Below are 277429 nucleotides of genomic sequence, written 5' to 3' on the forward strand. Positions count from 1 at the left end.
GTAATCCCAACACTTTGGGAGAGTGAGGTGGGAGAATCGGTTGAGCTCAGGAGTTCAAGACCAGCCTGGGCAACATAGTGAGACCTTGTCTGTATATATAAAAAAAATTTATATATATATATATATATGCATGTGTGTGTGTGTGTGTATACATGTAGTCACAGAGTCCTTTTTTTTTTTTTTTTTTTAAGATGGAGTCTCGTTCTGTTGCCTGGGCTGGAGTGGAGTGTCTCCATCTCAGCTCACTGCAACTTCCGCCTCCCGGGTTCAAGCGATTCTCCTGCCTCAGCCTCCCGAGCAGCTGGGACTACAGGCATAGACCACCAAACCTGGTTATTTTTTGTATTTTTTAGTGCAGATGGGATTTCACCATATTGGTTAGGCTGGTCTTGAACTCCTGACCTCATGATCTGCCCGCCTCAGCCTCCCAAAGTGCTGGGATTATAGGCATGAGCCACCGTGCCAAGCCCTGTGCAGTTTGTAAAAGCCAGTCCCCAGGCTAAGGAAGTCGGAAGCTCCGTCTGTCTCCCCCATTGGTTTGGGGTCTCAGGAGGAGGGGCTTTGGCCACTCCCCTCAGCACCATGGACCCACAGCTCTCTCAACAAACTGGGAAGAATTCACGCCATACATGTTGAGCCCAAACTTAATAAAGCTTCATTTAGGGCAGGTGTGGTGGCTCACACCTGTAATCCCAGCACTTTGGAAGGCCAAGGTGGGAGGATCACCTGAGGTCAGGAGTTCGAGACCAGCCTGGCCAACATGGTGAAACCCAGTCTCTACTAAAAATACAAAAATTAGCCAGGTGTGGTGGCAGTCGCCTGTAATCCCAGCTACTTGGGAGCCTGAGGCAGGAGAATCACTTGAACCCGGGAGGTAGAGGTTGCAATGAGCCAAGAATGCACCACTGCACTCAAGCCTGGGTGACAGAGCAAAACTCTTGTCTTAAATATAAATAAATAAATATTACAATGGCAAAGACTTGGAACCAACCCAAATGCCCATCAGTGATAGACTGGATAAAGAAAACATGGCACATATACACTGTGGAATACTATGTAGCCATAAAAAAGAATGAGCTCATGTCCTTTGAAGGGAAATGGACGAAGCTGGAAACCATCATTCTCAGCAAACTAACACAGAAACAGAAAACCAAACACCGCATGTTCTCACTCATAAGTGGGAGTTGAACAATGAGAACACATGGACACAGGGAGGGGAACATCACACACCAGGGCCTGTTGGTGGGGGATGGGGGGAAAGGAGAGGGAGAGCATTAGAATAAATACCTAATGCATGTGGGGCTTAAAACCCAGATGACGGGTTGATGGGTACAGCAAACCACCATGGCACATGTATACCTATGTAACAAACCTGCGTGTTCTGCACATGTATCCCAGAACTTCAAGTAAAATAAAAATAAATAAATAAATAGAAAAGAAAAATAACACAGGCTCAAAATCAAAAACCTGAAAATTGCAAAACCATGGAGGAGGAGGGACGTGCAGTCTCTCTGGAGGCCACGGGACAGGTCAGTTGACATTTAGATATGGGCCCCCTTCGTTCCTGAATTTCCATGTCTCCGAATCTCCCTAGAGACAGACGTGAACACGAACTCAGTGATGTTCACGGCAGTATTGTTTATGTTTGTCATGGGAAAGAAGCTGGAAATAACCCAGACGACGTGCGTAAGGGAAAAATTAAATAAACCAAGACACAGCCATTCTCGGACATGCGATGCAGCCAATTAAAGTGATCAAACCGAGGCTGGGTGCGGTGGTTCCCACCTGAAATCCTGGCACTCTGGGAGGCCAAGGTGGGAGGATCGCTTGAGGCCAGAAGTGGGCGACGAGCCTGGACAACATAGTGAGACTTCATCTATACAAAATTTAAAAATTAGCCAGGCATGGTGGCCTGCATCTGTAGTCCCGGCTGCTACTTGGAGGTTGAGGTGGGAGGATGGCTTAAGCCCAGGAGGTCAAGGTTGCAGTGAGCCATGATCTCACCACTGTATTCCAGCCTGGGCAACAGAACAAGACCCTGTCTCTACAAAATAAATGAATAAATAGGACCATGCATGGTGGCTCAGGCCTGTAATCCCAGCACTCTGGGAGGTCAAGGTGGGAGGATCACCTGAGGCCAGAAGTGGGAGACCAGCCTGGACAACATAGTGAGACCTCATCACTACAAAATGAAAAAATTAGCCGGGCATAGTGGCATGCATCTGTAGTCCCAGCTACTTAGAGACCAAGGTGGGTGGATCACCTGAGGCCAGGAGTTTGAGACCAGCCAGGCTGACCAGCACGGCAAAACCCCATCTCTACTAAAAATACGTAAGTCAGTAGGGTGTGGTGGCCGGGACTGTGGTCCCAGATACTGGTGGGGCTGAAGCATGAACATCACTTGAACCCAGAGGCAGAGATTGCAGTGAGCCAAGATCATGCCATTGCACTCCAGCCTGAGCGAGACTCTGTCTCCCCACCCCAAAAAAAAATTAAAAATAATTAAATAAATATGTGGGAAAGATATACAGAAAAAAACTCTGTGAGGAGGCACATCCCACAGATAAGAGTATGTCCCCCAGCAAAGAGCCACGTTTCTCCCACCAGTGATAGCATTCTGACACATCTATTTCCAGTATTTCCAGGTTTTATCTTTGTAAAATTGTGTGGTTACCATCCTGTTGTTGTCCTACCAATTTCACATGTATATATGAAAACTTACATTTACACTACGTTGATATATATAAATAAAATCCCCTCTCTCTATATATAGTGTGAGAGAGAGGAGGTGCTACTGCGTACCAGTTCCGTGGGTTTCTGCATCCGTGGATTCAACCAACAGTGAATCAAAAATATTCAGGAAAAAAAATTGTGTCTGTACTGAATGTGTAGAGACTTTTTTCTTGTCATTATTCCCTAAGCAATACAGTATAACAACTATTTACTTAGTATTTGCACTGTATTAGGCATTCTAAGTAATGTGGAGATGATTTAAAATATACGGGAGGAGGCCAGGCACGGTGGCTTACGCCTGTAATCCCAGCACTTTGGGAGGCCAAGGTGGGTGAATCATTTGAGGTCAGGAGTTCAAGACCAGCCTGACCAACATGGTGGAACCCTGTCTCCACTAAAAATACAAAAATTAGGCCGGGCGCGGTGGCTCACACCTGTAATACCAGCACTTTGGGAGGCCAAGGCGGGTGGATCGCAAGATCAGGAGATCAAGACCATCCTGGCTAACACCATGAAATCCCATCTCTACTAAAAATACAAAAAAGTTAGCCCGGCATGGTGGCATGCGCCTGTAGTCCCAGCTACTCCAGAGGCTGAGACAGGAGAATCGCTTGAACCTGGGAGGCAGAGGTTGCGGTGAGCCAAGATCGCGCCACTGTACTCTAGCCTGGGCGACAGAGTGAGACTTCATCTTAAAATAAGATAAGATAAGATAAAATAAAATAAAATAAAATAGCGGGACGTGGTGGCGCGTGCCTGTAATCCCAGACACTTGGGAGGCTGAGCCAGGAGAATTGCTTGAACTCAGGAGGCGGAGGCTGCAGTGAGTGGAGCCCGTGCCATTGCACTCCAGCCTGGGCAACAAGAGTGAAACTCCATCTCAAAATAAGTAAACAAATAAATAAATAATAAATAAAATAAAAATACAAAAATTAGCCGGACATGGTGGCGCATGCCTGTAATCCCAGCTACTCGGGAGGCTGAGGCAGGAGAATGGCTTGAACCCGGGAGGCGGAGATTGTAGTGAGCCGAGATCGCGCTGCTGCACGCAAGCCTGGGTGACAGAGTGAGACTCCGTCTCAATAAATAAATAAATAAATAAATAAACAAACAAACAAACAAGGCGAATATGTGCAGGTTCTATGCAAACACTATGCCATTTTATCTCAGGGACTTCAGCATCCTCAGGTTTTGGTATCTGCAGGGGCTTCTGGAACCAAATCCCCCATGGATTCCAATGGATGACCGTATTTCATCTTATATCTTGCTGTATTACATATAACTTTTTTTTTTTTTTGAGATGGAGTCTCACTCTGTTGCCCAGGCTGGAGTGTAGTGGCATGATCCCAGCTCACTGCAACCTCTGCCTCTGGGGTTCAAGCGATTCTCCTGACTCAGCCCCACTAGTGGCTATGATTATAGGTGCACACCACCACACCCAGCTAATTTATGTATTTTTAGTAGAGATGGAGTTTCTTCATGTTGGCCACGCTGGTCTCAAACTCATGACCTTAGGTGATCCACCTGCCTCGGCCTCCCAAAGTGCTGGGATTACAGGTGTGAGCCACCATGTCCAGCCCTACGTATTTCTGCTTAATATACCATAAAACCTTTTTTCCATTTTAACCAAAATAATTACATGATATTCCACAATATTGCTGTTCTGTAGTTTACAAAGCCTTTCTCTAGACCTTATTAGAAATACATAAACTTTATTATACAAATATTAAAGCTATTTCTATTATTTTTACTGCTACAAATAATGCTATAGATAAAATCTTCATGCATAAACTTTTGTGCACATCTTATATTATTTCCTTAGAACAGAGTCCCAGAAATGGAATTACTCGGTAAGAGTACCAAGTTGGCATCTAGAAAAGTTAAAATAATCTCCACTCATTCACACTCACGGCATCCTCGCTGGCACTGAATATAAGCCTTTTAGAGAGCTTTGCTAATTTGGTAAGTGAAGAGTTGACTCTCATTTTCATTTATGTATTCACTCATTGAGTCCACAAATAGTTTCTGGAGCACCTGTTGTACGGTAGCCTGTGTTCTAGGTGCTGGGAGACAGCCGTGAGCAAGACTGACACACAAACCCTGCCCTCGGGGACCTCATTCTTTTCTTTTTGAGACAGAGTTTCACTCTTGTTGCCCAGGCTGGAGTGCAATGGCATGATCTCAGCTCACCGCAACCTCCGCCTCCCAGGTTCAAGTGATTCTCCTGCCTCAGCCTCCCGAGTATCTGCGATTACAGGCATGTGCCACCATGCCCGTCTAATTTTGTGTTTTTAGTAGAGATGGTGTTTCTCCATGTTGGTCAGGCTGGTCTTGAACTCCTGACCTCAGGTGATCTGCCTGCCTTGGCCTCCCAGAGTGCTGGGATTAGAGGTGTGAGCCACTGCGCCCAGCCTGGGCTAATTTTTGTATTTTTAATAGAGACGGGGTTTCATCATGTTGGCCAGGCTAGTCTCGAACTCTTGACCTCGTGGTCCACCCGCCTTGGCCTCCCACAGTGCTGGGATTACAGGCCTGAGCCACTGTGCCTGGCAGGGACCTCATTTTCTAAGGGGTGAGAAGAGGGGAGATGGACAGTAAACATACAGACAAATAAGTGGACATGATTACTTTGGAGAGCAATACATACTATTAAGACAGTTACTACTTGCTCGCCTGTGATCTCAACACTTTGGGAGGCAGAGGCAGAAGGATCACTTGAGCCCAGGAGTTTAAGACCAGCCTGGGGCAACATATCCAGACCCCATCTCTACAAAAAATGAAAAAACAACAATAATAATAAATTATTTATCCTATACTTTGGGAGGCCAAAGTGGGCGGATCGCTTGAGTCCAGGAGTTCAAGACCAGCCTGGGCAACATGGTGAAACCCCGTCTCTACTAAATATATAAAAATTAGCCAGGTGTGGCCGGGCATTGTAGCTCACACCTGTAGTCCCAGCACTTTGGGAGGCCCAGGTGGGCGGATCACAATGTCAGGAGATCGAGACCATCCTGGCTAACATGGTGAAACCCCGTCTCTACTAAAAATACAAAAAATTTAGCCAGGCATGGTGGCGGGTGCCTGTAGTCCCAGCTACTCAGGAGGCTGAGGCTGGAGAATAGCGTGAACCCAGGAGCTTGCAGTGAGCCAAGATTGCACCACTGCACTCCAGCCTGGGGCGACGGAGTGAGACTCTGTCTCAAAAAAAAAAAAAAAAAAAAAAAAAAAATTAGCCAGGTGTGGTGGTGGTCGCCTGTAGTCTCCCAGCTTTCCAGGAGGCTGAAGTGGGAGGATCATTTGAGCCTGGAAGACGGAGGTTACAGTGAGCTGAGACTGAGCTATTGTACTGCAGCCTGGGCAAGAGAGTGAGACTCTCTCTCTCTCTCTCTCTCTCTCACACACACACACACACACAAAGAAATTTAAAAATAGTGAGTACTGAGGATAAATGTCTTCCCACCAGTTGGTAATCTACTGTCATTCTGCCTTGTGACTTGTCTGTTCATGTCCTTGTCCATTTTTTATTGGCATAACAGTTCTGCATCTTCTATTTCTTTCTTTCTTTCTTTCTTTTTGAGATGGAGTCTCGCTCTGTCACCCAGGCTGGAGTGCAGTGGCCTGATCTCGTCTTACTGCAACCTCTGCTTCCCAGGTCCCAGTGATTCTCCTGCCTCAGCCTCCTGAGTAGCTGGGACTATAGGCACACGCCACCATGCCCGACTAATTTTTGTATTTTTACTAGAGACAGGGTTTCACCATTTTGGCCAGGCTGGTCTTGACCTCAAGTGATCTGCCCACCTCGGCCTCCCAAAGTGCTGGGATTACAGTCGTGAGCCGCCACTCCTGGTCCATTTTCTATTTATTTACTCATTTATCACATCTACCACCAAAACGATATGAGTATCATTGACTGAACATCTGCTCTGTGACAACTACCTGGCTCGATGCTTTGTTCTCTTTATCTCAGCTAATTCTGCCCAGTAGGTGTGAAATTAAATCAGTCAAACTTAAAGCTGTTGGAACATTACATTATTTTGAGCCTCAAGAGAAACCTAAGTGGCTTGAGTCATTGTAGCCGGCAACTGAAACTTCCGCTTCTTCCCGTAAATGATGAGAAATAATGGAATGGCGTCAGAGATAAGACCCCCTCAGATCATTATCCCTCTTCCTGGAATGTTAAAAATAATCTTTCTTTGTCCGGCATAGTGGCTCACGCCTGTAATCCCAGCACTTTGGGAGGCCAAGGCAGGCGGATCACCTGAGGTCAGGGGTTTGAGACCAGCCTGGCCAACATAGTGAAACCCCAACTCTACTAAAAATACAAAAATTAGCCGGGCGTGGTGGCGGGTGCCTGTGGTCCCAGCTACTCGGGAAGCTGAGGCAGGAGAATCGCTTGAACCCAAGAGGCAGAGGCTGCAGTGAGCTGAGATCACGCCACCGCACTTCAGCCTGGGCGACAGAGCGAGACTCCGCCTCAAAAACAAACCAACAAAAAAACAAAACAAAACAGAAATCTTCCTTAAAATCTAGCTAGTTGCTACCAATCATATCACAGAACATAGTGTACTGGCTTTGTATGGAACATGTTAAAGGCTGTTAAACTTCTCTGTTTCTGCCTACATAAGTGAAACCTTTTCTTCGCCACTTAAGAATGACCACATTCTTTCAGAGTCTGTGGCAAACTTTGTGCTTGAGTAAACTCTATTGTTTTGTTTTGGGGTTTTTTTAGAGACAGGATCTTACTCTGTGACCCAGGCTGGAGTACAGTGGCACAATCAGAGCTCACTGTAGCCTCGAACTCCTGGGCTCAAGCATTCCTCCTGCCTCAGCCTCTCAATGGCTGGGACCACAGGTGCCACCATGCCCAACTAATTAAAAAAAAAAATTTATAGAGATGGGAGTCTCATTATGTTGCCCAGGCTGGCCTCAAACTCTTGGATTCAAGTGATCCTCCTGCCTCAGCCTCTCAAAGTGTTGAGATTACAAGTGTGAACCACTACGTCCAGTCTTAAACTCAATTCTTAATCACATTTTCTGCTTCTCATTGTTTAAGGCAGACGTAGGTGTTTTCTTCATTTCACAGATATACAACTTGAGGGCCAGAGAAGTTGAGTAACTTACCCAAAGTTACACAGCCTTGGTGGCACACTGAGATTCAAATATAAACAGCCCAGGCTCTTAACCGTTGGACAATTCTGTTTCCAAAAAGTCTTTGACTCTCATTTGTTATCTTATTTGATTATTTGTTTCCCTGTCAGTAACATTTTTTATAGTTTGTATTGGGTTATACTGTACAAACATAAGACAACACGGCACCTGTAATCCCAGCTACTTGGGCGGCTGAGGCAGGAGAACTGCTTGAACCAGGAGGCGGAGGCTGCAGTGAGCTGAGATTGCGCCACTGCACTCCAGCCTGGGTGACAGAGTGAGACTGTCAAAAAAAAAAAAAAAAAAAAAAAAGACAACACGTTTCAAAAGTGTACAGCTTGATGAATTAATTCCAAATGGACACATCAGTTATGCTGCAACCAGATTTAAAAGAAAAAAAAGAAAATATTCCCAGCCTCTCAGAAGCCCATTCCCATCCCTCATCCCAGGATCCCTCATTCCCATTCCCTCCATCCCCAAGATAACTTCTTACTTCTCAAATGTGGCCCTCGGAATTTAATTGCCAACTCTGAATTCCAAAGGCATACTTAGAAGATGCCTTTGTCGAGCCAACAGAGGATCGTTCGTATGCATCACGCTCTTTCCCCTTAGTAAAAAAGGTAAAATAAAACTCACAACTCTGGACCGGGCGCGGTGGCTCAGGCCTGTAATCCCAGCACTTTGGGAGGCGCAGGCGGGCGGATCACGAGGTCAGGAAATCGAGACCATCCTGGCTAACACGGTGAAACCCCATGTCTACTAAGAAATACAAAAAAACTAGCCGGGCGAGGCGGCGGGCGCCTGTGGTCCCAGCTACTCGGGAGGCTGAGGCAGGAGAATGGCGTGAACCCGGGAGGCGGAGCTTACAGTGAGCCCAGATCCGGCCACTGCACTCCAGCCTGGGCGACAGAGCGAGACTCCGCCTCAAAAACAAAACAAAACAAAAACCCACAACTCTGTATTCTCTGCATTTAAACAGAGTGAAGGTTTTGTCTTATTTAAATTAACAGCAGATGTGCAAACACACAAGCGCAAAGCCAGAGGAGACATTGGAACGACCCACTGGACGCATCAAGGCAGCTAGGTCACCGGGAACAGATCAATGTGGTCCCCCAGGGGCTGTCAGCAGTGTCATTGGTCAGTGGGGAACATTTCAGCCACAGCTTTGAAAGATAAATCGGCCGGGCACGATGGCTCACGCCTGTAATCCCAGCACTTTGGGAGGCCGAGGTGGGCGGATCACCTAAGGTCAGGAGTTCGAGACCAGCCTGACCAACACAGAAAAACTCTGTCTCTACTAAAAATACGAAAATTAGCTGGGCGTGGTGGCGGGCGCCTGTAATCCCAGCTACTCGGGAGGCTGAGGCTGGAGAATTGTTTGAACCTGGGAGGCAGAGATCGCGCCATTGCACTCCAGTGTGGGCAACAGGAGTGAAACTCTGTCTCAAAAAAAAAAAAAAATATATATATATATATATATATGTATGTATATATATAAAGAAAGAAAGAGAAATAAATCAGAGTGTCCCAGACAATTGGGGATGGATGAGCTTTATTGTTTTATTTATGTATTTATTTATTTATTGAGAGGCAGTCTTGCTGTGTCGCCCAGGCTGGAGTGCAGTGGCACGAGCTCAGCTCACTACAACCTCTGCCTCCTGGGTTCAAGTGATTCTCCTGCCTCAGCCTGAGTAGCTGGGATTACAGGAGTGTGCTACCAAGCCTGGCTAATTTTTATAGTTTTAGTAGAGATGCAGTTTCACCATGTTGGTCAGGCTGGTCTCGAACTCCTGACCTCGTGATCTGCCCGCCTCAGCCTCCCAAAGTGCTGGGATTACTGGCGTGAGCCACCGTGCCTGGCCGAGTTTCAGTTATTTTAACTGCATGTGATATCAACCCCAGATTGCAGCAGATAGATTCCAAGATGGCGCCCAATGATTCCCGCCACCCAGTGGTCTTTGTGTATGTAGTCTCCTTCCTATTGAATCAGGTTTGGCTTATGGGATCAAAGGAATGTAACAGAAGTGACAGTAAAAGAAATCTGAGACTAGGTCACAAAAGGCATTGCAACTTCCACCATAGATAACTTGCTTTGGGGGGAAGCTGGCTGCCATGTTGTGAGGACACTCAAGCAGCTCTGTGGAGAGGAACCATCTTGCCAGCTCCAACAGGCCAGCCATGTGAACAAGCCCAGCTGGCAAATCATCCAGCCTCAGTCAAGCTTTCAGATAACCACAGCCCCAGTTGATATCTGTCTGTAACCACATGAAACACCAAACTCTGGACTCGCAGAAATCATGATATAATAAACAATGATTGTTTTGAGTTTGGAGATGATTTTTTTTTTAATTTAATTCAGATGAAATAAAAAATAATAAATCATTATTGTTATACGTTTCTTTACTAACATTAAGTAACAAGAGCTAGCAGATCTGGCCAGGTGCAGTGGCTTATGCCTATAATCCCAGCACTTTAGTAGGCCCAGGTAGGAGGATCGCTTGAGCCCAGGAGTTTAATTAACCTGGGCAACATAGGGAGACAATGTCTCTATTTTTAAAACAAAATCAGGTTGGGTGCAGTGGCTCACACCTGTAATCCCAGCACGTTGGGAGGCCGAAGCAGGCGGATCACAAGGTAAGGAGTTCGAGACCAACCTGGCCAACATGGTGAAACCCCTTCTCTACTAAAAATACAAAAATTAGCTGGGTGTGGTGGTGCGTGGCTGTAATCCCAGCTACTCAGGAGGCTGAGGCAGGAGAATCACTTGAACCTGGGAGCCAGAGGTTGCAGTGAGCCAAGATCACACTATTGCACTCCAGCCTGGGCAATAGAGTGAGACTTCATCTCAAAAAAAAAAAAAAAAAAAAAAAAATCTAGCAGATCTAATAGCAAGTCTAATAACTGATATTTCTTTTTCTTTTCTTTTCTTTTCTTTTCTTTGAGATGGAGTTTTGCTCTTGTTGCCCAGGCTGAAGTGCAAAGATGCGATCTTGGTTCACTGCAACCTCTGCCTCCCAGGTTCAAGGAATTCTCCTGCCTCAGCCTCCCGAGTAGCTGGGATTACAGGCACATGCCACCATGTCTGGCTAATTTTGTATTTTTAGTAGGGACAGGGTTTATCCGTGTTGGTCAGGCTGGTCTCGAACTCCTGACCTCAGGCGATTCGCCTGCCTTGGCCACCCAAATTTCTGAGATTACAGGCATGAGCCACTGCGCCCAGTCTATAACTGATATTTCAAAACAGTGAGGAAGCAAAAGAATATTTCAAGAATTTGCAACAACCATGATGTGATTTGGAAATATCTGTGATTTATATTGCTAGAATAATAAATTCCAGAATAAACAAAATCACAGGTCTTGTTAATGTTACCTATATTCATAATTGTATAAGTTATCTATTGCTGTGTAACCACTGCAAAACTTAATTGCTTAAGACAATGGTAATTATTTATTTTGTTTGTAGGTCTTCAATTTGGGTGGAGTTCAGAAGAGGCAGCTCATCTCTGATCAATGAGGCAACAACTGAGGCAGCTCCTCTGGGAGCTTTCTGATATTGATTTTATTTTTCTATTTATGTCTTCAGTGCCTCTAATAAGAAACCACTTTCAAGATGGCTCATATGGCTGGCAAGTTAGTGCTGACTGTTGGCTAGCAACTTAGTGGGGACTAAGGGCTGGGGACATCATTTTCTCTCTTTGTGGGCTTCCTCGTGGACTCTTGAGCTTCCTCACAGCATGGAGGCTGAGTTCTAAGAATTGATGCTAGCTGTTGGCTGGCAGCTCAGAGGGAATTAAGGGCTGGGGATTTCATTTCCTCTCCATGTGGGCTTCCTCACAGACTCTTGGGCTTCCTCACATCATGGAAGCTGAATCGTAAGAGTGTTTGTTTTAAGAAAACAAGGCATGGCATTTTTACACAGAAGCACTACTGTTGAATCCTTGTTAGTTGAGGTAGTCCCTTCAGGTTCAAGGTGTAGAGACATAGTCTTCACTTCCCAATGGGGAAGTGGCAAGATCTGGAAGAGCATATGGAATGGGAGATATTATTGAGGCTATCTTTGGAAAATACAATCTGCCATGAAAATAGGAAGAAATACTAGATATCAGTTAGAGCTTAGTGAAAATAAAAATGTGATTCATCTTCTTATCTAAGGCCATAGACCCCATGAATTATATCTACAAGCCTTTTAAGGGTCCCTGGACCCCAGGCCAAGAACCTTTCGGGTGGGTTCAGTCATGAGAACTTCTGGAAGGATGGAGGAGGTGCTATCTTTCAAACAACAGTGCTAGAGTATTCATTCATTTGTTCAACAGATATTTATTGAGCTAGCTTCCAGATCTACAACTACAATCAAGACCAAGGTAGTCCCTGCTTGCCTGACACCAGCAGTGTAGTGGGAGTAGATATTTATAATTACACTACTTAATTATATTACTCAATATAATATGCTAACAAAATAAGATGCTCTGAAATAAAGGAGCCAAGTTCTTTGAGAGCGTATAGTAAAGGAAATAATCTAGATTGTGGTGCCAAGGAAGTAATCTCTTAAAAAAGGGACTGGTAAGCCGGGCTTGCTGGTGGATGCCTGTAGTCCCAGCTACTTGGGAGGCTGAGGTCGGAGGATTGCTTGAGCTCAGGGTTTCAAGGGTATAGTGTGCTATGATTATTCTGTGAATAGCTGCTGCATTCCAGCCTGGGCAACATAGCGAGACTCCTGTCCCTGAAAAAAAAGAAAAATATTAACTGCTGTGCTTGGGTATGTTCTACCTTACTCCAAAACCTCCCATGGCTCACCACTGCCCAGAGAATACAATCCAAGCAACTGACCTGGCATTCAAGATATTTTATGAACAGGCCTAACTTAAAATGCAAAGCCTCCTTATTGATACCCAACATCAATTATCCACCCCTCCTCCTCTTCTCTCTCCTTCCTCCTTCCTTTTCCTTTTCTTTTTGTTTCTTTTTTTTGAAACAGGGTCTCACTCTGTCACTCAGGCTGGAGTGCAGTGGTGCGATCTCAGCTCACTGCAACCTCCACCACCGGGTTCAAGCAATTCTCCTGCCTCAGCCTCCCCACATAGCTGGGACTATGGGTGTGCACCACCACACCCAGCTAATTTTTGTATTTTTTTGGTAGAGACGGAGTTCTGACCTGTTGGTCAGGCTGGTCTTGAAATTCTGACATCAGGTGATCCACTCAACTCGGCCTCCCAAAGTGCTGGGATTACAGGCATGAGCCACCACGCCTGGCCACCTATCTGAATTTTAAACTGACAATTTAAAATATATGGCGGCGGGGGCCAGGCACAGTGGCTTACACCTGTAATCCCAGCACTTTGGGAGGCCAAGGCAGGTGGATCACGAGGTCAGGAAATCAAGACCAGCCTGATCAACATGGTGGAACCCCGCCTCTACAAAAAATACAAGAATTAACCGGACTTGGTGGAGCGTCCCTGTAATCCCAGCTACTCGGGAGGCTGAGGCAGGAGAATCGCTTGAACCTGGGAGGCGGAGCTTGCAGCAAGCGGAGATCAACCACGGCACTCCAGCCTGGGCGACAGAGCCAGACTCCATCTCCAAAAAATAAAAATCAAAAAAAAAAAAACCGGGCGCGTTGGCTCACGCCTATAATCCCAGCACTTTGGGAGGCCCAGGAGGGTGGATCATGAGGTCAGGAGATTGAGACCATCCTGGCGAACACGGTGAAACCCCATCTCTACTGAAAATACAAAAAAATTAACCGGGCGAGGTGGCAGGTGCCTGTAGTCCCAGCTTCTAGGGAGGCTGAGGCAGGAGAATGGCATTAACCGGGGAGGCGGCAGAGCTTGCAGTGAGCGGAGATCGAGCCACTGCACTCCAGCCTGGGCGACAGAGTGAGACTCCGTCTCAAAAAATAAAATATAAATAAATAAATAAATAAATAAATAAATAAATAAATAAAAATGAACAAAATAAAAATATAAGCATACTCAGTATGTATGAATATATTTTTCTTTTCAAAAAATTTGAGGCCAGGCACAATGGTTCACGCCTGCAATCCCAACACTTTGGGGGGTTGAGGAGGGCAGATCGCTTGAGGTCAGGAGTTTGAGACCAGACTGACCAACATGGGGGAACACTATCTCCACTAAAAATTCAAAAAAAATTCAAACGCTATCTCTACTAAAAATTCAAAAAAAATTGGCACATGCCTGTAGTCTCAGCTACTCAGGAGGCTGAGGCAGGAGAATCACCTGAACCTGGGAGGCAGAGGATGCAGTGAATGGAGATCATGCCACTGCAATCCAGCCTGGGTGACAGAGAGAGACTCCATTTCAAACAACAACAAAAATATTGAATGATACAGACCTCACATTTCATGTGCACCCTCAGTTTCATTACTATACTATCCTTGCACACCTTTTTCTGGGCATGTGTGTGTGCATCAAAAAGCATCTTTGGGGCCAGGTGCAGTGGCTCACACCTGCAATCCCAGCACTTTGGGAAGCAGAGGCAGGTGGATCACCTGAGGTCAGGAGTTCAGGACCAGCCCGGCCAATATGGTGAAACCTTATCTCTACTAAAATACAAAAATTAGCAGGGCGTGGTGGTGCACACCTGTAGTCCCAGCAACTTAGGAAGCTGAGTCAGGAGAATTGCTTGAACCCAGGGAGCAGAGGTTGCAGTGAGCCAAGATTGTGCTACTACACTCCAGCCTGGGCGACAGAGCAAGACTCAGTCACACACAGAAAAAAGGAGCTTTGGTGGGAGGCTGAGGGGGGTGCGGATCACGAGGTCAGGAGTTCGAGACCAGCCTGGCAGACATGGTGAAACCCTGTTTCTAATAAAAATACAAAAATTAGCTGGGCATGGTGGTGGGTGCCTGTAATCCCGTCTACTAGGGAGGCTGAGGCAGGAGAACCGCTTGAAACCAGAAGGCGGAGGTTGCAGTGAGCCAAGATTGCACCACTGTACTCCAGCCTGGGCAAAAGAGCGAAACTCCATCTCAAAAAAAAAAAAAGGAAAAAAAAAAAAAGCAGCTTTGGATTGTTGTTGCTTTCTGTTTTTTTTTCTTATGTTTAGAGATGGGAATGGGATGTTCCTTTGTTGCCTAGGCAGGAGTGCAGCGACACAATCATAGCTCACTGCCACCACTAATTCCTGGGCTCAAGGGATCCTCCTGCCTCAGTCTCCTGAGTAGCTGGAACTACAAGAAATGTTCCCACGCCCGGCTTGTTTTCTTCTTATGTAAATTGTATCACACTATTCTCATTGTTCTGTGACTTGATTTTTTTCACTTCACATTATATCTTGGAGCTCTTGGAGCTTGCTCTTCCCAGGCCATCGTGTTCTCCCTCTTTTTTTTTTTTTTTTTTTTTTGAGATGGAGTCTCACTCTGTTGCCCAGGCTGGAGTGTAGTGGAGTGATCTCGGCTCACTGCAACCTCCACCTCCTGGGTTCAAGCAATTCTCCCACCTCAGCCTCCCTAGTAGCTGGGATTACATGCATGCATCACCACACCCGGCTAATTTTTGTATTTTTAGTAGAGACAGGGTTTCACCATGTGGGCCAGGCTGGTCTTGAACTCCTGACCGCAAGTGATCCACCTGCCTTAGCCTTCCAAAGTGCTGGGATTACAAGTGTGAGTCACCACATCCAGCTTTTTTTTTTTTTTTTTTTTTTTTTTTTTTTTTTTTTTAAGAGACAGGGTATCACACCGTCACCCAGGCTGGAGTGCAGTGGTTCGATCATAGCTCACTGCAGCCTCCAACTCCTGGGTTCAAGTGATCCTCCTGTCTCAGCTTCCTGAGTGGCTGGGACTACAAGTGTACACCACCATGCCCAGATTATTTTTTAATGTTTATTTTTGTAGAGCCAGGGTCTTACTATGTTGCCCAGGCTGGTCTCAAACTCTCAAACTTTGCACCAAAATGTAAAGTGCTGTGATCACAGGAATGAGCCATCATGCCTGGCCTCAAACTGTACCCTTAAGATCCCTGCTTGCTGGCGGAGCACAGTGGCTCACGCCTGTAATCCCAGCACTTTGGGAGGCTGAGGAGGGTGGATCACTTGATGTCAGGAGTTCGAGACCAGACTGACCAATGCAGTGAAACCCCGTCTCTACTAAAAAATACAAAAAAAAAAAAAAAAAAATAGCCAGGCGTGGTGGTGCATGCCTATAATCCCAGCTATTTGGGAGACTGAGGCAGGAGAATCACTTGAACCTGGGAGGCAGAGGTTGCAGTGAGTCAAGACTCCACCACTGCGCTCCAGCCTGGGCGGCAGAGCGAGACTCCATCTCAAAAAAATAAATAAATAAAAAATAAATCTCTGCTTATTATTGTTTTAAATTATACCTCCATTAAAAGTGAAATAGGCCAGGCTGTGGTGGCCCACACCTATAATCCCAGCACTTTGGGAGGCCAAGGCAGGCAGATCACTTGAGGTCAGGAGTTTGAGGCCAGCCTGACCAACATGGTGAAACCCCGCCTCTCCTAAAAATCCACAAATTAGCCGGGCGTGGTGGCACACGCCTGTAATCCCAGTTACTCAGGAGGCTGAGGCAGGAGAATCTCTTGAGCCCAGGAGGCGGTGGCTGCAGTGAGCCGATATCGCGCCACTGCACTCTGGGCAACAAAGAGAGAGACTCTGTCTTAAAAAAAAAAAAAAAAACCAAAATAGGCCCGGGCGCGGTGGCTCAAGCCTCTAATCTCAGCACTTTGGGAGGCTGAGGTGGGCGGATCACGAGGTCAGGAACTCGAGACCATCCTGGCTAACATGGTGAAACCCTGTCTCTACTAAAAATACAAAAAACTAGCCGGGCGAGGTGGCGGGCGCCTGTAGTCCCAGCTACTCGGGAGGCTGAGGCAGGAGAATGGCGTAAACCCGGGAGGCGGAGCTTGCAGTGAGCTGAGATCCAGCCACTGCACTCCAGCCTGGGTGACAACAGAGCGAGACTCCATCTTCAAAAAAAAAAAAAAAAAAAAAGTGAAATAAATGCTGTTTTGGCAGATATGGGAAAAGAAAAAATTTAAAAAGTAAAAACAAAAAAAAAAAGTGAAATAAAATACCATTATTGATATTGCTGTCCCTTCAGCTTCTTTCTTTTCGTCCACCCAACCCGCCTGCTGGAATGGGGGCTTGTTTTGTTTGCTGAATGGATGAATGAATGAATGAATTCGTGAATGAAGTCTGAGGCAGCATCCTGGCCTCATGGAATATTCCTCCCCCAGCCTCTCATACCCTAATGGTCCTTCAGTTTCATAAAAGAGGAGGAGGCCGTGTTCCCCCAATCCTGCAGCCTGGTCACCCTGGTCACCCTGCTTGCACACACACTCACTTTCCCAGTGGAGACTCAACTCCTTGGCTCTGCAGACAAAGCCTCTGGCAACCTCACCTCTGCCCACGGCTGGGGCTGTCTCTCCCTGTCATCCTAGCCTCATTCCTGCAGTCACACTCACTGAGACTCTTCTGTGTCTCACAGCAGGAAACAAAAGCAAAGATCCTTGTTCTCCAGGGCTCCATGCACGAATATGCGGCCCCAAGTCAGGTGGAGCTGACTGCAATTATGAAAAATGATACAGGGACTGGCCGCGGTAACCCCAGCACTTTGGGTGGCAGAGGCTGGAGGATCACCTGAGGTCAGGAGTTCGAGACTAGCCTGGCCAACATGGTGAAACCCTATCTCTACTAAAAATAGAAAAATTAGCGGGGCTTGGTGGTGCCTGTAATCCCAGCTACTCAGGAGGCTGAGGCAGGAGAATCGCTTGAATCTGGGAGGCAGAGGTTGCAGTGAGCTGACATTGTTCTATTGCATTCCAGCCTGGGTGACAGAGCAAGACTCTGTCTTAAAAAATAATAATAATAAAGGATGCTGGGTATCGTGGCTCACGCCTGTAATCCCAGCACTTTGGGAGGCCTAGGCAGGTGGATCACCTGAAGTCAGGAGTTTGAGACTAGACTGGCCAACATGGTGAAACCCCATCTCTACTGAAAATACAAAAATTAGTCTGGCGTGGTGGTGGACGCCTGTAATCCCTGCTGCTTGGGAAGCTAAGGCAGGAGAATCACTTGAACCCAGGGAGTCAGAGGTTGCAATGAGCCGAGATGGCATCATTGCACTACAGCCTGGGCGACAAGAGCAAAACTAGGTCTCAAAAAAAAAAAAAAAAAAAAGAAAGAAAGAAAGAAAAATTAAATGGGTTAAGGGACAAGAAGGGCATAAGGGTCAGGGTTGCTGCCTTGGTAGCCAAGGAAGGCATCTCTGGGGAGGCCACACGTGGGCAGAAGCCTAATTGAAACAAAGACGTCAGCCAGGTGCAGACCTGGGGAATGGGGAGTCCCTGGAGAACACAGGGCGCTGAGTGCAAAGGCCCCGAAGCTGTTTCTCGCCTGTGCAGTGTTGGAGGAACAGGGAGGAGGCCAGCGTGGCTGGAAGGGAATGAACAAGGGGAAGTGTACCAGCAAGAGGGCAGACAGATTTGGAGGGGCGGATCATTTAGAGTCGCGTGGGCCATGGGGAGGATGTTGGCCTTTACTCCAAGTGAGATGGGAGCCGGGGGAGGGTTGAGAGCACAGGAGGGACATGAGCTAACTTCGGAGTTAAGAGGCTTTCCTGGCTGCTGTAGCAAGAAGAGACGATGGGGTAAGGAGCCGAGTGTGGAGGTCATCAAGGAGGCTACTGCAACAGTCCAAGCAAACAATGAGGGTGGAAGCAGAGGTGGTGAAAGGTGGCCAGATTCTGGAAATATTTTGAAAGTAGAGTCAGCTAATGGACTGGATGTGGAGGTGTGGGAAAAAGACAGCCAGTCGGCAATGACTGGGAGGTTTGGGCCAGAGCCACCGAGCTGGGGAGGTGGTGGGCGGGGCAGGTGCAAGTTTCCTGAAGGTCCCAAGCGGTTCCACAGCTCCAGGTCTTTGTGCTCTCTGTGGCCCCTGCTTGGAATGCCCTCCCTGCTCAGCTCCCCACCCCCAGCCTCAGCCTCAACCCTGCTCCCAGCCACAGCTGGGCCTAAATAGCATCCTCTCTGGAGGCTTCTCTGCAAGGAACCCTGGTTCAGTGCAGTGCACCCTTCTGCGTCCTCATGACAACTTCCTCTTCCCTGGAATGGACGGTCATAGTCCATCAGCCGGGAACTTGTGCTGAGTGGACAACACCCAAGGGACAGGGGAGTGCCCCCGGCTTGAATCAGTCATCAAATGCACCTGCAGGAAATAACCTTGTTCTTTCCTTCATTCAGCAAATTTATTGTTGTTGCTACTTTTGAAATAGAGCCTTGCTCTGTAACCCTGGCTGGAGCGCAGTGGCACCATGTCAGCTCACTGCAACCTCCACCTCCTGGGTTCAGACAATTCTCATGCCTCAGCCTCCCAAGTAGCTGGGACTACAGGTGTGCGCCACCATGCCTAGCTAATTTTTGTATTTTTTATAGAGACGAGGTTTTCCCATGTAGGCCACACTGGTCTTGAACTCCTGACCTCAAGGGATCCTCCCACCTTGGCCTCCCAAAGCACTGGGTTTGCATTGCAAGTTAACTTATAAACCTGTTTTTATAAAAATAACTATTTGGTGGGGTGTGGTGGCTCAAGCCTGTAATCCTAGCACTTTGGGAGACCAAGGCGGGTGGATCACCTGAGCTCAGGAGTTCAAGACCAGCCTGGGCAATATGGTGAAACCCCGTCTCTACTAAAATACAAAAAATTAGTCAGGCGTGGCGGCGGGCGCCTGTAATCCCAGCTACTCGGGAGGCTGAGGCAGGAGAATCGCTTGAACCTGGCAGGAGGTTGCAGTGAGCCAAGATTGCAACACTGCACTCCAGTCTAGGCGACAGAGCAAGACTCTGTCTCAACAAAAAAAAAAAAAAGCTGGTCATAGTGGCTCATACCTGTAATCTCAGCACTTTGGGAGGCCGAGGCAAGTGGATCACCTGAGGTCAGGAGTTCGAGACCAGTCTGACCAACATGGTGAAACCCCGTCTCTACTAAAAATACAAAAATTTCCAGGCCTGGTATTGGGCGCCTGTAATCCCAGTTGCTCAGGAGGCTGAAACAGGAGAATCACTTGAACTCAGGAGGCGGAGGTTCCAGTGAGCTGAGATCACCCCCATTGCATTCCAGCCTGGGCAATGAGGGAAAAAAAAAAAAAACCATTTTCCGAAAAAACTCAGTGCATCGTGTGGCACTGTGTCATTTTGAAATTTTTTTTTTTTTTTTTTTTTGACAGAGTTCCACTCTGTCGCTCTGTGGCCAGGCTGGTCTCAAACTCCTGACCTCAAGTGATCCACTGGCGTCGACCTTCCAAAGTGCTGGGATACAGGCATGAGCCACTGCACCCGGCCGCACATCTCTTTAACGTCTGGCTGGATCCTTGCATCTGTGTCTGTCTTCAGTGCGCAATTCATTACATGTTGGGCAACTTCTGGAAACTTCCACTGTCCACTCATGAATGAACGAGAATAAAAAAGGCAGTTAACATCTCAGGAGGGTAATATACAAATAATTTCGACCTCATGGACCCCTCGAAAGGGTCTCAGGGACTCCTAGGGACCTCTGAACCATGCTTTGAGAACCACTGACATGTAGTTTCAGTTTTTTTGAAATCAATAAAGTGCCAAAAAGGAAAAAGTATTAGGATAAATTTGGTGATAAAACTGACCCAAACAGACTTATAATCTTTTTCTTTTTCTTTCTTTTCTTTTTTTTTTTTTTTTTGAGGCAGTCTTGCTCTGTCGCCCAGGCTGGAATGCAGTGGCACAATCTCAGCTCAGTGAAAACTCCACCACCCAGGTTCAAACGATTCTCCTGCCTCAGCCTCCCAAGCTGGGATTACGGGTGTGTGCCACCACGCCCGGATAATTTTTGTACTTTTAGTAGAGACAGGGTTTCACCACGTGGGCCAGGCTGGTCTCGAACTCCGGGCCTCATGTGATCCACCCACCTTGGCCTCCCAAAGTGCTGAGATTAGAGGTGTGAGCCACCACACCTAGCCCAGGCTTCGCACTCTTAAATTGTTTCTTTTGTAAGGTGGGATTGTTCCTAACTAAGTCTCACCATGGAAATACTCAAGTGCTGGATGACAGGTCGGCTGCCAAGCCCCTCTGGGGTTGTTCAACAGATGCAGTAGATACTCCTATGACCTTGTTTAAAATCTGAAAAATTGGCCGGGTGCAGTGACTCACGCCTGTAATCCCAACACTTTGGGAGGCTGAGGCGGGTGGATCACCTGAGGTCAGGAGGTCGAGGCCAGCCTGGCCAACATGGTGAAACCCCATCTCTACTAAAAATACAAAATTAGCTGGGCATGGTGGCACATGCCCGTAACGACAGCTACTAGAGAGGCTGAGGCAGAAGAATTGCTTGAGCCCAGGGGGCAGAGGTTGCAGTGAGTAGAGATAATGCCACTGCACTCCAGCCTAGGCAACAGAACGAGACTCCGTCTCAAAGAAAAAAAAAAAAAGAAAGAAAGAAAAGTTTCATATATGGGCCATGCACGGTGGCTCAGGCCTGTAATCCCAGTACTTTGGGAGTCTGAGGGAGGAAGATTGCTTGAGGCCAGGAGTTTGAGAACAGCCTGGGCAACACAAGAAGACCCCCCCATCTCTACAAAAACAAAATTTTAAAAATTAGCCTGGTGTGGTGGCATGCACCTGTAGTCCCAGCTACTCCAGAGGCTGAAGTGGGAGGATTGCTTGAACCCAGGAATTTGAGGCTGCAGTGAGCTATGATTGCACCACTGCACTCCAGCCTGGGCAACAGAGCGACACCCTGGCTCAACAACAACAAAAAGTTTCATACGTTAACATTTCCTTTATACTGAGCATGCAGTCTGCTATGGAGTTCTAGTTTATTCTATTCCATTTTTCTTTTCTTTTTTTTTTTTCTTTTTCTTTCCTTACTTTTTTTTTTTTTTTTTTTTTTGAGATAGAGTGTTACTCTGTCGCCAGGCTGGTGTGTAGTGGCGTGGCAATTTCGGCCCACTGCAACCTCTGCCTCCCGGGTTCAAGCAATTCTCCTGCCTCAGCCTCCTGAGTAGCTGGGATTACAGGCAACTGCCACCGCGTCCGGCTAATTTTCGTATTTTTAGTAGAGACGGGGTTTCACCATGTTGGCCAGGATGGTTTCGATCTTTTGATCTCGTGATCCGCCCTCCTGGACCTCCCAAAGTGCTGGGATTACAGGCGTGAACCATCACGCCCGGCCCCCATTAAAAAAAAAAAAAAAATTGCTGATTGCCACGGAGTATTTTTTGTCTTTCTTTCTTTTCAGAGAGTGACTTTGTTTCTGAGACCACCGAGGATCTTGATACCACCCCTGCTAATGGCTGGGCGCTCACAGTTTGAAAAGCTCTAGGGAACCCTCTGTTACTCCCCAGACAAGACCCACTCCATCCCCACCCTGACTCAGAGGTGCCTCAGAGGTGCCTGGCAGTGCTTAAGCCCTAATGTGCAATTATTCCACTCGTGGCTGTTTTCCTTGAGTCCCCGAGACTTCCAGAAGTTGAGGGAACACGTCTCGCTTGCTTCCTGCTGCAGCCCCAGCTTCTGGCCCAGCGCCTGCCTAATCACATAGTGGGTGCCTAATAAACGTTTGTTGAGTGAATACATGAACAAGCGAGCTGGGGCCAGAGTCAGGACTGCAGCCCCGCCTGTGCCGCTCCCTAGGACTCGATAATTTTGCTCACATCACTTCCAAAGACCCATGCAGCGGACCCTCCCTCGGCTTCTGCTACCCGCATCCAGCCGCAGCTTAACCTGAGCCTCCTTACTGGGTCGAGCAGGACTACATTTCCTACAAGTCTCAAGGCCAGGACTACACTTCCCATAAGCCTCTGCTTCCGCCAGGTTCTGTGCCCTTCAGCCACCGGGGCAGCAAATTGCGTCTTTTCACACTCCCCGCCCCCCGATTGCATCCCCTCCACCCTGCAGCCCTTCCGTGCGCCCCCTCCCTCCCGTGATGAACCTGCCTCAGTTTCTCCAATGAGACACCCCGAAGGCAGCCCCTTCCCCCTTCCCCTGAGCCCCCAGATGAGGAGGGCTGCGCTCTGCTGGGAGTGTGCACTGCCCGGCCGGTGTGCGCCACGGCTGCGCGTTTTGGTGGAAAGCCCTGGGCCCCTGCTGGGGGGTTGGGGTGGGGGGCTGGGTCGCCTGCGCCGAGTGTTGCTGAGGCTGCGTCTTGGGTGCGCAGCTCCGGCCCAGCCTCACCCAGGGGAACGCCTCGCAGGTGCTCACGGACGATGGAGAGGTCCGCGCCCAGGGTGGGAGTCCGCGCTTCCGGGTGTGTCTGCAGCTCGGGGCGCTGGAGGGTGGGATGTGACCCTGAGACGGCGGCGGCCTGGCACGTGATGTATGTGTGTCCTTGTCTGATGTGTCGGTGTCCCCGATGGACCGGGTTCCAGTCCCAGCTTTGCCACTTCCCGGCTTGTGTGCCTTGGGGCAGGTGACTGCCCCGCGCTGTGCCTCAGTTGCCTCATCTGTACAATGGGCATGATTTAAAAATACCTGTCTCAGAGGGCGGTTATGAGGATTGCAAGGTAATTCTGTACGTGTAAAACGCTGCGGACGATACCTGGCACAGACTAAATACTCATAAGAATAAATACATTAAATAAACTATGATCATGTATCTTTTGTATGAGGCAAGTGCTGTGGTTGTGTAATGTCTGCGAAACCTCACGGGAAACGTGGGTATTTGCGATCCGTGTGTCTGTGCGCGTGTCTGTGTCTGTGTTGTGGGTGTGTGCATCTTTGTATGTGTTATGTGTGCCCGTGCGTGTTTCTGCATGTGATGTGTGACTGTGGTGGGGTTCTGTGTCTTTGTAACCTTGTGTGAAAGGTTTGTGTATTTGTGATGTGTGTGTCCAAGTCTGTTTAGGTATGTGATACATGCATCTCTGTGTGTCTGTGTATTTGATCTGTGTGCCTATGTCTGTGTTTATGTATAGTGCGTGACTGTGTATATGTGCATGTTATATGTGTCTGTGTGTATCAGTGTGTGGTGTATTTATGTGCATTTTTGCATGTGATTTATGTAGCCCTGTATGTATGAGTTGTGTGTGCCTGTATGCATGTGTAGGTCATGTGTCTGTGTGTATCCGTGTGTGTGAAGTGTGTGTCCATGTGAATGATGCATGTTACATGTCCGTATATATGCATGTGTTACGTTTCTGTGTACTCACATATGTGATGTGCCTGTCTGTAGCTGCTGGGTCCGTGTCTATGTTAGTTCATATGATGTGTGTGTCTGCGTGTGTCCGTGCAATTGCTGTCTGTGCATGTCCGTGTGACATGCATGTATGTGATACTTGTGTCTGTGGGTATTCTTTGTTGCTCATTTGTCTAGGGACTGTCTGCGTGGCTGTGACTATGAGTGTCAGCATGTCACAGTGGTGTCCGTGGGGATCTTTGTGCTGTGTGCGTCTGTGGATTTGGGGCTTTACTTTGTCTGGGGCATGTGTGGGTCTTTGTGATGCTTTGACGTTCCTGCGTGGCCGGGTGCATCTGTGCTGGAAGCCGGCCTGCCTGTGCGTTTCCAGTGCGGTCCCTGCGTCTTTGTGTGTGACGTGTACGTGTCCCCGTCTGTTGATGGCTGTCCACCTTTGTATGTGATGCGCTTGTCTATGAGGGTCCCTGCGACGTATGTCAGCTGTGTGTGGGCTGCGCGTGCCTGACATCTGCATCTTAGCGTGTAGCACATGTGTCCATGCTGGTGGCATGTCACAGCGGTGTCCGGGCCAGGCACCCGTGGGCCCTGCCCCCCTTCCCCCCCGCCGCAAGCGTGTGCCGGTCCCTGTCTGTCCCTCCCCCTCCCATTTCCTCCCCTCCCTCCTGGCAGCCAATGCTACGGGGGAGCCTGTTGCCATGACGACGCTCCATCCTCCCTCCTCCCACCCTTCCTGTGACAGGCTCTCTGCTCCCCCAATCCTGGCTGCCCTCGGGGGCGGGGCCCTCTTTCTCGCCCCCCCCATCCTACCCTCTCCCCCCCACCCCAGCAACCCCGGCTCCCCAGCTCCTCTCCTCTGTCCGCCTCTCCATCCCTTCATCCGTCTGTCCCTTCAAAGAGGGGGAGGGGGGTACCTGAGCCAGCAAGCAGCCCCTCCCTCCCCCTGTCCTGCGTCTCCTGCCCCTCTCCTGGGCCGGGAGGAGGCCAGGGTCGCGCGGGTCCCCATGGCTGGGGGCTGAGGGCCCGCCCCCCCCTCCTCCCCAGCCGCCACCACCTCCACCTCCCTGCCATCCTCGACAAGATGCCTGCCCCCGGCGCCCTCATCCTCCTTGCGGCCGTCTCCGCCTCCGGCTGCCTGGCGTCCCCGGCCCACCCCGGTGAGTCTGTCGGGCCATCCGTCTGTCCGGCGGCCCCCACCCGCGCGGCGGCCTCGCTGTCTTCCCAGGGGTCTGTCTGCAGGTCTTGCCCCGTCACCTGGTGCGCGTCTTCCCGCAGCCCAGCCGGGCCCGGAGCGACGGGGACGGTGCCTCTGTCAGCAGGGCCTGTGGGAGGGAGGCTGGGGGCTGGGTGGGGAGGGGGCTCCGTTTGGGCAACATGTGTGTATGCGTGCACGCATGTGTTTGTGCTGGTGTGTGCAGGCAGCCGGGGAAGGATCGGGCCTCTGGGAGAATTGGGGGCAGAGGACAGGAATACTATTTCTAAGGGGGATACAACACGAGAGGCTGTCTTTGGCTTCTGGGGAGACCCAGGGCTTGCGGAGTTCCCTTCTTTGGATCTTGGGCTGGGGATAGAGGACACCGGTGTGCGCCAAGCGTCCCTAAAAGAGACACATCTCAACCCCACAAACTGGGGGGTTCCAGCATGGGGCAAGAATCCTCTCCCAGCCTGCAGCTTAGGGCTCGTCCTCCTCCCCAATGAGGGGTAATGAGGCTGTCCATGGGAGCGTATTTTAAATTCTGCAAGCTCCAGGCTTCACTATTACTCCTCTTTCCTTCAGCCCTCACTGGAATTCGTCCAAGCCTGGGGTGAGGGGATGGGGTGGGGTGAGGTGGGGGGGGTCCCAGTTTGGGACCAGAGGAGAGACCCCACCCCCAATCCAACCACTTGGGAAGGCCCCAAACTACAACTCCCACAATGCCTTGGGCCACTCTGCACCTCTGCCAAGGGACCCTGGTCGCAGAGCATCATGGGAGTTGTAGTCCAAGACGGGCCAGGACGGGAGGGGGCATGATTCCGGTATCCAGGGACTTGAAGCTGGGACCCCAGCCCAGCCCTGTGCCCGCAGATGGATTCGCCCTGGGCCGGGCTCCTCTGGCTCCTCCCTACGCTGTGGTCCTCATTTCCTGCTCCGGCCTGCTGGCCTTCATCTTCCTCCTCCTCACCTGTCTGTGCTGCAAACGGGGCGATGTCGGCTTCAAGGTGAGGTGCATGAGGGGATTCAACCTGGGGAGGAAGACTCCAGCAAGGCCTTTACCCCCAACACAGGTGGTTGGTGGGGAGAGGGGGGCAGTAAATCCGAAAGCACCTTCTAGCTTGAAGCTATGGCAAGATCTGGAGCCTTGGGATGGAGAAACGGGGGGATGGAAATTGGGCTGGGACTGGGAGACAGTTACAAAAATGAAGGGGAGACAAACGTAAGAGAAAGACGATGGCATGTCTCTCAGCCCTGCGTTCTCCAACTCCTCCTCGCCTCTCTCGGCCCCAGGAGTTTGAGAACCCTGAAGGGGAGGACTGCTCCGGGGAGTACACTCCCCCCGCGGAGGAGACCTCCTCCTCACAGTCGCTGCCTGATGTCTACATTCTCCCACTGGCTGAGGTCTCCTTGCCAATGCCTGCCCCTCAGCCTTCACACTCAGGTACTGCCCCACGCCATGACCGGAATCCCATGGTGTCCCGGGAAAGGCCAGAAGATGTTGAGTGTCTTCCTTTAGGGGCTGGGGCGGTTGAGACCAGGGGCAGCCAACGGGAAAGGTATAGGTGGGAGCCCCGGAATCTTGGAAGCAGCCTATGGGAAGGCAGACAAAGATCATCTTGGTGGTAGCCATTGCTTAATCCAAAACCAGATTTGGGGATTCTTGTGGGGCAAGCAGTGGTGAGATTAGCATAGAGCACAGTCTCAGAGGCAACCAATGGGAGGCTGAAATCACATCATAGGAGCTTGGGATGCCAAAGGGAAGGACTGATTGGATGCTGGAGTCTTGTGAGCAGCCAATGAGGAAGCTGAGATTCTGACATGGAATGTGGGTGGCAGCCAATGAAAAGAGAGTGATGTCTGCTCTGACCCCAGTCCCCACTGACTTGGGGTGTGTTGGTGGCACTCGGGAGGGGGGAAGAGGCTCAGGGGCTTTTCCCTCTTGCCCTCCCCAGACATGACCACCCCCCTGGGCCTTAGCCGCCAGCACCTCAGCTACCTGCAGGAGATTGGGAGTGGCTGGTTTGGGAAGGTGAGTGGGCTGGGGAGGGGAGGCAGGGCTCCATGGATCCGAGCTGTCCTCCTGTTCTGTGTCCACACCCCTGCTCTCACCACTTCTCATCTACCCCTCGCCTCCTCCCCGTGCCCCCTTAGCCTCCCATTCCCCCTCCGTCCACCTCTCACCGGCTCCCACCCGCCCCATCCCCGACATCTGTCAGTCAGCGCCTCCCTCCTCACTCCATTGACCACTCCGCCGCGCCACCCGGCTCTCCACGCGTCCGTCCGTCTGTCCATCCTTCCATCCGTCCCTGCGTCCATCGGATTCTGGGCCCGTGAGTGTCTCACCCCATGTCTGGTGTGGGTCAAGGGTGGTGGGATGTGGAGGGAGAAGTTGGGAAGGAGCCGGGGATTGGGAGCTGTGTGGTGGAGTGGAGCTGGTCCCAGGGGACGGGGCTGGGGAAATGGCACTCGCTGACTCCTGGGTTCCCCTTGACCAGGTGATCCTGGGAGAGATTTTCTCCGACTACACCCCTGCCCAGGTGGTGGTGAAGGAGCTCCGAGCCAGCGCGGGGCCCCTGGAGCAACGCAAGTTCATCTCGGAAGCCCAGCCGTACAGGTACTGGGGGTTTTTCAGTGGGTGTGTGCCTTGTTGAGGTGACATTTAGGAGTGGAAGGAGAGCTGTATGGGGTCACACGTGGAATCTACCTCTTCCCGGCTGTGCAATTCTGGCAGGAGAATTTCCCTCCCTGAACCTCAGGTTCTTCCTCTGGACCGAGCCAAGGGTGGGAAATGAGAGGCAGGATGGTGGAGGAGGCGGGAGCACAGAAGCTGAGCTAGAGGCCTGTTCCTCTCCCCTCTGAACCTCCGGATCTTCATCTGGAAAGTCAGTCCAAGAAGCCCTAGTGTCCTCATGAAGTGGGCAGCTGAGAGGATGTGAGATTCCCATGTTCAATGCTGGGTACCGGCTGGTGCTTCCCTTCCCCAGGCCATAGACTAGGTTCCTGAGCAGGCCACTGTGGAGCTCCATCCCTGCCCTGCTTGGTCTCTACTCCACTCTCAGTGCTTCTAGGATGGTGTCTAGGTAAACACTTGCCAGATAAATTCCTTGTGAAGTAGTGAGTTCCCTGTTTTGGAAAGGGTGTGTTCGCAGAGACCCCTTATCAGAGCAGTTGTAAAGGTGGGCTTTACCCTGAGAAACACATCGGATTTTGGCACTCTCTTGCTCCAAAACCTTCCATGGCTCCCAACATCTGCTCCTCCTGACAGCCCACGGGCCCTGCAGAGTCTGACACAGTCCCCTTCCTTCCATTGTCCCCCTCACCCCAGCCACCCTGGCCTCCCCACTGACCCTCCCCACGGAAGCCTCTTCCTGCCCCAGCGCATTGCTCCTTGCTATATCCTTTCTCTAGAATGTCACTCCTTGCACACCCCTAGGTGTGGATGGGGACCCTTCCCTTCCTCAAGCCTCAGCTCAGAGACACCTTCCCTTACTCCTCCCCTCCTTCCAAAGAGGGGCCTGGGATGCTCCACCCCGTCATGGTGTGTGTTTTCTTCATAACCCGTACCCCAGGTTGTCACTGTATCATCTGCTTACTTGCTTATTGCCTGTCTCTCCCTAAACTTGTGCCAGCAACCACTGGTCACATATGCCTATTACATTTAAGCTAAGATGGGCCAGGTGGTATATGCCTGTAGTCCCAGCACTTTGGGAGGTCAAGGTGGGAGGATCACTTGAGGCCAGAAATTGGAGGATGCAGTGAGCTATGGCTGTACCACTGCACTCCCACCTGGGCGACAGAGCAAGACCCTGTCTCTATTATATAAATAAATACATAAAATGTAAGCTAATTAAAATGCAATCAAATTAAAAACACATTTCCTCAGCTACCCTCATCATATCTCAAGTGCTCGATAGCCACCTGTAGCCAGTGGCTCCCCTGGTAGGCAGGGCTGGTCCAGAACATTCCCACCTTCGCAAAGCTCTGTTGGACAGTGCAGGTCTCTACTAGCAGCAGCTCGGGGTCCGTCTCGTTACCCCAGCACAAGTGCTGTTGGCTCTCTGTAGACGTTTGCTGAGCGAGCCACAGACCCGAGATGAAATCCCAACGTTCCCATTATTACCAGCTGTGTGACCCTAGGCAAGTCACTTCACCTCTCTGAGCCTCTGTTTCCACGTGGATCAAATGGGGATCATCATCCTGCCTAGCAGGTTGCTGGGAGGATTTGCCAGCAGAGCAGCCGGCCTTGGCCAGATTTGTGGGTGTACAGTGAATCCTGGCTTCCTCCTACAACAGCCGCCCCAAGTGCCGGGAACTCCAGCCACTGTTTAAGCCTCACACATGGCAGGAGCCTTGTGAACACTTTGTCGGACCGGGTACGGTGGCTTTGTCGGGCTGGGCGCGCTGGCTCACACCTGTAATCCTAACATTTTGGGAGGCCGAGGTGGGCAGATTGCCTGAGCTCAGGAGTTGGAGACCAGCCTGGGTGAAACCCCATCTCTACAAAAATACAAAAAATTTGGCCAGGCACAGTGGCTCACACCTGTAATCCCAGCACTTTAGGAGGCTGAGGCAGGCGGATCATGAGGTCAGGAGTTCGAGACCAGCCTGGCCAACATGGTGAAACCCTGTCTCTACTAAAAATGCAAACATTAGCCAGGTGTGGTGTGCGGGCACCTGTAATCCCAGCGACTCGGGAGGCTGGGGCAGGAGAATCATTTGAACCCAGGAGGTGGAGGTTGCAGTGAGCTGAGATCACACCACCACATGCCAGCCTGGGAGACAGAGCGAGAAAACAACAACAATAACAACAACACTGTTGCACAATTCTTCCGCCAAGCAGGAGCAAGAGACCCTGTTCTCCTGAGAAGGACACACAGCATAAACAGCAGAGCCGTGGTTACACACAGGCAGTAGACGGCTGGGTACCGGGCAGCGGCCCCACAGCACACAAGTGGCTCTGCCTCCCGCCAGGCACCCAGTAGGCAAATAACTAGTAAGTTACTGTGCACCTACTCCTGGCCAGACCCTGTGCTGCAAGCCTGAAATATTCTCTTCCTCCTGCAGACTTCCAAGCCAGTCCCTCTCTCCGCATGTGTTTATTCAGCATCTACTAGCCTAGGCACCGGGGACACAGGCAGGAAGACACACCAAATTCTTATCCTAGGAAAGCTCACCCCCTAGTGGAAAAGGCACACAACAGATAAATAAAGAGAGACTTTTTTTCCTCCCCAAGGCTCACTTTAGCCTTGAGCTCCTGGGCTCAAGTGATCCTTCTGCCTCAGCCTCCTGCATAGCCACCAGGCCTGGCTAACTTTTATTTTTATTTATTTATTTATTTATTTGTCTTTTTTTTTTTTTTTTTTTTTCCAGATGAAGTCTTGCTTTGTTGCCCAGGCTGGAGTTCAGTGGTGCAATCTCAGCTCACTGCAACCTCTGCCTCCCGGGTTCAAGCGATTCTCCTGCCTCAGCCTCCCGAGTAGCTGGGATTACAGGCACCCACCACCACATCTGGCTAATTTTTTGTATTTTTAGTAGAGACGGGGTTTCACCATGTTGGCCAGGCTGGTCTCGAACTCCTGACCTCAGGTGATCCACTCACCTTGGCCTCCCAAAATGTTGGGATTACAGGTATCTTTGTTTTGTTTTGTTTTGTTTTTGAGACAGAATTTCACTCTTGTTGCCCAGGCTGGAGTGCAATGGCACAGCCTCAGCTCACTGCAACCTCCACCTCCCGGGTGCAAGCAATTCTCCTGCCTCAGCCTCCCAAGTAGCTGGGATTACAGGCATGCAGCACCACACTTGGCTAATTTTGTATTTCTAGTAGAGATGGGGTTTCTCCATGTTGGTGAGGCTGGTCTCGAACTCCCAACCTGAAGTGATCCACCCGCCTCGGTCCCCCAAAGTGCAGGGACTACAGGTGTGAGCCACTGTGCCTGGCCTCTTTTTTTTTTTTAATTGTACAGATGGATTTTCACTATGTTGCCCCAGCTGGTCTCAAATTTCTAGGTTCAAGCCATCCTCCTGCCTCGGCCTCCCAGAGTGCCAAGATTTCAGGTGAGAGCCACCATGCCAAGCCACAAATCCATTTTAAAAAGAGAAACTGTCAGCCGGTGCGGTGGCTCACACCTGTAATCCCAGCACTTTCGGAGGCTGAGGCAGGCAGATTGCCTGAGGTCAGGAGTTCAAGGCCAGCCTGGTCAACATGATGAAATCCCGTCTCTAATAAAAATACAAAAATTAGCCAGGCGTGGTGGCACATGACGGTAGTCCCAGCTACTCAGGAGAATGAGGCAGGAGAATTGCTTGAGCCTGGGAGACAGAGGCTGCAGTGAGCCAAGATTGTGCCACTGTACTCCAGTCTAGGCGACAGAGCAAGACTCTGTCTCAAAAAAAAAAGAGAGAGAGAGAGAAAAACTGTCAGAGAATGACAAGTACCATGAGGAATTGAGGCAATATGTGACAGAGACAGGGCCCACTGTGGACAGGACCATCAGGGAGGCTGGGTTGATTTGGAGGAGTTGGCCATGCAAAGCACCATGGGAAGTGCAATCCAGACAGAGGGAACAGCAGGTGCAAAGGATGTAGGACAGGAAGAAGCTCGTGGAGAGTGAATATCCCTGGAAATACAGTTAGAATGCAGGGTGAAGGCCGGGCATGGTGGCTCATGCCTGTAATCCCAGCACTTCAGGAGGCCGAGGTGGGCAGATGACTTGAGGTCAGGAGTTCAAGACCAGTCTGGCCAACATGGTGAAACCCAGTATCTACTAAAAATACAAAAATTAGCTGAGTGTGGTGGCGTGCACCTATAATCCCAACTGCTCGGGAGGCTGAGGCAGGAGAATCACTTGAACCTGGGAGGCAGAGGTTGCAGTGAGCCGAGATTGCACCACTGTACTCCAGACTGGGTGAAAGAGCAAGACTCTGTCTCAAAAAAAAAAAAAAAAAAAAAAAAAAAAAAAAAAAAAAAAAAATGCAGGGTGAAAATAAAGTCAAATAACATGTTGCCATTAAAACAGCAGTAATTGCTAGGATCTCAGCACATACCAGCTTTTCTCAGACCTCATGAAATTCCTCGGAGGAAGTTGCTGTCTCTGTCCCCCTTTTACAGATGAGGGAAACCGAGGAAGGGAGCGGCAAAGTGACTTACCTGAGATGACACACCTAGGAAAGTGGGAGTCAGGGTTCAAACCCCCCGAGTCTGACTCTTTCCCACAGCGTGAGGGTAAAGGGGGGTATCCAACCTGGCACTGGGGAGCAGCGAAGCTTCCAGGGGAGATGATGTTGAGGCAGAGGCCCGGGGGTGCCAAAAGAACTCTGATCAGAGGAGGGCGTTCTGCAGAGAGAGAACCATAGGTGCAGGCAGGGCATGGTGGCTCACGCCTGTAATCCCAGCACTTTGGGAGGCTGAGGTGGGCAGATCACTTGAGGTCAGGAGTTCGAGACCATCCTGGCCAACATGGTGAAACCCCGTATCTACTAAAAATACAAAAATTAGCCGGGCTTGGTGGCGTGCACCTATAATCCCAACTACGCAGGAGGCTGAGGCAGGAGAATCGCTTGAACCTGGGAGGTGGAGGCTGCAGTGAACTGAGATCACTCCATTGCACTCCAGCCTGAGTGACAAGAACGAAACTCTGTCTCAAAAAAGAAAGAAAGAAGAAAGAAAGAAAAGAAAAGAGAGAGAGAGAAAACTGTAGGTAGAAAGGCCCAGGTCTAAGCAAGGGCCTGCAGGTTTGGGAAAATCCACATAGGATAAAGCTGACTCCTGGGCCAGCCTGAGGGGCAGGAGGAATCAAAAAGCTGGTTCTCTATCCTGGGGTGCTGGGGAGCGACAGAGGGTTGTGTGCGGTGAAAAGCAGGTCAGGGGCAAAGGGAAGGGTAGAGACTGGAGCCAGGGAGGCCAGGAGGAGGCTGTGGGGATGAGGAGGAGAAGACTAAGAGTCAGGGGCAGGAATGAAGGTGGAGGTGAGGTGTGAGGAGGAAGAAGAGGTAAAGGGGTCCCTGGGGATCTGGCCCCAGGAGCAGGTCAGTGAGGGCCATCCAGAGATGGGGATCTGGGGAAGGACTGGGGTGAGGTCAAGGAGAGAGACTCTGAGGTGAGGAAACAGATCAAAAAGGTAGAGTGGGCCGGGCTCAGTGGCTCACACCTGTAATCCCAGCACTTTGGGAGGCTCAGGGTGGATCGCTTGAGGTCGGGGGTTCGAGACCAGCCTGGCCAACATGGTGAAATCCCGTCTTTACTAAAAATACAAAAATGAGCCGGGCGTGGTGGCACGTGCCTGTAATCCTGGCTGCTCAGGAGGCTGAGGCAGGATACCAGCCTGGGCAACAGAGGGAGACACCATCTCAAAACAACAACAACAACAACAAAAGGGTGGAGGCAGCAGTTTGGCTGTGCTGGGAGGTTGGGGCTGGATGAAGAGGAGGGGCTGCCTTCCCAACCCGGCCGCCTCCTCCCCCCACAGGAGCCTGCAGCACCCCAATGTCCTCCAGTGCCTGGGTCTGTGTGTGGAGACGCTGCCGTTTCTGCTGATTATGGAGTTCTGTCAACTGGTGAGGGTCTTGGGGGTTGGGGAAGGGCAGAGGGGAGAGCTGGACGGGGCCGGGGCCAAGCCTGGTGCCCCTGGGCTTCGTCGTCATCATCATCATCATCGTAGACGATGTGTGGCATGAGCTAACATTTCATGAGTGCTGACTGTCCTGGAGGCTGCCCTGAACAAGCAGGCAAGATAGGCTGTGTTATTACCTGCTGCAAGCGGCAGGCGAAACTGAGGCTCAGAGGGGCTACCCAGTGACAGCAGAGGCCATTCCATCCTCCGGGCAGACTGGCTGGAGGCCTGAGCGACTGGTGCTGCTGACCTTCTTTGCTTCCCTCCCAGGGGGACCTGAAGCGTTACCTCCGAGCCCAGCGGCCCCCCGAGGGCCTGTCCCCTGAGCTACCCCCTCGAGACCTGCGGACGCTGCAGAGGATGGGCCTGGAGATCGCCCGCGGGCTGGCGCACCTGCATTCCCACAACTACGTGCACAGGTGGGCGGGCCGGGGAACCGCGGGAGGAGCTACTAAGGGAAAGGGAGAAGGAGGGGAGGCTGCAGGGGAGGAGCTAAAGGAGGGGAGGCTGCAGGGGAGGGGCTAAAGCAGGAGCGTACCCGTGACTGGCTGACACAAAATAGGGACGAACAGAGGAGGGTCTGGAGGAGGAGGGGCCAGGAGGGGAATGGGAGGAACCAAGTGAGGGGGAGGCAGGGTCAAGTGATGAGGGGAGGGGCCAAGAGAGGAGGAGGAGGAACCAGGGGAGGGGGAGGGGTCAGGGGAGGAGGAGGGATCAGGAGGGGGGAGGGGTCAGGGGAGGAGGAGGGATCAGGAGGGTGGAGGGGCCATGATAGGAGGAGGGGCCAGGAGAGGAACGGAAGGAACCCGGGGAGGGTGGGAGGCAGGGTCACGTGACGAGGAGAGGAGCCGGGAGAGGAGGGGGAGGAGTCAACAGAGAAGTAGGAGAAGCCAGAAGGGTCAGATGAAGAAGAGGAGCCAGTGCAGAGGAAAAGGAGAGGCGACTTGGAAGAACCAGGGATGGGGAGAAGACAAGACAGCAGGGGAGAATGAAAGCAGTCAGAGGGCAGAGACAGATCAAATGGAAGGGGTGGAGTCAGTGTGAAGGGGCGGGGACAGGGCGTGGCTGGAGGGCTGCCCCTGCGCTCACCTCCTCTCATTCTTCCCGCAGCGACCTGGCCCTGCGCAACTGCCTGCTGACCTCTGACCTGACCGTGCGCATCGGAGACTACGGGCTGGCCCACAGCAACTACAAGGTAGGGCTTCCTTCTGTCGGGGTGGGGGCTGTGGGGTGCCGTGACTCGCCTGACACCGCCCTGGTTCCCCCAGGAGGATTACTACCTGACCCCAGAGCGCCTGTGGATCCCGCTGCGCTGGGCGGCGCCTGAGCTCCTCGGGGAGCTCCACGGGACCTTCATGGTGGTGGACCAGAGCCGCGAGAGCAACATCTGGTGAGGACCACGGGCCGCGGGGGCCGAGGCAGGCCAGGAAGATGGAAGGGTTACTAGATGCCACCGGTTCTACAGATAGGGAAACTGAGTCCCGGGCGGGTCAGGGCTGGGCTCTGACCTCTCTCTGCTCTCTGCAGGTCCCTGGGGGTGACCCTGTGGGAGCTGTTTGAGTTTGGGGCCCAACCCTACCGCCACCTGTCAGACGAGGAGGTCCTCGCCTTCGTGGTCCGCCAGCAGCACGTGAAGCTGGCCCGGCCGAGGCTCAAGCTGCCCTATGCGGACTACTGGTGAGGGCTAGCCCACTCGGGGCTCCTGGCCTGCCGCACCCCACCCAGGATGGTCCCAGCTCCCCGTCTCGTTTCCCACATCACCCACATCCCGTTTGCCCTCCATACCCCTCAAGAGTGAAGAGGAGCTGTCCCCCCCATTTCTGCCAGCATCTGCTACTTGCAGGGGGACACAAGCAGGGAATGGCAGAGCTGTGATTTGAACCCACTTCATCCTAAGAGACCCCTGCTTCTTACCTGTCTGATTCCAGTGCTCACAGCCCAAACGGGGACACCACCACCCTCACCAGCTGTTCCCATCTGCTGCTGTGTCCCCTCTGCCTCCAGGTCCCTGTCACCCTCTCTCTATGGGCATCTTACCCCCACCCCTGCTTCTTTGCGTCTCAGTACCTAGCTCCCCAGCCCAGTTACCTCCTCTGAATCTCTGTCCTCTTCTGTCCCCTCTTCTCCCTAGATCTCTGCCCCACTTCTTGGGTCTCTGTCCCCCTCTCTCTGGGTCTCTGTCCCTCTCTCTCCTTTTTTTTTTTTTTTTTTTTGACAGAGTTTTGCTTTTGTTGCCCAGGCTGGAGTGCGATGGCACGATCTTGGCTCACTGCAACCTCCGCCTCCCGGGTTCAAGCGGTTCTCCTGCCTCAGTCTCCCAGGTAGCTGGGATTACAGGCAGGTACCACCACACCAGGCTAATTGTTTGTATTTTTAGTAGAAACGGGTTTTCACCATATTAGCCAGGCTGGTCTTGAACTCCTGACCTCAGGTAATCCACCTACCTCAGCCTCCCAAAGTGCTGGGATTACAGGCATGAGCCACCAAGCCTGGCCCTCTGTCCCTCTCTCTCTGAATCTCTGTCCCTCTCTCTCTGGGCCTCTGTCCCTCTGTCTCTGGGTCTCTGACCCCCTCTCTCTGGATCTCTGTTCCCCTCTGCATCTCTGTCCCCCTCTCTCTGGTTGTCTGTCCCCTCCCTGGGTCTCTTTCCCCTCCCTGGATCTCTGCCCTGCTCACTGTGCCCCACCTCTCCCCAGGTATGACATCCTTCAGTCCTGCTGGCGGCCACCTGCCCAGCGCCCTTCAGCCTCTGATCTCCAATTGCAGCTCACCTACTTGCTCTCCGAGCGGCCCCCCCGGCCCCCACCGCCGCCACCTCCACCCCGAGATGGTCCCTTCCCCTGGCCCTGGCCCCCTGCACACAGTGCACCCCGCCCGGGGACCCTCTCCTCGCCATTCCCCCTACTGGATGGCTTCCCTGGAGCCGACCCTGACGATGTGCTCACGGTCACCGAGAGCAGCCGCGGCCTCAACCTCGAGTGCCTGTGGGAGAAGGCCCGGCGTGGGGCCGGGCGGGGTGGGGGGGCACCTGCCTGGCAGCCGGCGTCGGCCCCCCCAGCCCCCCACGCCAACCCCTCCAACCCGTTCTATGAGGCGCTGTCCACGCCCAGCGTGCTGCCTGTCATCAGCGCCCGCAGCCCCTCTGTGAGCAGCGAGTACTACATCCGCTTGGAGGAGCACGGCTCCCCTCCTGAGCCCCTCTTCCCCAACGACTGGGACCCCCTGGACCCAGGAGTGCCCACCCCTCAGGCCCCCCAGGCCCCCTCCGAGGTCCCCCAGCTGGTGTCCGAGACCTGGGCCTCCCCCCTCTTCCCTGCACCCCGGCCCTTCCCAGCCCAGTCCTCAGCGTCAGGCAGCTTCCTGCTGAGCGGCTGGGACCCCGAGGGCCGGGGCGCCGGGGAGACCCTGGCGGGAGACCCTGCCGAGGTCCTGGGGGAGCGGGGGACCGCCCCGTGGGTGGAAGAAGAAGAGGAGGAGGAGGAGGGCAGCTCCCCAGGGGAAGACAGCAGCAGCCTTGGAGGTGGCCCGAGCCGCAGGGGTCCCCTACCCTGTCCTCTGTGCAGCCGCGAGGGGGCCTGCTCCTGCCTGCCACTGGAGCGGGGGGACGCCGTAGCAGGCTGGGGGGGCCACCCTGCTCTTGGCTGCCCCCACCCCCCCGAGGACGACTCCTCGCTGCGGGCAGAGCGGGGTTCCCTGGCCGACTTGCCCATGGCCCCCCCCGCCTCGGCCCCCCCCGAGTTTCTGGACCCCCTCATGGGGGCGGCGGCGCCCCAGTACCCCGGGCGGGGGCCACCTCCCGCTCCCCCCCCCCCCGCCGCCACCTCCTCGGGCCCCCGCGGACCCGGCCGCGTCCCCCGACCCCCCTTCGGCCGTGGCCAGTCCCGGTTCAGGCCTCTCGTCGCCGGGCCCCAAGCCGGGGGACAGCGGCTACGAGACCGAGACCCCTTTTTCCCCCGAGGGAGCCTTCCCAGGTGGGGGGGCGGCCGAGGAGGAAGGGGTCCCTCGGCCGCGGGCTCCCCCCGAGCCACCCGACCCAGGAGCGCCCCGGCCACCTCCAGATCCGGGTCCGCTCCCGCTCCCGGGGCCCCGGGAGAAGCCGACCTTCGTGGTTCAAGTGAGCACCGAGCAGCTGCTGATGTCCCTGCGGGAGGATGTGACAAGGAACCTCCTGGGGGAGAAGGGGGCGACAGCCCGGGAGACAGGACCCAGGAAGGCGGGGAGAGGCCCCGGGAACAGAGAGAAAGTCCCGGGCCTGAACAGGGACCCGACAGCCCTGGGCAACGGGAAACAAGCCCCAAGCCCGAGCCTCCCAGTGAACGGGGTGACAGTGCTGGAGAACGGGGACCAGAGAGCCCCGGGCATCGAGGAGAAGGCAGGCATCGAGCAGAAGGCGGCGGAGAATGGGGCCCTGGGGTCCCCCGAGAGAGAAGAGAAAGTGCTGGAGAATGGGGAGCTGACACCCCCAAGGAGGGAGGAGAAAGCGCTGGAGAATGGGGAGCTGAGGTCCCCAGAGGCCGGGGAGAAGGTGCTGGTGAATGGGGGCCTGACACCCCCAAAGAGCGAGGACAAGGTGTCAGAGAATGGGGGCCTGAGATTCCCCAGGAACACGGAGAGGCCACCAGAGACTGGGCCTTGGAGAGCCCCAGGGCCCTGGGAGAAGACGCCCGAGAGTTGGGGTCCAGCCCCCACGATCGGGGAGCCAGCCCCAGAGACCTCTCTGGAGAGAGCCCCTGCACCCAGCGCAGTGGCCTCCTCCCGGAACGGCGGGGAGACAGCCCCTGGCCCCCTTGGCCCAGCCCCCAAGAACGGGACGCTGGAACCCGGGACCGAGAGGAAAGCCCCCGAGACTGGGGGGGCGCCGAGAGCCCCAGGGGCTGGGAGGCTGGACCTCGGGAGTGGGGGCCGAGCCCCAGTGGGCACGGGGACGGCCCCCGGCGGCGGCCCCGGAAGCGGCGTGGACGCAAAGGCCGGATGGGTAGACTACACGAGGCCGCAGCCACCACCGCCACCGCTGCCACCGCCACCGGAGGCACAGCCGAGGAGGCTGGAGCCAGCGCCCCCGAGAGCCAGGCCGGAGGTGGCCCCCGAGGGAGAGCCCGGGGCCCCAGACAGCAGGGCCGGCGGAGACACGGCACCCAGCGGAGACGGGGACCCCCCCAAGCCCGAGAGGAAGGGCCCCGAGATGCCACGACTATTCTTGGACTTGGGACCCCCTCAGGGGAACAGCGAGCAGATCAAAGGTGAGGAGGCTGCGGGGCACAATCAGGGCTGAGGTCCGGCTGTTTCCGAGGCTGCGGAGGGTGAGTGTGGGTAAAGATGTCGGATCGGGCTGGCAGTGATGAATGCAGGCCCTGAAGCCCGCACCACCTGGGCTCACATCCTGGCTCGGTCCTCTCTCTAGCTCTTTGGCCTAGGGCAAATGTCCTTGCTGCTCGGTGCCTCAGTTTACCCATCTGCCAAAAACGGATGGCAGGGTTAGAACCTACCTCATAGGGTTGCTGTGAAGGTTAAATGAATGAGGACGTCCAAAGCACTTAATCAGAGCTGGGGATTCAGTAAGCACTTGCTTTTATTATTGCAATTCACTTAGACCAGGGGTCTCAAACTCATGCCCACAGGGGCCAGACGACATAGGGAAATGGATGAAGCATGCTGGGGAGGCAGAGTGGGGCTTCAGAAGAAAATGCCCTGTGTAGACGGGGCAGCCACTTCTCAGGAATGTGCACCTGGTGTTGGCGAATCTGCTACTTTTCCCTTTTAAACCAGAGCTCTGGTTTTTGTTTTGTTTTGTTTTTATGGTTGCAGCCAGTTCGAAGGAAGCCTGTCTGTGGATGGCTCAAGGCCCCCAGGCTTCCAGCATGTGCTGATTTAAACTTAATAGGATGGCTGGGCTCAGTGGCTCATGCCTGTAATCCCAGCACTTTGGGAGGCCAAGGTGGGCGGATCACCTTAGGTCAGAAGTTCAAGACCAGCCTGGACAACATGGCAAAACCCCGTCTCTATTAAAAATACAAAAATTAGCCAGGCTTTGTGGTAGGCGCCTGTAATCCCAGCTACTCGGGAGACTGAGGCAGGAGAATCGCTTGACCTCAGGAGGCGGAGTTTGCACTGAGCCAAGATTGCACCACTGCACTCCAGCCTGGGCCATAGAGCAAGACTCTGTCTCAAAAAAAAAAAAAAAATTAGCCAGCGTGGTGGCGTGCACCTGTAGTCCCAGCTACTCAGGAGGCTGAGGCACAAGAATAGCTTGATCCTGGGAGTCAGAGGTTGCAGTGAGCCGAGATCACATTACTGCACTCCAGCCTGGATGACAGCAAGACTCTGTCTCCAAAACAAAACAAAACAACAACAACAACAACAAAAACTTTCCAATAAGCTAAGGCATCTATCCAGTGTGCCAGGCCCCCTGTGTGCCAGGCCCTGAGCTGCCCAAGGCTGGGACCCAGGGAGCTTCAGACCCTGCCCTGACCCAACTCCACCACCATGGGACTAGTGAGCTGGAAGGCACAGATACACCTTTTCTGAAAATTAAGTTTTGGTAGGAATGCAGGAAGTGTTTTGCCACAGAGAAAACTGTTTAAGATAAATGAAGGGTGGCCGGGCGCAGTGGCTCAAGCCTGTAATCCCAGCACTTTGGGAGGCCAAGATGGGCGGATCACGAGGTCAGGAGATCGAAATCATCCTGGCTAACATGGTGAAACCCCGTCTCTACTAAAAAATACGAAAAACTAGCCGGGCGAGGTGGCGGGTACCTGTAGTCCCAGCTACTTGGAAGGCTGAGGCAGGAGAATGGCGTGAACCCCGGAGGTGGAGCTTGCAGTGAGCCGAGATCGCGCCACTGCACTCCAGGCTGGGTGACAGAGCGAGACTCCGTCTCAAAAAAAAAAAAAAAAAAAAAAAAAAAAAATATATATATATATATATATATAAATGAAGGGTAAAAATAAATAGCCCTTGTTTAGATGTGGACATAGGAAATACAGTTCCAGCAGAATCTCTGGGAGGCGCAATTTCCTTAAATATGGGTATGAAAGTTGTAAGTGGCTGGGTCCTGTTTTATATTGGCAACCTCACAGCCACGCTTGAGGAAACAGTTATCATCTCCAGAGAGGAGCCTGTGGCTCAGTGGGCAAGGGTCAGGAAGTGGGCTGGACAGAGGATGTTTCTTCCTCAAAGCCTGTGGTGTTCGAACACTGTCACTTCCTTGAGATTGCTGTAGGGAGTTTGTGACCAGCTGTATTAGGAAACAGCCCAGGCAGCATGAAAATGTTGGGAGATGAGCAGCTAAAATGCCTCAGAGGATCTGGGTTGGATTAGAACTGCCGGGTGAAAAGAGGCAGAGAATAGCCTGCTTTTTTCCAAGTGAACTACTCATCCCTCAAGACCCCAAATTTCCCCTTTCCAGGAAGCCTTCCTAATTTTTAAAGGTTGTCACCCTGACCTTTATCTGCGTACTCATAGCTCCAGAAAAAAACCCTCTAGACTGGGCGCAGTGGCTCTCCCCTGTAATCCCAGCACTTTGGGAGGCCGAGGTGGGAGGATCGCCTGAGGTCAGGAGTTCGAGACCAGCCTGGTCAACATGGTGAAACCCTGTCTCTACTAAAAATACAAAAATTAGCAGGGCGTGGTGGCAGGTGCCTGTAATCCCAGCTACTCAGGAGGCTGAGGCAGGAGAATCGCTTGAACTCAGGAGGTGGAGGTTGCAGCGAGCCGATTGTACCACTGCACTCCAGCCTGGGAGACAAGAGCGAGACTTCGTTTAAAAAAAAAACTCCCTCTATGCAGCATCCCCCATAACCCCATCACTCCGAGATGTCTGGTTAACAAAAGTGTGACTTTTGAGCAGATGTGAAGGAAAGGAGGGAGTGAGACAGGTGGACGTCGGGGGGAGAGTGTTCTAGATAGAGGGCACTGAGATGGGCACTGGCTCACCATGTTTAGAGAAGAGTAAAAGAGGCCGGGCGCGGTGGCTCAAACCTGTAATCCCAGCACTTTGGGAGGCCGAGATGGGCGGATCACAAGGTCAGGAGATCGAGACCATCCTGGCTAACACGGTGAAACCCCATCTCTACTAAAAAATACAAAAAACTAGCCGGTCGAGGTGGCGGGCGCCTATAGTCCCAGCTACTCGGGAGGCTGAGGCAGGAGAATGGCGTAAACCCGGGAGGCGGAGCTTGCAGTGAGCTGAGATCCGGCCACTGCACTCCAGCCTGGGCAACACAGTGAGACTCCATCTCAAAAAAAAAAAAAAGACATTAGCAAAAGGTAGTGAAACTTGAGTAGAGAGAATAAGGACCAGAGAGGGACCATCTGCATTCATCTTTCTCCCTGCCCCACCTAAATCTTCCTCTTGCCCCTGCCATCAGCCCACAAAGGGCAGTTCACTTATGCAGTAATGGAGGGATAAGTGACCACTGTTCGTTTGCCAGTGAGGAAACAGAGGCTCAGAGAGGTCGATCTAGCTGAGTGTGGTGGCTCATGCCTGTAATCCCAGCACTTTGGGAGGCCAAAGAGGGCAGATCACGAGGTCAGGAGTTCAAGACCAGCCTGGCCAAGATGACGAAACCCCATCTCTACTAAAAAATACAAAAATTAGCTGGGTGTAGTGGCACGTACCTGTAGTCCCAGCTACTCAGGAGGCTGAGGCAGGAGATCTGCTTGAACCTGGGAGGTGGAGGTTGCAGTGAGCCGAGATCGCGCCACTACATTCCAGCCTGGGTGACAGAGCGAGACTCCATCCCCCTCCCCACCAAAAAAAAAAAAAAAAAATAGAAAAGAGAGAGAGAGAGAGACAGAGAGAGAGACAGAGAGGTGGATCTGTTTGCCCAGGGACACACAGCAAGCGAAGATAAACTTGGGATCCCAAGCCAGGTTTCCTCCTCCAGGGACCTCAAGTCCTTCCTTCCCAGCAGACTAAAATTGAAAAGTCTTAGAGCAGGGAAGGGGCCTGGAGATGGTTAGACACCCCAACTTTGGCGATCAGGCGCCAGAGAGGGGAAGTGCCTTGGTCATTTTCACACAGCGGGAGCATTCACTCATTAATCCTACAAATATTGACTGAGTACTTCTATGTGCTTGGGGCCTGGAAATGAGGCTATGAATGAGCCAGACTCGGTCTCTGTTCTTTAGCGAGGCAAACACACTACCACAGAAGTATAATTACACGCTGAGAAAATCCGCTCAGAAGAAAGGTGCTCGGTGGAAGGGGTGCAGAGTGGGTGCTCCTAACCTCCCAGGAGCCCTAGGAGATCTCTGAAGGCTTTGAAAGCCCAGAGCTGGAGGATGTGCAGGACTTGCATTAGAAAAGGCGGGTGCGGTGGCTCACGCCTGTAATCCCAGCACTTTGGAAGGCCGAGATGGGCGATCACGAGGTCTGCAGTTCGAGACCAGCCTGGCCAGCATGGTGAAACCCCATCTCTACTAAAAAGACAAAAAATTAGCCGGGCATAGTGGCACGCGCGCCTGTAGTCCCGGCTACTCGGTGGGAGGAATGAATGGTGGGGTGGCCCATGTGGCTAGATGGACGTCAGGCCAAAGGAGGTGGGGACAGAGGCCAGAGAGATCAGAGGGCCAGGGCATGCGGGCCTGGTAGGCTATGGGAAGTTGGGGCTTAAAGCCGTTGGCACTGGGGAGCTCTGGGGAGGTTGAGCACTGGAGAGGACCTTACCCACACTGCCTGGAGAAACGCCCCGGGGCAGCTCTTCCGTTCACGAAGTGGGTGCTGAGGCCCAGATTGTGCGGAGGGCTTACCTGAGGCCACACAGCTAGGTGGGAGGGCCTGCCTCAGTTTCCCCGGGACAGGGGCTCACCAGGTCTCTCCCCTCGCAGCCAGGCTCTCCCGGCTCTCGCTGGCGCTGCCGCCGCTCACGCTCACGCCGTTCCCGGGGCCGGGCCCGCGGCGGCCCCCGTGGGAGGGCGCGGACGCCGGGGCGGCTGGCGGGGAGGCCGGCGGGGCGGGGGCGCCGGGGCCGGCGGAGGAGGACGGGGAGGACGAGGACGAGGACGAGGAGGAGGACGAGGAGGCGGCGGCGTCGGGCGCGGCGGCGGGGCTGCGGGGCCCCGGGAGGGCGCGAGCAGCCCCGGTGCCCGTCGTGGTGAGCAGCGCCGACGCGGACGCGGCCCGCCCGCTGCGGGGGCTGCTCAAGTCTCCGCGCGGGGCCGACGAGCCAGAGGACAGCGAGCTGGAGAGGAAGCGCAAGATGGTCTCCTTCCACGGGGACGTGACCGTCTACCTCTTCGACCAGGTGCGGAACCCGCGGGGGCGCGGCCTGGAGGGAGCAGGAGCCTGGAGCGGGGCGGGGCCTGGAGAGAGGCCGAGCTTAGAGTTGGGCGGGGCCTCGCGGGAGGCAGAGCTGGAGTGGGGCGGGGCCGAGCTAGGGTGGGGCGGGGCCTGAGGGGAGGCTGAGCTAGGGTGGGGCGGGGCCTGGAGGGAGACCGAGCTGGAGTGGGGCGGGGCCTGAGGCGGGGCCTGGAGGGAGGGCAAGCTGAAGTGGGGTGGGACCTAAGGGGAGCCCGAATCTAGAGTGGGGTGGGGCCAAGCTAGAGTGGGGCGGAGCCCAGGGCGGGGCCTGGAGGGAAGTCGATCCTAGAGGAGCAGGGCCTGGGGCGGGGCCTAGACGAAGGCTGAGCTTAGAGTGGGGCGGGGTCTAGAGCAGGGTTTGGAGGCAGGCTGAGCCTAGAGCGCGAGCGAGGCCTGGAAGGAGACCGCGCCTAGGATCGGGACAGAGTCTGGATGGGGGCCTGAGGGAGGCCAAGCATATGGCGCTGCAAGAGGAGGCCTGGAGAAAGTCCACGGCTGGAATGGGGGCGGAGCCTAAGGCGGGGCGGATCGAGCAAGGCGCGGGCAGGGCCTAGGGGGTGAAGGTGGGGTCTGGGAAGAGACTGATCAGGGAAATGGGGCGGGACTAGGAAGATGGGAGGAGGCTTTGAGTGTGAGGGCAGGGCCTGACAGTGGGGCAGGGCCGAGAGGACGGGCCGAGCCTAGGGCTGGGGTGGGACCTAGGGTGAGGGCAGGGCTTGTGATGGGGGCGGGGTGTAGAGGGCCTGGAGAGTGAGGAGAGGAAAGTGAGGAAAGGAGAGGCCTGGAGAGTGAGGGTGAGTCTGGAAGGAAAGAGGGGGCACTGGGTAGTCAAGTATGGGATCCTGGAGAGACTAGGGAGGAAGTGTTGAGAAGAGGAAGTGTTGAGAAGTGGCCTGGATGGTGTGGTCGGGGCCTACTGAGAGTTTGGGCATTGTTTGTTGACTCGAGTTCTAGTGTCTGTAGGGCTGGTTCGGGAGGGAGCAGATCTTGCCCACTAGGGAAGGGCCATAGCTAGGCTGCAGGTGGGGTTCAGAGATGCAGCAGGCAGCCTTAAGGTATTTTGGGGTGGGGTCAGGGATGAGCGAACCTAACGACTGGGACGGGTCTTTACAGAGATGGGTAGAGGATTGTGTTAAGAGTTAGGCCAGTCGCGAGTGCCTGTAATCCCAGCACTTTGGGAGGCCGAGGCGGGAGGATCACTTGAAGCCAGGAGTTCGAGAGCAGCCTAGCCAACATGGCGAGACCTCATCTCTTAAAAAGAAAAAAGTTATCTTGGTGTGGTGATGCGCATCTGTAGTCCCAGCTACTCGGGAGGCTGAGGTGGGAGGATCGCTTGAGCCCGGGAGGTTGAGGCTGCATTGAGCCATGATCACAACACTGCTCTCCAGCCTGGGCGACAGTGAGACTCTGTAACAAAAAGAAAAACACGGCCGGGCGCGGTGGCTCAAGCCTGTAATCCCAGCACTTTGGGAGGCCGAGACGGGTGGATCACGAGGTCAGGAGATCGAGACCATCCTGGCTAACACAGTGAAACCCCGTCTCTACTAAAAAATACAAAAAAAACTAGCCAGGCGAGGTGGCTGGCGCCTGTAGTCCCAGCTACTCGGGAGGCTGAGGCAGGAGAATGGCGTGAACCCGGGAGGTGGAGCTTGCAGTGAGCCGAGATCTGGCCACTGCACTCCAGCCTGGGTGACAGAGCAAGACTCCGTCTCAAAAAAAAAAAAAAGAAAGAAAAACACGGATGGTGTTGAAGAGAAAAAAGGAGGGCGAGTGGTGCTGAGGAACTGGGGCCTTGTCTAGATGAACCTGGGGCGGGCATACCGGGCTGAGATTGTGAGAGAAATGGAAATAAGAATTGGGGACTGGGCCACTGAAATATATTCAGAGGGGTGGAACTTGGAGGGCTGGAGCAGGTCTACTTCTGAGGGAGGGTTCGGGGGCAGGGTCACTGCGTCCAGCATGGGATGCGCTCAGGATGGTGCAGAGGTTGGGAGGGCCACTGGAGAAGGTCTAGATCTCAGAGGTGGGTGGGACTGACAGGGACGGGGTGGGGCCTATGGAGATCGCCTTGGGTTAGGGGATCGGGTGGAGGCCGCGCGCGTTAATGAGCCAGGAGAGAATCCCTACGTTGGGCTACTTAGCTGTGCGTGGGGCTCAGCTGTCAGGTAAGTAGCCTCGGGCCAGGTTGAGGTTAAGGCTGGCCCGAGGCTTCGAAGCCAGATTAGGGGCTCCAGCCACCTCTCCAGAGCGTGTGATTATAAATTGGGATTCCTAGAGCCCCAGAAATATTAGCCGGTTTTGTTGCTTTTGGGAGATGCGGTAAATGGGACGTGACGGTTTTTCCCCTCTGGCTTCCCGCTAATCTGCCTTCACAGGAGACGCCAACCAACGAGCTGAGCGTCCAGGGCCCCCCCGAGGGGGACACGGACCCGTCAACACCTCCAGCGCCCCCGACGCCTCCCCACCCCGCCACCCCCGGAGATGGGTTTCCCAGCAACGACAGCGGCTTTGGTGAGGGCGGGCCCAATGGGGCAGGAGGGGGCGGGAGCCATGGGGCGGACGGGGCAGGGCCTATGGGGTGGGAGGGGCGGGACCGGAGGGCTGGAGCGCCGCAGGTGCCTGCGGCCTGACTGCGGTCTTCTGCCGCAGGAGGCAGTTTCGAGTGGGCGGAGGATTTCCCCCTCCTCCCCCCTCCAGGCCCCCCGCTGTGCTTCTCCCGCTTCTCCGTCTCGCCTGCGCTGGAGACCCCGGGGCCACCCGCCCGGGCCCCCGACGCCCGGCCCGCAGGTACCATATCCTCGGCCCTGCCCCTCCTCTGCCCAACTCTGTCCCCTTATGTTCCACTGCCAACTTCTTGTGACCATCTTTCAATGTCCCTGCCTCTCTCTTCCCAGTCTCTTCTGTCTCCCCTCTCAGTCAACAGACACCCCACCCAGCTCTGGAACCAGCTCAGACCAGGCGATGTCCATCAGACGGTCGTAGGCAGGCAGGCCGGCTGTCCCCAACCCCCGAGCCTCAGTTTTGCCTTCTGTGGGGATTCCCCCCACCCCCAACTCTTGCCCATCTTTGTCCCATCTCTGGGCTCAGACTCCGGTCTGGCACTTGCCGGATCCTGATCCCACCTCTGGGGAACACGGTGCTCAGGGGCAGACAAGGAGAGAGAAACCCAGAGTGCTCAAAGCCGGTTGGTGTGAACCAGAGCAGGGAGGACACAGCTGGGGGTTAGAGAGCAGTCACAGCGGCACCGCTGCTCTCGCGTGGACCCTGCAGTGCCTCACCACAGTTTAACCCATTTAATGTTCATTGCGATCCCATGGGGTGGATTCTAGTCTCGTCCTCCTTTTTTTTCTTTGAGACGGAGTCTCGCTCTGTCGCCCAGGCTGGAGGGCAGTGCTCAACGCAGCCTCCACCTCCTAGGTTCAAACGATTCTCGTGTCTCAGCCTCCCAAGTAGCTGGGTTCACAGGCATGCACCACCACGCCCAGCTACTTTTTTTGTATTTTTACTACAGACAGGGTTTCACCATGTTGGCCAGGCTGGTCTCTAACTCCTGACTTCAAATGATCCGCCCACCTCGGCCTCCCAAAGTGCTGGGATTACAGGCGTAAGCCACCGGGCCTGACCAATCTCGTCCCCATTTTACAAACGAGAACACCGAGGCACGGAAAGAAGTGAGGAGCTGGGATTCAAAGCGGCAGTTGCTCGGCCTGAGTCTGTGCCCTCTCTAGTAGTGAACACTGGTCAGGTTTCTTTCCTGGAGTTTCATATGCACCATATCGTTAATCCTCGTGGCCACGCTGGGAGAGGGGTCATGTCGCCCCTAGTTTCCAACTCTTAGCGATGCTAAGGCCACTCTCAGGGAGAGGAGGGCACATTGGCAGGTCCCAGCGCAGGACTGGAACGGGACTGGGCTCTCTGCTGCCCCCTGCTGCCGAGCCAGGGAACACCCCAGGACACATGGCTGGTACCCATCCCGCCGGAACAGGTGGTGCTCCCCAGTATCAGAGCTAAGGTAGAAGGCGCCACTGGAGGGTTTCACTCCTACTTCCCCAATCTTGCCTGAGTCCAGATATTGTCCCTGCCATTTCTTAGATGTGTGACCTGGGGCAAATCGCTTTCCCTCTCTGTGCTTCAGTTCCCTCATATATAGAGGGGGAATGATAACAGGATCTAATTCATAAGATTGCTGAGGGAATTAAATGGCTTAATCCTCCGGTCTATGCATGTATGCAGCACGGAGCCTGTTCATGCAGCAGTGGTCTCTAACCATTAGCAATTATTATTATTTAGTTAGTTAGTTAGTTAGTATTTTTGAAATGGAGTTTTGCACTTGTCGCCCAGGCTGAAGTGCAATGGCGTGATCTTGGCTCACTGCAACCTCCACCTCCCAGGTTCAAGCAATTCTCCTGCCTCAGCCTCCTGAGTAGCTGGAATTACAGGCCCCCGCCACCACAGTCGGCTAATTTTTGTATTTTTAGTAGAGACAGGGTTTCACCATGTTGGACAGGCTGGTCTTGAACTCCTGACCTCAGGCGATCTGCCCACCTCAGCCTCCCAGCTGGGATTACAGGCATGAGCCACTGTGCTCGGCCCCATTAGCTATTATTATTAGCTATTACTGCACTTAAAATTAAGTCGATGTTTTCTGATCATCCTCTGCGTGCAGGCGCCATGCTGGGCACAGGGCATTCTGTGTGGAGCAAGATGGGTGAGCCTGCTTGGTCCTCTCTGCAGATGCTGACCACACGCTGCTATGACAAATGAATAACTGCAAACTCAGGCTTGCAGAGAAAGCAGATGACAAGAGGAAAGGGTTTTATTTTCCCCTTAGAAGTGTCATTTAAGGCCAGGTGTGGTGGCTCACGCCTGTAATCCCAGCACTTTGGGAGGCTGAGGCAGGTGGATCACCTGAGGTCAGGAGTTCAAGACCAGCCTGACCAACATAGGGAAACCCTGTCTCTACTAAAAATGCAAAATTAGCCGGTGTGGTGGCGCATGCCTGTAATCCCAGCTACTTGGGAGGGTGAGGCAGGAAAATCGCTTGAACCCGGGAGGCAGAGGTTGCAGTGAGCCGAGATCACGCCACTGCACTCCAACCTGGGCAACAAAAACGAAACTCCATCTAAAAAAAAAAAAAGTATCATTTAACTGGGGACTGGAAGGGTTGGTTGCCATTGACTAGGTGAAGGAGAAGGAGACTGCATGCTGGCAGAGGGGACAGCTTGCACACAGGGCCTGAGGCAAGAGAGAGCTTGGCCTGCTCAAGGAACAGAAGGAGACTGGTGTGGCTGAGGGTTACTGAGAGCGCATGGAGGGCTGAGGAGTGAGGGCAGGGGGTGCACTGAGGACTGGGACTTTGTCCTGGGGGTGCTAGGGAGCCATGGAGGACTATAAGCAGGGGAGGGAAGTCAATGTTGGGTGTAGGAAGACTGCTGTGGGGCCTCTTGGGGGCAGAAGGGCAAGAGTGGGAGCTGGGAGGCTGGGGAGAGGCTGGGGAAAGCACAGTGAGCCAGGGCCATGGGAATGGAGAGGTTGGACAGGGCAGAGAGTCAAGGGCGGGCGGGACAGGGCTGGGGGCTGACTCTTCCTTCACTCGGCTGCATCCTCAGGCTTCACTCTGAATGTCACTTCCTCCCTGCAGCCGTCATCGCAGGGCCTCTGTGAGGACAGAGTGGGGGTGCATTCCAGGGTATGGGGATACTGCCAAGGGGTGAGTCAGGGCTGAGCTGGCAGGGCCGGCAAGCGAGAATGACTTCACCTTTAATCATCAGCAGAGGAGATGGAGGGCGCAATCGTGCCAAACCCCAAATCCCTTCGCTCGGTTGACAGATACTTCTGCAGCAGCGTGGGTTACGAGCTACTGCGCCTGTCTGGCTCCCAAGACCATGGCGTGGGGGCCTGAGGCGGGTCCTCTCCTCTGCCCTGCTCAGTGTGGCTCTGTCCACTTAGCACACATTTACTGGGTACTAAGAGATGCCACATACCGCAAAGCATGAAGGTCATGCTTCCCACTGAAAGAGGGAAACTGAAGCTCAGGGGCTGGGAGTGAGGGCAATGATTTGACCCAGGCCCCCCAGGTAAGAAGTACAGGGTGGAGCATGAGGGAGCCTGATAGGAGGCCCCCAGCAAGAACCTGCACCTCCCGGACCTTAGTTTTCTGGTCTGTGCAATGGATGGGGCTTTCATTCCGCTCGCCCAGGGAGGTCAGAGCTAGAGTCATGGGAAAGTTTGGTCGGAGTTCTTGGGGACAGCTCTTTCCACAGGGAAAAGGGGTGCTTTGTGCCAGACGGGATGCTGGGGACAGAGCAGTGACCACAGCCCCTGTCATCACTGAGGTTACATTCTATAGGAACAAGCAGACAGGAAGCTCCTCCACAAGGACAGGGTAGGCCGGGCGCGGTGGCTCACACCTGTAATCCCAGTACTTTGGGAGACCGAGGCGGGCGGATCATTTGAGGTCAGGAGTTCGAGACCAGCCTGGCCAATATGGTGAAACCCTGTCTGTATGAAAAATGCAAAAATTGGCCGAGCACGGTAGCTCATGCCTATAGTCCCAGCACTTTAGGAGGCTGAGGCGGGCGGATCATGAGGTCAGGGGACCATCCTGGCTAACACGGTGAAACCCGTCTCTGCTAAAAAAAATACAAAATATTAGCCAGACGTGGTTGTGGGTGCCTGTAGTCCCAGCTACTCAAGAGGCTAAGGCAGGAGAATGGCATGAACCCGGGAGGCAGAGCTTGCGGTGAGCTCAGATCGCACCACTGCACTCCAGCCTGGGTGACAGAGCAAGACTCCATCTCAAAAAAAAAAAAAAGAAAAAAGAAAAACAAAAATAGAAAAATTAGCTCGGTGTGGGTGTGGTGGCAGGCACCTGTAATCCCAGCTACTCAGGAAGCTGAGGCAGGAGAATTGCTTGAATCCAGAAGGCGGAGGTTGCAGCAAGTCAAGACCGCGCACTCCAGCCTGAGCAACAGAGCGAGACTCCGTCTCAAAACAAACAAAAACCAAAAAAAAAAAAAAAAAAAAAAAACCAAGGACAGGGTTGGCCGGGCACAGTGGCTCATGCCTGTAATCCTAGCACTTTGGGAGGCTGAGGCAGGTGGATCACGAGGTCAGGAGATCGAGACCATCCTGGCTAACATGGTAAAACCCCGTCTCTCCTAAAACTACAAAAAACGACAAAAAATTACCTGGGCGTGGTGGCGGACATCTGTAGTCCCAGCTACTTGGGAAGCTGAGGCAGGAGAATGGCGTGAACCCGGGAGGCGGAGTTCGCAGTGAGCCGAGATTGCGCCACTGCACTGCAGCCTGGGCGACAGAGCGAGACTCCGTCTCAAAACAAAACAAAACAACAACAACAAAAACAAGGACAGGGTAATCCCAGAGTGACAAACGCAAAACAGTCAGAGGGAAATGAGTGAGAAAGACTGGAGCGTGCAGGGGTGACTGCTCGACTCAGTATGGTTGGGGAAGGACTCAGTGGAGGGGATGTTCCAGGTGGGGCCTTAGTCACGGGGGAAGAATGTTCCAGGCAGCGGGAACAGCACGTGCAAAGACCCTGGGGTCGGAGCGTGCTGGGAGCACTGGAGGAACAGCAGGCGGCCCAGTGGCTGGAGCAGAGGGGGGAAGAAGGGTAGGTGAGGACAGAGAAGAAACAGCAGATCTTTTGGGCCACGATAGGTGAGGGCTTTGCTTTTCCACTGAGTGATTTAGAAGGCATGAGGCTGTCCCCCTAGTAATTTCATTTCTCTCTCTCCTCTGTCCATCTTCAGGCCCCGTGGAGAACTGATTCCCCGAAGACCCGACCCCCCTGCACCCTCAGAAGAGGGGTTGAGAATGGAATCCTCTGTGGACAACGGCGCCACTGCCACCACCGCAGACGCCGCCTCCGGGGAGGCCCCTGAGGCTGGGCCCTCCCCCTCCCCCTCCCCCACCATGTGCCAAACGGGAGGCCCCGGGCCCCCGCCCCCAAGCCCCCCAGATGGCTCCCCTGACCCCCCTGACCCCCTCGGTGCCAAATGAGGCAGGAATCCCCCCACCCCTCCATAGAGAGCCGCCTTTCTCGGAACTGAACTGAACTCTTTTGGGCCTGGAGCCCCTCGACACAGCGGAGGTCCCTCCTCACCCACTCCTGGCTCCAGACAGGGGCTGCAGGCTTCGGGGACCTGGACCCCCCATTTCGCGTCTCCCCTTTCCCTCCCCAGCCCGGCCCCTGGAGGGGTCTCTGGTTCAAACCTTCGCGTGGCATTTTCACATTATTTAAAAAAGACAAAAACAACTTTTTGGAGGAACACGGGGCCTGTGCGTGTTTCACAAGGTGAGGCGGGGAGGATGCAGGGAGCAAGTGTGACCCTGGCCGGGCCCGCATGGCGGATGGAACATCGATGCTCAGAGATGGAAACTCCCGCGCAGTGGCGAGGCCCTGGCTTCTCTGCTTCTCCAGATCCCTGCTCTGCGCCTAGTGTGCGCATCGCCTGACCTCGGCTGCTACAGCAGCAGCACTGCAGGCTCAAGAAGCCATAAGGATGAAGCAAGAGAATCGCTTGAACCCAGGAGACAGAGGTTGCAGTGAACCGAGATCATGCCACTGCACTCCAGTCTGGGTGAGAGCGAGACTCCATCTCAAAAAAAAAAAAAAAGGAATCCACTGGAGTTGGGTGGGGAAGGTGCAGGCTATGGTCAGAGCCACGTTTCTGCAAGGTGGCCTGCAGTGGTGGCCAGACACTATCCCAGGGTCAGGGGCTAGTGGGACAGGGACTCAAATGACCTGCTCATGCCCACACTGGATTATGATCACATCCCGCCCACCTCAGGTTGGCACTGCCTGTTCCTTGAAGGTCGGGATCTACCTCCCTGTCCATTGTGGTGCTGCCTCAGTTTACCCGTTTCTCCATGTGACGCCCACCTTGCTGACATTGTCATCCCTTGCTTTTACCTAACCGCACCTCTCCGTGTGGTGCGCTCTCTCTCATTTCCGTCCTTCTGGCTCCCCGTCTCACCCTGCCCCAGTTTTGGTCTCCATCTGATCTGGAGTTTTCCTGTCTCCCCATCTAAATCTCTTGCTCTCGGCCTCCTCCTCCCTGTCTAATTCTATTTCGATGTCTTTGTCTCGAGTTCCTCCCTGCCTCCACATTTTTTCTCCTTGTCTGTGTCTCCCTGTCACCTCCTCCTGTCTCTATTATGGCCTTCTGCTTTGTGCTTTTGTCTCTATTTCCTTTTTTTATGAGACCATCTCAGTCTGTCGCCCAGGTTGCAGTGCAGTGGTGCGATCTTGGCTCACCGCAATCCTCCTGGGTGCAGTGGTGCGATCTTGGCTCACCGCAATCCTCCTGGGTGCAGTGGTGCGATCTGGGCTCACCGCAATCCTCCTGGGTGCAGTGGTGCGATCTGGGCTCACCGCAATCCTCCTGGGTGCAGTGGTGCGATCTGGGCTCACCGCAATCCTCCTGGGTGCAGTGGTGCGATCTGGGCTCACCGCAATCCTCCTGGGTGCAGTGGTGCGATCTGGGCTCACCGCAATCCTCCTGGGTGCAGTGGTGCGATCTGGGCTCACCGCAATCCTCCTGGGTGCAGTGGTGCGATCTGGGCTCACCGCAATCCTCCTGGGTGCAGTGGTGCGATCTGGGCTCACCGCAATCCTCCTGGGTGCAGTGGTGCGATCTGGGCTCACCGCAATCCTCCTGGGTGCAGTGGTGCGATCTGGGCTCACCGCAATCCTCCTGGGTGCAGTGGTGCGATCTGGGCTCACCGCAATCCTCCTGGGTGCAGTGGTGCGATCTGGGCTCACCGCAATCCTCCTGGGTGCAGTGGTGCGATCTGGGCTCACCGCAATCCTCCTGGGTGCAGTGGTGCGATCTGGGCTCACCGCAATCCTCCTGGGTGCAGTGGTGCGATCTTGGCTCACTGCAATCCTCCAGTGTGGGCATGAGCAGGTCATTTCTGAGCACCTGCCCCACTAGCCCCTGGACCTGGGATAGTGTCTGGCCACCACTGCGGGCCACCTTGCAGAAACGTGGCTCTGATTCTCCTGCCTCAGCCTCCCAAGTAGCTGGAATTACAGGTGCCTGCCACCAGGCCCGGGTAATTTTTGTATTTTTAGTAGAGACAGGGTTACACCATGTTGGCCAAGCTGATCTCGAACTCATGACCTCAATGATCTACCTGCCTCGGCCTCCCAAAGTGTTGGGATTACAGGCGTGAGCCGCCGCGCCAGGCTGTCTCGATTTCTTGTTCTCGGTTTCTCCTGGATTCTGTTTCTCACTCTTTTTCCCTCTGACCGGGTTTGTCTTTGCAGCTCTGATTTCTTGGTCTCAACCTATCTGCCATCACCTTGGTACCAGGTTCACTGGTGTATTTGCGGGATGTAGTTTGGATGCGGGAAGAGGGAAGGAGCAAGGGGTGGGAATCCAGTCCTTTCCCTCTATTAGGGAGGCTGTAGTGTAGACTCCGGCCTTGGAGTTAAGGTGATGGCAGCATTAGGGTCACATGCGAGTCCTTGGTGGTGCTTGAAGTGATCCTGAGACACCTTCCACAGGGTGGGTGCTGCATGAACCAAACCAGGGGGAAAGTGAGAGCGGGACTTTCTGGGTCTGAGAGAGGAGGGGCTGGGCTTGGACTCCTGGATCTGAGGGAGGAGGGGCTGGGCTTGGACTCCTGGATCTGAGGGAGGAGGGGCTGGGGGCCTGGACTCCTGGGTCTGAGGGAGGAGGGGCTGGGCTTGGACTCCTGGGTCTGAGGGAGGAGGGGCTGGGGGCCTAGACTCCTGGGTCTGAGGGAGGAGGAGCTGGGGCCTGGACTCCTGGGTCTGAGGGAGGAGGGGCTGGGCTTGGACTCCTGGGTCTGAGGGAGGAGGGGCTGGGGGCCTGGACTCCTGGGTCTGAGGGAGGAGGGGCTGGGGCCTGGACTCCTGGGTCTGAGGAAGGAGAGGCTGGGGGCCTGGACTCCTGGGTCTCAGGGAGGAGGGGCTGGGGCCTGGACTCCTGGGCCTCAGGGAGGAGGGGCTGGGGCCTGGACTCCTGGGCCTCAGGGAGGAGAAACCAGGGGCCTAGACTCCTGGGTCTGAGGGAGGAGGGGCTGGGGGCCTGGACTCCTGGGTCTGAGGGAGAAGGGACTGGGGCCTGGACTCCTGGGTCTGAGGGAGGAGGGGCTGGGGCCTGGACTCCTGGGTCTGAGGGAGGAGGGGCTGGGGCCTGGACTCCTGGGTCTGAGGGAAGAGAGGCTGGGGCCTGGATTCCTAGGTCTGAGGGAGGAGAAGCTGGGGCCTGGATTCCTAGGTCTGAGGGAGGAGGGGCTGGGGCTCCTGGACTCCTGGGTCTGAGGAAGGAGGGCCTGGGGACCTAGACTCCTGGGTCTGAGGGAGGAGGGGGCAGGGTCCCTAACTCCTGGGTCTGAGGGAGGAGTGGTTAGTTCTCCAGGGCTGACATAACAACATACCTCAAAATTAGTGGCTTAAATCACAGAAACTAATGGTCTCCCAGTGCTGGAGGTCAGAAGTCTGAGACGAGGGTGTCGGCAGGGCTGGCTGCTCCTGAGGCTGCGAGGGAGGATGAGTCCCCGGCCTCTGCCTGGCTTCTGAGGGTGTGCTGGCAGCTCTGGTTTTCCTCGGCTTGTAGAGGCATCACCCCAATCTCTGCCTTCACTTCACCTCCACACGGTGTCCTTTCTGTGTGTCTGTCTCTGTCCGAACTTTTATAAAGACACGCATCCTACTGGATTAGGGTCCACATGAATGACTTCATCTGAACTAATTATATCTGCAATGACCTTATTTCCTAATAAGATCACATTCTGAGATTCTGGGGATTAGGATTTTAATATAAAGTTTTTTTGTGGGGTTGGGGAGACACAGTTTGACCCGGGCTGAGTCCATTTTGTGTTGCTCTGACAGAAGAACTGAGGCTGGGTCTTTATGAAGGAAGAGGTTGATTTGGCTCAGATTCTGATGGCTGGAAGGTTCAAGACTGGGCAGGTGCACTCGCTGAGGACCTCCCTCACCCCTGAGGCTGCTTCTGTTCTTGGGGGAGGGCAGAAGGATGTCGCTGTGTGCACAGAGATCACGTGGTGCTGAAGGAAGCAAGGGAGAGAAAACCAAATTCCCAAATTCCCAAGGGTGAGAACTCACTCACCCTTGAAGGCAGGCATTAATCTATCCATGAGGAATGCACCTCCATGACCACATAGCTCCTATCAGGCCCCACATCCCAACACCTGCCACACTGGGGCTTGAATCTCAACATGAATTTTAGTGAGGACAAATGACATCCAAACCATAGCCACCTGAAAGAAGTGGGCTGAGGCCGGGCGCAGTGGCTCACGCCTGTAATCCTAACACTTTGGGAGGCTGAGGCAGAGGGATCACCTGAGGTCAGGAGTTCGAGACCAGCTTGGCCAACATGGTGAAACCCCATCTCTACTAAAAATACAAAAATCAGCTGGGTGCGGTGGCGCACATCTGTAATCCCAGCTACTTGGGAGGCTGAGGCAAGAGAATTGCTTGCACCTGGGAGGCAGAGGTTGCAGTGAGCCGAGATGGAGTCATTGCACTCCAGTCTAGGGGACAGAGCAAGACTCCCTCTCAAACAAACAAACAAAACAAACACCAAAAAAAAAAAAAAAAAAAAAAAAAAACCAAAACAAAAAAAAAAAAAAAAAAGAAGCGTGCTGGGAGCTTAGGGGTCCTGGGCGAGGAGGGAGCCAGAAGTCAGAATCCTCAGGCCCTGGGGGAAGATGGACTGTGGGCAATGCTGAAGGTCAGTGTGAAGTGATGCAGCCTGGCTGGAATGTTCCACAGGCATCTCCAGCTTAATTTGGTCAAAACGGAATGACTGATTTCCCCTAAAATACTCTCTTTCAACCACCTCAGCCATGGCACTGTCATTCACCAGCTGCACAGCTCTCAGCAAGTCCTTTTGGCTCCTCTTTCAAGACTCCTAGCGTGGCCCATCGTTCTCTGCCTCCACAGCCACGCCATCCTGCACCGCAGTCTCCTCTCACCTCCCTGCTTGCCTCCAAATTATTCTCCCTGCAGCCGCCAGGGGCCCCTCCTGCAACCTCAATCCAAACACGTCAGGCCCCTGCCTCCTGCCCTTGCACGGCTTCCATCTGCTAAGAATCCATCCAGAGGCCCTCCCGGGGTGGCCCAGGCCCCAAGCGACCGGCCGCCTGCCTCTGCCCTCCCCTCCCACCACACTCCCCTCCCACCGCACTCCCCTCTTCGCCACGAGCGGGCTCCGCGCCTTTTCCTGCCTCTGCCTGCAAAGGAGCCGGCCGCCCTGCACGCAGTTCATCCGGGGAGGCGGCAGGAAAGGGTGACCTAGTGGCAGGACCCGCTGTTTACCCCGGGACCCCATCTCCCATGACCTTCTTGGGTCGATGACTCCACTTCCCTGGCACCTGTGGGAAAGAGAAGTGGGGAATGCTATTTTCTCATTTGGAACTCCATTTCCCACCAGCCCCTGGGGCCACGGCGGTCAAAGCCTCCTCTCTACCCTCCACAAAAGTACGGGATCGAACCAAGAAAAAGGCGGCAAACACCGCCACAGTCTCGGGAAACTGCGACGCCCGGAAAACCTCGGGTCTGGGTCTACCATGGCGGGGGCGCCGCACAGCCTGCCGGGAACTGTAGTCCATCTTCCCGCGGAGGGGCGCAGGGTACATGCACTGCGGGACCCTTCAGGCCGGCGGGTGCCTGTGACCAAGGGCGGGACAGGTATAAAGGCCCAAAATTCCGAAGCACCAGACCCCATCGGAGAGCTCAACAGCGAACACAGCGGGCGGGAGGGACTACAACTCGCGGCACGCCTCGGGGCCACAGATGCCTCTCCACCCACGTCCCTGTCCTGGGCCCTGCCGGGAGTTGCAGTTTTTTGTTTTTAACTAAAGAGCTCCTCGGCTTCAAAGGCGGGCATGGGAGAGTGACATGGGACCTCCCAATCCGCCATCGCACCCTTTTCGGGATCCACGAGTCCTTCTTCTTTGGGGACACCATGCATACCCCAACTGGAGGGCAAAAGGGCACAGGCCTTAGCCCAGGATTCAGGGGTACCCCACATGCCAAGACTTGACCTTCATAGAGGTGATCCTCACATTTCTTTGGCTGTCTAGAATCTCAGTTAAGACATTAAGAACGCCGGTCCTCAGCCCTATCCTTGACACAAAATGTCCTCCACAGGAGGCTAATCCTTTGAGGACAGACAAGCCTGGCTCTGGCACTAGCCCATAGTGCTGCCCTCTTGGCCCCATCTAAGGGTGCCCAGCCCTTCAGGACATCCCATCGGCAAGGCCACTGCAGAACACAGCCACCTCCCCGCTCATCCTTCCCTGACCCTCCGAGGTGGTCGCATTTACAGTTCTTCCAGCTCCAGGTTGTCCTCAAGGCCCTGGCCCAGCTCACCTCATCAGTTTTATCTCCTGCCCCTCAAAGACCTCAAGCCCCATGAAAGCAAAGATGGGAACCAGCTGATGGCTGTAGCATAACTGGCTGATGGCTGTCAGGCAACTTCTAGAATGAACGCTAGACCTTAACCCTGAACCCCTGCATTCTAAACTCCGTCCCTGGCCAATTCCAACTCCAGACTTCCACCATATTAACCTTCTCCCTTTCCTCCACTCCTGCTGGGCTTGGGGTGAAACCAGAACAGACCCATCGGGACAGGCCCCAAGAGCCACACCCAGGCAGCACCCACAGACACAGGCGGGTCCAGGCCCCTGTCCAGGGAAACAGGCTGGCTCCACCGAGCACCTCGGCTCTGTCAATCCCAAGAAATGAGGGGGTCAGCAGGCCAAGTGGTTAAATAATTAATAAGATTACCAACAGCGTGTTAATTACAAAGAACAGAGAGGAGCTAGAGGTGGTGCATTTTCCAAACAGGGAAACAGGATCCACAGCCCCAAGGCCCAGGGGTCCGGCCACCGAGGCGGGGCAGCTCCGTAATAAATAATGGAGTTGGGGGCAGGGGGTCAGGGCTGCTCCTGCTTCTTCTTGACTGAAATCCGCTTCTTTCTCGCTGCCAGCATCTCATAGAAGGGGTCCACACTCACAGCCGCCCTGCAGAAAGGGAGGGGTCCCAGGATGAGGGTCAAGGAGTCCAGGCCCCCAGCCTCTCCTCCCTCAGACCCAGGGGCCCAAGCCCCCAAGCCCCTCCTCCCTCTGACCCAGGGGTCCAGGCCCCAGCCCCTCCTCCGTCAGACCCAGGGGTCCTGACCCCCAGGCCCGCCTCCGTCAGACCCAGGGGTCCAGGCTCACTGGATAGACTTGATCCACTCATCCTTCTCCTCCTGCGTCGGGGCGGAGATCCGGTACACCATGTGGTTTCCCTCCACCACTCGGCCGTCCGCCTCGGTTTTGCAGGCTTTGATGAGCTGCCCCTTATTGTTGGGGATGTAAAGTTCAAAGCAGTTCTGGGGACGAGAGAGGAAGGGCGCAGGTTAAGAGCCAGCCCTGGGCAGAGGAGGCCCCGCCCTGGCAGGAAGGTGTAGAGAGAGGGTCTTACCGGTTTCCGGGGGTCATCCACCTCTCGGATGCTCAGATTCTCCAGGGGGATGATTCCTCGGGGCTCCTTGTCCTGAAGAAGCAAGTTGAACAGAACTCAGACTTCCAAATCTTCACCCCAGTCCGCCTCCCTCAGCCCCAGGAGTGTAGGCTTGCAGCCCTTCCTCCCGGAACCCGAGGGCCCAGCCGGGCCCCGCTCACCGTGGTGTACTCGAAGTAGTAGAGGCAGTTGTCTGTGAGGATAAACCAGCGCCGCTTCCACGTCTTCACCCGGCCCCCTGGAAGGGAAGGGGCGGGAGGGGCCTGGGCTCAACGGGGGACAGGGCCTCTGGGAGATAGGAGGGGCATGAGAAGCAGAGCAAGAGCGGTAGAGGTGGGGCTCCTGGGGCCTAGGACAAAACCACTGCGTGGGGGGAGACAGACAAGCAGGGCTGGGTGTGCTGGGGCTCCAGGAATCGTCCACCCCCAGCTTGGGGCTCCACATTTTCTAAGTCTGTCAGCCCCAGCCCAGGATCCTGAGCCCCCAGCCCCCTCCTGTGGGCAGGAGGCCAGGGTGCCAGGGCAGCCCCTCCCCTCGTCTAGTGATGGGAGACAAAGACAGGCCGTGTACCTACCTCCTGGGGCAGACAGCGAGAAAGCAGGCAGGACCAGGTGCAGGAGAAGGGAAGGCGGGAGAATGGAGCACCCCCAAGAGCCGCAGACAACAGAAATAGGGTGGGCGGAGGGAGGGATGCGCAGGGGCGGGGCAGAGAGGCAAACATAGGAAACACGCAGAGAGGGAGGGGAGGGAGAGAGAGGGAAGAAAACCAGTTACATCCACATGAGGGGGCGATGGTGGGGGCCCCTCCCTCCCAGAGAGGCCAAGGGCCATGAGCCCCAGGTGGCAGCCTTGAAAACCCCTTGCCTCGGTACAGGGCCCCAGCCTACTCCCTAAGGTCTGTCCTAGACCAGGAGGGTCCTCCCTCGACAGGGTAAAAGTGCCTCTCCCCTGGAGGTGGCACCACAGGGGAGAAGGCAAAACCCCCAGTCCTTGGTCTAAGGAGGGCGTGGGGGCCCATCTCAGCTCCTGCACAAACTGGCTGTGTGACCTCAGGGCACTCTCTTGGACTCTCTGAACTCCAGCCTGGAGACTCACTTCAGCCTCCACCTTCCTGTAGCAAAATGACCTGCTTCTGGCTTCCTTGTGGGCCCAGGGTTAAACAATGACAGTAAGAATGGCTTTTATTAGGCATGGAGTAGCAACCACCATCACCAATCTCCACTCCTGTATTTCCATTGTTTAAGGAAGGGGTCCTTGCGAACTGGCACAAAAGGAACAGAGGCCCTCTGGTTAGAGACGTCCCTGGGCTGGGCAGCCTTAGATGGGACTCAAAGCCAAACTGAGGCGTGAGCCTCAATTTCCTCATCTGGGAAATGGGAAAGGTTCCTGCTGACAGGGGCAGTTTTTTTTGTTTTTTGAGACGGAGTCTCGCTCTGTTGCCCAGGCTGGAGTGCAATGGTGCGATCTCAGCTCACTGCAACTTCCACCTCCTGGGTTCAAGCAATTCTTGTGCCTCAGCCTCCCAAGTAGCTGGGATTACAGGCGCCCGCCACCACGCCCGGCTAATTTTTGTATTTTTTGTAGAGACAGGGTTTCACCATGTTGGCGAGGCTGGTCTCGAACTCCTGACCTCAAGTGATCCGCCTGCCTCAGCCTCCCAAAGTGCTGGGATTACAGGCCTGAGCCACTGTGCCCGGCCTGACAGGCGCAGTTTTGAGGGAAGCAGCTCCGCGTGACGCTGGCGCCTTCCTGCTTCTTTCTAGCCCGCTCACTGCCGGGGGCGCCTCGAGGACTCTCAGTTTCCCCCAGCAGTCTGCCTCCCTTGGATCGAATGCAGGGATCTGGACCGGAGTGTCAGTTGGACAGTGATTTGCATGTTTTACTTTTATCTTATAGAGACAGGGTCTTGCTCTGTTACCCAGGCTGGAGTGCAGTGGCAGAATCACGACTCACTGTAGCCTCGACTGCTTGGGCTCAAACAATCCTCCTGCACCACCAGGCCTGGCTAATTTTTTAATTTTTTGTAGAGATGGGGATATCGTTATATTGCCCAGGTTGGTCTCAAACTCCTGACCTCTAGCAATCCTCCTGCGTTGTCCTCCCAAAATGCTGAAATTACAGGGGTGGGCCACTGTGCCCAGCCTGACTTGCATATTTTACATTTACCAGGAAACCCTGGCATCTGTGGAGGCAGTGATGCCCTGGTTTAAGAGACAGTTCCACATGGAGAGGCCCCCAAGACTCAAGAGGCCAAAGCTGCCCTGTCCAACCTCCTTCTGAGAAGCCTGGCCTTGACTCCCTTCACTGAGCTGGAAGCTTCCTGTGGGCTCTCCTGCTGCCACGGGAAGCCTCCACTATTGTGCTGGACTGTAACTCCCCAGATCTGTCTTGCTGGAGCAGCTGTGCACCGCTTCTCCATTATAAACCACACCTAACACACAGGTGGCACCTACTGTTACCAGGCATGGCTCCAGGCCAGTGTCTCTCAACCTCAGCTATGCATTGGGAGCTTAAACGGTGACTGATAGCCCTTCTGCTCCTGAAAGCCTGACTTCAGGAGTCTGTGGCCTGGCCACCGGAGTTTTCGAGGTGCCCAGGCAAATCTCACGTGCAGCCAGGGCTGAGAACCACGCCAGTCCTCGTGCTAACCCCTCATCATGCTACGATCCTGTCTGATCCATGCTAACCAACCTTGAATGTGCCAGTGCCACGTTACGACGAAGACTCCCCCCTCCATCTCAGCTGGGTCTCCCGACTCATGTGCACCACCTCCGGCTATTCCCTCCCCAGCCGGGAGCCAGAATCTGGGACAGGTTTCCTCGCCTGTTTGGCTCTTTTCTGCCTGTGGGTGGTGTTTCGGGAAGGATGGCTCCCAGATCAGCCAGTGCTCTGGGCCTGATGCCTTGGAGTGCGGGGTCAGTCCTGCCTGGGACGCTGGGAGTTCTTGCCAAGGGGAATAACAGGCTCCAGGGGTTTGGCTCCCTTGGGCTGGGTTAACGTAGTAGAGAGAAGCCTCAGTGAACTCTTCCCCCACAAAAGGACAATGTCACCTGCCTCTCACTGCGTCTTCAGCCCAGCTCAGGGCCTGGCACAGAGGGGCTCCATGAACATTTGTGGGTAAAGGGGTTGGGAAGTACTTACTACAGGCCAGGCCCAGCACACAGGCCTGATTTTATTTTCAGCACCATTTTTCGGGTGTGGAAAACTGAGGTTCAGAGAGGTTGAATCATTTGCCTCAGTTCAGGCAGCAGGTTTGTGTGGAAGCTGAGTCCAGGGCCCAGGCCCACGAACGTCCCCCTGTGGAGGGACCAGTGGGGTCAGGAGGGCACGTACCCAGCTTCAGGAGCCAGCCCTCCCGGTCTGGGTTGAAGAAAGTGTGGGTCAGGTCGTTCCCGTCATCCTCAGGAATCTTGAAGGGCTCATTTCGGATGCTGTCGTAGAGGTTCTGAGGAGTGAAGGCTCCGTCAGTCATTTAAGGCCCCTGGGACCCCCCCCGCCAAGGGTTACTCAGGGTGGGGGGCAGCGAGACCAGGGGTGGGATGACTCATGGTAGGGAAGAGAGAGGGGCAGGCTGGGGAGGAGGGGGAAGTGAAAGGCAGAGAAGTGAAGGGAGGCCGAGGTGGGGGAGGAAAGAAGAGATGCCCTGGTGACAGGTGGAGGAGCCGGCTACGTCCTCAGAGAAACAGACAGATGGGGAATGAGGCCAATCAAGGGCCAGAAAGCATGACAGCCAGAGACAGAGAAGACAGACAGGCCAAAAATGTCAGGGCCAAAGCCTGAGAGAGTGAGTCAAGAAGAGAAGCAGCCAGAGTGAGAGAAAAAGATCACGCAGGAGTTGGCATGATCGCACCATCCTGGGGGTGACGGCAGACAGGTCGGGCACTAGGAGACCACAGGTGGGGCGGGGGTGTCTGTGGCAGGAAGAGGGACAGGGCTGAGGGGCAAGGAAGGGGGACTGACCCTGAGCAGCTCCTCAGGCAGGTCCCCGCCCTCGTTGATGCCCCGGTTCATGGCCACAAAGCGCTCCAGGCCTGGCTTGTCCCGGACATTGGGATTGTGGAGACTGGTGTTGAGCATGATGACGGCGAAGGACAGCACGTAGCACGTGTCTGCACCAGACAGGGCAGGTGGTGACAACCCAGGCATGTCAGCCCCCAGTGCCCCCACTCCCCAGGACCCAGGACTCCCAGCTCCCAGCCCCCTCCCTCCCTCAGACCTAGAAGTCTGGGCCCCTGTCTCCTCTTTCCCAGGACCCAGGAGTTGGGGCCCGCACCTGTGGACTGGAAAACCCCAGGGTTGCACAGGCAGTATCGCTGGGCGAAGGCCTCCATCATCCGGTCAATTTTCTGGGCCTCTCCGGGGAGGCGAAAGCTCCATAGAAATTGCCTGGGTTGGGGAGGGGCCAGGAATGGATGCCAGGGCTGGCGGGAGCCTGTCCCCACTCTCAGTCCCTGTGATAGGAACTGGTCCATGAGGAATCCCAACCTTCCGGCCTCAGCAGGTGGTTCAGGTAAGGTCACGTGATCCAATCTGACCAATGGGCATTGGCCATAGGAGTGTTGTGGAGCGGTACAGAAATAGCCTCTTCTGCTAAGTTTGCTAGACAGGTCTAGGGGTTGGTTGTGGCTTGTTATCAGGTACGAGGGTCTGCAGAGAGCAATGCTGACACAGTGGCAAATACAAGAGACAAAGAAAGTCGGCTTTCTGACCACCATTTGAGCTCCTGGATACAGCTATGCCCGAAGGAGGCCATAACCTTGGACTTTGATGGTGCAGGACGCACTCGGTTCCCTAGTTTTTGTTTCTGTTTTGCTTGTTTCTGTTTTTTTCTTAAGGTTTGTCACTTGTAACTAGGAAGGCCCTGACAGGTATATTCCTGGCCTTCCAAACTCCTCCCCGTCACTTACCTGAGGGCCTGCACCAGATTGAGGTCGGTGAACTCATGCAGATCCACGAAAGCATGGAGCACCGCCAGGTTCAGCTCTTCCCTGGAAGGACAGGACAAAGTCAATGCAGTTTGGAAAGGATGGAGCAGGAGTGGGCAGGAGGCAAGGCCCTGGGGAAGTCGTGCCCCTTCTACTGCACCACAGTTGCCCTCTGCGGACGGTGAAGTTTCCTGCTGGGCTCCCACACAGGCCTGCCCCCACGGTGGGGAATGCTCAGAACACACTCTTGGGAGGAATATATGGCTTGGGAACCCAGGTTAAGCCAGACCTTTGTACAGTTGGTACATGTACACAAACATGTATGTTACCTACTGTCACCTCTCTCAAATGATCCCCACACTCCCCAGGTATGCAGACACAGTCCCCACCTCCCCCAGACATCCAGAGATGCTTCCCACGCACCCCAGATCTCTGTAAATCCCTGGTTCCCAGACGTCTACAGATGGCCTCCAACCATCTGATGTCCAGTCCCATGCATTCTAGGCTTCCAAATGATCCCCACAACTCCTAGGCTCCCCACAAGGGCCCAGTGGTCCCCACAGCTCCCAGATGGCCCCCCAGTGCCCATGCACAGCCATGGTCTACCCCTGGTTCTCATGCTCCCATGACACTTGAGAGACGTTCTCCACCCTTCTCAGATATCAATGGATGCTTCCCCACAGCCCCCAGGCAATTCCAGAAGGTCCCGCATCCCCAGATGCTCTCGGGTGGCCACAGGCTCCCCTAGCCCGTGTCTGTCCATTCCGTCACAGTCCAGTCAGAAGACGCATCTGCCAGGGCCTCTCTGTGGGGAGGCTGCAGGGCTGTTCCACCTGCGAGCTGCCGGTGTGAGGGCAGGAGCTGGGCGCAGGTAGCGGGAGGGGCGGGCCCCACAGGAGCTGAGTGGTGGCCGTACCTCTCCCCCAGGTAGTCCCCGATGGCTGTCTTGTTCAGCCCCTCGCCCTTGTACAGGAAGCGGGCAATCTCCTCGGGTGTGTTCTGCAGCAGTTCGTTCTCCACCAAGAACTGGATCCCCTGGTGAGTGGGGACAAGGTCTCAGTGCTGAGAGCCAGAAAGCTACCCCCCTCACCTCCCTGGGAACCTCAGCATCCAGACCTACCCCCACCCTCAACAGACCAGGGCCAGGTTTCACTTTCAGCCTTCTCAAGGGTCTTAAATAGGATTCTTCCCAACTCATGGCCTTTGCACCTCATGGCCTACCCTCTCTGCCTTTGCCTGGTTAATTCCAGCACCAACAACAGCGTCTGGCAAGGAATAGATGCTCAGTACATGTTCTTTTCTTTCTGAGACCTGGTCTCGCTCTACTGCACAGGTTGGAGTACAGTGGCGTGATCACAGCTCACTGCAGCTTCGAACCGCTGGGCTCAAGGGATCCTCTCCCTTCGGCCTCCTGAGAAGCTGGGACTATAGGCATGTACCAATACACCTGGATAATTTATTTATTTTTATTTTTTCTAGAGATGAGTTATCACTATGCTGCCCAGGCTGGTCTCAAATTCCTGCCTTCAAGCAATCCTCCCGCCTCGGCCTGTCAAAGCACTGGGATTACAGGCATAAGCCACGGAATCCAGCCAATAAATGTGTGTTGAATGACTGAACAGAATTCCAACTGCTTCAGGAAAGAATAACGTGACAACCTTGAGCAGACGCAGTCCCTCAAGGGCTGTGAACTCCAAGCCCTTGCTAGACTGGAGGCTTCTCTCGCTCTCTGTGCTATGAAGCCCTCTCTACTGCTGCCATATCTCACTCTGAATTGTGGTATCCATGTCCGGGGGCTGAGCACAGGGCAGCATCTAACTCTTCTTTGGGTCCCCAGCATTGCCCTACACAGGATCAGGCTCTCAAGAGGCCTCAGAAAATGGGTGTTAAAGGCTGGGTGTGGTGGCTCACGCCTGTAATCCCAGCACTTTGGGAGGCCAAGGCAGGCGGATTACGAGGTCAGGAGATGGAGACCATCCTGGTTAACTCGGTGAAACCCCGTCTCTACTAAAAAAATATAAAAAATTAGCCGGGCATGGTGGCGGGCGCCTATAGTCCCAGCTACTCAGGAGGCTGAGGCAGGAGAATGGTGTGAACCCAAAGGCAGAGCTTGCAGTGAGCTGAGATTGCGCCATGGCACTTCAGCCTGGGCGACAGAGTGAGACTCCGTCTCAAAAAAAAAAAAAAAAAAAAAAAGAGAACGGGTGTTAAATGAGTATGTGAACAGGCCGGACACGGTGGCTCACGCCTATAATCCCAGCACTTTGGGAGGCTGAGGTGGGCAGATCATCTGAGGTCAGGAGTTTGAAATCAGCCTGGCCAACATGGTGAAACCCCATCTTTACTAAAAATACATAAATTAGTTGGGCATGGTGGCGGGAGTCTGTAAGCCCAGCTACTTGGGAGGCTGAGGCAGGAGAATCGCTTGAACATGGGACGGGGAGGTTACAGTGAGCCGAGATCACATCACTGCACTCCAGTCTGGGTGACAGAGCAAGACTCTGTCTCACAAAAAAAAAAAAGGTAAGTGAACAAAAGCCATTCCTCCACCTAGTGAACACCTACTCATCCTTCAAACCCGACCTGAATGTCTCCTCCTCAAGGAAGCCCTCCCTGATTCCACCAGCCTGCCTCCTCCAGAAATCTACTACCCTGATACCTCCCTCTGTCATGGCACCTTTGCGGGAGGGAGGTCAACTCTCCTTTGTGCATATCACTTGTCTATAGCCCTACAAGACTCGAGCTCATCTTGGGACTAGAAGTGCGCCCATACAAGTAGAAAGGGGAAGACAACCTTCAGGGTAGGGGACGAAACATAAGCGTCAGGAGGGCTGGAACACTTGGTCAGTGTTCAGAGAACAAATGGACAGCCAGTATCTGAATCCAGGGATTAGGACCAAGTCTGTCCACCTAGAATAGACCCGGAACCATCACGCTTCTGGAACCCGGAGGTGCCAGAAGCCCCTCCCCGGATGTTTGCCCAGCGGATCCCAGTCCTGTGGCCACAAGCACCTTCTTGGGGTCCATGTTGAACTTCTTCCTGCCCATTGCCATCTTCCGGTTCCGCTGCAAGGTCTTACTGCAGGAGCAGAGAGCAGGGTGGGGGATGGGGGGTCAATGCCTGGGCATTCCTGGCCTCAGTCAACCCCACGCCCCCCAGGTCACCCGCCCCAGCCCTCACCTGCCCTCATTGGCCTCCAGCCCCTCCACCTCGCTCATGGCTTCACTGAGCTCCTCCCGCAGGCGCTGAATCTCCACCAGCAGCTCCTGCTTCCGCCGCCGGATGTTCTCCAGCTCCATCCGCTCCTCCGGAGTCAGGTCTGGGGGTTCTAGGGGTCGGGGTCACGGTTTAAAAGTCAGTGCTGGGGACCGTGAGCCTGAATTCCTGCAATCTGGGGGCGGACAGAGCTGGGAGAGGATGCATAAGGTCCTTCCATGTCTGCACAGAAGACTGCGCTGGGGGCCTGGATTCCTCCGTGCAGAGAGGAAGGGCCGGGGCTCTAAACTCTTGAGTCCTGGGGGGAGGAGGGGACTTGGGGCCCGGATTCGAGAGTCTGAAGGAGAAGGGGAATAGGTGCCTGAGCTCTTAGGTGTGAGGGAAGAAAGGGTTGGGGGCCTGAGCTTCTAGGTCCATTACTTGGAAGGGGACTGAGGCCTTGGTTTTCTGACTCCATTACTGGCGAGGTAGCTGGGGACCTGGTTATCCGGACTCCTGGGTCCAAGAACAGTCACTACGGCCGGGGGAGCTGATGACAGCTCGGGAGAGTTGGGAAGATGGGGCGGGACATCGAAGGCCCCCGCCCCCCAAGATTTCTCCCCTCCCCGCAACCCGAGCGCCCCTCCCCGGCCCCGGCAGACGCTGGGCTTGCCCGCCCCTCCAGCGGGAATGGTTCCGCCCCGGCCTCGCCTCCACCGCTCCATCCCGCCCCTCCCGCCGCCACCGGAAACAGGCTCAGCCCAAACAATGGCCTGGAACGCCCCACTTTCGGGCCCCGCCGGAAGCCCGTCCAGCGCCCCACAAAAGCGGCGCGACAAGTCTACTACTGGGCCGAACGCTTCTGGGCTGCGCGCGCCAGGGGGAAACGTTCGCGGCGGAACGTTCAGGAGAAAACGCTCCAGCAGCTCCCAGCCGACCCCGCCCCTCCCCGACCTACCATAGACGCCGTCCTCCATGGCGGCTAGGAAGGCCCGCGGGGAGTCCGGGGCGGTCCCGCCGGTCGGGCCTGGATCCGCGTTGGCCCGCGGGCTCGGGTGAGCCCGCTCAAACGCCCCGGGAGCCACCGCCGCCTCCTCAGCGCCAGACCTCAGCGCTGAAAAGACTCTCCCTTGGTCGCCCAACCGCCCTTTCAGTAGGGACCGCCCCTCTTTTTGACACCGTCCAATCCACAGTGGGCGCTTTAGTCCTCCCCGCCCTCGCCACCAAAGGATCGTCTTCCCGGGCCAACAGTCGTACAAAAAGCTGATGTCGGTATGTCCGGCCGGAGGTAGACGGCCCGCGGGGCCAATCGGAGTGCAGGCAGGGCAGCAGGCCCCGCCTCCGAAACAACAGAAAGCACTTGACAGGCTTGCTCTCCAATGGGAAGCCCCAGAAAGGTGTTGCGCGGAGGCGGACCTACGCGGTACAGACATCTCTGCGCCTGCTCAAAGGCCCTGGACACTTGGAGACTAGGTAAACCGAACCCCGCCTCCAATAATCCGTTGCTAGGGGGCGGTACTTGGTTAATCTTGTTGCCAGGAGGCGGGGCTAGAACTGGCTTGTTTCCATAAGCCACACCTCCTAGCAGGCCATGCTGGCTTCTGACTGCAGAGGTTGCCATGCAACCGGGAGCAGCCTTCGGCCTCCTTTTTATTTGCTTTTCTTCTCCGTGTATTTCTCCTCTCAGCCCCTTCTTACCTCCAAACCCTTTCCTTACGACCATCTATGCCCTCCCCATCCCCCTCAGCCTCTTCGGAGTCGTGGAGTGGTGAAACGAAAGACTTCTTCGTTTTTTCTTTTTCTTTTTTTTTTGAGACAGTCTTGCTCTGTCGCCCAAGCTGGAGTGCAGTTGCGCGATCTCGGTTCACTGCAACCTCCGCCTCCGGGTTCAAGCAATTCTCCTGCCTCAACCTTCCGAGTAGCTGGGATTACAGGCATGCACCATCACGCCCAGCTAATTTTTGTATTTTTAATAGAGACGGGGTTTCGCCATGTTGGCCAGGCTGGTTTCGAACTCCTGACCTAAAGTGATTCACCCACCTTGACCTCCCAAAGTGTTGGGATTACAGGCGTGAGCCTTCGCGCCTGGCCAAGATTTACTCTTTTTTCTAAATGCTATGCTATCTGGTATCGGTCATGGAGAATGGAAGAGGGGAAGATCAAATTTAGTGAAAGCACAGGCTCAGCCTTCCTGGTACCTTCTGCCGCTCAGACTCCTCCCTCATTTCTCCAAACTTCTCCCCTTAGCTTAGCATCCTCCTAAGATTCCTCCCTTCCCCAAGCATCCTCCCGCTAAGACAACTCCCCTTTCCTCAGCGTCCTCCCACCTCTCTGATTCCTTCTCCCATCTCAGAAGCCTTTTCTTCCTCCCTGGCTCCCCTCACGTCCCCCCTTGTCCTCTCATACTATGGCCCTTCTTCTTTTTTTTTTTTTTTTTTTTTTTGAGACTGAATTTTGCTCTTTTGCCCAGCCTGGAGTGAACTGGCGTGATCTCAGCTCACTGCAACCTCCTCCCCAAAAGGTTCAAGCGATTCTCCTGCCTCAGCCTCCCAAGTAGCTGGGATTATGGGCGCCCACCACCATGCCCGGCTAATTTTTGTATTTTTAGTAAAGACAGGGTTTCGCCATGTTGGCCAGGCTGGTCTCAAACTCCTGACCTCAGGTGATCCACCTGCCTCAGCCTCCCAAAATGCTAGGATTATAGGCGAGTCACTGTGCCTGGCCAACTTTGCCCTTCTTAAACTCCTCCCTCCTCTGAGGCCCCTTCCCCTTCCCCAGCCTCTAGGTCCCATTATTTGTAAGGGAATGGGATTAAAGGCCTGGCTGGAATGGGGAACCCAGGCACCCCTGTAAAGAGGGAAGCCATAATGGGGGTTGAAGTGGTGTCTGGGCCTCGTCCTCATTTTCTGTCCCTGGGCTGGGCAGGTGGGGACGGATTCGGGGCCGGGACCTGGTTAAGCTGCCGGATTAGACATGGAGGCTTCTAATCCCCTCACTGACCTTTATGAGTGGCCCAGGCCCTGCCCTCCCCAGTGGAAACCCAGGCTGGGCTGCCCTGCTCCCACTCTCCTTCCAAACAAAAGCCCCTCCCTGCCCCTTCACTTCCAACTTAACATCCTTCCCCAACCTTGCATTTCCATTGCCCCCGTCCCTACCTACCCCAGACACCCTGAGCTGAGAGAGCAGCCAGCTAATTAATCCCATCCGGTTATTACATGGGGATTCCGAGGGATAAAGGGAGATGGAGAAGCTGGATGGGGGCATTTGGGTTGATGCAGCACTTGTGAAGGCTGAATGGCAATGACAGTGGCTGCCCTCGGTCCAGAATACAGGGTGGGAACACGTCCTCCTCCCTGTCACTGGCTCCCTCTGCAGCTGGCTCCCAGCCTGCGGGGCACTTAGGTAGATGGCAGCATGGGCAGGGGGCCAGGTCCGAGGACCGAGAAGCACATTCACAGACACACCCTCTAGGGCTCCCAGTTCTTTAATCTGGGGGATGGGTCTCCCCCTAAAATAGTCATTCTCCCACAATGGGAAGAACCCTAGTGTCCAGAGCTACCTCCTCCTCCCCAGATCCGCAAGTTGGGCCAGGGAAGTGACTCTGGCTGTTAGCCACAGCCCACGCCTACCCTTGCCCTGTGATTCAGACACCCAAGTTCAGAGCCAGCCTCCAAGAGTATCTTACATCCCAGCCTCTCCTGGAAGGTTGTATGATCCAGCACTGGGGAGAGAAGGGAAATCCCCAGGACTCAAATGCCCATCCCACTCTCGGTGAAGTGAGGACTCATCCTGCTGGAAAGGCCCCTAAATAACTTCAAGTTCCAATATCCCATTTTTACAGATGGGGAAACTGATATGAAGAGGAGTCCAAAGTGTCACAGTAAGTTGAGGCAGTATTGGGATTTAGAGCAAAGCTTCTGGGGTCCTTGAAAAGGACCTCATTCCAATTAGCTAGTGCTCCATCTCTAAGCCTGTTGTAGGGACCAGGGGAAAAAAATAGATATCTGTATTTATATTTTATATATATATATAATATACATATGTATAACATCTTTAAGAAACAGACACACGGCTGGGCATGGTGGCTCATGCTTGTAATTCCAGCTCTTTGGGAGGTTGAGGCGGGTGGATCATCTGAGGTCGAGAGTTCGAGACCAACCTGGCCAACATGGCGAAACCCCGTCTCTACTAAAAGTACAAAAATTAGCCGGGCATAGTGGCTCATGCCTGTAATCCCAGCGACTCAGGAGGCTGAGGCAGGAGAATCACTTGAAGCCGGGAGGCGGAGGTTGCAGTGAGCTGAGATCACACCACTGCACTCTGGCCTGGGTGACAGAGCAAGACTCTGTCTCAAAAAAAAAAAAAAGAAAAAGAAAAAAAGAAATAGACACACATCACTAGGTGTAGGGTTCCAGAGCATTCTAGACTCACCAGCCCTGGGCCTCTCCCTTCCCTTGTCCGCTAATTAGCCCTGTGCGCTACAGGGCCTCACCTGAACCTTCAACTTCTAGGTCAACCCAGAATTGTTGCTTCTCAAGTCCTGAGTCCACCTCCTGGCACTGCTAAGAAGTCCACCTGGAAGTGATGAGAACTTACAGGCTTTGGTAATGGACAACTCTGGATGCCTGGAGCCTTCATTCCTTTTGGCATTACAGAACCACAAGAAGTCATCTAGAATCATCGAGATTCTCAACTCCATTGGCCAAGCTGGAACCAGCAAAATCTCAGACATCTAGAATTGCCACTGCTTCCTTGACTCTGTGATCAGTCTAGAGCCACAGAATCCTGATTCCCTTTGGACATTCTAGAATGGCACTTAAAAAAAAACCCACCCCGTGGATCCTTTCAAAGCATTGCTTATTCTCTTGGTTGGGTGCTCTACAGCCAGAAGTTGGAGTTATCTAATATCAAGAACTCCTAATCTGTTACTTTAGTCTTTCTAAACCCACAGACTCAACAATGTTTTGTGCATTCTAGAAACACTACTCTTTAGTTTCTGGAGTAGTTCAACTCTCCAGGTCAAACCTGTCCTAGAATCACCAGTGCTTGCCTCTGTGGTCAACCTAGACTCACAGAATTTCAACTAATGAGCTTTCTGGAACCACAGATCTTTTTCTTTTTCTTTTCTTTCTTTTTTTTTTTTTTTTGGTCTTTGGTCAATCAAGATGATCTTCCATACTTGGGGCATTCCATAACCTTCCCTCCTTAGGTGGTCTAGAACAAATGATTTGCTACTCAGTTGGCTGAGTCGAGAAGCAACACTCCCTTGAATCTTAGGTAAATCCAGACCTACGAACTCTTGATCTCTGATGCTGTTCAAGAACGGTCAACGTGCTTCCCCAGAGGCAGTCTATACCATTGGTTTCTCACCCTGGTCAACAATCCAGATCCCCCCATATAGAGGGATCTAGAACCACCAGTCTTTTCCTCTTGGGTGATCCAGAACTCTGGTGAGACTCAGGGATCAGGCTCATAAAGGGGTCTCAGGAGACAGCACAGAAGCAGAGAAATTAAAATTAAGGTCCAGTATGTCCATGGTGGGTCACCAGACATGGCAGAACCCTACCACCTAGTCATTTACCCAGCAGGCCTGTTGGTCTTCGGGAACACCTGCCCCCATCCCAGGAGAGAGCCCCATCTCTCCATCTTGCTACCTTGGGGAAGGGGGCACACATGGGGAAGGCTACATCAGTTTGCATCACAGAGGCAGGGTCAGCGCCAGGGTTGGTGTAAGAACTCGGGGGCTAGCAGCCCCATCTTCTATCTCCGCCCCATTCCCCTCCTCGGCCTCATCGTCCTCATCTTCCTCCTGGCAGCAGCTCAGAGCAAGTTCATTCTCATAACAAAATGCAGTCAGAGAGCCGGGGAAACTTGACTTGAGGCTATGGGAAGCCTGCTCTGCCCGTTCATCCAGCTCCTTAGCACTGCAGACCGGCGTCCCTGGGACCTCGTAAGTGCGGTGGAAGTGGCGATAGTCAACCTCATACTGGGAGCCACGCTGGAAGAGAACTGGCTCAAAACGATGGCCCCAGAGAAGTTCACCAGGGAGGTAGGACGAGCGACACTGTGTGGTCATGGCTGTGGCCTCAACCATCCCTTCGAGAATGACCACCAGCTCGAAGTCAGCCCTGGCCAGCTCGGCACGTCCTAGCTCATACAGAGGACTGGCAGAGTCGATCTCATGGACGATGGTGATAGGGGACACGAGGAAGATACGATCGGTGCCTCCATCAAAGCCCACATCCACATCCTGGTGGTCGAGCGGGATGTACTCACCCTCTGGGGTCACACGGGGCTGCAGCGGGAGGCGAGGAACCAAAGACAGACAGCAGGGAGCACAGAGATGGGCAGAGACAGAGGGAGTGAGAGAGAGGAAGAGATTCAGTGAAAGAAGGAGGTAAAGACCACAAGAGTGAAGGAAAGGGTGAGAACACAGATCCAGAGATGGGGCCGGCAACCCAGAGAGATGCAGGGGAGGGCACCCAGTGAGGAAGCCAGAGATCCAGGATGGGAGGAGGGGGGACAGAGACCCAGAGATAAAGAGAGAGGAAAGAGACTCAGGGTTTGGGGATAGAAAATGGGAAGAGGGGTGTGGCGGGGGAAGAGAAGGAGGAGAGAAGAACAGAGTGATATTGACATACAGACACAGAAATCAGCAAGACAGAGATGAAATCGAAGCGACAACGGAAAATAAGAATGACATCCAGCAGATAATTGGAGAAGGAGGGGGAAAGAAAAATGGCTTTTAGTATGTGGCCAGAGAAAGATAAACCAGATGACAAGAAGGGAGAGTTAGGGCAACACAGGTCCAACATTCTGTACCCACCACTGCCTCAGGCTTATCCCTGGGCTCTCCCCTGAGCTATCCAAGCTACCAGGGCAACTGCAAACCCTTCCATGTCATTCTGTGTGAGCAAGCTTTGTGGGGGTGTGCGTATTTCCCCCCCACCTACCCGCTGGTTCCATAGCCACCTCCCAGGCCAAGTCACTGCCCCACAGACTTTTGCAAGAGCCAGTGTCCCTCCGATTCATGAATCCTGGCATCTCAAAGCGTCAGGCAGGAGATAGAAGTGGGAGGTGGGCACCTATCCTCCTCTTGTAACTGTCTCTGGAAGCCCCAAGTAGAGGAACCCCAGAGGCGGCTGGGAGTTGCAGCTCCCACCACCCCTGATCCTCTCCAAGTCCAGCCTCAGCCCAGAGTTCTAAAGTCACTTTACCTGGGCAATGGCAGCTGCTGGCTCAGAGTTTCTTGGGAACGGAGATGTCTGAGCAATTTGACCACAATTCTAGGAACACTAAGGCCCCTTCCTCAGGGCACGGGAGGGAGCCATTACCCCAGGGGCCAATGGGAGGTGCAGTTTCGTTTCGTTGCCGCCTCCTACCCTGCTCTCAGAGGGCAGGAGGCTGGTGGGACACGATGGGCCATTGAGTTGGGGAATGAATTCCCCCACAGATGCTGCAGGACCCCACGCCTAGAGGCCTGGAGAACTGTGCTCCATCCACAGTGATGAACTGCACCCATTCCAGGGCCTGCTTCTCCCGTGGACCTCAAGTCACAGGCCCCCATCTGTGCCACAAGGTCCAGTGGGAATTGTACACCCGAGTAATAGAACGGTCACGCAGGCCCTCCACCCCCCCCCGCCCCCCCCCCCCCGGCAAAGCTGCATCTGAGGCCACCCCATCTTTGGGCAGGTCCCTTGACCCAGAGGCTTCTGGGAATTACGGCCCAGGGCCTTGACAGGCCAGGTGTGGCCCTTTCAGGTCTACCCACAGGCAGCCCATCCTCAAGCCACAGGAAGCTCTGTATGTCCCAAGTCCAGGCCTCCAGGAAGAGGTGATCACAGACTTCTCTCTTGGGTTTACATCCCCAGCTGCCCAGTGTGACCCATTCGCAAGCCACAGGCCTGAGAGGCTGCTGGGAGTTGTAGTCCACGCCCCCTCCAGGACCGCATGCCCCTCACCCTCGGGCCTACATCTCCCACAGTCCCCCAGGGCTCGCGGAGGTCCGCACCTGCAGCAGCTGGGCACGCACGTGGGCCTCGACCAGGTGGCTGCGACGCAGGTTGCCGACGCGCCACATGAGGCAGAGGCGGTGGTCGCGCAGGGCCACGACGGCGTTCTCGCTGAAGACCAGCGTCTCGTTGCGCTTCTTGGGTTTGGCCATCTTGGCCATGACAGCACCCACGACGAAGGCGTCGAGCACGCAGCCGGCGATGCACTGCAGCACCACGGCGGCCACAGCGGCCGGGCACTCCTCGGTGACGCTGCGCACGCCGTAGCCGATGGACGTCTGTGTCTCCAGCGCGAAGAGGAAGGCGGCCAGGAAGCTGGCCACGTGTGAGAAGCAGGGCGCAGGCGGTGGCGGGGCGGCCAGGTCGCCGTGCAGCGAGGCTATGAGCCAGAAGGCCAGGCCGAAGAGCAGCCAGGAGGCGAGGAAGGAGCAGGAGAAGAGCAGGCACATCCAGCGCCAGCGCACGTCCACGCACGTGGTGAACAGGTCGCTCAGGTAGCGCGCGCCCTGGCCACCCAGGTTCACGAAGCGCACATTGCAGTGCCCGTCCTTCTTGACGAAGCGACCGCGGCGCCGGCCCACCGGTGACTGCACCCGCGCCGGCACCCACCCGTTGCGGCACAACCCGGGCCCGGCCTCCTCTTCATCGCCCGCCCGGCTGTCTCCCGAATCCAGGGCGCCGCTGAGGCGGCGTAGGGCCCTGGCCAGGCCCATTGGGCGGAGGGACCCCCTCCACTTGGACTAGTGGGGGGCAGGCGCCCCCAACCTGCTGGGACAAGAAACCGGTAGAAACGTCAGGGGCACCAGGAATAGGTGAGCTCATCAGCCAAGCACGCTCCCCAGTGGGGCTTAGTGACCTCATCTGTCAAACAGGTGGAACTATACTCACTTTTTTTTTTTTGGGGGGGGGGGGGGGAAGAGTCTTGCTCTGTCGCCCAAACTGGAGTGCAGTGGCACGATCCTGGCTCACTGCAACTTCCGCGTCCCAAGTTTAAGCGATTCTCCTGTCTCAGCCTCCTGAGTAGCTGGGACTACAGACGCATATCACCACTCCTGGGTATTTTTTTTTTTTTTTTTTTTTTTTTTGAGACGTAGTCTTGCTCTGTCGCCAGGCTGCAGTGCAGTGGCGCAGTCTTAGCTCACCGCAACCTCAGCTCCCTGCAACCTCTGCTTCCCGGGTTCAAGTGATTTGCCTGCCTCAGCCTCCTATGTAACTGGGATTACAGGCACGCGCCACCACGCCCAGCTAAGTTTTTGTAATTTTTTTTTTTGTTGAGACAGAGTCTCGCTCTGTCGCCCAGGCTGGAGTGCAGTGGCCGAATCTCAGCTCACTGCAAGCTCAGCCTCCCGGGTTTACGCCATTCTCCTGCCTCAGCCTCCCAAGTAGCTGGGACTACAGGCGCCCGCCACCTCGCCCGGCTAGTTTTTTGTATTTTTTTAGTAGAGACGGGGTTTCACTGTGTTAGCCAGGATGGTCTCGATCTCCTGACCTCGTGATCCGCCCGTCTTGGCCTCCCAAAGTGCTGGGATTACAGGCTTGAGCCACCGTGCCCGGCCAGTTTTTGTAATTTAGTAGAGAAGGGGTTTCACCATGTTGGCTAAGATGGTCTTGATCTCCTGACCTCGTCATTCATCCGCTTCGGACTCCCAAAGTGCTGGGATTACAAGCGTGAGCCACTGCACCCGGCCAGCCACCTCTTTTTAAAAATGTTTTATTAATTTAATTTTTGCTTTATAGAGACAGGGGCCTCACTATGTTGCTCAGGCTGGTTTCGACCTCCTGGCCTCAAGCGATCTTCCCTCCTCAACCTCCCAAAGTGCTGGGATTACAGGCCTGAGCCACCCCACCTGGCCCATACTCCCCTTCCAAGTTGGAAGATGCAGCATAAACAGCAACGATACTATAGAAGATACTTGTATAACAACAACAGAAAATACTGTAACAATAACGATATTATAACAAGTGCCACAATAATTACAGCATGCATTTATACAGTGCTAAATCTATGTACTGTTCATAATTTGTGTTCTATCAATTATACTGTTTATACAGTTTGGAGGTTGTTGTAAGCACTTTACATGAATTTACATATTTGAGCCTCAGAGCAAGCCTATGAGGCAGACATCATTATCCCCATTTTCTAGATGAGGAAACTGAAGCACAGAAAGTTTAAGTAACTTCCCCAAGACCACAGCTAAGTAAACTGGGATCTAAACGCTAGCCATCCAGCTCCAGAGTCCATGCTCCTAACTGTAAGGTGTAACTGGTTCTCAGCATGGAGAGATGCCTCAGGGCTCTGAGGTTGACTGTGGTTGAAAAACAGGCTCGCAAAGTAACAAAAGGAAAAAATTACATCAATTGAATTGCATCAGAACTAAATAACTTTTTTTTTTTTTTGAGACGGACTCTCACTTTGTCACCCAGACTGGAGTGCAGTAGCGCGATCTTGGCTCGCTGCAATCTCTGTCTCCTGGGTTCTCCTGCCTCAGCCTCCCGAGTAGCCAGGATTACAGGCATGTACCACCACGCCTGGCTAATTTTTGTATTTTTAGTAGAGATGGGGTTTCACCATGTTGGCCAGGCTGGTCTTGAACTCCTGACCTCAAGTGATCCTCCCACCTTGACTTTCTAAAGTACTGGGATTACAGGCGTGAGCCACTGCACCCGGCCAGAACTAAAAAACTTTTGTGCTCCCAAAGACACTGTCAAGAAAGTGAAGAGAGGCCAGGTGAGGTGGTACACACCTGTATCCTAGCGCTTTGAGAGGCTGAGGCAGGAGGATCACTTGAGCCCAGGAGTTCATGACCAGCCTGGACAACATAGCAAGGGGCCTGCTCTACAAAAAATTAAAAATTAGCCAGATGTGGTAATGCAAACCTGTAGTCCTAGTTACTTGGAAGGCTGAGGTGGGAGGATAGCTTAAACCCGGGAGTTGGAGGCTGCAGTGAGTTAGGATTGCACTACTGCACTCCAGCCTGGGCGACAGAGCGAGACTGTGTCTCAAAAAAATTTAAGAAAGGGAAAAGACAACCCACAAATGGGAGAAGATACTGTAGTTGCAAATCATATACCTGATGAGGAACTTGTATCTAGCCTATATAAAGAGCCCTTGCAACTCAATAATGAAAAGATAAATAACCTCCCCCCCGCCCAACCTTTTTTGTTTCAGACAGTCTCAGTCGCCCAGGCTGGAGTGCAGCGGTGCAATCTCAGCTCTCTGCAACCTCTGCCTCCCGGGTTCAAGAGATTCTCTTGCCTCAGCCTCCTGAGTATCTGGAATTACAGGCTCATGCCACCATCCCAACTAATTTTTGTATTTTTAGTAGAGACAGGGTTTCACCATGTTGGCTGGCGCCCAGCCCAAATAACCCAATTTAAAAGTGGGCAAAGGGGGCCAGGCGCAGCAGTGTAATCCTAACACTTTGGGAGGCCGAGGAAGCTGGATCACTTGAGCTCAGGAGTTTGAGACCAGCCTGGCCAACATGGCAAAATCCCATCTCTATTAAAAATCCAAAAATTAGCCGGGCCTGGTGGTGCACATCTGTAGTCCCAGCTACTCCGGAGGCTGAGGCACAAAAAAAGTGGGCAAAGGATCTGTATAGACATTTCTCCAAAGAAGGCATACAAATGGCTAATAAACATATGAAAAGATGCCCAACATCATCAGCCATCAGAGAAATGCAAATCAAAACCACAGAGGAATACCATTTTGCACCCACTCAGAATGGCTGTAACAAAAAAAACAAGTGTTGGCAAGAATGTGGAGAAATTGGCACCCTCATACACTGCTGGGGGGAATGAAAACTTGCAGCTGCTGTAGGAAGCAGTCTGGCAGTTACTTAAATGGTTAAACATAGAATTACCACATCACCCAGCAATTCCACTCATACTTATGTACCGAAGAGAAATGAAAACAGATGCAAAAACTTGTACACAAATGTTCACAGCAGCATTACTCATAATAGCCAAAAGGTGGAAACCCAAGTATCAACCAACTAATGAATAAATAAAATGTGGCATATTCATCCAATGAATAGTATCTTACAATAAAGACAAATGAAGTATTGATAGATGCAACAACATGGATAAACCTTGAAAACATTATGCTGGCTGGGCGCGGTGGCTGGCACCTGTAATCCCAGGACTTTGGGAGGCCAAGGTGGGCAGATCACTTGAGGTCAGGAGTTTGAGACCAGCCTCGGCAACATGGTGAAACCCCGTCTCCACTAAAAATACAAAAATTAGCCGGGTGTGGTGATTACAGGCACACGCCCCTGTAATGCCAGCTACTCAGGAGGCTGAGGCAGGAGAATCACTTGAACCTGGGAGACAGAGGTTGCAGTGAGCCAAGATCGCGCAACTGTATTCCAGCTTGGGCGACAAAGCAAGATTCCGTTTCAAAAAAAAAAAAAAATTAATTGTGATGGCTGCACAATTGTGAATATACGAAAAGCCACTGAATTGTACCCTGTAATGAGTGTATGATATGTGAATTAGATTTCAACGAAGCTATTATAAAATAAATGAAATGGGTTCATGCCCGACCCTCTGATCTTTGGCAACTCCTTCTGAGTCTCGGTTTCCTCAATTCTAAGGTGGGGAAATTGGGACTTCTTAAAAGACCAGGAAAGTCCTTCTTATCATACAGATAAGGGCCCGATCCTGGCTTAGTTGCTCACCCACCATGTCCCCTGGGATCCCTGGCTTCCTTTTCCAGAGACTCAGTTTGCTCAGCCATATTACTAAGTGTGTGACTGACGACAGGCCACATCCTTTCCTGAGCCTCAGCTCTCTCATCTGTGAAAGGCAGGAGGCCTGGGGAAGCTGGGCATGGTGGCTCCCACCTGTGATCCCAGCACTTTGGGAGGCCAAGGTGGGCAGACCACTTGAGGTCAGGACTTCGAGACCAGCCTGGCCAGTATGGTGAAACCCCGTCTCCACTAAAAATACAAAAATTAGCCGGGCATGGTGGCACGTGCCTATAATCCCAGCTACTCAGGAGGCTGAGGTGGGAGAATCACTTGAACCCACGAGGTGGAGGTTGCAGTGAGCTGAGATTGCACCAGTGCATTCCAGCTTGGGCAACAAAGCAAGACTTTGTCTCAAAAAAATAAATAAATAATAATTGTGACGGCTAAACAATTGTGAATATACTAAAAGCCATTGAATTGTACACCGTAACGAGTGTATGAGATGAGATGTAAATTAGATTTCAATGAAGCTATTGTGAAATAAATGAAATGGGCTCATGCCCGACCCTCTGATCTTTGGCAACTCCTTCTGAATCTCGGTTTCCTCAATTGTAAGGTGGGGAAATTGGGACTTCTTAAAAAACCAGGAAGGGTCTTCTTATCATATGGATAAGGGCCCGATCCTGGCTTAGTTGCTCACCCAGCATGTCCCCTGGGATCCCTGGCTTCCTTTTCCAGAGACTCAGTTTGCTCAGCCATTTACTAGGTGTGTGACTGACGACAGGCCACATCCTTTCCTGAGCCTTAGCTCTCTCATCTGTGAAAGGCAGGAGGCCTGGGGGAGCTGGGCATGGTGGCTCCCACCTGTGATCCCAGCAGTTTGGGAGGCCCAGGTAGAAGGATTGTTTAAAACCGGGAGTCTGAAACCAGCTTCGGGAACATAGCAAGACCCTATCTTAAAAACAAAAATTAGCCAGCCATGGTGATGCAGCTACTCTGGAGGCTGAGGTAGGGGATCACTTGAACCCAGAGTTCAAGGCTGCAGTGAGCTATGATGGTACCACTGCACTGCAGCCTGGGCAACAGAGTGAGACCCCATCTCTTTTAAAAAACAAAAAAAAAAAAAAAAAAAAAACAAAAAAAAAAAAAAACAGGGCAGATGCAGTGCCTCACACCTGTAATCCTAGTACTTTGGGAGTCCAACTCAGGAGGAATGCGTGAGGCCAGGGGTTTGAGAACCAGCCTGGGGAAGACAGCAAAACCCTGTCTCTAAAAAATAAATAAATAATAAAAAATAAATGAAGTCTGTCAGGGTGGAGGAAAGGAAAGGGCTAGGCATGGACCTGCACCCCTCATCGCCCTCAGGGTTCACTGCAAGGTTAACCGAACGCTTGGCCCTGTGCTGGGAACTTCCCAGGAACTGGCTGGATCAGGACAAACCATACCAGGGGTTAAATAATGTGTGCTGGAACCTGGGGATCCTCAGGGGTTTCTTGGCAGGGCCTGGCACACTCCATTTGGAAAAAAGACCATGAGACGACGTCAAGTTTGGCACCAACTGGGTCTCCCAAAGCCCTGCACCTGCTTCCCACAACCACCGGGGCAGCCCTGCCATTCGCTGGGGTTCATTAGGCCCACTTGACAGAGGCAAAGCTGAGGCTGAGGTGAGAGGGGACCAGCCTGGCTGTGTCCGGCGCCCACAATGTACCTCAACCTTGACTGTCTCACCCTTGACAACCCTGCATGTTAGAGACTGTTCTCCCAAAAAGGGGAAATAGGCTTGTTGCTCAAGGGGGCAGTCTGGAGGGCAACATCAGGATGCACCGTCTACACCCGCAGCCCTCCCCAGCCTGGGGATCCCCAGCCTGCACTGGCTCCACCCTCGGGAACCACCCCCGTGGGCTGGGGAGGAGATAGGCACTGACACTGACCTGTACTCCCCAGTCCCCAGCCTGGACCTCTCACCCCGACTTGCCCATCTCTCACCAAAGCCCCTTGATGAAGGGACGTGGCTTTCCACAGAAAAGCCAGCTGAGGCTCAGGTTAGTCCCTTGTCACAGGTCTCTCAGCCAGTGGGGAGAGGAGTAGCAAAATCTAGCCTCCCACCCAGGCCTCCTGGGAGCCACGGCCCGAGTGCCAAACCACTGTCTTCCCAAGCGCACTCTGGTTTCAAACACACCTAGTACATGCGAGGCCTCGCAGTGAGCTCCCGACATGCCCGCAGCCCCCACTGGACTCTCAGACCCCACTGCTCACCTTGGCCGCTCAGGATGCCTGGAGGTGAAGATCATCACCCCCTTTCACAGCTGGGGAACAGGCTCAGGGAACGCCACGAGCTGGCCAGGCCCCCGCGGTGCCAGGGAGAATGCTGGTTGGGTCCTAAGCCTTTCTTTCCTTCCCAGAGCTCTGCCCTTGGGATCCTCCAGTCCCACCTCAGCCCCGTGAGGCAGACCCACATCTACTTCCCAAAGCCGACGGGGACCTTCACCAGGGGGCTATCTGTGGCCAACATGGCCCAGCTCCCAGGCTGGCTGTGACTCAGGCTCGGGGCACCCCCCTCCCCTGGCAAAAGCAGGGCGGGAGGGAAAGGGATCCTCCACCTGACCTGCAAGAGCAGCTTAATGTTTCCATATAAAGGACATACAGGGCTTAAGGTGCTTCAACTTCGTGTCAAAGTCACTGTCTAATCTGAGGCCAAGAAGCCCCACCCCCAGGCCCCACCCTCACCCACCCAAATAAACACTCTCACTCTTCCAAAACCAGGGGTGTTCCCCGCTGCTCCCCACCTACCAGCGGGGGCTGGATGGCAGGCTGAAAAGCAGAGACTGCAGAAAGACAAGGACATGCAGAGATGGGAAGGAGGAGGGGTGTTGAGAGGGTGCCCCGAGAAAAAGTACAGGGACCGAGCAGGACAGGGACCCAGAAGCAAGGGGACAGAGATCCACAGGGAAAGAGACAGAGACCTTGAGAAAGGACAGAGACCCAGAGAGAAAGGGACAGAGACGTTGACAGAACAGAGACTCTGAGACAGAGGGGGACAGAGACCCAGAGAGAGGGGGGGACAGAGACCTAGGTGGAGGGAGACAGAGGAGACAGAGGTAGACAAGGCAATTGGGAAAATGAAAACGAGAAAAGCAATGTTTTAAGAAACGGCGACATGGGGAGATGAAATTGCGAAGACACAGAGAGGCAGAGAGATGGGAGAGACAGAGATGCGGGGGAAAAAGAGAGAGACAGAGAGAGAGAGAGAGAGAGGCTTTGTTTGAAAGGATGGAAGCCAGTGAGAAAATGCCTAACATGGGGATGGGGTGAGAGGTGGAGGCACTGAACCTGGGGGTAGATTCTCCTGGCGCTGAGCCTGTCGCTGATGGAAAGACAGGACCTCCTTGAGGGGGCCACGCTGAGGACAGGGATGCTGGGGGAGAGGTGGATGGGGACGATGCAGCAGAGCAGGAGGGGATGGCTCAGCGGGGTCTTGCGTGCAGGCACGTACCTGGTGGGGCGGCCCACCCCCATGCCCTCCGCTGGGGGCTCCTTGGTTAGGGCTGAGGGGAAGCCTCTGTGGGTGCCAAGGGGCTGTAGTCTGTCCTTGGTCCCAGGGGCCGTGTGACAGGCACCCGACCTCGGAGTCCACAGACGGATCAGAGGCGGGATGGAGGGGGGCCGGGGGTGGGGCTATAGCTGAGAGCCGCAGAGGGGGAGCCAGGGAGGCCGGCCAGGCAGAGCGGCTGGGCCACAGCCCAGGCAGGCTGGACGGGAGACAGCGGCGGAGAAGACAGCAACTGGGGGGGCAGGGAAACTGACAGTGGGGGACGCGAGACTCTGAAAGAGGGGGACACAAAGAAAGAAACGTGATAAAGGGGAGAAGGACTGAAGGAGAAATGGGCGCTCCTTAGTTCCCTGAGATGAAGCCTTCATCAGCTGGTGGGGGGCAGGGGTAAGGCCCTTGTCACTGAGCCCGAGTGAGTTCCAGATGAACGGACACTTAGAGAAGGTAGAACGTGGCAGCACCCAGTGGGCAGAGGGAGGGGTGCACTGGACTCCCAGTGGCCTCCCCCAGCCTAGCAGCCTGGGGGCAGCGGGCACCAAATTCCTCCCCACCCCCAAACTCCCCCCAGTTTCCTCACAGGGCTATGGCCAAAGGACCAGAGTCTCACACGCACCTCAGGCCTCTTCCTGGTCCTTTATTGCTGCTCAGGAGCCCTGACCTTCCTCCCGACGCAGCACCAGCCTCTAGGTCAGGGAGGAGGGGAGGGGGTCGCATGTAGCCCCCACACGGGGAAATCCTGGTCAAACCCAGCTGGCAGGAAGACAAGGGGCAGAAGCAAATTGTGTTGGAAGAACCCACACCTCAAATTTGATGCAGCCATTGTATATCCCCCGAGTTCCCTGCTGGAAACCAGCAGTCAAAACGGGGCCCTGAGCCGGACGCGGTGGCTCACGTCTGTAATCCCAGCACTCTGGGATGCCGGGGTGGGCAGATCACTTGAGATCAAGAGTTTGAGACCAGCCTGGCCAACATGGTGAAACCCCGTCTCTACTAAAAATAGAAAAATTAACAGGGTGTGGTGGTACATGCCTGTAATCCCAGCTACCCGGGAGACTGAGTCAAGAGAATCACTTGAACCCAGGAGGCAGTGCTTGCAGTGAGCCAAGATTGTGTCACTGCACTCCAGTCTGGGTGACAGACCAAGACTCCGTCTCAAACAAACAAAAAACTGGGTTCTGGGGCACAGGTCAAATGGGTGACAGCTGACAGGAAGGAATCCATCCACACACAGGCCACACCAGGCCACACAAGTCTCTGGGTGGGAGTGGTCTTACAGAGCCCTGGTTAAACCAAGTTCTTTGGTGAGAGGAGTCACTGGATCAGACCCAGGCCTTCTAGAGAACAACACATCAAACAGAATCCATCATGGCAGCCCAGAGGCCAGCCAGTCCCAGTCAATAGACCTGAATGAACCCCTTCCAAGGGGGCCCAGTTCGACTTCAGTTTCCAAGCAGGAAGCAAAAGCGGGGCCAGTGGGACACCTCAGACGCTGATAGTGCGGAAGACGGTGAAGCCTGACAGCGCCGTGCTGACCAGGAGCCCCGGGCACTGCGGGTGCCAGTGCAGCTCCTTCAGCTCGGTCTCACCCTGGTGCACGAACAGCAGCTGCTGCGGGAGGTCGGCCAGTCCGGGATCAGCCTCCACGTCGCCCGCCTCAGGGTCCCGCTCCACTGCCAGGTCCCACTGTGTGATCTGGTGGTCTGCACCCGAGGCTGCAAAGACCCCGCTGTCCTGGGGGTGCCACTCGACGGAGGTCACGGGGGCCACGTGCTGCTTGAAGGTGGCCACTGGGGAGCCAGACTAGAGGGACAGGATGGGAGTGGTGGGCTCTGAACGCCTCAGCCTGACTCCTCGGGGGGACCCAGGCAGAACTCCCAACCCCCCTCGAGCCTCAGGGTTCAGCCAGGGCCCCACCTCTTAAGCCCTCACAAGCCCACAGTCCAGAAAAGGGACACAGGGTAGTTCTGGCTGCTAAGAAGGCTGACTGGCCCAGGGGTTGCTGGGAATTGGGATTCACTTGCAAAGAAGCCCCTACCAGCTCAGGTCACCCCTGCTCTTCCCTCTGCCTGCCTGTTTCCTTCCCTGTAAAAGGACAGCATGGGCCGGGCGTGGTGGCTCACGCCTGTAATCCCAGTACTTTGGGAGGCTGGGGCGGGTGGACCACCTGAGGTCAGGAGTTGGAGACCAGCCTGGCCAGCATAGTGAAACCCCGTCTCTACAAAAAATACAAAATTAGCCAGGCATGGTGGTGCATGCCTGTAATCCCAGCTACTCGGGAGGCTGAGGCAGGAGAATGGCTTGAACCCTGGAGGGGGAGGTTGTGGTAAGCTGAGACCACGCCATTGCACTCCAGCCTGGGCAACAAGAGCAAAACTCCGTCTCAAATAAAAAAAAAAAAGGAGGGCATGGCTCTCCCAGAGCTCTCCTGGCAGATTCTACAAGGGCCTGAAAGGAGGCAGAAGCACAATCCCCGGAAGCCGACCCAGAGAAAGACTAAGAATGACAGCACTTTCACTACAGCAAAGGCCCCGCTCAACTGGCGTCTCTCTCATTAAGAGAAGCGGCTCTGAAGTTCCAATGGTCAACAAGCTGGGCCCTGTGTGACCTGGTGGGCCTGGGAGGCTGGAATCCATCTCCAGCCTCTTCCCCAGGGCTGATGCTATAGAAACGATCAAACTGGAGGGGAAAAAGGATGACATCATGGCAGCCCAGGAAGGCAGAGCCACACAAAGCTGTGGCTGTGTCCAGAGGGATGCCAGACACTGCAACTCCTCCCGCGCAGGGACCCTCCCAGCTCCACAGTGTCAACCCCTAGCTTGGCTGTCATGTCACACCGGCTCCTGTCCTTTCTGTGCCTCAGTCCTCTCCTACAACGAGCAGGCTGGGCCCCGATTCTCAGTTGCATCTATAAATCTACCACTCTCTGAGGCTCTCAGCACTGGCTGTACAGACGGCTGTACTTCTGCCCACAGGCAGGTGAGAGTTCTGGTCTCTGCAGCCCCAGCCCCTCCATTTCTTGTCAGCTGTTCCCCTGGTGGAATGAGTGACTCCAAGAGTGGAGACGCACCACCCTTCCTCTTGTTGAGCCTGTTTCCTCCTCTGTACCCTGAAGAGGCGAGTGTCTAGTTCTAAGGGCTCTCCAGCTCTGTTGAATAAAACCATTCAAGGAGGAAGGATCCTACAAATCCCAGGGCTGCTGGGAGCAAGCTTCTCTAGACCCCGGGGGCAGGCTGGGAAAATACCTTGAACTGCCGAAGGTCCCAGATCTTGAGGGCCCCGTCATCCCCGCCACTGAGCAGGAAGGGCTCCCGGCGGCTCCAGCTGATGACATTGACGTCCCCATCATGGGCGGTGGCCGTGGTGAGCATGCAGGCCTTGCTGGGGGCTGCCCGGATGTCCCAGATGCGGATGGAGGCGTCAGCTGAGCAGGAGGCGAACACCTGGGGGAGGTGGAGTCGGAGTGGTCCCGATGCCCGGCAGCGGTGGGTCACTCTCTCTTCCACTGTCCCCCTTACTAGCACTTGGCCTGGAAACTAAGTCTCCGTCAGGCTCCCAGCCCTCTTTTCCCTCAGACCTAGGATTCTAGGTCCCTGGCACAAACTCCATCAGAACTAGACGACCAGACCCCCGCCCACCCTCACCGTGTTCTCGGTCGGTGACCACTGCAGGTCCTCCACAGAGCGCGTGTGGCCCACGAATGGCCGCTGGTCCACGTGCCAGGAGCCGCCGTCCGTAGGTGTCCAGAGGTGGATGTTCTTTTGACAGTCACCGGTCAGCAGGCGACCTGGGGAAGGGAGTCAGGAAATGACCTCACCCCACCTGGCCGCAGCTCGCCCCCCTCCCTGGAGTCTAAGTACCCCGCCCCTTGCTGCAGAGCCTGCTCGCCCCACCTCCCAGGGACTCCTCAACACCCCAGGGACTCACCGGGCACCCGGGGGGACCAGTCAAGGGCAAAGCCCTCGCCCATGTGCCCAGCAAAGGAGAAGATGGGCTTCATTTGGGCCTGCTCGTCCCGGAGGAAGGCCGCCAGGGCCTGGGGGTCCTCCACCACCTGCAGAAGCCGCCGCAGCGCAAACACCTCCACGTGGCCCTTCTCTGACCACACCCCAGCCACAGGCTCTTCACCCAGCCACGACACCTGCAGAAGAGCCGGGGGAGGAAGGGTGATATGAAATGAGCGGAGAGGAGGATTGGGGCACTGACCACAAGCTCCCCATATCCCAGAGAACCAGAAGCGCGGTTCCTCAGATCTCCGAGGCCTGGAACTACAGCTCCTAGAAACCTCTGTGGGAAGAAAATCATAACCTGCAAAAACCAGCATGATAACCGGGACAGGTCTCCACAGTGGGGTGGGAGTGGGTGGGAGAGTTGAGGTGGGAGGACAGAGCCCCAAGATGCCTGGGAGCTGAGGCTGCAATTCCTGCCAGTCCTTGGGAGGGTGTTCAGGCTCCTGGTCTTGGTAACCCTCTAAATGCTGGAAGGCCACAAGGCTCAGTCCTTGGGTCCCCTTGCCTCTGTGTTTGTTCACTAGGAGACCCAGTCCAGCCACAAGGTTTCTAGTACCCCTAGCCCTGACATCTCTCCTGGGCTCCAGACTCCTACTGCACTGACCATTCAAACTTTTTTGTTTTTGGGACAGGGTACAGCTCTGTTGCCCAGGATGGAGTGCAGTGATGCCATCACGGCTCACTGCAGCCTCAACCTCCTAGGATCAAGTGATCCTCCACCTCAGTCTCCCAGGTAGTTGGGACTATGGGTGAGCACCACCACATCTGGCTTTTAAAATTCTTTTATAGGTCGGGCACGGTGGCTCACACCTGTAATCCCAGCACTTTGGGAGGCTGAGGCAGGCAGATCACGAGGTCAGGAGTTCGAGACCATCCTGGTTAACACCGTGAAACTCCATCTCTACTAAAAATGCAAAAAATTAGCCAGATGTGGTGGCGGGTGCCTGTAGTCTCAGCTACTCTGGAGGCTGAGGCAGGAGAATGCCGTGAACCCGGGAGGCAGAGTTTGCAGTAAGCTGAGATCACGCCACAGCACTCCAGCCTGGGTGACAGAGTGAGACTCTGTCTCATTTAAAAAAAAAAAAAAAAAAAGCCGGGCGCAGTGGCTCACGCCTGTAATCCCAGCACTTTGGGAGGCTGAGGCGGGTGGATCACGAGGTCAGGAAATCGAGACCATCCTGGCTAACACGGTGAAACCCCATCTCTACTAAAAATACAAAAAATTAGCCGGGCGTGGTGGTGCGCGCCTGTAGTCCCAGCTACTCGGAGGCTGAGGCAGAAGAATGGCGTGAACCCAGGAGGCGGAGCTTGCAGTGAGCTGAGATGGTGCCACTGCACTCCAGCCTGGGCGACAAAGCGAGACTCCGTCTCAAAAAAAATAAAAAAATAAATAAAATAAAATAAAAAAATAAAATAAATTTTTTTTTGCAGAGACAGGGTCTCACTTTATCACCCAGGCTGGTCTGGAACTCCTGGTCTCAAGTCATCCTTCTGCACTGGCTTCCCAAAGTGCTGGGATTACAAGCGTGAGCCACTACGCCAGCTTGACCATTCAAACTTAACCAATGCCAAGCTCCTCATCGCCACCTGCAACTGCTCCCTCTCCACCTCAGGCCCAAAACTACAGGACTCATTCTTGTCTTGTCCGTTCTTCCTCATGCCCAGCACTTATGCTGGCTACACTAAAAATGCTCACTTCCAGGGCTGGGCAAAATGGTTCACGCCTGTAATCCCAAAACTTTGGGAGGCCGAGGAAGGCGGATCACCTGAGGTCAGGAGTTCGAGACCAGCCTGGCCGGCATGGTGAAACCCCACCTCTACTAAAAATGCAAAAGTTAGCCCGGCATGCTGGTGCATGGCTGTAATCCCAGCTACTTAGGAGGCTGAGGCAGGAGAATCGCTTGAACCCAGGAGTCAGAGGTTGCAGTGAGCCAAGATCGCGCCATTGCACTCCAGCCTGGGCGACAAAAGTGAGATTCCGTCTGAGAAAAAAAAAACAAAACACCTCACTTCCAACCCCCTTCTCATGATCTCTACTGCTGTCACACTACTACTGATGTCATCCTTCCCCTGAATACTATAAGTCTTCCCACAGGATTCTTTCCTCCTACCCTTGCCTCTCTGCAATTGATATTTAAAACAGCAGCCAGAGGGATCACTTTAAAACAAAAGCCAGACCCTGTCTTTCCTCTGCCCGGAACCCTCCAATGTCTCCCAGTTAAAAGCTGGAGTACTTAAAGTGGCCAACAAGGCTCTGAACAATGTCTTCTCTGTGCCCGCCCCCCCAGATTGTGTCACTGTCCCTCCTTGTTCATTCTGCTGCAGACAGACTGGACTTCCCAGCTTCACTTGAAACTCTTCAAACATGTCAAGCTCACCCTAGAGCCTTTGAACTTGTGTTTTCCTTGCCTGCAAATTCTTGTCCAGGGTTCACTGCCCCACTACCTGTGAATATCTACTCAAATGGTATTTTATGACTGAATACTTTCCTCACTACACTGTTTAAAAATAGCAACCAAGGCCGGGCGCGGTGGCTCAAGCCTGTAATCCCAGCACTTTGGGAGGCCGAGATGGGCGGATCACGAGGTCAGGAGATCAAGACCATCCTGGCTAACACAGTGAAACCCCGTCTCTACTAAAAAATACAAAAAACTAGCCGGGCGAGGTGGCGGGCGCCTGTAGTCCCAGCTACTCCGGAGGCTGAGGCAGGAGAATGGTGTGAAGCTAGGAGGCGGAGCTTGCAGTGAGCCGAGATCCGGCCACTGCACTCCAGCCTGGGCGACAGAGCGAGACTCAGTCTCAAAAAAAAAAAAAAAAAAAAAATAGCAACCCACTCCTGGAGCACCCTAACCCTCTTCCCCTGCTTCCTTTGAATTTCTTCCAGGATAGTTAACACCTTTGGACATGGTACACATTTACTTAGTTTCATCTCGTTCCCTTCCCCGACTAGTGTGTAAGTTCATGGAGCCACAGACCTTTCGCTTGCTGCTAAATCCTCTGCATCTAGAACAGTACTGAAACATAGCAAAAATAATTTCATGGAAACAAACAGTCCCAGCTATAAGTCAAGTACTGCTCTAAGAGCTCTTCACATACCGTATCATTCTATTTACAAGTCTACCTGATCAGAAGATGTTTTAGCTTTGAAGCAAAAAACAAATAAACAGGCTGGGCACAGTGCCTCATGCCTATAATCCCAGCATTTTGGGAGGCCAAGGTGGGCAGATCACTTGAGTTCAAGACCGGCCTGGCCAACATGAGGAGACTCCGTCTCTACTAAAAATACAAAAATTAGCCGGGCGCGGTGGCATGCACTTGTGGTCCCAGCCACCTGGGAGGCTGAGGCAGGATAATCACTTGACTCTGGAAGGCAGAGGTTGCAGTGAACCGAGATCACACCATTGCACTCCAGCCTGAGCAATGGGAGTGAAACCCTGACTCAAAAACAAAACAGTCACAACCAAATATAGTTCCTGCATGGTAACAGAAAATACATACCTCCTATTACATACAACCAGGTGCTATTCTAGGCACTATATGTTATTTCATTTGACCTCACGCCAGCCCCATCAGATAAGTTCCATAACTCACTATGTTACCAAAGAGAAAAGTGAAGAACATAAAACATACCCTCATATCTAAAACAGTACCTAGCACGTAATGATAGTGATCATAATAGCTAAATTGTATAAAACTATGTGAAAAGTACTTTTCTAAAAACTGAAAGAGGCTGGGTGTGGTGGCTCACCATGACTTTGGGAGCCTGAGGCGTGAGGATCACTTGAGGTCAGGAGTTTGAGACCAGCCTAGCCAACACGGTGAAACCTCTTCTCTACTAAAAATGCAAAAAATTGGCCGGACGCAGTGGCTCACGCCTGTAATCTCAGCACTTTGGGAGGCCAAAGCAGGCGGATCACGAGGTCAGGAGTTCGAGACCAGCCTGACCAACATGGTGAAATGCCGTCTCTACTAAAAATACAAAAATTAGCCGGGCATGGTGGCATGTACCTGTAATCCCAGCTACTCAGGAGGTTAAGGCAGTAGAATCGCTTGAACCTGGGAGGCGGAGTTTGCAGTGAGTCAATATCACGCCATTGCCCTCCAGTCTGGATGACAAAGCAAGACTTCGTCTCAAAAAAAACCCAAAAAACAAAAAAGTATAAGGGTGTGGTGGAGGGCGCCTGTAGTCCCAGCTACTTGGGAGGCCGAGGCAGGAGAATCGCTTGAACCTGGGAAAAAGAGGTTGCAGTGAGCCAAGATCACACCACTGCACTCCAGCCTGGGCAACAGAGAGAGACTCCATCTCAAAAAAAAAGTCCGGGCACGGTAGCTCAAGCCTGTAATCCCAGCACTTTGGGAGGCCGAGGCGGGCGGATCACCTGAGGTCAGGAGTTCAAGACCATCCTGGCCAACATGGCCAAACACTGTCTCTATTAAAAATGCAAAAATTAACCAGGTGTGGTGGCGTGTGCCTGTAATCCCAGCTACTCGGGAGGTGGAGGTTGCAGTGAGCGTAGATCGCGCCACTGCACTCCAGCCTGGGTGACAGAGCAAGAGTCGGTCTCAAAAACCAAAAAAAAAAAAAGGAACGACACGAGGATGTGTTGGGAGTTATGGACACAGGGGTCGGGTCAGGTGTGTTTCAGAGTACGCAGAGCAGGTTCCTGGGACCATACCTACCCGAACTCGGTTGATGCCACCATAGTGGGGCAACATGGCCAGCTCCAGCTGAGGCTTCCGATCTTCCTCATCCTCTTCATCTTCCTCCTCCTCTTCTTCATCACTGCCCTCTGAGGGTGGGGGCTTCGTCCCATGCAGATTGTGCATACGAAGAATCATCAGTCTGGGGGAAATTGTGGGGTGAGTTACGCACTAGATGCCACGATTCTTAGGAAGGAGAGAGGCTGGAAACCCAGACTCCTGGGTCTGCGAGAGGCAGAAACTGGAAGCCCTAACTCCTGGGTCCTGAGGAAGGGGCTGGAAACTGAGCCTCCTGGTCCTGGAAACGCCTCAGGTTTTACCTGTTGCTCTGGGCGCTCTCAGCCTGGGTCCCAGCACACAAGTAAAGTGTAAGAGGAAGCTCTGTCCTGTTGTCTCCCAGGTGATCCCGGACTATGTCAAAGCTGAGACAGGGGGCGCCTGGGGATGGAAGGAGGGGTTTACGAGTTAAGACGGGACAGTGAGAGCTCAGTCCCCGTCTCCCTCAAGGATCAACCGCCTCCGGTGTGAAATCCTCTCTTGGACCCCAGCCTTCTCTTCCCGAGCACCTCTCAGGTTACAGGCTCGGGATTAGCCACCTCAGGACCCTGGAGTCCGGACTCAGCCCTACCAGTCTGCGCTCGGTGATAGAGCACGTAGGCCTCCTCGTCCATGACCAGTTCCTCTCCTTCGCGTAGCGGCGGCCCCCGGCCGGGCAGGTAGACCTGGGCCGGGCCCTCAGAACTCGGGTCGCCGGACTCGGCTTCCATAGGTTCCCCGGTTTCACACGTGTGCCTCCGACCCTTGCGCGCCGCCATCTTCGAACCCTCTCACTGCTGACGTCCGGTAAAAACGTCACTTCCGGGTTTCGCCTTCCGCCTAATGAGATCAGCCCGCCTGCGCGGTTACCTTGGAAACCCCGGGGACAGCTAATTCGAGAGTGTAATGCGGCAACGCGGGCGGAGAACTCAGGTAATGGCGCCAGCGAAAGAAGCCTGCGGATACGGAGAAACTGCATCTTCGCGTGACTTTGGGCTCTGTTCCTCGCGGTAGTGGCAAGGCCTTCTGGGAGTTGTAGTTCTACGGGAGGCCTGTTTTCCGCAGCTTCCACTTTGATTCCCAGAGCGTTCTTTCCACTTAATTAATTATTCATGTGTGCAAATTTGCTCTCTCACTGGCAAGGAGATTGGGTTTCTGCTCCCTGAGGACCCAAAAGGCCGATTTCTTCTCCTCTCTCTGTTGTTATGGCTTTGTTTCAAAAATGCCTTCTTGTAGACAGGATGGATATTATCTGTAAGTTAGGCAGTTCAATCTACCCTCTAGGGGCAGTCAATTGCCTAACTAGACATTTACATTGCAGCTCTGGTCAGCGAGCACTTAATCAGAAAGTCCACCCTCTGGAGGCAGCTATTACAAGTGCTTCGTCTCTCTTTATCGCCCATCAGCACCAGCGGTTTGGCTAATTGACATAATGAAATGTTAGAAATAGATTCTCATTGGTGAGATTAACAGCATTCAAGATAATGCGGATTGGCTGGGATATGTCAGACACTCTCCTAGCTTACATGAACAGGATATTAAGAATCTAGCAAGTCTTGGTGCCTATAGCCATAGGAAATAAAACCATACCTTTCATCCTAATATGTTTTGTCTCCCGGATCTATCTCACCACTCTCTTGGGGTCTCTGTCTGCCCCAGTACCCTCTGGATTTCTCTCTTTTCAGGGTCTCTTCCCACCTCCTCTTTCTTGGTCTTTGTCTCCCCACCCACCTCCTTTCAGAGCCTCTGTTCTCTCTCTAATTCTGTCTCCTCTTCCCCTGTGGGGCTTTTGTGTTTCTGTTTCCTCCAGAGAAGTTGAGGGGGGCTAACAGACACGGAGCTTAGGCTTGGACTGAGGAGGCATAAAAACATGGTTTATTCCAAACACTGCAATGTGGAATAAGAGAGTGGGAAGGGAGGTTGGTGGAGAAGTGTGGACTCCCAGACCCTCCCCTCCGCAACCCAGCCCCAGACCCGGCTGGAGATCTGGGAAGAGGAGGTTTTTTGGAGGTCTGCTGGGTCATCACTGAAGGGTCGCAAATAAGGGTTGGATTTGGAGAGGATGTGGTTGGTGACAAGTGGGGTGTCGGGAGGTGCGGCAGGGTGGGAAGTTTTGGCTTCAGGGAGGTTGGGTTCATCGTGGTGCAAGGGAAGGCGGGGCTTCCGTTGGGGACGTGTCCTAGGTCAGAGTAGGGAAAAGCGACCGAGGGTGGAAGAGGAGGAGGGGGTGTCACGGTTTGATGTCAAGGGTCACAGTCTGGTCGGGGCACAGTCTGGGGTTCGGGTCACAGTTTGGGGTCAGGGGTCACAGTCTGGAGTCGGATGACCATTTTAGGAGTCGGATGTCACAGTCTGGGTCAGGGGTTTCTGTGTGGCGGGGCCAAGGTCTGGGGTCACAGTTTGGCGAACGCGTCTCACAGTTTGGAGTCCCAATGAATGAAAGGTTAAAAACGGGCTTCCCCGGAGGCGTGGCTGGGGCCGGGGAGCTGCACAGTGATGTGGGGGCCACGGCCCCGGGCGTGGAGGTGGGACGCGGGAGTGGCGTGACCCCCCCACCTCCCGCCCCATCTGGTGACGTTAAAAAGCCCTTGTCGGGTTTAAAAAAAAGTCCGGTGGGCTCCAAGGCCCCCGCCCCCTCGCTCTCAGCCTGGGTGATAATTGGGGGGACCAAATCCTCTCCAGCTTGCGGTTCTTCCGGAACCAGGGGGCGCAGGACGCTGCTCCAGGCGGGGTCCAGCCAGTTCCACTGCTTTCCTTCCCAACCCACGCGGGTCCTGTCCACTGCGGGCGCCCCCTCGGGCCGTGGCCTGCGCTGACCAAGGGGGCGGTGGGGCCCCCGGGGCCGCGTCATACCTCGGACTCGAGGCTGGAGAAGTGTGCAGAGCCCCTGCGGGTGCCCAGGTCCCCGCCCCGGTGTCTCCGGTGGGAAGCTGTGGGCAGCGGCGGCCCCCAGTGCGCGGCGTGCGGGCACCTGCGAGCGTGGCGGGAGGGCCCGGTAAGCCTGCGCGCAGGGGCGGCGCGAGGGCACGAGCTGAGGTCCTCAAGCGAGCGCGAGGTGGGCGCGGGCGGCGGGAGGTCCCAGCCCCCAGCGGCGCGCCGGTGCCGGTGGTGGTGGGGCGCGGCAGCGGCGGGCGTGCGGTGAGAGGCCCGCGGGCGGTGCGGGTGTGACCGCGGGCACCCGCAGCGGGCACGGCGTCGGGGCGGAGGCCCGGCGGCCCAGGGAGGAGGCGGCGGCGCCCACCAGCCGCCGTCCAGGCCATCGTGCGAGCAGCTGAGATGGCGCGGCGGCGGCAGCAGCTCCAGGCTGGCGCAGTGGCGACAGTGCCAGGCGGCCGGACCGCTGCGCGGGGGCAGGTAGTCCCAGCTCCCGGCGCGCCAGCCCCCGAGCTTGTCGACCGACCAGTAGCGGCCGGGCGGCGGCCCGAGGCGCTCGGCGTAGGGGTAGGGGAAGTCGGCGAACCACCAGGGCTCCAGGCCGCCCAGCGACGCGCCGCCCAGGCTCTCCGAGTCCTCCGAGTCCGACGGCGACGGCTCGAGGTCGAGGTAAGGGCAGGGGGGCGGCGCGGCCCGGCACGGGGGTGGAGCGGCCGGGGCTCCTCCGCCCGCGCCTCCCGCGCCTCCCGCGCCGCCCGCGCCCGGTCCCAGCAGGGGTTGGCTCTCGGGGTCCGAGCGCGGCCACCGCGCGGGCGCCGGCGGGCTCTCGTCCTCGAAGGCCAGGCGGCAGAGTGGCGGCCCGACGGCGGGGGCCGCGGCGGCGGGGGGCGCGGGCGGCGACGGGAAGCCGGGGAAGGCGCCGGCGGGGGGCTCGGCCGGCTCCTTGTCGCGTACGATGGCGAAGTAGGAGGGCGGCGGCTTCTGCGGGGGCTGAGCGGCCGGCGGGGACAGCGGGCGCCCGGCTGCGCCCCGCGGTGCCGCACGCGCCTCGCCCAGGCCCAGGCCCAGGCCCTGCGGCTCGATGGGGCCGTAGTAGCGGTGGAAGCCGTCGGCCAGGCCCACGCCCCCCGGCGGCCCCGCGCCCTTGGTCCGGCGCCAGCGGTCCACTGCGGCGCGCTCGCGGGGCACGAAAGGTGCAGGCCCGGGCGCCGGCCGCGGCGCGGGGTACGCGGGGCTGGGCAGGGGCTGCGGCGGCGGCGGGGGCTTGGCGGGCGGCGGGGCGGCCTCGGCGCTGCAGCAGCTGTACATGCCCTGCGGGTTCGGGGACAGGACGGGGGTCAGCGCCGGGTGCCCAGGAGGCCTACCTGCCTCCCCTCAGTCCCTCCCTCCTCTCCATTTCCCAGCCTGCATCTCCCGCTCTCTTCCCCACTATCCACATCTCGACTCACATCTCCATGTCTCTGCCCGGCTTTACCTTTGTCCCCTGCCCCCGTCATCTCCCCTTCTTTGCCTCCCTCTCTGCCCCGTACCCTGGAGAAGGCCAGCAGGAAGTCCATGCGGTGGGTGGGCCCCAGGCAGTGCCTCAGGCGCCAGTACACCAGGTGCTCCCAGGCGAAGACCAGCAGGGACAGGCCCATGGCCACCAGGAGCATGTAGAAGACGCCCGCCATGTTGTCGATGTCCAGCTTGCTGCTCATCACCTCGATTTTGTCATTGTGGCAGATCCCGGAGAGCCACAGCCGCTCCAGCATCTCGATCTCATCTGGGGAGGGGCGGTCAAAAGTCACCTGCTATGAGTACCCTCTGAGGACCCTCATCTGTGATGTGGGAATGTAGCCCCTTCCTCCCTCAGACCCTGGTGTCCGGGTCTTTGTCCCTTTCTTCCCCAGAACCCAGGGGCCTCGCCCTCCCCCTCTCCACTGTGGAAATCCCTGCGCGCAGCCGCACCATCCCCCAGGAACTGCAGCAGCGCCAGGTCGATGGGCCGCTTCCAGCGGGAGCCCTTGTGCAGGGCGATGCCATAGCCTGTCGTGGCGAAGACCTTGCCGGAGCCGATGGTGACAAGCTTGCAGCCCTCATCCTTGCGGGCCATGTAGTTGAGCACCGCAGCGTCGTAGATGAAGGCATCCAGCTTCCTGGACGGAGGGGGAATGGAGGGCAGGGTCAGTCCCACCTAGATGCCCTGGCTGCCAGGCCTGGAACCTCCTCACCTCTAACCTCCAACTGCTCCAAATCCTAACTGGCCCTGAGCTCTTGAGCCAATCATTGCACTTCTCTGTACCTCAGTTTCAACATCAGTAAAATGGGCGTGGCAGCAATATCTCCCTTCAGAGTTGTTGCAAAAGTATGTTTTTAAGAGACAGGGTCTTGCTCTGTTGTCCAGACTGGACCAGAAATCCTGGGCTCAAGCGATCCTCCTATCTCAGCCTCCCCAGGAACAGGGACTATAGGCAAAGGTTAGATAGTACCTCACGCAAAGGAGGTGTGAGCTGTGACTTTTTTTTTTTTTTTTTTTTTTTTGAGATGGAGTCTCACTCTGTTGCCCAGGCTGGAGTGCAGTGGCATGGTCTCGGCTCACTGCAAGCCCCAACTCCCAGATTCACACGATTCTCCTGCCTCAGCCTCCAAGTAGCTGGGATTACAAGCGCCCACTACCATGTCCAGCTACTTTTTGCATTTTTAGTAGAGACAGGGTTTCATCATGTTGGCCAGGCTGGTCTTGAACCCCTGTCCTCGTGATCTGCCCATCTCGGCCTCCCAAAGTGCTGGGATTACAGGCATGAGCCATGGCGCACAGCCATAACAGAATGAAATAGTTATTCCTTTAGTCCTCACCGTAGTCCTCCAAAGGAGTCCATTTACTCTTGCATTTTAAAAAAGAGGATTGAGACCAGCCATGGTAGCTCATGGCTATAATCCCAGCACTTTGGGAAGCCAAGGCAGGTGGATCACCTGTGAACTCAGGAGTTCCAGACCAGCCTGGCCAACATGGTGAAACCCCATCTCTACTGAAAATACAAAAATTAGTCTGGTGTGGTGGCGGGCACCTGTAATCCCAGCTACTCAGGAGGTTGAGGCAGGAGAAGCGCTTGAACCTGGGAGGCAGAGGTTGCAGTGAGCCAAGATCGAGCCACTGCACTCCAGCCTGGGCGACAGAGAGAGATGCCATCTCAAAACAAATAAAGAGGAGGATTGAGGCTTAGAAGGGGAAATGAGGAAAAAAATAATAATGCGAGTGAATGATCGCTTATTTTGTGCCAGGCATTGTTCTATCTAGTCTTAAGAACTCTTTTTTTTTTTTTCCTGAGACAAGGTCTCACTATGTTGCCCAAGCTGAAATGCAGTGGCACCATCATAGCTCACTGCAGCCTTGACCTCTTGGGTTCAACTGATCCTCCTGCCTCAGCCTCCTGAGTAGCTGGGACTACAGGCACACATCACCACACTTGTCTAATTTTTGTATTTTTAGTAAAGACAGGGTTTGGCCATGTTGGCCAGGCTGGTCTTGAACTCCTGACCTCAGTTGATCCACCCCCCTCGGCCACCCAAAATGCTCGGATTACAGGCGTGAGCCACCACACCTGGCCTAGGCCCTGCCCAGGCTAGAGCGCAATGGTGTGATCTGGGCTTACCACAACCTCCACCTCCCCGGATCAAACGATTCTCCTGTCTCAGCCTCCGGAGTACCTGGGATTACAGGCATGTACCACCACGGCCGGCTAATTCTGTATTTTTAGTGGAGACAGGGTTTCTCCACGTTGGTCAGGCTGGTCTCGAATTCCCGACCTCAGGTTATCGGCCCACTTTGGCCTCTCAAAGTGAGTTTCTCCCAAGGTGCTGGGATTACAGGCATGAGCCACCGTGCCCAACCTAGGCCCTGATTTCTAAGACTTGGTGGGAAGAGGCGCAGGGCTGTAGAGTTAGTTCTCATGGATGCATTTATTATGGCACATGCTGCTATCACTCTCATTTACAACTGCTGTCATTTTACATTTATTTCTGTGGTGGTTTGATTCATCTCAACCTTCCCCATGAGACTGCAAGACCCCCAGGGTCCCAGTTGGTCTCATTCTCATCTGTGACTGGGGCATAGTTCCTAGCACGTAGGATGGGGTTGATAGATATTTGCAGAATAAATGAGTGAATGAATAAATGAATCCACACAGAGGAATACTGTGTAACTCTTCTGTGGTATCAGATAAATGCTTATGATCTGACAGGTGAGGAGGTATGGGGTATATTTTATATATTTTTAAAATATGTATATGTATATTTTTCTTTTATTTTTAGAGATGGGGTCTCACTCTGTTTCCCAGGCTGGTGTCTCAAACTCCGGGGCTCAAGCAATCCTCCTGCCTCAGCCTCCCAAAATGCTGGGATTACAGGCGTGAGCTTTCTCACCCAACCTATGGGGTGTATTTTTTAAAAAGTTAGGCTGGGTGTGGTGGTTCATGCCTGTAATCCCAACACTTGGGCCACATAGTGATACCCTGCCTCTATAAAAAAAAAAAAATTAGGCCGGGTGCGGTGGCTCACGCCTGTCATCCCAGCACTTTGGGAGGCCGAGGCGGGCGGATCACGAGGTCAGGAGATCGAGACCATCCTGGCTAACATGATGAAACCCCGTCTCTAATAAAAATACAAAAAAAATTAGTCGGGCACGGTGGCAGGTACCTGTAGTCCCAGCTACTGGGGAGGCTGAGGCATAAGAATGGTGTGAACCCGGGAGGCGGAGCTTGCAGTGAGCTGAGATCGCATCACTGCACTCCAGCCTGGGCGAGGGAGCGAGACTCTGTCTCAAAAAAAAAAAAAAAATTAGCCAGGTGTGGTGATGCACCTATATTCCCAGTTACTCAGGAGGCTGAGGCAGGAGGATCCCTTGAGCCCAGGAGTCTGAAGCTGCAGTGAGCTATGATGACACCACTGCACCCTAGCCTGGGTGACAGAGGGATACCCTGTCTCTAAAAACAAAACAAATGGACAAAAAAATTACTCCCAGAATCCTATATAAAATATGAGTTCATATTGGCCGGGTGCAGTGACTCACACCTGTAATCCCAGCACTTTGTGAGGCCAAGGCAGGCGGATCATATGAGGTCAGGAGTTCCACACCAGCCTGGCCAACAGGGCGAAACCCCGTCTCTATTAAAAATACAAAAATTAGGCCGGGCGCAGTGGCTCAAGCCTGTAATCCCAGCACTTTGGGAGGCTGAGACGGGCGGATCACGAGGTAGGAGATCGAGACCATCTTGGCTAACCCAGTGAAACTCTGTCTCTACTAAAAAAATACAAAAAACTAGTCGGGCGAGGTGGCAGGCACCTGTAGTCCCAGCTACTCAGGAGGCTGAGGCAGGAGAATGGTGTAAACCTGGGAGGCGGAGCTTGTAGTGAGCAGAGATCCGGCCGCTGCACTCCAGCCTGGGCGACAGAGCGAGACTCCGTCTCAAAAAAAAAAATACAAAAATTAGGCCGGGAGCGGTGGTGGGCGCCTGTAGTCCCTGCTACCCAGGAGGCTGAGGCAGAATAATCGCTTGAACCGGGGAGGCAGAAGTTGCAGTAAGCTGAGATTGCACCACTGTACTCCAGCCTGGGTGACAGAGTGAGACCCTGTCTAAAAGAAAAATATATATATATAATTTCATATTTATTTACTTAATGATATTTGTTGTGCGGTAAAATTTTGGTCATCTTAACTGCAGACATTAGACTAGTTCTTAGAGGGAGGTACCTCTCCTTCCCGAGTCCAGCATTATCCAAAAGAACGTGCTCTGATGATGGAATGTTCCCTCTTCGCTGTCCAGCATGACAGCCAAGAGCCACATATGGCTCTCTAGCACCTGAAATGTGACCAGTGTGACAAAGGGGTGGAATTTTTTTTTTTTTTTTTTTTGAGACAGAGTCTTGCTCTGTCACCCAACTGGAGTGCAGTGGTACAATCTTGGCTCACTGCAACTTCTGCCTCCCGGGCTCAAGTGATTCTCCTGCCTCAGCCTCCCAAGTAGCTAGGTTTATAGGCGTGCACTACCATGCCCGGCTAATTTTTGTACTTTGAGTAGAGACGGGGTTTTGCCATGTTGGCCAGGCTGATCTCGAACTCCTGACTTCAGGTGATCTGCCCGCTTCAGTCTCCCAAAGTGTTGGGATTACAGGCGTGAGCCTTAGCTCCTGGCCACATTTTATGTAATTTCATTAATTTAAATGGAAGTAAGTATTGTACAGCACAGTTCTGGGAAGCCAAGATAGATAGATAAAGACAATAGATAAAGATAAAGACAGATAAGACAAGCTAGGGCCAAGGGGGGTGGCTTATGCCTGTAATCCCAGCACTTTAGGAGGCCTAGACAGGTGGATCACAAGGCCGGGAGTTCATGACCAGCCTGGCCATGCTGAAACCCCATCTCTACTAAAAACACAAAAATTCGCTGGGCATGGTGGTGCACGCCTGTAATCCCAGCTACTCGGGAGGGTGAGGCAGGAGAATCGCTGGAACCTGGGCAGCAGAGGTTGCAGTAAGCCAAGATCAAGCCATTTCACTGCAGCCTGGGCGACAGAGCAAGACTCCATCTCAAAAAAAAAAAAAAAAGAAAAAAAAAAGCATGGCTGGATGCTGAGTTGAAGAGAAGCCAAAGGATCTTCCAGGGAATACTTAACCTCCAGTTTTGAGTGGTGAGCCTGTCTGTTGATTTAAGTCCTCCTGTGTCCCCAAACCTTCAGAAAAATCCTGTCCACACACTCACAGGCTCACATATAAATGCCGTGTGTGTGTGGCTGGTTGCATAGAAATTAGGGAAAAGGACTGAATTAGTCCATACGTGCTAAGTGGGGAAACAGACAGGAAGTGGATTCCCCAAACTGAATGTCTGTCTAGCTGAAGCAAAGACCCGGGGGTGGAGAATGTGAAGCTCTGGAGAATTAGCAGAAACCTGGGGAGGACATTCATCATCCCACTGTTGTAGAATGGGGTTTGAATTAATTTTATATAGATCCTAACTGGGAGTTCCCAGATGACATCTGGAAACATAAGTATAGGTGAGAAAAATACAGCCACTGCCTGCAGGCACTTCTGCCTTGTAGGCAAACTGTAATTTTTCCCTATGTTTCTCTTTGTTTAGGAAGGTGCCCTTGGGGGTGAAAGGTGAATTGCTATTGATGTTTAAGCGGAAAGAACACATGCAGTTTCTAGAGTTAGGCTGAAGGGGAGGGATGGAGGGGCTGGGACTGGGATAAGATGGAAGGAGTGTCTCCGGGGTCCTTAGAGGACAATGGGGAGTGGAAGGAGAGACTCCAGTTATATTTTGGAGAAAGCCAAAAGTCAAAGTTCCCAGTGGTGGAAATATTTGAGAGATTTCAGAAAGAGGAGCTCTAACAGCCTTCACTTTCAATTGTTTGCTCAGTTGTTCTGGGATATACTGTCTCCCTCCCCTCTCACATCCACCCTACCACGCCCTCATGGTCCCTAAATATCTATTTAAACTCAGCCATTCCAGGGGCCCTGGCTCATGCCTGTCATCCCAGCACTTTGGGAGGCTGAGGCAGGAGGACTGCTTGAGTCCAGGAGTTCAAGACCAGCTTGGACAACATAGGGAGACCCTGTCTCTACAAAAACTTTAAAAATTAGCCAGGTTTGGTGGTACACGCCTGTCATCTCAACTACTTGGGAGGCTGAGGTGGGAGGATTGCTTGAGGGCAGGAGGTTGAGGTTACAGTGAGCTATGATTGTGCCATGCACTCCAACCTGGGTGACAGAGGGAGACCCTGTCTCAAAAACAAAACAAAAAGACCTCAGCCATTTCCTACAGCCTTTGTTTGGGTGTAGGTTTGGGAAAAATTAAAATTCCCTGCATCCGTCCTTTCTTTCTTGTTTGTTCTTACTCTGTCATCAGAGGAATCTTAACATTTGAGTCAGCACTGTCCCTTTTCAGCTCACCACCCTCCGTTGGCTCCCCTCGTCACTCAGAGTGACTTGGATCACCTTGAGTTTCGAGGCCCTGTGGCACCTGACACCCCCCATCCCTCCTTACCTGTCTGCCCTCGTCTCCCAAGCACCCCTCACTCTGGCCTGGGAGATGTACTTGGACCTCTCCAGCTTGCTCCCACCCTAGGGCCTTTGCACTGACTGTTCTGCCTGCTGGAACATCCTTCTTCCAGGTAGCTGCCTGACTCACTCTCTTACCTTGAAACCGCCTTTGCAAAATTATGAATGACAGTGAAAGAAATCAGACCTAACCAACTCCATCTTGCTTCTAACCCTTAAGCTGTCTGTGCTTATTCCTGGGCATAGGCCAAACTAACTTTGGGAAGGAATTTCGTTCATGGGTTGACTCTGAAACAAAATCGGTAATAGCCCTTTCCTGAAAAGACCCCTTCTTGCCTGAGGACCAGTCTATCTTTGCAGGAGTAACAAATTAGCTACAAGATTAGACATTACATTTAGGGGTCATGCAGCCTCTGGTTCCCCAGATTGCTCCTGGGGATAACTTCACTATTGTAAAACCTAAGATGAGTGCTTGAGATGTTCTACAGACCCTACACTCGATGGATGAGTTGACACCACCCAGACTGGTAATCTGGCTCAACCAGTTCTACCATCCCACTCAGGAACAGAAAACAGCAAGAAAACCTCGCTTTGATCCCCTGTGATTCCATCTCCAACCTGACCAATCGGCACTCCCCACTTCCCAAGCCCCTGCCCACCAAATGATGTTTTCAAAACTCTGATCCCCAAATGCTCAGGGAGACTGATTTGAGTAATAATAAAACGGGGTCTCCAGCACAGCCGGCTCTGCGTGAATTACTCTTTCTCCATTGCAATCCCCCCCCGCCCCGGTCTTGATAAATCGCCTCTGTCTAGGCAGCAGGCAAGGTGAACCCACTGGGCAGTTACAACCTCCATCAGGTGTTTGCTCCAAAGACACCTTCCTGAGCACCCTATTTGATACTGCAACCTCCAGCCTCCTGCCCCAGTTTCCCAAATGCATTCACCCTGCCCTATTTTTACCCATAGCATGTATCCCCTTGGAATGCACTATAGAATGTTCTCATTTATTCCATGCATTGTATGTCTCCCTTCACTGGAATGTAAGTTCTATGAGGCAGGGACTTTGCCCGTCTGATTCACCAGTGTATCCACAGGGTCTAGGACAGTGCCTAGCACACACTAGGTGCTTAATAAGAAATGGGTGAACAGCTGGGCGTGGTGGCTTACACTTCTAATCCTAGCACTTTGGGAGGCCGCCGGGGGCGAATCACCTGAGGTCAGGAGTTCATGACCAGCTTGGCCAACATGGCGAAACCCTATCTCTACTAAAAATACAAAAATTACCCCGGTGTGGTGGCGGGTGCCTATAATCTCAGCTACTCGGGAGGCTGAGGCAGGAGAATTGCTGAACCTAGGATGGATCACCTGAGGTCAGAAGTTCATGACCAGCCTGGCCAACATGGCAAAACCCCGTCTCTACTAAAAATGCAAAGATTACTGGGTATGGTGGCACGTGCCTGTAATCTCAGTTACTCGGGAGGCTGAGGCAGGAGAACTGTTTAAACCTGGGAGGAGGAGTTTGCAGTGAGCTGAGATGGTGCCTGGGCAACAGCGCTAGACTCCGTCTCCAAAACAAAACAAAAATAGAAGTGGCTGAATGGACACTTAAAGGGAAGACAAGGTGAAGAGACAGAGGAAGAAGGCAGTTTTTTACAAGCCAAGGAGGAAGGGAAGGTCTGGAACAGGTCCTCCCACAGCCCTCACAAGGAGCCATCGCTGCTGACACCTTGATTTTGACCTAGCCTCTACAATAGTGGGGCAATACATTTCTGTTGTGTAAGCCACTCAGTCTATGGTATTTTGTTATGGCTGCCCTAGCAAATTAATAGAATTGTATATAGAAAATCCCAAAAGATCCAAAATAAAAATTATTACGGCTAATAGAAGTTCAACAAGGGGCCGGGCGTGGTGGCTCAAGCCTGTAATCCCAGCACTTTGGGAGGCCGAGACGGGCGGATCACGAGGTCAGGAGATCGAGACCATCCTGGCTAACCCGGTGAAACCCCGTCTCTACTAAAAAATACAAAAAACTAGCCGGGCAAGGTGGTGGGCGCCTGTAGTCCCAGCTACTCAGGAGGCTGAGGCAGGAGAATGGCGTAAATCCGGGAGGCGGAACTTGCAGTGAGCAGAGATCCGGCCACTGCACTCCAGCCTGGGCAACAGAGCAAGACTCTGTCTCAAAAAAAAAAAAAAAAAAAAAAAGTTCAACAAGGTTCATGAGACAAGATCAATATACGAAATAAATTATAAAATATACAAAATAAATTATATTTCTGTATACTAGCAATGAACAATCAAAATGAAATCAAAAGAATTCCAGGCCGGTTGTGGTGGCTCATATGCCTATAATCCCAGCACTTTGGGAGGCCGAGGCCAGCAGATCCCTTGAGTTCAGGAGTTTGAGACCAGCAAAAAAAATAGAAATAAAAATAAAAGAAAATATTTAGGAATAAATTTAACAAAAGAAGTTCAGGTCTAGTGTGGTCACTCAAGCCTGTCATCCCATCACTTTGGGAGGCCAAGGTGGGAGGATCGCTTGAGGCCAGGAGTTTGAGACCATCCTGGGCAACATAGTGAGACCATCTGTACAAAAAAAATACAATTAAAATTTTTTAAAAAAAGAAGTTCAAAAGCAAAGAAGTGGGCCGGGCATGGTGGCTCACGCCTGTAATCCCAAGAACACTTTGGGAGGCTGAAGTGGGCAGATCACCTGAGGTCAGAAGTTCAAGACCAGACTGGCCAACATGGTGAAACCCAATCTCTATTAAAAATTTAAAAACTAGCTGGGTGTGGTTGCGTGTACCTGTAGTTCCAGCTACTCGGGAGGCTGAGGCAGGAGAATCGCTTGAACCCAGAAGGTGGAGGTTGCAGTGAGCTGAGATCACACCACTGCACTCCTGCCTGGGTGACAGAGCGAGACTGCATCTCAAAAGAAAAGAAAAGAAGTGGCCAAATGAGTAAATTCAGACTGGTCCAAGGGAGGCCTTCCATGGCCCAGACACTGGAGCTGAGAAGTAGGATTCCATTAACACGGAAAAGATGCCAAAAGGGCTTTCTCTGTGGAAAGAGGCAAGATGAGAACAGTGTGTACTGTTAGTTTGGAATGTGTGAGTGTGAATTCATCCATATTTTAATTGATCCAAAAGAAATAAAAAATAATGCTTACATTAGGGCAAGGGGCCTCGATATTTCCTTTTTTGCCCCTCTTGAGTGAGTGAGAAATTGGACATCTCTCATGGAATGGGCACCAAGAACTGGTTGGGAGGAGAAGCTGTGTTTCTCTATTTCCTTTTAGGACATGCATTTCCTTTCTCCCCCTGCGGCATTGCTTGCCCGCAGCGGTAGGGTAAGCCCACGTTTGGCCCGCGAGCTGGCCAGAGCCCTGGGAGCTGCCTCTCCCTTGTGCCTCATTGTAAAGATGGAATTTTCTAGTGCTGTCCTCTATGGCAACCACTAGCTTGCCACATATGGCTATTTGCATTTAAATTTTATTTATTTATTTTTGTTTTATTTTTTATTTTTGAGATAGAGTTTTGCTCTCGTTGCGCAGACTGGAGTGCAATGTCCCAGTCTCAGCTCACTGTAACCTCTACCTCCCAGGTTCAAGCGATTCTGCCTCAGTCTCCCGAGTAGCTGGGATTACAGGTGCCTGCCACCACACCCGGCTAATTTTTGTATTTTTAGTAGTGATGGGGTTTCACCATGTTGGTCAGGCTGGTCTCGAACTCCTGACCTCAGGCAATCCGCCCTCTTCATCCTCCCAAAGTGCTGGGATTACTGGTGTGAGCCACTGCGCCTGGCCTTTAATTAGGCGTGGTGGCTCACGCCTGTAATCCCAGGACTTTGGGAGGCCAAGGTGGGTGGATCATTTGAGGTCAGGAGTTCAAGACCAGCCTGACCAACAGGCTGACCCCAAGGCTGCCGTGAGCTATGATTGCCTCACTGCACTCCAGAGTGAGACCCTGTCTCTAAACATAAATACATAGATAAATAAATAAATAAACAAACAGAGACATGAAGGAGAGGGAGATATTGTACATAAAAGAATTTAAGAAAATTCAAGAAATTTTCTCAGAACAAATGACATGAGGATACGATTGAAAGACCCAGCAATGAAAACAGATCAATGGCCACGTGCAGCGGCTCATGCCTGTAATCCTAGCATTTTGGGAAGCCAAGGCAGGAGGATCGCTTGAGCCCAGGAGTTCAAGACCAGCCTCGAAAACATAGTGAAAACCTGTCTCAAAAAAAAAAAAAAAAAAAGAGGCCGGGCGCGGTGGCTCAAGCCTGTAATCCCAGCACTTTGGGAGGCCGAGACGGGCGGATCACGAGGTCAGGAGATCGAGACCATCCTGGCTGACACAGTGAAACCCCGTCTCTACTAAAAAATACAAAAAACTAGCCGGGCGAGGTGGCGGGCGCCTGTAGTTCCAGCTACTCAGGAGGCTGAGGCAGGAGAATGGCGTGAACCTGGGAGGCGGAGCTTGCAGTGAGCCGAGATCCAGCCACTGCACTCCAGCCTGGGCGACAGAGCGAGACTCTGCCTCAAAAAGAAAAAAAAAAAAAAAGAAAGGAAAAGAAAAGAAAGAAAGAAAGAAAGAAATGAAGAAAGAAAGAAAAGAAAGAAAGAAAGAGAAAAGAAAGGAAAACAGGCCGGGTGCAGTGGCACACACCTATAATCCCAGCACTTTGGGAGGCTGGGGTCGGTGGATCACCTGAGGTCAGAAGTTTGCAACCAGCCTGACTAACATGGTGAAACCCTGTCTCTACTAAATACAAAGAAATTAGCTGGGCATGGTGGCACATGCCTGTAATCAGAGCTACTTGGGAGGCGGAGGCAGGAGAATCGCTTGTACCTGGGAGGCAGAGGTTGCAGTGAGCCGAGATCGCGCCATGGCACTCCAGCCTTGGCAACAAGAGTGAAACTCCATCTCAAAAAAAAAAAAACAAAAACAAAAACAGATCAAGGCATGTCAATGATAAATGTCAGTCCACCAAGGACAAGGAAAACAAACAACAGGTTACATACAAAGGCATAGGAATAAGAATGACCTTGGATTTCTCTATAGTAGCACTGGATATTAGAAAACAATAAGAGTGACTCTTCCAAATTCTGAAGGAAAATGAGCTCTAATCCAGAATTCTATACCCAGCCGGACTGTCCATCAAGTACAAGGACAGAAAAAAGACTTTTCAGATTTGCGACGTCTCCAAAAATATACCCGCTATGTGCCTCTGTCAGGATGCTCAAAAGAACAAGGAAGCAAAACCCAGAAAGAGTTAGAATTTGTGCTACAACAGGATCCAAACCAGAGATGAAGGGATGAAGGTGAAATGTGATCCCAAGATGGGGGCTGTGCCCCAGGCTGGAGCAGGCCATAAGGCCACAAGAGCAACTTCTTCAATAAGATGAAATTGACAAGGCTAGGCACAGTGACTGACACCTGTAATCCCAGCACTTGGGAGGCCGAGGTAGGCAGATCACTTGAGGCCAGGAATTTGAGACCAACCTGTTCAATATGGCGAAACCCCACTCTACAAAAAATACAAAAATTAGCTGGGCGTGGTGCTGCACGACTGTAATCCCAGTTATTTGGGAGGCTGAGGCATGAGAATTGCTTGAACCCAGGAGGCAGAGGCTGCAGTGAGCCGAGATTGTGCCACTGTGCTCCAGCCTGAGTGACAGAGTGAGACCCTGTCTCAAAAAAAAAAAGAAATTAACAGAGTGTCTGATACTTCTTTTTTTTGTTGTTGTTGTTGTTGTTGTTGTTGAGACGGAGTCTCGCTCTGTCGCCTAGGCTGGAGTGCTGTGGCTGGATCTCAGCTCACTGCAAGCTCTGCCTCCCTGGTTTACGCCATTCTCTGCCTCAGCCTCCCGAGTAGCTGGGACTACAGGCGCCCGCCACCTCGCCTGGCTAGTTTTTTGTATTTTTTAGTAGAGATGGGGTTTCACTATATTAGCCAGGATGGTCTGACCTCATGATCCGCCCGTCTCGGCCTCCCAAAGTGCTGGGATTACAGGCTTGAGCCACCACGCCCGGCCTAGTGTCTGATACTTCTAACATATTAAGTATATTAAGATACTTCTGAACATATTAAGAAGAGATTTAGACAGTTAACAGATAATTTGGGTTTGAATTAGTTAACTACAAAGAAAACTCAGCCATGAAGCAACTGAAAAAAGAAGGAAAACGAAAAAAGACAAAAAGACAGTTACTAACTCAAGAAAAATAGACCAGGCAGCTGGGCACGGTGGCTCACGCCTATAATCCCAGCATTTTGGGAGCCCAAGGCGGGCGGATCACGAGGTCAGGAGATTGAGACCATCCTGGCTAACACGGTGAAACCCCGGTCTCCACTAAAAATACAAAAAATTCTCCAGGCATGGTGGTGGGTGCCTGTAGTCCCAGCTACTCTGGAGGCTGAGGCAGGAGAATGGCCTGAGCCCGGGAGGTAGAGCTTGCAGTGAGCGGAGATCGTGCCACTGTGCTACAGCCTGGGAGACAGAGCGAGACTCCGTCTCAAAAAAAAAAAAAAGAAAGAAAAAGAAAAATAGACCAGGCATAGTGGCTCACACCTGTCATCTCAACACTGGGAGCCTGAGGTGGGCAGATCCCTTGAGCTCAGGAGTTTGAGACCAGCCTGGCCAACATGGTGAAACCCCATCTCGGCTGGGCAAATGTGGCTCATGCCTGTAATCCCAGCACTTTGGGAGGCGAGGCAGGCCGATCACTTGAGGTCAGGAGTTTGAGACCAGCCTGGTCAGCATGGTGAAACCCCACCTCTACTAAAAATACCAAAATTAGCTGGGTGCAGTGGCACACGCCTGTAGTCCCAGCTAATCGGGAGGCTGAGGCAGGAGAATCACTTGAACCTGGAAGGCGGAGATTGCAGTGAGCTGAGATCATGCCACTGCACTCCAGCTTGGGCGACATAGTGAGACCCTGTCTCAAGAAAAAAAAGAAGAAAGAAAAACAAAGAATTGTGTAGGAGAGGAAAGTAATCATGGTTTACTACTGTGGCAGCTGTGAGAGCATTTACATAGTCATAACATGTAAACACTGAATATTCATCTAGTCAGAGTCACAATGTGGGAGGCTGAATTGATTTAAATAAGAGTATGAGTATGTCTTCCATAGTGAGAAGCGGATGGAAAATGCCTAAAATTGAAAAATCAAGAGGTAGTCATACAAACATGGTATTTAGAGATAGGGAGATAAATCGCAAAATCACACAATAAATGAGGTGAAGGTAGATTCTTTTGGGGTGAGAGAAATGGAGGGTGCCATTTTTTTCCTTAAAGAGAAAATTCTTGCCAGGCACGGTGGCTCATGCCTGTAATCCTGGTGCTTTGGGAGGCTGAGGCAGGAGGATCACTTGAGCCCAGGAGTTCAAGACCAGCCTAAGCAACATAGTGAGAACCTCATCTCTACACACACACACACACAGATACAAATTTAAAAATTAAAATTAGGCCGGGCCTGGTGGCTCGTGTCTGTATTCACAGCACTTCGGGAGGCCGAGGTGGTCAGATTACCTAAGGTCAGGAGTTCGAGACCAGCCTGGCCAACATGGCGAAACCCTGTGTCTACTGAAAATACAAAAATCAGCTGGGTGTGGTGGCAGCTCCTGTAATCCCACCTACTCAGGAGGCTGAGGCAGGAGAATCGCTTGAACCCAGGAGGCGGAGGTTGCAGTGAGCCAAGATTGCACCACTGCACTCCAGCCTGGGTGACAAAGCAAGACTCCATCTCAATAAAATAAAATAAAATAAATCAGATGTGGGGGTGCACACCTGGAGTCCCAGCTGCTTGAGAGGCTGAGGCGGGAGGATCGCTTGAGCCTAGGAGCTTGAGGCCGCAGTGAGCTATGATTGTGCCACTGCACTCCAGCCTGGGTGACAGAGTGCGACCTTGACTCCAAAACCAAACTAAACTAAACTAAAATTCTTGTATTTGACTCTCCAAACTATGTGGATGGAGAACTCTGATAAATATAGAACTAAAAATTAGAAAAAAAAAAAATAAGTAACAAGGGATACTGGGGAAAAAGAATTCAGCAGAAGCAGGAAATCAGAGCAAGAGATGACAATGAGGAACACAGGGGTGTCCTTTGTGAATCATGAAGCTTCCAGGGAGGGGACAAAAGGAGTGATTCTGGGTTGCTCAGGGCACATGTGAGGCAATATAGCCTAGTGGTGAGAAACTGGGCTGTAGAACTGGGCTGTCACGGTTCAAGTCCTAGTTCTGCCACTTAGATGCAGGAAGTTTGCTGTTCCTCATGTTTCCAATAATACCCACCTAAGATTTTTATGAGATCTTAGGGTTTTAGTTGTGTTCCCTCCCCCAAATTCACAAATTGAAGTCCTAGCCCCTGGTACTTCAGAATGCGACCTTATTTGTAGACAGGGCCTCTACAGAGGGAATCCAGTTAAAATGAGATCATTAGGTTGGGTTCTAGTCCAGTATGACTAGTGTCCTTATAAAAAGGGGAACTTGGGCCGGGCGTGGTGGCTCATGCCTGTAATCCAAGCACTTTGGGAGGCTGTGGCAGGCAGATCATCTGAGGTCAGGAGTTCGAGACCAGCCTGAGCAACATGGTGAAACTCCGTCTCTACTAAAAATACAAAAATTACCTGGGCTTGGTGGCACACACCTGTAATCCCAGCTACAGGAGGGAGGCTGAGGCAGGAGAATCACTGGAACCTGGTAGGTGGAGGTTGCAGTGAGCTGAGATCATGTCACTGCACTCCAGCCTGGGCAAAAATCCATCTCAAAAAACAAAACAAAAAAAAGAACTTTGGCCACAGAGACGCACACAGAGGGAAGATGATGGGAACAGATACAGGGATCAAGAGTCAAGAGCCAAGGAGAGAGAGGCCTGGACAGATCCTTCCCTCACAGCCCTCTGAAGGAGCCAAGAGGACACCTAGTCTCCAGGACTATGAATCAAAACATTGATTTGATTAATTTTTTGCAAACTAATTTGAACTTAGTTAGAACAGGACTTGATATATAATAAACATCAAAGTAAATTAAAAAGATACAGGAATAGACCGAGGAGGGTGGCTCACACCTGTAATCCCAGCACTTTGGGAGGCCGAGACAGGTGGATCATGAGGTCAAGAGTTCAAGACCAGCCTGGCCAAGATGGTGAAACCCCATCTCTACTAAAAATACAAAAATCATCTGGGCGTGGTGGCGGGTGCCTGTAATCCCAGCTACTGGGGAGGCTGAGGCAGAAGAATCGCTCGAACCCAGGAGGCGGAGCTTGCAGTGAGCCGAGATTGCGCCACTGCACTCCAGCCTGGGCGACAGAAAGAGACTCTGTCTCAAAAAAAAAAAAAAAAAAAAAACCGGAATGTTCATAATGACCAAATACCGGCAATAACCTGAATGTCCACCAGCAGTAGAATGAAAGAGTTACGGTACATTTATATAATTGTATACTCAATGATATTCAGCAATGAAGGAACAATCTGGTGATAACACTGAGGAAAATAAGCCAGACAGAAAGGTCTTAAATGCACTGTTTGACTCCGTTTAGAGGATGTTCGAAATCAGGCAAAACTAATTATGTGATATTCTGTGGTGACTGGAGGGGCAGGAGAAGCTTTATGAGAAGCTGGGAAATTCACCATATCTCAGTCTGGACCTGGTCACATGGCTGTCTATGAATGTATAAATAATGAGTTACATGCTTTTTGTGCCTCACTGTACCTCACTGTATCTATGTATGTATCTCAATAAAAAAAAAAGATGAAAAATATCTATAAAAAGACACGGGATGAGGTCTCAGCTATTTTTACTTATTAAAGGCTGGTGATGTGGCTGACATTTGTATGGGGAAAAAAAAATACAGGTATCCTGCTTTCTCTGAACTCAAGGCGGGGACAGATTTAGGTTCATTTTGAGAGATGGGGCTCGTCTCTCTTGCTAGTCACATTCTCACCACTTGCTATCCAAAACTTGGGAACCAAGTAGATTCAGAAAGTGGCATCGACTGGGTATGGTGGCTGACACCTGTAATCTCAGCACTTTGGGAGGCCGAAGCAGGTGGATCACTTAAGGTTAGGAGTTCAAGACCAGCCTGGCCAACATGGTGAAATCCCATGTCTACTAAAAATACAAAAATTAGTTGGGGGTGGTGATATATGCCTGTAATCCCAGATACTCGGGAGGCTGAGGCAGGAGAATCGCTTGAACCCGGGAAGCAGAGGTTGCAGTGAGCTGAGATTACATCACTGCACTCCAGCCTGGGCGACAGAGCGAGACCCCATCTCGTGGGATTTCCACCCCTCCCCACCGAGAGTCTCTGAATTCTTGCTCTCCAACTGCAAGGACTGAGCAAGCTGGCAGTGTGAGGTATCCCTGAAGGGGTAAAAGAGGAAAGTGATTCTGTTTGCAGCCATCCCTGCCTTCTGAGGAAGGTGCAAGTGAAGTAGGGGTGGGAGGTGGCAGCCTGGAAAGGCACTCTGCTTTGCCTGAGAGAGAGAGAGAGAGAGAGAGAGAGAGAGAGAGAGAGAGAGAATCTGGAATTCTCAGGGTCCTTCCTGGAGGGAAGGGCTGGGGAGGAATAAAACGGAAGAAGCGGGAAGAGGGAGAGAGGAGTCGGCAGGCTGGCTGGGGAGAATGTTCTGAGTAAGGAAGTGAAAAAGTCCCAGGGTCCTGGGGTGCAGCCAGCGCCCTTTTATGTGTTCTATTCATTATGTTCACTAGGAAACTTTTTGCGTTTGGGTGATGTTGACCTGGGCGGTCCAGTGTGGCAGTGACACGCCACTAGGGCTATGGATCACTTGAAATGTGGCCACTCTGAACCGAGATGTGTTGTGAGTGTAAAATGCCCCTGATTTCAAAGACAGCATGTGGGGAAAAAAAATTATGCAAACGGTCTCAACCATGTTTATACTGATTACGTGTCAAAATAATATTTTGGACATAGGTAAAATATATTATTAAAAGTAATTTCCGGCCAGGCGCGGTGGCTCACGCCTGTAATCCCAGCACTTTGGGAGGCCGAGGCAGGCAGATCACGAGGTCAGGAGATCGAGACCGTCCTGGCTAACATGGTTTCACCTGGGAAACAGATCGAGACTCCATCTCAAAAAAAAAAAAAGAAAAAGTAATTTCACCTACTTTTTATTGTTGTTGTTGAGATGAAGTCTCGTTTTGTCGCCCAGGCTGGAGTACAGTGGCCCGATCTCGGCTCATTACAACCTCCGCCTCCTGGGTTCAAGCAATTCTTCTGCTTCAGCCTCCCAAGTAGCTGGGATTACAAGCACCCGCCACCGTGCCCAGCTAATTTTTGTAGTAGAGACCGGGTTTCACCGTATTGGTCAGGCTGGTCTCGAACTCCTGACCTCAAGTGATCCACCTGCCTTGGCCTCCCAAAGTACTGGGATTACAGGTGTGAGCCACCTAGCCCGGCTTCACCTGCTTCTTCTTCTTCTTTTTTTTTTTTTCGAGACTGAGTCTTACTCTGTCACCCAGGCTGGAGTGCAGTAGTGTGATCACGGCACACGAATCAACCTCTGCCTCCCGGGTTCAAGCGATTCTCCTACCTCAGCCTCCTGATTAGCTGGGATTACAGGCACGCGCCACCACAGCAAGGCTAATTTTTGTATTTTTAGTAGAGACGGGGTTTCACCATGTTGGCCAAGCTGGTCTCGAACTCCTGACTTCAGGTGATATTCCCGCCTCGGCCTCACAAAGTGCTGGGATTACAGGCGTGAGCCACCGTGCCCGGCCACCTGCTTCTTTTTAGGTCTTTTTATGTGGCCACTAAAAACTTAGAATTAAGGCCGGGCATGGTGGCTCAAGCCTGTAATCCCAGCACTTTGGGAGGCCGAGACGGGCGGATCACAAGGTCAGGAGATCGAGACCAGCCTGACTAACACGGTGAAACCCCGTCTCTACTAAAAAAATACAAAAAACTAGCCGGGCGAGGTGGTGGGTGCCTGTAGTCCCAGCTACTCGGGAGGCTGAGGCAGGAGAATGGCGTAGACCCGGGAAGCGGAGCTTGCAGTGAGCTGAGATCCGGCCACTGCACTCCAGCCTGGGTGACAGAGCAAGACTCCGTCTCAAAAAAAAAAAAAAAAAAAAAAAAAACAAAAAAAAAACCTTAGAATTACACTTCAGTGCATGCCGAATTCATTCTACAGGACAGTGCTGTTCCCAGTCTTCAGTCCACAGCCCCGCTTACTGCCAGTGGGGGTTTATGTGAGGATTAAGGGAGGGGTGGGTTCCAATTCTGGTAATAAGCCCTGGAACTGGGAAGACAAACTGTGGCCAGTGAGATGGTCCAGAAAGTGAATTAAATCCTGCAAAAAGGAGCTAGAAGCCAGGGTGACCGCGAGAAACCCAGGAATTTGCAGAATTCTCAGGAAGAGGGGTTGGAGCCAATGTCATCTAGATCCAGGGCATGAAGACCCTGAATGACATCAGGGTGAAGGAAAGCAAAGGAAGAGATGACGAAGGGAAAAAAGTACAAGTGAGAGAAAGAAGAGAAGGAGGAAGAGGAAGAAAGGAACAAGAGAAGAGAAGAAGGCAAGGAGGGAAGAAAAATAACAGAACATATTTTAAAAATACAGTTTTAGTTCTACAGTCTGTTGTGACAGCCACTAGCCAGATGTAGTTATTGAGCTCTTGAAATACACCGAGTTCGAACTAACATGTGCCATGAGGATAACTATACACTAGATCCCCCGCCAAAAAGTACCAATAAAAACATAAAACATCTTATTAATTTTTATATTGATTGCATGTCAAAATAACATTTTGGAACTATTGGAGTACATAAAATAAATTTTGAGGCCAGGTGTGGTAGCTCAAACCTGTAATCCCAGCACTTTGGGAGGCCAAGATGGGCAGATCACCTGAGGTGAGGTGTTCGAGACCAGCCTGACCAACATGGTAAAACCCCGTCTCTATTAAAAATACAAAAAATAAAATTATACAGAAAGCAATAAAGTCAGTCATATTTCTAAATATATATATACATACATATAATAAAATACAAAAAAAAAAAAACTTATCCAGGCATCGTGGCACATACTTGTACTCCCAGCTACTCGGAAGGCTGAGGGAGGGGAATTGCTTGAACCCGGGAGGCGGAGGTTGCAGTGAGCCAAGATCGCACCACTGCACCCTAGCCTGGACGAGAATGAGACTCCATGTCAAAAAAAAAAAAAAAAATCATAAAGTAAATTTCAGGCCGGGTGCAGTGGCTCACGCCTGTAATCCCAGCACTTTGGGAGGCCAAGACGGGGGGATCACGAGGTCAGGAGATCGAGACCATCCTGGGTAACATGGTGAAACCCTGTCTCTACTAAAAATACAAAAAAAAAAAAAAAAAAATTAGCCGGGTGCAGTGGCGGGCGCCTGTAGTCCCAGCTACTCGGGAGGCTGAGGCAGGAGAATGGCATGAACCCGGGAGGCAGAGCTTGCAGTGAGCCGAGATTGCGCCACTGCACTCCAGCCTGGGCGACAGAGCGAGACTCCGTCTCAAAAAATATATAATAATAAAAAAATAAAATAAAAATAAATTTCAGTGTGTCTACTAGAAAATTGTAAATGATGCAGAGGTTCCCCAGCACTGCTCTAAAAAGACAGAAGGAAACCCCTCAAACCACTGACATCAAGGAAGGGGGAGGGACAGTTCTTCATTTTGACAATAACCAAGTGTTGGCAAAGAAATTGATTAATGAAAGGGAGAAAAGGGAATTGAGGAAGGAAAAACTTCATTCCCCAAGCAGGGGAATGTGAAGGAAGACTACAGGTGCCGGGCACAAGAGGGCTCTCCAGATGGGGGAGCCCTGGGAAGAGGGCTGAGGAGCCCATCAAGCTTCAAAGCTGACGAGAAGGCATGAGGCTGGTGAAAGAAGGGTGATTAGAGACAAATGTGAGGCTTTTCCTGCCCATAGGTTCCTCGCACCTTTGAATGCGGAAGACCAGCTGGGCAAACCACATGACCACGCCCCACCCCACCATGCTGCTGATTGGTCCATGCTGGCATAGACACTTGCCCCGCCCCCCAGCTGGACCAATCAGATCCTCAGTATGTGGGGCTGTGACATAGAACCATTTCCCAGAGCCACTTGATGGGCAGGAGGGATTGTTGACCCCCGTAATAGGGAGTCGGAAATTCGGGCTCAGGAGCAAGTAAGGGGTGTAGCTCCCATTGGAACCCAGGACCATCTGGTTTTTTTTTGTTTTTTTTTTTTTTTTGCGACAGAGTCTTGCTCTGTCGCCCACGCTGGAGTGCAGTGCAGTGGCGCGATCTTGGCTCACTGCAGCCTCCACCTCATGAATTTAAGCAATTCTCTCGCCTCACCCTATGGAATAGCTGGGATTACAGGTGTGTGCCACCACACCTGGCTAATTTTTGTCTTTTTAGTAGAGATGGGGTTTCGCCAAGTTGGCCAGGCTGGTCTTGAACTCCTGACCTTAAGTGATCCGCCCGCCTCAGCCTCCCAAAGTGCTGGGATTGTAAGCGTGAGCCTCTGGGCCCGGCCTCCATCTGGTTCTAAACTCACTGCTGTTAAGCATCCCCAGGATGCTGTGAGAAACTCCCAGGCCATGGGGGCATCCTATGGGGAGATGTAGAAAACCGTCCTCCAGAAAGAAGGGAATTAGATGGGGTGCAACTTGGAAGCAAACAGAGCTGAACAAAAAGACGGCCAGAGAGAAACTCCATGTTTCAAGATCTGATATACTTTAAGGGGTAGATATTTATAACATCTGTGTGTTTTCCACCTCCCTCCATTAGAAGGGAGGCTTCAAGTCACCAGGGACCTAGGCATCTGGCACAGAGCCGAACACATCCAAGGTACTTGGTAAGGACTTCTTGAAAGTAATGAATCGATAGATGAATGCACAATGTAAAAAATTTACTTTTTGCTGGGCGTGGTGGCTCACGCCTGTAATCCCAGCACTTTGGGAGGCCAAGGCGGGTGGATCACGAGGTCAGGAGATCGAGACCATCCTGGCTAACACAGTGAAACCCTGTCTCTACTAAAAATACAAAAAATTAGCCGGGCGTGGTGGCGGGCGCCTGTAGTCCCAGCTACTCGGGAGGCTGAGGCAGGAGAATAGCGTGAACCCAGGAGGCGGAGCTTGCAGTGAGCCCAGATCGCGCCACTGCACTCCAGCCTGGGCCACAGAGGGAGACTCTGTCTCAAAAAAAAAAAAAAAAAAATTTACTTTTCCCGTTCTGTGCTGTGTGTTAACATCTCTGTCTATAATTCTACAAATTCAATACCTATTTTAGGCCTCAGGCAAGGGGGTGTTGTTCTGGGCCCCATTTTTTTTTTTGTGAAACAGAGTGTTGCTCTTGTTGCCCAGGCCAGAGTGCAGGCACGATCTCGGCTAATCACAACCTCTATCTCCCAGGTTCAAGCGATTCTCCTGCCTCAGCCTCCCAAGTAGCTGGGATTACAGGTGTATGCCACCACACCCAGCTAACTTTTTGTATTTTTAGTAGAGATGGGATTTCACCATGTTGGCCAGGCCACCCACCTCAGTCTACCAAAATGCTGGGATTACAGGCAGATTTGAGATTGTTAATGGTATTTTTAAGCTATCATGCGAGCCCTGGACTTCTTATTGGAGAGATAAAGAAACCTCTGTCTGTTAAAGCACTCCTAGCTAATGTGGGGAACTGATCTATTTTGTTAACTGTTGTTATCCAGTGCAGGAACTATACCTGGCATAAAGTTGGTGCTCTTAAATTTTTTTTTCTTTTTTTTTTTTTTTGAGACAGGGTCTTGCTCTGTTACCCAGGCTAGAGTGTAGTGGTGCAATCATAGCTCACTGCAGCCTCCATCCCCTGGGCTCAATGATCCTTCGACCTTAGCCTCCCAAGTAGGTGGGACTACAAGTGCGCACTATGACGCCTGGCTAATTTAAAAATGTTTTGTTAGCCAGGCGCGGTGGCTCACGCCTGTAATCCCAACACTTTGGGAGGCCGAGGCAGGTGGATCACCTGAGGTCAGTAGTTCCAGACCAGCCTGAACAAAATGGCAAAACGCCGTCTCTACTAAAAATACAAAAATGAGCTGGGTGTGGTGGCAGGCGCCTGTAGTCCCAGCTCCTTGGGAGGCTGAGTCAGGAGCATCACTTAAACCTGGGAGGCAGCAGTTGTAGTGAGCCGAGATTGCACCACTGCACTCCAACCTGGGCGACAGAGCGAGACTCCATCTCAAAAAAAAAAAAACATTTTTTTTTTGTGAATCAAGGGGTCTCACTATGTTTCACAGGCTGGTCTTGAACTCCTGGTCTTAAGTGATCCTCTCACCTTGGCCTCATGAAGCTTTAGGATTACAGGTGTGAGCCACTGCAACAGGCATTAGAAATTTTTTAAGCCAGGCATGGTGTCTCACGCCTCTAATCCCATAACTTCGGGAGGCTGAGGCAGGCAGATCACCTCATGTCAGGAGTTCAAGACCAGCCTGACCAACATGGTGAAACCTCGTCTCTACCAAAAATACAAAAATTAGCCAGTCATAGTAGTGCACGCCTGTAATCCTAGCTACTCAGGAGGCTGAGGTGGGAGAATTGCTTGAACCCAGGGGACGGGGAGGTTGCAGTGAGCTGAGATCGAACTACTACACTCCAGCCTGGGTGACAGAGTGAGACCCTGTCTCCAAACAAACAAACAAAAACAGAAATCAGATCGTACCCTTCCTTACATAAAGTCTCCACTCCCCAAGGCTTCTCACTGCCCTTAGTATAAAGTCCAGCCCTGACCTTGGCCTCATGCCCAGAATCCTCCCCTCATCTACTCTCTCACCTCAGCTCCTTGCCCTTCACCCACACTGGCCTTCTTGCTGTTCCTCCAGTAAACCAACACCACACCTTCCTCAGGCCCTTTGCACACCCTGTTTCCTCCACCTGAAGGCTTTGCTTCCGGAAGTCCACCTGGCTGGCTCTTTCACCTCCTGCAGGGCTCTGCACAAATGTCACCTCCTCCGAGAAGCCTGCCCTGAACACCCTGGTGAAAATATCCCAGCCCAGCCACCCTCTAGCTCACCATCACTTTCTGAAAAGATCTTGATTTTTCTGTTTGCATGTTTATTGTTCATTTCCCACCCCTAGACCTAGGAATCGGGTCTATTTGTTCACTGCCCGGTGTAGAGTAGAGGAGAAGAAAAGTGCACACGGAAGGACTAAGTAAATGCAGGACGGGGAGAGAGTTACTGTGCTCAGCCTTGTCGGAATCGTGGGCTGCACTTTGGGGCCTCAACTCAACTTTTTTTGTTTTGTTTTCTTTTTGAGACGGAGTCTCTCTCTGTTGCCCAGGCTGGAGTGCAGTGGCGCAATCTCGGCTCACTGCGACCTCCGCCTCTTGCGTTCAAGTGATCCTCCTGCCTCAGCCTCCCAAGCTGCTGAGATTATAGGCGCCCACCACCATGCCCGGCTAATTTTTGTGTTTTAAGTACAGACAAGGTTTCTCCATGTTGGCCAGGCTGTTCTCGAACTCCTGACCTCAAATGATCTTCCTGTCTTGGCCTCCCAAAGTGCTGGGATTACAGGTGCCTGTCCCCACACCCAGCCTAATTTTTTTTTTTTTTTTCTCGAGATGGAGTCTTGCTCTGTCACCCAGGCTGGAGTGCAGTGGCACGATCTCGGCTCACTGCAAGCTCCACCTCCCGGGTTCACGCCATTCTCCTGCCTCAGCCTCCCCAGTAGCTGGGACTACAGGCGCCCGCCACCACGCCCAGCTAGTTTTTTGTATTTTTTTTTTTTAGTGGAGACGGGGTTTCATAGTGTTAGCCAGGACGGTCTCAATCTCCTGACCTTGTGATCTGCCTGCCTCCCAAAGTGCTGGGATTACAGGCGTGAGCCACCGCGCCCGGCCATAATTTTTGTATTTTAAGTAGAGATGGGGTTTCACTATGTTGGCCAGGTGGTCTCCAACTCCTGACTTCAGGTGATCTGCCCACCTCCATCTCCCAAAGTGCTGAGATTATAGGCGTGAGCTACCGAACCTGGCCTCTGAATTTAACTTCATCCCTATGATCTGGGAAAGGGATGTAAAAAGATAAACACAATCCAAGCATTGATTCCAGTGAGTTCAGGTCTAATGATAATGATAATATCAGCAAACACTGATAGTGCACCAGGCACTGTTCTAAATAAATAAATAAATGTTCTGAATGGATTAACTAGTTTAATTCCCTTTTTTTTTTTTTTTTTTTTTTTTTTTTTTTTTTTGAGATGGAGTCTCGCTCTGTTGCCAGGCTGGAGTACAGTGGCATGATCTCGGCTCACTGCAACCTCCAACTCCCGGGTTCAAGCTATTCTCCTGCCTCAGCCTCCTGAGCAGCTGGGACTACAGGCGCGTGCCACCATGCCTAGCTAATTTTTGTATTTTTAGTAGAGACGGGGTTTCACCATGTTGACCAGTATGGTCTAGATCTCCTGACCTCGTGATCCACCTGCCTTGGCCTCTGAAAGTGCTGGGATTACAGGCGTGAACCACCGTGCCCGGCTTGCTAGTATAATTCTTGTAACGACCTTATGATCATTACAGTTGGGATACTCTTGTTATCCTCATTTTACAGAGGAGGAAACAGAGGTTCAGAGAGGCTGAGTAACTTGCCCAAGGTCACAAAGCCAAGAAGGGGAAGAGCAAAGATTTGAGCCCTGTCAGTCTCACCCCAGAATCCAGAACTACTGCATCCCAGAAAATATCCCAAGGAACCTATTCCTGGGAGGAGGAGTCCACTTCCACCCTGGATGACCTCCACCCCCCAAGCTGACCCACCCAGGGCTGACCTCTGGGACTGAAGGAATGAACCTGGACCCCTTGCCAACTCTGAGCATCCTCAGGTCCCCAGTGGCCCCACCCCCACCCCCGGCCCGCATCTGCGCTGACCCTGCCTTGAGCTGAGTGAGCGCTTCCTCTACGCGGGGCTGGTTGTAGCGCATCATGTAGCTGTGCATATCGGGATAGTTGCTGCGGATGTTCTTCTCCGTGGACCCGTTGGGCACGGTCCCAAACTTCAGGGGCGGGTACTGCTCCTGGGGCCTCTGGAACTGGGGCAGAATGGGGAGTGATTAGGGCACCCTCCGCAGGGACATCCCTAACACAAAGCCCCCATTCCGAGAGACACCCGATATCTGGCAGGCACCCCGGTCCCAGAAGTATTCCGTATTTCTCAGCACTTGCTCACTACCTCAGGAAATGCTTTTTCACTCCCACCCAGCACACACAGTTGCAGACACGTAATCCAAAAGTTCATGAGAAGCCTCCCTGAGGCCCCTGATGTGCCAGGCGTTAAGCCTTCACTTACTGAATCGCGGGAGGTCCCGGGGGCAGAGACTGGCATGGCAGGAGCTGGGGCCTGTTGCTATTTACCAATCCGTTCAGAAATAGTTCACTATTTATTTATTTGTTTATTTATTTATTGAGAAGGAGTCTCGCTCTGTCGCCCAGGCTGGAGTGCAGTGGCGCAATCTCGGCTCACTGCAAGCTCCGCCTCCCGGGTTCATGCCATTCTCCTGCCTCAGCCTCCCCAGTAGCTGGGGCTACAGGCGCCCGCCACCACGCCCTGCTATTTTTTTGTGTTTTTTAGTAGAGACGGGGTTTCCCCGTGTTAGCCAGGATGGTCTCGATCTCCTGACCTCAATGATCCGCCCACCTCGGCCTCCCAAACTGCTGGGATTACAGGCGTGAGCCACCGCGCCCGGCCTCACTTTTTTTTTTCTTTAAACGGAGTCTCGCTCTTGTTGCCAGGCTGGAGTGCAATGGCGCAATCTCGGCTTACTGCAACCTCCACCTCCCAGGTTCAAGCGATTCTCCTGCCTCAGCCTCCCGAGTAGCTGGGATTACAGGTGCCCGCCACCATGCCCAGATAATTTTGTATTTTTAGTAGAGATGGGTTTCTCCATGTTAGCCAGGCTGGTCTCAAACTCCCGACCTCAGGGGATCCGCCTGCCTTGGCCTCTCAAAGTGCTGGGATCACAGGTATGAGCCACCGCGCCCAGCCAACTAAAACAAGTTTTGTAAAACCAAACTTACTACATAAGATGCAGTCAACTATTCTATTCTATTCTACTCTACACCATTCCATTAAAAACTGCTTATTGCAACCCATCAAACTGATTTCTCAAGCCTCTAATAGGTCATGTCACCCAGCTGGTTAATCACTTTAGTCTCAAAGTGTGCTCTGCAAACCACCAGTCCCTCAACAAATGGTGATTGCAGTGAGGTGCGTACAGGAATGGAGGGAGTGAGCATTTAGAACGATTTGACAGGATCGTTATTTGTCTGTTGAATCTAATAAATAAAAATATGAGTTTGGCTCTCTTTTTGAGGCAGAGTCTCACTGTGTCACCCAGGTTAGAGTGCAGTAGTGTAATCATGGCTCACTGCAACCTCCACCTCCCTGGTTCAAGCGATTCTCCCGCCTCAGCCTCCTGAGTAGCTGGGACTACAGGCACCCACCACCACACCTGGCTAATTTTTGTATTTTTAGTAGAGACAAGGTTTCACTATGTTGGCCAGGCTGGTCTCAAACTCCTGACCTCAGGTGATCCACCCACCTCGGCCTCCCAAAGTGCTGGGATTACAGGCGTGAGCCACGGTGCCTGGCCAGGTTTGACTTTTGTCTGTCTTGGTTTTAGACCTTATTTTACTTTTCTAATAATTCATTTCCGTTGAATTTTACAAAAGCATTGACTGCAATAGACTAGAAGTTTCTTTCTTTCTTTTTTTCTTTTTATTTTTTTGAGACGGAGTCTCACTCTGTGGCCCTGGCTGCAGTGCAGTGGTGCCATCTCCGCTCACTGCAAGCTCCACCTTCTGGATTCACGCCATTCTCCTGCCTCAGACTCCAGAGTAGCTGGGACTACAGGCGCCCGCCACCACGCCTGGCTAATTTTTTGTACTTTTAGAAGAGACGGGGTTTCACGTGTTAGCCAGGATGGTCTCGATCTCCTGACCTCGTGATCCGCCCACCTCGGCCTCCCAAAGTGTTGGGATTACAGGCGTGAGCCACCGCACCCGGCCTTAGGAGTTTCAAAAATTAATCTTTCCTCACAGTTTGAGAGAAGCACTGGTTCTAGAATATCCCATCTGGCACAACTGCCCCTAGAACATTCAAGGACACCCTCTTCCCTAGGAATATTTAAAATGGCGCATCGTGAACCGTGTTCTTTCTCCATCCACAACATTCCATTCTACCATTCTGGAATTCAGAGACCCCTTCCCGCCCTCCCCCCACTCCCTCCCCCGCAAGAATCCCCTCTAATCTACCACATGCCAAGCTCTGTGACCTCCAGCCCCAGCCCATCCCTGGACCCACACACACCTTGCGATCACTGAGCCCGGACACGGTATCCACGTACTCCTCCTGGATCATGAAGGCGGCCAGGTTGGCTGTGTAGCTGGCGAGGAAGATGACGGCGAAGAAGGCCCACACCAGCACCATGATTTTGCTGGTGGTTCCCCGGGGGTTCTCCACGGGCACTGAATTATTGAACACCAGGGCCCAAAGCAGCCAGATGGATTTCCCAATGGTGAAGGTTGAGCCGCCAGGGCCTGCAGGGGGCCAGGACGTGGACATGGACTCCAAATCCCTTCTCAATAAGGGAGCAAAAGAAAGAACTACAATTCCCAGTGGCCCTCAAGGCATCTGGCGCCCTAGCTTGACCCCCCCACCCAGGGGCTGCTGGGAAATGTAGTTCTCTCTCTCTGTGGTTCGGGAGCTCTGAGGCAGGGGGATGGAGGAAGGGGGACTCACGCTTGCCCGTGGCCAGGCTACGGTTGTAGCCAACAGGACTGAGGTACTCGAAGATGAAAACAGTGACGGCGACCACAGTGAGGCACATGACGAACATCATCACCCACACAGCAGGGCTGTAGGGCTCTGGGGACAAGGGAGTGTGTGGTCATGGCTCAGCCAAGCAAAAGACTAGGGGATCAGGCCGGGGCCATGCCTCCCGCCTGTACTCCCAGAACTTTGGGAGGCTGAGGCAGGAGGATCACTTGACACCTGGAGTTCAAGACCAGCCTGGCCAACATAGTGAGACCCTGTCTCTACAAAAAAAAAAAACAAAAAAAACCTAGGGTACTACCTGAAGGTGAACAAGGTGCAGCCCAGATCTGACCCCATCCTATTCTGGCCCTAACTCTGCTTCTCCATCACCGAGATAGTCTTATGGCTCACCCACACCCCTAAGAGGCAGCCATTCTCAAAGAGAGCCATCACAGGCATTTCTGTGGTTTCAGCCACAAATAGAAACTGTCTCCTAAATGTTTCCTGAGTCACAGGCCCAAGCCTCCACCTACCCCAGCCATCCCCCCCAGGCCATTCATCATGTCCCATGCTGAGCCCAGACTAGCTCCCACGCTCCCCATAATGGGAGCCCCACCATCCACCCAGTCACAGGCCCAAACCCCATGTGCCATCCTCCCTCCCTCTCCCTCGCTGGCCACAGCCTGTCAGTCTCCAGCCCTATGCTCCTGCCCCTGATGCTACTTGGGCCTCTCTTTTCCATTCTCATGGCCTCATCTCCCACCAACTATTTCCCCAGCCTCCCGAGCTCCCGTCTGTCCCCTACACAGCACAGAGACAACCTGGCCCCTCCCCTGCTTACAGCCCTCCCCGGACTTCCTAGCACCCCCAGGACAAAGTCCCTGCCACTCAGCCTTGTCAAACTCTCCTCTCTGGCCTGATCACTCTGTCAATCACCCATGCTTTAACTACTCAGAACTCACAGGTGGCTAGGTGTGGTGGTTCACGCCTGTAATCCCAGCACTTTGGGAGGCTGAGGTGGGAGGATCACCTAAGGTCAGAAGTTGAAGACCAGCCTGGCCAACATGGTGAAACCCCATCTCTACTAAAAATACAAAATTAGCTGGGCATCTTGGTGGATGCCTGTAGTCCCAGCTATTCAGGAGGCTGAAGCAGGAGAATTGCTTGAACCCAGGAGGTGGAGATTGCAGTGAGCTGAAATCGTGCCACTGCACTCCAGCCTGGGTGACAGAGCAAGACTCTGTCTCAAACAAAGAAAAAAAAAAAAAGAGAGAGAGAGAACTCGCAGGTGCCTGAACCAGTGACACCCTCTCTTACTTGTCTCCTAGGTGCCCCTGCTAGAGGTAACACCCTGCGCTGTCCTAGACAACCTCCCATTCACGGGTCCCCTCCTCACATTTGATAACCGTGTGTCGCCCCTGGAGCTCACCAACAATAAACCCAAATCACCATTTCATTGAGATTAGGACCAGGTGATTCAACTTCCCAGGGCCAAGTGTGAGCTGCCAGGACTGCCCCCGTCACAGCAAGGTCAGCACCCTGGACTGTCACTGCGGCAGCTGGGGACACGCCTGTCACCTCTGCTGGGCAACTTGGTGGGGCATAAATAGGACCTTGTCACTCCCCTGCAGTGTGCTGCCTGCAAACAGGGGCCCCACGTGGTGCTTCTCAGTGTGCCCTGCAGAGACCTTGGTGCAAAGAGGAGGCCACAGGAGACACCGTTGGGCAAAATAAACAGAAAACAAAACACAAAGGAAGGGATGGCTCTTCTTCCCGCCCCTCCCCTCTCCCAGGAGCTTTGCTCACACTTCAGAGAGCAAGTGGAAACTGACAAGCACTGTTGCCCTTGGCGGATGTACGCTTCTCTGGCTCAGTAATGGGCCATCTACCCTATCCATCCCAAAGCCACCAGCCCATCTGGTAGGCAGCTCCCTAACCACACCCTGCGTCTGTCTGTTGTCACCTTTCTATTGCACACCCCCACTCTGTCTCTGGCATGAGCCTTGCAGTAGCATCTCCACCAGCCACTTGCTTCCACAAACTGGGATTTTTTTCTTTTTTCTTTTTTTGAGATAGAGTCTGGCTCTGACATCCAGGCTGGAGTGCAGTGGTGCCATCTTGGCTCACTGCAACCTCTGCCTCCTGGGTTCAAGCCTTCCTTACACCTCAGCCTCCAGAATAGCTGGGATTACACAGAGCTGGATATTTTAAAAACCTAAATCTCATTATATATCCCCACACCATCTCTGTAGTTAAAACCCTTGTCCAGGTTCAGTGGCTCACACCTGTAATCCCAGCATTTTGGGAGGCTGAGGTGGGCGGATCACCTGAGGTGAGGAGTTTGAGACTAACCTGGCCACCATGGTGAAACCCCGTCTCTACTAAAAATACAAAAATTGGCCAGGCGTGGTGGTGCTTGCCTGTAATCCCAGTTACTTGGGAGGCTGAGGCAGGAGAATCGCTTAAACCCAGGAGGGAGGTTGAGGTTGCAATGAGCCGAGATTACGCCACTGCAACTGCATTCCAGCCTGGGCGACAGAGTGAGACTCTGTCTCAAAAAAAAAAAAAAAAGAGAGAGAGAGAAGTTTATCTTCTGTCTCCTTCACAAGGCTGAGAGATCCTAGCGGATAGGGATTTGTGTCTTCCTCCTTTGCCACTGTGTTCCCAGTGTGGAGCCCACCGCCTGGCACATAGTAGGTGCTCAGTAAACACTGATGGTGACTTAAGTGTTTACAAGGTGTTGGTACCATGCTAATTTGTTCTCTTCGTCTTATACCTAGGTACAGCAAAACACTTGGGTTTTGTGGGGCCTGAAGCTTGCACAATTTGGAGGGCTCTCTTTGAGAAAAAATAATTCAACCTTATGGATATAAACCAGGTGCAGCGTTTGGAAGCTGCAGAGCAAGAGACGGCTCCTGAGTTCAAGCTTCTTTAGCCTCTTGACAAAATGTCTTCTGGGCAGGGAAATTATTTCTTCCATCTTGTAGATTAGGAAACTGAGGCTCAGAAATGATGTCACTTCACCGAAGTTGCATTGGGGGTTCAGTATCCATGATACCGGGAACCCAGGTTTTCTGATCCCAGGGCCCACACGGTTAGAGGTGGCTACTTTGCCTAGGGCTGGCTCCCTGTCCCAGGGCCCCAGCTTACCGAGGAAGGCCGAGGGGGACACCGTGCCATTGCTGCGCGCCACCATGACGCTGATGCCGGTCTCCACGAAGGGGACGGAGAAGTCCACGATCTCGGAGCGCTCCTCGTTGATGGTAAGGGAGCCGATGGCCATGTCTGCGCGCTGGTAGAACACCTGGGGTGGGGGCGATGAGGAGTGGGCGAGGGAACCTGGCTCAAGCGGACAGACTGACACGTACGGCGGGCAGAGATGGGCCCCGGGAGCAGATCAGTGACAGGGTGAGGGAAAGGGCTAAAAGGGATTGTGGGGTGGGTGAGGAGGGAGGGGGACGCAGAGTGGGGAAAGGAAGGGCGGAGGTGAGAGATGGGGAACAAAATTGGGAATTGGTAGCCCGCGTCCTAGCCCGCTGCTCCCAGAAAGTCCTCAAGGCCTTGGTCCACATCTTCCCGGCCCCACCCTCTTCTCCTAGGAGTCCCACCCTCCTGGCCCCTCCTCCTCTGCCCCAAAGTCCTTCCTCCCAGCCCCGCCTCCTTCCCTTAGGCGTCCCACCCTCCTAGCCCCGCCTCCTCTGCCCCAAAGTCCCTCCTCCAAGCCCCGCCCCTGACACCTCCTGATCCTGCCCCTTGTTCCAAGGCCTGTCCTTCCCGCGGCCCCGCCCCAGGCCCCGAATCAGGTGTTTCTTCCATTTGGCCGCGCCCCTACCCCAGGGTGCCCGCCTCTTGTTTTTAATTTTTTTTTTGAGACGGCGTCTCGCTCTGTGCCCAGGCTGGAGTGCAGTGGCGCGATCTCCGCCTCCCAGGTTCAAGCAATTCTCCTGCCTCAGCCTCCCGAGTAGCTGGGATTACAGGCGCCTGCCCCCACGCATGGCTTATTTTTTGTATTTTAGTAGAGACGGGGTTTCACTGTGTTGCCCAAGCTGGCCTCGAACCCCTGAGCTCAGGCAATTGGCCCGCCTCGACTTCCCAAAGTGCTGGGATTACAGGCGTGAGCCACCGCGCCGGGCAGTGCCCACCTCTTCCCTCCGCCCTGAAGATTCCCTGCCTCCCGTCCACCCCCTCACCTCCCCGATCATGCCGTTCCAGACGCCATCGATCTTCTTTCCGTGCTTGCCGTTGGTGACCAGGTAGAGGTCGTAGCTGAAGCCGATGGTGTGCGCCAGCCGCTTCAGAATGTCGATGCAGAAACCCTTACAGCAGCGCTTTTCCGGGCGGGGGGCATCCGGCGGAGGGCTGCGGGCAGTGACCAGGCTTGGGGAGTTTGGGGACCCCCTCCTTAGATTCTCCCATGAAGAGAGGATATGGAGGAAGGGACAGGCAGCAGCTAAAACTATGGTTAGCGCTTTCAGGGGGAAACTGAGGCTCAAAGAATTCTGAGGTTTGCCCAAGGTCACCAAGCTGGAGGGCTTTGTGGGTCCTGGGTCCCAAGGGAGGAGGTGGCTGGGGGCCCGGACTACTGGGCTTCACGGGAGGAGGGTTTTGGAGCCGGAACTCCTGGATCCCGAGCTGTCACCTGTGGGTTCGGTTGAGCTGGCTCCGGCAGGGGACGGAGTCTCGGATGCAGGTGCCACTGATGGGGTCTGCAGGCTCCACGATGACAAACGGCCTCTCCTCCAGCGTGGCCACCGTGAGATGCTGCGTGTCGTCCACTGGCTGCAGGAAGCGACCATAGCGGGACCACAGCGGGTACTTGAGGCGGAGCGTCTGCTGTTCCCAGCTGCCCACCTTGGCCAAAGGGAAGGAGAGTCAGGCTTCCTGGTGTATCCTGGCCATCATGATCCTCTTCCTCAGACCTAGGTGTGTGGGCAGCAGCTTCCTCCAAGATCCAGGAGCCCCTCCCACCTTCAGATCCCAGGACCCAGGAGTCCAGGCTCCCTGTCTCCTCCTCCCTCTTAGTCCAGGACCTCAGAACCCCCTCTGCCGGGATGCAGGAGTCCAGGCCCTCTGCCATGCCCGAGGTCTGGGCTGCGACTCACCACCTCCCACGTCCTGTCTCTGGTGAGGGAGATGACCACCAGGGAGGGGTTTACTAGGAAGCCATCCTCATTGAAGGAGTAATCCCGGTTATCCCACGTGATGTTCATGAAGTACCTGCCCAGGAGGAGGGAAAGGAGGCGTGCTGGGACCTGGGCTGGACCTTGGCAGCTGAAGGCAGAGAAAGTCCCCTTTCTACCCATCAGCCCCAGCCCCGAGCTGGAATCTCTCCTTTCACCTCCAAGGGCTCAGAAACGCGATATACCCCTTCCCTGCTCAGCACCCTCCCTTTGGCTGCCCAGTGACCCCAGGATAAGGTTCCAGACTCTCTTTCAGCTTGGAGTTGAGGCCCTAGAGTCCCCTTTTGTTCTTTCTTTCTTTTTTAAAGCACAGATGGGATTTGACTATTTTTCCCAGTTTTTAAAAAAAATTTTTTTTAGACAGAGTCTTGCTCTGTCGCCCAGGCTGAAGTGCAGTGGGCGTGATCTTCACTCACTGCAACCTCCACCTCCTGGGTTCAAGTGATTCTCCTGCCTCAGCCTTCTAAGTAGCTGGGAATGCAGGTGTGTACCACCATGTCCAGCTAATTTTTGTATTTTTAGTAGAGACGGGGTTCCACCACGTTGGCCAGACTGGTCTAGAACTCCTGACTTCATGTGATCCACCTGCCTCAGTCTCCCAAAGTGCTGGGATTACAGGCATAAGCCACCGTGCCCCGCCTCTTTCTTTTTTTATTTTTTTAATACATTTTTTTTTTTTTTTTGAAACAGAGTTTTGCTCTTGTTGCCCAGGCTTGAGTGCAACGGCATGATCTCGGCTCACTGCAACCTCTGCCTCCCAAGTTGAAGCAATTATCCTGCCTCAGCCTCCCGAGTAGCTGGGATTACAGGCGCCCACCACCATGCCCAGCTAATTTTTTGTATTTTTAGTAGAGATGGGGTTTCACCATGTTGACCAGGGTGGTCTTGAACTCATGACCTCAGGTGATCCGCCCGCCTCAGCCTCCCAAAGTGCTGGGATTACAAGCGTGAGCCACTGCGCCTGGCCTGGCTCGCTTCTTTTTCTTTTCTTTTCTTTTCTTTTTCTTTTTTCTTTTCTTTTCTTTTTCTTAAGTAGAGGTAGAGTCTCACTATTCTCCCGGGCTCGTCTTGAACTCCTGAGTTCAAATGATCCTCCTACCTCAGCCTCCCACCGTGGTGGGATTACAGGTGTGAATTGCTGTGCCAAGCCCCGACAGTCCGTTTTTGTTCCGGCTTTGCCTTCCTCTGAAGCCGCATATCTGAGACTTTCCCACTCTCAAACTCTTTTCACCCCAAAATTCTTTTTTTTTTTTCTGTGTCAACACTGGTTGCAAGGTGTCTCCCAAACATGTCAAGTGATTTCTTATCTCTAGGCCTTTGCAGATGCTGTTCTTTCTGCCTGAAAACCCTTATACCACCCCTTATCCTGACCAATTCTTCTTCTTATGTGTTTATTTATTTATTTATTGAGATGGAGTCTTGCTCTGTCATCCAGGCTGGAGTGCAGTGGTGCCATCTCAGCTTGCTGCAACCTCCGCCTCCCAGGTCCAAGCGATTCTCCTGCCTCAGCCTCCTGAATAGCTGGGATTACAAGCACACGCCACCACGCCCGGCTAATTTTGTATTTTTAGTAGAGACGGGGTTCCACCATGTTGGTCAGGCTGGTCTTGAACTCCTGAACTTGTGATCCGCTCACCTCAGCCTCCCAAAGTGCTGGGATTACAGGCGTAAGCCACCGCGCCCGGCCTATTATTATTATTATTATTGTTTTGAGACGGGGTCTCACTCTGTCACCCAGATCGGAGTGCAATGGCGTGATCTTGGCTCACAGCAACCTCTGCCTCACAGGCTCAAGTGACCCTTCCACCTCAGCCACCTGAAGAGCTGCTGGGACTTTAAATGTGCACCGCCACGCCCAACTAACTTTAATTTTTGTATTTTTGGTAGAGACAAGGTTTCGACATGTCTCCCAGGCTGATCATAAACTCCCAAACTCAGATGATCTACTTGCTTTGGCCTCCCAAAGTGCTGGGATTACTGGCATGAGCCACTGCTCCCGGCCTTGACCAACTCTATGTGTCTTAAAGACTGAGCTCAAACGTCTCCTCCTCCGGGTAGAAGTGCCCAGGGCCGGGGATGGCAGGGGGTGTCCTTGGACTCCTCAATATCTTCACTATGCAACATTGCCCTGTATACTCTGACTGCCTCTCATGTCACCCACCCAGTCACTGGACTAGACTCTCAGCTGCCTTCTTTCCTCCCCCTACCCAGCCCATCTGTCTCCAAGTCTCCTTCTTCCTGGCCTGGGGCTCTCTCTGCTCTGTCTTCTTCTGTGCCCCCCCACAGCCCTCCTAGGCCCTCACCCCAGCCTCCTGCCTGGCCTCCAGCCTCCAATCTCTCTACTCCAGTCTGTTCCCCACCAGGTCCCAGAGGCGTCTTTCTATACCCAAAACTCATGCCACCCATCTCCTGCTCATCACCCACCCCTGGCTTGCCAGTGCTGTGGAACAGATCCAGGCCTCTCAACCAGGCATTGAAGGCAAAGGCCTGGTGCCACCCACCTCCCAGCCTTGTCACCACTCTGACTCTATTTTTTTTTTTTTTTTTTGAGTCAGAGTCTCACTCTGTTGCCCAGGCTGGAGTGCAGTAGCATGATCTCGGCTCACTGCAACCTCCAACTCCCGGGTTCAAGCGGTTATCCTGCCTCAGCCTCCTGAGTAGCTGGGATTACAGGCACACACCACCGCAACTGGCTAATCTGTGTATTTTTAGTAGAGATGGGGTTTTGCCACGTTGGCCAGGATGGTCTCAATCTCTTGACCACGTGATCTGCGCGTCGGCCTCCCAAAGTGCTGGGATTACAGGCGTGAGCCACCATGCCTGGCCTGACTCCTAATTCTGTGGCCTTCATCTGCTCAGAACTATTGTGGTCCCACCATCTGCCCAAGTTTCTCTCTACTCTGGGTTGTTGCACATACTGTTTCTCGACTGGAATACTATTTCCGGTGAACTCCCCACTACTCTCAGAATCAAGTCCAGGCTGGACATGGTGGTTCACGCCTGGAATCCCAGCACTTTGGGAGGCTGAGGGGGGCAGATCACTTGAGGTCAGGAGTTTCAGACCAGCCTGGCCAACATGGTGAAACCTCGTCTCTACTAAAAATACAAAAATTAGCCAGGCATGGTGGTGGGCACCTGTAATCCCAGCTACTTAAGAGACTGAGGCAGGAGAATCACTTAAACCTGGGAGGGAGGTTGAGGTTGCAGTGAGTCAAGATCGTGCCACTGCACTCCAGCCAGGCAACAGAGTGAGACTCTGTCTCAAACTAAATAAATAAATGAATAATGAAGTCCAAACCCCTGCCCCTGGTCTAAAGGCCCTTCACAAGCTGGGCCCTGCAACTCTCTCCATCCACTACTCATACCTTCCTTCCCCTTGCCCACTATGTTCCAGCCACACCAGCATTGCAGGCTCCCAAACAGGCTTCCAAACAGGCAAGCTATAATTTGGATGTCTGTCTGCTCCAAAACTCATATTGAAATTTATGGCCGGGTGCAGTGGCTCATGCCTGTAACTCCAGCACCTTGGGAGCCTGAGGTAGGCAGATCACCTGAGGTCAGGAGTTTGAGACCAGCCTGGCCAACATGGTGAAACCCCATCTCTACAAAAATACAAAAATTAGCCAGGTGTGGTGGCAGGCACCTGCGGTCCCAGCTGCTTGGAAGGCTGAGGCAGGAGAATAGCTTGAATCCAGGAGGTGGAGGTTGTAATGAGCCTAGATCGCACCACTGCACTCCAGCCTGGGCAACAGAGCGAGACTTCATCTCAAAAAAAAAAAAAGAAATTTCATTTACATTGTGATGGTATTGGGAATTGGGAGGTGGAACCTTTTTTTTTCTTTTTTTTAGAGACTGAAGCTTACTCTGTCACCCAGGCTGGAGTGCAGTGGCGCAATCTCCGCTCACTGCAAGCTCCGCCTCCCAGGTTCACGCCATTCTCCTGCCTCAGCCTCCTGAGTAACTGGGCCTATAGACGCCTGCCACCACACCGGGTAATGTTTTGTATTTTTAGTAGAGACTGGGTTTCACCGTGTTAGCCAGGATGGTCTCGATCTCCTGACCTCGTGATCTGCCCGCCTCGGCCTCCCAAAGTGCTGGGATTACACGTGTGAGCCACCGCATCCAGCCCTCGGAAGTGAAACCTTTAAGAAGCATTTCGGTCATGCAGGCTCCAGTGCCCTCACAAATGGACTAAGGCTGTTGTTGCAGGAGTGGGTTTGCTTGATCTCCCCCACTTCTCTCTTTGCCTTTCTGCCATGTGATGCCTTCCATCATGTAATGATGCTGAAAGAAGACCCTCCCCAGATGGTGACATCTTGATATTGGACTTCCCAGCCTCCAGAACCAAGAGCCAACAAATTTCTGTGCATTATAATTACCCAGCCTATGATATTCTGTCACAGCAACACAAAACAGACTAAGACAAGGCAGTTCCAGCCCCATAGGCTTTGCACCTGCTGTTCCCTCTCCCTTCACTGAGATCTTCCAATGCTTGGCTCCTTTGCTTTATCCATTTCTTTCTCTCTCTCTTTTTTTTTTTTTTTTTTTAAGACGGAGTCTTGCTCTGTCACTGACACTGGAGTACAGTGGTGTGGTCTCGGCTCACTGCAACCTTCGCCTCCCGGGTTCAAGTGATTCTCCTGCCTCAGTCTTCCAAGCAGCTAGGATTACAGGCACCTGTCACCACGCCCAGCTAAGTTTTGTGTTTTTTAGGAGAGATGGCATTTCCCCATGTTGGCCAGGCTGGTCTCCAACTCCTAACCTCAAGTGATCCGTCCACCTCAGTGTCCCAAGGCCCTGAGATTACAGGTGTGAACCACCACACCTTGCCTACCTATTTCTTAAATTTTAATTTTTAAAATTATTTTAGAGACAGGGTCTCACTTTGTTGCACAGGCTGGACTGCAGTGAAGAGATCACAGTTCCTTATGGCCTCAATCTCCGAGGCTCAAGTGATCCTCTCACCTCAGCCTCCCAAGTAGCTAGGACTACAGGCACACACGACCAAGTCCAGCTAATTTTTTTTTTTCTTGTTTCTTTTTTTGAGATGGAGTCTCGCTCTGTCGCCCAGGCTAGAGTGCAGTGGTGCAATCTTGGCTCACTGCCAACTATGCCTCCCGGGTTCACACCATTCTTCTGCCTCAGCCTCCAGAGTAGCAGGGACTACAGGTGCCCGCCACCACTCCCGGCTAATTTTTTGTATTTTTAGTAGAGCCGGGGTTTCACCATGTTAGCCAGTATGGTCTCGATCTCCTGACCTTGTGATCTGCCCACCTCAGCCTCCCAACATGCTGGGATTACAGGCATGAGCCACCATGCCCGGCCAACGCCCAGCTAATTTTTAAATTTTTTGTAGGGATGGAGTTCTCACTATGTTACCCAGGCTGGCCTGGAACTCCTGGACTCTAGTGATCCTCCTGCCTCAGCCTCCCAAAGTGCTGAGATTACAGGCGTGAGCCACGGTCTAGCTATCCATGTTTTTTAACCTCCAAATTTCACCTATTCAGAAAGGTCTTTCCTGACCACCCCACTTAGCATAGACCCCTATGCATTTCTTATCACATTCCCCCGTCTGATTTTCATAGCAGAAGTTATTGCCTGCTTGATATTTCATTTTCTTACCTTATTTGCTCATTGCGTTTCTCTTTTATTAGACTGTAAGCTCTGAGAGAGCAAGGACCTTATTTAACACTATATATACCCTGTGCCTAAAGCAATGCTTGGCACATAGTAGACTTTCAATAAAGGGCGTTTCAATCAATAAATGAATCAATGAGCAATTCATCCCTCAGTCACAGCTCAGATATCTCCTCCTAGAAACCTTCCTGACTCCACAGGCTGACTTGTGACTTTTGCACCCTGGTTTGGAAGGCAGACTGAGGCTGATACATTTCTTCTCTTGGGATGACATTTTGCTATGAGATCTGGAAGGATGAGTTGTGACCAGCAAGAGCTGAAGTTATGAGGGAGAAGAAATTCTGGGTAAAGAACTGAACAGCCTCTGGGAGAGGCAAGCCTGAGAAACAAAGAAAGGGAGAGCAAGGGAGGAGACGGACAGAGGGAGGGAGGGAGAAAGCATAGAGTAAGAAGGACAGAATCAGCCGGGTGCGGTGGCTCACGCCTGGAATCCCAGCACTTTGGGAGGCCGAAGCAGGCAGATCATTTGAGGTCAGGAGTTCCAGACTGGCCTGACTAACATGGCGTCTCTCTTAAAAATACAAAAACAGTTAGCTGGGCGTGGTGGCACATGCCCGTAACCCCAGCTACTCAGGAGACTGAAGCAGGAGAATCGCTTGAACTCGGGAGGTGGAGGCTGCAGTGAGCCCAGATCGCGCCATTGCACTCCAGCTGGGCAATAGAGTGAGACTCTATCTCAAAAAAAAAAAAAAAAAGAAGAAGAAGAAAAAAAAAGAAAGAAAGAAAGAAAGAAAGAAAGAAAGAAAGAAAGAAAGAAAAGAAAGAAAGAAAGAAAGAAAGAAAGAAAGAAAGAAAGAAAGAAAGAAAGAAAGAAAGAAAGAAAGAAAGAGATAAAAAGAAAGAACCAGAGAGAGCTGAAACAATAGCTGGCCCCAGGCTTAGCCTCAATTCCTGGCTTCTCATTCCTCTCTGTGTTTATTTTTCCAATAAACCCCCTTTTCCCTAAGGAAATTCCAGTGAGACTCTGCTTCGTGCATCCGAAAATCTCCTGGCTTAGCCAGTGCTTCTCTCCGTGCCCCCGCCATGCCCGCATGACCTCCATTACTGCAAGCATCATGCCGCGTTGCCATTATCCCCGTCCCTGTCTGCCACTCTTACAGGACCCTGCGTTCTTTGAAGAATAAGTCCATGGTCTTATTCATCTATGTTCCCAGCGCCCAGCATGAGCCCTAGTTCCTAGCGGGTGCTCAGTAAGTATTTATGAAGAAGGGATGCTTTTCTCACCCTTTTTTTTTTTTTTTTCGGGGATCCTGATTTCCAACTCACCAGTTCTCAATTCCCCTCTTTTAGGTCTTCTTCCCCACCCATCATCTCTTCCCAAATTCACCTCATCCTCATTCAGGATTAAAGATCTCTCTTTTCACAGTTGTGTCACCAAACTCATCAGTTTTTCCACTCCCAGAGCTTCCTATCGTGGAGATGCTGTTTTCCAACAAACTCTGTTCTCCTCTTCTAAAATAATAGCATGTAAATTGGGCACACACCTGTCCAGCTAGAACTGACATTTCCCAGTCTTCCTTGCAGTTGGCCTAGGCCATGCACAGCAGTAATAGCCAAAATATCTAGCAATCGGCACTGCACAGGCGCTAGCCAATCGGAATGGACGTCTAGCCAGGAAAGGAAGTCTAGCCTATGGGAATGGACGTCTAGCTAATCAGAACAGGCATCTAGCTAATCCCAGCAGACGTCTAGCCAATCCCAGCAGACGTCTAGCCAATCAGAATGGACACCACTGTCAACAACCAGTAAGCCAGCCCTGACCATATGACTACCTTCTCAACAGTAAGGTATGAGGTGTGTCCTTTCTGCCTCACTTACTCAAAAGGAAAGTGCTTGCTGTCCACTTCCTCTCTTTTCCCCCTCTCATGAGCTGCAATTCAGACATCCGCACGACCTGCTTCGACTATGCAGAGAGGCCAGAGCAACCAGGTGGTAGGACCCTGGGTCCCCGAATGATCACATGGAGCAGCAGTTTCCTGATAACCAGGAATGCTCATCTCTGGGTTCTTATGTGAAAGAGGAACAAACTTCGACCTCATCTGCGCCACTGGATTGTTGGGTCTTTTGTGCTGCTGAAGTTCAGTTTATAGTCTAGGTATTTAGACTAAATCTAAAATGCTCTGAAGTATAAGATGCACCACAAAGAAGAACAAAAGTGCTGCCAATTAAGCCATGATAAGCCATCAATTATGAGACACATCTCGTTTTCAAATACATTAAAATGTGAAAAATTATGCATCTTAGAGTCATGAAATATAGTAATTCACTCACTTCATCTCAGACGCTTTTTCCAAATTACTTGATTTAACCTCAGAAAAGAGACCCAGTTGCACCCACTTTACAGAAAAGAAAATTGAGGCTCAAAGAGCGGATGTGAACCATCTAAGCCACTCATTCAGTGAATACTGCAGGTAGTTAGGCTCTGGGAGCCCTCCCACACCCCTACCACTCCAGCCCCACTCACCTATGCAGACTCTCGCCGCGGTGGGTGCGGTTCTGGGCGCGACAGTCGTGGCCGAGCTCAGGAAGGAAACCATAATCACGCAGCAGGGCCTGGGCACCTCTGGCCACTACGGCCACGCCAGCTGCCACTCGCCGAGCCAGGTCATCCCGCCAGCCAGCCGAGCGCACTGCAAACAGTCCGGCAGGAAGGGGGGCGCCTCCTGGCAGAAGAGGGGGCTCACCAGGGGCCCCAGAGCCCCCGCCTCCAGCCAGCTGGGGCCCCACCATGAACCAGACGTAGCCAGACCCAGTGAGGCCAGCCTCCTCAGCTGCGCGGAACACGGGCTCGGCCTCCTCTCGGGCGCAGAAGAGCAGGCGGATCTGAGCGCTGACACTGCGGAGCTGGGCACTGAGCACCGCCTCGCCCGCCCCAGGGTCCAACGTCAGCGCTCCGCGGTGCTCCCAGCCCACCAGACTGCCGTCAGTCAGCACCTCGATGTAGGACAGGAAGGCCCGGTGGCCAGGGGCACGCGTGGTCACGGCTACAAAGGACGTCCAGTCGTACTCCTCCAGCACCTCAAAGATGACCTGAAGCTGTTGCTCGGTGGAGGAGCCCAGCTGCAGGAAGGTGGAGCCCTTCTCCTGCCAGGAGGGACGAGGATGTCAGGACTCCCGATGTGGGGACCTCATTTCTCAGCAATGAATAAGAGGACCACAGCTCCCAATATGGCAGACTGACTAGATAGGTTCACTAAATCCATCTCCTTTTCCTCCTGAGGCACAGGGCTAGATCTGGATTAGGCTTAGCCACGTGACTGAGTTATTCTAGACTCATCCATAAAACCTTACTTTTTTTTTTTTTTTTTTTTTGAGACAGAATCTTGTCTGTCGCCCAGGCTGGTGAGCAGCGGCATGATCTTGGCTCACTGCAACCTCCGCCTTGTGGGTTCAAGTGATTCTCCTGCCGCATCCGGCCTAATAAAACCTTACTCTTTTTTCTTTTTTTTTTGAGACGTTGTCTCGCTCTGTCACCCAGGCTGGAGTGCAGTGGCCGGATCTCAGCTCACTGCAAGCTCCGCCTTCCTGGTTCACGCCATTCTCCTGCCTCAGCCTCCCGAGTAGCTGGGACTACAGGCGCCCACCACCTCACCCGGTTAGTTATTTTGTATTGTTTTAGTAGAGATGGGCTTTCACCATGTTAGCCAAGATGGTCTCGATCTCCTGACCTCATGATCCGCCCATCTCAGCCTCCCAAAGTGCTGGGATTACAGGCTTGAGCCACCACACCTGGCCAAAACCTTACTCTTGAAGCTTACTCTTTTCCCTGTTTGAGGGCAGATGCAGAGGCCCCAGAAAACTCTGAAGTCCTCTGAAGGGGATTACAGAGCCACAAGAGAGAGAGCCTGAAACCCTGAGTCACCGGATTACAGAGCCACGAGAGAGAGAGCCTGAAACCCTGAGTCACCGGATTACAGAGCCACGAGAGAGAGAGCCTGAAACCCCGAGTCACCGGATTACAGAGCCACGAGAGAGAGAGCCTGAAACCCTGAGTCACCGCACGGAGGAAAGCCACCTCCAATCAGGAACACCTGTCTGGATTGTTTTTGAGACGGAGTTTGGCTCTTATTGCCCAGGCTGGAGTGCAATGGCGCAATCTTGGCTCACTGCAACATCCACCTCCCAGGTTCAAGCAGTTCTCCTGCCTTAGCCTCCCAAGTAACTGGGACTACAGGCGTGCGTCACCACGCCCGACTAATTTTTGTATTTTTAGTAGAGACATGTTTTCTCCATGTTGGCCACGCTGGTCTTGAACTCCTGACCTCAGATGATCCACCCGCCTCGGCCTTCCAAAGTGCTGGGATTACAGGTGTGAGCTACTGCGCCTGGACTGGATTTTATGTGAATGATAAATAACCTCCTGTTGGGTGGTCCACTGAGATTTGGGAGTTCATCTGTTCCGGCAGTTAACATCACTGTCATTAACACAACCAGCATCCAGTAAGGGAACTACAGCTCCCAGCACCCACTGAGAGGGACTGGGTCCCTGAAGGCAGTGAGGAGACTACATCTCCCAGCATTCAATGAGGGTGCTGATGGCATTTCCCAACTGGAAGAAGCTTTGCAAAGTGTACTTTCCCTTCTTTGGTTTTCCTCCTACCTCTCTGTCACCTCTTCCTCTGCCTCCTTTGCTGGCCCTTCTTCCTCAGCCAGAATGCTAAGTGTAGGAGTGCCTTAGTGTTCTCTTGTCTTCTTGATTCCTCTCTCCCTGGTGATCTCAACCAGGCCCATGAGTTTAAATACTGTCTGCCACGCTATCCAATATGGTGGCTGTTAGCCACTCATAGCTATTCAAATTCAAATTCAAATTCAAGTTAAATAAAATTTATCCTGAATCAAGAACCAGAGGAAAAAACTATTAAATAGAATTTAAAAGTTAGTTTTCTGGTTGCACTAACCACATGTCAAGTACTCAACAGCCACATGTGGCTTGTGGCTTTCAAATTGGACAGAGCAGCTATAGACCACCTTCATCTTTGCGGAAGGTTTTATTGGACAGTGCTGGATATGCTAATGGCTCCTGTCCTCAGTCATAACCTCTCGTGTGAGCTCCAGACAAACCTATGCCCCTGCCTTTTTTTTTTTTTTTTTTGAGACAGAGTCTTCCTCTGTTGCCTGGGCTGGAGTGCAATGGCACAATCTCTGCTCACTGCAACCTCCGCCTCCCCGGTTCAAGCAATTCTCTTGCCTCAGCCTCCAGAGTAGCTGGGATTACAGGCGTGTGCCACCACACCCGGCTAATTTTTGTATTTTCAGTAGAGAGGGGGTTTCAACATGTTGGCCAGGCTGGTCTCGAACTCCTGACCTCAAGTGATCTGCCTGCCTGAGCCTCCCAAAGTGCTGGATTACAGGTGTGAGCCAACACGCCTGGCCCTATCCTCCTTTTTATTCAGTATTTCCTGTTGGATTTCCAAGAGGTGTCTCAAAATTAGCAGAATGCTTGATCTTTCCCCTGTCTTAAGCCTGTTCTCTATTCTCTCTCTCTCTCTTTGTAAAGGAGTAAAGAATCTAAAGGAATAAAGAGCACAGCTACCTTTTCTTTCCTCTCTCTCTCTTATTCACCCTGATGCTCAGGCCCCAGACCCGCATCATCCTTTCCCTTTCTTTTCCTCACACATCCAGCTGTCTCCAAGTCTTCTTAGCTCTACGTTCAAACATAGCTCCAGTTGTCCACTCTTCACTGCCATCACTGTCACAACTTTCATTGTCACCCTTTCTTGCCCAGCTATCTATAACGTTCCCACCCATCTGTGTTTTCCCTTCCTCCCTCCCTCCCTCCCTCCCTCCCTCCCTCCCTTCCTTCCTTCCTTCCTTCCTTCCTTCCTTCCTTCCTTCCTTCCTTCCTTCCTTCCTTCCCTCCCTCCCTCCCTCTCTCTCTCTCTCTCTCTTTCTCTCTCTCTCTTTTTTCGGAGTCTTGCTCTGTCGTCCAGGCTGGAGCGCAGTGGTGAGAACTTGGCTCACTGCAACCTCCACCTCCTGAGTTCAAGCGATTCTCCTGCCTCAGCCTCCCGAGTAGCTGGGATTACAGGTATGCACCACCACGCCCAGCTAATTTTTGTATTTTTAGTAGAGAGAAGTTTCACCATGTTGGCCAGGCTGGTCTCAAACTCCTGACCTCAAGTGATCCACCCGCCTCGGCCTCCCAAAGTGGTGGGATTCCAGGCATGAGCCACTGTGCCCAGCTCATCTTTGTTTTCAATCTTGCATCTTCCAGTCTATTCTCCAAACAGCAGCCAGAGTGATTGTTTCAAAATATTAATTGGATCACATCCCTTCTCAGTTGAAAACCTTCCAGTGATTCTACCTCAGAATCAAAGCCAAAGTCCTTGTCATGGCCCTGCATGACCTGGCCCCTGTTGCTTCTCTGACCTCTCATCTCCTGCCACCCCAATCCCCCAATGTGCTCCAGCTACACTCCCTTCTTGCTCTTCCTCAAATACATCAAGCTCCTTCCTGCTTTAAGGGCTTTGTCCTTAGTTGTTGCCTCTCCTGGGGACACTTTTCCCTAGCTCCTCCATGCCAGACCTCCACCTGACACCTCCAGCTCAGATGTCACCGCCTCAGGGAGGCCTCCCCTGACTGCCATCTGTTGAAACTCCATCCTCAGTCATTACAACATCCTGTGTTGATTTCCTCTAGGACTGCCATATTTTACTGTTACTGGTTTTGTGTGTCTCACCATTAAAATGCAAGCTCTATAAGGCAGGGACCTTGTATCCCTCTCTTTTTTTTCCCCCCTCTAGAACTGTATTCCCCAGGAATTAAAACAGCCCTGGCACAGAATCAGCTCTCAACAAATCTTCCTGTAATGCAATGAGAACAGCAAGTGGGCTTTTTCCCTAGGCTCATGCCTGTGGTAAAATGCATAGGGGACACTGCAGCTGTCCTGAGGAGATGAGGTCTTTTTATTTATTGTTTTCTTTGAGACCTAGTCTCACTCTCCCCCAGGCTGGAGTGCAGTGGCACGATCTCGGCTCACTGCAATCTCGGCTCACTGCAACCTCCGCCTCCCAGGTTCAAGTGATTCCCATGCCTCAGCCTCCTGAGTAGCTGGGATTACAGGCACGCGCCACCACGCCCGGCTAATTTTCGTATTTTCAGTAGAGACGGGGTTTCTCCATGTCGGCCAGGCTGGCCTCAAACTCCTGACCTCAGGTGATCCGCCCGCCTCGGCCTCCGAAAGTGCTGGGATTACAGGGGTATGCCACGGCATCTGGCCGGAAATGAGGTCTTATTGTAACGCAAGGAGAACCTCTTCCTTCAGTAGGTGAAGGTGTGCTGAGGGGACCACATTCCCAGCATTCAATGGGGCACAGATGGAGCTGCGAAGATCACTCTTTCTTCCATCCGGGGGCAGCATGGGGACTACATTTCCCAGAATGCTATGGGCGTACACTGAGCCGACCACAGTGCCCAGCGGATAATGAAACAGAGCGGACCACACTTCTCAGCAGCAATGAAGGCACGAGGGATCACGTCTTTGAGTATGCCTCGGAAGTGGCAGTTAAATAAGTTTGCCTCCCAGGGTATCTACCTACAAATCTCTGAAAAGTACCATGCCAAGGGGTACAAAAAAGTTGGACAGAGGTCCTTCCCAGAACGCTCTGGACAGGAGTACTAGGAGCCTCTGCATATAACAGTGATGCAGTCACACAGCCGCAGGCCCGCACAGCAGGGAATGGGCAGATTGAATGAAGCTCCACCCACTCAGGTGGCTCCATCGTCTGGGTTGCATTGGCCCCACCTCTGAAGAGGCCCCGCCCCTTCTCAGGCCCCACCTCCTACTTTACCCATTCTTCTCAATCCACAGGGCAGGCTTCGTCCAATTCTCTCCTTCTCTACCAGAGGTCCGCCACAACTGGCTCCTTCTGTGCCCTTGGGAGTCAGGCCTTTCTCCAGGCTCTGGCCAGCTCCAGCCTCTACCATCCCTTCCCCAGCAGGCTCCTGGCTTTGATTTCTCATTGGCTGGGTCCACCTCCACCATAAGCCTTCATCCTCCTGCCCATCCTCTGGACTCTAGCTTTCCACACCTCACAGCGGGTACACCCCTTCTCAAACCCTACTCTCAGGACCGGCTTCCTCCCTAGACCGACCCCTTTATTAGAGTGCTTAGGCCCCGCCCCTACCTGGCCCCGCCCTAACTGGGTAGCCCCGCCTCCTTCCCCGACTCACTCCTTCCCTGACTGGCCTCGCCCTAAACCTCAATTCCTTGCTTCCTGGTTCTACCCCTTGCCGGTCCTCCTCTCTCTCATGACTCCTCCTCTTTTCCGACTCTTCCACTTAGAAGACGGTTCCTCCATCCTAGCCTACCTCTAGACCCTATGCTCAACCGGCCGAACGCCTCCCCAAACTCTGTCCTTGGTACCTGATACCTCTGATACTTCCTGGCTGCCACCTCTCCACTAGACTTCACCCCTTTCTTTCTGAACTCCATTTCTTTTCTTCTTTTTTTTTTTTGTACAGTCTTACTGTGTCACCCAGGCTGGAGTGCAGTGGCACGATCTCGGCTCACTGCAGCCCCCGCCTCCCGGATTTAAGCAATTCTCCTGCCTCGCCCTCCCGAGTAGCTGGGATTACAGACGCCCGCCACAACGCCCGTCTAATTTTTATATTTTTCAAAGAGACGAGGTTTCACCACGTTGGCCAGGCTGGTCTCAAACTCCTGTGCCCTCAAGTGATCCGCCGGCCTCGGCTTTCCAAAGCGCTGGGATTACAGGCGTGAGCCACCGCGCCCGGGCCCATTCCTTTTCAACTGACTTCTTCCTGCGCTGATCCTAGATCCCACCCCTCCCTCAGATTTTGCCATCTGGGGCTAGTCCCTTTTCGTTACCAGTCCCCAACCCTTCCCTCGATTCGCCTTTTCCACAGACCTTTACCTACAATGAATGGGCCCACGTCCTCCCTATACTCTGATCATCGAGGACTGGCCTCTTTCTGACCCTAACAGCCCAGGTTACCCTACAGACCAGCCCGCTCCAAGTCAGCCCCGCCTCTTACCTAGCCCTAAGCCCTGCCTGCCATCTGGGCCCGGCTTGTCCCAGATGCGGACCCACAGGACAGTCCCCGCCCCCTCTAGGCCCCGCCCCCGCTGGCTGTCCCAGACCCGCCCCTCAGCGGCTGTCCCCGCCCCTCCTGTGGCCCCGCCCCTCCCCCGGTCGCGCGCACCTTGGGCGTGAGCACGAGCGCGGCGCCGCCGTGCACGGCCACGATGGGCAGCGAGGTCTGCGCCGACAGGAAGTCGAGGATGGGCGCGACGGCGGGTGCGCGCGAGTCGTCCTCGAAGACCACGCCGTGCACGCGCAGCCCCGACAGCAGGTCGCAGAGCTGCAGCACGAGGCTGCGCGGGTCCGAGCCGTTGAGCACCAGCGCCACAGGCCGCACGTCCAGGCCCGGGCTGCGCACGGCCGCCGCCACGGCCGGGCCCAGGCGTGCCGCCTCGGCCGCGTACGCGGGCCCCGAGAACACGAGCGCCACGTTGAGCGGCCGCGCCCCGCCGGGGCCCCCGCCGAGCCCACCGGCGCCGCCCGGCCCCGGCGCCTCCTCCGGGAACGGGCTGGCGCAGGCCAGCGCCAGCAGCAGCAGCATCTTAGCGGGGCCCCGAGGGCCGCGGGGGCCACCGGCGCCGCGCATCGCCTGCGGGCCCAGCCGGGCGGCCTCTGAGCGCCAGGGCCGGGAGAGACAGAGAGGAGAGGGAGGCACAGACGGGAGACGCAGAGACAGGGAGACGAGATAGAGAGACACACCGAGGAGATGCAGCGAGGGACAGGCGCCGAGATGGGGAGGACAGGGAGCGGTCGGGGTGATGGAACAGAGGGAGAGACAGGAACGGAGGACGAGAGAGATGGAGGGGAGAGAGACAGAGGGAGAGACGGGCAGAGGGCCAGAGAGATGGAGGAGAGACAGGCAGAGACAGAGGGAGAGACAGACACAGCAGAGGGAGGTGGGAGAGAGAGGTGGGGAAGAAACACCAGAGGAAGAGGTGAAACAGGGAGAGACGCAGAGATAGGGCGAGACAGAGGTAGGAAGAAGTGGTGTATGGGATTGGGGGAGACGCAAAGGGTGGATAATGGGGTCAGGGGAAGATACAGAGGTAAGAGGGGAGAGAGGAAGAGAGACAGATGAGGTGGGGATGGGGAGACCCACAGAGATGGGATCAAGATAGGAATAGAGAGAGACCCAGGGAGACAGGGAGGGAAAGAGTGGCAGGAAGAAAGGGAGAGACGGAAGAAGCAACAGAGACAGGGAGAAGACGGAGAGAGAGAGGACGGAGTGACAGAAATGAGGGAGGCCCAGGGAGAGGATGATAGAGGCGGGAAGAGATGCAGGAAGGCGGGAGAGATAAGTGAGGCAAGAAAGTTGGACAGAGAAGAAGACAGCAAGGCAGGAAGAGGGAGACGGAGACCCCAAGGCCGCCAAGAGACACGCACACAGAAGGGATGGGGAAACAGAATTGAGATTGAGGGAGGCAGGCAGAGCGGAGCGAAAACAGGAGGACAGAAATAGCGAGGCAAGGCCAAGATCGGGACCCCCACCAGCGAGGTGCCCAGCACAGACATGAAAGTAAGGCGGGGAAAGCGAGTGGCAGGAGGGAGCAGAAATAAAAGGGAGAGAAAAAATGAGAGAGGGAAAAGGGGTCAGGTGTGTGGGGAGAGAGAGAGAAAGAGAAATTAGTGGGGCACCCCAAGGAGAGAATATCCCTGCGTGACCTTACCCTTCACCCTGACCACAGACCCCTAACCCATTTTGTCCCTACTCTTGCCCCTGTCCCCTCATTCTCAAAGCAAGAGAGTCATGGCCCCAGCTGGGATGTGGGGTTGGGGGGCACAGCTGTGGAGAGCTGGGTGGGGCGGAGGGGTCCCTGGCACCCAGCCCGGAGCAATTTGGTAAATTAGAGGAAATACAGCCTCTCTTCCTGTGTCCCCTGTTGAATACTAGCTGCCTGGGGTGGTTGGGCTGGAAGCCAGGCTCCTGGGTCCTGCCTGGGACTGATGGAAGAGGGCACTGGGAGTCTGGACTCCTGGTTCCCAGAGAAGGACTGGAGTCTGCACTAGGGGCTTCCTGAAGGGGTGAGGGTCCAGACAGGGAAGGGTTCTTTCCTGGCTGTCAGGCTCCTGTCCGGTTGCCATGGTAGCGCAGGCCTCGTCCACCCCACAGACAGCCAGGGTGGGGGAAAGGCCTACCCCCACCCCCCTGCCTCTAGACCACAGCCCCTCCCCTCTGCCCACTACCTCACCTTCCCAGAGATCGCGGCCCCTGTCTCCCCAGGGAAGGGGGTGGGGGCTCCTAGTATGCCCATCCCTCCCCAGTCCTGGCTCCTCTTCGCCCCTCCTCTCCATTGCCCTTCCCCAAGCAGCTGGCTCAATCAGCGCTCAGAATAACCCCCCCACTCCGCCCCAAAATAACCCACAGCTGTGGCCTGGCCCCCGCGGGGTTAACACTCGCGCTCCCCTCCCTTCCCAGTGGCTGCTCACCCTCCAGCCCCTCCTCTGCCTCTCCCAGACCCACCCCTACCTGGCTTCTGCTCTTAGGGACCCTGGGTCCTGCTCCCTGCCGAGGCCCAGGAGGGCAGCCCCTGGCCCCACCCTTCTCACGGGGGCTGCATGCTCAGTTCCTTCCCACAGGGATTAGGGAGAGCAGCCTCCCCCACTCCAGGGACAGAGGAGGGACATCCCCAGTCCTCCAGGACTCTGAAGGCCCAGCCCCCAGAACCCACGCCCTCAGGGATCACAGAGTCCAGCCTCTCAACACCCCCCACCCCCACCCTCACCTCCATCTCCACCTCCTCATGAGCCTCCGTTTCCACTTCCATCTGCACAAGGCTAAAGTCCCTGACTCTCATCCCCTGCCCTGTCAGGGACTCAGGAGACTGAGCTCCCAGCCTGTCCTTCCTCAGTCAGAAGCGCTATCCGCTACCTCCTCCCATAAAGACCCAGGAGTCCTTCCGGCAGACCCTTCCTCCCCCAGGCCTTGGGAGTTTGGGCATTCGGTCCTATTCTTTCCCAGGACCCAGGAGGCTGGGCCCTCCTGCCCCAAGACTCTGGAACTCCAGTGCCCAGCCTCCTCTCCCCACAGGAACCAAGAGTCCAGGTCCCCAGCTGCCCTCTTCCCCCAAGGACCCAGGAGTCTGGGTTCCCACTCTTCTCCTCCCTTAAGGTTTCAAACCCCATCATTCCCAACATCCTGGGTGCCCCCCCCAGCTCCAGCCTCCCTAGTCACCCCACTTAGATCCTGTACATAGCACAGCCTGTCCCCAAGCGGGGAGGAGGAGGAGGGTGCCAGAAATTCCTAGGGTGTCCCTGTCTTCATTGCCCCCCACAGCATCCAACACAGAAGAGAGAAGCGGCCACTTTGATCAACAGCTCCCCCCCCGCAACCTCGAGTTGTGCTGCAGACGGCATCCCGTTTCCTCCCCCCTCACCCCCCAACACACACAACACCGGTCTCTCCCCACCCGAATCCTGGTGCTTGGAAGAGGCTGTAAGGGTGTTCCAGAACCTTGAGGAAGGGGTGGGAGCTTGGGGCGAGGGGTGCTGGGGGCCTGGATGCCCTCAAGGTCCTTGGCAGGGGTATTAATAGCAGACTCATAGCTCTGACATGGGAGGGGAGAGCGAGAGGAGAGAGGGAGAGGGCCGGCCGGCGATGGGGAGGACTGATGCAGGGAGGGGGTACAGGGAGAAGTGAGATAGATGGAGACACAGGGATATGGGGCATCAGGTATGTGGGGCTGGGGAGAGGGAGTCAAGTGTCAGAGAAATGGGGGGCGTGAAAAGGTCTGAGGTGTAGGGACCTAGGAAAAAGGGGCTCAGAGAGGGAGAGACAGACAGGGTAGAGGAGAGTCCCTGAGGGACAGGGGAGCTAGGTGGGGGTCAAGACCCCTGCCCAGCATTCAACCCCCCTCCCTCCAAGAGGCTCCTGGCCAACTTCCCCTGTCCTAGATTTGGGGGTCCACATTCCCCCCCACCACCCCTGCATCCCCTGTCCCCGCCTTACCTTTTCATGACCCTGTTCTGTGGAGGGGATGGTGGGGGGGCCAGGACCGGAACCCGGTGTCCAGTGACCCCAAGATTCCGAGGAGGGCTCAGAGAGCCGATGTCGGGGGGCAGGCCCCGGGGCGGCGGCAGTGGTGGTGGCAGCAGCAGCGGCAGCCCGGACCTCCTGTCTGTCCCTGGCTCCGTCTCTCCTTCCTCTTCCTTGGTCCTGTCCTGCCCTGTCTCTCCCCCAAGGTTGCGGCCACCTGGACTAGGCGAGGACGTGGCTACACATGTTGCTCTGGAAGTTGGGCCCCGGACATTGCGGAGGCTGTCGGGGCGTCCTCTTGCCGCCCCGACCCCGTGGGGATCCCCCCTCCGCCCACCCGGGGTGCCCCCCTCTGCCGCTTCAGCCCCGGCTCCTCCCCCCTTTCCATGTGTCCAGTCCCACCTCTCCCTGGCTCACTCGCACCCCCGCTTTGTGCCCTCAGCCCCCCCACCCCCCCTTCCAGCGTCTGTGTCTGTCTGTCTGTCTGGGTCACCTCTGAAGCTGGTGGCTAGTGTGTGTGTGTGTGTGTGAGGAGCAGGAGATTGCCTGCTTGGGGAACTGCTTTTCCCTTCCTCGCTTGGCCACCTCCAGACCCCCCCAGACGCCCCCACTCTCAAACACAGGCAGAAACACACACACGCACACACGCACAACCTCACTTCCCTGGGATTCCCCAACACCCCCAGAGCTTGAGGAGGGACACACACACAGACACACACACACAGAGTGGGGGGTCTAATGGGGGCCAGGCTGCCACTGCCAATAGGGGCTGTTTGGACAGACAGGAGGACACAGGCAGCCGGGGACGCCCAGACGCCTGGCCGGACGCAGGCAGGAGGCACAGAACCCAGGTACACACCATCCATCTGGGTTTGGGGGGGCCAGGGGGAAGGAGCGGGGGCCCCATGACACCCAGGCAGGCGGCTCAGGGTCGGTATAGACAGACCCCTCCCTCCCTCCACCGCCGCAGCGCTTACAGACACACCCCCCCTCCACCAGCCAGCCTCAGACACCCGGACATACAGATCCTCACCGGGCAGATGGCAGACGCTCGAGAGACCCCTGGGGGCCAGGCGGACCCACCCAGGCGACACCCCCCAGCAGGGCACCGGTGGCCGAGGGAGGCTGCGGGAGGCTGCGGGCGAGGGTGGCGGCGGCGGCCGCGGCTTGGAGGAGCCGGAGCGGGAGGGACTCACACACTTGCTGTGTTCTCGCACACACACACTCACTCGGGATGCGATTAACATTCAGTCCCCGTCCGCCACTGCCGGGAGACCCACAGCCCCCCCTCCTGGCCTCCCTGGGGACCCCTCCTCCTGCCAGGCTTGGGGAGGGGGCCGCCCCCCACCCCCAGCTACCAGCCTCTGCCTTCCTCCTGGGACAGGGGAGTGAGGGGCTGAAAATAAAACGGAAGGAAGACGTCGGGCTGGGGACCGGCAGGCAGGGACTCAGAACCCGGTATGGAGACATCAGCTTCAGAGCTAGACTTCAGGTCTGGGGGTGGTTGCCCTCTGCCCCATCCCTGCCTTGAGGCTCTGGAAACAGGAGGCCTTTCCCTGACTTCAGTGTTCACCATACTAAGACCCAATCTGTGGCTTTTATTGCCCCAGAAGGCCAGGCCTGAAAACCAGGTCTCCACCGTGGACCCAGGAGTCCCGCCCCCCGGTCCCTTCTCCCTCAGACCCAGGAGTCCCTTCTCCACTGGGACCCAGCAATTTGGGGCCCGCCTCCAAGTCAGAGTCTCTTTTAAGGACTCTGTCATCCCGACTCTCCCCCAGTACAAGCCACCTTCAGGGACCCAAGACTCGTGGATGTCCCCCTTGGGTACCCAATCCTTCCAGCCCTCTGAAGAAACCAACATGCCTGCTCCCCTTCTTTTATTGAGGGACCCTGGCCTCCATCACCTGTGGGTACCCCATCATCCAGAAGGGAAGCAGCATCTGTCTCCTCGTAGATGCAGGAGTCCAGACCACAGGCTGTTCCCCGAGGGTCCCACACCCGGATGCCCACTATTCCCCTCCTAGGGGGCTGGGCCCGGCACTTTTATAAAGCCACCGTGCGGCTCTAGGGTAGAGCATGGGGCAGGACAGCTGGGCCTCTGAGGGTGGAAGGGGGTGTGTGTGTGTGTGGGCAGGGCAGAAATTCTGGAGCGGGGGGAAGCCAGGGCCAGGGGCTCCTGAGGTAGTTTGGGTCAGAGTTTCAGCCTTGAGCCTCCTAGGTGGGGTTCCTGTTTCCTTCATCCTCAAGGCCTGGGAGAGCAGGGTGAGGTGCACATTCCTGAAAAAGAAGAGAATCAGGGCCTAAATGTGTGGGTCGTAAAGGGAGAAAGAAACCGTAGATCTAGATTCTTAAGGTTAGGAAGCTTGAGCCATAAGATGGTGGGGGTGGGACCCTAAGTTCCAAGGAACAGCATCCTAGGAGAGAAAAGGGCTGCGGCCCTGGACTGCTGAGTCTCAGGGAGGAGGGGCCGGGGCCCTGGACTCCTGGGTCTGAGGGAGGAGGGGCCGGGGACCTGGACTCCTGGGTCTGAGGGAGGAGGGGCCGGGGACCTGGACTCCTGGGTCTGAGGGAGGAGGGGCCGGGGACCTGGACTCCTGGGTCTGAGGGAGGAGGGGCCGGGGCCCTGGACTCCTGGGTCTGAGGGAGGAGGGGCCGGGGATCTGGACTCCTGGGTCTGAGGGAGGAGGGGCCGGGGCCCTGGACTCCTGGGTCTGAGGGAGGAGGGGCCGGGGACCTGGACTCCTGGGTCTGAGGGAGGAGGGGCCGGGGACCTGGACTCCTGGGTCTGAGGGAGGAGGGGCCGGGGCCCTGGACTCCTGGGTCTGAGGGAGGAGGGGCCGGGGCCCTGGACTCCTGGGTCTGAGGGAGGAGGGGCCGGGGATCTGGACTCCTGGGTCTGAGGGAGGAGGGGCCGGGGGTCTGGACTCCTGGGTCTGAGGGAGGAGGGGCTGGGTGTCTGGACTCCTGGGTCTGAGGGAGGAGGGGCTGTGGGGACTGGACTCCTGGGTCTGAGGGAGGAGGGGCTGTGGGGACTGGACTCCTGGGTCTGAGGGAGGAGGGGCTGGGGTCTGGCCTCCTGGGTCTGAGGGAGGAGGAGCTGGGGATCTGGACTCCTGGGTCTGAGGGAGGAGGGGCCGGGGGCCTGGACTCCTAGGTCTGAGGGAGGAGGGGGCTGGGGGCCTGGACTCCTGGGTCTGAGGGAGGAGGGGCTGGGGACCTAGACTGCTAGGTCTGACAAACGGGCTGGGGCCTTGAGTCCTGGGTCTAGGGGAGGAAGTGGGTGGGGTATCTTTCTTGTCTTCTAGGGGATTGGAGCTAGAGTGCCTGAAAGGGGCAGAAGCTGGCAGCTGAGCCTCTGGGTTCCTGCAGGATTTTTAAAGCTCAGAGGGCAGCCTCTACATCCCTGCAAGGGCTGAGGGTGGTGTACTGGACTGCGTCCCTTCCAGAGACACAGACTGCCTGGGCAAGCCGGTGCCGGATTTGGCACTTTCCAAACCCTGCGACCCTCCCAAGTTCCTAAGGGGCAGCTTTGGGGGTGCATTTAGCGCCGCCACGGCAAAGCAGGAGGTGGGCGATAGGGGGCGCCGGGGATCCGGGCCCCGCCCTCGGGGGCGGAGCCTCCCGGCCCGGACTCCTCCCCCTCCCGCTCTCCTCCCTCTTCCCGGCTCCAGCTCCGCCGCCAGCTCCGGCCTTTGCTCCCCCTCCCAGAGTCCCCTCCCCGGAGTGGAGCGCACCTAGGGTCCCTCTCCCTTCCCCCCAGCCCAGCCTCCCGTTCAGACCAGCAGCCTCGGGGGGCAGCCCCCCGCCAGCCTGCCTCCCTCCCACTCAGCCCTGCCAGGGCCCCCCAGCCATGAATCTCTTCCGATTCCTGGGAGACCTCTCCCACCTCCTCGCCATCATCTTGCTACTGCTCAAAATCTGGAAGTCCCGCTCGTGTGCCGGTGAGAGGCCCACCAGGGCTGGCGAAGGAGAGAGATTGAGGGCGGGGGTTGGGGGCGTCCCAGGACTCAGGCAGGGTTTGGGGGCACTAGGGGCACAGGTTCCACCCCCACTGCTTGCTGGGGATCTCTCTTCTAGGTTCTGGGTCTCCAGGGGATCAGCTCCCTTCCCCAGACTGGCGGGGGTGCATACAGTTTGATGTGAATGGCTTTAGGCCCCCAATTCAGCCACCCCCAGCCCCGGTCTGGGCAGCCCGAGGGTTCACGGACCGGGAACAGGGAACCATGGCAGGCGGGGAGGTGGCTGTGAGTTGGTGACGTGGACCGTGGCGGCCAGGAAGGGAACGGGAGGAAGGTGACCAGATCGGGGGGCTGAGGTCAGGGGAGGTCCTCCCTAGGCCCCACCTCAGGTCCGGACTGAAGGAGGACCCTGAGGGGGTCAGGGGTGGCCATGAGGCCTAGTCTGGGACGGAGCCTCGGGCTGGAGTAGCTTCGGGGGCCTGGGCTGCCCCCTGGCTGTGGGCCGTGGGAAAGGGCCCTGATGAGGCGGGGCGGGCTGGGGAGGCCTCCGGGGACAGCTGCACTCCAGAGCTGCCTCCAGGCTGGTCCCGGGCGCCGTGCCTTAGTTTATTGCCCATGCAGCCCACCCCCAGCCTCCTCTCTCTCTTTCTCGCTCTCTCTCTCTCCCCCTCTCTCTCTCTCTTTCCCTCTCTCTGTCTCTCTCTGGACCACAGGAATTTCAGGGAAGAGCCAGGTCCTGTTTGCTGTGGTGTTCACTGCCCGATATCTGGACCTCTTCACCAACTACATCTCACTCTACAACACGTGTATGAAGGTAGAGGCTCCTCCCCACCCCTCTGGCCCCCACTGAAGCACTGGAGCTGGGTGTGGGTCCCAGACTCCTGGGTCTGAGGGAGGAGGGGTTGGGGGTCTGGACTCCTGAGTCTGAGGGAGGAGGGGCTGGGGGCCTGGACTCCTGGGTCTGAGGGAGGAGGGACCGGGGGTCTGGACTCCTGGGTGTGAGGGAGGAGGGTCTGGGGATCTGGACTCCTGGGTCTGAGGGAGGAGGAGCTGGGGGCCTGCACTCCTGGGTCTGAGGGAGGGGTCTGGACTCCTGGGTCTGAGCCTGCTGGGGCACAGACCCTGGCCTGTGAGTTGAGGCCCCTTCTCATCATCCTCCTCCTCAGGTGGTCTACATAGCCTGCTCCTTCACCACGGTCTGGTTGATTTATAGCAAGTTCAAAGCCACTTACGATGGGAACCATGACACATTCAGAGTGGAGTTCCTGGTCGTTCCCACAGCCATTCTGGCATTCCTGGTCAATCATGACTTCACCCCTCTGGAGGTAGGCGCCTTGCTGTGACTCCTTATTTGGGGGGATAGTTGTGGCAGAGTAGTGGTGACAGGAGACCCTCTCACAGGCTTCCTTCTGCAGGGTATGCCCCAACTGCCTCATTTTAGGACGCATAAGTTCAGTGCATGGGCTGTGGGGTCAGAGGAGATTCACACAACAGCAGCAAGACTCACTATGTGTCAGTCGCTACCCTCAGCATTTCACCTACTTACCTTTCTCAGCAGCCTCATTTTACAGATGAGGAAACTGAGGCTTAGGGACCTTTTTTTTTTTTGGAGACAGAGTCTCACTCTGTTGCCCAGGCTGGAGTGCAGTGGCACGATCTCGGCTCACTGCAACCCCTGCCTCCCAGGTTCAAGCAATTATCCTGCCTCAGCCTCCCGAGTAGTTGGGAAGACAGGTGCACATCACCATGCTCTGCTAATTTTTGTATTTTTAGTCGAGACAGGGTTTCGCATGTTGACCAGGCTGGTCTCAAACTCCTGGGCTCAAATAATCTGCCTGTCTTGGCCTCCCAAAGTGCTGGGATTATAGGTGTGAGCCACCACACCTGGCCCAGCCTTCTTGAATTTGAATTCCAAATCTGCTAGTTTCTTTTTTCTTTCTTTCTTTCTTTTTTCTGAAACAGTCTCACTTGGTTGCCCAGACTGGAGGCAGTGGCACGATTCTGGCTCACTGCAACCTCCACCTTCCAGGTTCAAGTGATTGTCCTGCCTCAGTCTCCTGAGTAGCTGAGATTGCAGATTTGCCCACCACCACGCCAGTATAATTTTTGTATTTTTAGTAGAGACAGGGTTTCAACATATTGGCCAGGCTGGTCTCGAACTCCTGACCTCAGGCATGAGCCACCACGCCTGGCCCCAAATCTGCTAGTTTCTATTAGCATGATCCTGGGCATGTGACTTGACCTCTCTGTACCTCGGTTTCCACATTTGTAAAGTTGTGATCAGGTCATTGTGAGAATTTACTGAGATTTTGCAGCATTGCCTGGTGTCAGAACACATAAAGACTCTAGAATCAGAGTGTAAAGATTTGGATCCTGCCTCTACCACATAGCAGCTATGGGATTCTGGGCAAATCACATAACTACCCTGTGCCTCAGTTTCCTCATCTGTAAAATGGAGATAATCAGTTCCTGTGTCATTGGGTTCAAATGAGAGGTTGGTATGAATAAAGCACAGTGTCTGGGGTGAGGTAGGAAGTGCCGTTTCAGTGTTCAGTGACTGAAGTGTTTAGTCCCATCTCTCATACTTTTAAATGTTTGCTGTTACGATTTTTCATTCCATGATGTTTTTGCTGGAACCTGTACAAACTCCTGGGAGGAATTTTGGGAGAACCGATGCTAAGTTTGCGATCTCTTGCCTCCTGGGGCCTGGCAGGAATAATAAATTCAGGGCAACCTTTTCTTACCTATGCCCACTCCTGCCTTATAGGAAGATAGGCCTGGGTGGCCAGATGTGCTGATCTTTTCAGCAGAAGCCATAATTCAGGAGTTTTCAGGCGAGATGTCGCATTTTAAAATTTTAGTCACAGATTCAAACTTTTTCTTTCTTTCCTTCGTTTCCTTTCTTTCTTTCTTTCTTTCTTTCTTTCTTTCTTTCTTTCTTTCTTTCTTTTTCTCTCTCTCTCTCTTTCTTTCTTTCTTTCTCTCTTTCTCTCTCTCTCTCTCTTCCTTCTTTCCTTCTTTCCTTCCTTCTTTCCTTCCTTCTTTCCTTCCTTCTTTCTTTCTTCCTTTCTTCCTTTCTTTCTTCTTTTTTTTTTCGAGACGGAGTCTCGCTCTGTCGCCCAGGCTGGAGTGCAGTGGCGTGATCTTGGCTCACTGCAACTCCCGCCTCCCAGGTCAAGCGTTTCTCCTGCCTCAGCCTCCTGAGTAGCTGGGATTACAGACGCATGCCGCCATGCTTGGCTAATTTTTGTGTTTTTAGTAGAGATGGGGTTTCGCCACGTTGACCAGGCTGGTCTCAAACTCCTGGTCTTAAGCAATCCTCCCATCTCGGCTTCCCAAAGTGCTAGGACTACAGACATGAGCCACTGTGCCTGGCCTTCAAAATATAGCTCTAAAAGCACTGTACAGGCCAGACAAATCCAACAGAGGGTGACTTTGGCCCATGGGTCAGAGATATCAGAGGGAAGCTGCATCATACTGTGGCGGGAATCCTGGACTTTGCAAATATATTGTTATCACCTTCCTTGGATCACTTATCCAAGCCCTTGACTTAACTCGTAACTGTTCTCTTGACTAGGGATTACTAGACCCATTTTGAGGATAGGGAGACTGACTGAGGCTGAGGGAGGTAGTGCGGCTTGCTAAAGGTGGAGGAGGCCAGACCAGAACCCAGGCCTCTTTTTTTTTTTGAGCCTTGCTGTGTCGCCCAGAGTGTGGTGGCATGATCCTAGCTCACTGCAACCTCCGCTTCCCGGGTTCAAGAGAGTCTCATGCCTCAGCATCCCGAGTAGCTGGGATTACAGGCAGCGGCCACCATGCCCAGGTAAAATTTTTTTGTATTTTTAGGAGAGACGGTTTTGCCATGTTGACCAGGGTGGTCTTGAACTCCTGGCCTCAAGTGATCCGCCTGCCTCAGCCTTCCAAAGTGCTGGGATTACAGGTGTGAGCTGCCATGCCTGGCCTAAGGAAAATATTCTTAAAAAATTCAGACAGGCTAGGTGCAGCGGCTTATGCCTCTAATCCCAGAACTTTGGGAGGCTGAGACAGGTGGATCATGGATCACGAGGTCAGGAGTTAAGACCAGTCTGGCCAAGATGCTGAAACCCCATCTCTGCTAAAAATACAAAAATTAGCCGGGCGTGGTGGCACGCACCTATAATCCCAGCTACTCGGGAAGCTGAGGCAGGAGAATCACTTGAACCTGGCCAGCAGAGGTTGCAGTGAGCTGAGATCGCATCACTGCATTCCAACCTGGGTGACAGAGCAAGACACCGTCTCAAAAAAATAAAAAATAAAAAATAAAAATAAAAACTTCGACATCATGGAATAGATAAAAATGCAATAAGGTTGGGTGCAGTGGCTCACGCCTATAATCCCAGCACTTTGGGAGGCTGAGATGGGTGGATCACTTGAGGTGAGGAGTTCAAGACCAGCTTGGCCAATGTGGTGAAACCCTGTCTCTACTAAAAAAAATACAAAAATTAGCTGGGCATGGTGGTGAGTGCCTGTAATTCCAGGCACTTGGGAGGTTAAGGCAGGAGAATCACTTGAACCCACGAAGCGGAGGTTTGCAGTGAGCCAAGATCGCGCCACTGCACTCCGGCCTGGGTGACGAGCGAAACTCGGCCTCAGGAAAAAAAAAAAAAATGCAACAGACCTTCTATCTCTGCCTGAGCTATGACTCTATTCCCTAAAGGCAACCCCAGGGGTACGAGTTGAATGGGCATGAATTTCATGGTTTCGTGTCCCAGCAGCATGAACTAACCTGGCTTGACGAGAGCCTCCCTGGAGGATTCTAGAGGATTCTGGAGGATTCTGAGAGCAGGTCCTGGACTCCACCTGCCTCAGTGGGAATCCGGACACGTTTCTTATCCCTTGGGCCTCAGTTTCCTCATCTGTACAATGGGAATGATAGCAGTACCTACCTCATGGGGTTAAGGCTCAGGCCAGTGAACACCCTAAGGAGCAGTGCCTTGGATGTCGTAAATGCTAGAAAAGCAGGAGTTGTTATGAACAGGTCCTGGTGCCCCCACCTTCCTCCCACAAACCAAGACAGCCGAGGAGCCACACCTGCCACCTGGCTTTGCACTCTGAGGGGAGGTTTCAGTGTGTCTGCAGATCACACATCACCCCAGGTGGCACTTTCAGGGAGCTGGGAACTGAAAGGGGGCTGGCAGATGTCTTCTCCCCTGTCCCATGATGTCCTGTCCTGCTCACGAATGATGGTTGTCACTGCTCCCTAAATGGTGGCCTGTGCTGAGCACATGGGGACCCCTTTGTAGATGCTCGCTCCCATCTCCTCACTCATTCAAGAACTGTGCTAGGTGCTACGGCCGCGGGGTGAACAAGAAGTAGGATCCTAGCCTTCACGGAGTTCAACTGCTGGTGTGGGTGGCCAGGAAGGAGATAAGATGGTGTGACAGTCCTGGGGGAAGGATGGCCAGGGAGGGTCCCTCTCAGGAGGTGACTGATGAGCTGAGGCTGGGCGAATATGGAGTAGGCAGATGTGTGACAGTGTGGGAAAGAGCTTTTCCTGCTGCGGGAACAGCATATGCAGCATGCCGCAAGAAATGGCACGTGGGCCGGGCGCAGTACGCCTGTAATCCCAGCACTTTGGGAGGCCGAGGTGGGCAGACCACCTGAGGTCAGGAGTTCGAGACCAGCCTGGCCAACATGGTGAAACCTTGTCTCTACTGAAAATACAAAAATTAGCTGGGTGTGGTGGCAGGCTCCTGTAATCCCAGCTACTCAGGAGGCTGAGGCGGGAGAATCGCTTGAACCCAGGAGGCAGAGGTTGCAGTGAGCCGAGATCTCTCCACTGCACTCTAGCCTGGGTGACAGAGTGAGACTCCATCTCAAAAAGAAGAAAAAGGAAGGGAAATTTCCAAAGCAAGATTCCAACCCAGCCTGCCTTTCAGAGAGGCTCGACTGCAAAGTGTTCATGAGGACGGACTGCAGATCCTTGGTTCGAATCATTGCTCTGCTGCTTGCTGGCTACATGGTCTTGGGCGAGTATCTTACCTTCTCTGGTGTCAGTTTCCTCATCTGTAGAATAAGTGTGCTAATCAGAGGATCTCCTCGCCGGGCCATGGTGGTGATTAAATCAGAGATACCAGTAACTCAGGCAGAACTGTGTGTGGCACGTGGCAGCGCCTGGACTACCTTCCTTCTCTCTCCACCTTCGCAGCACCTGTAACTGCCATGTCGTCCTCTGCCTTCTCCCCCGCCCTGTCCCCTCCCACCTCATCCTGTCCTTGGTCTCTTTGCAGATCCTCTGGACCTTCTCCATCTACCTGGAGTCGGTGGCCATCTTGCCGCAGCTGTTCATGGTGAGCAAGACTGGCGAGGCGGAGACCATCACCAGCCACTACTTGTTTGCGCTGGGCGTTTACCGCACGCTCTATCTCTTCAACTGGATCTGGCGCTACCATTTCGAGGGCTTCTTCGACCTCATCGCCATCGTGGCAGGCCTGGTCCAGACAGTCCTCTACTGCGATTTCTTCTACCTCTATATCACCAAAGGTAGCTGGGATGTGGGGCGGCTGGACGGGAACCTCCTATTTCTGCAGCTCCTGCCCTCCCTGGAGCCTGGGATCTGTCTCCTTACCCCTGTATTATGCAAAGGAGGGAGCGTTTCTTCACCTGGTTTCTGGGGTTGCAGGCCCACCATCCTCCTAGGAATTCAGACCGTTAGCCTCTGTCCTTAGCCCCCGTGTCACTTGGAGTGCAGGCCAGGCAGGGCAGGGACTCAGCCCACTGAGATTCGTTCATTTATTCATTCAACGAACGTATTGAGCACTTTCTGTGTCCCCAGCCAGGTGCCAGGCTCTGGGGTTACAGTAGGAGGAGAAAAGACAGACAAAGACCTCCATTTCCCTTTTATTCTGGTGGAGGAGATGGTGAATGAACAAGTAAAGAGAGAATCGATCGGGCGTGGTGGTTCACACCTATAAACCCAGCTCTTTGAGAGGCCACAGCGGGTGGACGGCTTGAGCCCAGGAGTTTGAGACTAGCCTGGGCAACATGGCGAGTCCCTGTCTCTACAAAAAAATAGAAAAATTAGCTGGGTGTTGTGGCGTGCACCTGTGGTTCCAGCTACTCAGGAGGCTGAGGTGGGAGGATCCCCTGAGTCTGGGAAGTTCAAACCTGCAGCGAGCTGTGATTGCCTGGGTGACAGAGTAAGACCTTGTCTGAGAAAAACAAAACAAAACAAAAACCTTAAAAAAATACATAGAAAGAGAATTGGCCAGGCACAGTGGCTCACGCCTGTAATCCCAACACTTTGGGAGAGTGCTTAAGCCTAGGAGTTCCAGAGCAACATAGCAAGACCCTGTCACTACAACAAATAAAACATTAAAAAATTAGCTGGGCATGGTGGTGCATGCCTGTGGTCCCAGCTCCTTGGGAGGCTGAGGTGGGCGAATTGCTTGAGGAGGTCAAGGCTGCAGGGAGCTGTGACTATGTCACCGCACTCCAGCCTGGGCTGTAGAGTGGGATGCTGTCTCAAAAAAATAAAGAGAATTGCCAGTAGCGAGAAGGGGTAGGAAAGAAAGAAACCAGGAATGTATTCGTGAGTCCCAGGGACCTCCCTCCCTGTGGACCTGCCCATCTAGTGTGCCTGCCCTGCTCTGGCTGTGGGAGACTGTCCCCTCCCTGCAGGGGCCCCAGCGGTAACGCCCTCCCTGTTTTCTCTCCTCACAGTCCTAAAGGGGAAGAAGTTGAGTTTGCCGGCATAGCCCCGGTCCTCTCCATCTCTCTCCTCGGCAGCGGCGGGAGGCAGAGGAAGGCGGCAGAAGATGAAGAACTTTCCCATCCAGGGGTGACTTTTTTAAGAACCCACCTCTCGCGCTCCCCATCCCGCCTCCTGCCAGGTTTCAGGGGGACAGTGGAGGATCCAGGTCTTGGGGAGCTCAGGACTTGGGCTGTTTGTAGTTTTTTGCCTTTTAGAGAAGAAAAAAAAAAAATCTTTCCACTCTTTAGTTTTTGATTCTGATGACTCATTTTTCTTCTACTCTGTGGCCCCAATTTTTATAAAGTGTTTTTGAGTGTCCTGTGGGCCGGGGCAGGGTCCAAGATCTTTTCCCTTCCCCAGGCCCCTCGGCTCCCTCCCAGATCCCACCCCCAGCCCCACTGGTTGCCAAACACTAAATCTGCTGACACCCATCTGCCCCACCTCCTGCCGTGGCCATGAACCGCAACCCCCTCTAAATTTCTAGGTTGGGGGTAGGGAGAAAGGGAGGCCCAGGAAGGTCTCCCCTGATTTTTTTTCATAGTAATTTTTTCCCCCAGAGTTTGAGTTTTTTCGTCTTCTCATGGTTTTTTGGCAAATTAGGGGGGCCCGGGGCTCAAGTGCAGGAAGGGGGCTGGGCCGAGGGTCCCATGGCTCTCACACCATGTTTTTGTACAGAACTGATGGTTGATTCTTTGTTCTCTTGAAATAAACAGAAGAAAATGAAACCTTTCTTTCGCTGCTCCTTGCCGCTCTGTCTCTGGCGTGTGTGGGGTCTCGCCCCTGCCTTTCTTTCTGCTTCTGCTTTTGCCTTGTTGACCATCTGCAGGCGACGAGGCCTGGGAGGAGCAGGAAGAGGAGAAACTGGGTCTCCCAAGACTCTCAGCTGTGCAGTTCCTTGCGGTGCTGCTGGGAAGAAGTTTTGGAGAGAATCTTGAAGAGTCTTCTTACCTTGGCACAGAACTTGTCTGATGGTTCTCCAAACCCTCAGGGTTGCAGAGGACCTTCACGAGCATTGGCTGGGCGCGGTGGCTCATGCCTGTAATCCCAGCACTTTGGGCGGCCGAGGCAGGTGGATCACCTGAGGTCAGGATCACCGGCCTGGCCAACATGGTGAAACCCCGTCTCTACTAAAAATACGAAAAAAATTAGCTGGGCGTGGTGGTGCACACCTGTAGTCCCAGCTACTCAGGAGGCTGAGGCAGGAGAACTGCTTGAACCCAGGAGGCGAAGGTTTCAGTGAGCCGAGATTGCGCCACTGCACTCCAGCCTGGGCAACAGAGTGAGACTCCATCTCAAAAAAAAAAAAAAAACAAAACAGAGCATGTATGTCAGGGACCACACGTGGGCAGCCCCCGTCCCACCCTAACTTGACATTTTTTGTTGAGGCATTGTTTTCTTAAAAAAAAAAAACAAGAATGGGTCGCTAGCCTTTAAAAACCAGATTTTCACATTAAAGTCTAGAATCTAGATTTCTGGCTTCTCTTGAAAAAAAAAAAAAAAAAAACAACCATCAGTCTAACAATGCTGGGTCCTCATTTCTGGATGGCAACAGATGGCTGGATCTGAATGGATGGGACGCAGCTCTTTTCACCACAGTCCCCAGGACTTGGCTGCAGGCTTGTTACATTTATTATTGGGCTGACACCATGTGGTTATTTTTGTTTGTTTGTGAAGTTAAGAGGAAAGTGAAATATTTTCCTTGTCTCCAGATTGGCCTCACACCTGGCCTACTTTCTTCACTTATGTTACCTGCCTGGCTGTTGTTAGCTTTTGGATTTTTGACCCTTGACTAAGTCAAACTTCCTAGATGTCCTCTAAGACCTTCCTAAACTGTATAACTGCCTGCGGCTTCCCTGGAGCCTGGCTCTGGAAGCCTGAGGAGGCCGGGAGCTGGCGTTTCCTGAGCTCTTGAAATGGACCAGGCACGTGTGTTGCGTGGATGAGCTCCCGCGACCCTCACGGCATCCCTACAGAGGGGGCAGTTTGTGGATGAGGAAACAGGTTCAGAGGGGTGAGTGGCAAAGGTGAGCTTTGCACCTGGGCTTTGTGATGCCAAAGCTTGTGTGTTTAAACAACGCTATGTGGTTTTTCAGTGTTTTTTTGGTGGTTGTTTATTTCTCTTAAGTCAAGGGACCTTCTGTTTAGATTTGTGCCTGGAAGCCCAATATGGAAAACAGGAGCAGGGCTGCTCACTCGCTGGGGTTGACTGGGGAAGGGGTTGTATTGCTGCCTGCTCAACCCAAGGCGCCTCTTTTTTTTCTTTTTTTTTTTTTTTTTTCTCACTCTCCCAAGCTGGAATGCTGTGGTCTCACTCTCCCAGGCTGGAATGCTGTGGCACGATCTTCTCTCACTGCAACCTCTGCCTCCCTGGTTCAAGTGATTTTCCTACCTCAGCCTCCAGAGTAGCTGGGACTACAGGCGTGTACCATCAAACCTGGCTAATTTTTTTTTTTTTTTTTTTTTTTTTTTTTTTTTTTTGAGACAGAGTCTTCCTCTGTTACCCAGGCCGGACTGCGGTGATGCGATCTCACCTTGCTGCAACCTCTGCCTCCTGGGTTCAAGCAGTTCTCCTACCTCAGCCTCCCAAGTAGCTGTGACTACAGGTGCCCGCCACCACACACAGCTAATTTTTGTATTTTTTAGAGACGGGGTTTCACCATGTTGGCCAGGCTGGTCTTGAACTCCCAACCTCAGGTGATCCACCTGGCTCAGCCTCCCAAAGTTTCTGGGATTACAGGTGTGAGCCACCGCGCCCGGTCTCCTTTTTGTATCTTTTGGTAGAGACAGGATTTCACCATGTTGGCCAGGCTGGTCTCAAACACTCCTGACTTTAAGTCTTCCAGCCTCAGCCTCCCAACTGCTGGGGTTACAGGCGTGAGCCACCACACCCAGCCCCGAGGCATCTCTCTCTCTTTTTTTTTTTGTTTTTTTGTTTTTGTTTTTTTGAGACAGAGTCTTGCTTCATGGTCCAGGCTGGAGTACAGTGGCACAATCTCAGCTCACTGCAACCTCTGCCTCCCAGGCTCAAGCGATTCTCCTGCCTCAGCCTCCCGAGTAGCTGGGACTACAGGTGCCTGCCATTGTGCCCAGCTAATTTTCTTTTTTCTTTTTTTTTTTTTAATATAAAGTCTCGCTCTGTCACCCAGGCTGGAGTGCAGTGACGCGATCTTGGCTCACTGCAAACTCCGCCTCCCAGATTCAAGCAGTTCTCTGCCTCAGCCTCCCAAGTAGCTGAGATTACAGGCGCCCACCACCACGCCTGGCTAATTTTTGTATTTTTAGTAGAGACGGGGTTTCACCTTCTTGGCGAGGCTGGTCTTGAACTCCTTTCCTAGTGATCCACCTGCCTTGGCCTCCCAAAGTGCTGGGATTACAGGTGTGAGCCACTGTGCCCAGCCCAATTTTTGTATTTTTTAGAGGTGGGGTTTCACCATGTTGGCCAGGCTGGTCTTGAACTCCTGACCTGAGATGATCCACCCGCCTTGGCCTCCCAAAGTGCTAGGATTATAGGCATGAGCCACCGCGCCCGGCTGGCATCTCTTTGAACAGTCTGAAAAGCATCCGTCTAAATCCGGTTCAGTTCCTTAGCTGAATGCAGTGGCTCACGCCTGTAATCCCAGCACTTTGGGAAGTGGAGGTGAGAGAATTGTTTGGGCTCAGGAGTTCAAGACCAGCCTGAGCAAAAGAGTGAGACACCCTCTTTAAAAAAAAAAAAAAGAGGCCGGACGCGGTGGCTCACGCCTGTAATCCCAGCACTTTGGGAGGCCAAGGTGGGTGGATCACGAGGTCAGGAATTCGAGACCAGCCTGGCCAACATAGTGAAACCCTATCTCTACTACAAATACAAAAATTAGCTGGGTGGCATGCGCCTGTAGTCCCAACTATTCAGGAGGCTGAGGCAGGTGAATCACTTGAACCTGGGAGGCAGAGGTTGCAGTGAGCCGAGACTGAGCCGTTGCACTCCAGCCTCGGTGACAGAGTGAGACTCCATCTCAAAAAAATAATAAATAAAAAACAAAAAACTAACTGGGCATGGCGGCCTGCACCTTTGGTCCCAGCTACTCAGGAGGCTGAGGTGGGAAGATTGTTTGAACCCAGGAAGTTGAGGCTGCAGTGAGCCGTGATCACTCTACTGCACTCTAGCCTGGGCAACAGAGATCCTGTCTTTGGAAAAAAAAAAAAAAAAATCTGTCTAGTTATTTAGTTTTATAGCCAATACAACTCAGGCCCAGTGACACACCCAAGCTTATCCAGAGGGATGTCTAGCGCTGAGTCCTTTCATTTCCGTGTCAGAACACTTCCTGTCTCCCTGCGCTGCTGCTGTTTTCTCTCTACGCCCAGTGGGACCACGTAGTTATTTCTACACCTCCAGGTACAGGGCCAGCCACACAGGAAGCCTCCAGAAAAGGACTAATGGAACCCAAATTTGATTCCCCACATCTCGTATCCTTTCGTCCGCTTTGTGAACTAGTGCTCTGCAGGCCACGATGGCCCCGGGCGGTGTGTTTCATTTGGCCTACCCAACGTTTATTTTGTATTTGTTGCCCACCGATTTCAATTTCTTTTTTTGAGATGGAGTCTTGCTCTGTCACCCAGGCTGAAGTGCAGTGGCGCCATCTCGGGTCCCTGCAACCTCCGCCTCCTGGGTTCAAGCAATGCTCCTGCCTCAGCCTCCTGAATAGCTGGGACTACAGGCACCCGCTGGTTGTAGTTAATTTTCGTATTTTTACAAATACAAATTATAAATTTTGTATTTGTTAATTTTTGTGTTTTTTGGTTAATTTTTGTATTTTTAGTAGAGGTGGGGTTTCACCATGTTGATCAGGCTGGTCTTGAACTCCTGACCTTGTGATCCACCCACCTCGGCCTCCCAAAGTGCTGGGATTATAGGTGTGAGTCACCACACCTGGCCTGATTTCACATTTTATTTTATTTTATTTGCAGACGGAGTCTCACTCTGTTGCCCAGGCTGGAGTGCAGTGGCGCGATCTCAGCTCACTGCAACCTCCCCTCCTGGGTTCAAGCGATTCTCCTGCCTCAGCCCCTGAGTAGCTGGGATTACAGGCGCCCGCCACCATGCCCAGCTAATTTTTATATTTTTAGTAGAGACGGGGTTTCACCATGTTAGCCAGGATGGTCTCAAACTCCTGACCTCATGATCCACCTGCCTCGGCCTCCCGAAATGCTGGGATTACAGGCGTGAGCCACCATGCCTGGCAGATTTCACGTTTTAAAACCCCCCACAGAATGGATGTCCAAATTGTCGTAGAAAAACTGGAGTTTCTATAGCTGTACTGTCTGGTAGGGTGGCCAGTGGTTATGTGTGACCGTTGAGCCCCTGAAACCTGGCGAGTCCACACTGAGGCGTGCTATTGGTGTAAATACACAATGGATTTCAAAAACTTAGTACCAAAGAGTGGAAAATGCCTCACTAATTATTTTTATGTTGATTACATGTTGAAATGATATTTTGGATATATTGACATAAATAAAATATTAAAATTAATTTCACTTGTTTCATTTTACTTTTTTCTTTTTTGAGACAGAGTCTCGTTCTGGAGTGCAGTGGTGTAATCTTGGCTCACAGCAACCTCCACCTCCTGGTTTCAAGTGATTCTCGTGCCTCAGATTCCCAAGTGGCTGGGATTACAGGCATACCCGACTAATTTTTGTATTTTTAGTAGAGACGGGGTTTCACCATGTTGGTCAGGCTGGTCTTGAACTTCTGGCCTCCTCAAGTCATCCGCCCACCTTGGCCTTTCAAAGTGCTGGGATTACAGGCATAAGCCACCACATCCAGCCTTGTTTTACTTTTCTCAATGTGGCCACTAGACTATTTTAAACTCTCCTTGGGTGTCACATCAGATTTCAAGTGGACAGCACTGTTCTAGAAACCCCAGGCTGGCCAAGTGGTGGCTCATGCCTAGAATCCCAGCACTTTGGGAGGCCAAGGCAGGAGGACTGCTTTGAACCCAGGAGTTCAAGACCAGCCTGGGCAACAGTGAGATCCCATCTCTTCAAAAAATTGAAAAATTAGCTGGGAGTGGTGGCACACACCTGTAGTCCCAGCTACTTTGGGGCTTGAGGCAGGAGGATTGCTTGATGCCAGGAGGTCAAGGCTGTAGAGAGCTATGATTGTACCACTGCACTCCAGTCTGGGCTGCAAAGCAAGATGCCATCTCAGAAAGAAAAGAAAAGAAACTTCAGGCCCCGTTACCGAATGTGTGCTGATTGGAGGCTGCCCCTCTGGACGTGGCCCTGTCCCCACTACTCCCTTTTTTTTTTTTTTTTTTTGAGACAGTCTCGCTCTGTCGCCCAGGCTGGAGTGCAGTGGCGCAATCTCAGCTCACTGCAAGCTCCGCCTCCCGGGTTCACGCCATTCTCCTGCCTCAGCCTCCCGAGTAGCTGGGACTACAGGCGCCCGCCACCGCGCCCGGCTAATTTTTTCTATTTTTAGTAGAGACGGGGTTTCAGCATGGTCTCGATCTCCTGACCTTGTGATCCGCCCGCCTCGGCCTCCCAAAGTGCTGGGATTACAGGCATGAGCCACCGCGCCCGGCCCCCACTACTCCCTTAATAGGCGCTTCACCCACTGGGGTTTCCTGCCTGGCTCCTACAGGTTGGAATGTTTGTGGCCTGTGCCTGAGTCCCCCGCTTACCACTGGGGTTCTCCTGGAATAAAAACCCCTCCTCCCCGAAGATATTCTTTGAAATATTTGAAGACAAGGGTCTCCCTTGAATCTCGTTTGCGGACTCAGCACCTCGTTCCTTCACTGACTCCTCACACACCATGGTTTTTAGTCTTTGGTCACCGTGGGGAGTGAAAGGGCTTGGGCTTGAGTGACAGGGCTGGGTCCCATTGTTGGCCCTTCTTTTTGGTGTTCTCTCCACAGGCAGAAGCATTTTCTCTCTCTGAACTTTTGCTTCCTCAACTGTAAGAGGAGACTCCTTGTGCCTCCCTCCCCTGGCCAGTGTGGGGACTCAAGGAGTAATGACAGGACTTAGTGTGCAACAGGCCTGAAAAAAGTGCTTCCTGGCCAGGCGTAGCGGCTCACGCCTGTAATCTCAGCACTTTGGGAAGCCGAGGTGGGCGGATCACAAGGTCAGAAGTTCAACACCAGACTGACCAACATGGTAAAACCCCGTCTCTACTGAAAATACAAAAATTAGCCAGGCTTGGTGGTGCGCATCTGTAATGCCAGCTACTAGGGAGGCTGAGGCAGGAGAATTGCTTGAACCTGGAAGGCAGAGGTTGCAGTGAGCTGAGATTGTGCCACTGCACTCCAGCCTGGGCGACACAGTGAGACTCTGTCTCAAAAAAAACAACAACAAAAAAAGTACTTCCCTCCTCTCACCACTTCCAATCCATCACTGTCAAGGTGGTGCCCCAATGATGGCTCCAGGGGATGCTATGGAAATGTGACCCAGTGCAGAGACCCCAATGGTGACCTTGTGGGATTCTTACCCACCCTTGCCACTCAAGGGACAAGAGTGGAACAGACATGATAAGGACTGAGGGCTGTTTTTAGAAACCCTTCTGGAGGGAGGATTCTCTCTTTATTGATGTGGATAAGGATATTTAGTTGTCAGGCATCATAGCGAGGCGGGGGACCTTTGGAGCGGTCAGACAAGGGGACAGGGCAGAGCTGGCATAACTCAGGCTGTTGGGGCCAGTGGTGGGCATGTTCACAGAGCTGGTGGCGGAGGGCGAGGGGAGGGTGGTCAGCACCATGCCGCCCTCATCCAGGGAGCGATTGTAAGGGACTGGAGCATCATTTCGGAGGTCCTGGAATGCCAGGTAGGCCTGGAATATCTGTGGGCAGAAAACAGCGTGCTGAAGGCGGGCTTGGGCTGGGCAGGTCAGGAGAGGGACTGGGCTGGGGACTGGCCTGGGAAGGAGACAAAGGGTACCGGTGTTTGGACTGCTCACTGTCCAGGAGCCCTGGGCCAAAGCACAGGCCCTGATGCTGGGCTGTGGCTGCTCAGAGGAAGCGGCACCTGGAAGGGACCAGCGGAGTCCTGGGGGAGCCCCCTCGTCCCTGACTCCCAGGGGAGCTAAGTGAGAGCAGGAAAGTTCTAGCCCTTTCAACCCCACCCTGCAGAGGGTGCCCCTCCTAGGGAGGGGCGGTGGAGGGGCTTGTCCTCACCCAGACAAGGATGGAGAAGAAGGTGAAGGCGATGGCCGCCTGGGCACTGCTGCTCCCCAGGAGGAACTCTTTGGGTGGCGAATGCTGCCACTGGTTGGCCAGGAAGCAGAAACCCACGAACCAGACAACTGCCCAGAGAACTGCGGTGTCACAGGGAGAGAAGAGGGGGCAGGAGGAAAGCTCGCTCAGGCAGGGCTGCTGAGGCATGGGAAGAATGGGGCTGGCGGTCTTGCTGCACGACCTTCTACGTGTTATTGAAAAATACTTTTTTTATCAGCTTCTGTGTTGACACATCTCCCAGGAGTCATTCCCCAATCCCTCCTTGCCTTCCCTAAAGCGAGCTGCTGGAGCAGAGTTGCGCTGTCTAATACAGGAGCTGCTGGCCACATGCAGCTGTTTAAATTTCTATTCATTAACACAGGATTTTAGGCCGGGCGAGGTGGCTCACGCCTGTAATCCCAGCACTTTGGGAAGCTGAGGCAAGTGGATCACTTGAGGCCAGGTGTTCGAGACCAGCCCAGGCAACATGGCGAAACCCCGTCTCTACTGAAAAAAAGAAAAACTAGCCAGGCATGGTGGCGGGCGCCTGTAGTCCCAGCTACTCGGGAGGCTGAAGCAGGAGAATCGCTTGAACCTGGGAGGCGGAGGTTACAGTGAACTGAGATTGTGCCACTGCACTCCAGCCTGGGCGACAGAGTGCAACTCTGTCTCAAAAAAAAAAAAAAAAAAAAAAAAGAAGTTTCTCAGCTGCACTGGCCACATTTCTTTTTGTTGTTGTTGTTGTTGAGACGGAGTCTGGCTCTGTTGCCCAGGCTGGGGTGCCATGGTGCAATCTCAGCTCACTACAAGCTCTGCCTCCCAGATTCAAGTGATTCTCCTGCTTCAGCCTTCCGAGTAGCTGGGATTACAGGCACTCACCTCCCTGCCCAGCTAATTTTTGTATTTTCAGTAGAGATGGGGTTTCGCCTGTTGGCCAGGCTGGTCTCGAACTCCTGGCCTCAAGTGATCTGCCTGCCGCGGCCTCCCAAAGTGCCAGGATTCCAGGAGTGAGCCACCGCGCCCTGCCAGTGGCTGCATTTTAAAGTGCTTAGTAGCCACGGGCGGGAAGTGGCTCCTGCATGAGAAAGTGTGGGCACAGAACATTTCCACCCTCACAGGGAGTTCTCCTGCATAGCACTAGATTGAATGACCTTCCAGGGCTCCCTTGGCCCTAAGTCACTGGGAGTGGCCCAGTGGGGAGGAGGAGCGGGAGGGTGGGGAGGAGTTGAGATCAAATAGACTGAGAGGAAGGAGGTCAGGCCCCAAAGAAGGACACACATTTTGTGCTAGATGTGTGCCAGGCTCCATCGGGAGTGTTTGGCACTGGTTAGGAGGCAAGACTTTGGCTGGGCGTGGTAGCTCAAGCCTGTAATCCCAGCACTTTGGGAGGCAGAGGCGGGCAGATCACGAGGTCAGGAGATCGAGACCATCCTGGCTAACACGGTGAAACCCTGTCTCTACTAAAATACAAAAAAAAATTAGCTGGGCATGGTGGCATGCGCCTGTAATCCCAGCTACTCGGGAGGTTGAGACAGAAGAATCGCTTGAACCCGGGAGGCGGAGGTTGCAGTGAGCCGAGACTGTGCCAGTGCACTCCAGCCTGGCGACAGAGTGAGACTCCATCCTCTCCAAAAAATAATAAAAATAAAGATTTTCTGTAAACGAGGGAAGCAAAGAAAACACAGGGCAGAAGGGAGGCTGCTGTAATTTGTCTGGGGGTCAGAAGAGGTGACCCTTACGCAGAGTCTGAAGGGTAATAATAATTCCCCAGGAGGAGACAGCAGGTGTCAGGAGCAGTGAGAAGCTCTGGGCCACTTGTGGTCAGATGCCTCCTGCTGGGAGGACGGTCAGGGTGGAGGCTGGCTGAAGGGTTGTGCCCGGGAGGCCCTGGGGAGCCAGGAGGGCTGTGAGCAGGAGGAGGGGCAGCTCTGGGTGGGGGGTCCTGGGGGCTTACCAGCCAGGATGAGGTCCAGGAGCTGGAAGGCTGTCTTGAATCGGGTGTCAGCAATGTGGGTCTCCTGGGTGTCCAGGACGAGGAAGGCCAGGCAGCTGAGGAAGGCCAGGAAGCTGGCTACCACAGCAAAGCTGCAGGCCACATTGTTGCTGTTGAGAATGCAGTGGAGCTGTGGAGACTCCATCTTGTTCTGGTAGCCATCGGTCAGCAGGGATGAGAAGATAATCAGAGAGAAGACCTGTGGATTCCCAGGGGCCAGAGAGGAGCTCAGTCTCTCCCTGAAGTTGCTCCTCCTTCCTCCCTGGTGCTGTCGATCTTTCTGTACACCCAGTCACTGGTCCGTCTGGGCCCCTCCCTCCTTGTCATTGTCATAGTGTCACATCCCTCAGCTTCCTGCCCCTCGTCCCCTCCGCTGCATCCTGGCTCAGGCCTCATCCACTCTCCTTGGCCCTTGCCCCAGCCTCCTCCCACCTCCAGTCTCCCCCACCTCAGCCCATCCCCACCACGGCCCCAGAGGAGTCTTTCCACACCCTGCCCCTCCCTGCCCACAGTCCCTCATGGCTCCCCAGTGCCTCAGGACTGAGTCCCAGCCCTGAAGCCTGGCCTTGGAGGCCCTGCAGAATCTCCGCTCCCCTCACTCTTCCAGTTTCATCTCTCCCCACTCACCCCTGCCTCCTCCACACTCTCCTTCTGCCACCAAACCCAGGTACCCGTATAAAATGCTTGGCCCAGTGCCCGGGACATGGGAAGAGCTGAATCAGTGTTTGCAGTCGTGATTATTCTCTCTGCCTCTCAGCTCTTCCCTCTGGGGTGGTTCTGAGGACTAAACGAGAGGAGGCACTTAGAGCCCTTCCCTCTGCGACTTCTCTCTCCTCCCTCCTGGCCTCACTAATTCCTATTCATTTCTTAGGTTCAATTTGCAAAATCGTCCAAGCATACAGAAAAATACGAAGAGAAACATAAACGCCCAGTGTCGACTGGCCAAACTAACACATATTAACATTTTGCCTTGTTTTTTGGCTTCAGGATTTTGTTTTAGACAAATAACGACACTGATCTGGTAACCCTGTCCCTCTGGTCTGTGCATGGTGCACAGTCTGCGTCCATGCCTGTCTTCTATGTGTATTTGCTAAATAAACCACAGAAACACTCTACAAAGCCTCACCCAGGTCATCCTTACAGCCACCCTAGGATGCAGGCACGACTCACAGCCATGTGTTTCAGATCATGGAACTGAGGCACAGAGAGGATAAGGAATTGGCTGAACCCAATTAGCTGGCTGGGCGAGGTGGCTCATGCCTGTAATTCAAGCACTTTGGGAGGCTGAGGTGGGAGGATTGTGTCAGACCAGGAGTTCGAGACCAGCCTGGGCATCAGAGTGAGACCCAGTCTCTACAAAAATATTAAAAACAAAAATTGTTGGGGGTGGTGGTGCGTACCTGTAGTCCCAGCTACTTGGGAGGCTGAGGCAGTAGGATCACTTGAGCCCAGGAGGTTGAGGCTGCAGTGAGCCATGATCATGCCACTGCACTCCAGCTGAGGTGAGAGAGCAAGACTTTGTCTCAAACCAAACAAACAAACAAAAGGCCAAGCACGGTGGCTCACATCTGTAATCCCAACACTTGGGAGGCCAAGGTGGGAGGAATCGCTTGAGCTCAGGTGACCAGCCTAGGCAACAGAGTGAGACCTAGTATCTACAAAAAATTAAAAAAAAAAAAAAAAAAAAAATTAGCTCAGTGTGGTGGCGTGCACCTGAAGTCCCAGGTACTTGCAGGGCTGAGGTAGGAGGATCACTTGAGACCTGGAAGTCAAGGCTGCAGTGAGCTCTGATAGTGTCACTGCACTCCAAGCTGTGAGACACAGTGAGACCCTGTCACAAAAAAAAAAAAAAAAAAAAAAAAGTGAGCTGGTCATTGTCAGTGTCAGAGCCTGGATTTGAACCGAAGCAACCTGGCTCCTGAGTCTGCCCTTGACCGCCTGCTCTCCTACCTCACGCTGGACCACGTGCCTTGAGTAGGGGGGCTCCTATCAACGAAATTCAGTGAAAATTTGCATCCCCAGTGATTTGTCCCAGATGGTCACAATGCAGCAGGGCAGGTCTGTGCCAGACAAAGATGAGCTGGTGTGTAGATGGGGCGGTGGGGAAGAGGCTGGGGCCTGGGGTCAGGGAGAGAGTCAAGGCAGAAGCCAGACTGAGGGCTGGATTTAAGGTGAGTTCTGAACTGGACCTTAAAGAACAAGGAGTTTCTTGGGCAGACAAGAGGAGGAAGGGCATTCCTGGCAGGGCGGACGGCACGTGGAAAAGACAGATGCTGTAGAGCGGGCAGCTTCAGAGATAAGAGAGAAACTCACTGGAGGGTTTTGGTGTGAGATGAGGCTGGAAAAGTGGGTGGGAGCCAGGCTCTAAGAGGCCTGGAACACCAGGGCCAGGAGCCAGACTTGGGAAGCTGTGGAAAGCATTCAATGTTATGAATGGGAGGATTCTGTGCAGGGGACAGCCAAGGTCAGCCTTGGGGTTAGAGTAGCCCTCTGCAGTCACGTGGCTGATGGATTGGAGGTGGGCAAGACAAGAGGCCAACACACCTGAGAGGAGGCGGGGAGGCCCAGGCGAGAAACACTGAGACCAGAGCCCTGGGGAATTCAGTAATATTTAGCGTGTAAAATAGGACTTGGTGATTGATTGGAAGTGGCAGTGTTGGCGATAGGGGTTGGGGGTGGGGGTGGGTAGGCCAAGGGAAACAGACTGTTGAAAATCTTCCCTTTGGTCTGGTGTGGTGGCTCGTGCCTGTAATCCCAGTGCTTTGGGAGGTTAAGACAGAAGGATCGCTTGAACCCATGAGGTTGGGAGTGCAGTGAGCTGTGACTGCACCACTGCACTCCAGCCTGGGCAACAGAGTGAGACCCTGTCTCAACAGAGAAGAAAAAGAAAATCTCCACTTCGTTAGAACTGGAACTCTTCCTGGACAGGCTCCACACAGGACTCTCTCTCTCTCTTTTTCTGTTTTTGAGACAGTGTCTCACTGTGTCTTGCAGGCCAGAGTGCAGTGGCGTGATCACGGCTCACTGCAGCCTCGACCTCCTGGGCTCAAGCGATCCTGCCACCTCAGCCTCCTGAGTAGCTGGGACTACAAGTGCGAAATACCATGCCTCACTCATATTTAATTTTTTGTAGAGATGGTATCACTATGTTGCACAAGCAGGTCTCAAACTCCTGGCCTCAAGCAATCCTCCTGCCTCGGCCTCTCAAAGTGTTGGGATGACAGGTGTGAGCCACCTTGCCGGGCCCCTCCTCCCTATCCCCAGCATCCAGCACTAGACTGGACTTCAGCAAATGTATGTTGAAAGAGTGAATGACTTTGGTGTTGTCTCGACTCTTGCCCTGCCCTTCAGAGTGGAGATGGAGGAGGCAAAGAACTGACCCCTAAACTCCTCAGCTTCCGTCCATCCTCCCTTCTCCTTTGCCTTAATTGCCTTCTGTGAACAACAACAACAGCAGCAACACCCTGGCTCCCTGTTTTTGCCTAGCCCTTCGGCAATAACCAAGGGTATTCACATCCATCATCTCACTTGATCCGCACAGCAACCCCTGGAGGGAGGCTGTAAGATGATTCTGCCTATTTTGGAGCAGAAGAACTGACTATAGAGAGGGAGTGTCTGGCCCTGCTGGTCTGAGGCAGAGCCAGGTTGAGGACGGGAAAGCACATCGATCATTGTTGAGACCATATTCATTTTACCTGTGCTACCTCCCTGGAACCTCACACCGGCCCCACGTGGTGGAGGCTATTAATTCATTTCTGTTTCACAGGTGATAAATCGAAGCCATTTTGGTGGAGTGGAAAGAGCCAGATGCGTCTGACTGCGTCTGACCAGCTGTATGGCCTGGGGCAAATCACCCATCTCTTGGAGCCTCAGTTTCCTGGTCTGTTTCTATGCTATGAAAAGGAGGAATGCGGGGGTGGGGGCTTGGGTCTAGCAGGTGCTCAGGAAAATGGTTGTTCTTGTGATTTGCCCAGAGAGGGGAGGCGTCCTCTCAAGGTCAGTAAGCGGTGGAAGGGGGATTGGAATCCAGCCCTCCTGACATCTAGGTGGGTGGGCTGTCTGTCCACTGACCCCCAAAACCCTGGGCTGTGACATGAGCCCGGGGCACTGGAGATTGGAGGAGCAGGGGCTCATCTGGGCTGGAGGGACCCTATCCCTCTGAAGCCTCAGTCCAAACTCCTTCCATGCCCTCCCTGGCCTGTCCCTAGGGAGGGAGCAAAGATTCATCAGTTAAGGCACCAGCTGGCAGGCGGCAGCGAGGACAAGAGTACCAGCTGCCCAGAGACTCCCTACTGAGGAGCCAGACCAGGGGAGAAGGAGGAGAGGGCGGGGCGGTGGGGAGGGTGGATGGAGGCGGCAGGCAAAGTCCGTGACCAGAACGTCTGGCATGGTTGGCGGCTCTTCCTCCCCTTTCCCTGCATCAGTCCACACCAGCTGGGGGCTTCCGTCTCCCTTGCCACCCGCCCTGCCTTCTGAGGCTTTCCAGACGGGTGGGTGGATCCGAGTTGGACTTGCTCATTAGCTGGGTGATGTCCTTGGGCAAGCCACTCAGCCTCTGTGAGCCTCAGTTTCCCCTTGGGTTAAACAGGGATCATAATGCCTGTGTCATAGGGTTGTGGTGAGAAGTAGCGAAGTTAACACCAGCAAAAGATCGGGTGCTGGGATGTGGTTTTCAACATTCCCCTCTTTCCCTGGGGAAGGACAATGGACACAAATCTCGATCATCCTAGGCCCTCTCCTCACTCACGAGTAATGGTTTGTTTTGATAATAATCACTGTTTAAGGCTGGGTGCGGGGGCTCACGCCTGTAATCCCAACACTTTGGAAGGCCGAGGCGGGTGGATCATTTGAGGTGAGGAGTTCAAGACCAGCCTGGCCAACATGGTGAAACCCCATCTCTACTAAGAATACAAAAATTAGCCAGGCGTGGTGGTGCACGCTGGGAATCCCAGCTACTCGGGAGGCACGAGAATTGCTTGAACCCGGGAGGCGGAGGTTGCAGTGAGCTGAGATTGCACCACTGCACTCCAGCCTGGGTGACAGAGCAAGGCTCTGTCTCAAAAAAAAAAAAAAAAAAGAAAAATCACTAAGGAAAGATCACTACTTGCCTGTCCCATGCTAATCAGTTTATAGGTATTAATTTGTTTCATTTTCACAATGGTCCTTCCTAGGAGTAGAGTATTAGGATCTTCTTTTTATAGACGAGAGTATGGAGATGTTCAGAGAAATCAAATAGCTTGCTCAGGGTCACACAGACACAGAGTGACCATGCAAGGCATCAAACGAAAGGGGCACTTTTGAGAAAGAAAGATGCTGCTGCTGGTAATGATGCCAGGCCTGGCCCAGGTAAACTGGGCAGTAAGTCACTTCGCATGGACAGCACGTGGCTGAGCCAGGATTCCAGGCCTGTCTGTTCCTTCTCCAACCTCAGGCTCTAGAAGGGGCAGAGAGATACTCTGGATTAGGACTTAGGGGAGACCCTGGGTTTGAGCTGGGGAACCCCACCTACTCCCAAGACCTCGATCAAGTCTCATCATCTCCCTAGGCCTTAGTTTCCAATTCTGTTAAAGCAGAGCGGTGGAAGCAGCACAGGTTAAAGGTCAGAGCCACAGCTCTAACCCTTCATGTACTGAGATCCAGAGATGAGCAGTGATTAGTTCAAGATCACAGAGCAAAGTCAGCGCTGAATGAGGATTTGACTTCAGGTGTCCAGATTCCTTTTTTTTTTTTTTTTTTTTTTGAGACGGAGTCTCGCTCTGTCCCCCAGGCTAGAGTGCAGTGGCCGGATCTCAGCTCACTGCAAGCTCCGCCTCCCGGGTTCATGCCATTCTCCTGCCTCAGCCTCCTGAGTAGCTGGGACTACAGGCGCCCGCCACCTCAACCGGCTAGTTTTTGTATTTTTTTAGTAGAGACGGGGTTTCACCGTGTTAGCCAGGATGGTCTCAATCTCCTGACCTCGTGATCCGCCCGTCTCGGCCTCCCAAAGTGCTGGGATTACAGGCTTGAGCCACCGCGCCCGGCCGTCCAGATTCTTTAGGAATGTGGGGATGATGAAATGAACGGTGCCATGGTGCCTGGCACACAGTGGCCACCCAACATCTGGCACTTTAGGTCTGCACTCCTTATTCTCTTCCTAGAGGCCCCAGCCCCTGTTCCTCTCCTCCTCCTCCCTCAACTGGGAGGTGGAAAATAAATGGGCTCTGGCATCTCACAGATCTGAGTTTGAATCCTGCCCCTGCCTCTTACTGAGTGACCTTAGCCAATACTGTCTAACAGAACTTTCTGGCATGATGAAAATGTCCCATATCTGCACTTTTTTTTTTTTTTTTTGAAATAGAATCTTACTCTGTTGCCCAGGCTGGAGTGCAGTGGCGTGAGCTCCACTCACTGCAAGCTCCGCCTCTCAGGTCAACGCCATTCTCCTGCCTCAGTCTCCCGAGTAGCTGGGACTATAGGCACCCGCCACCATGCCTGGCTAATTTTTTTGTATTTTCAGTAGAGACGGGGTTTCACCGTGTTAGCCAGGATGGTCTTGATCTCCTGACCTCGTGATCTGCCCGCCTCAGCCTCCCAAAGTGCTAGGATTACAGGCGTGAGCCACCGCGCCCGGCCACAGTTTTTTTTTTTTCTTAAGACAGGGTCTCACTCTGTCACCAACGCTGGAGTGCAACCTCCGCCACATGGGCTCAAGCCACCCTCGAGCCTCAGCCTCCTACGTAACTGGGACTACTGGCTCACGCCACCACGCCTGGATTTTTGTATTTTTAGTAGAGACAGGTTTTCGCCATGTTGGCCAGGCTGGTCTCAAATTTCTGACCTCAAGTGATCTGCCCACCTCGGCCTCCCAAAGTGCTAGTTTTACAGGCATGAACCACCACACCCAGCCTGTACTGTTTAATTTGAGAGTCCCCAGCCACATGTGGCTGTTGAGCGCCTAAAATGTGGCCACTATGACTAAAGAATGAACTCTTTTAATTAGTGCAACGTGAGGTAACCACATGTGGTTGTGGCTACCCCATTGGACATCCCAGATTTAAGAAATTTACTTAGGCTGGGTGTGGTGGCTGACACCTGTAATCCCAGCACTTTGGGAGGCTGAGACGGGTGGATCACTTGATGTCAGGAGTTCGAGAGCAGCCTGGCCAACATGGCAAAACTAAAAATACAAAAATTAGCCAGGCGCAGTGGTGCACACCTGTAATCCCAGCTACTAGGGAGGCTGAGGCAGGAGAATCACTTGAACCCAAGAGGTGGAAGTTGCAGTGAGCAGAGATTGTGCCACTGCACTCCAGCCTGGGTGACAAAGCGAAACTCCTTCCTTCCTTCCTCCCTTCCTCCCTCCCTCCCTCCCTCCCTTCCTTCCTTCCTTCCTCCTTACTTTCTTCCTTCCTCCCTCCCTTCCTCCCTCCCTCCCTCTCTCTCTTTCTTTCTTTCGAGATGGAGTCTGGCTCTGTTGCCCAGGCTGGAGTGCAGTAGTATGATCTCCGCTCACTGCAACCTCTACCACCCGGGTTCTAGCGATCCTGCCTCAGCCTCCTCAGTAGCTAGGATTACAGGTGTGTGCCACTACGCCTGGCTAATTAAGACTGTTTCGTAGAAAAAAAAAATTTACTTCACTTTTCTGAGCCCGTTTTCTTATCTCGGAGATGGGACTTGCAGCACCTACTCTGAGGGCTGTTCCTTACTATGAGAGTCTGTAAGTGCCTCAATAGCACGGGCCCATAGTGGGGTGCTCAGGAAAAGGTGGTGTCAGCATTTGCTCCCTGTTGCCTTGTCTCCCCGTCTGACCCCTTCCTTGCCTGCCCCCCCCCCCACCTCCTGCACTGTCTGGGAGTTGAGAGCTCCTGGCTCCTGTCACCCAGGGGCATAGTCGGGCCACGGGAGGGCCTCACCCCCTCGAAGACCCGCGTGATGGTCTTGGGCCTTCTCAGAAACTGCACGGCTTCGCTGCTGGCCAGGTCCTGGAGGCTTTCGGGGATGTGCATGGCAGCTGTTCTCCTTTGGGGTCACTGGGAGGTGGGAGTCAGGGTGCTGGGTGCTGCCTGCTGGGCACTGCCGTCCAGGGGCTTCAGGCCGGCCCTGGGCTTGGCTGCTGTGGGATGACACAGATGGGGGATGCCAGTCAGGGAAACCGGGTGGATGGGCTGTTGGAGGCCCCAGGATTGGGGGACACGGGGTGGGGATGGGGGGTCCCTGGAAGGGAGTTGTGTGGGGTGAGGGGACTGCTGAGCCTCTTAGGAGTCAGGGTGTGGGGTGAATGGGTTGTCAGGGGCCCTAGAAGTGGGGACATAGGATGGGGGTGCAGGTGGGTCCCAGGGAATGGGGTTGTGTGGTGAGGGGGCTTCTGTGGGCCCCAGGAGTGGGGGCACAGGATGGGGGTGCTGGGGGTCCCAGGAATGGGGTTGTGTGGGGTGAGAGGGCTGCTAGGGGTCCCTGAAGTGGGGGACATAGGATGTGGGTGCTAGGGGGGTCCCAGGAATGGGGTTGTGTGGGGAGGGTTGCCAGGGGTCACAGAGGTGGAGGTGCAGGGTGAGAGAGCCGCTGAGGGTCCCTTAGGTTGAGGTGTGGGTTAAGGGGGTCTACGGAGGATTCCAGAGAGGTGAGGGCCTGGGGTTAGGGGGATTCTGGGGGTCCCAGGAGTGGGGGGACATAAGTGAAGGGGCTGCTTCAGGTTCCAGAAGTCAGGAATGTGGGCTGAGGGGGTTGTGGGGTGAGGGCTGTCAGGCGTCCCAGAGGTGGAGTGCAGGGGAGGGCTGGGATATTTGGGGACCACATCTTGTGACCCAGGAGCAGAAGGACTGGGTCCTTCTGTGAGAGGACACAGGTGGGATTTTCTGGGGACTAAGGGGTGCGGCCATTGAGATCAGAGCCCCTGGGAGGTCTGAACCCGAAGAATCCCTTTCAGGTTTGGGGGTGACAGCACCCTTCGTGGAGAACCCAGGTATCTCAGGGCATATTTCAGGCTGTCTTGTGTCATTTGGGGCTATTTTCCCAGAATAAGGGCCTCCCTTTCGAATTCAGCTCCATTTTCATGAAAGTGCACTTTCTCAAGCTGGGAGTCGGGACCTCGGATTTGTGGGGAACCTCAGAATGAGGCCATGCCCCGCCACTGGGCTACCTTCTTAGAATCGCGGTCTCCCCTTTAAGGACCTGGAATGGCAGTGCTGGGGTTTGGGGGTGACACCGCCTAAGAAGAGGCCGCCCCGTCTCTGGAGGGCCAATCTGCGTCACCGGAGGGCCCGCCCTTCCTTTCGCCCGCCCACCTCTCCTGATCCCTGGCGCCACCTTCGCCTTCTTTTGGTTCCGCTTTTTCCCGCCTTTTCGCTCCCCCACAGCTGATTGGCTGCGCTCAAGTCCCGCCCCCTCCCGCTTTCCGCCTACTCAGGAGCTGACACGAGGGGGGGCGTGGCCTCGGCGGACGTTGGACTGCGCGCCGTTGGCGTACTGCGCGCGGGAGCCCTGCCCCGCCCCATTCCTCTGGGGAGTCTCGCGTCCACTCCGCCCCTTTGTAGTAAGCTGACAAGGATACACTCCTGTGGCGCATGCGTTGCGCCCAAACGAGGCCAGTGGTGGAGAAAGGCAGGCAGATAGCGCATGCGTAGTTGAGATAGGGAGGTGGCAGTGAGAAATGGGCAGCTCGCATTGATACAGGCTTTACGCATGCGTTTTACTGCTGGCTGAAGCCGAACCTCGGGAGCCCAGGACGCCTTCCTGCACATGCGCAGGAGGCTCAATGACAGTCGAGTTTTGGCTAAGGTGAGGGAGAGATTGGGGGATTGCATGGCCAGGGAGGGCGGCCCTGCACCCCCTAGGTAACCTTTCCGAGCATTCCTGCTCTCCTAAGATCTACCTCGCTGTCTAGACCCTAAACAAACGTTGTACCACTACAGGATCTCTGGGCCTGCAAAACGCCCCGAAACCTAAGACCTCTGACCCCTGTGTGGGACCCAGGCCAACTGAACGGTGTGGGAAGGGGACAGGCAACAGGGGCTTCGAGGCGAGCAGATGGGCTCTGCGCCCTGCCTGGGGTAGAGACGGCTTCTGGAGGGTGGGACGTGGAGGTGGAGAGGGCGCTTTTCCTCTAGATGGCCTTTGACCCCCTGCCCATTTTCCTCTGTTTAGGCTCCAGGGAAAGGGTCTAGCCATGCTGCATGTGACCCGGGGGGTCTGGGGGTTCAGGGTCCGAGTATGGCCACTGTTGCCCACGCTCCTTGGGCCCCCCCGGGCCCTCTCATCGCTGGCAGCCAAGATGGGGGAGTATCGCAAGATGTGGAACCCCAGGGAGCCCCGCGACTGGGCCCAGCAGTACCGCGAGCGCTTCATTCCCTTCTCCAAGGAGCAGCTGCTCCGCCTCCTAATACAGGTACCGCCCGTCCTGGATCCAAGAGCCTGGGGACTACCGCTCCCAGCAGGCTTCACGGCGGCAGGGCCCTAGTTGCTGCAGAGAACTGCCCTGGCGCCTCCTGGGAGTTGCAGTTCCCGGATCCCTTCGTGGTTCCCTGGTGGGCGGGAGATGAGCTGGAATGCAGGAGCCAGGTCTCCGAGATCAGATGCAGCATCCATTCCCGATGCTGGCTTGTTCTGAGGGCTTGAACAGGCACTCTGGGGCATGGTTTTTCCCTCTGTAAGACGGGTATAGTAATCATCCTCATCATTACTATGTCTACTACCTGATAATAATTGTACCTATAAAGTCACAACGCTGTAATCATAATTATTATCACACAATTTGAGCTCTGACTCTATGGCACTGTGCCAGACATTTTTCATGTATTGTTGAATCATCAATAAGAGAGATACCACCATCATCCCCATTTTACAGATGAGATAATGGAAGCATAGGAAGAAAAGTGACTTACCCAAGGCCACAGCATAGTGGCTTAGATTTGAACCAAAGTGGTCTGACTCCAGAGCTGGCCCAGGACTAGGGTTAGGCAAGTGAGGCATTCGCTTGACCCTAAGAGTGAGTGCCCCATTAAATTTTGCACCCTTGGGTGTCATATTCACGTCATCCTAGGCTTGGTCTCACTCTAGAACCTGAGTTCTTATTGCCACCATCGTCATCATTGTCATTATTGAGGATTTTGAGGATGATTATTCATTCATTTATTTATTTTTGTTTATTATTAATGTTTTTGAGATAGGGTCTCTGTTGCCCAGACTGGAGTGCAGTGGCACAATCTCAGCTCGCTGCAATTCTCTGCCTCCTGGACTCAAGTGATCCTCCTGCGTCAGCCCCCCAAGAGGCTGGGACTACAGGTGCCCACCACCACGCCTGGCTAATTTTTGCATTTTTAGTAGAGACAGGGGATTGCCATGTCAGCCAGGCTAGTCTTGAACTCTTGGCCTCAAGTGATCTGCCCACCTTGGCTTCCCAAAGTGCTGAGATTACAGATATGAGCCACCACACCCAACCATCATTCATTCATTAAACATTTATTTATTGAACATCTACTGTATGTACTCAATTCTATGCTAGACTTGATACACACACAAATATATGCATACGAATACATACAAGTATATGCAAATACACACACAAATACATTCTCACACAAATACACAAATATATGTACACAAATACATAAATATACATATACAAACGCATACACACAAATATACACACAAATACGCATACACAAACATGCACAAATATATGCACACAAAAATGCACAAATATACACACACATAAATACACAAATATATGCACACATATGTAAACACATGTGTATACAGGACACGTGTAATCTCATCAGATTCTCACCATCGCCCTCTGAGACAGAGGGTGTGATCCTCTGTTGCCAGTGAGGAAACTGAGGCTCAGAGAAGTCAAGACAATTACCCAGGACATTGAGATAGGAAACATAAAGAAGTGGCCGGGCGCGGTGGCTCACGCCTGTAATCCCAGCACTTTGGGAGGCCGAGGCGGGCGGATCACAAGGTCAGGAGATCGAGACTATTGTGAAACCCCGTCTCTACTAAAAAATAGAAAAAAAATTAGCCAGGCGCAGTGGCGGGCGCCTGTAGTCCCAGCTACTTGGGAGGCTGAGGTAGGAGAATGGCGTGAACCCGGGAGACGGAGCTTGCAGTGAGCCAAGATTGCGCCACTGCACTCCAGCCTGGGCGACAGAGCGAGACTCCGTCTCAAAAAAAAAAAAAAAAAAAAGGAAACATAAAGAAGTGGCTCAAGGCCAGGCGTGGTGGCTCATGCCAGTAATCCCAGCACTTTGGGAGGCCGACGCAGGTGGATCACCTGAGGTCAGGAGTTCAAGACCAGCCTGGCCAACATGGTGAAACCCCGTCTCCATTAAAAGTACAAAAATTAGCTGGGCATGGTGGCAGGCACCTATAATCCCAGCTACTCAGGAGGCTGAGGCAGAAGAATCACTTGAACTACAGAGGTAGAGGTTGCAGTGAGCTGAGATCGTGGCCACTGCACTCCAGCCTTGGCAACAGAGTGAGACTCCATCTCAAAAATAAAACAAAACAACAACAAAAAACCGAAATGGTTCAATGTATGCTCTGGAGTCAGACAGACCTAGATTGCAATCACTTCCCACAGACACTGCAGCCCTTACCAAATGACTTTTCCAGAGCCTCAGTTTCTCCTGCTGAAAAATGGGAGTTATAGTTCCATCAACCTTGGGGGTATGGTGACTCAGCCTCCCAGCACTCCCAAAGTGCTGGGAGGCTGAGGTGGGAGGATCGCTTGAGCACAGGAGTTCAGACCAGCCTGGGCAATATAGTGAGACTCCACCTTTACAAAAAATTGTAAAAAATTAGCTAGGCATAGTGGTGGGCACCTGTAGTCTTAGCTGCTCAGGAGGCTGAGGTGGGAGGATCACTTGATCCCGGGAGGATGAAGATACAGTGAGCTGAGATTGCACCACTGAGCTCCAGCCTAGGTGACAGAACGAGACCCTGTCTCAATATAATAATAATAATAATATTTCCATCTACTTCTGGAGGATGATATTACACTGTCAAACAGTTCCTGGAATTGTGTGAGTGTTGGCGAGGAAATGTGAAAGCAAAAACTTGAACCTCCAGCTTTTTAAGTCCAGTATAGTTTTTCACTATATTTGGCTGCCTCAGTTTCAGTAAAATTGGTCAGCCCCCACCCAACCAAAACAAAACTTTTTTTTTTTTTGAGCCGGAGTCTTCATGTTGTCTAGTTTGGAGGGCAGTGGTGTGACGTCGACTCACTGCAGCCTCCGCCTCCCCGGTTCAAGCAATTCTCCAGCTTCAGCCTCCTGAGTAGCTGGGACAACACATGCACACCACCACGCCCAGCTAATTTTTGTATTTTTAGCAGAGACAGGATTTCACCATGTTGGCCACGCTGGTCTCGAACTCCTGACTTCAAGTGATCCACCCGCTTCAGCCTCCCAAAGTGCTAGGATTACAGGTGCGAGACACTGCGCCCGGCCCCAGAACAAAACTTCAAAGTCCAGAGCTCTGATTGTGTAGTTAGGTTGCCAGGGGAAGAATTCTTTCCCTTGGGGAAGGGGAAAAGGCCTACAGAGAAGTTTTGCTTCCTGAGGTAACAGGAATTCCACTCAAGTCCGGCAGAGAAGGCGGCTTTGGAGGCGTTCTCGGCCCACGTGGACTTCTGCACCCTGTTCCACTACCACCAAATCCTGGCCCAGCTGCAGGTAAGGATGGAGCCCCTCCAGCCCTGCGGCGCTTGTTCGCTCATCCGCTCATTCAGCAAACATTCTCTGACACCTTCTTGGAGCCTGGCCCTTATTTTAAGTGCTGGAGATTCAACAGTGAACGTGGAGCCAACATTCCAACTGGGGAGACAAGGAATCAAATACATATAAAATATGATGCCTGCTGGTGATAAGTGCCATGAACAATGAGGCGGAGTAGTGGCATAAAGAGGGATGAGATGGGCCGGGCACGTTGGCTCATGCCTGTAATCCCAGCACTTTGAGAGGCTGAGGCGGGTGGATCACGAGGTCAGGAGATCGAGACCATCCTGGCTAACAAGGTGAAACCCTGTCTCTACTAAAAAAATATAAAAAAATTAGCCGGGCGAGGTGGCAGGCACCTGTAGTCCCAGCTACTCAGGAGGCTGAGGCAGGAGAATGGTGCGAACCCGGGAGGTGGAGCTTGCAGTGAGCCAAGATCGAGCCACTGCACTCCAGCCTGGGCAACAGAGCAAAACTTTGTCTCAAAAAAAAAAAAAAAAAAAGATGGATGAGATGGGATGGATGAGATGGGGCCTGTTTCAGATGGGGTGGGTGGGATAGGGCTCTCTGAGGAGGTGATATTTGGGCTAAAGGCTTGGTGAAGAAGGGGAACGAGCCTGATGATTGCCTGGGGGAGGATGTTCCTGGCAGACGGAAGAGCAGGTGCAAAGGCCCTGAGGTGAGCGGGGGCCTGGAGTGTTGAGCAGTGAGGAGGCCACTGTGGCTGCAGGAGAGTGAATGTGCGGGAAGGGTGGGATATGAGGGCAGAGGGGATGGGGACAGATTGTACTGGGCCTTGTGGGTCACGGCGAGGACCTTGCTTTGTTTTTTGTTTGTTTATTTGTTTTTGTTTTTGAGATGAAGTTTTTGTTCTGTCACCCAGGCTGGAGTGCAGTGGTGCGATCTCAGCTCACAGCAAACCTCCGCCTTCCCAGTTCAAGCGATTCTCCTCTCTCAGCCGAGTAGCTGGGACCACAGGTGTCTACCACTTCCACCTCCTAATTTCTGTATTTTTTGTAGAGACGGGGTTTCACCATGTTGGCCAGGGTGGTCTTGAATTCCTGACCTCAAGTGATCCACCTGCCTCGGCCTCCCAAAGTGCTGGGATTACAGGCGTGAGCCACCGCGCAGGCTGAGGACCGCTTTGACTCTGAGTGAGCCGGAAGTCATGGGAGGGCTCTGAGCCAAGGAGATGTGAGCAGCGGATTTAGGTGTTAACAGGATTTCTCTGGCTGCAGTGTAAGGAACAGACTGTCAGAGGCAAGGACATCTATGAAAGAGTCTATTATATTTGTCTAGGTGAGAGATAATGGAAACTCTGACAAGGGTAATAGCGGTGGAAGTGGTGAAAAGCGGTCAGATGCTGGTTATGTTGGGAGCATTAGCGTTCTGCTGATGTGCCGGCTGTGGGGGTGTGGTGGGGAGGAAGAGAGGAGAAGTGGTGCATCTCCAGCGGTTCTGGCCTGAGCCTCCCGGAGGATGGAGCTGCCATTTACTGGGATGAGGAAGACCGTGATGGGATGGGGAAAAAGATCTGCAGGGAGGACTTAGAGCTCAGTTTTGGACTTAAGAATTTGAGCTACTTGGCCGGGCGTGATGGCTCACGCCTGTAATCCCAGCACTTTGGGAGGCCGAGGCAGGCAGACCACTCCTGGCCTATTCTTTTTGAATTAAAAAAATTTTTATTTCAATAGTTTTTGGGGTACATGTGCTTTTTGGTTACATGGATGAATTCTGTGGTGGTGAATTCTGAGATTTTGGTGTGCCCATCACTAGAGCAGTGTACCCCATCTGTAGTCCCTCACCCCCATCCCACCCCTCCTCCCTGAGTCCCCAAATTCCATTATATCACTCTGTATATCTTCCCCCCCTCATAGCTTAGCTCCCACTTATAAGCAAGAATATAAGCTATTTGGTTTTCCATTCCTGAGTTCCTTGACTTAGAATAATGGCCTTCCAGTTCCATCCAATTACTGCAAGAGACATTATATTGTTCCTTTTTATGGCTGAGTAGTATTCCATGGTATATATAGACCATATTTTCTTTATCCATTGAACTGCCTTTTAGAAAGCTAGGTAGAAAGATGGACTTGAATATGTGGATCTGGAGGTGAAGGGAGAGGTCTGGGCTGAGAAACTGCTGTGGGAGGATCTATTAATAGATGGTAGTACTGCCAGGCGTGGTGGCTCACTCGTGTAACCCCAGCACTTTGGGAGGTCAAGGCGAGTGGATCACCTGAAGTCAGGAGTTCGAGATCAGCCTTGCCAACATGGCGAAACCCTGTCTCTACTACAAATATAGAAATTACCAGCCTGACCAACATGGTGAATCGCCATCTCTACTAAAAATACAAAAATTAGCCAGGTGTGGTGGCGTGTGCCTGTAATCCCTGCTACCCAGGAGGCAGAGCTTGCAGTAAGCCAAGATCCCGCCACTGCACTCCAGCCTGGGCAACAGAGTAAGACTCTGTCTCAAAAAAAAAAAAAAAAAAAAGCCGGCCGTGGTGATGCATGTCTATAATCCCAGCTCCCAGCTACTAGGGAGGCTGAGGCAGGAGAATCGCTTGAACCTAGGAGTGGGAGGTTGCAGTGAGCTGAGATTTTGCCACTGCACTGTAACCTGGGTGACAGAGCAAGACTGTGTCTCAAAAAAAAAAAAAAAAAAAATGGGGGCTGGGTGTAGTGGCTCACTCCTGTAATCCCAGCACTTTGGGAGGCCAAGGAGGGCAGATCATGAGGTCAGGAGATCGAGACCATCCCGCCATCCTGGCCAACATGGTGAAACCCTGTCTCTACTAAAAGTACAAAAATTATCTGGGCATGGTGGCTCGTGCCTGTCCCATCTACTCAGGAGGCTGAGGCAGGAGAATTGCTTGAACCCAGGAGGCAGAGGTTGCAGTGAGCCGAGATTGTGCCACTGCACTCCAGCCTGGGCAACAGAGCAAGACTCTGTCTCAAAAAAAAAAAAAAAAAAAAGGCCGGGCGCGGTGGCTCAAGCCTGTAATCCCAGCACTTTGGGAGGCTGAGACGGGCAGATCACGAGGTCAGGAGATCGAGACCATCCTGGCTAACACGGTGAAACCCTGTCTCTACTAAAAAATACAAAAAAAAAAAAACTAGCTGGGCGAGGTGGCGGGCGCCTGTAGTCCCAGCTACTCGGGAGGCTGAGGCAGGAGAATGGTGTAAACCCGGGAGGTGGAGCTTGCAGTGAGCTGAGATCCGGCCACTGCACTCCAGCCTGGGTGACAGAGCGAGACTCCGTCTCAAAAAAAAAAAAAAAAAAAAAAAGGAAAAAGTCACATGGGGCAGAATCCAAGACAGACCAGGTGTGAGCATCCAGCTGTCCTCTCCTGGTGGAGTCATGAATGGCACTTAATTCTCACAGCAAGATGTGTGACAACACGCAAGCAGTGCTGCCAACCGGGGACGCTTCTGTAAGCCTGGGTGTCCAGGGTTTTTACTGGGGGTCAGTCACATGTGCATGGTGGCTGACCTGAGACTCCAGCCCTTCCAGAGGCCAAGCTGATACCAAGTGGCTCCAGGCCCTGACCATAGATCACAGCATTAGCATACAGCATCCAGAGTGGCTCCAGAGCCAGGTAAATCAAGACACTCTTTTTTTTTTTGAGATGGAGTCTCGCTCTGTCACCCAGGCTGGAGTACAGTGGCGCGATCTTGGCTTACTGCAAGCTCCGCCTCCCAGGTTCACTCCATTCTCCTGCCTCAACCTCCTGAGTAGCTGGGACTACAGGTGCCCGCCACCATGCCCAGCTGATTTTTTGTATTTTTAGTAGAGACGGAGTTTCACCATGTTAGCCAGGATGGTCTCGATCTAAGACACTCCTATCAGTCAGGACATTCCAAGGGCTTAGAGGTTCCCTCCCAGAAGCTGGTCCAGGGCCTGTCCTTTCTTTGGAATGTGCGGGATTTGGACAACTCAGGCCTGCTGCATTCACCCCTCGCTGCATCCTACCACAGCCTTCTGCAGCTCCCTGCTTTGCTTTGAATAATAACGACCCCAGCAATGGCGGCATCATAGCCCCTCGTTGCTGAGCACTTGCTGTGTCTGGCTTATTGACTCCTTCCTGCAGTGCGGAGGCAGCCGCCATCAGCCCATACGTACAGGGAGAAACTGAAGGTCTCAGAGGGCCTGGGTTGTGCCCAGGATCACACAGTTCATAATCGGTGGAGTCGAGATCAAGTCCCTGTTTGCCTGCCTCCGAGCTCTTCCACAGGGCACCTGTGGCCTCTGGAGCCACAGTTGTTTTTTCTTTTTCTATTTTTCTAAAAGTTAAGGCCAGGCACGGTGTCTCATGTCTGTAATCTGAGCACTTTGGGAGGCCGAGGCGGGCGGATCACTTGAGCCCAGGAGTTCGAGACCAGTCTGGCAAACATGGTGAAACCCTGTCTCTACTAAATATACAAAAATTAACCAGTTGTGGAGGGGGGGGTGCCTGTCGTCCCAGCTACTCAGGAAGCTGAGGCATGAGAATCACTTGAACCCGGGAGATGGAGGTTGCAGTGAACCAAGATCACGCCACTGCACTCCTGCCTGGGTGACAGAGCGAGACTCTTAAAAAAAAAAAAAAAAAAAAGTTGAAAAAAGCCCATTTTATTATAGAAATGTGTAAATATATAGAAATGTGGAAAGAATATAAGTGAATAAGCATATATCTCCCAGGCAGGAGGTTTTAAACAGAGGCAGAGGCAGGGTAGAAGTGGCAGAGGCGGGTGAGGCCTGCTGGGTGACCATTAGCCGATGACTTAAGTCCTTTGAAGATGTGGCCTGGGCAGGGAAAGAAGCAGCATCGCCTCGGTTCCAACAATAGCTTGGTTGTTCACTAGTGGGGTGGGTGACCTTGGCGGGTGACCTGTCTCTGATCTTTTTTCCCTGATTCATTCATTCATTGAATTCACTCAGTAAATATTTACTGGGCACCTACTGGGTCTCTGGAATGGCTTGAGGCTCTAGGGGACAGTGGACAGCATGACAGATGTGCCTCACAGGCTCTGTTCTACTGAGGAAGAGACCAGCAACAAGGTAAAGGAGTGACATTTGGCTGGGCACAGTGACTCACGTCTGTTATTCCAGCCCTTTGGGAGGCCGAGGTGGGTGGATCACTTAAGGTCAGGAGTTTGAGACCAACCTGGCCAACATGGTGAAACTCCGTCTTTACTAAAAATACAAAAATTAGCTGGGTGTTGCCGGGCGCGGTGGCTCAAACCTGTAATCCCAGCACTTTGGGAGGCCGAGACGGGTGGATCACAAGGTCAGGAGATCGAGACCATCCTGGCTAACCCGGTGAAACCCCGTCTCTACTAAAAAATACAAAAAAAACTAGCCGGGCGCGGTGGCGAGCGCCTGTAGTCCCAGCTACTCGGGAGGCTGAGACAGGAGAATGGCGTGAACCCAGGAGGCGGAGCTTGCAGTGAGCTCAGATCTGGCCACTGCACTCCAGCCTGGGCGACAGAGCGAGACTCCGCCTCAAAAAAAAAAAAAAAAAAAAAAAAAAAAAAAAAAAAAAAAATTAGCTGGGTGTGGTGGCGGGTGCCTATAGTCCGAGCTACTCGGGAGGCTGAGGCAGGAGAATCACTTGAACCCGGGAGGCAAAGGCTGCAGTGAGCTGAGATCGCACCACTGCACTCTAGCCCGGGTGACAGCAAGATTCTGTCTCAAAAGAAAAAAAAAAAGAAAAGAAAAAGTCTGGATGCGGTGGCTCACGCCTGTAATCCCAGCACTTTGGGAGGCCGAGGCAGATGGATCACATGAGGTCAGGAGTTCGAGACCAGTCTGGCCAACATGGTGAAACCCCGACTCTACTAAAAACACAAAATTTAGTTGAGTGTGGTGGCACACACCTGTGATCCCAGCTACTCGGGAGGCTGAGGCAGGAGAATTACTTGAACCCGGGAGGCGGAGGTTGCAGTGAGCCAAGATCACACCACTGCACTTCAGCCTGGGCAACAGGGCAAGACTATGTCTCAAAAAAAAAAAAAGGAGTGAAATGTATTAAAAGGTGTTTCCTTGTGGAGGTCCTGAGGGGGAACCATCCATGGTGTCTTTCCTGGCTTCCTCTAGCTGCCAGCAACCCTTGGTGTTCCTTGGCTTATAGATGAGTCACTCTAACCCCTGTCTCCATCTTCCTGTGGCTGCCTTCTCAGTGTCCTCTGTGTGTCCTTTTCTGTCTCTTATAAGGACACTCTCATTGGATTTAGATTCCACCCTAATTTAGTATGATCTCATCTATATCTTTACCTTAATTCTACCTGCAAAGACCCTATTTCTGAATGAGATCATATTCTGACGTTCCAAAGGGATGTAAATTTTTAGGGAAAACATTCAACTCATACCCAGTAAATTTGAATGTCAGATAAACTATGGATCATTTTTTAGAAGCGTATAAGTGTGTCTTGTGCAATACAGTCATCCAATATTGCACGGGACATAGTTAAACTAAAAACATTGTTTGTTGTTGGGCCGGGTGCAGTGACTCACGCCTGTAATCCCAGCACTTTAGGAGGACGAGGCGGGTGGATTGCTTGAGGTCAGGAGTTCGAGACCAGCCTGGCCAACATGGTGAAAGCCTGTCTCTACTAAAATACAAAAAAAATTTAGCTGGGCGTGGTGGCGCGCGCCTGTAATCCTAGCTACTATGGAGGCTGAGGCGGGAGAATTGCTTGAACCCTGGAGGCAGAGGTTGCAGTGAGCCGAGGCGGAGGTTGCAGAGTCACGCCTCTGCACTCCAGCCTGGGCAACAGAGTGAGACCCCGTCTGAAAAAAAAAAAAATTGCTTGTCATTGATCTGAATTCAGATGTTACTGGTGTCCTGCACAGTCAGCCCTTCATATCCATGGGTTCTGCATCTGTAGATTCAACCAACTGGTGGATAAAAATTATTTGGGAAGAAAATTGCATCAGTAGTGAACATGTACAGACTTTTTTTTCCTTGTCACTATTCTCTGAACAATGTAGCATTACAATTATTTATATAACATTTTCATTGTATTTGGTGTTATAAGTAATCTACAGAGAGATGATTATTTAAAGGACACATGGCCAAGCACAGTAGCTCATGCCTGTAACGCTAACACTTTGGGAGGCTGAGGCGGGAGGATCATTTGAGGACAGGAGTTTGAGACCAGTTTGGACAACATAGTAGGGCTCCGTCTCCACAAATTTTTTTTTCCTTTTTTTTTCTGAGACAGATTTTCACTCTGTTCCCCAGGTTGGAGTGCAGTGGCGTGATCTTGGCTCACTGCAACCTCTACCTCCTGGGTTCGAGTGATTCTCCTGCTTCAGCCTCCCGAGTAGCTGGGACTACAGGTGTGCACCACCATGCCTGGCTAGGTTTTGTATTTTTAGTAGAGACGGGGTTTCACCATATTGGCCAGGCTGGTCTGGAACTCCTGGCCTCAAGTGATCCACCCGCCTCGGCCCTCCAAAGTGCTGGGATTACAGGTGTGAGCCACTGTGCCCGGCCTTCACATTTTTTTTTTTTTTTTAAATTAGCTGTGTGTGATGGCACACACCTGTGGTCCCAGCTACTCAGGAGGCTGAGGCAGGAGGATTGCTTGAGCCTGGGAGGTCGAAGCTGCAGTGAGTCATGACTGCAGCACGGCATTCCAGCCTGGGGGACAGAGCTAGACCCTGTCTCTAGAAAAATAAAAATAAAGTATACGAGGAGATGTGCAGAGGTTATATGCAGACATGCCTATTTTGTTTTTTGTTTTTTGAGACACAGTCTCGCTCTGTCACCCAGGCTGGAGTGCAGTGATCTCGGCTCACTGCAAGCTCCTCCTCCTGGGGTCACGCCATTCTCCTGCCTCAGCCTCCCGAGTAGCTGGGACTACAGGCGCCCGCCACTGCGACTGGCTAGTTTTTTGTATTTTAAGTAGAGACAGGGTTTCACCGTGTTGGCCAGGATGGTCTTGATCTCCTGACCTCGTGATCCACCCACCTCGGCCTCCCAAAGTGCTGGGATTACAGGCGTGAGCCACCGCGCCCGGCCGCAGACATGTCATTTTATATCAGGGACTTGAGCATCCGTAGGTTTGGGTATCCATGGGACATCCTGGAACTGATCTCCTATGGATACCAAGGGATGACTGTATTTTTCTTTTTTTCAAAACCTAATAAGGAGAAAAGGAATGCAAGGGAGGGAGTGTTTTGCAGTTTCAGGTAAGGTGGTCAGGAAGGCAGAGCACATTTGAGCAGAGACCTGAAGGAGGCGGGAGCAAGCCCTCTGGATATCTGAGGGAACGCTACGTGCAAAGGCCCTGGGGCAGGAGTGTGCATGGTGTGTAGAGGAACAGCCAGGAGGCCTGCGGGGCCAGAGCCCGGCGAACCAGGGGAAGAGAGCAGGAGGTGAGGGCAGAGGGAGGGGGACCTGAGGCCAGATCCTGCAGGGCCCCCTGGGTGGTGGTGAGGACTTTGCTTGGACTGAGTGAGCAGGTGGCTAAGCGGAATGTTCTAAGCAAAGACTGGAATTGCTGTAGGTGCCAACGGGCACCCTCTGGTGACTGCTTGGGGAACACACTGGGATGGGGATGGGGCTCCCGGGCCAGGGAGGAGGGTGGCTGAGACCAAGGGGTGAGAAGCGGTCAGATTTTGCATCTGTTTTGAATGTGGTGCCATCGGGATTTGCCAATGGGTTGGATGTGTGAGAGAGGGAGGACTCCAGGATGACCCCCAGGCTTTGGGCCTGGGCACCTGGAAGGATGGAGCTACATCTTTTGAGATGGGGACGACGGTGAGAGAAGCAGGTTTGGGGCATCGTGGGTTTAAGAGGATGCCCTTGCGGAGGCGTTGAGAGACCCACGGGGCATCTGTGTGGAAGTATTGAGTAGACGCCCAGCCATGTGAATCTGGAGCTCAAGCGAGATATCTGGACTGCAGATGGAAATCTGGGAGTCCTCAGTAGACAGATGGCATGTGACAGCCACAAGGGAATGCTTGATGGTGGAAAATGGCAGCAGCAATTGCCACGAAGACCCAATTAAGTCATTCTTTTTTTTCTTTTTTTCTTTTTTTTTTTTTTTTTTGAGACGGAGTCTCACTGTCTCCCAGGCTGGAGTCAGTGACACTGTGTTGGCTCACTGCAACCTCTGCAACCTCTGCCTCGTGAGTACAAGCGATTCTCCTGCCTCAGTCTCCCAAGTAGCTGGGACTACAGGCGTGCACCACCATGCCTGGCTGATTTTTGTATTTTCAGTAGAGACGGGGTTTCACCGTGTTGGCCAGGCTGGTCTCAAACTCTTGACCTCAAGTGATCCGCCCACCTCAGCCTCCCAAAGTGCTGGGATTACAGGCGTGAGCCACTGCGCCGGCTCCAATTAAGTCATTCTTGTAGCAGATGTTTGTGCGAGGCCGGGTGCCAGGTGCCGGGTCTTCATTGAGGAGTGAAATTGGGCCTGCATCATGCGCTCTGGGAGCTGAACGTGGATGGTGGGGACGGTCATGAATCAGATGCTCTCCCCAGTGATGGTTAAGTTCAGACCATGAGGGCAATGGGCATGGTGCCCTGCAGGCGGATAACAGAGTGGACCTCGGTTGCTATACTGGGGTCCATGTGCAAATTAGAAAAAGGTGCCTCTTTCTGTAGCCTGGCACTGTCCGTTATAGTAGCCACGAACTTCGTTAAATTTACATGTAGCCTGGGTGCAGTGGCTCACGCCTGTAATCCCAGCACTTTGGGAGGCTGAGGCAGGTGGATCACGAGGTCAGGAGTTTGAGACCAGCCTGGCCAACATAGTGAGACCCCGTCTCTACTAAAAAAAGTACAAAAAAAAAAAAAAATTAGCTGGCATGGTAGCAGGCTTCTGTAATCCCAGCTACTCCGGAGGCTGAGGCAGGAGAATCCCTTGAACCCGGGAGGCAGAGGTTGCAGTGAGTCAAAATTGTGCCATTGCACTCCAGCCTGGGTGACAGAGCAAGACTCTGTCTAAAAAAAAAAAAAAAAAAAAAAAAAAAAAAAATTTAAATATAGACACTAGCTGTTAAAATTTAACATAACTAAAACAAAATTAAACATTTTGTTTCTCAGCATACTGATCGTGTTTCAGTGCTCAGTAGCCACCTATGGCCAGTGTCGACCTTATTGGACAGTGCAGATCTAGAACATTTCCCTCACTGCAGGGAGTTCTAGTGGATGCTGCTGTTCTGTTCCTTTATTTCCATCTGAAGGGTGGCTATCATGATAAATGGACAGGTCTGCCCTTAGATCTGGTACCTTTGTGCAGTGCACATCCTGCCCAACCACACAGGGTGGCCCTGTTCAGTTTGATGAGTAGAGGAAGGCTTCTTCCTTCTTCCTTCTTCCTTTTTCCTTCTTCCATCTCCCTTCTCCCTTCTCTTCCTCCTTCTCCCTCCTCCCTCCTCCTCCTCCCTCCTCCTCCTCCCTCCTCCTCCTCCCTCCTCCTCCCTCCTCCTCCTCCCTCCTCCTCCCTCCTCCTCCTCCCTCCTCCTCCCTCCTCCTCCTCCCTTCTCCTCCTCCCTTCTCCTCCTCCCTTCTCCTCCTCCTCCTCCTTCTTCTCCTTTTTTTTTTTTTTTGAGACAGAGCCTCACACAGGGACATACTCTGTTGCCCAGGCTGGAGTGCCGTTGGCACAATCTCAGCTTACTGCAACCTCCATCTCCAGGGTTCAAGTGATTCCCATGCCTCAGCCTCCAGAGTAGCTGGGATTACAGGTGCCTGCCACCATGCCCAACTAACTTTTTTGTATTTTTAGTAGCTACGGGGTTTCACCACATTCCCCAGGCTGGTCTTGAACTCCTAGCCTCAAGCAGTCTTTCTGCCTTGTTCTCTCGAGGTGTTGGCATTATAGGCATGAGCCACTGCCCCTCTCTGAGGCTTTTTGATAGTGATAATGGAGCTAGAATATGACAGAGAGTGAGACTTCAATAGTGAAAAGGGAAGAAGGCAGGAAGGGGTAGGGAGAGTCTTCCAACAGCATGTGCAAAGTCTCAGTGGCTGGAGGAACTAAAACCAATCTGCTTTGTTGTTGTTGTTGCTGTTTTGAGACAGAGTCTTCTCTGTTGCCCAGGCTGGAATGCCGAAATGTGATCATGGCTCACTATAGACTCAATCTTCTGGGCTCAAGCAATCCACCTGCCTCAGCCTCCTGAGTAGCTGGTACCACAGGTGTGCACCACCATGCCTGGCTAATTTATATATATATATATATATAAAATGTGTGTGTGTGTGTGTGTATATATATATATAAAATGTGTGTGTGTGTGTGTGTGTGTGTATATATATATTTTTTTTTTTTTGGTAGAGATGGGGTCTTGCTATGTTGCCCAGGCTGGCTTTGAACTCCTGGGCTCAAGCAATCCTCCTGCCTTGGCCTCCCAAACTACTGGGATTACAGGCATAAGCAATTGCACCCAGGCAACCTAAAGACAGTCTGGATGGTATGGAGTGACTGAGAGGGTTTGTGGTCCTGTGAGGTCTTGCAGGCCCTACTATGAAGCATGATCCTGATTCCCGAGGGCAGTAGAAGCCTTGGAAGGGTTTTAGCAGGAGATTGACATGGTCAGATATGTCATTCTGGTTACACTACCTCCTGGTCATGTGACCTCGAGCAATTACTCAACCTCTGTGTGCCTCAGTTTCCACATCTGTTAACTGAGGAGTTTCACACTGTGAGACTGTGCGTGTAACATACTTCAGTCTGCGCCTGGCACACAGTAAGTGCTATGTAAATACGCACCATTGTCATTGATGATGGTGGTGGTTATTATTTCATAAGATCTCCCTGGAAGCTGTGCACAGAACCGATTGGCAGGGGATGGGGTGCGTTACAGGATTTGGGGAGGCCATTGAGAAGGCTGTTGGGCTCACCCAGGCAGGATGAGATGGTGGTGGCTGGCACGGACTGGGACAGGGCTAGTGGGGAGGAGAGAGCTAGGTGAAGTGCCGGTCTGCTTGGAGGTGGAATGAGCAGGATTTATTGTGACAGGGAAGGGAACAGCAGGGATCACGTGCAACGTCCAGGTTTTTGGCCCAAAGCCCCGGGAGGATGTGAAGTTTCCAGAAGAGAATCTGGTTCACAGTGGACATTTGATCGATGCAGATTTCTTTCTCCTCCAGCTTTCAAACTGCAGCTCAGCCCGGGAATGGAATTTCTCAAGGTTACTCTGTAAGTCCCAGAACTGCTCGACGAGTCTAGGCTGGAGGATTCGGGCACAGCCCTAGGGCTTACTTCAGAGGAGGATTTTCTTAACTTGACTCTTTCTCTTTTTCTTTTTTTTTGGGACAGGGTCTCGCTCTGTCGCCCAGGCTGGAATGGAGTGGCATGATCATGATTCACCGCAGCCTCAACCTCCTGGGCTCAAGTGATCCTCCAACCTCAACCTCCCAAGTAGCTGGGACCACAGGCATGCACTATCATGCCTGGCTAATTAAAAAAAAAAAAAATACTGGGCACGGTGGCTGACACCTGTAATCCCAGCAGGCGATCCCTGCCTTTGGGAGGCCAAGGCAGGCGGATCACGAGGTCAGGAGTTCGAGACCAGCCTGACCAATATGGTGAAACCCTGTCTCGACTAAAAATACAAAAAATTAGCTGGGCGTAGTGGCGTGAGCCTATACTCCCAGCTACTCGGGAGGCTGAGGCAGGAGAATTGCTTGAACCTGGGAGGCGGAGGCTATAGTACGTTGGGATTGTGCCACTGCATTCCCGCCTGGGTGACAGCGAGACTTTGTAACAACAACAACAACAACAAAAGTTTTGCAGAGACAGGATTTCACCATGTTGCTCAGGCTGGTCTCAAACTCCTGGATTCAAGTGATCCTCCCACCCTGGCTTCCCAAAGTGTTGGGATTACAGGCATGAGCCACTGTGCCGGCCTCTGAATCTCTTCTGCATCCCAGTCTCTTTGCTCAGTTGTTTCTGAGGCCCTGGGCTTCCCCACCACCAAACCTTCGCCTAGGCCATTCCTCCCACTTGGAGGACCCGCCGTCTCTCCTTCCATTAATTCAGAATCGCACCTGGCCTGAACAAGCTGTTTCATAGGGCGCCTGCTTCCAACAGACACATGGAGGGTTAGGTTTATGGCCTGGTGTTCTAGAGGGGTGATTTCCTTGGAGGCTCTTGTAGCCTGGGACAAGTTATATGTCATCCTGAGACTCAGTCTCTCCGTGAGCAAAATAGGCTAAGCAGCTGGAAACTCACTCGACATTCATTCTAAGACTTTTTTAGGGGGGATGTTTAGGGACATAAGATGAAGCGGGCAGGGTAGATGCCAGTTGTGAGGGACCTTGAAGGTCATGGAAAGCTTCTAGATTTTATTCTAAATACAGTGGGAAGCCGTTGGAGGGGTGGATCGTGGGAGCTGTTTACAGCCTCAGTAAATTCTTCCCAATGGCCATGTGGATACTGGTTCAAAAGTAGCAAGAGTAGGCCAGGTGCGATGGCTCACACCTGTAATCCCACCACTTTAGGAGCCTGAGGTGGGGGGGGGGATCCCTTGATGTCAGGAGTTCCAGTCCAGCCTGGCCAACATAGTGAAACCCTGTCTCTACTAAAAATATAAAAATTAGCTGAGTGTGTGTGCCTATAATCCCAGCTACTCAGGAGGCTGAGGCAGGAGAACTGCTTGAACCTGAAGGTGGAGGTTACAGTGAGCTGAGATTGCATCACTGCACTCCAGCCTGGGCGACAGAGAGAGACTCCATCTCAAAAAAAAAAAAAAAAGAAAAAAAAAGAAAAAAGGGCTGAGCAAGGTGGCTCACGCCTGTAATCCCAGCACTTTGGGAGGCTGAGGTGGGCAGATCACATGTCAGGAGTTCGAGACCAGCCTGACCAACATGGTAAAACCCCTTCCCTACTAAAAATATAAAAATTAGCTGGGCGTGGTGGTGTGCACCTGTAATCCCAGCTACTCAGGAGACTGAGACAGGAGAATCGCTTGAACCCAGGAGGTGGAGGTGGCAGTGAGCTGAGATTGCACCACTGCACTCCAGCCTGGGCGATAGAGCGAGACTCTGTCTCAAAAAAGAAAAAAAAAAAAAAAAAACACAGGCCAGGCGCGGTGGCTCATGCCTGTAATCCTAAAACTTTGGGAGGCCGAGGCGGGCAGATTGCCTGAGCTCAGGAGTTCAAGACCAGCCTGGGCAACATAGTGAATCCCCGTCTCTACTAAGATACAAAAAAAAAAAAAAATAGCCGTGCAGTGGCACGTGCACCTGTAATGCCAGCTACTTGGGAGGCTGAGGCAGGAGAATTGCTTGAACCCGGGAGGCGGAGGTTGCAGTGAGCTGAGAACGTGCCACTGCACTCCAGCCTGGGTGACAGAGCAAGACTCTGTCTCAAATTAAATAAATAAATAAGTAAATAGATGGAAGTATCTGGAAAGGGACGTCCTTAGGTGTCCCCAGAATCCTTCATGCAGTGACCTAACCCATCTTTTTCTCTCTGACTCTCCTCTTAGGCCTTGTATGACCCCATCAACCCTGACAGGGAGACCCTCGAGGAGCCGTCACTAACGGACCCCCAGCGTCTGTCCAATGAACAGGAGGTGCTTCGGGCTCTGCAGCCCCTGCTGGCCCAGGCCAACTTCTCCCCGCTGTCCGAGGACACCCTGGCCTACGCGCTGGTGGTCCACCACCCTCAGGATGAGGTCCAGGTACCTGGCTCCCCTGGAGAACGAAACTACCCGGAGGCCTCTAGGGTGGGGCAGAGCCTCTGGGAGGCAGGGGCTGCTGGGAGTTGTAGTCCTGAGCCTGGGACTCCCGCCCATGTGGCGCGCTTGGTGAACTCAAAGAAGGTGCTACTTTTGGCAGGGTGCAGTGACTCAAGCCTGTAATCTCAGCACTTTGGGAGTCCAAGGCGGGTGGATCACCTGAGGTCAGGAGTTCAAGACCAGCCTGGCCAACATGGTGAAACCCCATATCTACTAAAAATATAAAAAAATTATCCGGGTGTGGTGGCGGGTGCCTATAATCCCAGCTACTGGGGAGGCTAAGGCAGGAGAATCTCTTGAACCCGGGAGCTGGAGGTTGCAGTGAGCCGAGATCTTGCCATTGCACTCTAGCCTGGGCAATAAGAGTGAAACTCCATCAGAAAAAAAAGGAGGTGCTGCTTTCTCAGGTCACTTCACTGCCATCTGTTGGAAAAGCATCATACGATATGGCTCTCTTACGGCAAGAGACTTAGCACCATCTGCCAAAATTGTAATAATAAATAATATAATACAAGGCCAGATTCAGTGGCTCATTCCTGTAATCCCAGCATTCGGGAGGCTGAGGTAGGAGGATCGCTTGAGCTCAGGAGTTCCGGACTCATCTAAGCAACACAGGGAGACCCTGTCTCTACAGAAAATACAAACATTAGTTGAATATGGTGGTGCGGGCCTGTAGTCCCAGCTACTCGGGAGGCTGAGGAGGTGGGAGGATCATTTGATCCCAGGAGTTTAAGGCTGCAGTGAGCTGTGAGCCATGATCTTGCCACTCTACTCCAGCCTGGATGACAAAGTGAGACCCTGTCTCAAAAAAACCAAACAAAGCACACGCACACATACAAACCCAAACCCCAAAAAGCACGCAAAATGCTAACAAAATTATAAGAAATACTAAAATCAGTTGGGTGTGGTGGCTCACACCTGTAATCCCAGCACTTTGGGAGGCCGAAGTGGGCAGATCACTTGAGGTCAGGAGTTTGAGACCAACCTGGCCAACATGGTAAAACCCTCTCTCTACTAAAAATACAAAAATTAGCCAGGCATGGTGGCGGGCACCTGTAGTCCCAGCTACTTGGGAGGCTGAGGCATGAGGATCACTTGAACCCAGGAGGCGGAGGCTGCAGTGAGCTGAGACTATGCCACTGCACTCCAGCCTGGGTGACAGAGTGAGACAATATCTCAAAATAGAAATAAAAATAAAAACAAAATAAAATATATTAAAATCTCCCAAAGTTCCACATTTTAGTGATTTTAAACTGCAGTTTTTCTTTTTTTTTTTTTTTTTTTTTTTTTTTTTTTTTTTTTTTGAGACAGAGTCTCGCTCTGTCGCCCAGGCTGGAGTGCAGTGGCCGGATCTCAGCTCACTGCAAGCTCCGCCTCCCGGGTTCACGCCATTCCCCTGCCTCAGCCTCCGGAGTAGCTGGGACTACAGGCGCCCGCCACCTCGCCCGGCTAGTTTTTTGTATTTTTTAGTAGAGACGGGGTTTCACTGTGTTAGCCAGGATGGTCTCGATCTCCTGACCTCGTGATCCGCCCGTCTCGGCCTCCCAAAGTGCTGGGATTACAGGCTTGAGCCACCGTGCCCGGCATTTTTTGTATTTTTAGTAGAGACGGGGTTTCACCGTGGTCTCGATCTCCTGACCTTGTGATCCGCCCGCCTCGGCCTCCCAAAGTGCTGGGATTACAGGCGTGAGCCACCGCCCCCGGCCTAAACTGCAGTTTTTCTAAAGTCATGTTTTGTCATCTCTGAAATTGGGATGTGAATTGCAAGTGGTGGTGTGACATCATTTAATTGACAGCGTATTTAGTTTTTCGTTGCTTCATAAAATAATCGGGCAGAGTCAGTGGCACCTTAGATTCTAGGAAATATGGTAATAAAGATGACTTCGACGTGAATGGCACCATGTTAGATGATGAACCCTTGTGCAGTATACTACATGGACAACCATATGTGACAGCCCTGCCTAGACAGTGAATGGTGATAAATGGGAAACAGGGGAATTATTTAGGGGCGGGGCATCTGATTCTGGTATCCTGCCCTCAACATCCCTGCCCATGTTCACCTGCCACTGCTTCATTCATCCCCCCGGCAGGTGACAGTAAATTTGGATCAGTATATCTACATCCACTTCTGGGCACTGGGCCAGCGAGTCGGGCAGATGCCCCGGAAATCCAGCGTGGGCTCCAGGCGTGGCTTCTTCACCAGGCTGCCCCCTGCAGAGAGGTGAGACGGCCCTTGTTCCCCAGCTGCAGCAAGAGGGAGCAAGGTTAGAGTCAAGAGGGGACTGACAGGTCAGTGTCTGGTTTGGGTGTCTGGGCCCTGGGCAGGAAGTTGAGAAATGGGAGGCGTGACTCATCCAAACGCTGTCTTTTCTTCCCAAGGGAAAGTGAGTACTACACTCGATTCCCAGGGGAAGAGAAAGGATGGGGACAGTTCTCCCCATTTTCCAATAAGGAAAACTGAGGCTTGGAGAGGGAGGTCCACATTCTGAAGATGCGGCGCGGCCAGGATTCCAACACACAACCTGCAAGTCCAACACCAGGGATCGATGGTGTGACTGAACCGATCCCCTGTGGTTGGATACAGCTGATCTCTGGTTTCTTCCCCATGGTTACTGAGTCGCTTTTAAGATGGTTGTGTGACTGTAGAGCCAGAGCGAGTGTCCTGGGATTGGAGGGGGCTCCCCGGGGCAGTGCAGTCCCGATCCTGCTCCTGCCTCTGTCACTGTCCCTCAGGAGATACTTTAAGCGGGTGGTGCTGGCGGCCCGGACCAAACGGGGACACCTGGTACTGAAGAGTTTCAAGGACACGCCACTGGAGGGCCTGGAGCAGCTGCTGCCGGAGCTGAAGGTGCGCACGCCCACCCTGCAGCGTGCCCTGCTCAACCTCATGCTGGTGGTCTCCGGCGTGGCGATCTTCGTCAACGTGGGCATGGTGGTGCTCACCGACCTCAAGGTGGCCACCTCCCTGCTGCTGCTGCTCTTTGCCATCTTCATGGGCCTGCGGGCCTCCAAGGTGAGCATGCGCCTGCCACGCCTCCTGCGGCCCTGCGCTGTGGGGACCAGGCCAGGCCACCTATAGTTGTCTGTTTCATGAATTGTTCCTGCATCATGTTCTCCTCCCTCCCTCCCTCCCTCCCTTCCTTCCCTCCTTCCTTCCTTCTTTCGTTCCTTCCTTCCTTTCTTCCTTCCTTCTCATTCTTCCTCTTTTCTTTCCCTTCCCTTCCCTCCTTGTCCTTCCTTCCTTCCTTCCTCCCTCCCTCCCTTCCTCCCTCCCCCTCCCCCTTCCTCACTTCCTCCCTTCCCCTTTCCTCTTTTCCTCCCTCTCTCCTCCCCTTCCTTTTCCCCTTTCCCTTCCCTTCCTTTCCTTCTTCCCCTTCCTTCCCCCTCTCTTCCTCTCCCCTCCCCTTCCCCCTTCCCCTTCCTCCCTTCCTTCCTTCCTGTTCCTTTTCCTTCCCTTCCCTCCCTCTACCCACCTCCTTCCTCCCTCCCTTCCCTTTCTCCCTTCCCTCCCTTCCTGCCCTCTTCTCCACTCCCCTCCCTTCCCCTTCCCTTCCCTACATGTACTCAACACCCCTTGGGTGGGTTTCTTAATCTGTCTGAGCCTCAGTTTTCTCATCTGGAAAATGGGGATGATAGTGAGATCTGCCTTGTAGGGTTGTGAGCATGAAGTGAGTGAGTCTGTGAGAAGCACTGGGCAGTGCTCGGCTCGTGGTAGGGGCTACCTAAGAGTTGACAGCCGCTCACTGAGCGCCGGCTTTATGGGCACTTTAGTGATGTGGTGAAGGGGGTGTGTTCTGGAACCGGACTTCCTGGATTTGAATCTGACTCTACTGTCTTCTCGCTGTGTAATCTTGAACCTCTCTGTGCCTCAGCTCCAAAATCTGCAAAGTGGGGATGATGGTGGGACCTAACTCAGAGGGATGTTGTGGGGATTAAATGAATTAACATGCACAGTGCGGAGAACAGAGCCTCCCACATGGCACAGGAAGTACTATGTGAGAGTTCGCTAGTGCCAGGATGATGGTTGTTAGCATCACTAATTGGCCTGTTTGTTCCAAGTCCCCATCCTGACTGGGGATCATTATCATGGGGGGAGCTGGCTGACAAATGCAGCCTCCTGGGCTCCAGTCCTCGTGGACTGAATTGGAAACTCTGGGACTGGGGCCCAGGGAACTATATTTTTAACAAGCTCTCTTTTGATTCTGCTCCATGTGAGTGCTGGGCTGCCTTGAATAGTTGCACAGGTTGTTCACCATCCAAGGATCCGTGGCCCAGGGGCCAGGTGGAGGCTGACCCCCAACGTGTGCTCCGCTTGCCGAAACACGTGTCCTATCTTGAGGCTGAGTCAGCCCAGAGGGGAGCTGCCTTTTACTGATTCTCCCCAGGGTTGGCACCGGCCCCAGGAGTGTAGACTGGTGTGAAGCGTCTGTCGTACCCGATCATTCACCTGATGGCTCATTGGTTTTCAAGCTGTTTTCAGCCATGCTGACAGGTTCTTAGGAAGGCGGTAATAAATCCCGCAGATAATAGCCAGGCTGCGCCGCCTGAGAGGGTGCTGGGATACTCGGGCCAACAGAGGGGCTAGGGAGGGAGCAATTTCTGCTTGGGACCAGGGCTCAGGTAGGATCTGAAGAAAGCTCTGGAAGATGGGGATTGAGCCTGGTGGAGAAAGAGCCCATGAGCTCAGCCTGGCATATCTCATGGGGCTGGATCCAGTGAGCAGGGTAGAGAGAGGAGGCCCCAGAGGGTGGTGAGGGCCTTGAATACCCAGAGTGGCACCCTAGATCTTATCCTGAGAGTTGCAGGGAGCTGTGGAAAGGTTGTAAGCATGGAGGGACAGCTGCGACCCTGGAGGGCAGAGGGGAGGGGCGAGATGAGAGTCAGGGAGGCGGGTGCCTCTGGGGAGAAGACTCCGAGTCCCAGCCCACGGTGACGATCCGCCCTACCCCTATCTGGCCTCAGGGGGGCTGTGGAGCCTGTCAGGCTCTGAAAGACCCTATTTCAAACCCAGTTCACACCAGGCATGGTGGCACATGCCTGTAGCCCTAGCTACTCAGGAGGCCAAGGTGGGAGGATCGCTTGAGTCCTGGAGTTGGAGTCCAGCCTGGGCAACATAGTGAAACCCCAAATCAAAAAATAACAATAAAAAAGTCCAGCCGGGTGCGGTGGCTCACACCTGTAATCCCAGCACTTTGGGAGGCCAAGGCAGGTAGATCACGAGGTCAGGAGTTCAAGACCAGACTGGCTAAGATGGTGATCACTTAAAGTTAGGAGTTCGAGACCAGCCTAGGCAACATGGTGAAATCCCATCTCTACTAAAAATGCAAAAATTAGACCTGGCACGGTGGCTCATGCCTGTAATTCTAGCACTCTGGGAGGCCAAGATGGGCAGATCACTTGAGGTCAGGAGTTCAAAATCAGCCTGGTCAACATGGTGAAACCCCAGCACCATGGTAGGCTGAGGAGTGAGGATCGCTCCAGGCTAGGAGTTTGAGACCTGCCTGGGCAACAGAGGGAGAACCCCGTCTCTACAAAAAATACCAGGCTTGGTGGCACACAACTGTAGTCCCAGCTACTTAGGAGGCCAAGGCGGGAGGATGGCTTGAGCCCAGGAGTTCAAGGCTTCGGTGCATTATGAATTCGCCTGTGAATAGCCACTGAACTCCAGACTGGGCTATAGAGCGAGACCGTGTCAAAAAAAACCAAAACACCCAGCGTGGGTGACCCTGGTGGCTGTGTATGGGTGGGGGCGCACCCCGAACTGAGCCCACGGGGCGCTGTCCCGCCTGCAGATGTTCGGGCAGCGGCGCAGCGCGCAGGCGCTGGAGCTGGCGCACATGCTCTACTACCGCAGTACGTCCAACAACTCGGAGCTGCTCAGCGCCCTGGCCCTGCGCGCGCAAGACGAGCACACCAAGGAGGCGCTGCTGGCTCACAGCTTCCTGGCCCGGCGGCCAGGGGGCACTCAAGGCTCGCCCGAAGGTAGGACGTGACCCTGGGACCCTGCCCCCGGGGGCCACACCCCCGCGAGGCCCCGCCCCAGCGAGACACGTCCCCACCCCCAGTTCCCACGGGTGGACCTGACGGATTTGCGAAGAGACCCCGACCCTCAGCAGACAGAACCTCCGAATCCAGCCTCCGATCTTGGTCCCTGATGTGACCGCCCTTTCCTAACCTCAGCCTGGTTGGGAGTCTTGGCTCCATGGCACGGACCCCTCCTGTCACTCTTTTCCTCTACCTGAGCTGACACTCTCCCTACAAGAGACCCTGTGCGCTCCTTGTGTGGGCCCCAGGTGGTCCCCTTCCCTACAGGAGCCCCCACCTTCCCTGCGCAGGAGCCCCTGACTGATCCCCAGACGAGAGTCCCAGAGCTGAGCCTTCTGGCCGTCTCAAGCCTCCTGTGCCTTGTTCCGTTCCCTTCCAAGCCTCAAGATCACTCCTACGCTTCTCCCAAACCCAGACCCTTCCTGTTCTTTGCCCTACGCCCCTCTTTGCTGGTCCCCCAAATCTTCCCCGATCTCAGTGTGACCTCAGAACACCTGCCTCTCCCCTTGCAGAGACTTCCAGGTGGCTCCGTTCGGAGGTGGAGAACTGGCTCCTAGCCAAGTCAGGCTGTGAGGTGGCCTTCAACGGAACTCGGGCCCTGGCGCATCTGCAGGCCCTGACCCCCAGCATGGGATTGTACCCACCCCCGGGTTTCCCCAAACTAGACCCAATGACTCCAATCACTTCCGAGCTCCCGCAGGCCACGCCCAGCAGTAACACCCCCTGAGTAGAACCTACCTTCCTGCCCAGTCAGCAGACTAGGAACTAAGCCCCGCCTTGTTCACGACAGGCTGTCAATTGCTGTTATACTTTTTCACTCCAACTTCCAATGACAGGTAATTATTTTTGCTACACTGTGTGCTTAAGCAAAGCAGCCAATCAAAGTAGCCAGCAGTTGCTGAGTTCCCCCCCCCCCCCGCCCCTTCTATGAACAGCCAATCAAAGCGATTTAGCTCGGTTTCTATCCATTTCTTAGTCCCACCCTCACCATAAACATCCAAGTGTGGTTTGACCGAGGAGCTGGGGGTGTCTGCCAATCACAGCTACTCAGCTCTGGCTTCTGTAAACCGCCAGGTAGAGTTAAAGCTGCGCCCTCCCGAGACTATATATCATTGTCTTTTTTAGCCTGCTCCAGGCAAACTGCCCATCATGTGCACCAAGGCCGTTTAGCCCTGCCTCCTGGCAAACGGCCAGTGACAGCTGCTGGGTTCCATCAACCTTGGGCAGCCGGTTATCACTGCAGGGAAGCCACCAATAAGAATTTCGAAAGGAAACCTGATCTTGCTATCAATTGCTGCTGCTTAAATGGCAGGCCAGCTGGTCAGCTGCTGATCAGGGTGTCTAGGCTGAAGGAGTTGGAGACCTTGTGCTAGGTAGGTGAACCAGAAACCACTCTGGCCACCAAGACTCGCTCCCAACCTGGCTCCTGGCCATCTCAGGTGCCTTCCTTGCCCAGGTCCTTCACCCTTTCTACAGAAACTACCTCGGTCTGGATCTCCCCACCACCAGCAGCCTGTGCAATATTTATTAGTCTATCAATTTCTCCCCTGTCTCCTGTCCCAAAGTAATAAATCATGTTTAATAAGTCTGGATGAGGCTACTCTCAACACACTGCCTTTAGGGTAACCTTGCTGTGTAGGAGCAGTTAAAAAATTATTTTAAGAAATCTGGATGAGTAGAATGGCTGCAGGAGTTGGAGGGAAGGAAAGCAATTGAATCCTGGAAAGAAGGGAGGGACTCTAGCTAGATCTTGTGGTCCCAGACAGAGAAAGCTGTAGTCCTAAAAAGAGGCTGGGTTCATGGTTGGTGAAACAAAGACAGTCATAGAAGAGGATCTTAGAAGGATCTGATTCCTGAGGAGTCCCAGGGCCTGATGAACAGAGGAGATAGGGTAGCCATGTGCGATTATGCAGATTTGCAGATTTTTTTTTTTTTTTTTTGAGACGGAGTTTCGCTCTTGTTGCCCAGGCAGGAATGCAATGGCGTGATCTTGGCTCACTGCAACCTCCGTCTCCTGGGTTCAAGTGATTCTCCTGCCTCAGCCTTCCGAGTAGCTGGGATTACAGGCGCCTGCCACCATGCCTGGCTAATTTTTTGTATTTTCAGTAGAGATGGGGGTTTCACCATGTTGGCCAGGCTGGTCTCGAACTCCTGACCTCAGGTGATCCACCCACCTCAGCCTCCCAAAGTGCTGGGATTACAGGTGTGAGCCACCAAACCCGGCCTGTGCAGATTGTTAACTGCACAAAGGAACACAGCCACGGCTGGGTGGCTGTAAGATCCAGCTCATACCCCTGCATGTGTCCTGGTGTGGGGCTGGGTCAGCGAGAAGAAGGGGTGCCTTCTAATTTTTGCTAACATGTCATATAGGCTAGAGGCAGCCTTTGGAGAGAGGGGAAGTCTCCCTCTCTAGGACCCCAAATGTTCAGTCCCTAGAGAGGGAGACTGGGCCAGGCGTGGTGGCTCACGCCTGTAATCCCAGCACCTTGGGAGGCTGAGGTGGGTGGATCACCTGAGGTCAGGAGTTCGAGACCAGCCTGGCCAACATGGTGAAACCCCGTCTCTACTAAAGATACAAAAATTGGCCAGGCATGGTGGTGGGCGCGTGTAATCTCAGCTGCTCAGGAGGCTGAGGCAGGAGAATTGCTTGAACCCGGGAGGCGGAGGTAGCAGTGAGTGAAGATTACGCCACTGCACTCCAGCCTGGGTGACAGAGCGAGAACTCCGTCTCAAAAAAGAGAGAGAGAGAGACTGGTTTCCTAGAGGGAAAAAGAAAGCTCTCTTCCCAAATGGAAAGTTAGTAGAAAGAATAGAGAGTCCAAAGTTAGCCAGGTGTGGTGGCTCGTGCCTGTAGTCCCAGCTACTCGGGAGGCTGAGGCAGGAGAATCGCTTGAACCGGGAGGCGGAGGTTGCAGGGAGGCGGAGGTTGAAGTGAACCGAGATCGCACCACTGCACTCCAGCCTGGACAAAAAGAAAAGAGTCCAACAATCTAGAAACACACACTATGCCCGGGGCTCTGAGAGAGAGCAACAGAGTGACAGAAGCTTGGGCAAAGAGACAGGACTGACTGGTCACTGCAGGCTTCCTATCCTAAGAGGGTTTGCTGGGACCCAGAATCCAGGTTCTTCCCAGAAGTGTCTGAAGGTCTAGATTCAGGTGCCTCTCAGAGGTCTCTTGGGCCTTGAGAGGGGAAGGCCCAGGCTGTCGGGTCTGTGGGAGGGAAAAGGTGACTGGGGTCCTGGCTCCTGTGTCCCCGGGAGGAAGGGATTGGGGACTGGGAGATGGGCATTCTGAGGGCTGAGCAGCTGGTGGTGGGAACCCTGTTAGGTTCAGGAGAGGTCAAGCGTGCGCAGCCTGGGTCCCTGGAGGCGGAAGGAAGGAAGGAAAGAGATCAAGGCAGAGCCCGCGGTTAAACAGTTTTATTTTCTGGAGGACGCGCGGCGAGGGGGGCCGGGAGCGGGCGGGGGCCGCCGGGCGAGGCGGGGCGCTCACTCCCGCTTCCGCAGGTGGATGTAGATGATGCCGCTGACCAGGGCGAGAGGGAAGGCCACCCAGGCCAGGGCGAAGCAGTATCCGAAGCTGCCGCCTCGCGGGTGCTTCGCTAGGATCTCCTCGGCATGAATGGCATAGATCAAGGCCCCAGTAAACACCGCCACGCCTGCGGAAAACGAAAACCACGCGTCACGCAGTGCCCCTCAAGAAGACTACATTTCCCAATATCCCATGGGGGCAAAGAAACGCCGGAGGGCGAGTGGGCAGCGCCGTTGCCTGCTGGGAGTTGTGGTTCTCTCTCCCCAGCGCCGTGCAACTGCAGCGCGGCCTTAGGTAACCTATTTAATCTCTCTAGGTCCGATAATATCTATCCATCCAAGGAATACTTTTGAATGTGTTTCTATAAGACAAACATGCAGTAGTAAATTAATAAAGCAAGAGAGAGGCTTTGCAAGAACCTAGAAAAATAATGTTCCCCAAACTGAGGACTGTGATCAAGTTAGCCCTTTGCACCTTAAGTCAAAAAATTAAAAAGTAAGCAAAACTCCTTGCAGTGTCTGATGCACAATAGGCACGCGAGAAACAGCAGTTGACTGACATAAATACCATTACTATTATGATTCAGAGCTCTCTACTGAGGTACTAATTAGCTTATCCCCCAACGTCACCCCCAATCCCTGGGACCAAAACTATTTACCTATACCTCCTTCCCCAGCCCCGGCTCCCTGAAGCTCTAAGTTCCCTGATGACTCATAGACACAAGCCACAACTATCATTAGCCACTGAAAACTACAAGTCCCAGCAATCCCTGGGGGCAGAGAGGTAGCCCACGGAGGCACCTCTCGTGGCTCTTGGGGTGTTGAAAATTGTTTTCTTCTGTGAGAGGCCCATTCTCAGGGCCACCAGCATCTTGACGCACCCCACTTCCCTTCTGCTCAATTCTTGGGGGATTAGGGGTGGGGAGGGGCAGTGCTCACTGGTGCAAAGCTGGCAGAGGCCGGTGGCATAGAAGAGACCTCCTCGTCGCATTGTGTAGAGCTGGAACATGAACAGGATGAAGGACAGACAGCAGAGAATGAGGGAGAGCACCATGAGGACCTGCACCGCCTTCAGCCAGCCTGCAGTAAGGAGGACACAGAAGGGGACATCACGGTGGGTCCAGAGTGCCAGCTCCACCTGATTGCTCACCATGTGACCCTTCTCTGCCCCATCCCTGCTCCTGTTTAGACCCATACAAGCTCACTTAGATTATTGCTTATGTTGACCTTGAGCCCTGTTACCTTGCTAAATTCCTGTCTCAGTTCTAGTAGTTGCTTTGCAGATTTTTATTTTATTTATTTATTTATTTATTTATTTATTTATTTATTTTTTGAGACCAGGTCTTGCTCTGTTGCCCAAGCTGGAGTTCAGTGGTGCAATCATGGCTCACTGCAGCCTTGTCCTCCAGGGTTCAAGAAATTCTCTCACCCCTGCCTCCTGAGTAGCTGGGGTCACGGGCACAAGCCACCACACCTGGGTAATTTTTAAATTTCTTGTAGAGACAGTGTTTTCCTATGTTGTCCAGGCTGGTCTTGAACTCCTGGGCTCAAGTGATCCTTCCTCCTCAGCCTCCCAAGGTGCTGGGATTACAGGTGCGAGCCACTGTGCCTGTCCACTTTGCAGAATTTTAATGGATTTTCTACAACATGTTTACTGGGAATAGAGACGCTTTTTCCTAATTTATTTCCCATGCCTTTTATTTATTTTTCTTGCCTTCTTGCATTGGCTACTCCAGTAAAACGTTGAATAGAAGTGGTGAGAGCAGACCACTTCCTTTAATCTTAGTTTTGTATTAAATCTTTCACACAGAACTTTAGATAGATGCAGCTCTATTCCTTTAGAACTCCAATGCACCTGGCCCCACCCCTTTAGCACCTTAAGTGGTTTCAGCCCTATTCCCTTGGAACTTGGATGAAATGGTCCCAGGCATCCATTCAGAGCACCAGCCCCATCTCCTTAAGGCTTTGGAAAAATACTCTTGTCTTCTCAGAATCTTCGGAGATTTCTCTCTCTTTTTTTTTTTTTTTAAGATGGAGTCTTACTCTGTTGCCCAGGCTGGAGTGCAGTAGTGCAATCTCAGCTCACTGCAACTTCCATCTCCCGGTTCAAGCGATTCTCCTGCCTCAGCCTCCCGAGTAGCTGGGACTACAGGCGCATGACAGCATGCCCAGCTAATTTTTTTGTATTTTTTAGTAGAGACGGGGATTCATAATCTTGGCCAGGGTGGTCTCAAACTCCTGGCCTCATGATCCACCCGCCTTGGCCTCCCCTCTCTATTCTTTAAACCTATAGCATGCTGTCTCACCCTTTCTGAGTCAGAGGAGGAGGCTTTTATCTATATGGCCTCTTCAGAACAGGAGGTACTGGCTGGACGCGGTGGCTCACGTCTGTAATCTCAGCACTTTGGAAGGCCGAGGCAGGTGGATCACCTGAAGTCAGAAGTTCAAGACCAGCCTGGCCAACATGGTGAAACCCTGTCTCTACTAAAAATACAAAATTAGTCAGGCATGGTGGCACACACTTGCAGTTCCAGCTACTCGGGAGGCTGAGGCAGGATAATTGCTCGGAACTGGGAGGCAGAGGTTGCAGTGAGCCGAGATTGCGCCACTGCACTCCAGCCTGGGCAACAAGAGGAAAACTCCGTCTCAAAAAAAAAAAAGAAAAAGAAGGCCGGGCGCGGTGGCTCAAGCCTGTAATCCCAGCACTTTGGGAGGCCGAGATGGGCGGATCACGAGGTCAGGAGATCGAGACCATCCTGGCTAACACGGTGAAACCCCATCTCTACTAAAAACACAAAAAACTAGCCGGGCGAAGTGGCGGGCGCCTGTAGTCCCCGCTACTCGGGAGGCTGAGGCAGGAGAATGGCGTAAACCCGGGAGGCGGAGCTTGCAGTGAGCTGAGATCCGGCCACTGCACTCCAGCCCGGGCGACAGAGCAAGACTCCGTCTCAAAAAAAAAAAAAGAAAAAGAAAAAAAACCAAGACGTAGGTACATCCAGACAGGCGGGACATGCATTAGCCCTAGGCACTCAGCCACTCAGGCCTGGACCCCGCCCATCCCACTTTGTTGGGGGAGGGTTCCCAATTCTTGGTTCCCTGAGGACACTAAGGGTTTCCCTTCCCCTTTGAAGACCAGTCCCGCCGCCCTCACCCCTCACCATTCTCGCTGACGTTACTGCAGGCCCACGTTTTGGTGTCATTGTTCCACGTGCAGTCGTACCAGAGATTCAGGGACTCTTTCCCAGGGAGAGTCCACCAGGACTGAGATGGACAGAGAATGAAACAAGGGGCAGGGTTAGGAAAGGGGAGGGGACAGGGTCAGGGAGACTGTGGGAAGGGCTGGGAAAAGGGTGGGGTGTCTGGGATGGGGCAGAACTGGGGAGAGCTAGGATTTAATACGAGAGGGGGTAGGGTTAGGATAGGGAGGAGGCATCGGAGGTAGAGCTAAAAGGGTTAACCTGGTGGCTCACGCCTGTAATCCCAGCACTGTGGGAGGCTGAGGCAGGCGGATCACTTGAGGCCAGGGGTTTGAGACCAGCCTGGGCAGCATGGTGAAAACCCGTCTCTACCAAAATAAAAAAAATTAGCCAGGTGTGGTGGCAGCTGCCTCTAATCTCAGTGCTCGTGGGGCTGGAGAATCGCTTGAACCGGGAGGCTAAGGTTGCAGTGAGCTGAGATTGCACCACTGCACTCCAGCCTGGGGGACAGAGTGAGACCCTGTCTCAAAATAAATAAAATAAAGGCTGGGCGCGGTGGCTCAAGCCTGTAATCCCAGCACTTTGGGAGGCTGAGACAGGCGGATCACAAGGTCAGGAGATCAAGACCATCCTGGCTAACAGGGTGAAACCCCATCTCTACTAAAAAAAATACAAAAAACTAGCTGGGCGAGGTGGCGGGCACCTGTAGTCCCAGCTACTCAGGAGGCTGAGGCAGGAGAATGGCGTAAACCCGGGAGGCGGAGCTTGCAGTGAGCTGAGATCTGGCCACTGCACTCCAGCCTGGGCGACAGAGCCAGACTCCGTCTCAAAAAAATAAATAAATAAATAAATAAATAAATAAATAAATAAATAAATAAATAAATAAAATAAAATAAAATATAAAATAAATACTAGGTAAAGGGGGCGGGGCCAGAGTACCTTTAGAAGAGGGGCGTGGCAAGATTCCAAAGGGGAGCAGAAGGGCCCTGAGCTTCAAGTAGGCTTACCTTGTCCAAAGTGGCCACAAAAAGCAGGATGAGAATGAGGATGTGAAGGGCTGAGACCACCAGCAAGAGGAGTGACATGGCTGCGGTGGAAGCCTGGGGAGGGGGAGCAGGGGACGGAGTCTCAAGAGGTTGGCACAGCCCAGGCACAGTGGCTCACGCCTATAATCCCAGCACTTTGGGAGGCCGAGGCAGGTGGATCACTTGAGGTCAGGAGATCGAGACCAGCCTGGCCAACATGGTGAAACCCCATCTCCACTAAAAATACAAAATTAGCTGGGTGTGGTGGCGCGTGCCTGTAATCCCAGCTACTCAGGAGGCTGAGGCAGGAGAATCACTGGAATCCGGGAGGTGAAGGTTGCAATGAGCTGAGATCGTGCCATTGCACTCCAGCCTGGGTAACAGAGCAAGACTCTGTCTAAAAAAAAAAAAAAAAATTGGCACAAAGGCAGGTGAGATGTCTCCTGATGGAGGAAGGGCTTGGGTGCAGACTCCTGGGTCTCTCAGGGAGGAGGCCGCTGGGGCCTGGATTCCTGAGTTCCCCATTGGCTGGAGGGGTGGAGAGGGCCAGAGATGGATTCTTGGGGTCCTTGAATGAGGAGGACTTGCAATGTGGCTCCTTTCTCCCCAGAACCCTGTCTCTGGGTTACATACAGGCCAGATGGTGAAAATTCAAGTTGAGACCCCCGCCCCAAACCCTGATGTGTCAGGATGGAGGAGCTGTCCCCAGCGACAGGCATCCTTGACTCACACCACTCCTCTCCTGGGGTGAGGGGAGGAGGGGGACCTGGTGAGTCATCTGGTGACTCATTGCTGCTCCCCCCCATCTCTAAGCACCAGGGAAACCCCAGCCTCTGGCTATGTCCACGAGGTCCTCACCCCACCCTGCTGCCAGACTGGTGACTGCTGGACATCTTCTGGAGGAAATGGATGGGATTCGCGTTTCGGGGAAGAGAGGCCTGAGAAGGAGTTAGCCTCCCAGGACCCTTTGGTGCCCAGGAACAGGGGGCCTAGAGGTCTCCCAGATTTGGGGTGTTCTCATGCAATGCCCTGATCTCAGGGCCCTCAGAGGACAGTGGACACCGCTGAGGGAAAAACTGCAGGAAGTTTTCGGTGGAGGGCTCTGCTGGGACCCCAAAACTTTGCTGGGCCCCACCCCTTCCCATATCCCCACCTCAAGTGCTAAGAGATCACTTATTAAATGACAAGGATTTCCAAGAGTAAGGGGCGTCTCTCCCAGCCTGGGGGTATCCTTCCCAAACTGCTACATTCCCAAGTAAATTAAGAAGTCCCAGCCCTGAATAACGGACTGGAAACTTACCGAGAGCCGCGAAAAAAGTCAGAGCTGGAGTCGGTCTCGTCCCCGCTCGGGCCTCCGTGCCCCGCCCTTCTCCTCCCTCCTTTCACCCTCCCGAGGCCCCCGCCTCTCTCACCGCCTTCCTCCCTTGCTCTCCCCTCCAATCCGGAACCCTTTCTCTCTCGCTCGCTCTCCTTCTGCCTCTCCTCTCTTCCTCCTGCCCTCACTGTCTGGGCCGCCTTCGCTCTTGATCCCGTTTCTCTTTCTCTCCTCCTCGCAATATATACTGACCCTTATATAAACCCACCCTCACCGCGCCCAGCTGAGGTCCGCCGCCAGTGGGAGGGCCCAGGCACTCCGGTTCCTCTTTCTTTGGGCCCCCACCCAATCCCCTCAGACAGACATCATCTGGGGCTCCCTCCCAGGGTTGAGAGGAGAAACTCTTGGAATGGGGCTCTGGGGAGGGGCAAGCGTCAAGGGTGGGAGGGCCCGATTCTCAGGACCCTTGGGTTTTGAGGTCTTGTCTTGGGACCGGATGTCTGCTTTCCCTGATGGAGCTTGGGGCTGGATAGGAGTCTGGGAAAGGAGGCCAGATTTCTGTGGCATGCATTGAGATTGGGCTGATGAAGTTGGCCCCGTGGTGGGGGTTAGAGGATGGGAGATGAAGTTTGTGAAACTCGGCACGGCATTGTGGCTCACGCCTGTAATCCCAGCACTTTGGGAGGCCGAGAAGGGCAGATCATCTGAGGTCAGGAGCTCGAGACCAGCCTGGCCAACATGGTGGAAACCCGTCTCTATCAAAAATACAAAAATGAGCGGGACGTGGTGGCGGGCGACTGTAATCCCAGCTACTCGGGAGGCTGAGCCACAAGAATCGCTTGAACGCGAGAGGTGGAGGCTGCAGTGAGCTGAGTTTGCACCACTGCCCTCCAGCCTGGGCGACAAATTGAGACTCTGTGGCCAAAAAATAATAATAATAATTTTAAAAAATGTGTGAAACTCTGGAAGGTGGGGAGGAGGAGACAGAAGTTAAGAATCCCAGTGCCATCATTTCCTGGCTCAGTGAATTTGAGCCAATTATTTCACCCACCTGGGCTCCAGTATCTTAGTCTATGTCAAGAGTATAATAATACTGACAAAATACTAATACTGATAATAATTCTGATACTTATGCTGAATGAATAAGGTAATACTGGTACACTCACACACCTAAGCTGTTCCTTCATCAAACATTTATTGAACATGTACTCTGATCTAGGAGTTAATAATGAAAACAGACACGACCCCTGCTGGTATTATGGAGCTTGTCTTCTAGTAGAGGAAGACAGACAAGAGAAAACATCAATGATGAAGATAAATCTCAGCTAGGGATAACTGCCTTGAAAAACAAATATAATAGGCTGGACGCAGTGGCTCATGCCTGTAATCTCAGCACTTTGGGAGGCCGAGGCTGGAGGATCACCTGTGGTCGGGAGTTCAAGACCAGCCTGGCCAACATGGTGAAACCCTATCTCTACTAAAAATACAAAAATTAGCTGGGCGTGGTAGTGGGCGCCTGTAATCCAAGCTACTCGGGAGGCTGAGACAGGAGAATTGCTTGAACCTGGGAGGCGGAGGTTGCAGTGAGCCGAAATCATGCTACCGCACTCCAGCCTGGGTGACAGAGCAAGACTCCATCTCAAAAAAAGAAAGAACAAGAAATAAAATAATAAATCAAACACAGTGATGGAGATAATGATGGAGTGCAGGGGAGACTACTTGAAACAGGAGAATCAGGGAAGGCGTCTTGGAGGAGGTAAAATTTGAGCTGAAGACAGGAGTCATTTGAACGCTGGGGTCGGGGAGTGGTGGGGGGAAGTGGGGGGAAGAGGAAGTGCAAAAGCTCTTAAAGCTTTTGAGAACAAGCTCAGGTTGTTTAGGGCGCAGACAGAAGGGCCAGTGTGGCTGGCACATAGGGAGACAGAGGGAGTGGTAAGAAGGGAAATCAAAGGGTGCCCTTGAAGACTAGGGGAGGGGCTTGGATTTCATTCTAAGTGCAGTGGGAAGCCATTAGGTTTTAACGGAGTGTAGTACCAAAGATTTTTTTTTTTTTTTTTTTTAAATGAAGTCTCGCTCTGTCATCCAGGCTGGAGGGCAGTGACATGATCTCAGCTCACTGCAACCTCCACCTCCTGGGTTCAAGCAATTCTCCTGCCTCAGCCTCCTGAGTAGCTGGGATTGCAGGTACCCGCCACCATGCCCGGCCAATTTTTGTATTTTTAGCAGATACAGGGTTTCTCCATATTGGCCAGGCTGGCCTCGAACTCCTGACCTCGTGATCTGCCCGCCTTGGCCTCCCAACGTGATGGGATTACAGGTGTGAACCACCGTGCCCAGCCCCAAAGGTTTAATGTTAATTATTATTATTCATTTTGGGGATATTAAATTAGGATTGGGGGTGATGATTACTATGTACACGAGTCTCTGGGGAGGGGACCAGGTGTCCAAGACTCTGATAAATTGAGAGCAGGGGAATTCAAATCCTGGATCCAGGGAAAGGAACTGGATGATGGGATGTCTGGGTATCTGATGGGCCAGAGCTCGGTTTGGGATAGCTGTTGGTGATTTGAGGGATGGACAGTTCAGTGCCTGGCTGGGTACCCCGAGACCTGGAAGCTGGGATACCAGTATAGTACAGACTGTAGAGCCACACTGGTTGGACTCAAAATCCAAGCTGTTTTACTAATTGGCTGTATAATTTTTGGCAAGTTACTAATAACTTCTCTATGCCTCAGTTTCTTCATCTGAAAAATAGATAATAGTAAATACATTATAGGGCAGTTCTTAGGGTAGTGCTAGTCATATCAGGCATTGGGGCTCTGAGTGGAGTCAGTACTGGGGCACCCTGATTCAGGGTCTCTAGGAGTTGGGGAAGGGGCAAATTCTTGGGTCCACTGGCTCTCAAGGCTAAAGTTGGGAATCAAAAATGAGGGTCCCTGGGGGAGGAGAATAGTTTCAAACTTAAGTGCCTGAGAGGGACAGAAACTGGGGTCTGCACTCAGATCCCTAAGGAAGTTGCAAAGTCTGGGTCACTGAAGGAAAAATTAGGGGCTGGGGAGACATGTGTTCCTTTTGGGGTGCAGGAAAAGCGGGCTCCATCTTCTTGAGAGGACTAGGGGGAGCTAGGGGCTAGGAAGATGGAAACTTGAGCCGGGGAGGTGAAAAACACGAGTCTAGGACTCAGAATCAAGTTCTCTGAGTGGAATCGGCGCCAGGCTTGGGTACCATGGGGATATTAGGGGGGTCCCCACACTACGGCTATGTAGAAGGGGAAGAATCAGGGGATCTGAAGGTGGCGGCGGGATCTCCCCATCCTGGGCCTCCGAGATTTTGAGCTGAGCTGAGCTGAGCGTACGCAGGCCGCTTCCTCCCACAGGAAACCGCAGGCGTCGGGCACACCCAGCCTGCAGGGAGAGGCGCCCACTGCCCGCCCGCCAGGGGAGGCCCACGTGGGCAGCAGCCTCCGCGGAGGGGGCGTGCCTTACAGAGCGAGTGGGTGTAACCGAGAGGGCGTGGCCGGAAAGCGAGGGCGGTACGGAGTGCCCGAGGCCCCGCCCGCTTCCGCCTTCCAGCGCGCGGACGTGGTAGGCGGCCAAGGGTTTTTGGCGGCTTCCCGGGAAGCCGTTGGTCGCGCTTGCGTAGTGAATCGCTGAGGCTGTGGTGAGCGCTCCTTCTCCCAGCAACTGGCGGCTTCGGCACCGCCTTCCTTCCTATGAATCCTTAATTTAACGTGGTCATAGTCATCTTAAGACATGCACCTCCTCGGCCCCGTCTTGTAGGACCTCGGCCTGGCCTGGAGGGCTCCCATACAGGTCCCCGCAGGCTCTTTCAGCTCCCGCCGCTTCCAGGCCCGCGGTACTACCGAGACCTCAGCCTCGAGCTCCCCAGGACCGTTCCGACCTCCCGCAGGCCTTCCAGGCCTGAGCGCTTCCCGATTAGCCCGCCCTTCACCTCCCTCCCACCAGGCCCCTCGTTAGGCCTTCCAAACGCGACCCGCGCAGCCCGCCCCTTACAGGGAAGCCCCTTCCCTCGCCAGCCCCGAGGTCCCGCCCTTTACGGGTGCCCGTACCACTCGCCTAGTCGCTCAGAAGCCCCGCCCTTTACAAGTGCCCGTGCCCCTCCCCTCGCCTAGTCAGCTCAGAAGCCCCGCCCTTTACAAGGGCCCGTGCCCCTCCCCTCGCCTAGTCAGGTCAGAAGCCCCGCCCTTTACAAGTGCCCGTGCCCCTCCCCTCGCCAGTTCCGAAGCCCGGCCCTGTACAGGGTTCGTGCCCCTTCCCTCGCTGTCCCCGAAGCCCGTCCTGTACAGGTGGCCGTGCCTTTCCCCTCGCAGGCTCCGAAGCCCCGCCCCTGAAGTTCCTCCCACTCTCTTCACAGGTCTCAGCCCCGCCCATCACAGCTCCCTACGGCACGCCCCTCTCAGGCCTCACAGCCCTGCACCGCGCAGGGCTCCGCAGCCCCCCTCCACAGGCCCTCCCGGTTCCGCCCCTCGCAAGACCTCCCCGCCCATCAATTTTGTTTGTTTGTTTGTTTTTTGAGACGGAGTCTGCTCTGTCGCCCAGGCTGGAGTGCAGTGGCGCGATCTCGGCTCACTGCAACCTCCGCCTCCCGGGTGCAAGCTATTCTCCTGCCTCAGTCTCCCCAGTAGCTAGCTGGGACTGCAGGCACGAGCCGCCAGGTCCAGCTAATTTTTTGTACTTTTAGTAGCGACGGGTTTCACCATGTTGGCCAGGCTGGTCTCGAACTCCTGACCTCAAGTGATGCATCCGCCTCGGCCTCCCAAAGTGCTGGGATTACAGGCGTGAGCCACCGCGCCTGGCCTCGCCCATCAGTTCTAAGTCCGTGGGAACTTTGCAGGTCTACGCCTCGCATCCTTCTCCGCCCTTCCTCCCATAGTTTCTCCCGCGGCCTCGGTCCCTCCCTGGCCACTGTCCTCAGTCCTCATTGGTCCCTTATCTCCCCAGTAACCAGACCACAACACTGAGCTTGGAGCACCAAGAACAGGTCAGGCCCGTCGGCAGGTAGGGCCCAGGACTCCCCCGACCCTGCCCAACCCCCCTACAGCAGGCCGGGGTTTCCCTCTCCCCTGCGACCAAACAGCCTGGCCTCGGATATCCTGAGAGCCCAGGAGACCTGTCCCCTGCCAAACCCGCGCCAGAATCAGAGCCGAGACGCAGGACCCAGAGTGTGAGAAGTGGGAGGGCGGGAGAGGTGTGGGAGAGGCCTGAGAGAGGTCCCCCTCCAACCCCTCTTGGAGGAATGAGGCCAGCGTGGTTCTAGGGTCACCCCCTTTCAATTCCCAGTCGCTCTCAGTTCATTGCCCACCCTCCTCTGGACTCTGGCCCGCCTGCTGTCTGAAGGGTCTTATGTGTCCATCCCTACAGGAGCCCCACCTTCTTTGGCCAGGATGCCTTTGGGACGCTTGTCAGGGAGCGCCCGCTCCGAGGAGGGAAGCGAGGCCTTTCTGGAGGGAATGGGTAATTCATTCATTGTTGATATCATTCATCCATTCTTTTCCAGCCCCCAGCTTTCCCCAGTTCCACGTCCTGTAGGGAGGGAGAGAGCGTGTCTGTCCAAGAGCGCCCTCTGGTGGGAAGAGACATGCGCCCTAAGGGAGGTGGGGCGGGCACCACCGTGGGTGGGCCAAGCCTGGGCGGTGGGGCAGGCTGGAGACTTCAGGCAGCAGAAGTTTGAGTGGGGCCCAGAACTCCCCGTAGGAATTGCCAAGGGGAGAAGGAAGGAAGGGTGTTTCTGCAGAGGTGATAGAATGTGGCTAGAGTAGACTTTCTCAGCCTCAGTACTGTTGACTGTTGGGTGGGATAATTCTTTGTTGTGGCGGCAGTCCTGTGTGTTGTAGGATGCCAAGCAGTGTCCATGGCCTCTACTCACTGGATACCAGTAGCCCCCTCCCTTCCCCACAAGTCATGGTAATGACAGATGTCTCCAGGCTGGGCGTGCTGGCTCATGCCTGTAATCCCAGCACTTTGGGAAGCTGAAGAAGGAGGATCACTTGAGCCCAGGAGTTCAAGACCAGCCTGAGCAATACAGTGAGACCTCATCTCTACAAAAAAATAAATAAATAAAATTAGCCTGGTCTGATGGTGTGCACCTGTAATCCCAGCTACCCGGGAGGCTGAGGTGGGAGGATCACTTGAGCCTGCGAGGTGGAGGCTGCAGTGAGCTGAGACTGTCACTGCGCTCCAGCCTGGGGGACAGAATGAGACCCTGTCTAGAAAAAATAAGTCTCCAGACACTGCAGATGTTTTTGGAAGGCAGAATCACCCCCGATTGAAAATTATTGGGCCTTTGGCAGTGGGGAGCATGTGGGCAAGACTGGAGAAGTGGGTAAGGTCAGGTCATTTGGGGTCTTGGATCCCAGGTTGAGGTGCTGAGACTTTATCTTGCAGGTACTGGGGCATCATGGGAGGCCTGTGAGGGGTAGGGTCTGCTATGGGTGGGGTAGGGTCGGCTGTGGGTGTAGAGAGACCCTCTGGGACTGTGCAGGAAGGCTGGAAATTGAGAGAAAGGTTGAGGTGATGGTCCAGGTAGGAGAGGATGAGGCCGAGCCCAGGGATGGGTTGAGAGAGGGAGGAGGGAAGAGGATGGGGCTGAGGGCTGCTGATGGTGGGGAGAAAAGGAGGGAGGGAGCAAGAGCCTTCCCAGTTCCGGGTGGTGTGCCCAGGTCCCAGAAGACCCAGAGGCCTTCCAGAAGTGCCCCTGGTGGGATGGGAGTGGGTTTTAGGGGAAAAAACCCTGAGTTCAGTTTTGGGTATGGAGGGATGAGGAAGCTCGAGGGATCCTGGAACTGAGGTGCATTCCTGGAGGGATGTTGGGGGCTGGATCTGCAGTTCAGTTGCAGTTTGTGAGACCCCAAAGGGAGCAGAATTCCTAGGTCCTGGGTTGGAAGGAGCTGGTGGCCAGGATCCCTATTGAGTCCCTTGGCCGGCCCTGTTCTCAGTGGATTGGGAGCTGAGTAGGCTGCAGCGCCAATGCAAGGTGATGGAAGGGGAGAGGCGGGCCTACAGCAAGGAAGTCCACCAGCGCATCAACAAGCAACTGTGAGCTGGGTGCCTGGGCCCTGAGCTGGGGAGGAGGGGGTCAGAGGGGCTAGAAGCTAGACTCCTGGGTCTGAGGGGGAGCGCAGGAGCAGTGCGTCCTGCCTTTAGCAATGCTGAGTTCTGCCCCCTTACTGGCCCGCTACCTCCCTGCCTGGGTAGCGAGGAGATCCGGCGCTTGGAGGAGGTACGGGGCAATCTCCAGGTGCAGATCAGCGCAGCCCAGAACCAGGTCAAGCGGCTTCGGGACAGCGAGCGACTGGAGAACATGGACCGCCTGCTGAAGGGCCGGGCCCAGGTGCAGGCCGAGATCGAGGAGCTGCAGGAGCAGACCAGGGCCCTGGACAAGCAGGTGGGTTCGAGATGGGGTTCTGCAGATCCTGCTCACGGGCAAATGTTGTAACCTCTCTGAGCCTTAGCGTCCTCATGTGAAATTGGGATTACTGGGCCAGGTGCAGTGGCTCACGCCTGTAATCCCAGCACTTTGGGAGGCTGAGGCAGGCAGATCACTTGAGGCCAGGAGTTCGAGACCAGCCTGGCAAACGTGGTGAAACCCCGTCTCTACAAAAAAAAACAAAAATTAGCCAGGCATGGTGGCACATGCCTGTAATCCCAGCTACTAGGGAGGCTGAGGCAGGAGAATCGTTTAAACCCGGGGGGGCAGAGGTTTCAGTGAACCAAGATTGTGCCACTGCACTCCAGCCTGGGCAACAGAGCAAGACTGTCTAAAAAATAAAAATAAAAAAATAAAAAAATAAGGGCTATTGAAAGCATGCATCTGGTAGAGTTGTGTTCAGTGGAAATATAGATGTTGGCTGCTTTAGCACAGTCTCAGGCATTCGAAAACAGGACTAGTGAGGTTAAGCAGGAAAGAGTCGTGTGGTAGAGTTCCTAAAACCTGCATTAGAGCCCTGGCCCTGCCATCAGAGCTCTGTGACCCCAGGCAGGCAGGTTTTCACCCCTCTGGGGCCTAGTTTCTTCATCTGCAAACGAGGATGGTGGTAATGCCGCAGTCTAGACAGGTTGCGAATCCCATCTGTTTCAGGACCTTGCTATTTGACCTTGCGAACAATGTGATTTTTCTAGGCCAGTGATCTGTCAAGTTTTTATGACCGTGACTCATGAGGTGTAGCTCATACACACCAAGTTGCATACAGATGTAAACACACACACGTATATTAATATATCTGAAACAGAAGTTTCAGCAAATATATATATATATATATATATATTTTTATGTGGAATTCATTCTGCTAAATTCTGGCCTTTCATTTAAAAAACCAATTTGTCAGTTGGGCACGGTGGTGCGTGTCTTGAGGCTGAGGGGGCAGGACTACTTGAGCCCAGGAGTTTGAGGCTTCAATGAGTTATGATTGCCCCACTGCATTCCAGCCTGGGCAACAGAGAGAGACCCACTTTCTTTTTCTTTTACTTTTATTTATTTATTTATTTTTGAGACAAAGTCTTGCTCTGTCACCCAGGCTGGAGTGCAGTGGCAGGATCTTGGCTCACTGCAACCTCCGCCTCCCAGGTCAAGCCATCCTCCTGGTCAAGTAATCCCAGCACTTTGGGAGGCCGAGGTGGGCGGATCACGAGGTCGTGAGATTGAGACCATCCTGACTAACACGGTGAAACCCCGTTTCTACTGAAAATACAAATATATATATATATACAAGCCGAGCGTGGTGGCGGGCGCCTGTAGTTCCAGCTACTGCCCGGCCGGGAGGCTGAGGCAGGAGAATGGCGTGAACCCGGGAGGCGGAGCTTGCAGTGAGTCGAGATCGCGCCACTACACTGCAGAGCCTGGGCGACAGAGTGAGACTCTGTCTTAAAAAAAAAAAAAAAAAAAAATTCTGAAAAATGCAAACCAATCTATAGTGACACAAAACAGATGAGTGATTGCTGGGGGGAGACTTGACTGCAGGAAGAGAATGAGGTGAGGAACTACAAAAGGGCACGAGGAAACTTTTAGGGGTGATGGATATTTTCACTATTTTATGTCAAACCATATCAAATTATGCAGTTTGTTTGTTTGTTTATTTATTATTGATTTAGAGATGGAGTCTCGCTCTGTCACCCAGGCTGGAGTGCCGTGGTGCAATCTCAGCTCACTGCAATCTCCACCTCCCAGGTTCAAGCAATTCTTCTGCCTCAGCCTCCCGGGTAGTTGAGACTACAGGCGCCTGCCACCGTGCCTGGCTGATTTCATAGTTTTAGCAGCGACAGGGTTCTGCCATGTTGGCCAGGCTGGTCTTGAATTCCTGACCTCAGGTGATCTGCCCACCTCGGCCTCCCAAAGTGCTGGGATTACAGGTGTGAGCCACCGTGCCCAGCCCAAATTGTACACTAAATATGTGCAGTTTTACCATATGTCATCTATTCTTTAATAAAGCAATTATTGAGGCAGGAGAATTGCTTGAGTCTGGCCTGGGAGGTGGAGGCTGCAGTGAGCTATGATGGTACCACTGTACTCAGCCTGGGTGACAGAGTGAGACCCTGTCTCTAAAAAAAAAAAAAGAAAAAAAAGGAAGAGAATTTTGTTGGGATTCATGTGCAGTTGAAAAAATGCAGAGATATCCCCTGTACACTTTGCTGCATTTTCCCCCAGTGTCAACATTTTGGGTATTTCTTTTTCGAGGTGGAGTCTCGCTCAGTCACCCAAGCTGGAGTGCAGTGGTGCGATCTCAGCTCTTTGCAGTCTCCACCTCCCAGGCCAGGCTCAAGTGATTGTCGTGCCTCAGCCATCCGAGTAGCTGGGATTACAGGCACGTGCCATTACGCCCAGCTAAGTTTTGTATTTATAGTAGAGACGAGGTTTCACCATGTTGGCCAGACTGGTCTCGAACTCCTGACCTCAGGTGATCCATTCTCCTCGGCCTCCCAAAGTGCTGGGATTACAAGCGTGAGCCACTGTGCCTGGCCAACATATGAGTTTTTACGGGACATGATTAAACCCATAAGAGAGCACAAATTGAAGTGTTAAGCAATTCATTTGTCTGTTTAGTCCGCATGTTATGTTGAATACCTTCTTTGTCTCAGACATGGAGAAAACACAAGACTCTCTGTCCTCATGGAACCCCCCGTTTGCTTGGAGACACACAGCACACCCCAATAAGTACCGATGAATACAGAAATGAGGACAGATTGGAAGCTGGTTTTAGGCATAAGCAGACCCAGGGATACTAATGTCATCAGGTTCATTCTCACCATCTCTCCAACTCTCATCTCCACTTCTGTCCACTGGCCTCATCCTCCCAGGATCCTCCCTGTGGTGGGGCTCTGACAGCAGAAGTCCTGGAATCCCACCCTTCCATCTCATGTGCTTTCCCCAGACTATCAGGAAAGGAGTCAGAGCCGGGCGCCATGGCTCTTGCCTGTAATCCCAGCACTTTGGGAGGCCAAGGCGGGTGGATCACTTGAGGTCAGGAGTTCAAGACCAGCCCGGCCCACATGACGAAACCCCATCTCTACTAAAAATACAAAAATTAGCTGGGTGTGGTGTACGTGCCTGTAATCCCAGCTACTCGGGAGGTTGAGGCACGATAATTGCTTGAGCCTGGGAGGTGGAGGTTGCAGTGAGCCAAGATCACGCCACTGCACACTCCAGCCTGGGCGACAGAGCAAGACTCTGTCTCATTTAAAAAAAAAAAAAAAAGGAAACGAGTCAGGCTGGCTTCATGGGGTCGCATTCCCATCTCTAGGCCAGTCCCTGTGAGTGTCCAGACCTGGGTCATGTGGCTGACAGGGTGACACACTGTGGTGGAAGGCCCACCAGAACCACATGGAGGGCTGGGTAGTGTCAGCAGAAGGGTAGATGTTATTCTGGGGCTACGGGGACAGCAGATGTCTGCCGTGCTTAGTGACTCATTTTCCCTCAGCCATTCAATCTCTCCCACATTCAGGCAACCATAAACGGGTACCGTCCTCTTTCTTCTAGATCCAGGAGTGGGAGACACGGATCTTTACCCACAGTAAGAATGTCAGGTCCTCGGGATTCGTCCTGGATCAGAAGGTCAAGATCGTGCGAAGGATCAGGATCCTAGAAGACCAGTTGGACAGGGTGAGGGTCAGCCTCCTGGTCCCTCGACCTGAATTGTGGGGCTATGGGAAGAACGGGGCATGGTCGTTGGGTTCTGGAAATGGTGGACAGTGTGTGCACATGTGTGTCAGGACACAGGATTCTGGAGGGATGGAGGTTCCCAAGGAAAGGAGACTGATGGGTCCTTAGAGGGGAGTGGACATTGATTTCAGGAACCCCAAAGAACCGATGTTTCTCAGGAAACAGGCCGGCCCCACCTCTGATAAGCGTCTCCTCCTTGGCTGAGCTTGGAGGAGGCAGGCAGGCCTGGCCTCAGACCCACTCTTCCATCCGCCTTTCTACTCCCAGGTCACCTGTCACTTTGACAACCAGCTGGTGCGGAACGCGGCCCTGCGGGAGGAGCTGGATCTGCTGCGGATCGACAGGAACCGCTATCTGAACGTGGACCGCAAGCTGAAGAAGGTCAGTGGCCCTGAAATCCAGGGGAGGAGAGAGGGACCCCTGCCCAGGTCCTCCCCACAGCTGTTTGCCCTTCTTGCTCTAGCACTCAGGCCTCAAGTATGGAATTGACTAGAGCTGTAGGCTTGCTTTAGTCCAGAAGGCATGGAGGCCTGGGAAATGTTGGAGGACACTTCCAACAAAAAAGTGGCCTCATTTATAGTTGTAGAAAGCAGAGTGTCATTCTGAATAGTATCACCCAGGGCAATCTATTGCCTGACTATTGCAAGACCATTTATTATACATTCCACGGGGATCTTTTGAAGAACCAGCCCTGTCCCCTCTCTTTTGACTTTTTTTCTTTCTCTCTTTCTTTCTCTTTCTCTTTCTCTTTCTCTTCTCTTCTCGTTTCTTTCATTTTGATGGAGTCTTACTCTGTCACCCAGACTGGAGCACAGTGAGGTGATCTGGGCTCACTGCAGCCTGTGCCTCCCAGATTCAAGCAATTCTTGTGCACCAGCCTCCTGAGGACCTGGGACTACAGGCATGCACCACCACGCCTAGCTAATTAAAACGATTTTTCTTTTTTTTTTTTTTGAGACAGAGTCTCACTCTGTTGCTCAGGCTGGAGTGCAGTGGTGCGATCTTGGCTCACTGCAAGCTCCGCCTCCCATGTTCATGCCATTCTCCTGCCTCAGCCTCCTGAGTAGCTGGGACTACAGGCGCCCCCACCGCGCCTGGCTAATTTTTTGTATTTTTAGTAGAGACAGCGTTTCACCGTGTTAGCCAGGATGGTCTCGATCTCCTGACCTCATGATCTGCCCGCCTCGGCCTCCCAAAGTGCTGGGATTACAGGTGTGAGCCACCATGGCTGGCCGATTTTTTTTTTTTGGTAGGGACAGGGTTTCACCATGTTGCCCAGGCTGGTCTTGAACTCTGGAGCTCAGGCAGTTCGCCTGCCTCAGCCTCCCAAAGTGCTGGGATTAGAGGCATGAGCCACTGCGTCTGGTCTTGACTTTCATTTTGAAATAATTTCAAGTTACAGAAAAGGTGCGAGAATTGTACAAATAACTCCTATATATCTTTCACCAAGTTTGATACTTTGCCACATTTATTCTCTTTCTCCCCAACTCTTACTATTTGTGTGTGTAATTACTGTTTTGCTGAAAATAATTTATTATCCTGATTGCTGAACTGTTTGACAATATGTTGTTGACATTATGCTCCTAAGTACTTTAGTGAGCATTTCCTAAGAACGTCATTTACTTAGTGCTGTTATCCAAGTCAGGGACATTAGCATTGTTAGAATTCTAAATAGTCCATATTTCAAGGTACTGATTGTCCCAATGATGTCCTTTACAGTGAACTTGATTTTCCTACTCTAGGCTCCGGTCCAGAATGCCACGTTGCATTTGGTTGTTCTGGCTCTGTTCATCTGGGTCAGTCCCTTGGGCTTTTTTTTCTCCATGACGTTGACATTTTGGAAGCATCCAGGCCGGTTGTGTTGTGCAGTGTCCCCTGACACGGGTTTATCTGGTCTTTTTTTTTTTTTTTTTTTGAGACGAAGTTTCACTCTTGTCGTCCGGCTGGAGTGCAATGGTGCGATCTCAGCTCACTACAACCTCCACCTCCCGGGTTCAAGTGATTCTCCTGCCTCAGCCTCCTGAGTAGCTGGGATTACAGGCACCTGCCACCACGCCTGGCTAATTTTGTATTTTTAGTAGAGACAGGGTTTCTCCATGTTGGTCAGGCTGGTCTCGAACTCCTGACCTCAGGTGATAAGCCCACCTCAGCCTCCCAGAGTTCCGGGATTACAGGCGTGAGTCACCGCGCCCAGCTGGTTTCTCTGATCTTTCTTCATGATTAGACTTGGTGTCTGTACTTTGGGGGGAATGTCACAGCAGTGATAGTGTGTCCTTCCTGTGCAGGATCTCAGGAGGCACGTGATGTCAGCTTGTCCCATGACTAGTGGTGTTGTCTTTGGTCACTTGGCTAGCCAGGTTTTTGCAATGGAGAGTTTTCCTTTTCATAGTGAATGTGTGGTCCTTGGGGAGATGCTCTGAGACTGTGTAAATATCTTGTCCCCTCACACACCTTCACTCAATCATTTTGTTACGGGATCTTTCGGGCGTCACTTTTCTGGCTGGAAACCTCCTTGGCCAGTGGTGCCTTTGCCCGAGTTCTTGTCCTGTGTCCAGGAAGAAGGAGGTAGGCAGACAAGTGGAGAGGAGCAAGATGAAGAGGAGCTTTATCGAGTGTTAAGACAGCTCAGAGGAGACCTGCAGGGGGCAGCTCCTCTGTAGGCAGGTGGTCTCGTCCAGTGTTCAGCTATCAGCCGTGAGGAGGCCCTGGAGAGGGTGGTTCCCCTCCGCAGGCAGGTTGTTCAGATGTCTGCAGGCCTCTGAAGCTCTCAGCAGAAAGGATAGCTCCATGGGTGGCCATGGGCAGGCCTGGAGGAGACGCTACAAGTCCCCACTCGTTTTGCAGTACTGGCAACCTGACCTCCAGCTGTCAGGCCCTCCCTGGCCTAAAGGAGGGACCTTACCGGGGACCTGCCCTCTTCTGCCCAGGAATGTGTCTGCCTCCTGCTGCCATTCATGGCACTGGGCTGGACCCCAACCCTTCTTTGAGATCAGAGTGGGTGCAAGAGAGGAGAGAGGCCAAGCAGCAGGAGCAGACACCCCTGAGCCTGCAGGGATCGGGGGGTGCTTTCCTGGGCCCCGAGGGTGCAGGCTGCAGAGAACTTCAGAGATGCCTAGGTCCCGTGGTTGGGAGGGTGGCCGCAGCGGCGCTCCGGGAGCTCCCACCCTGCCAACTCGGAAGGGGCAGGACCCTCGCTTGTGCCCGGCTGCGGCCTGCTCCTTGGAGTGGGAGGCCCGGGTCTGTAGCTGCGGGTTGGGTGGCTGCAGCTGCACCCAGGAGGGCAGACCCTGCCTGCTCCTGACCCCCTGCAGGAGCACAGAGAGGCTCAGATCCACAGCAGCAGTTTGGGCAGCTGTTGCCCTGCCCAGGAGGGCGGGGATCCTGCCTGCTCTGTGGAGCAGAAGGCCTGGGTCTGCAACTGTGGTTCGGACGGCTGCAGCTGCATCCGGGGAGCTCCCACCCCAACTCAGAAGGGGCAGGGCTCCCACCGGCTGCCTGGAGTGTGCAGCCCCAGCCATTAGCTACTGCCATCAATTTTAGCATCCATGAATGATTCTTCCCTGAACGGTTATTACTGTAATGGCTGCAAAAGGGTGATTTAAAAAAACTCTATCATTTCTCCCACATTGATAAGATGGCATTTTCCTTAAGGAAACACTTCTCAGCCGGGTGCGGTGGCTCGTGCCTGTAATTCCAGCACTTTGGGAGGCTGAGGCAGGCAGATCACCTGAAGTCAGGAGTTTGAGACCAGTCTGGCTAACATGGTGAAACCCCATTTCTACTAAAAATACAAAAAAGTAGCTGGGCGTGGTGGCAGGCACCTGTAATCCCAGCTACTTGGGAGGCTGAGGCAGGAGAATCACTTGAACCAGGGAGCCGGAGGTTGCAGCGAGCCACGATTGCGCCATTGCACTCCAGCTTGGGCAACAAGAGTGTAACTCCGTCTCAAAAAAAAAAAAAAAAAAAAGGAAAAACTTCTGTTTCTCCTTGTCAGTGAGCATGAGTGTATTCTGACTTTATAGATGATAATCCGTAACTGCCATTCGTTTTAATGTTCAAATTGCCCCAGATTTGGTTGGGGGGGCCCCTTCAAGCTGGCTTCTGTGGCCTTTGGACACACCCCCTCACTTTTCGGGAGTACTTCCTCACTTTCTGGCACAGGAAGATAGCCTAGGTAATCTGGACCTTGTTCTGCCCCATCCCTGGGGTTGGCCATTGTTCTGAGGAGTCCCGATTCTTTCTAGGGAAGAGTAGGTGTGGAGGCACTAAGAGACTTCGTTGCTACTTGGGTGTCATTGCTTTGAGGCCCTTTCTCTGGAGAGAGCTAGGAAGCACACATATTTTATATGTTTTAAAATTCTATTTAGTTTTTGTAGAGATGGGGTCTTACTATGTTGTCCAGGCTGCTCTCAATCTCTTGGGCTCAAGTGATTCCCCTGCTTTGGCCTCACAAAGTGTTGGGATTACAGGCATGAGCCACTGCGCCTGGCTGACATATTTTACATAGTGAGTTCACTTTGATGCCTCTGATTCCATTCCGGTGCCACCAGGTTTTTCCTGAGCATTCCTCATGTCATCTTTCTTTTTTGAGATGGAGTCTCGCTCTTGTTGCCCAGGCTAGAGTGCAATGGCGCGATCTTGGCTCACTGTAACCTCCGCCTACTGAGTTCAAGCGATTCTCCTGCCTCAGCCTCCCGAGTAGCTGGGATTACAGGCATGCGCCACCATGCCTGGCTAAGTTTTTGGATTTTTAGTAGAGACGGGGTTTCTCTATGTTGTTGAGGTTGGTCTCGAACTCCCAACCTCAGGTGATCTGCCTGCCTTGGACTCCCAAAGTGCTGGGATTACACGCGTGAGCCACTGCGCCTGGCCTCTTCATTTCATCTTTCTGGCTCTCTTCTCCCACAGTGGGAACCCCAGTTCCCAACCACATCAGCATACTTACTCATTTGCTGAGTCATATGATACATACGTAAGAATTACAGAATTGCCGCAGCCATACCACCACCCCCAAACCTGATAAATAGGGTTCAGGATTTGTTTGCAGTTTGTTTTGTCCTCTGAGAATATGAGTATTTATATATCTTTTCTTTTTTTTTGAGATGGAGTCTCTTTCTGTTGTCCAGGCTGGAGGGCAGTGGCCATGATCTTGGCTTACTACAACCTCTGTCTCCTGGGTTCAAGTGATTCTCCTGCCTGAGCCTCCCAAGGAACTGGGATTACAGGCATGCATAATCACACCCAGCTAATTTTTGTATTTTTAGTAGAGACAGAGTTTCACCATGTTGCCCACGCTGGTCTTAAACTGACCTCAGGTGATCCACCTGCCTCAGCCTCCCAAAGTGCTGGGATTACAGGCATGAGCGTCAGCCTATCTTTTCAAATTATTCTATTCAGAAGTTATTTGGATTAGTTCCTTTTCTTTTGACCTTCTGTGTGGTTATTAATATAATAATAATAATAATTATTATTATTTTTTGAGTTGGAGTTTCGCTCTTGTTGCCCAGGCTGAAGTGCGATGGCACGATCTCGGCTCACTGTAACCTCTGCCTCCAGAGTTCAAGCGATTCTCCTGCCTCAGCCTCCCGAGTAGCTGGGATTACAGGCATGCGCCACCATGCCCGGTTAATTTTGTATTTTTAATAGAGATGGAGTTTCTCTATGTTGGCCAGGCTGGTCTCGAACTCCTGACCTCAGGTGATCTGCCCGCCTCGTCCTCCCAAAGTGCTGGGATTATGGGCGTGAGCCACTGCGCCTGGCCCTGTTAGTATTTTTAAATACAGTTAAGTTCACTTGCTTCCATTTGCATTCAGTTTTAGTTTTCTCTCCTCTCTTTATTGATTTAATTTCCTTTATGAATATGTAAAACATTAACAAGGTTCTCGAAACTGTTCTAAAAGGTTTCCTAGAGAAACGTCATTTCCTCTCCATCTCCCCCACCTCATTTCCACCCAGCCCCCATAGGTTACTAAATATTTTCTTAGTTTGTGGTTATCTACAGAAAGAGCCTTTTGATCCAGCTTATCAGTTTGTCTCATACCTCTTTAAAATCCCTTTCATGGGCAGTCACTAATGAGGAGGGTCCACATTTGGAAGGCTCAAGAGCTTTGCTCCTTATTAGAGAAGCATGGGGCCAAAAGGAAAGACTTTGAGCAATGAGGTTGTAAGAAGTGGCACTGATTTTTTTCTCCTCCCCCCACAGGAGATCCACCGCCTGCGGCACCTGGTCAGCTCCCTTATCCTCTCCTCCACCTCTGCCTACGCGGTCAGGTAGGGACTGCGGGTATCCTGGGGTTGTGGGACCCAGATGATTTAGGACATACCTTTCCATAAGGCAGTGGTGGGAAGGTTCAGGGCTCATGAAACAGACGTCAGAAGCTATTTTTTTCCCCCATAATATCCCCCTTTTCTCTCTCTCCCCCACCAGTTCCCCACCTCCACTCTCATGGTCCTGTTCTTTTTTTTTTTTTTTTGAGACAGAGTCTGGCTCTGTCACCCAGGCTATAGTGCAGTGGTGTGATCTCGGCTCACTGCAACCTCCACCTCCCGGGTTCAAGCGATTCTCCCTTCTCAGCCTCCCGAGTAGCTTGGATTACAGGTGCTCGGCACTACGCCTGGCTGATTTTTGTATTTTTAGTAGAGATGGGGTTTCACCATCTTGGCCAGGTGGGTCTTGAACTCCTGAGCTCATGATCTACCCGCCTCTGCCTCCCCAGGTGCTGGGATTACAGGCATGAGCCATTGTACCCCACTGGTCCTGTTCTCTTTCTTGGGCATGTGAATTAACCTCTACTGACCCCATCTAGCACATAAGAATGCATCTAGTGGCCGGACGCGGTGGCTCACGCCTGTAATCCCCGCACTTTGGGAGGCCAAGGCAGGCAGATTGCTTGAGCTCAGGAGTTCAAGACCAGCCTGGCCAACATGGTGAAATCCCATCTCTACCAAAAATATAGAAACTTAGCTGGGCATTGTGGCGGTGGCGAGTGTCTGTGGTCCCAGCTACTTGGGAGGCTGAGGTGGGAGGATTGCTTGAGGCCTGGGGGCAGAGGTTGCAGTGAGCCGAGATTGCACCACTGCATTCTAGCTTGGGCAACAGAGTAAGACTCTGTCTCAGAAAAAAAAACAAAAAAAGTGCATCTAGCACATATATAGTGCAGCAGGGTTCCTGGAAGCATCTGGCGAATTTGTTATTTGTCAGCATTGGTTGCAAGGGACAGAGATTCTCTCGGGCCACCTTTAGATAGAGACACGCTGTAAGGAGTTGAGGAGCTGAAGCTGCTTTAGGTGTTGGCTTCTCTCTCCTTCTCTGGGGCTCTCATGAGCTCCATGCTCTCTCTCTCACTCCATCCCTGCCTCTTTCTCAGCTTCGACCTCTTCTCCTCTTGCTCCAAACGCTTCCTTACCTTCTACTGAGTTCTTCTCTGGCTTCTGTTTTCTCACAGTCCCTGATCGACATCAGTTGTGGCCTGGGTCTGCCTTAGGGTCTCTGTGACTTCTCTCTTTCTCTCTCTCTGTTAAAATAAACATGGCAAAATTCACCATTTTAAAGCACAGAATTTAGCAGCATTTAGTCCATTCACAGGGTCGTGCAACCGCACCACTTCTGTCTAGATCTGAAATATTTCCATCACTCCAAAAGGAAATTGTACCTGCCACCAGGAAGTGCAGGAATCCTCGCTTCTTAGTCTTACTTGGGAGAAAGAATTCTGCCTAGAGACTGATTTAATCAACAAAGAGAATTTACTGAAGGCAAATAGAGAACAGAGAGTTTACATAGAGAGAGACAGTACACTGAAGGATGAGGAGAGCGGGCTGCTGAAAGAACGTGAGCCAGCAGCACACTGAGAGTTTTGTGTTGGGTTTTTAATATGATGTAGGACTCTTTTGAAGTTCTTGCCTCCGTCTTTTTTTTTTTTTTTTTTTTTTTTTGAGACAGAGTTTCGCTCTTGCCACCCAAGCTAGAGTGCAGTGGTGCGATCTCGGCTCGCTGCAATCTTCACCTCCCAGGTTCAAGCGATTCTTTTGCTTCAGCCTCCCGAGTAGTTGGGATTACAGGCGTGCACCACCAGGCCTGGCTAATTTTTGTATTTTTAGTAGAGATGGGGTTTCACCATGTTGGCCAGGCTGGTCTCAAACTCCTGACCGCAGGTGATCCTCCTGCCTCCCAGAATGCTGGGATTACAGACTGAGTCACTGTGCCCAGCCAGTTCTCTGCTTTTTGTGACCACAGGATAACTGCAACCTGATTCAGCCCCATTCCTGTGATCCCAGGCTGGCCCTGTCCATCTGGGACACCAGCTGACTCCACCCCGCCCCCACCACCTCTGGCTGACCCCGCCCATCCCCAGGACCCCAGGCCGACCCCAGCCCAGCCTCCAGTCATCCTGACCCCGGCTGACCACCCCCAGGGAGGAGGCGAAGGCCAAGATGGGCTTGCTGCGGGAGCGCGCGGAGAAGGAGGAGGCCCAGAGTGAGACGGAGGCGCAGGTGCTGCAGCGGCAGATCTCACACCTGGAGCAGCTGCACCGCTTCCTCAAGCTCAAAAACAACGACCGGCAGCCAGATTCCGATGTCCTGGAGAAGCGTGAAAAGCAGGGTGAGGCCGGGGCTGCCGCCTTTGCATCTTGAAGGCCTGGCCGCCCCTGGGGCACCTGCAGCACGCCTTGGTGCCCCGGGCGGGACCACGCTTTGCTCACCCTCGCCCAGGAGGTCTCTGTGCTGGAGGCCACCCAGGAGGCCGACCTGCTGTTCTCTCTTCCCCCAGCCCGGGAGGTGGCCGAGGGCGTCCGGAAGACCTCCCAGGAGAGGCTGGTGCTTCGCTACGAGGACGCCCTGAATAAACTGTCCCAGCTGATGGGGGAGAGCGACCCCGACCTGTTGGTGCAGAAGTATTTGGAGAGTGAGTGGGGCCCGGGGTGGGGGGAGGAGGCCCAGGGGCCCCGGCACCCCCTGAGTCCAGTGCAGGCTGGCTTCAGCTCTGGCTCTGGGGACTCCTCCACCTGCACTGGAGGAGCAAGGTGTCAGGCCTGGGACCCGCCACCCATGTCCACTGGCGTCTTACTGTGGCCCTGTCTCTGCCTTTCCCCATCCCCTCCTCACTCCTGGGCCTGGGGTCACTCTCCACATCCTTCCCTCAACCCCGTCCCTCTCTGTTTCTCTCCTTACCCATATCTACCGTTCTCCCTGCCTGCGTCTCCCCATCTCCCTTGCTGTTACCGAGTCTCTCCGGCTTTCCCTCTGCCTTGCTATGTGTTTCCGTGTCGCTCCTGCCGTATCTTCCCACGCCTCTTGGTCTCTGTGATTCCTCTCTGTTCATCTCTCTGGCTTGGTCTCTCTGTGTGGCCTTCCTCATCCTCACTTTCTCTGGCCTTCTGTGTGCCTCTCTGTCTCTCTTCTCTCTGTATGTGTGTCTCTGTCTCCCTGTCTCTGGGCCCCGCCTTGCCCCACTTTCCCAGTCGAGGAGCGCAACTTTGCTGAGTTCAACTTCATCAATGAGCAGAACTTGGAGCTGGAGCATGTGCAGGAAGAGATCAAGGAGGTGAGTGAGGCCTGCCCTCTCCATCTCCTCCTCTTCTCCCTGCCTCCCTGCCCCTCCCCTCCCTCAGCCCCCCTCCTGCCTCTTCTTCCCAGCTCCCCTCCTGCCTCTTCTTCCCAGCTCCACACCCCCCAGCTCCCGAGGCTGCCTTCTGGCCCAACATTCAGCCCTGTCCCCACAGATTCAGGAGGCATTGGTGAGTGCACGTACCAGCAAGGATGACCGGCATTTGCTGCAGGAGCAGCAGCTGAATGCGTTGCAGCAGCGCATGGACAAGGTGCGCTTGGAGGCTGAGCGCCTTGAGGCCCGCTTCCAGGATGTGCGGGGACAGCTGGAGAAGCTCAAGGCTGGTGAGCACCCACGGGCGCCCCCTCCCAAACCTGGCTTCTCCACTTGGAAGGACACCATTAGCCTGTGGGGCTTGGAGGCATTGCATGGACAACCTGGTTCACTTGCTTATTGGTTGCTCCACATCTGTCCATGGTTCCAACCAGGGTCTATCCCTCCAACTGTCTCATGTCCGTCTATCCATCCAGCATCTGTCCCTCCAGCTGTCCTACACCCACCCATCCATCCATCCATCCACCCATCCATCAGTGCATCCATCCATCCATCTAGGGTTGATCTCTCCAACTGTCCCATATCCATCCATCCATCCATCCATCCATCCAGAGACTGTCCCTCCAACTGTCCTATATCCATCATCCATCCGGGATTTATTCCCTCATCTGTCCTATATCTATCTCTCCATTCAGGGTCTATCCCTCCATCTGTCCCATATCCATCTATCTATCCAGGGTCTATGCCTTCATCTGTTCTATATCTATCCATCCATCCAGGATCTACCCCTCCATCTGTCCTATATCCATCCATCCATCCATCCAGGGTCTATGCCTCCAACTGTCCTTATCCATCATTCATCCAGGATCTATTCCTTCATCTGTCCCATATCTATCTATCCATCCAGGGTCTATCCCTCCATCTGTCCTATATCCATCTGTCCGTCCATCCATCCATCCATCCATCCATCTATCCATCCGTCCATCCATCCAGGATCTGTTCCTCCAACTGTCACATGTCCATCCATCCATGCAGGGTCTATCCCTCCAACTGTCCCATGTCCATCCATCCATCCATCCATCCATCCATCCATCCATCCCTCCCTCCCTCCATCCATTGTCTATCCGTCCGTCTGCCTCCAACAGCCCCACATCCATCTGTTCATCCATTTATCTGCAATGACATTTGACTTTTGTCTTCCTAGTCTTAGTCTTAGTTACCAAATTTCTTCTTAGTCTTAGTTACCAAAAATGTTATTATTTGTAAAGAAAATGATGATAAAATATAATAGCAATGTTTATTATGTGTCATTCACTCTGCTAGGCACTTAGGCATTATTCCACTTGTTTCACAAAACACTGAAAAACAGATGCTGTCCCTCCCACTGTCCCATATCCGTCATCCACCCATCCATTCATCTATCCAGTATTCATCTATGGATCATCCGTGTACATCTGTCTGTCTATAAATGCCTAGCAATGGGACTGACGGGTCTTAGGGTGGGTATATGTTGATATTTGTTGGAAAATGCCAAACAGTTTTCCAAACTGGTCACAAGATTTTATGCCCTCACCTATGTGAGCATATGGGGGTCCCAGATGTTCCGCACCCTCTCCACTGCTTCCTAGTGGCAGCCATTTTTTATTTTATTTTATTTTTGAGATGGAGTCTTGCTCTGTCACCAGGCTGGAGTGCAATGGTGTGATCTCGGCTCACTGCAACTTTCACCTCCTGGGTTCAAGCAATTCTCCTGCCTCAGCCTCTCGAGTAGCTGGGACTACAGGTGTGTGCCACCACGCCCAGCTAATTTTTGTATTTTTAGTAGAGTCAGGGTTTCACCATGTTGGGTAGGATGGTCTCGATCTCTTGACCTCATGATCTGCCCGCCTCAGCCTCCCAAAGTGCTGGGATTACAAGCGTGAGGCACCGTGCCCGGCCATCGGCCATTTTAATATTAGCCATCTAACATTTGTGCAGTACTATCTCTATTAATTTAATTGGCATTTCCCTAGTGACTAATAATATTGAGTATCATATTGGCCATTCAGATATCTTTGTGAAGTTCCTGTTCAATCTTGTGCACTCGTTTTTTTAAAAGTTGGGTTTTCTTGCTATAACTGAGTTGTAGGAGTTCTTTGTATATTCTAGACACTAGACTTTTGGTAAATATTTTCTCCTATGCTGTAGCTTGCCTTTTCACTTTTTTTGGTGATGAACTGAAGTTTCTTAGTTTCGAGATCTAATTTATGAAATTTTCTTTTTGTAGTTAGTGACTTTGTGCCCTGCCTGAGAAATTTTTGCCTGTCCTGAGTTTACAAAGGCATTGTGCTGTGTTTTCTCCTAGAAGTTTCATTGTTTGAGCTCCCACATTGAAGTCTGTGACTTATGCCAAATTGATTTGCATATATGGTATGAGGTAGGGGTCTAGAGTTTCCTTTTTAAAAAAATGTTTAGATTTTTTTCATTTATTTATTTTTTTGAGAGGAATTTTTGCTCTTTTGCCCAGGCTGGAGTGCAGTGGTGCAATCTTGGCTCACTGCAATCTCTGCCACTCAGGTTCAAGCAATTCTGCCTCAGCCTCCCGAGTAGCTGGGATTATAGGTGCCCGCCACCACACCCAGCTAATTTTGGTATTTTTAGTAGAGATGGGGTTTCGCCATGTTGGCCAGGCTGGTCTCAAACTCCTGACCTCAGGTGATCCACCCGCCTCAGCCTTCCAAAGTGCTGGGATTACATGTATGAGCCACTGCACCTGGCCCCTCCCTTTTTTATTTTAGAGATGGGATCTTACTATGTTGTCCAGGCTAGTCTTGAACTCCTGGATTCAAGTGCTCCTCCTGTCTTGGACTCCCAAAGTGCTGGGATTACAGGCATGAGCCACCACACCTGGCCGAGTTTGTTTTTTTTTTTTTGAGACGGGAGTCTCGCTCTGTCGCCCAGGCTGGAGTGCAGTGGCCAGATCTCGGCTCACTGCAAGCTCCGCCTCCGGGGTTCACACCATTCTCCTGCCTCAGCCTCCCAAGTAGCTGGGACTACAGGCACCCGCCACCTCGCCCAGCTAGTTTTTTGTATTTTTTTTAGTAGAGACGGGGTTTCACCGGGTTAGCCAAGATGGTCTTGATCTCCTGACCTCGTGATCCGCCCGTCTCGGCCTCCCAAAGTGCTGGGATTACAGGCGTGAGCCACCACACTTGGCCTCATTTTTCTATTTTTCAGGAAGTAGCCATGCAGAGCACTCAGGAGTCAGGCTGTCCTGTTTTTTTTTTGTTTTTTTTGTTTTTTTAAACATTGTTAGCTTTTATTATTTATTTATTTGTTTGTTTGTTTGTTTGTTTATTTATTTGAGACGGAATCTCATTCTGTCAGCCAGGCTGGAGTGCAGTGGTGTGATCTTGGCTCACTGCAATGTCCGTCTCCCGGGTTCAAGCGATTCTCCTGCCTCAGCCTCTCCAGTGACTGGGATTACAGGCGTGCACTACCACGCCCGGCTAGTTTTTTTGCATTTTTAGTAGAAACAGGGTTTCACCATGGTGGCCAGGGTGGTCTCAAACTCTTGACCTCAAATGATCTGCCTGCCTTGGCTTCCCAAAATGCTGGGATTACAGGCGTGAGCCACTGCACCCGGCCTGTCCTGGGTTTGAATCTCAGCTCCACCAATTATGAACCTGGGTGTGTGGCTTCCTCCTTGTGAGCCCCTCTGGGCATGGGGATGGCAGTGCCTTCTTTGCAGGGTTGTCATGAGAATTAGAAGGGATGACAGATGGAGAGAAAGGTGGGGGGTGGTGGGGAGCGATCTGGAGAGCCCCCTCGGGGCTCACCGTAGGAGCTCAAATATGGGCAGGTCCTCCTTCCCGCTGTCGTGACGGCTGAGCCGAGCCCTGTGCTAGGTGATGTGGGCACAGTGGGGAGAGGCCCTGGAGGGGACTGACCTGAGCACTGGGCACTCATCACTCAGGGGCTAGGATGGAGGACGCCCAGGCTCTGGGGGCAAGAGGAGGCCGTAACTCAGTCTGCAGTGCAAGACCATAATTTGTGGGGCTCAGTGCAGAACGAGGGGCCCCTTATTAAAAAGTTGCCGAGACTTTCAAGATAGGACGAGCAGCAGCGTGTCAAGCCAAGTGCAGGCCCCTAGCCACCACCTGGGTCTCACACTCACCAAGCCAGCTCTGCTGGGGTCACTGGGAAGGCTTCCTGGAGGCAGTGATACTTGAGGCTGACTTTGAAGGACAAGCCAGGGAGAGAGGGATGCACAGCAGTGCCCTCCCCCTGCCTGGCTGGCTGAGCTCAGGTGACTCCCTTTTGGTCTCTGAGCCTTGATCACAGTCTCTGTAGAATGGGGCAGTGAGGACCTGAGTGGGGGAGGGCTAGCACCCAGCTGGCGGTGCCAGATCCCTGACAGCTGGCCCTCCATGACGCAGACATCCAGCTCCTCTTCACCAAGGCCCGTTGCGACAGCAGCATGATCGATGACCTACTTGGGGTCAAGACCGGCATGGCGGACCGGGACATGGGCCTCTTCCTGAGCCTCATCGAGAAGCGGCTGGTGGAGCTCCTCACAGTGCAGGCCTTCCTGGATGCCCAGGTGGGAGGCAGCAGGGAGCCGGGATGGGAGGCAGGTCTCGGGGTGACCCAGCTGACCGCAGGCTTCCACACCCTCCAGAGCCTCACTTCCCTGGCCGACGCCGCCCTCCTGGCGCTGGGCCAGAGCCTGGAGGACCTTCCGAAGAAGATGGCCCCACTTCAGCCCCCTGACAATCTGTGAGGCGCAGGGCAGGAGGGACGCAGAGGGGACGGGGCTTCCATGGGGGCAGAGGGAACACACAGGATAGAGGGTTTTGGGGGGCTTTTGGGGACTGGCTGGTGGATGTGGCCCTGGGGGTTTAGAATATGAAGTGTGTGCTTTGAGGCAGCCAGAAGGAGTAGGGGCTTGGCACCTTTGTGTGGGAAGACGGGGCCCCGGGTACCCCAGAAGGGGAGGGCACTCAGGGCTGGTGGGAGAATGACTGAGGTTCCCGGGGTTTAGCAGGAAGGGCCACTGGCCTTTTTGAGGGCTGGGAGTCTAGTCTTTTCCGGTTTTCCTTCTCCTCCCCAGAGAAGACCCCCCAGGTTTTGAGGCCAGCGATGACTACCCCATGAGCAGGGAGGAGCTGCTGAGCCAAGTGGAGAAGCTGGTGAGATTGGGGCCCTCGGGGGTGGGGCCAGGCCTCAGTGTGCGTCGGGGCCCAGCTCACCTTCCCTGCAGGTGGAGCTCCAGGAGCAGGCAGAGGCGCAGCACCAGAAGGACCTGGCCGACGCCACCGAGAAGCTGGACGGCACCCTGAGCGCGGACCTGGCCAGCACCCAGAGGCCTGGCTCCAGTACCGTCCTGGTGCCCACCAGGCAATCCCATACCATCCCTGGGTCCATCTTGAGCCACAAGACTAGCAGAGACCGTGGCTCTCTTGGCCGCGTCACTTTTGGTCCCCTCAAATCCAGCCCAGGGCATTTGCCCAGTCACGTCACGCACGGTGACCCCAGCACTGGCCACGTGACCTTCGGCTCCACCAGTGCCTCGAGTGGGGGCCACGTGACCTTCAGACCTGTCAGCACCAGCAGCTACCTGGGCTCCACTGGATACGTGGGGTCCAGCAGCGGCGGAGAAAACACAGAGGGTGGTGTGGAGAGCGGAGGCACAGCGTCTGATTCCAGCGGAGGCCCCGGGTCCAGCAGAGGCCACGTCTCCAGCACCGGCCCTGCCTCCAGCACTGGCCCTGGCTCCTCCACCAGCAAAGACTCCCGGGGCTAACACGAGGGGCCTGCAGCCCCCACCCTGCCCTGGCTCTCTGTAGGGGTCTTTTTTTGTGTCTCTACTTCCCTGTTTGCCTTGTGGGTCCCTGTCTTTTTCTCCCAGTCCCAGGCCTCTGTCTTTTTGCCCCTCTAACTGTTTTCATCTGCCCTTCATCACCGCCTCACCTCTGTCTCCTGGTTCCTTTCTCTCTGCTCCTGACCCTGCTTTTCCCTCTGCCTCCCGATCTGCTGCTCTCTCGGCTTCCCAGTCAGTGTCCGTCCTTCTTGTCTCCATATCTGCCCCTTCCCTGTCTGCTGAGCCCTGACCCCCTGTGGATTCCCCACCTTCTGTTGCTGGCTCTCTCTCCTCATCTCCATCTCCCAGGCTCTGCATACATCCTGTGTCCCTCTGTCTGCAGCTCCTCACTCCCCAAGAGCCCTCTAGTGCAGACAGGCATGGGAAAAGTCAGGGCGAAGATGCCAGGTTCAGCATGGGAAAATGGGACTGTGGAAATAAAGCCTATGTGTGGAGAGCCGGCTTCAGGCATGGCTGCTTCCTCTGCCTCCGGCCTGGGGGTAATCTGTGACCCTGTCCCGATTCCCTGCCATTCATTCATTCGCTCACTCACTCATTCAGCATTCTTATTTATTTATTGAGATGAAGTTTCCCTCTTGTTGCCCAGGCTGGAGTGCAGTGTCACGATCTCAGCTCACTGCAACCTCTGCCTTCCAGGTTCACGCCATTCTCCTGCCTCAGCCTCCCAAGTAGCTGGGATTACAGGTGCCCACCACCACGCCTGGCTAATTTTTGTACTTTTAGTAGAGATGGGGTTTCACCATGTTGGGCAGGCTGGTCTTGGACTCCTGACCTCAGGTGATCTGCCCACCTCAGCCTCCCAAAATGCTGGGATTACAGGCTTGAGCCACCATGCCGGGCCTATTCATCCATTTTTCTGAGACCTCTCCTGGAGCTGTGTTGGTCAGGGCAGTCCCAGCTGCAGATTCTCCGTGGTCCTCAGGCAGCAGAGGTTTCTCTCCTTTGTGGGCCAGCTAAGCGCTGTCCTCCGTATCACCCGTGTACCCCAGGCCCATGGCACAGCCATCATCTGGAATGCTGCCAGGTCCTGTGGCACGGGAAGAAGAGAGGATGGCACAGCAGGCAGTGACTTGCGAGGCTTGGACCTGATAGGACACCTGTCGTCTTAGCTTACACTCAGCCAGAGTGGGTCCCCTGGTCATCCCGAACGTCACAGGGGCACCGGGAAGCGTAGTCTTTTCGTGTGTCTGGAAGGAGAGAAAGGAAGGATTGTGTATGGACAGCCCTAACTCCAGTCGCAGGGTCACAGAGAAGAAGCTGACCTTGACCCTTTCCTGCAGCGGGGGTGGGTGTAGGAGTGAGGGGGCTTAGAACACCATGATAACTCTTTCCTGTAGTTGAGTCATGCCAAATTCCCTGTCAACATTTAATCCGTTGGTGTCAAAGCTATATAAAAACTTGCGTGGTGGCTCACGCCTGTAATCCCAGCACTTTGGGAGGCTGAGGTGGGTGGATCACTCGAGCCCAGGAGTTCAAGACCAGCCTGGTGAACATGTGAAACCCTGCCTCGACTGAAAATACAAAAATTAGCAGAGCATGGTGATGTGCACCTGTCTTCCCAACTACTCCGGAGGCTGAGGCATGAGAATTGCTTGAATCTGGGAAGCAGAGGTTGCAGTGAGCCAAGATCACAGTACTGCACTCCAGCCTGGGTAATAGAGTAAGACTGTCTCAAAAAAAAAAAAGTTCAAATCCAAACAGATAATCCATCATCCGCCTTCCTAATCCAGGAATGTAGCACCCTGAGCCTCCCCTTAAAATGGCTTGATAATAGTACATCCTTTTTTGTGTGAGAATACAATGAATTTATACACACAGCCTTAGAACAGTGGCTGGGCGTGGTGGCTCACGCCTGGAATCCCAGCACTTTGGGAGGCCGAGGTGGGCAGATCATCTGAGGTCGGGAGTTCGAGATCGGCCTGGCCAACATGGTGAAACCCTGTCTCTACTGAAAATATAAAAATTAGCCGGGTGTGGTGGCGCATGCCTGTAACCTCAACTACTTGGGTGGCTGAGGCAGGAGAATCACTTGAACCCGGGAGGCGGAGGTTGCAGGGAGCCGAGACCGTGATACTGCACTCCAGCCTGGGCGACAAGAGTGAAACTCCATCTCAAAAAATAAATCAATCAATCAATAAAAATAAATTGTCTTGATAATAGTACATACTGTTTTGTGTGAGAATAAAATGAACTGATACACAGCCTTAGAACAGTACCTGGCATGTAGTAAAAGCTCAGAAATATATGTGACTATTAGTAGAACAGTGATAAAGATGAAAGTGTAGTGTTTTCTATTTATTTATTCATTCATTCATTCATTTTTGAGTCTCACTCTGTCACCCAGGCTGGAGTGCAGTGGTGTAATCTCGGTTCACTGTAACCTCTGCCTCCCAGGTTCAAGCAATTCTCCTGCCTCAGCCTCCCAAGTAGCTGGGATTACAGGCACCTGCCACTATGCCTGGCTAATTTTTTTTTTTTTTTTGTATTTAAGAGGGGGTTTTACCATGTTGGCCAGGCTGGTCTCGAACCCCTGACCTCAAGTGATGCTCCCATCTCAGCCTCTCAAAGTGCTGAGAATACAGGCATGAGCCACTGAGTCTGGCCTGTGTTCAGCAATATTTGAGCCAGTTTTCCTTACAGAAAGAGAAATACTTATTTTTGTGTTTTAAATAAAACTGGTGTAGGAAAGTTAAAAAAAAAAAGAAAAAAAAAAAAAAGACTCGATTTCTCCCCTTACAGCTGCACAGGAGGGGACATCCACACAGCTTTCCTCATTCATTTGATAAATGTTTATTGAGCATGTACTGTGTGCCATATATTGTACTAGGTTCTGGGGATGGGAGAGTAAAGGAGAAAGTTGAAAATGGCATTTCAGGAGGGAGGTGGAAAGGAGCTCCTCTGAGGCATGGCTCCTGGCAGTGGAGCTGCTATTCTTCCTCCCTGGGGACCCAGGAAGTCTCATCTTGGTGTGGAGCTGAGTCTGTGACCACCAGCCCTAACTACCATTTCAGAGCGATTTCCTCCTCTTTCCTTCCAAAGACAGCAGAGCAAGCACACCAGACCGAGGCTTCTGATTTGCTCCCCATGCAAAACAGCCTCATAGACCACCACAGTTTGACCGACTCAGGCTAACCACAGCTGTCTGTCATCTCAAGGATCCTGGTCCTACACCGAGCAGGTTCACCGCCTCTACCTTCCCCTGGACCGGGGCTGGGCTCGCCACTTATAGATGGTCAACCCTGCAGCACCCAGCTCCGAATACATCAAAGGCCACTTTAGAGACGCCTGAGAATTCAACCTAGATTTTTTAGTTTTTTTTTTTTTTTTTTTTTTTTGAGACGGAGTCTCGCTCTGTCGCCCAGGCTGGACTGCAGTGGCCGGATCTCAGCTCACTGCAAGCTCCGCCTCCCGGGTTTACGCCATTCTCCTGCCTCAGCCTCCGGAGTAGCTGGGACTACAGGCGCCCGCCACCTCGCCCGGCTAGTTTTTTGTATTTTTAGTAGAGACGCGGTTTCACCGTGTTCGCCAGGATGGTCTCGATCTCCTGACCTCGTGATCCGCCCGTCTCGGCCTCCCAAAGTGCTGGGATTACAGGCTTGAGCCACCGCGCCCGGCCTAGTTTTTGTTTTTTTTGAGACAGGGTCTTGCTCTGTTGCCCAGGCTGGAGTGCAGTGGTGCAATCTCGGCTTGCTCCAGCCTCCACCTCCCAGGTTCAAGTGATTCTCATGCCTCAGCCTCCTGAGCCGCTGGGACTACAGGTGTGTGCCACCAACCCCGGCTAATTTTTGTATTTTTCGTAGAGATGGAGGTTTCCCCATGTTGGCCAGGCTGGTCTTGAACTCCTGGCCTCAAGTGATCCTCCCGCCTTGGCCTCCCAAAGTGAAAAAGACATTTTAAAGTTTGACCTCTGGAATGCCTTTAATTTACGTGGTGTAGTCTAAGAGAATAGCAGGTGAGTGCAGCTCAATCTTATCAGCAAAAGTGGAGGAAGGACTGAATTAAATTGTACTCAATAGCAGCGAAATTAGGGATATTTAATCATTTTCCTCCTCCAGGAGTGAGGCAGAAATGGGCACTGCCACATCCAGGCTGTGTGGTCTTCGGCCAGTGTCTTCAGCACTCTGAGCTGTGACTCATCCTGAAATCAGAGCTGGCAGCGAATCCCAGAGGCAGCTTTGTGTGGTGGGGAAGGCTTACTGGGAGGCAGTGTGGGTGTGAACCTGTTCTTCATCATAATCTCTGTCAAGTGAAAAAACATGGGGATAGTCTAGAACAGTGGAAAACCGTATCCCAGAGCCTTAGAGAGTTAGGAAACCATTTTAAGGGAAACTGACCAGCATTTAAAAATAGGAGTGAGCCAGGAAAAGTGGCTCACCCCTGTAATCGCAGCACCCTGGGGGGCCGAGGCGGGTGGATCACCTGAGGTCAGGAGTTCAAGACCAGACTGGCCAACATGATGAAACCCCATCTTTACTAAAAATACAAAAATTAGCTGGGCGTGGTGGTGCGTGCCTGTAATCCCAGCTGCTCAGGAGGCTGAGGCAGGGGGATCGCTTGAACCTGGGGGAGAGAGGTTGCAGTGAGCCAAGATCATGCCTGGGTGACAGCGACACTCTGTCTTAAAAAAAAAAAAAAGAAGAAGAAGAAATAGAGTGGAATATAAAGCATCGTGTAATACTGGGTGGTATTTTTAAAACTTTTTTTTTTTTTTTTAGATGGAGTCTTACCCTGTTACTCAGGCTGGAGTGCAGTGGCGTGATCTCAGCTCACTGTAACCTCTGCCTCCTGGGTTAAAGCAATTCTCTGCCTCAGCCTCCTCAGTAGCTTGGATTACAGGTGCCCACCACCACACCCGGCTTTTTTTTTTTTTTTTTTTTTGTATTTTTAGTAGAGATGGGGTTCACCATCTTGGCCAGGCTGGTCTGGAACTCCTGACCTCGTGATCCACCTGCCTTGGCCTCCCAAAGTGCTGGGATTACAGGCGTGAGCCACTGTGGCCGGCCTAAATTTTGTTTTTAATTGTACATATTTATGGGATGCGGTGTGATGTTTCGATACATATATAAATTGTGTAGTGATCAAATCAAGGTTATTAGCAAATCCATCATCCCAGACGCTTGTTATATCTTTGTGGTGAGAACATGCAAAGTGTTCTAGCTATTTTGAAGTATACAATCCATTATTGTTGACTATAGAGGGTGGTATTCTTTTGTAACAGTGTGCTGATGCGACCGGGCGCGGTGGCTCATGCCCGCAATCCCAGCACTTTGGGAGACCGAGGCGGGCGGATCACTTGAGGCCGGGAAATCGAGACCAGCCTGGCTAACATGGTAAAACCCCATCTCTACTAAAAATAAAAAATTAGCCAGGCGCTGTGGCGGGCGCCTGTATTCTCAGCTACTCAGGAGGCTGAGGCAGGAGAATTGCTTGAATCCTGGAAGCGGAGGTTTCTGTGAGCCCAGATCGTGCCACTGCATTCCAACCCGGGCAACAGAGCAAGACCTTGTCTCAAAAAAAAAAAAATGCTGATGCAAAATGATTTCTTACTGGGTGTCAGAATTTTGGAAGCCACTGGTAGACAGTCCTTAGTTTCACACAATGATTTTCAGACAACTGCCTATTCGTCAATTCCAACCACCTCGCCCCACCGCCAAAATCGAACGTTTCTGGTGTCCCGGCGGCGCCGCCTTAGCAGGATCCGCCGCCAGGTGGCGCGCGCCCCCCGCCCGGAGTGGGTTTTGTCCCATCCCGGACTTAGATCTTCCAAGACAGTGATTTCCTTCTGTTCGGGTCTCTTCCCGAGGATCCGCTTTACTCGTACTAGAAGCTCTGACCTCGAATGCAGTTCCAGAAGCAGAACCCTGCAGGGGGTTTCAGGCGGCCGAGAAGGGAAGTGGCTCTCCTAAGACCGTCCTGGCTTCTGTCCACGGCGCTCATTAAATGCCTCCCACGCCAGACGTGGTCCCCGTTCCCGGAGCTGGCGTCCCAGGGGTAAGGACACGCACGAACCCTCCTGCCCCCATTCGCGCCCCGTCAGTGCAGGGAGGCTCCGGCCTGGGGCTGAAGAGCCGAGTCGCTCGTGCCTGACAGCACGGGGTCGAGCCCCTCCCGGCCACCTGTTGGCTGTGGGATCTTGGGCATCGTGCTTGGCCTCGCTCTGCCTTGGTTTCCCCCACTGTAGTGATAGTGATAACAGCAGCCACTCCATAGGGTTGCAGGCGTTGCATGAGTTAATAGATGCAAAGCGCTCAGAAGGGGGCCTGGCGTATGTTTGCTAAACCGATTGTTGAAAATTCTCAATTTACATCTGTGAGAACTGAGGATCAGTTGGGGGTAGGGGTGGGGAACCCCCAAAGTCGGCTAAGTTCAGCCTCAGCGACTGGAGACGGGAGGGGTGTTCCCTCACCTACAGATATTTCCCCGCCTCCCGCGCCGGCCCCCTCCACCCCCAGCTGAATCCAGGCATTCTGATTTCAGTCATGGTCCTTCTCCTCCGGACAGCGCTCCCTGGGGGTGGGAGTGGACCCAGGCCCCTTGGCAAGGTCTGGGGCTGCCCTGGCGGAGCAGCCTCCCCTCCTCCTCTTCATTCCTTCCAGGATGGGGAGGGCCACGAGTCATCCAGATTCTATGATAAAGCGGCAGATTCCTGGGAAATGCAGGCAGCAGGGGTCCGGGAGAAAAGGCCAAGCTGGAGTCCGCTCAGTCACAGTGGGGGTCCCCGACCTGCAGGCCCTCCCCAAACACTGAAAGCTGAACTTAGCAGTGCTGGGTCATGCAGAATGGGGGCCTAGGAGGACCTCTGCTCTTACCAGTGGCATTTCTCTTTTCTCTCTCCCGTTTTCTCTTTTTTTTTTTTTTTTTTTTTTTTTTTTTTTTTTTTTTTTTGAGACAGAGTCCTGCTCTGTCGCCCAGACTGGAGTGCAGTGGTACAATCTCAGCTCACTGCAACCTCTGCCTCCTGGGCTCAAGTAATTCTCCTGCCTCAGCCTCCCGAGTAGCTGGGACTACAGGTGCCTGCCACCATGCCTGACTAATTTTTGTATTTTTAGTAGAGACGGGGTTTCACCACGTTGGCGAGGCTGGTCTTGAACTCCTGACCTCAAGTGATCCACCCGCCTCGGCCTCCCAAAGTGCTGGGATTACAGGCGTGAGCCACCACGCCCAGCCAACAATGACTTTTGTAAAATGCTCATTGGGAGGGCTTTGCAAAATTGGTATCAGCAGCCGTGTTTATAATCTCTAAAGTGAGATGCAGAACCAAAGTCTCTGGAATGAATGTAACTAAGAAAGAATGAATGCCACCTGCACCCTACCTGCTTAGCCTTTCTTTTCCTGAAAGAAGGCACAAAGAAATATTCTATGCCATGCCATCATATGTAGCATAAACATCATCAAAACTAGAAAACAGGGTATTTGGGGATTTCTGCATAGGTGCAAATGTAAAGATGAGGGAGGGGGTGAATGATAACAAAATGAACCACAGTGGTTTCCTCTGGGGGCTGGAGATATTGTCTGTGAGGCACAGATGTGAATTGCCTGGCATTTAATGATGAGCTGTTTACGGGCTTGGATTGTGGGTATAAGGGTAATCACTTTATTAACTTTAAAACGTCGTGGTGTCAGGTGCCTGTAATCCCAGCTACTCAGGAGGGTGAGGTAGAAGAATCACTTGAACCTGGGAGGCAGAGGTTGCAGTGAGCTGAGATCGCACCACTGCACTCCTACTCAGGCAACAAGAGCAAAACTGCATCTCGGAAAAAAAAAAAAAATGTATGTGTACATTTTCATACATTTTCAGGTAGTCATATTTCCCAACTTTTATTTATTTTTATTTGTTTTTTGAGGTGGAGTTTCACTCTTGTTGCCCAGGCTGGAGTGCAATGGCACAATTTCAGCTCACTGCAACCTCTGCCTCCCGGATTCAAGCAATTCTCCTGCCTCAGCCTCCTGAGTAGTTGGGATTATAGGCATGAGCCACCATACCTAATTATATATTTTTAGTAGTGACAGGGTTTCTCCATGTTGGTCAGGCTGGTCTCGAACTCCTGACCTCAGATGTTCTGCCCACCTTGGCCTCCCAAAGTGCTGGGGTTACAGGCGTGAGCCAACATGCTTGGTCATTTCCCAACTTTTAAAAAATTAAAAAGAGGCCGGGCACAGTGGCTCATACCTGTAATCCTGGCACTTTGGGAGGCCAAGGCAGGCAGGTCACTTGAGGTCAGGACTTTGCGACCAGCCTGGCCAACATGGTGAAACCTTGTCTCTACTAAAAATACAAAAATTAGCTGGGTGTGGTGGTGGATGTCTGTAATCCCAGCTACTCGGGAGGGTGAGGCAGGAGAACCACTTGAGCCTGGGAGGCGGAGGTTGCAGTGAGCCGAGATTGCCCCACTGCTCTCCAGCCTGGATGACAGAGCAAGACTCTGTCTCAAAATAAATACATAAATAAATAAAGTAAAAATAAAAAGAAGACATTAAACAGTGCTCATTGTGGAAAGTGAATCTATGTGCCCTTAGTAAAGAAGATAAGAATGGAGATGGCAGGGAAACTGACAAAATGCGACACATCAGACTGACAAAGTCATAACAAGTACCCCAAGTTGGTACCAAAAAGACCACATACTCTGGCCATAATGCAGTAGCACAGTGACCGATAAGACAAAAATGGTCTCATGGAGCATATGAATCCCAAGTCTAAACTGAATGAGGCTCAAAGAAGGCTTCACATTGAAAATGAGAACATGTGTATGTGAGTGAGTTGTAATGAACCTGCTATATATCAACATTTATGTGGCAGAGCTGGAAGGGTGCAAAGAGGGATATCCTTCATCTTGTAGCATTTTTTTTTTTAAGAACGGAAAAAACTGGAAAATCATTAACATTTACAGTGTTTCAGTCCTACTGTGCACTCATTGTGCCTAAGTGAAGAGCTGGACCCAAAAGTTGCCTCGCCTCGCCTTGCCTTTCGCCTTTCCTTTCCTTCCCCTTTCCTTCCCCTTCCCTTCCCTCTCCCCTTTCCTTTCCTTTCATTTTTTCTTCCCTCCCTCCCTCCCTCCCTCCTTCCCTCCCTCCCTTCCTTCCTTCCTTCACTTTGTCACCCAGGCCGGAGTGCAGTGGTGCAAACACAGCTCACTGCTGCCTCAGGCTCCCAGGCTCAAACGATCCTCCTGCCTCAGCTCCCCAGGTAGCTGGGACTACAGGCATGTGCTACCACGCCTGGTTAATTTTTGCATTTTGTTGTTGTTGTTGTTGAGATGGGGTTTCTCCATGTTGCCCAGGCTGGTCTCAAACTCCTGGACTCAAGCAATCCTCCCACCTTGGCCTCCCAAAGTGCTAGAATTACAGGTGTGAGTCACCGCACCCGGCCTTGAAAGCTTTCTTATTTTTATTCCAATTGTAGCCTCCCTCCAGGATATGGATTCACATGTAACATGAGTGGTAAGTGTTTAAAGGGGACTTTCCCACATTTTTTTTTTTTGAGATGGAGTCTCGCTCTGTTGCCCAGGCTGGAGTGCAGTGGTGCAATCTCTGCTCACTGCAAGCTCCGCCTCCCGGGTTCACGGCATTCTCCTGCCTCAGCCTTCAGAGTAGCTGGGACTACAGGCTCCCGCCACCATGCCTGGCTAATTTTTTGCATTTTTAGTAGAGACGGGGTTTCACCATATTAGTCAGGATAGTCTTGATCTCCTGACCTCATGATCCACCCGCCTCGGCCTCCCAAAGTGCTGGGATTACAGGTGTGAGCCACCGCGTCCAGCAGCTCTTTCCTACATTTTTTACTTCCGTAAGGAGTCTCTGCAGTGTGAGTTCTTGTATGAACCATGAATTTGAGACCACGCTGAAGGTTTTGTCATATTCCTTTTAGATTCACAGTTTCTCTCCAGGATGAGAACAAATGTCTACTCAAGATGAATGAAGAGGAAAGGCTTTCCCTAGACTTTACCTTTGCAGGGTTTTTTTTTTCCCCCCACATTTCTGTAAGATAGGAGAGTTCAGGGAAGATGTTCTCATGCATGCTAGCCCCTTGAGCTCCCTTCCAATATGTCCTCCTCCCATGTTCAGTACAGTTAGAAAATTAATGAAGATTTTCCCACCTTCCTTTCATTCACAGCGCTTCTCATCATTGTGAGTCTTCAGATGTTTTTTAAGTCCTGACGACTTTGTAAAGCCTTTTCCACATGTCTTACATTTATAGGGTTTCTCTCCAGTGTGGCTCCTTAGATGTGTATATTTTGAGGACTCCCTAATGACTTTCCCACATTCTTCACATTCATAGGGCTTCTTCTGCACGACATGCTTTCTTACATGCTTATGAAGGTGTAAGGAATATCTAAAGGCTTTTCCACATTTCCCACATTCATACGGTTTCTCTCCAGTGTGAATTTTCATATGTCTCATAAGGAATGACTGATAAAAAAAGGCTCTCCCACATTCGGGACATTTGTGGCTTTTCTCTCCAGTGCAATGACCCTTGTGTGAACCAGAATTTGGAGCGTTGGCAGAGGTTGCTTGAGTTTGACAATCCTTCTTATTTGTCTCTGAGGTATACGACTCTATCTGCACGGCATGAATTGAGTTATTTCTGGAAGTGTTCTCCCACTGAGTAAAATCATACATTTTCTCTCGAACATGAGTGCTGTGTGCCCTAAGGGATCCGTCTTCATGGAAAGCTTTTCCAAATGGATTCTGTTGGTGCCTGTTTGCTCCCGTATCAATTTCATCACGTGTATGATGCACAGTGTGCTGACTGCCAGTCCATGTGCTTGATTTCAGCTCTGTTTTTCTCCCACACGGAACCCACTGAATGTTCTGCCCCAAGACTTCATCACGTCCGTTGTTTTCATGTGTTTTTTGACTATCATTTAAGAAAGGATTATACTCCAAAATACTTGAGTCACATGTTAGGATACATTGTCTTGTGGAATCTCCCTGTGAAGGCACACGCCTGCAGGTAGGTTTAGAGCGGTTCCTCATTTCGTGATCTTCACAGACGCTAACAGAAGATTCATCTTTCTCGGGGGCAACTGCAGGTGGCTTCACATTATTCGCCCCCTGCCTGTGTGGTCCCTCTGTTTTGGGGCATCTCCAGTCTTCTCTCAATGTGGAGAGCTGGGAACTGATGCTCGTGAGACACACACTGTTGGCTTCAGGAAATGTTCTTTTAGGAAGAATATCCGGCTGAGGGGTTGCATCTTTGGTTTTGCACGGAGTCGCCCAGTCTGAAATACAGTGGCACAAAAGTTAAATTCTTTGTTGAAAGTAAAGGTGGGTTAGAGAGGATGACATAGGCAATGTCCGTGTGGATTTCTTTCTTTCTTTCTCCGTTCCTTCCTTCCTCCCTTCCGTTCTTCCCTCCCTCCCTCCCTCCCTTCCTTCCTCCCTCCCTCCCTTCCTTCCTTCCTTCCTTCTTCCTCTGCTTCCTTTCTTCCTTCCCCTTCTTTCCTTTCCTTCCTTCCTTTCTTCTTTCTTTTCCTTTCTTCCTCCTTCCTTTCTTCCTTCCCCTTCCTTCCTTCCTGTCCTTCTTTTTTCCATCTTTTTTTCTCTTTCTTTTCTTTCTTTCTTTTCCTTCCTTCCTTCTTCCTTCCTCTCTTTCTTCCTTCTCCTTCCTTTTTTCTTTCTTTTCCTTCCTTCCTTCCTCCTTCCTCTCTTCCTTCCCCTTCCTTCCTTCCTGTCCTTTTTTCCATCTTCTTTCTTTTCTTTCTTTCTCTCTCTCTTTCTTTTCTTTCTTTTCCTTCCTTCCTTCTTCCTTCCTCTCCTTCCTTCTTCCTTCCTCTCCTTCCTTCCTTCCTCCTTCCCCTTCCTTCCCTCCTTCCTTCCTTCCTTCCTTCCTCTCTCTCTCTCTCTCTCTCTCATTCTCTTTTTCTGTCTTTCTCTCTTTTCTTTCAACAGAGTCTTGCTGTGTGGCCCAGACTGGAGTGCAGTGGCATGATCTTTGCTCATTACAACATCTGCCTCCCGGGTTCAAGCAATTCTCTGGCCTGTTTCCCGAGTATCTGAGATTACAGGTGCATGCCACCACGCTTGGCTAGTTTTTGTATTTTCAGTTGAGATGGGGTTTCGCCATGTTGGCCGGGCTGGTCTTGAATTCCTGGCCTCATGTGATCCACCTGCCTCAGCCTCCCAAAGTGTTGGGATTACAGGCGTGAGCCAACGCGCCCGGCCTCTGTGTGGATTTCTTTCTAGATGTTCCCTCAACATATATGATAAAAATGTGAAGGGGAAGAAAGCAAGAGGAAGGAAGCAGAGAAAGACCTCAGGGATTCTGCAGTGTCAGGAATGTGATGATGGTAAGGTCAGGGGTTCAACATGGAGAGCGTCATGTTACTGAGGAATGACTCTGCAGAGATCAAGGAAATGATCAGGAATTTTAAGTGGAAGAGAATTGTGCAGAGAGTCCATGTGAAATTTTTATTTTTTTGAGATGAGGGTCTCACTAGGTTGCCCAGGCACTAGGCGCAGTGGCTATTCATAGGCTTAATCATAACACACTGCAGCCTCGAGCTCTTGGGGTCAAGTGATCCTCTTGCCTCAGTCTCCCGAGTAGCTGGCTCCATGTGCAATTTCTTTTTTTTGGGACGGAGTCTCGCTCTGTTGCCCAGGCTGGAGTGCAGTGGCTGGATCTCAGCTCACTGCAAGCTCTGCCTCCCGGGTTTACACCATTCTCCTGCCTCAGCCTCCCGAGTAGCTGGGACTACAGGCGCCCGCCACCTCGCCCGGCTAGATTTTTGTATTTTTTAGTAGAGACAGGGTTTCACCGTGTTAGCCAGGATGGTTTCGATCTCCAGACCTTATGATCCGCCCGTCTTGGCCTCCCAAAGTGCTGGGATTATAGGCTTGAGCCACCGCGCCCGACCTCCATGTGCAATTTTAAGGAGAAAAGGAATAGGCCTTCCTTTGGGAAAAATGAATATATGAGAGGATGGATAAAAGTCAAAAAACATAAGCTCAGCCAGGCGCAGTGGCTCACGCCTGTAATCCCAGCACTTTGAGAGGCTGAGGTGGGTGGATCACCGGAGGTCAGGAGTTTGAGACCAGCCTGACCAACGTGGTGAAGCCCTGTCTCTACTAAAAATACAAAAATGAGCCGGGCATGGTGGTGTGTGCCTGTAGTCCCAGCTACTCGGGAGGCTGAGGCAGGAGAATCGCTTGAACCCAGGAGGCAGGGATTGCAGTGAGCTGAGATTGCACTACTGCACTCCAGCCTGGGCAAGAGGGTGCCTGTTTTTTTCTTTCTTTTTTTTTTTTCTTTTTAAATTAAAAAAAACTTTTTTAAGACAAAAAAGGACAGGGTTTTGTCATGTTGGCTGGGCTGGTCTCGACCTCCTGGCCTCAAGTAATCCTCCCCCTGCCTCAGCCTCCCAAAGTGCTAGGATTACAGGTGTGAGCCGCTGTGCCTGGTCTATAGGTCTCCTTGGCTGCTCTGTAGATAACAACTTGAACATTATAGAGCATTAAGTTTTCACTTTGAGATATTCCTTCAGGTCCTGCATTCTGATGAAATGACTACGCCAACTGGTCTAAGGAACGCCATGAGAAACTGATGTACCAAAGAATGTACTTTCCTCATCCCGACGATTTCATCCCTCTTCCTCTGACCAATCAACATCTCCAATTCTCCAGTCCCTTGCCCTTCATGATCCCCTTGAAAATGAGAGCAGTGGCTCATGCCTGTAATGCCAACACTTTGGGAAGCCAAGGTGGGCGGATCTCTTGAGGTCAGGAGTTCGAGACCAGCCTTGCCAACATGATGAAACCCCGTCTCTACTAAAAATACAAAAATGAGCCGGGTATGGTGGTGTGCGCCTGTAGTCCCAGCTACTCAGGAGGCTGAGGCAGGAGAATTGCCTGAACCCAGGAGGCAGAGGTTGCAGTGAGTGGAGATCGCACCATTGCACTCCAGCCTGGGCAACAAGAGTGAAACACACTCTCAAAAAACAAAAAAACAAGAACCCCAGAACCCCTCAGGGAGAAGAATTTGAGCATCTCCTCCCATCTCCTCGGTCGGCACCGGATAATCATGAAACTTTCTCTGCTGCAAACCTTGCTGTCTCAGTGGCGTGAGCCTGTTGCTCTGTTACCATGCTGCTGGCTTACAAACCTGTTGGTCCTGTAATGTTCACGTCTGCCTGGCACTGAGATGCATGAATGCCTGGACAAAACTGCCCTGCACTGTTTTCAGACCACTTCTTGCTCCAAATGAGAGGGCAGACTGGGTTTGCCTAGTGGAGATCCTGTTCACTGGGCAAGCACGTGGTGTAAAGGAACTATGCCAAGACTTTCTGTGAAATGGACACAAGCTTTGGTTTGCTGCGGTTCCGAAGCTGACGATGTGTGAATAGAAGAGCAACAGTGGTCCCTCTACTTTTCTCATCAATGCACTAAAACTCTGCCAAAAGGGCTCAGAACGACCCTTTTCCTGTGTACCATGTTCACCTACATAAGGATCCCCCAAAGTCTGCTCGATCACCAAGAGAATAAGAATGTAATGCATTAGTTGGGCATGGTAGAGCACGCCTGTAATCCCAGATGCTCAGGAGGCTGAGGCAGGAGAATTGCTTGAGCCCAGGAGGCAGAGGTTGCAGTGAGTCGTGATGGTGCCACTTCACTCCAGCCTGGGTGACAGGGTGAGACCCCATCTTCATGAAAAGAAAAATAAAGGCTGGGTGTGGTGGCTCACGCCTGTAATCCCAGCACTTCGGGAGGTCAAGGTGGGAGGATCACTTGAGGCCAGGAGTTCAAGACCAGCCTAGCCAATGTGGCGAAATCTGCCTCTACTAAAAATACAAACAAAAATTAGCCAGGTGTGGTGGTGTGCACTTGTATTCCCAGCTACTAGGGAGGCTAAAGCAAGAGAATTGCATGAACCCAGGAGGCAGAAGTTGCAGTGAGCTGAGATGATGCCACTGCACTCCAGCCTGGGAGATAGAGTGAGACCCTGTCTCAAAAAATAAAATAAAATAAAATAAAATAAAATAAAATAAAATAAAATAAAATTAAGCAACAAACTGATTTCCAGTTTCACGGTGAACCCTACATCTACTACTTGGGGGACAACAGTTCTGTCTCTGGAATTTAACCCAGTTCCCATTTTCCAATGCACTTCCCAGAACACAGTTCCAAACCAGCACTGGTCCCATCAGTGACTAAGTGCAGGAAGGGGCCTCCTCACCTATGAATGCCAGGTTCCTAGAGTTCTCCAGCATCACATCTCTGTAGAGATTCCTCTGAGCTGGGTCCAGCAGGGTCCACTCCTCTTTGGTGAAGTTCACAGCCACATCTGCGAAGGTCACCGAGTCCTAAAACAGCACACGCGGTTTGGCTCAGTGGGGTGTCCTGTTATCAGTTTGAACTGTGACCCCGTTCTCCACAAAAAAGGGTACATTGAGGTCTTAACCCTTGGTACTTGCAAAAGTGACCTGATTTGAGAACTAGAGTCTTTGCAGATGTCAGTGAATTAAGATGAGGCTGTGGCCGGGCGCAGTGGCTCACACCTGTAATCTCAGCACTTTGGGAGGTTGAGGCAGGTGGATCACAAGGTCGGGAGTTCGAGACCAGCCTGGCCAACACGGTGAAACCCCATCTCTACTAAAAATACAAAAAATTAGCCGGGCGTGGTGGCAGGTGCCTATAGTCCCAGCTACTCGGGGGGCTGAGGCAGAGAACTGCTTGAACCCAGGAGGTGGAGGTTGCAGTGAGCCGAGATCATGCCACTGCACTCCAGCCTGGGCTACAAAGTGAGACTCTGTCTCAAAAAAAAAAAAAAAAAAAAAGGTGACGTTGTACTGGGGTTGGGTGGGCTCTAATCCAATGACTGGTGTCCTTATAAGAAGAGGAAATCTGGCCAGGTGCGGTGGCTTACGCCTGGAATCCCAGCACTTTAGGAGGTTGAGGCGGGATGATTGCTTGAGGCCAGGAGTTCAAGTCCAGCCTGGGCAACAAAGTGATAACCCGTCTCTATAAAAAATAAAAACAATTACCCGTGAGTGTGAGTGGGCAGCTGTAGTCCCAGCTACCTGGGAGGCTGAGGAGGGAGGATTGCCTGAGCCTGGGAGGTGGAGGTTGCAATGAGCTATGATCCTGCCACTGCAGTCCAGCCTGGGCAACAGAGCAAGACCCTGTCTCAAAACAAACAAACAAACTATACATATATATATATATATATATATAAATAAATAAAAGAAGGGGAAATGTGGACAGAGGGAGGGACACAGAGGGAAGAATGCCATTTGGCGAGGGAGGCAGAGACCGGAGTGATGGGTCCACAAGCCAGGGAATGCCAAAGATGCCAGTGACTACCAGCAGCTAGGTAAGAACATGGAACAAATGCTTTCTTGGAGCCTCCAGAAGGAACCAACCCTGCCGCCATTTTGATCTTGGACTTCCAGCCTGCAGAACTGTGAGAAAATCAATGTCTGTTGCTTATCACAACAGATGCACCCCATCTGTGATAGTTACGGCAGCCTGAAGAGCCTAATGCAACGGGAAGAGCATACACTCGATTGGTAGAGATTGACGTCCGGTCGTATGACTCAGGTGCTCTTTCTTCTGAGACAGGGTCTTGAGCTGTTACACAGGCTGGAGTGCAGTGGTGCAAATGCAGCTCACAGCAGCCTCTAACTGCTGGGCTCAAGCGATCCTCCCACCTCAGCCTCCCAAGTGGCTGGGACAACCGGCACACACCATCATTTGTGGCCCTGTCTCAGGAAAAAGAGTACCTGAGTCCCGTGACTGGACTTCAGTCTCCACCAGTTGACCGGCTGTGTGTCTTTCTGATGCATTAGCCTGTTCAGGCTGCCATAACAAACGATCACAGAGGGGTGGCTTAAAAATCCTTAAACCCTGGCCAGGTGCGGTGGCTCATGTCTGTAATCCCAGCACTTTGGGAGGCCGAGGCGGGCGGATCACCTGAGGTCAGGAGTTCAAAACCAGCCTGGCCAATGTGGAGAAACCCCATCTCAACTAAAAATACAAAAATTAGCCGGGCGTGATGGCAGGCGCCTGTAATCCCAGCTACTCGGGAGGCTGAGGCAGGAGAATCACTTGAACCTGCAAGGCAGAGGTTGCAGTGAGCCGAGATCACGCCATTGCACTCCAGCCTGGGCAACAAGAGTGAAACTCTGTCTCAAAAAAAAAAAAAAAAAAAAAAAATTTAGAGTGGGGTAGGCCAGGCGCGGTGGCTCACGCCTGTAATCCCAGCACTTTGGGAGGCCGAGGCGGGAGGATCACGAGGTCAGGAGATGGAGACCATCCTGGCTAACACAGTGAAACCCCGTCTACTAAAAATACAAAAAATTAGCCGGGTGAGGTGGCGGGCGCCTGTAATCCCAGCTACTCGGGAGGCTGAGGCAGGAGAATGGCATGAACCCAGGAGGCGGAGCTTGCAGTGAGCCGAGATTGCGCCACCCAACTCCAGCCTGGGCAAGTGAGCAAGACTCCGTCTCAAAAAAAAAAAAATTTGGAGTGGGGCACAGCTCAGTCCACTCCTTGTTATCTGCAGGTCACGACAGTCGCGGGGGATGCTGCCACCAGGAGAGCCCTGCCCGCTGCATAAATGCCTAGTGTCCCCTGCAAGACCCTGAGTTCCTTAAGACAAAGACACTTTCTTTTTATTTTACTTTATTATTATTTTTAGAGACAGAGTCTTACTCTGTCCCCCAGGCTGGAGTACAGTGGAGTGATCAGTCCTCATTGTAGCCTCACCCTCCTGGGCTCAAGCGATTCTCTCGCTTCAGCTTCTTAAGTAGCTGGGACTACAGCCATGCACCACCATGCCAGGCAAATTTTTTTTATATTTATAGAGACGGGGGTCTTGCTATGTTGCCCAGGCTGGTATCAAACTCGTGGCCTCAAATGATCCTCCTGTCTCAGCCTCCCAAAGTCCTGGGATTACAGGTTTGAGCCACTGCCCCCCCACCAAAGACACGTTCATCTCCTTTCTTAGCGTGCTTTGCAGCAGAATGTGAAGCCCACAGGCAGCCAGGATGAGGCGTGGAAAGGACTGGTCAGTACTGGGGTGGGGGTGGTCCCATGAGAATCCCCAGGGCAGCGTCTCTCTCCAAGCAGAGGTGCAGAGGCCTGGGACAGCGCAGCCGGCGGTGGGCCCTGCCCGGCTGCATGCGCTTTACCTAACTCCCAGCCACAGGCAGAGGCACATGCACTCGTGGGAACAACACCCTTCTGGGAGAGGGTGAGCTGCCAACTTACCTGGGACATATTTGTCACCAACGCGACGGCCAGTCCTGGCTTCCCCGTGTTTCCCTCAAGGAGGCAGGCGAGGTAGAGCTTGGGAGAAGAATGGAGCTGTGAGAATCCAGGCACCCTGCCTTCCCCACACTCCTACGTGGACCTTGCCTGACATTAATCTCAGCATATAAATGCATGCGTGCACACACACCCCACACACACCCACACTCCCTAAACCCCCTCACACCCACCCCCCCACACACCCACACCCACCCACACCCTACACACACCCACACTCCCTAAACCCCCTCACACCCACCCCCCCACACACCCACACCCACCCACACACACCCTACACACACACCCACACACACCCCACACTCCCCAAACCCCCTCACACCCACCCCCCCACACACCCACCCACACACACCCTACACACACACCCACACTCCCTAAACCCCCTCACACCCACCCCCCCACACACCCACCCACACCCACCCACACACACCCCACACCCACCCCACACACACCCACACACACCCCACACTCCCTAAACCCCCTCACACCCACCCCCCCACACATCCACCCACACACACCCCACACACACACCCACACTCCCCAAACCCCCTCACACCCACCCACCCACCCACGCACCTATATTTTAATGTAATGATTTAAAGACAGAGTCTTGTCCTGTTGCCCAGGCTGGAGTGCGGTAGTGCAATCACGGCTCACTACAACCTCAAACTTCTGGGCTCCAGTGATCCTCCTGCCTCAGCCTCCTGAGTAGCCGAAGGTAGAGGCATGCGCCCCCACGCCCCCTGATTTTTCATATTTATTTTCATAGAGATGGGGTCTCACTATGTTGCCTAGGCTGGTCTCAAATTCCTGGCCTCAAGCAGCAATTTTTTTTTTTTAATTGAGGTGAAATTTGCATATCATGAAGTTAACCATTTTAGGTGAACAACGCAGTGGCATTTAGTGCATTTGCAATGTTGTACAAATGTCACCTCTGCCTAGTTCCAAATAATTTTCATCACCACAAAATAAAACCCCATCCCCCTTAGCAGTCACTTCCCATTCTCCCCTTCACCCAGCTCCTGGCAGCCGCTGATCTAATTGCATTTTTTTTTTTTTCTTTTTTTGAGACAGAGTCTCCCTCTGTTGCCCAGGCTGGAGTGCAGTGGCACGATCTCAGCTCACTGCAGCCTCCGCCTCCCTGGTTCAAGCAATTCTCCTGCCTCAGCCTCCTGATTAGCTGCCATTACAGGCCCCTGCCATCACACCTGGCTAATTTTTTATACTTTTAGTAGAGATGGGATTTCACCATGTTGGCCAGGCTGGTCTCGAACTCCTGACCTCAAGTGATTTGCCCACCTCAGTCTCCCAAAGTGCTGGAATTAGGGGTGTGAGCACCACACCTGGCCCATAGCGGTATTCATTACAGTCCCAAGTAGAAACAACCTAATATTGATCAATGGATGAACAAAGAAAGCAAACGTGGTCTATCCGCACCATGGAATATTATCCAGCCATAAAACGGACTGAGGCACTGACATATACTACAACACCAGTGAGCTCTGAAAACAGGATGCCGAGTGAACGAAGCCAGACACAGAAGACCACAGTGTATGACTCCATTGAAAACGAAATGTGCAGAATAGACTAATCTATAGAGACAGAAAGTAGATCAGAGGTTGTCCGGGGCTGGGGGAGATGAGGGACTGGGAGACGACCACTGAAGGATACAGGGCTTCTTTCGGGGGTGATGGAAATGTTCTAAATTTGCGGGACGTACACGTCTGTGAATATACTAAAAACCACTGAATTGCACCCTTTAAGAAGGTGAATTGGGCCGGGTGCGGTGGCTCACGTCTGTAACCCAAAACTCCGGGAGGCCGAGGCAGGTGGATCACTTGAGGTCAGGAGTTCGAGACCATCCTGGCCAACATGGTGAAACCCCATGTCTACTAAAAATACAAACATTAGCTGGGTGTGGTGGCAGGTGCTTGTAATCCCAGCTATTTGGGAGGCTGAGGCAGGAGAATCAGTTGAACCCGGGAGGCGGAGGTTGCAGTGAGCTGAGATTGCAGCACTGCACTCCCCAGCCTGAGTGATAGAGCGAGACTCTGTCTCAAAAAAAAAAAAAAAAAAGTTTCAAACATAAGATGCAAAGTGTTCATGTTACTGGGAAGTCAGATTTTTAGTGTAAGAGGAAAAAGTTTCAAATATAAGATGAAAAGACTTCATATCATCATGAACACACACACACACACACACAATGTCTCCCTGGTCAGTCTATTCATAGAAAATGCTTAGTAGAATTAACAAGCAGGAAGCGATAAACACCCTTGGAGACATGGCTGGTCCGGGAACAGGAAATTTCCAGTGTGAGCCTTGCGGTGCCAGGTGGCAGGGGAGCTGCTCGACACCGCGTTGGGAGGATGCACAGCGGCCGGAAAGGTCTCCCAGTGGCCCGATTTGAACTACAAAGTGAATCATTGCAATGGCTGGAAACACACTGAACACTAAAAATACCTGGGCACATAATGATACCCAGAAAGAGAAAGCCAGAGGGGGAAAAAACCACAAGCCTTGGTTAATAAAGAGGAAAAATTAAGCCTTTACTTTGCCTTTCCAATAAGAAAAGAAATGGACTAACCTTACTGATGACAGAAAACTGCACAGAATTCCAGCTACTTATTTATTTATTTATTTATTTTTGAGACAAGGTCTCATTCTGTCATCCAGGTTGGAGTGCAGTGGGGAGATCTCGGCTCACAGCAGCCTCCCGAGTTCAAGTGATTCTCCTGCCTCAACTTCCCAAGTAGCTGGGACTGCAAGCGCCTACCACCACACCCAGCTAATATATATACATATATGTATTAAAAAAAATTTTTTTTGAGACAGGGTCTCATTCTGTCGCCCAGGCTAGAGTGCAGTGGCATGATCTCAGCTCACTGCAACTTCCGCCTCCCGGGGTCAAGCAATTCTGCTGCCTCAGCCTCCCGAGTAGCTGAGATTACAGGCTCGGGCCACCATGCCCAGCTAATTTTTGTATTTTTAGTAGAGATGGGGTTTCACTATGTTGGTCAGGCTTATCTCAAACTCCTGACCTCAGATGATCCGCCTGCCTCGACCTCCCAAAGTGCTGGGATTACAGGCGTGAGCCACCATGCCAGGCCCCAGCTACATGTTTAGATGGGACAACTGAATGTTTTTAAAAAATCACCATTTTGGGCTGGGCTTGGTGGTTCACACCTATAATCCCAGCATGTTGGGAGACTGAGGCGGGAGGATCACTTAAGCCCAGGATTTTTGATACCGCCCTGGGCAACATAGCAAGGCCCCGTCTCTACAAAAAAATTACAAATTAAGTGGGCACGCTGGCGTGCGCCTCCAGTCTCAGCTACTCAGGAGGTTGGGGTGGGAGGATCATTTGAGCCCTGGAGGTTGATGCCGCAGTGAACTATAATTGCACCGCTGCACTCCAGCTTGGGTGACAGAATGAGGTCCTATCTCAAAAACAAAAACAAAAAAAAATCACCATTTTACAACCCTAATAAAACAACTGATTCAGGAAATAAGACAACTTGGTGGACACAGAAAGGGGAGGCAGTCATTAGCAGGTACGAAGGCGTCACTCAGGACTTGCTGGGTGTAAAGGGATGCAACTTTAAGAGGTAAGGCTCTGTGGGTGCGGTGGCTCAGGCCTGTAATCCCAGTACTTTGGGAGGCTGAGGCGGGCGGATCACCTGAGGTAGGGAGTTTGAGACCAGCCTGACCAACATGGATAAACCTTGTCTCTACTAAAAATACAAAATTAGCCGGGAGTGGTGGTGCACGCCTGTAATCCCAGCTACTCGGGAGGCTGAGGCAGGAGAATCGTTTGAACCCGGGAGACGGAGGTTGCGGTGAACTGAGATCGTGCCATTTCACTTCAGCCTGAGCAACAAGAGCAAAAAAAAAAAAAAAAAAAAAAAGAGGTAAGAGGCTCTCTCACCTCCAGAAACTGCCCACCAATGTTAGCTTGACTCGTACAGGGACAAAGAGCCATTATAGTTACACTGATGTGATGAACACACCACCTACGATGTATCTTCCATTTTTATTTTGTTTAAATTTTTCTTTGTTATTATATATTTTTCGAGACAAGGTCTCGCTCTATCACCCAGGCTGGAGTGCAGTGGCACATCTTGGCTCACTGCAGCCTCTGCCTCCTGGGTTCAAGAGATTCTTCTGCCTCAGCCTCCCGAGTAGCTGGGACTACAGGTGCCCACCACCACACCTGGCTATTTTTTTTTCTTTTTTCTTTTGTATTTATTTTTAGTAGAGACAGGGCTTCACCATGTTGGCCAGGCTGGTCTCAAACGCCTGACCTCAGGCGATCCTCCCGTCTCAGCCTCCCAAAGTGCTGGGATTAGAGCCACTACGCCCGACCTACCTAGGATGTTTCTGTCTCCCTCCCTCCCTCCCTTCCTCTCTCTCTCTTTTCCTTCCTCCTTCCCTCCTTCCTTCCTTCCTTTCTTTCCTTCTTTCTTTCTTTCTCTCTTTCTGTCTCTCTTTCCTTCCCTCCCTCCCTCCCCCCTCCCTCCCTCCCTCCTTCCTTCCTTCCTTCCTTCCTTCCTTCCTTCCTTCCTTCCTTCCCTCCCTCCCTCCGTCTCTCTTTCTCTCTCTCTCTCTCTCTCCCTCTCTTTCTTTCTTTTTTGAGACAGGTTCTCACTCTGCTGCCCTGGCTGGAGTGCAGTGGTGTGATCAGAGCTCACTGTAGCCTTGACCTCCCGGGGTCAAGCAATCCTCCCACCTTAGCCTCCCAAAGTGCTGGGATCACAGGCATGAGTCACCACGCCTGGCCAGGTCTAACTTTCAACAACACAAGGAACAACCACACAAATCCACAGGCGTGGACGTTCTGCTATTCTAACCACCCAGGGACTCCAGCTAGTTAATGTCATGAACAAAGGGAGGCGAGTTCAAGGGTGTGAGCCCTGAAAGAGAAACGCACACAATGTGTTTGCATCCTGCCTAAAGAAATCTAACTCTAGGCTGAGTGCGGTGGCTCATGCCTGTAATCCCAGCACTTTGAGAGGCAGGGGCAGGTGGATCACCTGAGGTCGGGAGTTGGAGACCAGCCTGGCCAACATGGAGAAACCCAGTTTCTACTAAAAATACAAAAAATTAGCCGGGCGTGGTGGCACATGCCTGTAATCCTGGCTACTCGGGAGGCTAAGGCAGGAAAATCACTTGAACCTGGGAGGCGGAGGTTGCGGTGAGCTGAGTTGGTGCCACTGCACTCCAGCCTGGGCAACAAGAGCAAAACTCCATCTCAAAAAAAAAAAAAAAAAAATACAAACCCCAAAATTGTCTTTTTTCTATTAAACAAAACAAAACAAAACAAAACAAAACAAAAACAAACTCCCAAAACTCTTCCTGCTCCAAATGTGACATCTGATGACCATTTAATGACTGGCCAACTCATACAGTATGAGTCATTTGTTCATCAAATGTTAGAATCGCATAAAATCTAAGACTTATATGATATTTGAAAGACACTTGATGGCAAGTTCCCTCAATCTGAGGACAAACCTAAACATTGACGTGACACTATCAGCAATGAACTGTGGACTCAAAACTTTTCTAAACCATAAATAATTAAAAAATTCAATTAATCATATGAGAAAAAGCTGAATTTTTATATATATACACACACGCACACGTAAATATATGTGCGTATATATTTATATATGTGTGTATGTATGTATTTATATATATACACACACATATAAAAATGTATATACATATACATTGGCCAGGCACAGTGGCTCACGCCTGTAATCCCAGCACTTGGGGAGGCTGAGGCGGGTGGATCACCTGAGGTCAGGAGTTCGAGACCAGCCTGACCAACATGGACAAACCCCGTCTTTACTAAAAATACAAAATTAGGCGGGTGTGGTCGTGCGTGCCGTAATCCCAGCTACTTAGGAGGCTGAGGCAGGAGAATTGCTTGAACCTGGGAGGCAGAGGTTGCAGTGAGCTGAGATCGCGCCATTGAACTCCAGCCTAGGCAACAAGAGTGAAACTCCATCTCAAAAAAAAAAAAAAATGTATATACACACACATATATAAATATATAAATGTGTGTGTGTGTATATATATAGATATATTTTTATATATTGTGGAGAATATATTCATATACATATGCACACACACACACACACATATATATATTTATATACATTCTCCACAGGACATTATCGAATAGGAGTACTCAAAGGGTATATGATCAAATAGAAGAAATACAGTATAGACATCTTCCGGGCAGCTCTAACCAACAATGTCAAATTTTCTTGATTTTGTGATGGTTTGGGTATTTCTTTTTTATTTCTCAAAAATTTCCAAAAAAAGTTGTGATTATTTGATTTCTTTCCTCAGTGTAAATATTCACTTTTATACAAATAAAAAAAAAAAGAAATTATCAATCAACTCTTCTTTTGAGTATTTTATTATTATTATTATTTTTTGAGACAGAGTTTTGCTCTGTTGCCTAGGCTGGAGTGCAGTGGCGTGATCTTGGCTCAATGCAGCCTCTGCCTCCCGGGTTCAAGCGATTCTCCTACCTCAGCCTCCCGAGCAGCAAAAACTAGCCGGGCATGGTGGTGCACCCCTGTAATCCCAGCTACTGGGGAGGCTGAGGCAGAAGAATCGCTTGAACCCGGGAGGCGGAGCTTGCAGTGAACTGAGATCCGGCCACTGCACTCCAGCCTGGGCAACAGAGGGAGACTCCGTCTCAAAAAAAAAAAGAAAAAGAAAGCAATTGCATGCTTGGGCAAACCAGGGATGACACTGCAACCTTCTCATTGTGAAATAATGTGAAAACCTGCCCTGCCACGCATCAGGAGGAGGTATCAGACTCGATCAAGCCAGCAGCAGTCTAAACAAAATATTAATAACAAGCCCTGTCTTTGAGGTGATTACTTTTTCTTATTTTCTTGCTCCCTGAGAAACTTTGTTCTCTAAAATTCACAGTTTATCAAAACCTTTGCTTTTGACATCCTGTTGGTAAACATGAAAAGCCCCACTGTTGCCTGGGGGATCCAAGTCACTTGGACACAGAAGCAAGCCTGTGCAACTCAGGGGCGGAGCTGTAGATAAGAGTTTTAAGACACAACATTCCACGTCTACCTTGACCTGATAGTTCCCAAGGAAACAACCAGACCTGATGATAACCCCATTACACGCATCTCAGCTCTAAGCCTACCTAAGAAGATAAAACAGTCTATTTCAATTCAGTTTCCCTGAATTCCATCCTTTCCCCAATACAATTGGAGCACCGGTTGTGTCCCTAGTAATCTCAGACACATCAGCTCAGGACAATAGTTAAAAGAAAAAAAAAAGGCCAGGCGTGGTGGCTCAAGCCTGTAATCCCAGCACTTTGGGAGGCCGAGACGGGCGGATCACGAGGTCAGGAGATCGAGACCATCCTGGCTAACCCGGTGAAACCCCGTCTCTACTAAAAATACAAAAAACTAGCCGGGGGAGGTGGCGGGTGCCTATAGTCCTGGCTACTCGGGAGGCTGAGGCAGGAGAATGGTGTGAACCCGGGAGATGGAGCTTGCAGTGAGCTGAGATCCGGCCACTGCACTCCAGCCTGGGCGACAGAGTGAGACTCCGTCTCAAAAAAAAAAGAAAAGAAAAGAAAACGCATCTTGTTCCGACCGTGGGGTTTGATCCTGACACCTTCACACCACTCTCCTTGCAGCTTATCCTTTTTATACATTTCCTCTACTGAGGTCTCAGTTCCCATAAAAGAACATGCTCAGCGCACCAAACTCAAACCCTCAAAGCTCCTTCTCTAGGAAACCAGTGCATCCTGCACGTCTGGCCCTGCCCCCACTCATCACAACAGGCTCCAATCCAATACTTTTTTTTTTGAGAGGGAGTCTTGCTCTGTCACCTAGGCTGCAGTGCAGTGGCACGATCTAGGCTCACTGCAACCTCCACCTCCCAGGTAGAAGCGATTCTCCTGCCTCAGCCTCCCAAGTAGCTGGGATTACAGGTGCTCAGCTCACTGCAACCTCCGCCTCCCGGGTTCAAGTGATTCTCCTGCCTCAGCCTCCGGAGTAGCTGGGATTACAGGCGCACGCCACCACGCCCAGCTAATTTTGGTATTTTTAGTAGAGACAGGGTTTCCCCATGTTGGCCAGGCTGGTCTTGAACTCCTGACCTCAGGTGATCCTCCCGCCTCCGCCTCACAAAATGCTGGGATTACAAGCGTGAGCCACCGCGCCCGGCCAGCTCCAATACTTTCATGGATGCAAAGAACACAACCCCTGCAACCGCTGCATGCGGGCATCTCTGCTGCCCAAGCCAGGGGACAGGCGCTTCTGCAAGGTTGCAACACGGCATGGGGGAAGCGCCCTTCTCCCTGGGCCAAGGTGAAGGGCGCGCTCGGGGGCTGAACACGTGGATCATTCGTGCCTTTCCCTTTCCTCCCGGAAGGGTAGAGACAATGAGGCTTTTGCAGACAGCAACTCCCAAGTCCCTGGGCCCCGGGCCGGTCCCGCCCTTAATACGGACACTTAGGCACACTTCCACTTCCACTAGCTCCGGCTTCTAGATGTCTCTGCGGGTGGCGCAGCCCAAAAGCGCGCGCAGCCCAGGAGCGTTTCGGAGCTGAACCAGGATGGGGATCAAACTGTTGAAATAAATCAACCTAACGAGTCCGCCAGGAAGGACCGACGACAGAGATTCGTCCTGCCCAGACATTTTGTACCTGCTTCTTGACCCCTTCCTCAAAATGGACGGAGTAAGGGACCAGAAGGAGGAGAGGGGAGCCGAGCAGGCAGGGGATCCCAGCGCCCGCACTCCTGCCCGCCCCCCGGCCCGGGGACCCGATCGCCCCAACCCCAGAGTCTGACCCCCATGGCCAGTAGATTGACATTTCCTGTAGAACTTACTCCCCAGGCACTCCTGATCCAAGCAGGAAACCCCAGCCTTGGATCCTCGCTGTCGCCTCTGCCCGCGCCACCGTTCCTAGGCTCTCCGGCTTGGAAGCGCTCTGTCTGCGCAGCCAACGCGCCTCCTTGCGGGCTCCGGAGACGCCGGCCGCTTGCTGGCTTCCTGCATTTCCCAAGGAAAGAAGGCGTTTGTTATTTCTCTGTACTATAAAAGGGCGGAAACAGACACTTTGGGGGGTCTCCGGTTTCTCTGTTGTCCTCATTTTTATGTTTTTGCTACCACCCCCACCCCCAACCGCTGACTAGCGGCTAAACCGCAAGGCTCTTGTCACCTAGCCTTGAAATGTTTTTTTCTTCCTTCCTTCCTTTCTTTTCTTTTTTTATTTTTTTGATATCGAGTCTCGCTCTGTCGCCCAGGCTGGAGTGCAGTGGCGCGATCTCGGTTCACTGCAAGCTCCGCCTCCCGGGTTCACGTCATTCTCTTGCCTCAGCCTCCCGAGTAGCTGGGACTACAGGCGCCGCCACCATGCCCGGCTAAGTTTTTGTATTTTTAGTAGAGACGGGGTTTCACCGTGTTAGCCTGGATGGTCTCCATCTCCTGACCTCGTGATCCGCCCGTCTCAGCCTCCCAAAGTGTTGGGATTACAGGTGTGAGCCACCGCGCCGGGCCCTTCTTTCTTATTTCTTTTTCTTTCTCTTTCTTCTTTTTCTCTTTCTCTCTCTCTCCCTCCCTCCCTTCTTTCTTCTCTTTCTTCTCTTCCTTTTTTTTCTCTCTTCTTCCCTCCCTTACTTCCTTCTTTCCTTTCTCTTTCCCACTCTTCCTTCCTTTCTCCCTCCCTTTTCTCTTTCTTTTCTTTCCTTCTTTTTTTTCTTTCTCTTTCTTTTCTTTCTTCCGCCCTTCCTCTCTCCCTCTCTGCCCCTCCCTCCCTCCCTTCTTTATTTTTTTCCTTTTCTTATTCTTTTTTTCTTTTTTTTGAGACAGGGTCTTGCTCTGTCCTTCAGGCTGGAGTGCAGTGGCGCAATCTTGGCTCACTGCAGCCTCAAGCGATCCTATACTTCAACCTCCCAAGTAGCTGGGAAGACAGGTGCGTACAAGCACACCTGGCACATTTTATATTTATTTTTTATTTTATTTTATTTTATTTTTATTTTATTTTATTTTAGAGATGAGAACTTACTATGCTGCCCAGGCTAGTCTTGAACTCCTGGGTGTCACGTGTGTCAGTATAGAAGGCCACCTAAACAGGCTTTGTGTGAGCAACAAGGCTGTTTATTCACTTGGGTGCAAGTGGGCTGAGTCCGAAAAGAGAGTCAGCGAAGGGAGGCAGGAGAGGGGCAGCTTTATAGGGCTAGGCTAGGCCGTGGAAAGTTACAGTTAAAGGTGATTATCTGTTGTCAGTAGGGGAGGGGGTCACAAGGTACATGGTGGAAAGATCATGAGACCAGGAGAAGAATGTCACAGGGCCGACGGGTCAGTGGGGGCAGGACAGGAACTAGTCATAGTGGTGGAATGTCGTCAGGTGGGTTAATCAGTTAAGGCAGGAACTGGCTGTTTCACTTCTTTTGTGGTTTTTCGGCCGCTCCAGACTTCTTGGCTCCTGCAGGCCATCTGGACGTATATGTGCAGGTCACAGGGATTACAATGGCTGAGCTTCGGCTCAGAGGCTTGACACTGGGCTTAAGCAATCCTCCGACCTTGGCCTCCCAAAGTGCCAGGATGACAGGTGTGAGTCACCACACCTGGCCTGAAATGATTTTAAACACTTATGTAATTTACTACCTGAGTGACATATGTTTTGCTGTGATAAAAACATGGAGTGTAGTCCCCCTCGCTGTGAGAATATTATCATCTTGCTTTATCCAGCTACACATGTGAATGACTGACCTCAACTACTGGACTCCAAAACATACTAAAGACTTGGACAGACACAGGGAGAGTTCAGGCTGGGGCAGAGCTGCTCTCTGCCAGCTTTCCAGTTACTCTCTCAAGTCTCACATCCAAACACCCATATGCTTGCTAGTGTATTCCTGAAATCATACTTTGGCCAGGTGTGGTGGCTCACGCCTATAATCCCAGCACTATGGGAGGCCGAGGTGGGCGGATCACGAGGTCAGGAGATCGAGACCATCCTGGCTAACACGGTAAAACCCCGTCTCTACTAAAAATACAAAAAATTAGCCAGGCATGGTGGCCGGTGCCTGTAGTCCCAGCTACTCGGGAGGCTGAGGCAGGAGAATGGTGTGAACCCGGGAGGCGGAGCTTGTAGTGAGCTGAGATCGTGCCACTGTACTCCAGCCTGGGCGACAGAGTGAGATTCGGTCTCAAAAAAAAAATCATACTTTGGTCATTCTCTTATTTTAACCATTCAAGACAGTTTTCAGAAACTGTTCTCAGAAATACTGCTCTGGCCAGGCATGGTGAGTCACCTCTACAATTCCCAGCACTTTAGGAGGCCAAGGCAGGAGGATTACTTGAGCCCAGGAGTTTGAGATCAGCCTGGACAACATAGTGAGATCTCGTCTTCACACACACACACACACACACACAAAATTAGCCAGGCATGGTGGCACACACCTGTAGTTCCAGCTACTCAGGAGGCTGAGGTGGGAGGCTTGGTTGAGCCTGGGAGATCAAGGCTGCAGTCAGCTGTGATCATGTCCCTGCACTCCAGCCTGAGCGACACAGCAGGATCCTGTTTCCAAAAAAAAAAGAAAAGAAAAGAAAAGAAATACTTTTATTGGGATTGCACCAACAACCTCCCAAGGAGACGAAAAGACCTCCAACCACAAGTTGCAGTTAAAACTGCTGCCTTGGCCGGGCGCGGCAGCTCACGCTTGTAATCACAGCACTTTGGGAGGCCGAGGTGGGTGATCACCTGAGGCGAGGCGTTCAAGGCCAACATGGCGAAACCCTGTCTCTACTGAAAATACAGAAACGAGCTGGGCGTGGTGGTGCATACCTGTAATCCCAGCTACTCGAGAGGCTGAAGCAGGAGAATTGTTTGAACCTGGGAGGAGGAGGTTGCACTGAGCTGAGATCGCGCCACTGCACTCCAGGCTGGGTGACAGAGCAAGATTCCATCTCAAAACAAACAAACCAAACCAAACAAAACCCAAAATGACTGCCCAAACCCAGACCTCCAGGACACAGACTCAGTTTCCCACTCTGACTCTGCTTAAATGGGAGTTGCTTGAGCTTTAGGTGCCCTGATGCAAATCAGCTGAATAAAACCTTTAACCTCTACTCGAGTTACATCATTTCGTTTCTTTTGAGGGTCCCCAGCAAGCCTTGATTTGCATCTCTTTTTCTTTTCTTTTTCTTTTTTTTGAGACGGAGTCTCGCTCTGTCGCCCAGGCTGGAGTGCAGTGGCGCGATCTTGGCTCACTGCAAGCTCCACCTCCTGGGTTCACGCCATTCTCTTGCCTCAGCCTCCGGAGTAGCTGGGACTACAAGCGCCCACCAGCACGCCCAGCTAATTTTTTTTTTGCATTTTCAGTAGAGACGGGGTGTCACTGTGTTAGCCAGGATGGTCTTGATCTGACCTCGTGATCCGCCCGCCTCAGCCTCCCAAAGTACTGGGATTACTGGCGTGAGCCACCACGCCCGGCCTGCATCTCTTTTTCTTTTGATTCTTTGGGAGGAAAGATTAAGCCCAGCCCAGCCAGCTCCTGCAGTTCCCCAGGAAGGGCTGGGAATCCCTATCTGGTCAATTAAATTATTTATTTATTTATTTATTTATTTTGAGATGGAGTTTCACTCTTGTTGCCTAGGCTGGAGTGCAATGGAGCAATCTCGGCTCACCACAACCTCCGCCTCCTGGGTTCAAGCGATTCTCCCACCTCAGCCTCCCGAGTAGCTGGGATTACAGGCATGCGTCACCACACCTGGTTAAGTTTTGTGTTTTTAGTAGAGACAGGGTTTCTCCATGTTGGTCAGGCTGGCTTCGAACTCCCGACCTCAGGTGATCCGCCTGCCTCGGCCTCCCAAAGTGCTGGGATTACAGGCGTGGAGCCACCGTGCCTGGCCTAAGTAATTTATTTTTTATGCACTGTCTTTCTTCACTCTAGTACTGAAATTCTACCATAAAGCTTAAATTGCCTAATATTGATTGATACCTACCCCAGTTACATTTTTTTACGGTGATAAAATATACATCACAAAAATTTCCATGTGAACCATTTTAAAGCGTATGCTTCAGTGGCATTAAGTACAGCCACATCGCTGTGTAACCAGCATCACGATTCATCTCCAGAACTTTGTCATCTTTCCCAATTAAAACTCTGTTCCCTTTAAATAATCACACCTCATTCCCTTTTTCTCTCAGTCCCTGGTAAGCTCTGTTCTATTTTCTGTGCCCAGGAATTTGACTGTTCTAGGGATCTCCTAGAAGTGGAATCACTCAACCTTTGCCTTTTTTGTGTCTGGCGTATTTAATTTTGCAGTGTTTTCCAAGTTCACCTGTGGTGAAGCATGTGTGTATCAGTATTTCATTCCTTTTAAAGTCTGAACAGTATTCCATGGTATGTAGTGTTACAAAGTAAAATATATGGCCGGGCACAGTGGCTCACACCTGTAATCCCAGCACTTTGGGAAGCTGAGGCAAGAGGATCACCTGCGGTCAGGAGTTCAAGACCAGCCTGGCCAACATGGTGAAACCCTGTCTCTATTAAAAATACAAAAACGAGCTGGGCATGGTGGTGCATACCTGCAATCCCAGCTACTGGGGAGGCCAAGGCGGGAGAATTGCTTGAACCCGGGAGGCTGAGGTTGCAGTGAGCTGAGATGATGCCACTGCACTCCAGCCTGGCGACAGAGTGAGACTCCATCCCAAAAAAAAAAAAAAAAGAAGAAGAAGAAAAGAAAAAAAGGAAAATGCGGCATAAGAAAATTTCTGATCTCTTCCCCAAATAAACTACCTGCAGGTAAGCCCTCATTTCAGGCTTTTCTTTTTGGAGGCTCCCAAATTACAACCGAAGAAGTCCAAGGAGTTGAGAACCCTACTAAACCTTGGTTCAGGTCTGGGCTCAGGGCGCTAAAGGATATTCCTCTTGCGACCTCTAGTGGTTTTAGGTGTCCAATTCCCTTCTATTGTCTCTGGGTCTTCACCTCCTCCAGTGGTGCTTCCTTTCCTTGTTTTCTCATCCTGTCCCTTCAAAAACCTGCTTCTTGGCCAGGTGCGGTGGCTCACGCCTGTAATCCCAGGACTTTGAGAGGCCTAGGCAGGCGGATCACGAGATCAGGAGTTCGAGACCGGCTTGGCCAACATGGTGAAACCCAGTCTCTATTAAAAACACAAAAATTAGCTGGGTGTGGTGGCGGACGCCTGTAGTCCCAGCTGCTTGGGAGGCTGACACAGGAGAATCGCTTGAAGCCGGGAGGCAGAGGTTGTAGTGAGCCGAGATTGTGCCACTGCACTCCAGCCTGGGTGACAGAGTGAGACTCCGTCTCAAACAAACAAACAAACAAACAAACCTCAAAAAACCCCCACAAATAACCTGCTTCTTTTCTGGTATCCTCAATATCTCGTTTCACCTATGCCTTCACTGCTAGGTGGATCTTTTTAAAGAAAATTGGGAACATCATGGCCAGGTGTGGTGGCTTATGCTTTGAGAGGCCGAAGTGGGTGGATTGCCTGAGCTTAGGAGTTTGAGAGCAGCCTGGGCAAAATGGCAAAACTCTGTCTCTACAAAAAAAAAAAAAAAAAGAGTCAGGCGTGTGGTGCATGTAGTCACAGCTGCTTGGAAGGCTGAGGCAGGAGGATCGCTTGAGCTCAGGAGGTGGAGGTTGTAGTGAGCTGAGATCTTGCCACTGCACTCCAGTCTGGGTGACAGAGTGAGACTCTGTTATCAATCGATCAATCAATAAAAACTTTAAAAAATCACTATGTATGTTTAAAAGATGAAGAGTTAAAAAATGCTTTATTCCCTTACATAAATATTCTCTTACAGTTAAAAGCAATCATCATTCAGGACATCATAAAATATCCTGTTAATGTGGTCATTTCCCTGGTTCTTATTTTTACTCTATTGCTTTGCATAGAGATATAAATCATCCACTATAATAGGGTTTTTTTGTGTGTGTTAAGTTTTTTTTTGTGTGTGTTAATTCTTTGTTACTCTAAGTTGCCACTTATCTAAGTCCACCCCCCCCATTCAAACATCGTTATTGTAGAAACTAGGTCATTTTTTTCTGTTAAATTTTCTTTGGTTTCAGTTTTGCCAATTACATCCTTGTGTTGTCATTTAACATGTTTTTCTTTCTTTCTTTTTTTTTTTTTTTCTGAGATGGAGTTTTGCTCTTATCCAGGCTAGAGTGCAATGGCATGATCTTGGCAAACTGCAATCTCCACCTCCCGAGTTCAAGCGATTCTCCTGCCTCAGCTTCCCAAGTAGCTGGGATTACAGGCGCCTGCCACCACGCCCGGCTAATTTTTTTGTATTTTAAGTAGAGAGGGGGTTTCACCATATTGACCAGGCTGATCTCGAACTCGTGACCTCAGGTGATCTGCCTGCCTCAGCTTCCCAAAGTGCTGAGATTACAGGCGTGAGCCACTGCGCCTGGCCGTCATTTAACACATTTTTCTAGCCTTTGAATTTCTTTTAAACTGGTGGTTAGATATGGATGCTTGATCAGATTCAAGTTCACTTGCCTGCCTGCCTGCCTGCCTGCCTGCCTTCCTTCCTTCCTTCCTCCCTCCCTCCCTCCCTTCTCTTTTTTTTTTTTTTCTTTTTCAGCGTCTTGCTCTGTTGCCCAGGCTAGAGTGCAAACCGCGATCTTGGTTCACTGCAGCCTCAACCTCCCAAACTCAAGCGATGCTCCTGCCTCAGCGTCTGAAGTAGCTGGGACTACAGGTACATGTCACCATGTCCAGCTAGCTTATTACTTTTTTTTTTTTTTTTGGTAGAGACGGGATCTTGCCACGTTGCCCAGGCTGGTCTCGAACTCCTGGGCTCAAGCAATCCTCCCACCACAGCCTCCCAAATGCAGTGAGGCCCTGTAACATTTCCTACAGTGGGATTCACACTGTAGGAAGCACATGAGGACAAAAGCAGATGTGACAATACCCGACATTGTGAATGGTTTTCAAATCTCCAAATCTCCCACAGGGAATATGGTATATGAGAGATTCTCTCTCTCTTCTTTTTTTTTTTTTTTGAGACAGAGTTTTGCTCTTGTTGCCCAGGCTGGAGTACAGTGGTGTGATCTCAGCTCACTGCAACCTCCGCCTTCCAGGTTCAAGCAATTCTTGTGCCTCAGCCTCCTGAGTAGCTGGGATTACGGGTACGTGCCACCATGCCTGGCTAATTTTTTATTTTAGTAGAGATGGGATTTCACCATGTTGGCCAGGCTGGTCTCGAACTCCTGACCTTGGGTGATGCGCTTGCCTTGGCCTCTCAAAGTGCTGGGATTACAGGCGTGAGCCACTGTGCCCGGCCTTGGTTGCCCATTTTTATGGTTATTTCTTGATGCTATGCTAAACAGGTGGTCCACACTGAGTAACTTCCTGACGTTGCCATGGCATCTGTAACTGTCATGGCGCTGCTGGGAGTGTCGGAGTGAGGAGGACCGGAGGTCACTCTCATCGTCATCTTGGTTTTGGTGGGTTTTGGCTGGCTCCTTTATTGCAACCTGTTTTATCAGCAAGGTCTTTATGACCTGTATCTTGTGCCGACCTCCTGTCTCATCCTGTGACTTAGAATGCCTTCACCATTTGGGAATGCAGCTGGGTAGGTCTCAGCCTCGTTTTGTCCAGCTCCTACTCAAGATGGAGTTGTTCTGGTTCACATGTCTCTGACAAAATGTCTATGGAGGCTGGGCGCGGTGGCTCACACCTATAATCCCAGCACTTTTGGAGGCTGAGGCGAGTGGATCACGAGGTCAGGAGTTCGAGACCAGCCTGGCCAACATGGTGAAACCGCGTCTCTACTAAAAATACAAAAATTAACTGAGTGTGGTGGCACAGGCCTGTAATCCCAGGTACTCGGGAGGCTGAGGCAAGAGATTTGTTAGAAGCTGAGAGGCGGAGGTTGCAGTGAGCTGAGATCGTGCCATTGCACTCCAGCCTGGGCAACAAGAGCGAAACTCCGTCTCAAAAGAAAAAAAAAAATGTCTATGGAAGGCGTGCGGCCTCCTATAGCTGGGACATCAGCGGTCTGTGGTGAGAGCCTGCCATCCCTCTGTCCCTTCACTCACTCCTCCCCTAGGAGCCTTTCAGTGCTGGGAACTGGCCCTAGCGTTCCGCTACCCCACACCACATTCCCAGGTTCCTCGTTCTTCAGCCCTGGCGTCTGCATCGCCTCTGTATCAACTCTTGGTGTTTTCTCTCCGAAGATCTGCTCTAAGTCTGCTGGTTTACCCAGTATCTTGGTTTCTCTCGGTGGGAGTGGTGCTTCCGGGCTGTGTCCAGCCAGCCATCTTGGCCCTCCTCTAGGCGTGATTTTGAAAATTTGATCTGCTCCCCTGACTTCCTGGAAACATACGCCGAATGGGAAATGTGTCTGCGAGACGTTACAACATCCCGAGGAGCCTTCTCCTCATCGGGGGGGATCAGAGGCTGCCCTTGCTCTTCTCCCAGTCGTCTCTTGTGAGATGTGAGGCTTCATGTGAATACTGTGTGGAGCCAACACCATGGAAGGCCGGGTGGACACCTGGAGAAATGTTCCTTCCTTGTGGTGTTTTTGGAGCCCATGGATCAGCCTCCCTGGGGTCAGTCCTACCTCCTGTGCTTGCATTCAGTAAAGCCAGGACACTCACTATATATTTTTATTCCATTGAAGCTGAACTTTCGGTCATTTGCCACACAAGAGTTGACACAGATCCAGAGGACATTGCAGATTGCTGCCCTGGGTGATTTAAAAAATTAATCTGGAGACGACATTAGGAGATAGAGTGTTGTAGACCTGGATCCATTACTTGCCAGTTAATGGAACTTTGGTCTTTGGAGTCTTTACTC

At 52.7% G+C, this 277429-nt stretch overlaps 11 protein-coding genes and 1 long non-coding RNA gene across 23 annotated transcripts; 5 read left to right on the forward strand and 7 right to left on the reverse strand.

Moving 5' to 3' along the window:
- The first annotated feature begins 24841 nt into the window (after nucleotides 1–24841).
- On the forward strand, nucleotides 24842–52026 carry LMTK3 (lemur tyrosine kinase 3). The gene is given in 16 exon segments (XM_073016221.1): nucleotides 24842–25175; nucleotides 26084–26217; nucleotides 26504–26654; nucleotides 27166–27242; nucleotides 27709–27827; nucleotides 33679–33766; nucleotides 34093–34241; nucleotides 34933–35017; nucleotides 35091–35212; nucleotides 35350–35499; nucleotides 36519–37623; nucleotides 37625–39062; nucleotides 43651–44066; nucleotides 46498–46633; nucleotides 46772–46909; nucleotides 51895–52026. Coding segments are annotated over 16 exon segments (4401 nt in total). The 5' UTR covers nucleotides 24842–25099; the 3' UTR covers nucleotides 51912–52026.
- Nucleotides 52027–58902: 6876 nt separating this feature from the next.
- Nucleotides 58903–69029, reverse strand: CYTH2 (cytohesin 2). Of its 2 annotated transcripts, none has more exons than XM_007997429.3 (12): nucleotides 68732–69029; nucleotides 67759–67906; nucleotides 67590–67656; nucleotides 65494–65612; nucleotides 64560–64640; nucleotides 63926–64038; nucleotides 63613–63761; nucleotides 62986–63097; nucleotides 59814–59890; nucleotides 59614–59685; nucleotides 59367–59521; nucleotides 58903–59168 (listed from the first exon to the last, which is right to left on the reverse strand). In XM_007997429.3, exons 1-12 carry the CDS (start codon nucleotides 68748–68750, stop codon nucleotides 59081–59083), a joined length of 1200 nt encoding a protein of 399 aa, XP_007995620.3. In that variant the 5' UTR covers nucleotides 68751–69029; the 3' UTR covers nucleotides 58903–59080. The 2 variants fall into 2 exon arrangements, with proteins under 2 accessions (XP_007995620.3, XP_072872323.1); XM_073016222.1 differs by lacking the exon at nucleotides 68732–69029 and adding an exon at nucleotides 68215–68340.
- A 2214-nt stretch (nucleotides 69030–71243) lies between these two features.
- Nucleotides 71244–84747, reverse strand: KCNJ14 (potassium inwardly rectifying channel subfamily J member 14). The gene is made up of 3 exons (XM_007997425.3): nucleotides 84640–84747; nucleotides 75785–76550; nucleotides 71244–74068 (listed from the first exon to the last, which is right to left on the reverse strand). The coding sequence occupies exons 2-3, from the start codon at nucleotides 76496–76498 to the stop codon at nucleotides 73472–73474; spliced, it is 1311 nt and encodes a 436-aa protein (XP_007995616.1). The 5' UTR covers nucleotides 76499–76550; nucleotides 84640–84747; the 3' UTR covers nucleotides 71244–73471.
- GRWD1 (glutamate rich WD repeat containing 1) lies at nucleotides 84641–93667 on the reverse strand. The gene is made up of 7 exons (XM_007997428.3): nucleotides 93363–93667; nucleotides 93055–93172; nucleotides 92714–92876; nucleotides 87951–88164; nucleotides 87668–87810; nucleotides 87269–87466; nucleotides 84641–85826 (listed from the first exon to the last, which is right to left on the reverse strand). The coding sequence occupies exons 1-7, from the start codon at nucleotides 93547–93549 to the stop codon at nucleotides 85509–85511; spliced, it is 1341 nt and encodes a 446-aa protein (XP_007995619.1). The 5' UTR covers nucleotides 93550–93667; the 3' UTR covers nucleotides 84641–85508.
- A 956-nt stretch (nucleotides 93668–94623) lies between these two features.
- On the reverse strand, nucleotides 94624–146002 carry GRIN2D (glutamate ionotropic receptor NMDA type subunit 2D). Its single transcript, XM_007997424.3, has 12 exons — nucleotides 145485–146002; nucleotides 138784–139403; nucleotides 130545–130659; nucleotides 130082–130293; nucleotides 129633–129801; nucleotides 128593–128746; nucleotides 125428–125553; nucleotides 124996–125225; nucleotides 122559–122719; nucleotides 97592–97779; nucleotides 97174–97406; nucleotides 94624–96955 (listed from the first exon to the last, which is right to left on the reverse strand). The coding sequence occupies exons 1-12, from the start codon at nucleotides 145947–145949 to the stop codon at nucleotides 95618–95620; spliced, it is 4011 nt and encodes a 1336-aa protein (XP_007995615.1). The 5' UTR covers nucleotides 145950–146002; the 3' UTR covers nucleotides 94624–95617.
- LOC140711828 (uncharacterized) lies at nucleotides 128617–136885 on the forward strand. Its single transcript, XR_012093130.1, has 3 exons — nucleotides 128617–128705; nucleotides 130186–130365; nucleotides 134472–136885. It is a non-coding gene; the product is annotated as an uncharacterized lncRNA (long non-coding RNA).
- Nucleotides 146003–152969: 6967 nt separating the features above from the next.
- On the forward strand, nucleotides 152970–161752 carry KDELR1 (KDEL endoplasmic reticulum protein retention receptor 1). The gene is made up of 5 exons (XM_007997422.3): nucleotides 152970–153277; nucleotides 154009–154109; nucleotides 154462–154620; nucleotides 159565–159817; nucleotides 160997–161752. Exons 1-5 carry the CDS (start codon nucleotides 153187–153189, stop codon nucleotides 161029–161031), a joined length of 639 nt encoding a protein of 212 aa, XP_007995613.1. The 5' UTR covers nucleotides 152970–153186; the 3' UTR covers nucleotides 161032–161752.
- Nucleotides 161753–168547: 6795 nt separating this feature from the next.
- SYNGR4 (synaptogyrin 4) lies at nucleotides 168548–179326 on the reverse strand. 2 transcript variants are annotated; one of them, XM_007997414.3, is made up of 4 exons: nucleotides 179099–179326; nucleotides 171168–171405; nucleotides 169175–169314; nucleotides 168548–168840 (listed from the first exon to the last, which is right to left on the reverse strand). In XM_007997414.3, exons 1-4 carry the CDS (start codon nucleotides 179189–179191, stop codon nucleotides 168607–168609), a joined length of 705 nt encoding a protein of 234 aa, XP_007995605.1. In that variant the 5' UTR covers nucleotides 179192–179326; the 3' UTR covers nucleotides 168548–168606. The 2 variants fall into 2 exon arrangements, with proteins under 2 accessions (XP_007995605.1, XP_007995609.1); XM_007997418.3 differs by lacking the exon at nucleotides 179099–179326 and adding an exon at nucleotides 171834–171981.
- A 1389-nt stretch (nucleotides 179327–180715) lies between these two features.
- Nucleotides 180716–207224, forward strand: TMEM143 (transmembrane protein 143). Of its 5 annotated transcripts, none has more exons than XM_037991341.2 (9): nucleotides 180716–180962; nucleotides 181329–181569; nucleotides 184750–184861; nucleotides 196996–197044; nucleotides 199338–199532; nucleotides 201680–201810; nucleotides 202323–202602; nucleotides 205382–205571; nucleotides 206147–207224. In XM_037991341.2, the coding sequence occupies exons 1-9, from the start codon at nucleotides 180924–180926 to the stop codon at nucleotides 206359–206361; spliced, it is 1452 nt and encodes a 483-aa protein (XP_037847269.2). In that variant the 5' UTR covers nucleotides 180716–180923; the 3' UTR covers nucleotides 206362–207224. The 5 variants fall into 5 exon arrangements, with proteins under 5 accessions (XP_037847269.2, XP_007995612.3, XP_007995610.3 ...); XM_037991342.2 differs by lacking the exon at nucleotides 180716–180962 and adding an exon at nucleotides 180991–181234; XM_007997419.3 differs by lacking the exon at nucleotides 196996–197044 and having other exon boundaries at nucleotides 180727–180962; nucleotides 184757–184861.
- A 1814-nt stretch (nucleotides 207225–209038) lies between these two features.
- Nucleotides 209039–214941, reverse strand: EMP3 (epithelial membrane protein 3 (MAM blood group)). 2 transcript variants are annotated; one of them, XM_007997413.3, is made up of 5 exons: nucleotides 214688–214941; nucleotides 213370–213462; nucleotides 212324–212426; nucleotides 210105–210245; nucleotides 209039–209293 (listed from the first exon to the last, which is right to left on the reverse strand). In XM_007997413.3, exons 2-5 carry the CDS (start codon nucleotides 213445–213447, stop codon nucleotides 209124–209126), a joined length of 492 nt encoding a protein of 163 aa, XP_007995604.1. In that variant the 5' UTR covers nucleotides 213448–213462; nucleotides 214688–214941; the 3' UTR covers nucleotides 209039–209123. The 2 variants fall into 2 exon arrangements, with proteins under 2 accessions (XP_007995604.1, XP_072872324.1); XM_073016223.1 differs by having other exon boundaries at nucleotides 214800–214935.
- A 3276-nt stretch (nucleotides 214942–218217) lies between these two features.
- Nucleotides 218218–243279, forward strand: ODAD1 (outer dynein arm docking complex subunit 1). Of its 4 annotated transcripts, none has more exons than XM_007997407.3 (16): nucleotides 218218–218362; nucleotides 219664–219720; nucleotides 220084–220176; nucleotides 221658–221757; nucleotides 221917–222106; nucleotides 225692–225814; nucleotides 226142–226255; nucleotides 232077–232144; nucleotides 234286–234473; nucleotides 234642–234776; nucleotides 235333–235415; nucleotides 235594–235762; nucleotides 239891–240054; nucleotides 240133–240230; nucleotides 240565–240643; nucleotides 240715–243279. In XM_007997407.3, exons 3-16 carry the CDS (start codon nucleotides 220107–220109, stop codon nucleotides 241255–241257), a joined length of 2124 nt encoding a protein of 707 aa, XP_007995598.3. In that variant the 5' UTR covers nucleotides 218218–218362; nucleotides 219664–219720; nucleotides 220084–220106; the 3' UTR covers nucleotides 241258–243279. The 4 variants fall into 4 exon arrangements, with proteins under 4 accessions (XP_007995598.3, XP_007995601.3, XP_072872325.1 ...); XM_007997410.3 differs by having other exon boundaries at nucleotides 219664–219703; XM_073016224.1 differs by having other exon boundaries at nucleotides 218218–219720.
- A 7949-nt stretch (nucleotides 243280–251228) lies between these two features.
- On the reverse strand, nucleotides 251229–259617 carry ZNF114 (zinc finger protein 114). 2 transcript variants are annotated; one of them, XM_007997404.3, is made up of 3 exons: nucleotides 259540–259617; nucleotides 256505–256631; nucleotides 251229–252554 (listed from the first exon to the last, which is right to left on the reverse strand). In XM_007997404.3, exons 1-3 carry the CDS (start codon nucleotides 259546–259548, stop codon nucleotides 251437–251439), a joined length of 1254 nt encoding a protein of 417 aa, XP_007995595.2. In that variant the 5' UTR covers nucleotides 259549–259617; the 3' UTR covers nucleotides 251229–251436. The 2 variants fall into 2 exon arrangements, with proteins under 2 accessions (XP_007995595.2, XP_072872338.1); XM_073016237.1 differs by lacking the exon at nucleotides 259540–259617 and adding an exon at nucleotides 257313–257333.
- Between the last annotated feature and the right edge of the window lie 17812 nt (nucleotides 259618–277429).

Source organism: Chlorocebus sabaeus, chromosome 6 (genome assembly GCF_047675955.1).
Source record: "Chlorocebus sabaeus isolate Y175 chromosome 6, mChlSab1.0.hap1, whole genome shotgun sequence".
In the NCBI taxonomy this organism is placed as follows: domain Eukaryota; kingdom Metazoa; phylum Chordata; class Mammalia; order Primates; family Cercopithecidae; genus Chlorocebus; species Chlorocebus sabaeus.

Bases quoted from the DNA above. Each gene is read 5' to 3' on its own strand.
- GRIN2D (XM_007997424.3), bottom strand. From the start codon at position 145,949: ATGCGCGGCGCCGGTGGCCCCCGCGGCCCTCGGGGCCCCGCTAAGATG. The intron at 139,404-145,484 runs GTGCGCGCGACC...CCCTCCTGGCAG, and splicing joins CGCTCGTGCTCACGCCCAAG to GAGAAGGGCTCCACCTTCCT. The intron at 125,554-128,592 runs GTAAGCTGGGGC...CCTTGTCCCCAG, and splicing joins GTCCCCCTCGGCCTTCCTCG to AGCCCTACAGCCCTGCTGTG.
- CYTH2 (XM_073016222.1), bottom strand. From the start codon at position 68,251: ATGGAGTCAGAAAACCAAGGCCTCAGTCCCCTTCCAA. The intron at 63,098-63,612 runs GTCAGTCCCCCT...TTCACTCCTCAG, and splicing joins TGCCTGAGGAGCTGCTCAGG to AACCTCTACGACAGCATCCG. The intron at 59,891-62,985 runs GTACGTGCCCTC...CTTCCCTTCCAG, and splicing joins GGGCTGGCTCCTGAAGCTGG to GGGGCCGGGTGAAGACGTGG.
- KCNJ14 (XM_007997425.3), bottom strand. From the start codon at position 76,498: ATGGGCCTGGCCAGGGCCCTACGCCGCCTCAGCGGCGCCCTGGATTCG. The intron at 74,069-75,784 runs GTGCGGACCTCC...CTCCCGCTGCAG, and splicing joins TGCGTGCCCAGCTGCTGCAG to CCCCGTGTGACCCCAGAGGG.
- EMP3 (XM_007997413.3), bottom strand. From the start codon at position 213,447: ATGTCACTCCTCTTGCTGGTGGTCTCAGCCCTTCACATCCTCATTCTC. The intron at 212,427-213,369 runs GTAAGCCTACTT...TGTCCATCTCAG, and splicing joins TTGTGGCCACTTTGGACAAG to TCCTGGTGGACTCTCCCTGG. The intron at 210,246-212,323 runs GTGAGGGGTGAG...TCCTTACTGCAG, and splicing joins CAGTAACGTCAGCGAGAATG to GCTGGCTGAAGGCGGTGCAG.
- SYNGR4 (XM_007997414.3), bottom strand. From the start codon at position 179,191: ATGCACATCCCCGAAAGCCTCCAGGACCTGGCCAGCAGCGAAGCCGTG. The intron at 171,406-179,098 runs GTGAGGCCCTCC...GGGAATCCACAG, and splicing joins TCACGCGGGTCTTCGAGGGG to GTCTTCTCTCTGATTATCTT. The intron at 168,841-169,174 runs GTGAGGACAAGC...TTCTGCCCACAG, and splicing joins TCTTCTCCATCCTTGTCTGG to ATATTCCAGGCCTACCTGGC.
- GRWD1 (XM_007997428.3), bottom strand. From the start codon at position 93,549: ATGGCGGCGCGCAAGGGTCGGAGGCACACGTGTGAAACCGGGGAACCT. The intron at 92,877-93,054 runs GTAAAACCTGAG...AATTTCCCCCAG, and splicing joins GAGAGCGCCCAGAGCAACAG to ACTGATGATTCTTCGTATGC. The intron at 87,811-87,950 runs GTGAGTCCCTGG...TCCCTTCCCCAG, and splicing joins CTGGTCCCCCCGGGTGCCCG to GTCGCCTGCTGACCGGTGAC.
- ODAD1 (XM_073016224.1), top strand. From the start codon at position 220,107: ATGCCTTTGGGACGCTTGTCAGGGAGCGCCCGCTCCGAGGAGGGAAGC. The intron at 222,107-225,691 runs GTGGGTTCGAGA...TCTTTCTTCTAG, and splicing joins CCAGGGCCCTGGACAAGCAG to ATCCAGGAGTGGGAGACACG. The intron at 225,815-226,141 runs GTGAGGGTCAGC...TTCTACTCCCAG, and splicing joins TAGAAGACCAGTTGGACAGG to GTCACCTGTCACTTTGACAA.
- KDELR1 (XM_007997422.3), top strand. From the start codon at position 153,187: ATGAATCTCTTCCGATTCCTGGGAGACCTCTCCCACCTCCTCGCCATC. The intron at 153,278-154,008 runs GTGAGAGGCCCA...TCTGGACCACAG, and splicing joins GAAGTCCCGCTCGTGTGCCG to GAATTTCAGGGAAGAGCCAG. The intron at 154,110-154,461 runs GTAGAGGCTCCT...CCTCCTCCTCAG, and splicing joins TCTACAACACGTGTATGAAG to GTGGTCTACATAGCCTGCTC.
- ZNF114 (XM_007997404.3), bottom strand. The intron at 252,555-256,504 runs GTGAGGAGGCCC...ACTGTATTTCAG, and splicing joins TAGGAACCTGGCATTCATAG to ACTGGGCGACTCCGTGCAAA.
- TMEM143 (XM_037991341.2), top strand. From the start codon at position 180,924: ATGCGCAGGAGGCTCAATGACAGTCGAGTTTTGGCTAAG. The intron at 201,811-202,322 runs GTGAGACGGCCC...ACTGTCCCTCAG, and splicing joins AGGCTGCCCCCTGCAGAGAG to GAGATACTTTAAGCGGGTGG. The intron at 202,603-205,381 runs GTGAGCATGCGC...TCCCGCCTGCAG, and splicing joins TGGGCCTGCGGGCCTCCAAG to ATGTTCGGGCAGCGGCGCAG.